We start from the raw sequence: 288,358 nt of genomic DNA, 5'->3' as shown, positions 1-288,358 counted from the left end.
CTGCATCAGTTACACTGGATGGCAAAGTCATCAAGGAGAACACAAATTAGCATATATTAGGCTTACTATTCTCTCAAGGGGACAGTGTGTAACCATAAATGGAAATACTGCAAAGTAGAAAAAGCTCATCAATAGAAAACTATGCAGCTAAACTATGACCTCAATTCTTTTACCATGTATAGAAAACTGGCCTAAATAAAAACAGCAAAGCAAGAGTCCCAACTCTGTATATGATTTCAAACATATCAGAACAAACATAAATACCGTGTTGCATGTGAAATCAAGATATACCTTATGCAAATGCCTGCTCTAGCAATATTGAGAGAAAATACAAAATAGAGTAACTTAACAACAAAAACCTAACAGAAAAAGAAATCACTGTAGTGACAGAAAACCTGATACATTATAAAAAAGAACAAAGAAAAATGCCCTCCTTCCTCAAGGTTCAAGCAAACCTCAATCAGTTCTTCACACTAGAATATTTAATTCTGTGTGGTTTGGGAATAATAATACCAACCATAGTTTAGGTAACCAAATAGAGAAGTTGAAATGCAGATGTATTTTTCAGCATGCAGAAAAATATGACAATTATGAAAACAAACATTTTAAAGGGTTCATCCAGGAAACAGGAATATTACAAAAATAAAAAAAAAAAAAAGAAAATTCATTGCTAAACCCACCAGTTAACTCAGGGCACAACAATACACAGTCAACTGCAGTGTCAACAACCTCAAGAGTAATAAATCAGACCTACTGCAAAGAACTATCACCAGAAATTACTAAAAGAAAAAAAAGCAAGAGAGCTACTTTTGGGACCACACAGGGAACAACAGCATCTGAATGACTACAAAACACAGCATCCAAAGGCTGCTGAGCAGTGACAATACAGTGACTCCCTGGCTCTCAGCTATAGCAAGAGCAGCTATATCCCATTCCTACACACTCCCCATAGGTTACACAGGATTCAGCTTTGCTGGCGCCTGGCTCAGTAGCATCACTGCCCAGGTCTTCCTCACCTTAGACCTGTTCCTGCGTTTTAGAAAATCTAGCTGTGGCTACTTGTTTTGCCCAGAGGAACAGGAACCCCTCAACGTAACAGTATTTTGAAAAATGTGGAAATCAATGATTTCTACTCTCTCACCCCTCCAAAATTAATTATTTCTGTCATATGCAAGGCAAGTCTTTTTATGCATGTACATTGCATGGGCAAAGATGAGTCCCTTCTGCAGGAGTTTAGCTGAGAAGCAGGGGAATGAGAAGTCCATGTCCAGACTAACACCTGCAGCACCAGCTGGTATAGGGGCATTGCCAACCACAAACCTAAGCACTCTGATGATGGTATTGAATGGCCATCTATCTATAAGTACATTAACTTCTCTAGATTTCCTATAAAGCTGGGTGCTTTGTTGTATATTTTTCAGTAAATCATACTTCATAACCTTCTTGTCCCAAGGCTTATATTTCTCCTGTCATGGCACAGAAAGGCGCCACCTGAACTCACAGGAAGCTGTACTGTTCCTTCCTGGCAACACCCTAAAATACTCCACATTTTTTAAGGAAACATAGGGCTGCCCACAACTGATTCACAGATTGCATCCAGTTGGAAGGGACCCTTAAAGGCCATCTTGTCCAAAGCCCCCTGCAGTGAGCAGGGACACTTCCAACAAGATCAGGCTGGCCAGGGCCACTGCAAATCTGATCTTGAATGTCTCCAGCCATGGGGCCTCAACCACATCCCTGGGCAACCTGTTCCAGTATTTTGCCACTCTTATTGTAAAGAACTTTCTCCCTGTGTCTAACCTAAATCTCCCCTACTCCAATTCAAAATCATTGCCCCTTGCCCTATTGCCACATGTTCTTCCAAACAGTCCTTCCCCACCCTTCCTGCAGGTTCCCTTCACATACTGAAAAGTAGTTTTAAGGTCTCCCCAGAGCCTCCTCTTCTCCAAGCTGAACAGCTACAATTCTCTCAGCCTGTCTTCACAGGAGAGGTGCTCCATCCCTCTGATCATCTTTGTGGCTATCCTCTGGCCTTACTCGAGCATGTCTATGTCTCTTTTGAAGTGGGGGTCCCATAAGAGACCATGCTCCAGGTGAGGTCTCACAAGAGCAGAGTAGACTGGCAGAATCACCTCTCTTGGCCATACTTCTTTTGATACAGCCCAGGATGCAACTGGCCTTCTGGGCTGCAAGCACAGACTGTCTGCTCATGTCCAGCTTCTCGCCTACCAGCACCCCCAAGTCCTTCTCTGCAGGGCCGCTCTCAATCTGATCATCCCCAGCCTGTATTGATGTTGAAGACTGCCCTGACCTAGGTGCAGGACCTTGCACTTTGCTTTGTTGAACCTCATGAGATTGCCCTAAGCCCTCTTCTCCAGCCTGTTCAGGTCCCTCTGGATGGCATCCTGTCCTTCAGTTTTATCAACTGCACCACTCAGCTTGGTATCATCTTCAAATGTGCTAAGGGTTCACTCAATCTCATTCTCTATACCACTGACGATGTTATAGAACAGCACTGGTCCCAGTATGGATCCTTGAGGGGCAGCACTTGTCACTCATCTCCATCCCAACTCTGAGCCTTTGACTGCTACCCTGTGTGTGGTTGAGAAGCCAACAAGGAAAGAAGTATAGATGGACCTTGTACTGACAAATATGGAAGAACTATTTGAGGATGTTAAGGCTGGGAGCTGACTTGGCTGTAGTGGCCATGAGATACTGGAATTCAGGATCATGTGCACTGCGCCTAGAGCAACAAGAAGGATCATAACCCTGGACTTCAGAAAGGCTAACTCTGGCCTCTTCAAGGAAATTCTTGGAGAAATCACCTGGGATAGGGCACTATAAGGTAGGTGTGCCCAAGACAGTTGGTTAATACTCAAGCACCATTTCCTCCAAAATCAAGAATAGAGCATCTCAAGAGTTAGAAATCAAGTAAAGGAGCCAGGATACTTGCATGGTTGAGTGGAGAACTATTGAACAAACTCAAGTGGAAGAAGGAAGTTTATAGAATATGGAAGATGAGGCTGACGACTTTGAAGGAATAGAATAATGTTGTCTGAGTATGTAGAGATGCAATGAGGAAAGCTAAGGATTACTTAGAATTAATCCTGGCAAGGTAGATCAAGGACAACAAAAAAGGCTTCTCTAGTACATTGGAGGCAAAAAGAAGACTTAGAGGAAATGTGGGCTTGCCGCTGAATGAAGTGGGTGTCCTGGTGACAGAGGATACAGAGAAGGCAGAGTTCCTAAATGCCTTCTTCACCTTGGTCTTCACTGTTAAGGCCAGTTGTCATGAGTTCCAGACCTTTGAGACAACACAGAGAGTCAGCAACAAGGAAGATTTTGCCTCAGTTGAAGAGAATTGGGTTAGAGATTAATCAAGTAAACTGAACATCTACAGATCCATGGGCCCTAAGGGTATGGACTCATGAGTGCTGAGGGATCTGGCAGAAGTCATTGCTAGGCCACTCTCAATCATCTTTGGAAAGTCCTGGAGAACAGAAGAGGAAAGATTGTCACTCCACTCTTCACAAAGAATAAGAAGGAAGGAGGACCTGTGTAACTATAGGCTGGTCAGCCTCACCTCCATCCCTGGAAATGTGATGGAACAGTTTCTTTTTGGTGCCATCTCAAAGCATATCAAGGAAAAGATGGTTATCAGGGGTAGTCGGCATGGATTCACAACGTGGATGTCATGTGTGACCAATGCCATAGCTTTTTACAATGTCATAACTGCACGAATAGATCTGTGAAGGGCACTGGATGTGGTTTACCTTGACTTCAGCAAGGTTTTTGACACTGTCTCCCAAAGCATTCTCACAGCCAAGCCTACAAGTGCAGATTAGATGACTGGACAGTGGGACAGGCTGAGAATTGGTTGAAGGACAGAGTACAGATGGTTGTGGTCAGTGAGGCAGAGTCTAGTTGGAGGCCTATGACTCATGCAGTTCCCTAGAGATCAGTACTTGGGTCCAGTCTTACTCAACACCTTCATCAATGACCTGTATGAAAGCATAGAGTGTACCCTCAGCAAGTTTGCTCCTGATACAAAACTGGGAGGAGTGGCTGACACACCAGAAAGCTGTGCTGCCATTCAGCATGACCTAGGCAGGCTGGAGAGTCAGGCAGGGTGAAACTGAATGAAATTCAACAAGGGTAGAGTACTCCATCTGGGGAAGAACAGCCCCATGCATTAGGTTGGGAACTTACCAGCAGAGAGCATCTCTGCAAAAAAGGACATGGGAGTCATGGTGTGCAAAAGGCTGACCATGACCCAACAATGTATTTTCACAGCCAAGAAGGCAAACAGCATCATGGGATGCATTAAGAAGAGTGTGGCCAGCAGGTTGAGGGAGGTTCTCCTTTCCCTCTACTCTGCTTTGGTGAGTCCTCACCTGGATATTGCATCCAGTTCTGGCCTCCCCAGTTCAAGAAGGCCAAGGAACTACTAGATACAGTCCAGTGCAGAGCCACTAGGATGATATGGGGACTGCAACATCTATGTTACAAAGAAAGACAGAGAGCTGGCTCTGTTCAGCCTGGAAACCGAGGGGGGAATCTCCCTAATGCTTACAAATACCTAAAGAGCAAATGTCAGGAAGATGGAGTTAGACTCCAAGGGTGGCAGAGCACTGGAAGAGGCTGGCTAGAGAGGTTGTGGAGTCTCTGTCTCTGGAGGCATTCAAAACCTGTCTGGATGTGTTCCTGTGTGATTTACTCTAGATGATCCCCCTCTAGCACAGAGGTTGGACTAGATGATCTTCAGTGGTCCCCTCCAACCCCTACCATCCTGTGATTCCATGAGTCTGATTCTGTTATATATTAGCTCTAATGCTCCAATTTGACTGAATATTACCTGGGAATTGTTTATACTTTTGTACACTTCAAGCTCTAAGGACAGCTACTGTCATCACAAGACTCTCAAACACAAAGTGTGACACCTTTCTACCCAGTGTAGGACTATGAAAAAGGTAAAGCTGCTGTGCCTTCTTACTATAATATATTCCAAAGCACCATAGATAAGCAGCCACAAACTAATCTGGTTCTTGCGAATTTCATCTCTATTCTGTCCTCCAGGCCATTTTATCATAGCTGTGAGTACTCCCATGCAGAATTCCTTTGTGATTTTCTTTTTTTTTAATAGAAAGTTTCTCTAGATTTTTTTTTTATACAGCAAACCACAAGTACCGTTATTTTCAGTACTCTTGAAATCTTTTAGGGCTACTCTATAGTACTACTGACCTTGAGCTGCTTCTGATGGCAACACAGTGTTACCTTAATACAGCTGCAAAGAGCCAAAAGGCCAGAAGGACAGTGTTACCTTAATACAGCTGCAAAGAGCCAAAAGGCCAGAAGGAACTTTCAGAATTCAAAATAAAATATAATAATAATAATAAATAATAATAATTTTAAGCTTAGATTTACCCTTTCCTTCTATGAGAACTACAATGTTTTATAACACTTACACAAACTTCTAAACTGCAGGCATCATACACTGTGCTAAAAACAGGTATCAGTATCACAGACGCTAGTTTCTTACAAGACTTTTTAAAAATTACTGAAAATACCAAAGATGTTACTTTTGTCTCAGGAAGTTAATCCTACTCAAACCAACAGCATACACTTAAGACAGAGTTAACGTATTGACTACCGAGTAGAAGTTTCTTGACATCCTCTGGAGCTAGGCATAGAATTCCACAGAAGTCCAAAACCCTAAATTTACCTGTTTTTCTTGTAAGGAACATCACATTATGCAAACCCCCAAGCTGTTGCCCAAATCTGACTGAATAGTTATTCAGCAATGCCTCAATTGAACTAAATAATCATGGAATCATAGAACGATTTGGTTGGAAGAGACCTTAAAGATCACCTAGCTCCAATCCCCCACCCTGGCCCACCACGGGCAGAGACACCTTCCACTAGACTAGATTGCTTAAGGCCTTGTCCAGCCTGGCTTTGAACACCTCCAGGAAGGGGGCAGTCACAAACTCCCTTGGCAACCTGTTCCAGTGTCTCACCACCCTCACTGTAAAGAATTTCCAATATCCAGTCTAAGCCTGCCTTCTTCAAGCTTCATTCCATTCCCCCTATTTCAACAAAGCCATATAAAAAGTTCCTTCTCAGCTTTCTTGTAGGCCTCCTTCAAGAACTGGAAAGTCACTATAAGATCTCCTTGGAGCCTTTTTTCTCCAGATTGAACAGCACCAACTCTTGTAGCCTGTCCTCATAGGGAAGGTGCTTTCTGGGCTGCAAGTGCACATTGCTGGCTCATGTTGAGCTTCTCATCAACTGACATCCCTAACTCCTCCTCAAGCCTGCTCACAAGCCACACCTTGTCCAGCTCATATTTGTGCTTGGGATTGCCCCAACCCAGGTGTAGGACCTTGTGCTTGGTCTTGTTGAACTTCATGAGGTTGGCTTGGGCGCACCTCTCAAGCCTAATTCCCTCTGTATGGCATCCCTTCCCTGCAGTGTCAACCAGACCACACAGCTTGGTGTCATCTGTGAACTTGCTGAGGGTGCACTTAATCCCACTGTCTATATAGCTGATGAAGATGTTAAACAACACTGGTCCCAATACTGACCCCTGAGGGTCATTTGTCACTGGTCTCCATTTGGACATTGAGCCATTCACCACAAGTCTCTGAGTGAGACCATCCAGCCAATTCCTTAACCACAGAGTGTTCCACCCCTCAAGCCCACACTTTTCCAATTTGGTGACTAAGATGTCATGCAGGACAGTGTCAAAGGCTTTACACAAGCCCAGGTGGATAACATCAGTTGTTCTTCCCTTACCCACTGATGCTGTAAGTCCATCATAAAAAGCCACCAGTTTCACCTGGCATGGTTTGTCCTTGGTGAAGCCACGTTGAGTACCATAAATCACCTCTTCTTCATTGTGATGGTTTGAAACTGTCTTTTTTAATTTTTCTTTGCAAAGTTCAAACAGAGAAAGCGAAAGAATGTAAATAAGTCACTATTGGGTGTAAGAAAGCAAAATAACGATTGTTCTAAACACTTCCATTGGATAGATAGAAATGTTTAAGAACTATTACCCAAAATAAAGTAGGCACTCTGTACTCTCTGCATTCTGCAGTGGGGGCAGTTGCTGGGCTGTCCGGCTGCTGTTTCTTCTTCTCTTCTGGCTGAAGATAACACACACTGACCTTGACGAGCTAAGTTAACAACTTCTCTGCTTTAACTAACTTTGCTTTCTGCCAGGGGGGTCTGGGGAGGGAAGCTCCTGGGAGAGGGAGGCCCCTTTGGGAAGGGTCCCCTTCGGGGGGAAGCAAAGGGAGATTGGTTGTGTTTTTCAGTTGATTGTATATATTTGTAAATGTTGTAAATTTTGTATATTTGTACATATTCATTACATTTCATCATAGATTGTAGATTCTGCTTGTAAATACAGCCTTCATTTGCTTCCAGACTGAGCTAGCCTGGTTATTGTCAGTGGGAGGGGGGAATTTCAGCTCACACTGACACTGTATGCCTTAGCAAAGCATTCAGGAAGATCTGTTCCGTGATCTTGCCAGGCACAGAGGTGGGACTGACTGGCCTATAGTTTCTGGGGTCTTCCCTTTTTTTCACTTTTAAGAAGATGTGGGTTATGCTTCCCCTTTTCCAATCAGCAGGGACCTCACCAGCTTGCCATGACTTTTCAAATATGACACACAGTGGTTTGGCAATTTCATCCACCAGTTCCCTCAGGACCTGTGGGTGATCTCGTCAGGCCCCAAGGACTTATGCACCTTCAGATTCTTTAGATGGTCTTAAACCTGATCTTCAATTATAGCAGGCAGATCTTTCTTTTTCCACTCCCTACCTTTGTCTTCCGGAGTTTGGGCAGTGCAGCTGGAGTCCTTGCCAGTAAGCATTGAAACAAAGTAGTCATTGAGTACCTCAGCCTTGTCTGTATCATGACCAGGTCTCCATTTTCCTTTTGTAGAGTTCCTACAATCTTCCCTAGCCATCTTTTTGTCACTGATACATCTGAAGAAATGCTTATTCCCTTTGATGTCTGTTGCTAAGTTTAATTCTATCTGTTTCTTTTGCTTTCCTATCTGATCCCTGGCTGCTCCAACAACTTCTTTGCAGTCCTCCCACATAGCCCGTTGTTGCTTCCATTCCTTAATAGACTTTCCTTTATTGCCCAAGTGCCCAGGAGCACCTTTTCCACCTATGCCAGCCTTCTAGCATTCTTGCCTACCTTCCTCTTTCTTGGGATGCACTGCTCCTGGGCTTGGAGGAGATGAACCTGGACTACTCACCAGATTTCTTAGGCCCCTTCTCCCTCCAAGGATTTATCCCATGGCACTCTGTGAAGCAGATCCCAGAAGAGGGTGAAGTCTGCTCTCTTTAAGTCCACAATAGCAAGCTTGCTTTGAACTCTCTTTGATGCTCTGAGGATTTAGAACTCTATTACTTTGTGGTTGCTGCAGCAAAGGCTCCCTTAAGTTTCACATCACCCACCAGCCGCCCCTTGTTGATGACAAGGTCCAGCACAGCACCTTTTCTTGTGGGTTCTTTTACCACTTGGAGGAAGAAATTATCATCAATGCCCTCCAGGAGCCTCTGTCACGGATTGAGTTGAACCTGTTGCTGTTATTCATACCATGCTGCAGTCACACCAGCTTCAGAAATTTAAGTACTGGCTAGATCAAAGTATTATGAGGCTTGAGGTTCAGATTGTAACATCGGAGGCTTCCTGTTCCAGTTGCTGCTTCTGGATTCCAGGTTCTTGGGTGTTGGTCTTTCCTGCTGGGATGGCAGCAGGACAAGGAGTAGTTTTCTGGCTTGGGCTTTTGGCTTCAGCTTGCTTCTGCTGGCTGCTACTTTGCACTGTGCTTTTCCTGCCAATAGGCTAAGGTAATTATATATTTTGTACCATGTTTATCTGATTTTGATCAGTAAACTCTATTCTTATCTCATTTTTTTTGTTGTTTCAATCCTGAGTTTTTGTGTGTTACTTTCCCCTCAATTTTGTGTTGGGAAAATAGCCAGGTTAACCTGCTGGTTCAGTTTGACCCGTTTTGTTCTGATTCAAACCGCTAAGGCCTCCTAGATTGCTTGTGCCCTGCTGTGTTGTCCTTCCAACATATCCTATTCAGGTGGCTGAAATTTCCATGAGGACCAGGGCTTGTGAACATGAAGCTGATCCTATCTGTTTATAGAGGGCCTCATCCACTTAGTCTTCTTCGCAGAGCCCCACTGTGATGTCTCTTTCCCTTGACTTCCTTTTTATCCTTACCCTTAAGCTCTCTGTCACCTCTTCACTTATCCCCAGGTGGAGCTCCACGTACTCCAGTTCATCCCTAATGTAGATGGCAACACCCCCTTGCCTTCTCCCCCGCCTGTCTTTCTTGAAGAGCTTGTACCCATCTAATCCTATCCTCCAGTTGTGAGAGCCATCCCAGCATGTCTCTGTGATGCCCGTGATAACATAGCCCTGCCCCATAACAAATAATATTATATCTGACCTCTGTTGCAGGAATATTTTCTTTGATAAGCCAATCTGCTGTCTGCAAAGGCCAACATGTTTATTAAGAATTATTTCTATGTTATGTTGTTAAGAGTGTTCATTAACAGCGCAATGAATAACTGGTACAAGTTGCAAATGATTGATAAATTCATGCAACTGGAGCAAATCAACAATCTCCACTAAACCACACATACATGTCCTTATTCCAATACGTAATATCTGGAGTGCAGATGTTAAGTCAGTATAAAAGATTTTCAGAAACAAAGGCTAGCCATTTGCAAGAGGACATCATCTTTTCCTACACATCCATTCCTACACAGTTCTGTTTCTGCATTTCTTTAAACAAAAGGTCATTATACAGTGATGACACACTATTTCAGCAAGAAGAAAAACAAATAATAAACCCAAACAAATTAACAAACAAAGCACTTCCATAAAGCTTTCAGTAAAATATGGTTTGTAGGACAACTTAGAGTAACATGCTAGTACCTCCTGCACCAAATCAACTGACAAATTTGTGCACGTGATTCTCTCTGCAAATCTCATTGCAGAAACGTGTCTAAGTATCTGCAATTAAAGCAGGTGAACAACAACAGAAAAAAGAAACTGCAGTGACCACCCAATTATCTGCAGAGCACAGACTGAGAACATAAAGGTAACAGAATTTTCTCTGAACTCTTGCTCTGAAATACAGCTCAAGACCACAGACATATTCAGAAGCATCCATGTGAATATTACTGCCTAAGGCTCATTTTCAAAAGCAATTTAGGAAGCTTAAATACTTCATGACTCCAGGATAGCACAGGCTTCCAAACAAACGTATAGCATTCTATTCCATAATATTAAAAGACTACTTGCCTCAAAGAGTTTACTTACTTTTGTTGCTTCCCCTTTGGGGACCCTTCCACCCTATGCTAGCTTGTCACTTGGTACTACTGACGTTGCCAGATATAGCTGGAACAGATCAGAAAGATTTAGCTTCTAGGAGACTGCTGAAGCAGTCAGAGACTCAGGTGATTCCCTCTTCAATCCCCTAGGTCAGGTGTACAGACCCAGGTAGGGGCAGATGCCGAATTAGAAACAAACACATGGCTGCACAAAAAGCATCAGCAGAAAGGTTTTAATTTTCTTAACTGAAAGACTCCAGCAAATGAAGGACAGCCCAAAAATGCAGATATGGAGAAACAGTTCAGAACACTAGGTCAGTATCAGCAAAAAAGACATTAAACTAGTTTTAGGGAAAGCTATTATTTCCCTCAAACACCAACAATATTCACACAAATGTAAAAAATTTCAAATGGTAGGGGTTAGAGGGGACCTCTGGAGATTATTGAAACCAACACCCCTGCCAAAGCAGGATCATGTAGGTCAGGCCACACAGGAACATGCCAGGTGGGTTTTGAAAGTCTTCAGAGAAGGAGACACTACAACCTCGCTGGGCAGCCTTTTCCAGTGCTCCACCACCCTCATAGTAAAGAAGCTTTTCCTCATGTTGAGGCAGAACTTCCTGTATTCCACTTTCTGTCCACTGCCCCTAATGCTATCACAGGGCACCACTGAAAAGAGACTGGTCTCTTCTTCTTAACAACCACCCTTCAGATACTTGAACACATTAATAAGATCCTCTCTCAGTCTTCTCAAGAAGTTGTGCAGTGTGTCCTACCCAGCACCACTAAAATCTGTGAGACAATTAAAACCAGCTGGAATAGTGACAGAGAAGGTGACATCTTATTCAGGAACGACAACCACGGCAAGAGAAAAAAAGTAACAAGTATTGTACTTCATGAATAATGCATTTATTCTGAAATTCAAGAAAAGACGTATGAGTAGACTGAAGTTAAGATTAAAGACAGGGAAGAAAACACCAAATATTATAGGTGTGAGCAATTATGACATTTCAAAGAAAATACAATTTTTTTTTCTTAACTAGTTATCTCAGCTACCCCAAAGACAGCCCATGATGGCAAAATATAAGAATTCATTAATTTATGCATTGGGTGAGAAAGTGATGCAAGTTACTAGAACTATGCAAGTATCTTTATTGCTTAAGAAAGTTTAGAGGGTTACCAGAAAGGACATTTTATTCTGACTAAATATGGAGGAATTAGTGTTGAAAAATCAAGATATGATAGAAAATTGCATCACAAACAAGAAATATTCAAGTTTAGCACTATAAGAATAGCAGGATTCTGAGCATGACAGGATGAGGACATTTGACAGGGAAAAGGCATCAGAGAAGAACAAATAATTAAAAGATGCTTAGAATACAAGATTTCTGAGAAAAGACTGAAGGAAATTAGTTTGTTTAGTCCCCTGGGAAGGAAAAAAAAAAGAGAAGGAGAGAAAACAAAAGGCAATTAAAAAAACTGAGATCAGAGTTTAGGGAACAAAAAACCCCAAATAAAATCAAGAAAAAGCAAACAAACAAAACAAACATAAAACGTAACTTTAAAGGATAATGCAGTTTTAAAACTGATTATTTTTGAAGGCTGTGGAATCTCTTGTCTCTTTAGCCAGAGATCTAAGAACAGAGAAAATTATCTAATCAAAGATGATTTGAGTGATTCATCACATTTACATAGAGATGAATGAATTAGAGTCATACCTGGAAAAACCTTCTGGCTATAAGCAGTATGGTTCTTTTGCTTATTAAAACACTTATAGGCTTCTTTACAGCAAGTAAATCAAGATACTCAGCTCAATGTCTTTTATCAAGGTACTCATTTACTTCCAAGTAAATTAAACAGAAAGACTTCAGTAAGAAATGGACTGCATGTAAATAAAATTGTGAGGTAGAAGTCACACTGGAGCACAACGCTTCACAATAGCTAAGGTCCTAGTAAGACACCATGATGGACCACAGAAGTACTGTGAAAAACAAGCTACAATGCTGCTCTGGCACATGCTCAGCACATACAGTAAGAACATGGTCATGGTAAGTTTGATCTAGATAGAGATTTAGGACTAAAATAAGCTATTGAAAAATGTAAACTAAATCGAAATGCTCTCAGCTGGTAATAATTGGTGAATTTGGGGCTGTCGAGCCACTCATACTGAAGCAATCCTGTGGATAACGCTAAGTAAGGCTAATCTGGGTGTGGATGTAAACAATAGGGACCAATGTCACAAAAGTAAATAGAAGAGGGCTGTTTACTTGGCAAGAATTGTGACAGAGAGAAGGAGGTGCAAGGCTAATGAAAAGATGGACACAAACTCAGGAAAAAATGTCATCTCAAATACAAAATAGAGAATAAAATGCCAGCTTAAGTAGAGAAAAAAGAAAGGTGGGTCTTTCAATGGTAGTGATACTGACATATGGATTTAAGTTTGTAAGGATGCTGGAGGAAATCCCCTTGTATGACATGCCAGACTCTCCATCAGGTTTATGTTCTTAAGATCTGGTGTGAGGTGTGTGGGAAGTACGCAGGAAATAGAATATCAGTGCTCTAAAAAATGTAGTTTAGTAGTAATCACATATGGGATTCCTTAGAACTTGTATTCTGTATTATCATGAAATTGTAAATTGGTTAATTTTATTGCATAAAGATTGGTTTTGCTCTACCTATTTCTTCTTAGACTGTTCATTAATCAATAAACATCTCAGTGGTTCACATCATCTAAGTTTTGAGTCTCCATTCTACACAGGGGTAGGTATGTCAAACCTTGGTAACAGAAATGTATCCACACAGCAATTATTTCTGACATTCTTACAGGGAGTATGAGTGTACGCATGTCACCCATGAAGTAGCACAGAGAGACAATGGCAGGAATGAAACTCAAGTAATACTCCGGCCTGATTATCCCCAGGCTCATCTGTCTCAGTCCAGAAGTTGGGAGACTCAGCTGCTTTCAAAACACTCCTCTGTGTGAAATTAAGGCACAAATGAGGCCAAATACCAAAAGCAAGGCTATTTATTAAAGGATAAAGTAAACAGAGGAGGGGAGAAAAGGGAGGGAGAAAGAGAGAGGGAGGAAAAATGGAGAAAGAGAGAGCAGGAAAGGAATTATATTATCACCCCCAAGACGGTTTTCTGTCTTTGTCCGGAGGAGGTCCGACAAGGGTACTGCTGAGTCACTTCTTCGGCTTGGAGGAGAGAAGGGAGAAAGAGACACGTCCCAGGGTCCAAGTCCTTTTCAGCTTGTGTTGTCAGCCTGAGGAGAGGAGATGGAGAGACATCTGAACAAGTTCTATCATGTTTTTCCCTCCTCTGAGCAGCCTCTGGTGTGTAGCGTTTTTCGGTGGTGTTCTTCACAGCTGGCAAACTTAGGGCTTTTATAGAGTTTAATTTTTTTGCAGATCCCCTGGCCCTTCACCATAGCCACATTGTCTTACAATTGTTACCTCCTAGGGGGCTTAATGCATATTCCTGTGTGCTTGCAGGAGTCCAGCACCTGCGTGGGCCTTCACCTCTCCCTTTGCTTCCCACTTGTTCACACACCACTACATATCCCTGGGCTTATCAGGCCAGGAAGTGCTCTGTTGCAAGTTCCAGGAGGGCTTTCCACCACACCCCCTGCCCCGGTGCAGCTACTGCGTGGTGGGCAGAGATGATCTTATCTTTGTTGAGACATTCCTCAGTTATTGATGTAATCACAAGGTGATTTGCATCCAGACACCATCCCAGGCCCATCACCACAAGACCAGAGGCTGGACAGCCAAGGCCATAGAGTTGTGGTGAAAGAAGTCCAATTCAGCAGGCAGCCAGTCACAAGTGGTGTTCCTCACGGCTCAGTTTTGCAGCTAGTCTTGTTTAATATTTTTAACAGTGATCTTGATGAGTGGATTGAGTGCATCCTCAGTAAGTTTGCAGACACCACACTGTGTATTGATCTGCTTGCAGATAAGAAGGCTCTATAGAGGCACCTGGGCAGGCTGGGTTGTTGGGAAAAGGCCAATTGCACAAAATTCAACAAGGCAAAGTGACAGGTCCTGTACTTGGGTCACAACGACCCCATGCAATACTACAGATATTGGGAAGAGTGGCTGGAAACCTGGCTGGCAGAAAAGGGCAGTGGTGGTGATGCTGGCTGACAGGTGTCTGAACATAAGCCAGCACTGTGCTCAGGTGGCCAAGAAGGCCTACAGCATTCTGGCCTATATCAAAAGTAGTGTGATCAGCAGACCCAAAGAAGTGCTCATGGCCCTGTCCTCAGCACTGGTGAGGCCACACCTTGAGTACTGTGTTCAGTTTTGGGCCTCTCATTACAAGAAGGACATTGAGTTGTGGAAGCACGTCCAGAGAAGAGCAACACAGCTGGTGAAGGGTCTTGAGAACAAGTCTCATAAGGAGTGGCTCAGGGAACTGGGATTGTTTAGTCTGGAGAAGAGAAGGCTGAGGGGAGACCTCATTGCTCTCTACAGCTACCTGAAAGGAGGCTGTAGCAAGGTGAGGGGTCAGTCTCTTCTCCTAAGTAACTAGTAATAGGACAACAGGAAATGGACTTAAGTTGCACCAGAGGAGTATTATATTGGGTATTAGGAAAGTTTCTTTACTGAAAGAGTAGTCAGGCATTGGAACAGGCTGCTTAGGTAACTGGTGGAAGTCACCATCCCTGAAGGTGTTCAAAAACATGCATAAATGGCACTTTAGGACACAGTTTATGGGCATGGTGGTGCTGGGTTGACAGTTGGATTTGATGGTCTTAGAGGTCTCGTTAAATGCCTAACTTGTTTCTGTGTGACTGTCTACTTGATGGGTGCATGTGCATGGGGGTCTAGGTGAGTCAGATGACCAGCTAGAGGGTCTGTGCATTCATGGCACCAACACAGCAGCAAGTGCAAATGAGAATGTGATCACAAGACAAAAGAAGCCAGACTCGCTGGTGAACAGAGTGGTATTCAAAATGAGGCTCACAGGGCTCTAGGCAACCTCATCTAGTTGAGGATGTCCCTACTTACTGAAGGGGCCATTGGACTAGATGACCTTTAGAGGTTCCTTCCAACCCTAGCCATTCTATAATTCTATGATTCTAACAGCCTATTTTTCTCAATTAACAAAAAAATAGGTAGCTGCAATGTTTAAACATCATCTATTATAAACCTTGTGCCACTGCTTTAAGCTTGTGATCTTTTGATTATTTTTGTACTGAGACAGAAAAGAATGCTCCAAAAATACAGACAGCAATCAGAAATTCTTTATTTCAGTCTAACCCATTCTTGACAGTGGGCAATTCACATAAAAATTGCTCCTTTCGTTTCCTTGTCTGTAACAACCAAGCAACATGATAAAAAAATTATCACCCTACTAGATTGCAGTAAAAATTAATTAGTGCTTATTTGGAGTGAATTCTGAAAATGAAAAGGACAATTTGCATCAGTGAGGAGTCCTAAAATGACACAGAACTGGCAACATCAAATACAGTCAGGAAGCGGAAGAGAAACAATTTTTTTAAAATATAATTTCTGTCATCTGTTTTATTTGTGTGGCAGGACAAAAATAAAGCTTAAAACAAAGCCAGTCTACTTAAACACTCATTTTATAAATACAGAAACTATGTCATCCTGAAACAAATCTCCTAAAGATAATAATCTTCAAGAATTTATGAGAAATGTGTACTTGGTACATAACTGCATGCAACAGCAGTAATTAAATGAAACATATCTCAAGCATATCAATTATATGAATTTTTCACTGCAAGTTAAATCAGGTGTATTGCAGATGAGATTTAAATATTTATAGACAGGGTGAATTTGACTGTAAAAGGTACCACTGAATTCTCTGTGCACCCTGACAGAAAAGTGGAAGTTTAGGAATAGGGTTATTTTATTTTTTTAAAATGTAAGTGGAGAGTAGTTGAAATCAGATATGCTTATAAGATCAGTGAAGAGGTGCCACGAATGGAGTGAACTGAGTTACTCTTTGTGACGCAAAACCATAAAGTCCTGCAAGTATTAACTAGCTGAAGCAGCAAGCAGAAGTGGTACTGCTTTTTTTTGAAACTGATGCTAAGTTTCTCATCTGAAGTTCAGGACTTCTTAGCTTCTATACTTTAGGACTGATTGGGCAGTCCTATTTGGTGTAGTGTGGCTGAAGTGAATGGGCATCAGAATGAGGTCAGATTCCCTAATGTAAATGTTTGTACATACTACAGAAAACACTTCTAAGGACAGAGATCACTTCAGCAGTTTCACAGCAGGGTAGTTCCACTCCCACTGCAGGGCAGACCCAGATTCTCTTCAGCAGGCTTGTAGGCTAAAACACAGACTGATCCCCTTAATCTATGTATGATGTGTACCTAATCTTGAAACTATTTTGCAAGGAAAACTGTCAGTGGGTTCCATGAGAACTCCAGGAGTGGCTGCAGGCTTTGTCACCTGCTACCAGAATACGTTAAGTCCCAGTTCTCTTTCCTTAAAAAGGTTGCTTGACAAAATGAAATGAAAATGGCAAATTCTGCTTCTGACTAAATTCACTGGCATTTTTTTAAGCCAACTGAACTCAGCATAGCAGTGTGGCAAAAAGGTTGAAAACTCTTCCTAACAAAAGTTCTGCATTACTAATGCACCTTACAACCTATTAAAATAAACTACATAGTTTTCAAAACACAGTATTTAAAAATTCATAATCTCATAGTCACAAAACAATGGCCCACAACACAGGTTTAACTATTTAGGATCAAAAGTCACAGTGCACTAGCAGGTTGAATGAATACAGTATATAGACAACCATGCTTTATGGAAAAAAAAAGGTCATTTCAGCTTTCTCAAAGGCAGCTGAGTGACAAAATAATGTCAATCTGCAAACTCCAGCCCCAGTGTCATCAGTTATCACAAATGGGTACGGAAATCTTCCTACATGCACAGAAAGACCTTTTCTTGTAGGTCTCTGTTTGATTCAAGAGTCCAAAGTATGAACCTTACACTGCACAGTATCTGTCTCTACCTGAGACAAACACAATGACAAAAACATCCTATTTTTTTTTCAAATAATTTTAAGTATGCCTCCACAATATGCTTTTCAGAGGTGGCATAGGAAGACTGAAAAGGCACTTTTAAGACCAGGTTTAGTCTGAAATATTTTAACGTGAAGCAGCTTAAACATAGCATTGTGAAAAACGCTGATAAAGCTTCTTATATTCTCTTCCTTGATTCTAACTTCAGAAATACATTTAGGATCAAAGTTTGTATTTCAGATAAGGGTTATGAGGCACAAAGAGGAGTACAGAATTTGAAAAAAAAAATTCATGAAATGTGAAAACCTCTAAGGATCTATAAAGCGAAGATGTTCAAGGTAAAGTTATGTTTAGAGGAATTAAATATCTAATTGCATTGATTTCAGCATTTAGACTGTTTGCTCTTTGCATATTTTAAAATACTTCTAATGCCCTTAAGATGGGAAGTGGCCATGACTGGCTGTATTGTCCTTACGTGGCAGGGGTTTTGATAACAGCAAGGCTGCAGGGCTGGCCTTTGTGGGAACAGACCAGTGGCTGCACCATGCTATATAACACAGCAATTCTTGAAGGACAGTGTCGCATGGAAGAGACCACATGCTGGAGCAGGAGAACAGTGTGAGAAAGAAAGAGCAACAGAGAAGAGATGTTATGGATTCACAGTAAGCCCCACCCCCATTCTCCATCACCATGTACTGCAAAGGATGGGGAAAAGGTAGAGGAATCATGACTGAAGAAGTGAAATTAAGCTAGGAAGAAGATAGGACAAAAATTATTTTGTTTTCTCTTTGTTTGTCACCATTCTACTCTGCTTTAAATTGGTAATAATTTAAATTCGTTTTCCCCAGGTGAAGTCAGTTTTGCCCATGACAGCAACTGGTAAGTGATTTTCCTATTCTTTATCTCAACCCATGAGATTTTTACTCTTATACAAAAGCAGCTGGGTGTGCAGCTGACAGCCAGCCAAAGTCAAAGCCACGACACTGGCCCAGGGTAGTTTACAGTCTCTGCACAGCTGCTCTCCATCTTGTTTTGCCCAATTTTACATCATTGCCAGGAGCTCTGCCACTCCTAGAGAAGGGCTTGCCCTTTATCTTTACATAACACCATCAGGTCCCAGGTTGGAGCCCCGCCCTCCAACATATCAAATGGTTACTCCTGATAATGGCCTTGGAACAGTGTACGGACCAATTAGCCATGATCTCTGAGCCAAAAAAACAGAACAAGTTTTAACCATCTGGTTGTTCTCCTTCCTAGACTGTAATATCCCAGTTGGATAAAAGAATATCGTAGGAGATAAGGTCAAAACCTTGCTAGAGTAAAGGTAAGCAGCATACCTTTTTCTGCAAACCCAGTCATTTGATCATACTAAACCAAGAGGTGGTACAGGCATGAGGTACCTTTGGTAATCCATGCTGACGACTGCCTCCGTGCTCATGTGCCCAGAAAAGCACTCCAGCAGGACTCATTCCAATATTTTCCCAAGGACAGAAGTGAGGCTAGACAGACTGTAGTTTACATTCAACACCATCAGCTTGGGCTAGAGTGCCTGGAAAGCTGCCCAATAAAGAAAGACCTGGGGGTGCTGATTGACAGACAGCTGAATATGAGCCAGCAGAATCACAGAATTGTTAGGGTTGGAAGGGACCTCAAGGACGTGTTAGTTCCAACTCCCCCTGCCATGGGCAGAGACACTTTCCACTAGATCAGGTTGTCCAGGGCCACATACAGCCTGCCTTTAAAAACATCCAGGGATGGGGCTTCCACCACCTCTCTGGGCAACCTGTTCCAGTGTCTCACCACCCTTATGGTGAAGAACTTCTTCCTAATGTCTAATTTAAATCTACCCTCTTCTAGCTTGGATCCATTCCCTCTAGTCCTGTCACTACCCAACACCCTAAAAAGTCCCTCCCCAGCTTTCTTGTAGGCCCCCTTCAGATACTGGAAAGCCACAATAAGGTCTCCTCGGAGCCTTCTCTTCTCCATACTGAACAACCCCAACTCTCTCAGCCTGTCCTCATAGAAGAGGAGTTCCAGCCCTCTGATAATCCTCGTGACCCTTGTCTGAACACAGTCTAGCATGTCCAGATCCTTCCCATAATAAGGGTTCCAGAACTGGACACAATACTCCAGGTGGGGTATCAAGAGAGTGGTGTAGAGGGGGAGAATCACCTCTCTTGACCTGCTGGCCACACTTGTTCTGATGCAGTCCAGGACACAATTCTGGGCTGCAAGTGTACACTGATGGCTCATACTGAGCTCCTCATCCACCAGCACCCCCAAGTCCTTTTCTTCAGGGCTGCTCTCAAGCCTGTTACTGCCCAGCCCTGACCCAGATGCAGGACCCTGCACTTGGTCCTGTTGAACCTCATGAGGCTGGCGTGGGCCCACTTCTCCAGCCTGTCAAGGTCCCTCACCAGTGTGCTCAGATGACCAAAATGGCCAACAGCATTCCTGGTCTGTATCAGGAATAGTGTGATAAGCACTGGTGAGACCACACTTTGAGTACTGTCTTCAATTTCAGTGCCTTCACTACAAAGACAGCTGGGGTAGGTCTAAAGAAGGGCAACAAAGCTGGTGAAAGGTCTAGAGAATAAATAATAAGAGAGAATAAATCTCATGAGGACCAGCAGAGGGAATTGGGATTGTTTAGTATGAAGAAAAGGAGGCTGAGGGAAGACCTTATGAGTTTCTACAGCCACCTGAAAAGAGGTTGTAAAGAGGTGGGGGTTGGTCTCTTCTCCCTAGTAACAAGTGGACAGGAGAAAATGGCCTCAAGTTGTACCAGATGAAGTTAGATTAGATATTAGAAGAAAATTCCTTCACTGTAAGGGTTATTAAACACCGGAACAGAATCCCCAGGAAGGTCATTGAATCACCATCCCTGAAGGTGTTAAAAGATTCCTACATGTGGTGCTGAGGGACATGGTTTAGCACCAGCCTTGTCAGAGTTAGATAACGGTTGGACTCAATAACCTTAAAGTTCTTTTCCAATCAAAATGATTCTATGACTGATGTTCTCTTTTGAAGTTGGGTGCATTGTTTGCCTTTCTCAAGTTAAGGGAGACTCTTCCCTATTCACAGGACCTTTCAAAAACGACAAAGCAGCTTTCAAACTAAAACTTGATTTCTGGAACATGGACAGTACAAATTATTTCTGTGTAATCATTAACCACCCCAAACTAAAAAAAGTTAGAAAACAGTTGTACTTGAACCAAGACAATCCCCCAATTTTAGCAATCATTTACTTTGTTTTGATTTGACATATTATTGTTTTGCTTTTGCAACGTAAAAACCCCCTTAATTGTAATTTGAAACACTCTCATAAATTTACCTATACCATTCTTCTGAAAGCTTTACAAAATTTATACCACACCAGACAGCAAGCTGTGCCAAAGTACAACTTGGATTGATACTCAACATACAGAAATGCTTAGATAAAATAATTATGCTATCTATTTATACTGACTCATTTATACTGAGACCCTCTGTAAAATTACAGCAAAAAAAATTGAGCAGAATGGATTTGTCAATTGTATTTGCAAAGTAATAATACCCAGACTACTTCAGTTCACTCTTCCTTCCTGCATGAGTAATTTCCATTTGTGTTCTCTCAGGCATAATGTTCTATTTGTGACATGAACTGGATTAAATGGCTATTCTCAATTACTTAGAGATATGACAGCATTTCACACCAAACTAATCTCCTCCAAATTTTTTCATTTCCCCTAGGAATTATCTTGGATATTTTCCCTAACGTAGAATCAAGTCAGTAAGTAAAAAAGAGACAGCAAAGCAGTTTTCAGAGACAATACTCAGGAAAACTGAGGAACAGCCACATCAGCCTGCAGAAACGATTCATTCAGGCTTCAGTTGTGGCTTTAACATTATTAATTTGCAAACATCTACTCTCCTTTTAACCTGTATCACAGAACTTGTATTCAGAGAAAACAAGCCACATCTCCAGCTCACCAAATAGGTGTCTCATAATCCAATTCCTTCTCCACCGTAAATCAAAGCTTCTTGTCAGACTACCAGCCACAGTGTCTGTGTCAGATGAAAATACTTTATATGTACAGGCAAGTGTAGAGGTTTCAGGTTCTGACAGAGAGAGGCTCAGCCAGCCTGAGCTTTTCTACTTAAAAAGCAAGAAAGACAGACTCCTTCCAGTCTACCTACAGATCACCTGAAGGGGATGCTCAGATGTGTTAAAATTTCTAATCAATATGGGATGCAGCTAGCATTCAGTATCACAGAACGGTCTAGGTTAGAAGGCAGCTTAGAGATCATTCATGCCAACCTCAACGCCATGGGCAGGGACACCTGTCAACTAGACTCAGCTACTTAAGGCCTCATCCAACCTGTCCTTAAGCACCCTCAGAGAGGAGGCATCCACAACCTCCCTGAGCAACCTATTCCAGAGTTGCACTGCCCTTGTACTGAAGAACTTCTTCCTAAGACCCAGCCTAAACCTACTCTCCCTCAGCTTAAAACCATTCCCCTTTGTTCCATTGCTAGACACCTTCATGGAAAGTCCCCCTCCAGCCTTCCTGTAGGATGCCCTCAAGTATTGGAAGGCAGCTACAATATTCACCAGAACTCTTCTCCAGGCTGAATAGCCCCAGCTCCCTCAGCCTATCCTCGTATCACAGATGTTCCAGTCATTGGATTATCTTTGTGGTCCTCCTCTGGATTCACTCCAACAGCTCTGTGTCCTTCTTATGATGGAGACATCAGAACTGGATGTCATCTCACAAGAGCAGAGTAAAGGGGAAGAATCACCTCTCTCAACCTGATGGCCACACTCCTCTTGATGCAGCCTTAGGATATGATTTGCCTTCTGGGCAATATGGAATACAAAATAGCAGGTCTAAAACACTAGTAGGCAAACAACTGCTACAATGGATTTACAACCCTTACTTAGAACCAGAGACTGTAAACAGGCCCCTTTTCAGATGCCTCCTGAGTATATGTTGTAAGATTTTAGCTCAGTATCTAAATTATGTATTGGAGATCACCAGTTAGAATTTTGACAAAGCTACTGGTATCCTCTTAAACACAACCATGGTTTCACACATGGTTCTTATCTTGCCTGCTACAGATTACATACGAAATCTGACTAGTGCAAAGGAAAAAATATAGATGAAGTTAAGAGCTATTAAGGTAGTCAGAAAATGTTTTATATACACACATAAACACACATATATATATGTATGTTATGATGAAGGTATGCTTTCCATGAACATTTGGGATTACTGCTTCTTAAATAAAAACAATCTTGGTGCTCAGCTCAAAAGAAGCTCACATCACTATGGGTTTCTGTTCTTTGTCTTCTAAACCATCTTCATTATTATGATAAAGGAGTCAATTCTAACACCTGAAGAAATCCTGATCAGACAGGAATTAAAACAATCTATGAATCCAGAGCTACACAAGTCATGGTTGTCCAATACACACAACTGCCTAGTCAACTGACAACTACTGAATCTACACATAAGGAAGTTTAGCTTGTCTTCTTCTCAGAGGAGACAAGGAGAGAAAAAGAATCAATGCATTTCCCCATTATCAGATCACCACTTTCATTCAAAATTATTTGTTATTTTTTTCAGAGTTCTGAACTCCAGATCTGTCTGGAATTAACCAGCAAAGGTACCGCTGACAAAAACAGAAAGGAAAATTGAGGCTTCTGCCTCAGTTGGGGGAGTGAAAAAGGGGCATGCTTAAGTCCCTTCCACTGAACTGATTTTACTTTGTGTCTGCAAAAGCAATCAAATTGGACAGTTATTTGACAGCATACCAAAAACGGCAATGACTGAGTCATATCTTGAGATGCCATCTGACACAATCATAGCAATACTGCTGTCCCTGAAGTCAGCATCAGTGGCATTTTCAAAGGCCTCAGACTTGAGTGTTTCAATATTCTTACGGCTGGAGACTGTTTAAAATTAGGCTGAAATTGCTTACCTTAGGACAAAATGATCTTAGAAAGAGGAATTAATGAAGTTATGCTAATACTGTCTACCTTAAGGCAAGAGTGTACTAAGATAGATGGTTCCAAGGGAACTTTATCACAGGTGTTAAGGTCAGAGATTCACAAAACATCTGACATAGAACACTGAGGATTAACATCATTTTGGTAAAGTCAGCAATATCCCCCAACCTGGTGCCCTGATGTTGAACCTATCTCATTATAACGTGATAAAACACACCTCTCAGCTAGAGAAGCCCCCTATCCAGGCAACTCCCTTGCTCTCTGAGTGAATTTTAAAAGAGCTGTACCTTTAAGATGAGACAAGAAAGAAACTAACCAGTGACCAGTTAACAGGCATTGACACTAGGTGTAGCTAACACATTTTACTGTGCAAATATTTGCTGCAAATTTCAGCTGGTGTGCTGGCTTTCTGGAATTATCACCTAGCACAGAACTGGAATAAAACAAATATTTTTACTCTAGTGTGCAAACTGGTTTTTGCACACTGGGTAAAGAACCTAGATTTGGTACAACACTGTTGGTAATTTTTCCCCAAGATCTCACCTGACTGTTTATTATTTCAGTGGAAGCTGGTTAGTTATACCCAGTTCTGTCAAACCAAGCAGGGACTGCCTACCACCGCTTTACTCCACCTATTTTCAGTGCCCTGTGCAGACCCTCTCTTCTTTAGCCTAAAAAATCCCCACTTGGTAGTGGAGATGCATTCTTCATACTCTTGCCTGTCCATCTGTAGACTTCCAGTACTCTCTTTCAAACCCTCTCCAGCTCTATACAACACAGTGTGACAAAAAGGATACACCATCTGAACCCTCAAGGAACATCCCTTTTTTCTCACCTAAAGCTACATTCCTGTTGTCTCAGTACAGCAACTGCCTTTCAGTAAAAACGCCTTACTGACAACCCATCTTACACTACCATTAGCTGCCCCCCACACAGGTTTCTTCAGCCCGGCTACTTCAGCAGCTGCTCCCTCACCGCAGTACCATACATTTCTTTCTGGTCCCTGCTGAAGGCAGTAGCCTTCTCCACTCCCTCTCTGAAGACTCAACACTGTCAATTATCTGTCCTCTAGCACCCTCTGTCAGACTGCTGTCTCTCTACACTAGTTTTCACACCTCTAACAAAAATGTTAAATACCGCTCACAAAATCCTACAAAATCCACCTTAATGCATGTTTTCACTTCAGCAGTGAGACTCTAGATTCCTCTCTACAGTTTGCACAATATGTCTTACAGCCAAGATTAAAATTAATCTCACAGGAAGCACAAAGTGGAATTCACCCAGCCTCTGAAATAAATAATAAATCCAGGCCAGAAGTGTATCAGGAAACTTTCTGCAAAGAGAAGAAAAATACTAAATTTGAAAAAATAATTTTTTTAAAAATCACCAAAAAAAATTGACTCAACTTGCAGTACAAAGATCTATTTGTACCTCACACTTACCAGAGGAAAAATCTAAAACATTGCAAAGCAATCAGTCATCAAAACAGTCATAGCCTTAGAACAATTCTCCCTCAGGAAGTGGAATTATAAACATAGAAGGCAACAGGTTAATAAATCATACACTGATAAAACAAAAATCAATCTTTAAAATTCTTTAAAAAGGAAAAAAAAGGTAACTTACTGTTTAGATTCTTTCTCACACCATTAACATGGTTTTCAAAGAAAATCTCCTGATACAGCACTGACAAAGAATACACACATCTCCTTAAGCCACTTAACCTTGCCCACAGTTCACAACCTCTGAAAGCACTGTGTTGTACCAGTGTAAGGCCCATGTAGCTTTGCACAACACTAAGTATGACAGAAATTCATGCATCTTGTTTTAAACCTCCTACAGACTGAATTGCTCTTTCACCATAAGAACACAGAGCTCCCATTACTTTAGTGTATAGGCACTCCACAGAAGAACAAACACTGATTTATAGTAAGTAGCAGCAGACTAAAAATCCCTTCTTATGTCACCAAGTTTTTAACTATAAAAGATGTGAGGAAACAGGGACAAAATGCCTCAGTTCACTTTCAGCCAGTGAACTTGCCATAGCACACATACCTGGTTCTGTGACCCAGCAGTAAAAATGCTTGTACTTGGAGAGTGCCAGTGTGTGATACCACCAAAGGGTATTTGTGACTTTGGAGGTGTAATAAAGTACCACCTCCTACATGAATTAATAAGTGGCATGCTCAATAAGTGGTTCAGAGGCTGGTGCCACCAGCAGAATTTTGGGTGTTTTGATCTTGGGAAACTTTATATGGCACCAGGTCTGCTAGCTACAGATGGGAGTAGATCTGTCTCAGAGGGGGGAAAAGATCCTGGCATATGAGTTGGCAGGGCTCATTGAAAGGGCTTTAAACTAGGTTCAAAGCAGGAGGGGGTTAAAACCAGGTGCATTGGAGATGAGCCTAAGAACAGCCTTCAGTCTGCCATTTCACTTGAGGTGGAAGACAATAATATCAAAATTGTCTGTGACAAGCGGCACACCAGGGTTGGAAGGATGGGGTGATAGTTAAGGGCCTTCAACCTATTGCCCTGAAGCATGCTGTGAACACTGCAGCAAAGGCAAGGCCTTGCAGAGATCAGCCAGGGGTCTCTGAGGCAATAGGAGACAGGACAACAGCTCCCATGAAACACCTTGGGGGAACAGTGCGGTATCCCTCTAAGAAGGTGACATGGCCAGCAGCACAGCTGAAGTGCCTCTACACCAATGCACACAGCATGGGCAACAAACAGGAGCTGTAAGCTGGCCTGCTACAGGAAAGGTGTGACATAGAGGCAATTATGGAACCTTGGTGGGATGAATCCTATGACTGGAGTATAGACATTGATGTCTACAAGCTGTTCAGAACGGACAGGAGAGGAAGAAGGGGTGGAAGGGTTGCCTTCTATGTAAAGAAGTGGATAGAGTGTGAAGAGCTGTCACTAAAGAACAGCCACAAACAGGTTGAAAGTGCTTATGGGTAGGCACTAGGGATCAGGATAAAAAAAGGGAGACTTGTGGTAGGAGTTTACTATAGGCCACCCAATCAAGTGGAGCCTATTAATGAAGCCTTCTTACTCCATCTCAAGGAGACATCATGATCACAGGCTCTCATCCTTCTTTTTCAAAATCCCAAATATCTGCAATCCTGGGATCTCCAGTAATAAAATCCCATTTAGGGATGATACAGCTAAACTCAAAAACAATGCTGTTGATAAACCCCTTCACTTTCACAATTTCCACCTCAGAAATTCTGGATGTTGTGGCTCAAAGGCATAGTCTCAGCTGCTATCCACAGCTTCTACAATGCCACACTCTGCTAACCTCTTTATTGTTCAGAAAAAGCCAGCATGCTCATCTCCATGAGGCATTTCTAGGCACTATTCTAGAGCAAGCTGTCAGTGACAGTGTAAACAGAAGCACATAAGGTAGTAACTACTATCAAAATAAACTGAGCTACTTTCAGTTTTAAAAAAGAGGTCATCTCCCACACATAGAGAGGATTATCAATTCATTACTTCTACCCTTATCGCTCAACACTGAAGCAGCAAGGTCACCTTAATTCTGAGCAGGTGGCTCTACACAGAAAGAAGCAGGTAGAAAGGCACTTGAAAACATTCTTCATTTCCAGCTAATTGTAGCACTTCAGGCACACAACACAAATGAGTTACACCCATACACAAACTTCAATGAATCTAGCCAAAAGTCATGGAAGACTGTGAATTGTGTTAATAGCAAGCCCCAGGCGGCAGGCAGTATTTGTTCAATTACAGCCTTTGTATCTGTTTAAAAGATAACTTTATTTTAAGCCTTGGTAAGGTCCTGGAGGTCATAAACTGCACCTCAGCTGCCCTAGCATTCTGCCACAATCACAATGATGTAGTTTACATAGGCAGCAAGCACATCAGCAGGAGCAATTATTATCAAACCTAGAAATAAAAAATAGAAACAAATGTTGCCATGTGACTTCCAAATCCTCCAAGCTACAATGTGTCTTCAAACTCTTCAAACCACTAACCTAATGGAGGAGAAGTACAGCAGCCAGTCATAACTGGTGGACTTTCAGCACACCAACTAACTTCCGTTTCAGGGAACTGGCTTCCACATCGCAACTACTGCTACAGCAGTCTTTGGGGTCACCTCATCAGAGTGAGCAATCCAGGTGCAGCACACGGCTAGGAGGACTAAACTACCTTCTCCATCCAACTTCAAAGGTCTGGCAAATTAATGTATTCCGCACAGCTTTCAAATGCAGGAAAAATATCTTAAAGAGGTGAAGTATATCACTGTTTGCTGTGTACCTCTTACAGAAGCTCCCTTTTCAGCTCTAACTTAAAACCTATCTGCTTCTTTGGCAAAAAAGTTGAGGAAGGGGGAGGGGAAACAGTATGTGCAACCTAATAGGTGATAAAATATTCTCAAGCAAACTGTATCCAAGCAATCAGCTAAATCAATGATATGCTGCACAAGAATCTTCTCAGTTCTGAGTAGCTGAAGACACACCACCAGTTGACACAGCTACAATCACACCATTTGCAGTTAGAACCTCACCACTCAATGGAGTCAGGCTTAACGACTAATTAGGTCTTTTGGGTCTGTGCAACCTCAGGTTGTGAATGTTCAGCAGGCACAACTGCCTGCTTTGCACACTGAAAGTATTACAGCTATGTGTAAATGCAGGTATATAATAAAGAACATTGTGAAATTCAAGATAATTACAGAGACAGTAAGAGCCTACAGAAATAATGTTAATCAGTATTCAACTACTAACAAGCATTCGCCACAATGCCAGTTTTCAAGAGCATGGTAAACAAGATTTGTAGAGAATCAACAAGGAGAGTCCCTAGGGCTATGATGGCTCTGCTTGAATCACCTGTGAGGAAGCAAGGATAGATGTTCTGAAATAGCTCACAGAATCTTGCAATCACAGTATCTACTTCATCTTTCCAGACAGAAAAAAAGAAAAAAAAAAAAAAAAAGGGGGAAAAAAAGAAGTTTGTTCACAAACCTTGTTTTGATAGCAGCCGTGGAAGCCAGAGACCTCACCTAGAAATTATACTCTCCCTGGAAGGAAAATCACAATTCAGACATAAAAACCTCTTTGTTGATGAATATTAACTCCCAAATCCTGTAAGTCGTGTCCAGACATACTCTCTATCAGTGTTTCAGTTTATCCATCATTATTAACACAATTTCTCCTAACATTTAGAATTACTTTTTTCAACACCTTTAACTCCCAAACATCCTTCTTTGATTCACTACTTAAAAAAAAAAAATCCCTCCCCCCCCCAACAAACAAACAAAGCCAACAACAATAAGAAACCCAACGCATAAAAACGCAAACAAACCAAAAAACAATAATGTAAACCCCCAGACCATGCCAGTCATTTCATTACAGGTACTTGTACAGTATTACCATTTCTCTTTTAAAATCCTTTTACCCAGTATTAAACTCTTTTTACCCTGCATTGTTCTTCCTCTGCCACTCACTGTGCATCTGTCTCATTTTTACCATTTAAGTTCATTTTTCTACAGATTTTACTTTCCCTGTATTTTCTAAGGAGGAAGTAAGGTAAGTAGCACAAATTGTGGCAATGTTTGGAATTACATCAAAGATAGCCCCAGCACAAATTGTGGCAATGTTTGGAATTACATCAAAGATAGCCCCATTGGTACAGGGCACATTTCTTATAAGCACTGCACTCACTTCCAGAAGAGTAAAAAATTTATACTATGATCATTTGTGAGAGAGGTGATATTGACTCACCAACAGCTTCTGGTCTTCTCTTGCAAGAATTAAACATGTTAATTCCTAAACATTACTGTACTTAAACTTTGAACATCAAGCTGAAGCAGTTAACTGAAAGAGTCATCAAATGCTGCTTCAAGGGCAAAACGAAAATGGAAAATAATTTACTGGGTCACCAAACGGTTGTCCTCATGAAAACACAGCAAAACAAAAATATCAGAAAACTACATCTGGTGGCAAACAAACAAAAGGGAAAAATAATTCTGCTTATATCAGTTTCAAGGATGAAGTCGTCCTAGACTATGAGAAGCAAAGCCACATCAAAATCCATCAGAAAGCAATTATTCAAGTTGATCGCTGCTCCCTACAGTACTGTTGAAGTCCTGGCACCACTGAGTATTCAATTCTCATCTTCCCTCACTCTCTGGGATACTATTTCACAGTACAGCACACCTCAGTTTCGAGATGTTTCTTCCAACTCCCATTTCTGCTTTCTTCCTTTCTGTATCTCACCTCATCTTTCATAGCTAAGTCCAAGTTACATAGCTTTGTTCTCTGCGGCTTCTGCCAAGTCTTTTTAGTTAGGAGAGAGGGTTATACCCCTTTATTAACAAACATAGATAATATTTCAGTCTTCATCAGTTATTAAGTTATTCCTACTCTTTTAACACCCTTGTGTTATTTAATTCAAGATAAGCAAGCCATGTTATAAGAGACACACCACTACGGCAGAGATAAAAAGTCTCTAAATTCTTCTAATGCAAAGAGCTTTAATGGTAAGTTCAACTCCAAAACTGGAAACTTGCTATTAAGACTAATATTACCCTTAACTCAGTTCCCTGCATTCCTTGCTGTCTCTTTTCAAAAGGCCAAAAAATCATCAGCAGATATGTCTCTTGTGAGACATTTCTAAAACACTAACCTTGTACTTCCCTCATGTTTCAATTCAAAGAGTTGAGAAAAAAATAATTCATTTAATAGATGTAGAAACAAAATGTAATTTTTACAGGCTAGACCAATGACCTACTTTTTTGGCTCAAAATTACTGTCATTCTTTTCTTGACAGCATAAGGTTTATCAAGTGAAATGGAGAAAGTCTGCTCCTGCGATGCAGGAATACATTTGTCTCTAATGAATTGATAAATCCACACAAGCTCCTGTACATAGCAATTCACAATCACTGTAGCAACAATAGGGTAACTTTCTTTGCTAACTGAGCACTACAGAAATGCCATGTACTTGATATGCAGAAGATAACAAGGAAGACTGTGTCCATGCCTAGCCCAACAATGTCTTCTATTCCTGCAATTCACTGAGCATCTTTATTAGTGTGGCAAAAGAAAACTAGATACCATCCCAACAGTATATTCATAATTAATGAAAGAAACAAATGTAAAATTCAGAAAAATTTATTTCTTCGACTATAAATCACCAAGCCATCTGAACTATGGAGAGCCGAGTGTTTAACATGGAGAGATGAAGATTTATTTACGCACTGCAGGTCACAGGCTCAAACTGTGGACCCAGAAGCTGTTTCTGTCACAATGATAAAACATTCACCAATTTTTAAGCTCTAAGGTTTTCCCATTAAACCAGTCCATGATTCTCCTGTAATTTCCAAGAGAAAATGCACATCCAGACATGAACTCACAACTTTCTTCCCCCATGTTCTCGACAGGTTCATCAGATCATTTTTGCTTACTTTTCAGATAAAAATCCATTATTACATCATTGCTTTTTCTTGGGGGAATATGTCACACATACTGGGAACTCATGAACGGGGCTACATTAGAAACAGAAGAATTAGCCTCTTCTGGACAAAGAACGAGTGAAAAACATGATGATGTAACTTACAAACCAGACACAGATGGAAAGGGAAGAGAAAAAAAGAAGAGGATTAAATCCTCACCACACATGATTCAAAGGCATTTAAAATACAAAGTACTCACAGCAAAACTGGAACAGATACAGAGCAGATGCAAAATAAAATGTGTATGTGTGATTACCTTCCAGACCTCGTCACAAGGCCTGTACACATGCAGATGGAGATGAAGATGACAATGCTATGCCTTAGAAGAAGGAATTCAATTTTCACTTGCAGGAAGTCAGTGCTGCACTTAGGGACAGGAAAAATAAAATTATAACTAGCACGCAGCAATGTTTCCTCTGAGGTGTCCAGGGCTGAGATTTGCAATTACAAAGGTAATCCTGGAATACAAACAGAAGTGTTATTACCATCCTGAGGCCCTAAACAAAAACTGGCTACTATACCACTGCTAATATGCCAATTGAAATTGGTGTATTTTCACTTCTTCCAACATTCAAATGCCTCCTCAGAAGTTAAAGTGTAAAAAAAATCCCATCAGCTCTCTCTGTCAGTGCTTAGTAAGCCGCAAACATCAGCAAGAACAGATCTGGAAGCCCACTAAAAGAGAATTTAGAACATACTGCCTATGGGGAAAGTCGTCACAGCTGATGAGCAACAGAAGGTAATACTACACTTCCAAGTCTTCCAGATCTGCACCCTTGAAGCATAACATGTTGATCCACACATCTTCTCTTTAGGCAGGACTGCAGTCAGAAGATTTGCTCTTTGAATAATAAAAGCATGGTGGAGACCTTTGGGGTGATTCCTCCCTATTAGTAAAAAAATTTGAGTTTTATGAACATTGTCCCTAACCAGCCGTGGTCACAAGGTCTTAGAGTGTCTTCAAAATATTCAGCATACAAGAATAAACAGACTTCAGAAATTCAGAAACAGCCTGAATGTACAATACCAAGTACAACAGCAGGTGCTTTTTATACTTTATGCTAAGCCCTTGTTATGAATTTGGCATTGTCTTGTTACAGCAAGCGTGTGATGTCACTAACATGCTGTGTCATCAAAACAGATCCCTCCTTCAAACAAAGCATCAGTATGAAAAACCTTATGTAGATACTTAGTTCTCTACCAAATTGCAGTCATTGCTTCAATTACTTCAGACAAAACTAATAGTAAAATTTGGTCCCAGTCTTGAAACCATTTACAAAGCTGTACTGCTACAGTGCTTGCAAGGCTTTGGGAAGGACTAGTTTGACTAGGGTGAACACAGAACTATGAACAACATAAAGTCTCAGACAAGTTTAATTCTTCTCTAAATAATCCTCTGCGCCACCAATCTCATGCAAGATCCCTCGGTACTGCTTTAACAGGTGACTGATACTGTTCTGCATTTTCAACATACCAATTAGTCCTTTCATGTTTTGATTTTCATTTTTAGGGGGAGAGAGGGTGGGGTGAGGAAGGGGAAATATCAGGTATGACTATTCATTAACTCAATATGTCTGAAAAGCCAACACAAAGGGGATGCCAGGGTTTGTACATTACCATGGTGTAAAAACTGTGTGAAATACTCTGAAAGTCCATGAAGCCACAGGATTCCTGTCATACATTGGAGAGGGGGAAAGCATTCCACAGGCAAAGTAAATAAAGGGATGGTAGACATACACCTAGATGGAGGAGGTTAGTCTATTAGGGCTGTGTCTGATTTTTTGACACACAAGACACAGGATCTAAAGACTGATTTAAAAACTATTTTAACGGCACGAAAAAATATCCTCTTGTTCCACACACCACAAGAAACCCTGAATTATTCAAGCCTACCCTGTTAATTCCTTACTAGTAATTTCATCTTTTGGTTTCAGGTGTAAGACACCTACAAAATTGCAGTGCATCTGCCTCAGAGTTTCCAAGGTCCAATGGCTCTGAAGTCACTGCTCTACACACTCTGTCACAGGGCTTTTGGACAAGGCAGTTGAAAAAGTCTTCCTTTTCTAAATAAATGAAGTGCTGTTTCTCTGTAAAAGAGGAACTCCTGCCTTACTGCTTTTTGGGCTATTCTGTGTACATACACAAATCTGAAGTACAGTGCTTGGGGATGCCACTGCTTACAAGTCCGTAACAGAGTTTAACACTGCAGATAATGCCTTTGCTCCATGCATAAAAAGGCTATTCATTAAGTTTTAATTCCTAGAGATTCACCAAAATGCAATCATTGTGGAGTAGAGAACTTACTACTTGTATAGTTGATTTTTGAAAATTGACTATACAAATACTGACTGTGTAAAAGCTAGGACTGTGCTTTTAACATTTACTTTTCATGCAACTGTTCTTCCAGACTGACATTCAGTTCACATTGCTTCTGTTGGCTCTCAGGGAGTAATTTATACTGTAGGGGCCTGCCATAGAACCAGTCTCCTCTGGGAAATGTTTTCTTATTCCTGGTCAGTGACAGCTAACATCTGGATCCCAGTGACACTGGCACTCACAAGTGCAGCAGAACACATTAGGTGAAGCTCACCTGCAATAACCAAGATAACCAAAGTTACGTGATACATCAATGAGACTACTGTTTAAAATAAGCAGTGATATACTCAGCTTATAGACATGCTAATCTATTTATTTTTCTCTTCTTCTTCTAGCTTACCTATTCAGTGTTCCTTAAGACAATTTCTTTTTCCAAGAGGATAGCATATCTTGGCTCCAAAACAGAAAGCATCAAGTCAACAGCTAACTAAAAATACTAGTTCTTTCTAGTGAAGTAGTTGGACTTGAATCCAGAATATTTCAACATACTGTATATCAAAGAGTTAAGCATGTGCAACTCCTCAAACTTCTGTAGGCTTAATTACTTCTAAATTTGCATCCAAAATCAGTTTGACATAAACTGAAATAAAGACAATCAGTATCTAGCTTCCTTCGGTAAAGAAACAAAAAGATATGTGAGATTGTGTTAAGTCCCTAACTCAACTTCAGCTGCAACTAAAACTGGTGATTCCGAAATCAGCATGGCCCAAAGGATACCACACTCAAATTACCATAAGGGTGTAGCTGAGAGCCTGAAGTCTGGATGTTGAAGATAATGCAGAGCCAACATTACAAAACTCGATGCTGTTCCCTCAAACTGACACCCAATGGACGGACTCCTTGGCAAGAAGGCATCAAGTTCAAACATCTCTACCAGGCTCCTCACAGCCCTGCACAAAGAAGCTTTCAAGGCCTCTGGGATTTTCTCATTGTTATGAAATAAAATTAAGGATGCAATCTTATAAGTGAATTAGGTTAATCATTTATCAGCAGAGGAAGATAATTCTTGACAAGACTTCATCTCTATTTATTGCTCTGAGACAAAAAGTGCAATAGCTCTGGCTATCAGAAATACACATGGATTTCATGGAGAGGAGATGTAAAACGTCCAATGAAAATGCAGAATTATGAAGCTACAGATGAGTTTTACAGATATTCTTTTATTTCATATGTGTTTCTGTCAGATCAACACAAAGATACTAGGGTAGCTTTTCTTCATTAGGTAAAAGGTAACTGCATAGCACATACTTGGTAGTAAAGCTTCTTGCAAGTCTTTCACTTAAAAAAAAAAAAAGATCCCATTTTTGAAGTGTTCCAACATATTCTAACAACAAAAAATGTTTTCTAAACTTTTGGATGCTACTCTCCTCTGTTCCACAGAATCATAGAATCAGTCAGGTTGGAAGAGACCTCCAAGATCATCCAGTCCAACCTATCACCCAGCCCTAACCAATCAACTAGACCATGGCATCCAGTCTCCTCTTGAACGTCTCCAGCGATGGCGACTCCACCACCTCCATGGGCAGCCCATTCCAATGGGCAATCACTCTCTCTGTGAAGAACTTCCTCCTAATATCCAGCCTATACCTCCCTGGGCACAACTTGAGACTGTGTCCTCTTGTTCTGCTGCTGGTTGCCTGGGAGAAGAGACCAACCCCCACCTGGCTACAACCTCCCCCAAGGTAGTTGTAGACAGCAATGAGGTCACCCCTGAGCCTCCTCTTCTCCAGGCTGAACACCCCCAGCTCCCTCAGCCTCTCCCCATAGGGTTTGTGCTCCAGGCCCCTCACCAGCTTCGTTGCCCTTCTCTGGACACGTTCCAGTACCTCAACATCTCTCTTGAATTGAGGAGCCCAGAACTGGACACAGGACTCAAGGTGTGTCCTGACCAGGGCTGAGTACAGGGGAAGAATAACCTCCCTTGTCCTGCTGGCTACACTATTCCTGATACAGGCCAGGATGCCATTGGCTCTCCTGGCCACCTGGGCACACTGCTGGCTCATGCTCAGCCTACTATCAACCAGCACCCCCAGGTCCCTTTCTGCTTGGCTGCTCTCCAGCCACTCTGTCCCCAGCCTGTAGCACTGCTTGAGATTGTTGTGGCCAAAGTGTAGAACCCTGCACTTAGCCTTGTTAAATCTCATCCCACTGGCATCTGCCCACCCATCCAGCCTGTCAAGGGCCCTTCTACCCTGCAACATATCCACACCTGCTCCTAACTTGGTGTCATCTGCAAACTTACTGATGATGGACTCAATCCCCTCATCCAGATCATCAATAAAGATATTGAACAGGATGGGGCCCAGCACTGATCCCTGGGGGACACCACTAGTGACTGGCTGCCAGCTGGATGTGGCACCATTCACCACCACTCTCTGGGCTCGGCCCTCCAGCCAGTTCTTGACTCATTTCAGAGTGTATCTGTCCAAACCACGAGCTGTCAGCTTTGCCAGGAGCTTCTTGTGGCAGACAGTGTCAAAGGCTTTGCTGAAGTCCAGGTAAACTACATCCACAGCCTTCCCCACATTCACCAGGCAGGTAACCTGATCATAAAAGTAGATCAGGTTGTTCAGGCAGGACCTGCCCCTCCTGAATCCATGCTGGCTGGGCCTGATCCCTTGACCATCCTGTAGGTGCTGTGTGATTTCACTCAAGATGACCTGTTCCATAACCTTGCCTGGCACTGAGGTCAGGCTGACAGGTCTGTAATTTGCCAGTTCCTCCTTCCGGCCCTTCTTGTGGATGGGCATCACAGTGGCCAGTCTCCAGTCATCAGGGACCTCTCTGGTGAGCCAGGACTGCTGATAAATGATGGAGAGCAGCTTGGCCAGCTCATCTGCCAGCTCTCTCAGCACCCTAGGATGGATCCCATCTGGTCCCATGGACTTGTGAGGATCCAAGTGGCTCAGCAGGTCCCTTACCGCTTCCTGCTGGATTACAGGGGGACTATACTGGTCCCTGGCTCCATCTGCCAGTTCAGGAGGCCAGTTGTCCTGAAGACAACCTGTGCCACTATTGAAGATTGAGACAAAGAAGGTATTAAGTACCTCTGCCTTTTCCTCATCTTTTGTTACTATATTCCCCTCTGCATCCAGTAAAGAGTGGAGGTTGTCCTTGCCTCTTCTTTTGCCATTAATATATTTCTAGAAATATTTTTTATTCTCCTTTACAGCAGTGGCCAGTCTAAGTTCTGAATGGGCTTTTGCCTCTCTAATTTTTTTCCTACATGACCTAGCAATGTCCTTAAGCTCTTCCTGGAATACCTTCCTTTTTTTCCAAAGGTGACACACCCTCTTTTTTTTCCCTTAATTCCTTCAGAAGCTCCTTGCCCATCCTTGCTCTTCGTAAATATTCAGCCCTTTCCTGAGTAGAGTGGCTATGTTAACATGGACTTAAATGACAGCCCTTATCTGCAGGTAATCACTGTTTCCATCACATGGTAGACACTCTTCACCCCAACACTCCTTTCACCCCAACAGCAGCAGAGGTAGCAGCTCTGTGCATGGAAGCTTGGATAGAAGAGGAGGAGGGCAATTAGGAGGAAGGCTTGCCTCTAGCAGCCAGCCTCATCCCACCAGGGAGATAAGCAAAAACTTTGGCATGGTCTTGTGTTTGAAGCCCATGAGAGGTGTAGTGCTTTGGCTTCAGAGCTTCATGCTTTAGTTAAGCCAAGATCTACAAACATGGCATATGCAGCCCTCATCTTAGTCACTCAATTTGAGCAGAGCTGAGATCAGATGGCATTTAGGGATCCTCTCCAACTCAAATTACTCAGTGATTATAAAAAAAGCTGCTTTGAGAAAGCTGTTAAGAAAAGAGAAGAAAAAACACATATCATGCAAAACATACCAATTTCCTCTTCTAACAGTGCAGGCAGTACCCACCCTCCTAAAACTCACCTTGGACAGTAAACTGTCCAAGAAGAATGCTGGGTTTGCCTGCTTTTTGGATTTGAAAAGTGTTAGTTATGGAATTCTGATTACATTAGCCTTGGGAAGACTCAGAGCAAGAGCTTTCCTCCTCCACTTCCAATGAGAGCATTTTTAGGTATTACTCTCAGTTGTTCTTTTAAAAATATTTTTCTGCTTTAAATTTATTTATTCTAAAGAAGAGTTGTATTTAAGATTTCCAAAGCACCAAGATTTCCAAGCACCATGATCGAGTTCCTTCAGAATGTACACTATATAAATACATGGTAACACTAACAATCTTGTCAAGAATTACAACTCACATATAAAAATACAAATATAAAAATAATTTTTAAAACCCACAAATTAAATATAAGAATTTTAGAAAAAAAAATCATAATCATGTGTTTTCAATCTTCCATTGTTCTTTCCTCCACTTTCTTTTTAAAACTACTTTTTTTTAACCCAACCCCTAAACTCATGCTCACTTGAATAACCACCAGTTTTTGAGCATATTTACATTTCTTGTAAAAATAATCCAAACATTTAAATTACCCCCAGAAAAGGAACAATCAGACACCTTTTCTCTTATGTATAAATACGAAAATTGCAGAGAAACAAAATTGTTTATCCCGAGCAATATAGGGCACCAAGCCTGTATGTCCTAGATCTCAAACCAGTAACTCAACCACACATACACAGAAAGGCAGTTCCTCCCCTGACATACATGCACAGTATGGAAAAAAACCCCAACAAACAAACAGCGAGTTACTGTACAGTAGCTGCTCAATCGATCTTGGTAGCAGATGGCCAAGTTTTGTAGATGCCCTGGCCCTGCTGTCCTGGTGTTTTTCTGATCCATGCTCCTCTTTTAGTGTTGAAAGTTTGAATATCAAATTCAGCAGGGATGCTCTTGATGCATATGAGGTGCTCCAAAAGCAATGGTTCAGAAGAGTTTAATTAGCTGAAAAAATAAATTACTACTATAAGAATTCAGCCCAAATTCTAAGTATGTGCCGCTCATCTGTCACATTCACCCACAGACTTTTAATAAAGTCTCTCACTTCCTACTCTTACATTTTCCTCAGATGGGTAACAAAGTGGTCACCTTCTTACAAAGAACATTTTTTCACTAAAGTGCTCATGAAAAAGAAAGAAGCCAGTACCACTTAATTGCTGGTTGTGAGAAAGATCTGATGGACAAAATAGATAATCTAAGAACACATCTAGGGGAAGAGAACAAGCTTGAAAAGAAAACAAATTAAAACACCCCAGTTTTTTTAAACATTCTGAAATAACTGGCAAAGCGTCACAGAACATCTCCTTTTGCTAGGCAATGGGAAAACAGGCTCACAGTGTGGTCTGCCTCATCTAAACTATTTATTGGTTTTAATATTTCTAATAATTTCTTTCACTAACTTTTTTCAAACTCCATTGCTTATCCACAAGCAGTTGCTTACACATTAGATGAGGGAAACCTCCTCTAGTGTTTCCAATTAAAAAGAACACACCATAGGAAACACTTTGTAGGACATGATCCTGTAAGAACAGAATAGACCAGATGAGATGCTACTTGTCCAGTGGCATCCCTCTGTTGGCTCTTTGAAAACATCTGCATTCCCATTGCCACTCCTCCTTCTGTATCAGGATGGGCCATCTCTCCAGAAGAAAGTCTAGTGGAACATCATCCTATGGTCCTAGAGTATCCTCATGTAATTTATCTGAGTACCCTTTGCGCTGCTCCTTCAGAATTAGAGCAGGTATTATCTTAATTACTTGCCTGTATATGTGAAAGTAGCAAATAAAGACATTTCCATTGGCCCCTTCAGTAAAGCAACAAACATAAAGCCTTTTTAGAAGAGCACACTCTCATGCTGTGGAAACAGAAAATCACAATCACACTGCTCTGAGCAGCTAGTTTATCAAATCAATCAATGTTACGAAGCAAAACCAATCAACCTGTTTTTTCAGAAACCTTTGACGCCTATATATGGTATGTATTACATGCAATCTATTAGACATAAATGAGCAGCAGGTTGTCTGCTAGCTCTCTCATCAAGCAGGAATCTTCACCTTCTGCAAAACCAGAAAAACCCATATAATGCACTGCTAGAACATCAAGGCTTGACTTAAACCTACAGTAACAGGATCTTGTTCAAAGTTAAGATTCGATTAATCAACCCAAGCTGTTTACAGACAACATGTATTAAAATATCTGAAGCATCTTTTTTTTCTTATTACCTTTTTTTTTAAGCATAAAATGATTCTTCTAATTCTTAATCTCGTATTAATCCAGAGCAGGCAATTAGTGTGTGTGACAAGGGGAAAAAAAATGCTGAATCTAGTCTGAAGTATCTGGGTCAGGAGATGCAAGTTAGAAGATTTACCTGCCTGATTACTCCTTCTTTTTGTCTTCTTCATGACTGAAATATTTTTTTTTGTTTTGTTTTGTTTTGTTTTTTTTTAACATGATAAATAGTTTTGGATACTAACCCCTAATTCACACACATGTAGGAACACCAGAATCAATGCAGTGTCCATTTTCCCAGCTATCTTTTGTGGATTTACCATCCATTTTTAAAGGCTTGGTTTGCCATAAACACTACCTCACAGTGACACAACCTAACAAAACCCACAATGACAACCCACACTGGCCTGTTAAAAATATGAAACAAGCAGCTGAACAGGAGATTCCATTTCTTTGCAGCCACAAGTCTTTCATATCAGCTTTAGCATCAATAGGTGCTTGTAAAAAAAGATGCACATAACCATCATATTGCAGTCTTGTTACGTTTGAGAACACAAACATTGTAGATGATTGTGGCTTAACATGGCATCAAAGTCGGAAGCCAATTCCTGGTGCAATTAAATTCCATTCAAATCTCATATGAAAAGAATTGAGGTTTCTGCTTTTTGTGCTTATTAGCCAGATGACACAAATTTTAGCCTCAAAATCAGTAATCCCTGGTTGCAAAGCATTACAGAGTATTTACATTCACATAAAGCAAACAAAATATTCAGACTTATCTCCAAAAAATCCATGCCCACTTACCCCTATTGTACAAGAATAAGGGCACAATTTTCACCTTTGGCAATCTACCACGTCACTATATTCCACATCACAAAACTTCTGAAGCATTACTTTCTATGGTAAAGAGAGCTTTAATAAACAAAAAAATTGAGAATGCATTTATATGCTTCCCAACATGTAAGGAATTGCAAATTTATGATAAACAAATGCTTGAGAATTACATTATTAACTCAAGAAATTGTAAAAAGGCTTTTATATTAAGCATCCAAAAAGGGTTACATTAAAAAGCTTTAATTTCTCTCCCTCCTCTCCAAACCACCAAAATCATCTTTTCTGTATACCTAGTTGCACCAAATCATCTTTCCAGCATTCTTATATTTTACATTCAAAGGGCCAATCTGTGTCTACCTTTATTTTAATAGCCTTCCCAAAGGCTGGCCTTGCATCTGTTAGGAGACAGCAGCCACAAAATTTGCTCTTTTAAGCAAGGACACTGCATTAATGTAAGACAAGAGTATCACTTCAAACTGCAACTCAAAACATCTAAGAAAACTTAGACCAATTGATTCTATGATTCACACTACATGGCCAACCTTGAATTGCCATTACTTTGTAGAAATCAGTTTGGCCTAAAAAGCTCGCAGATCTCTCAATCTCAGATCACAATTTCTAATGAAGACAAGATGTCTTTCACTCAGGTTTACATTTCACTTGTTAGGCATCCACTATGTCATTCCCAAAGTGCATCACAATGACAAATTTCTGCTTTTCCAGTTTCCTGGGATCATCCATTACTATTTACTGGGCATGTAATTTTTCAGTATAAATACACAACTGAACACAATTCATTCCCAAACAGCTTTTCTAGGCAGTCCCAATCCCCCATTAGAGGAAAATATGAACAGGTACCTCACTTTCACTTGTCTGCATACCATTAAAATGTAGCACCTTGAGAATAAAGACATTCTATATCACCATCGGTGCTTGGAAAAATCAGGCATCACGTGCTTGTTCCAGCCACAGGCTGCAAAGGCAGGTGCAGCTGGTCCAGGTTTTAACAGCAATGCAGCAGAACCTGGAGTACTATGACTGGAGGGCAAGTTGGTTTGGACCCCGTGGGCTACAGTCACAAAATGAGATGGAAAACTGCAGATACCTGGGTGTACTCTTACCAGCGGGTGTAACATGATGCACGTCAAATGCAAGAAAAATGCTACATGCCCAATCTGCCCTACACCCACATTAGCTCACTCTTAATATATGCAGAGGCAGGCAAACATCTCTGCCTTCCAGTTCCTCAGCAGCTATGAAAACAGCCAGATCTGCAATGCACTCTCTAAAGCAAACTGCAATTTCACAGCCATAAAAAGCTACAAGAGGGGAAAGCAAAAAGATACTGTGGTTTTCCAGCCCAGGCCCAAGTTCCCGTCTCTCTTAAAAAGCAGATTTATAGAAGATGGCAATAAAATAAGTCTTCATAAATTGCTCCTGTTAACAGTGATCTTTCCAGAAAGCAAATGCAGCCCCTATGGCTGCACTGGCCACGACTGTGGTTTAGGCAATCATTGTATCACGCTGCTTTTCCGGGAAGAAAAGATCAAGATGCCTTCTCTTTCCTGAAACCAGTACGTGATGGTAGCAGATGTCACCTCCTGCCCAGCCCAGGGATGGAGAGCAGAACAAGGAGCTAGCTGCACCCCAGAGAGAGGATGGGAAGATCCAGGCCCCGTTGGGTTCCCTTCTGCAAACCGGAACGCGGGCAGAAACCCCGAGAGCACCTCCTGCAGGAGAGGGCTTGGATCCCCGTACTGCTGTGACCGTGGCCACTCCATTGGCGACTGCAAAGCCTCCGCATCCCTCACATTTTTCCTTTCCCTTTTCACCACAGAAAAGATGCGGTAAGAAAAAATAAAATCATAAAATCAAAACCGGCAAACTGGTGCAACAGGGTTGGCACGGTTCCGCGCAGTATGACCCCATGCATACCCCACCTACATTAAACAGCACAGATAGCCATCAGCACAGGCACGCCATTGCCAGGCGGGGGCTAGCACAGCGGCACCACGTAAGCGGTGGTGCGGACGCCCGCAGCGGGGCAGGTGCCGAGCCGCCCCCGCCGCAGGCCGATGCAGGCGCACACGCAGCGCCGCCGCCCGCCGCAGCCCCCCGATGCCGAGAGGCGCTGCAAGGGCGGGAGCACAGCTGTGGGCTGCGGGCTACCCGGCGCCCCCCTTCCACAGGATCGGCACCCACGCCGCGGCACCCGCCCGCGGGCCCACCGGCCTCCCAGCCACCCAACCGCGCCGGCTCCCGGACCCTCCGCACCTGATGCGGGTCCGCGCCGTCTCCTCAGAACGCAGGGCAGCTCCGGTGAGGGTGGCAGTGCAGCACAGGGCGGAAAGCCCGGCAACCAGCCGCTCCCCTTTCTGCCACCATCTTCCTCCTGCCACCGCCAGCACCGCCCGGCCCGGCCCCTCCTGCCGCGCAGCACCGCCCTGCTCGCGTCAGCGCGCCTGCCCCGCGCCGCGGCCCCAGCCCCGCAGGCCGTCGAGGGCCCGGGGCGGGGGTCGGCGGGTACATGGGTGCTGAGGTAGCAGCCCCGCGGAGGCAGGGTATCCTGGCAGGCTGTGGGGTGGTCTTAGGGGGAGCCAGAGCAGTGCAGCCGAGAGAGAGAGCGGAGGGGGTCCGGCACCCGAGACCACCGCTCTTCAGGCGGTGCAAGAGTGGACCCCGATGAAGCGCTCAGCTCCCTGGCACACCGGCTTTTGAGTGGGTGGTACAGAGCAAGAGAGGCCCAGCAAGGCACAACCTTTGGCTTCTCGCTTTCCTCCCACAGCCACGAGTGGCCACATGAGAAAGCGGCAGGCTCCCGCCGTGTAGCTTCAAGGCGTAAGGGTGGATGTACCCAGCCAGTGCCACTGCCAGCCCACCTTAGGCATTTGCCATAGCTGCGAAGAAGGTACAAAGTGTGCCGAGCACCCTGTTGACGCTAAATTCCCTGCTATAACGTTCTTACCCTATCCCTCTTTTCCTGAAATACGACTGTTAGTCCCACGTGCACGTGGGATCTGTGTATTGTGCTTCTCCAAGCAGCTCCTCCCCCGTACATCGCTCCCTCAGTGATTCCACGTGTACGGACAAAAGCCTAAATTCCTCACGATAGTTTCCAGTATTTCATAGTATTTAATTCAATATGGCTGGACAGTCATAGCAAAAAAAACCCACAAACAAACAAAACAAAACAAAACAAACAAAAAAAAAACACCAAACCCAAAAAAACCCCAACCAACCAAAAAACCCCAATAAACAACAACAAAACCCCAAACCCCACACCTACCAGAAGAAATACACTTTTTTTGTTTTTTTACTCCCAGACTGATATCCTATCAGTTTTCCATTTAAAAAATTGGCAGGAGACTTTAGGATGCCTAACAACAAAAGAAGAAAAGTAGCATTTGCAACCAAAGTTGGTACCTTTTGACAGTATTGTGAATTTGTCTCTTCAGAGAATGTGATCGGCATGCTCCACTGCAAATTGTCATATACTGTACATACAGAGGATTTGTGATTAATTGCTAAGATAACATGGTGTTGATATGGAATATAATTCTTTCCCCCCATTCCAAAATACACCTGCAAGAACCGTTCCTAGTTTTTGGTAACAGGGTACTGCTTATTCCACCATTATGATTTGGTTCACTCACTGTGTAAGTCCAGGTGTACTTTTATATCCCAGGTAAAGTACTGCAGTACTCTGCAAATGAAGACTTTGAAAATGAGAGCATGAAAAAAATTTTTTTAAAAAGAAGAAAATATTGAAGAAAATATTTGTTGCTTAGATAATTGCAACAATAATCCTTTCCTCTATTTTTAACACATTGCAACAATTCATTTTTTCCCTCCTTTGCTAATAGTTATTATTGATTTATGTTTTTCTCACCTGTTGTGAAGCCACCTTCTACCTTCACAACTTCTGTAGCGAAATACACAACCTGTAGGAAATCTCTGTTCCCTTCTTCTTTTCTGTGGCCTGTATATATGGCCCTGGTACAGCCCTAGGTTACCTCAATTTAAGGTATATAGAATGTACATTGAGAAATTTTCTAAGCTATTGATTCTTGGGTAGTCACATTAGGTAAAACACTTTACATGTGATTACATTCCTTCCTTCTGTCCTTCCCTTCAATATAATAACGCAGTTAAGCCTGAACGTGATATAAATTTGCCTGGCTTTAAGAAGGAGATTTAAGCAGATGACCTCTAGAGGTCCCTCCTGACCTACATTATTATGTTACATTCATACAACGTCAAAAGATAGCAGTCTTCATGACTGCTAAATTATACCGAAGAAAAGTTCCATATCCTAAATGCATTTTTCTTCCAGAGCTCCACTTTACCTCATTTGTTTTACAACTCATCATGTCAGGTCTTCTGAAGAGATCCTAATGCTCATGCAACAGAATTAGTGTGCTATGTTAGCGCTGACCTTCAGGCTCCTACATGTTTTCAATCTGTTCATCATTATTTAGTCTTTTTTTTTTTCCCTCTCCTGTTTTTCAATTTTTTTGCAATTAAAATGCTGGAAATTGCAGTCTGATTCTTTTTCAAGTAAAGCTCTCTATTTTTGCAACACAATCTCTGTTAGCTCTTTCTGGAAATGTAGAAACAGATTTGAGTTTTGTAAAAATATACTCTTATTCCTGGACTAATGTAAACTGCTTTTTTTAAAACTGACCCATTTATATTTAAATATCAATAAAACTGAGTGAAAAACGAGTATCAAAAGCTCCAAGATTAACCTGTAACATTTACAAACTAAAGTAATGGTGTGGATACAATCTGCTGGACAGTAAATTTTAACCTTGTGGGGGTAACAGTGTACTGAGTCATTATGGCAATGTTTAACAAATGCAAACTGGCTTCTGGCATATTCAGACACTCTCGCTATGTATAACACTAAATAGTGCTACATAAATAATGCTGTGTACACTGAACCAATTTTTCATTGTATATACCATCCCATATTTCATTTTAAAGAAAAGCATTTGCCTCACTCCCTGTATGTGCTTTAATGCTCAGCACCCCAGCAATGACCAAAACATACTTACCTGGGGGGAAAATGAGTATAAGTGAGACTTTCTTCCCAGATGCCCTGCACCAGCTGAGACAAGCATTGCTGATCACATAGAGCTTGTTGCTCAGTGCTGCTGTCAAGGTAGAAAGGCACACAGAAACTGTCAAATTTTAGAGTGCACCCATCTTCCTCATTTCCTCCACATGCACAAAGCTACTCTGGGGTTTGTGGACAGGGTTACACAGGATTTTTAAATCTTCTCTGCAACACCACAGTACACCTTTGTTCTTGTAATATTTTAGGGTCATTTAGCACAAGCTTCTGTCTAAGTGTCCACAAAAAAATCTATCTTACAGGGAAGAGACAGACATCTCGCTGCCTGGGCCTGGATAAATATCAAAAGGGAAGATGTTTTGCTGACCGCTTCTCTTTTCAGGAAAAAAAAGCCTATGCTTTGTGAAGTACATGTACTTAGCCATGACATCTCAGACCTTTTTGCTACCTTAGTTTACTAATCTAATAATTTTGTATGTATTTCCAAGGACTGGATATTACAGTCGTCTGTGACTTGTTACTTTCAACCTTGGGCCAGTGGCAAAGCAGCTCTCACAGGCTGAAAAGACTGAAAGTACAAGCTTGATGTAGCTTTAAGGTTAGGCAGCTCAGGATCCATGAGGGGCAGAAATTAATGCTTTTTTACTGTCTGAAAGCTTGAGATTAAAACTTCCAAAGGCCAAAAAGATTGTGGGCTGTTCCAGAGGTGCTTCCTGATACTGAAGTAGATGGCATTCAGAAATTGAAATGTTTTCGAATTCTGATACTGGCACAATGAACTGAAGGAAAGCAGTTTGATGAATAAAATATTCTAGACTTAACCACCTTACAGTTAAGTTAGGAGTATGGAGTTAGATCTGCAGTTTGCAAGCCTAGAAATCACCAATATTGTCAACTGCTCTGAATTTGCATATAACATACCTGTAAAATTTCACCATATCTGTCTGCATCCAGCCTGTAGCTCATTAGCAGCACAACAGACACTAAGGCTCCACAGATATTTTCCTTCATAAAGTGATTTCCCATGTCAGGGAATGATACGTTAAGATAATTCCAAGCATTCTGCCACATTAAAGAAGTGCACAAGGAAGATGCCTCACATTATCACTTGAATATGTGTAGTAAAGACTACACCAGGTAGTACTGGAAGATATGAAAGGCTTAAATCCGTAAATGCTTATTCTCTCTTTTGTTTGATCATATATTATAACACAACATCAAGACAGCATGTTTCTAATTAATTTGGATTCAACATCCCTTGAAGTCTCCTACTGATGTTTGAAGCATTGGTCATTACTTCCAAAAGGCTCAATGCAGATTTTAAAAAAATCTTATTTTCTAATGATTCTCATCATCCTAAAGGCCAAGCTTTGGAGGAGGCATCCCATATATCAGAATAGAAAATTTCACAGCTTTTGGGTTGCAATTATTGTAGCCTGCTCACCACAACCAGGTTGTCCCTTTTCTAATGTTATAACCATCTGAGGGAACAGCATATCACTAATAATGCTTTGAAGCATTTAGTCTCCTTAAGCGACCATATACTAAATATTTAAGTAATTTAAATTATAAAGATTCCAGCCTTATCTATGAAGATATTTTAATTAGAGAGCTGGCAAAGAGAAAGCTCTTCAGAGTATAATAAAGTAAAACTGTGGTACCCTCCAGAATGCTAAGTAATAGACTTAATCATAAAATTAATAAAATCCCATATATATATATATATATATATATATATATATATATATATATATGAACTAAATTAAAGCTTGAGGTATAATAAAAGGGAACAAATAATCAGTTAGGAATCAGCCACATGAATAATATAATGATACAGAGTATTTGAGGAATTCAGCAACAGCACATTGAGTAGGAAATTTTGAAAGTTTGGAAATATGCTAAGAGTGTAATCTGCTTGAAGGTCACTCTCAATTTAATGTCTCTTTTTTTACATGCTGTAGAGAATTTTGCTTCACTCTTGTACTCCACTAGTGAATAATTCACTTTGTCATACTGTTTTTAGATTATTTAAGACATAAGCATAGGTAGGCAATAATGCTGATAGTGGTTCTGGTTCTTTATGCTGACAGTGGTTCTTTATATAGAAAATTTAATAAATAGAATTTAATAATAGAATAAACTAAAGCTGTATTTCTTTTAAAAAGCTGTAAGAGTTTAAAGATGATTTGAGAAAATAAAGCTGTAAGAGTTTAAAGACGATTTGAGCAAACCTCTTTTGTATTATGGATTACAATATACATTCAGACTATGACATGAATACCCTAAGATTTTCAGTGATCAGAGTGATGGAAAATAAAATGTGTTTTCCAAGTATAACAGTTGGAAGGCTTATTTGTGTAGTGAGTATAAAGCACCTTACTTTATAATCATATTGAAGAATTTATCTGTGTAAAATAGCTGGCTTCATACTGCTTTAGCTGGGCTGTTTGGGGGTTTTGTTTGTTTGTGGGTGGGGTTTTTTGTTGTTGGTTGGTTGGTTTGGTTTGGGTTGAGTTTTTTTGGTTTGGTTAGTTTATTTCCCCTGCAGCAGAGTCTTGGTATTTACCAAAGCAAATGAATTCAGAAAGAATATCTTGCACTTACTCCACCAGATTGGATTTTTCATATTTTTCTTAGAGGTGCACAAGGGAAATCTCTAGCAAATTTCACACATCAGAAACCTCTCAGGAAAAAAAAAAAGAAAAAAGATTAAATCAAAATTGCTATCTGACCTTGTAGTTTTACCCTGACAGCTCATTAGGTTACAGCAGCCACCTACACACAATGGGAAAGGGAGCACAGGGAGACAGAAGAGTACTGCCTTGATTTACCTTACCTTAATGCTCCTCCTCAGCTTTCATACATGGGATTTTGAGGACCTGACCTGTTGGCAGCATCCTCATCATTCGCAGCTGCTGGAACCAAGAGTGGAGGTTTGGGACTCTGGTGACAAGCACAGGCTTTGCTATTGTCTCCCTATGGCTGTGTGGTAAAAAAGCATTTTTCAGGCAAGAGATAAAGAAGTATTGAAAATATCAATAATTGAAAATTATTGAAAATAGCTTCTCCTTGCCCTCACCAACAAGTCCTGTCACACAAATAGTTTCTTTCCGAATATCTTTTATATTAAGCTTATTAGCAAAGATGCTTCAATGTCACCTGTATTTTTTTTTTAACTTCTCATTTTCCATGCCTTTTCAGACCAGAATTATTTCCCTAGGCAATCTCTGCCAGTACACTGCCAAAGCGCAACAAATATTTTCACCACTGGTTTGTGTATTCATTTATCTGCTTGTGAGATCTACACATTGGATGGGACAATTTAACACTATTTTGCCTTTCCTTATCTAAGAGCTAGCAGCAGATGGAGATAAAACAGTGAGTTCACCCACATTACTTTCTCTAACAGCGACTCTACAGTGTCCCCACAGACAACTCTAAAAAGAAAAAAAAAAAAAAAAAGAGCCAAAATGGATATTCTGGACTGTGTGCTCTCTCACAATGCAATTTTACTGGTAGCTTTGCCTTAGTTTCATCTTTCCAAGTTGGAGAAGGCATCAGTGCTGTATACTTTGCAAGGTTGAAAGAAAAATTGGACCAGGCAGGGCCAGTGCCCATTCCATTAATTAGTGAGGTAGGTGAAATCCTTTGCCAAAGACACTTGCAGGGAGGATGGACAGCAGGACTTTGTTTATGCTACAGAGCATAAAAAATCCTAAACAACTCTATTAGTGATCACATTACTAGATTGTTTTCTAAATGGGGATTTTTTTGTCACTTCAGCAACAAGCTAAACAGTACCCTCACTGGTGGGTTGATTTCTGGAGTCACGTACTCATAGCTCTCTATGAGATGCCACAGAAACCAATCATGACATCAGCCAGTAACTGCCTGGCAAAACCAGGCTAGAATCCATAGCTCCAGGCTAGAATCCATAGCCTCCTGCCTGCAATTTCAGGTTTTAAATTAATAGCTTAGCACTAGTATTCTTCATGATAGGTTTGGGTTCAGCTTTCAGCAACTGGGAGGAACCACATTTGAGGCACTTGCACATGTAGTCCCTAGGAGTCCAAGAGAGGGTGAACAGAGTTACTCCTAATGAAGGATTCTTGGAGGCACAAACTCCCTCCTCCTTCCATCAGTCTATTGGATGCAGATCAGTTGCATGTAGAGGCGTTCAGAATGTGCTGCAATTGTTCTTTCTCAAGATGAAGCTTGTGACAGATATTTGGTGTAATCTTTTACTGTTTCTTCTTTGAAGTACATAAATGTGCAGTGGCAGCTGTCCCATGCAAAGAATGTATCACACCATATCACAACTATCTGCTGGCTGAGCACTTTGCAACTGTCTGCATCATAGGCCTCACCACAATGTGTGGCAGGACTGGAAGTACTACTTTAAACACTGAGTGGTCAAGTGCCAGTGAAGTCGATTTTTTTTTTTTTTAAGTGGCCACTAGTTTTACACGACCTCCTTTCAAATGTCAGTCTCATGATAACTTGTGGTATCTCTACCTTGCTGATTGGGGAAATGTAATATGTCTGAGGGAGTCAGTACCTTGCCCAAAGCTTAGTGAATATATAAAAAAAGAAAACCAGAATTTCAGCTCAGCCTAACTTAATCTAAATTGATGAGGCAATCACCTAGGTGTGAACCTGCATTCAGACCCCATAAGTAAATACAAGAACAAAAAAGCCAACCGTTTATACTGAAATGTGAACCAATTGAAATATACAAGAGTTAGCAGACCCAAGATATGTGAAGCTGTCATAGAAGTAGTCAGGGTTATTTGTGGTGTTTAACAATCAGCAGAGTTGGATAACAAAGCCTTGTGGAAAACTGAAATAGAACGGAATAAAGGAAAAAAACAATGGTCTCACTAGACTTGTGTTTATACCAAAATTTGCATGTATTCAAATTGTAGGAGCTATTAATGCATCTATTGTCTGTTATAACATGTTTAAGGTGATGTATAGTAATAAATCAGTCTCTAAATGTGGTGTATTTTTCTGTATGCTGAAAATAGGCTAATTGACACAGAGGGTGCTCTAAGAGGTGGCCTGCTTGTTCAGATATGTCTGCTACGTTCAATATGGAAAGATCCTTTTATACCATCCTTTTGGGGACGTTTCACTTAATGAGAGACTATGCATAAAAGCTATCCACTAAATGGTAGATAGCAGCAGCAAATGAGATATAAATTCTAGTAGATTTGAAGGATGATGTATTTCATGTACAGTTCCTCCCCACTCATCTTTTCCTCTTGCAAAGTAAGATTGCTAGGCCAGGTTTAAGGATGACTACCCTTTGGAGAGGTAGAAGGAGTGGGCACTATAAGTGAGTGAAAGTGGTCAGTGGATGCCTAGTTGAGATATGTTCTAGCACTAGTATATAAACCAAGTTAAGGTGAAAGGCAGCCTTACGGATTGTGCTAAAGAAATCAGATCTTTGATTACTTCAGTGAAGCAATTTTCATCCCCGCTTAAAAATACATATATATATATAGGCACATGAATGTATGTTCACATATAACTTTTTTTTTTTCCCCACAAAGAAGGGAGACAGAAGGGAAAATCCTAGACCTACAATTTTCGTTTCTCTTAAGAGTTACAGGAGACAGACGTGCTTCTGAAGCAGTACAAAGAAATTAAAAATACTCAGTTCCTTTTAAAAAACGTTAGTCTTGCTGTAAGGAAGTAGCCAGCTATTAATGTTGCATGTACTCTTTTCATTTTACTACAGCTTAATTTTAGCTGATGGTAGTCTGGTATTTCAGACCTCTTGTGAGTGTTTTGTTGTCATGGTTTTATAAATAAGTCACCATAAGAATAAATTAAAGAATATTAAAATAGTGAAGAAGGAAGAAGAAAGCTTTTTTTTAAAATTAACTTTTATTAAAATTAAACTTCATTTTATTGATTTATGACACTTACTTTACATTAATCTACATTGAAAAGAATACGCTTCACTGACAACGCATAGCAAGACTGGGTTATTTGTAAACTGCTGTTACAGTATAAGTAATGACACTGAAAAGGAATGATGTTTGCAAGCAGAATTTCAGGTGTTAGAGACCTTCCCCTGTGAAGGCTGCTGTGAAAACAGTATGGGCAGAAATTAATTTCACTAGCACTTTTTGAAGCCAAGTGTGGTAGGTAGGAATTTAAACAGTTAACCTATTACATTTTTTTCTCTATGCAATATGTTTACACAAAAATATCAATACTAAGCATGAACACTGTGGTTAAAATGTGGTATATCACAAAAATGACATGGATTCCTTGATGCAGTTACAACACTGCAGTCTTAGTAATTATTATGTCTGCTATTCTTTAATCTAAGTGCTTTCCATCTACTGTTTTTGTAGAATATATATACTTGTATTATTGGAAAACATAGGAATATAAAGATCAGACTCTAATAAAAATATTTCTATACACACTGCATTTATCCCCTTTAGGTGCATGAACAATGACCTATGGTAGCTAAGTGCCAAAACAGAGAGCTGTGTCCCAGATGCTTTCTCCACGGGATTCTTGTTTGACACTGTGTTAACCAAGCTGCGTTTTGTTGAATATAAGCACACTGAATATTCCTTGGGTTTTGGGTACCAAGCAATGCAGAGCACTACCACTGAAAAGGAATTTTGTGCTGAACATTAGAAGGCCTGTGTAAAATGTGATGTATACCATTAAGCACAAAAAGGCCTCAGGTTTTTAAAAGCAGGATCAAAATTAATGGTTATTTTTCTCAGCTTTAGTTTTTAGCTTTACAGTGTTAATAACCCATGTTTAAAGCACAGGCAGTATTGCTTTATTTCACAGGAAAACTGAGAAAAATACAAAATATGGATTTAAGCACTAATATCTAGGTTCATTGTCCTTAAACAAAATACGGAATTCCATGTATCAAATATCAATATCAAAATACCATTCATTCCAATATGAAGTAGACTCCCTGAGGACAGAAGTGCCAACCATAGTAACACTATCAAACCATGAATTATTTAGGGGTCAACACCTGTGAGATCAAAGGGCTCTATTTCCTGTAACTCTGCTTTAGTATAACTAACAAGCCCTTTCACAACACACGACTTAAACTCTTCAGGAGTCACAGCAGCCAGCTGCTAAAAAGCACAGATGAAGTCCTGTACTTCTCCTAAAGAATCATAGAAACAAAAACATCAACGACAATAAATCACTCCTGTTTTGTTCCACAACATACTACTTATCACATTTAACTACCATATATCACATTCAAACAGTGCTACCCTCTTTGCCTCAATGCGGGCATACTCCTTATTCTTCTTATTGAACCTTTGTCACTACAGAAGAAAAAAGCATAAAACATATTCACTGCACCAGAACACAACAGAGATAAGGAAGTATGACAGTGTCTTGTAAACTAGTTAGCATACAAGGAGGTGTAAAGAAGGCTCAGTTTCACTGACATAGCCAAACTCACAGAAACACTAAACATAAAAGTAGCTTTTATCCTTCACAAAACAGACTGATGAGGCTCAAGATCTTTAACACACAGGGCAGTTGGCCTGCTCCCTATGGTGGTAAAGCTGGTTTCTCATGCTGTGTGATTCCTCTCCTCTAGGGTAGTGAGCCTATCTTAAAATCAGTGTGACAGAAACCTAAAGAATTCAGGTTTAAGGATTAATATTGCTTTATATTTCTGCTTCCCTTAAGGAAATCTGTAGTTAGAGAGGCATGAAGATACATACCTACCTACCTTTCCTCAACTCTGGAGTCACCAACAGGTTATTACAGTGCTACTTTCTTCTAGACCCCATAGGTGATCTGACAGTTCACCTAATTACTGACAAGTTTGCAGTGATTAGCACTGTTATAGCAGAGAGAGCAAAGAACTGACATTTTCCAAGTTAATTTCCAGTTTCTAAACATGACGTTGTTCAGCCAGTTTTGACCTATTATGTACAGTAAGTTGGCATCCCTATTTTTAACCAGGTGGCATCCACTTCCTTAATACAAGCATATTCCCTTTCTTGCAGAGTATTTGGACTGTTATAATTGAAAACCTACTCCTGACTGAGAAAATCCAAAGTCTTCTAAGACAGAAAGGGAACTGATCTATTTATATTTCATGTTGTTCCATTTCCATATCCATTCTAGCATGTAGGAAACTACTCCTCATCTCTACTATCTACTTTCCTCTCTGATTCCCTAATTGGAGCAGTAGTTGCAGTTGTCCTGTGAGATGGTGCAATCACAGATGGAGCAGCTGGAAGCATACTTTAATTTCTGTATTAATTCATGTCAAGCACTGCTAAATTGAATAGGCTATGTTTGCTGGGACTGTAGAAAGAAATGTATCCATACCTTTTTAAGGCTTTTAAAAAGCTTTTACATTATCAGTCAAACTAAAGGGTTTCAGAAAGTAAAGATCAGATAAACTCACAGAAGGCTTTCAACTTCCCTGAAAGAGGCATATTTTTTGTGCAAGAGCATGTAACAGGGGACAGCCTTATCTGGTCAAAGCCCTTTTCAGTACTTACGGGGATAATAAGTAAATGGGGAAGCCATAAACAAAGGCAAGAAACAGACCTTATCAGTCACATTAATCAGTTATATAGGGTTATTACAGAGGCAAATCAGAAACTTGCAGCTGATGAGGAAAATCTGAAGATTTGTGACACCTGAGCGCAGTGGAGCTGTGCAGACTGATGAAGAAATGTGCAGGAGTGAGAATGCAATGGTGGCACAGCAAGTGGTACAAAAGGTATCAGTCACCTGCAAAATGGGGCCAGACATACACTGTGAATAGAGCAGTTATGCATGGAGGAAGATTCCTATTTCCCTTTGCCTCAGAAAAAGTCATATTGCCTTTCAGTAGTGAGGCCACTCCAACAATGAAATAAATTTAGGCCCATGGATTATCAGTGGCTACTAAACTTCCACGGTTCTGTTGCTTTGTTTGCAGCTCTGATAAATTTCCTTGGCTAAAAGTCATACGTTATACAGCTAAACATGCATACATGGATATACCAGCTGAAGTGACGCTGTAGAACTGGGATGCCTTACAGTTGTACTTTGCTTCATGCCTGTACATGTGTCATGGTAGGGCCACATGCTTAAAGATGTATGCTTTTAGTTCTAGTGTGGGTAATGATAATAAATGGCTGGACTGATCTTTCTCTTACTGCTTTCTATTTGACTCCATTTGGTAATCATTGATTGCCATGGAAACCACTAAGTGCACCTTCAATGACATCACGCTTTTCACTCAGATAGAGATGCCAGGCAATTAGTATGTCTATTTAAACAAGCAAGCTTGTATGGAGAAAGAAAGCAAGATCTTCAAAACTCCATGGATTCTGCAGCTAAAAAATTGTTATATACCTTGCCTGTGGAGCTGCATGCCACCAGGAAATGTTACTTTGGCAAAAGAGATAGATAATATAGGGCATACCACAGTTGAGAATACATGCAAGAGAAATAAAAAAAGCTGTTCCATAGTAAATCAGAAAACTTTCCTTGCAAATTATCTGCTTCCAATGGTTGTCTTCTTCCCTTAGACATTGCTTTCCCAACTTGTCAACAGATCTGCATGCCAGACACATCTCATGTAGGTAATGGCAAGACATAGCCAAACAACAAAACTGCTTCTCATGTGCTTTTTCCACACTGTACGCCACCAACTTACCCCACTCTACATAGGTATTTCTTGACCTAACATTTCCACTTCTTTTTTTTACCTGATACTACAGAAAAGCAGTCATACAAAGTGCGTAATCCATGGTTGGCTTTTCAGAGGTGCAACAACCCCATCAGACTGCAGGGGAACAGCCAAATGCTCTATACCTCTGAGAAAACAGACAATATCACCGCTGCCTTCTGGCATCCAGCAAAGGAGTTCTATAGTTCTTCATATGCTTAGCAGTAGCTATGGAACATTGTATTTACTTGAAATGGAAAAGAGTGGAAGATTTGAAGCTTTATACCAGAGAACAAATAAATACAAAAAAAGTGCAAGCAGGAGAGAATGACCATGCTGACATCACTTTTTTAGTTTCTTATGTGTTGTTAGCCCATTACTTTGCATGTGTGATGAACAAGATACTAGGGTGACAAGACAATCCAAGAAATAGTTCAGTAAACTTGAGAATTATCTGAGCAATGATTCCAGTACTTTGTAAAACAGCTAAAATACACAACTAACTTTATTTGAAGAATTTTACATATGCTGTTACACTATCGTAACATAGCCATCGTATAGATATAAAAAAGTGCAATCACACATTCTGCTAAAAATGTGATATTATTTTATATTAATATATATTCAAGAATCAAGAAGGTTGGAAGAGACCTCAAAGATCATCAAGTCCAACCTGTCACCCTAAACCTTATTACTATCTAAACCATGGCACCAAGTGCCACGTCCAATCCCCTCTTGAACACCTCCAGGGATGGTGACTCCACCACCTCCCTGGGCAGCCCATTCCAATGGCCAACCACTCTCTCTGTGAAGAACTTTCTCCTCACCTCCAGCCTAAACCTCCCCTGGCGCAGCTTGAGACTGTGTCCTCTTGTTCTGGTGCTGGTTGCCTGGGAGAAGAGACCAAACCCCTCCTGGCTACAACCTCCCTTCAGGTAGTTGTAGACAGCAATGAGGTCTCCCCTGAGCCTCCTCTTCTCCAGGCTAAACAATTCCAGCTCCCTCAGCCTCTCTTCATAGGGCTTGTGCTCAAGGCCTCTCACCAGCCTCGCTGCCCTTCTCTGGACATGCTCCAGCAATTCAACAATTTATTAATTTGATAAATTATTGTTTACTTCCCTCAAGGCTCAGAATTATTTCGGTAACAGCCTGAAATGTAAACTCTTTAGAGAGCTATTGCTTGTCCTGAAACAGAAGGCTGAAAACAAACTAACTGCAGCAATGATTCAAGTCTATGAAAGATAACATGCAAGGTGGTTGACAAACAAGGAACAATTTTTGATTACTGAAAACACAAAATTATACATGAAGTGGAATACTATTTGAAGAGCTTAACTGCAGCTCTAAAACTTGAATACCATGGATCCAGGTGTTAATGCACATGTATTTTAATACATGAAGAAATGTCACAAAAACAGTGAGCTTACCTCAAGCAGCTTTTCATCCAGTTCACATTAGGGGTCACCTGATGATTCTTCTCCAGGGAGTCTCGTAAAATTTATACTGCCAAGCTCATGGTTTAAAGCCAATAAACGGGGATCAAAGTACTATCCTTATATAGTATATCTATCTTTAGTATGAATCAAACCAAGGGGGTTTTGGCTTTTGTTTTGGGTGTTTGGGCTTTTTTGTTTAGTTGGTTTGGTTTTGTTTTAAACCTAATGCATCAGTTACCCACTTTTAAGACCTGTAAAAATGTTTTCCCTTCAATTACAACAGAACAGAAATTGTATAGACCCTGGAAGAACTGGTATAAGCTCTTGTAGTTGATTCCAGATTTTTTTAAAAAGGCAGGCACATCACTGAACATCCTGATGAAGCTTCAGGAAGTTACAGAAACATGAGCATTACTTAGCTGTCCAAGTTCTGCAACTCTGGACAGTACAGACAGCAGTCTATAGCCAGAAAGAAATTTCTTCTGTGGAAGAGGTATAGCTATCTCCATCCTTTCATAAACTAAGCTTGAACAAAGAAGTAGAAATGCTTTTGGAAAGATCTTAACTGTCGATGCTTAAATAGACTAAATATAGACCTTCTTCTCCTGCCATCACCTAAATTCACAAGAGAACATGCAGTTCCTGTTAGAAGCTTATAATTGAAAAGAGAGTAGCCATAACTAGAAATGGTATCTGTCGGTAAGCAAGGAAATTGGAGTCCAGGGTAGTATGTTGTCACATAAAACAGAGGGCTTTCTTGGGAGATGAAAGGTTTATTTAAAAACTGCCAACATTTAACAAAAACAATTTTACACTATTTCCCATTTTCTACAGAAATACAATAACTTACAGCTGTGCTTAATCCATTCTGTCATTAATACATATAAAACCAAGTCTGCTAATAAATAAAGGAAAAAAATAAATAATCTATTTATGAACCACCACCACTAAAATTGTACCTGTAAATTTTGGAAGACACCTGCATGAAGGGTTAGGACTGAAAGGGTGTTCTGTTTTGTTTTGTTATTTTGTAGCACTACGTATGCAGTAGAAAGTATTTGCTATAAACAAAGTAAAACTCAGTGTGGACAACTGGAAAGCAGCACTATGATGCCCCCTGCCTTTCTAACTAGACATCAGAAAACTGAATTGTTTTATATGGTGGAGTTTCAACTTCCCTTCAGAACAAAACTAGATTTATAACCATGAAAATCTATAAGTGACTAGGTTCCACTGAAAATTTAATTAGAAGTGTGGAGAAAACTATCTAGTACTAGATAACAACAAATAATTGTAGAACATCTCAAATTAACATTAAGTAGATGCTACTTCCTTTAAAAAGGAAATTAACTGTTAGCTAGTTTTAAGTGTTTGTGAGATAACAGGGTGACAAATATGCAGTTTATTGTTGCACCACAAACATTCACCCCTAAATATTTTGCATAAGGCTCAAGCATTAACTTATATGCTATTCATATGCAATACTTCCCAAATTGTGACCCTGGTTTGCACACAGGTGTATTTTATTAAGTTTCTCTACTTAAAAAAAAAAAAAAAAAAAAAAAAGAGGGAAGGGGGGAAGTAATAGGAGGAACACTGGGGAAAAAAGGAAAAAAGAAAAAGAAAAAAGAGGGGCAGGGAAAGAAGTTTTCCTAACTATTTATATGCTGTAGTACCCCCATTTCTCTCTTAGCTGCCCTTTTAAACCTGTAATACTCTATGACCTTAAGAGTTTCTCTTCAACCACAGTGCTAATGAGAATACACTAACCCAACTGCTTTTTTCCTGGAAGCCTTAAATGTGACCAATTGTGAAAGACAACGAAAACGCTTAAAATCCATGAAATTTAGTATGTCAAACCTGCTACACAGTGACCAATAATGCTTTCTGCTACATGGCCAATTCTATGTCAGTGCAGCCAGTGGGAATTTTGTCACTTGTTTTAACACAAGTAAAAATCAAGCACTCAGATCAGAAACAAACTAATGACCAGATTACGAAAATGATTTCTGTACAAGGATCCTGGAGCATTTATTACTTGCTCATACTAAGCTTCCTATTTTATTGAGTCCCCAAATTAACTAAACCAGCATCAGCTCCAGGTTTCCTTTCATATTCTTGCATGAGAAGAACATGGCCTTGCTTTTTTAAGTTTTGCATTTAAGATAAGCAGTATTTTCATTAATGCCCCGTGATTTTAAGCGTTCTAGAACATTTGGAATTAGTCACATTCTTTAGGAGGAGAGAGAAAAGGTGATAGCATCTTCCCATAAAACTGAGTCCTGTAAGGAAAGCTCTCAAATCCAACAATTCACAGTCAGAAGGCATTCAAATTGACAATTAACTTTGAAAAATATGCTTTTTAATGTGATTGTTGTTTGCAAATAAAACATAAGAAAAATATCAAAAATAGAGTAGCACAAGGACTACTTATCTTCAAAAAACAGTTTCAGTAGCTTGTTTCTGTATGCCATGCTTTTCTCAGTATCCTGTAATGCTAAAGCACTTCATCTTTTAAAACACACCTGTTCCTTCCTGGAAGACTCCTGGAAGGCATATTCCAGGCAGGACGCTGGCTGAGCATTTTCCAGTTCTACCAGCTTGCAAGACCTTACAAACTCTTTCACAGTCTGAAACATGCCCTACAAGCACTTGGAAAAAAAAAATATCTAATGATTTGATTTGTGTATGCACACATTTACCCAAGTATCATGAAGCAGACTGATCCAGAGAGAGGGAGCATGACATCTTGCTGCTTTGAGCAAAAATTCTGATGCTGGCAATGATATTGCTAGATTCAGACTTACTGCAGGTCTTCCACAAAAGAGAGAGTTCTAGTCCCAACCATTTGTGGGAGATTTTTCCCTTTTTCACAGGACGCTCTCACCTCCTAAATACAGTTCTGCCATCCATCCATCTACTCGCACATACACACACACACTTACTGTGGGAGAATAAATAGAGATAACTTATGCATATCTCTACCGATGTCAAAAAGAAATAAAACAATCCCCTTCTGAAATTAATTTATCCTATGACAAAGTAAGACCAGAGAAAAAACAACATAATGCCTTACATTCACTATTCTGTAGCACACTGGTCATTTACCAGATTACTTTCCAGTGTTCAACTGTCCTTTCATCAGTTCACTATTTCTGCTACCAAAGTTGCTGTTTACCTAATTCATCTGCATTGGAAAGCTACATAAAATTTACAATGGTCACAGCTATTTAACTAATTTTTCATAGAAAAAATATTGAGAAATACTATGTTTAAAACCAAATGTAACTCCCCATAATATGAAAGCTGTGAGAATTAACTATGTATTACATATCTTGATTTTGCCGTATATATGGAATAGTACTCTAATGGACATGACAGTGCTACAAAATCAGTTTTTAATGGCTCACTTCAATACTGTAGTGCTTGGATTCTTAATGCTACTTAAAAAAAAACCTTAAGAAATCTACTATCTCTGCTACATGAAGTTAAGGACGATGTTCCCAAGCACACTTTTCAAGATTACTACCCAGTTTTATGTGTAGCCACTTGAAAAAGTGGAATGAACACAGAGGGTATAACCATACTGTGTCTTGTGAAAAAGGAGTTCTGGTACCTTGTATAATTTATGTGCTTTTCCAATAACAGATAATACTTCGTAAGAGAAAACATTTATCTAGTTGTTCTATGCAGCCTTTCAGGACATCTTACTTGTATTAATGACATACCAATTTCATAACTTTATTCACAATGAATGTACAGGAATACCTCATCCAAGAAAAGCTGTTTCACTATAATTATATTCTGTTCAGAAAGTGTCCCACAAAGAAAATGTGCACCTCACTATGGGTTCTCCCCACCTCCATCTACACAGCAAGGGTTAACAGCAGCTTTCAGGTGCAGATAAAGATGCTTAATGAGTAAGACTTTAGTTAAGTGTTCTACTCTTCAGAACCGTTGTATCATACATAAACATCTGCCAGCTACCAACAACTAAAAGGTTTTGCAATTCTAGTATTGAGATGCCTAACTATTAAAAAACCCACAAAAGCCATTTAAGCTACATAGTGCATCAACACAGAAACTGTAAAAAACTTCCCCATCATTACATGTACATCTTTGTACATGTGGTGAGTGTTTTTTTTCCCATTTGGGGATTTTTGGTGCCTGTTCTTTTTTGCCTGTTTGTTTGGTTTTTTTGGGGGAGGGAGGGGGAAGGGTGTGTGTTTGTTATTTGTTGTCTTTTGTTGTTGGTTGGTTGGGGTTTTTTTGGGTTTGCTTTGGTTTTTTAAAATCAATAATTATAAACTGTAAAAACATCTCCTAACCTACTACATTAGACTGTGCCCTGAGAAATAGCATTACATATTAAGTAAAAGCCAACAGAAAGTGTTGGCTCTGTAATTCAGAAACAGACTGTATACAAGTAATTTCTTGGAAGCACAAGTATTGACCACAACAACCCCATGCAGTGCTACAGGCTGGGGACAGAGTGGCTGGAGAGCGGCCAGGCAGAAAGGGACCTGGGGGGTACTGGTTGACAGCCGCCTGAACATGAGCCAGCAGTGTGCCCAGGTAGCCAAGAAGGCCAATGGCATCCTGGCCTGCATCAGGAATAGTGTGGCCAGCAGGAGCAGGGAAGTCATTCTGCCCCTGTACTCAGTACTGGTTAGGCCACACCATGAGTACTGTGTCCAGTTCTGGGCCCCTCAATTTAAGAAAGGGGCTGAGTTGCTTGGACGTGTCCAGAGAAGGGAGACGAAGCTGGTGAGGGGTCTGGAGCACAAGCCCTATGAGGAGCAGCTGAGGGAGCTGGGGGTGTTTAGCCTGGAGAAGAGGAGGCTTGGGAGAAACCTTATTGCCATCTACAACTACCTGAAGGGAGGTTGTAGCCAGGTGGGGGTTGGTCTTGTCTCCCAGGCAACCAGCAACAGAACAAGAGGACACAGTCTCAAGCTGTGTACGGGGAAATTTAGGCTTGATCTTAAGAAGTTCTTCACAGAATGAGTGACTGCCCATTGGAATGGGCTGCCCAGGGAGGTGGTGGGATCAACATCCCTGGAAGCGTTTAAGACGGGATGAGGCACTTAGTGCCATGGTCTACTTGATTAGATTGGGTTAGGTGATCGGTTGGACTTGATCTTGGACATCTCTTCCAACCTGGTTGATTCTGTGATATCCTCCATTTTTCAGCAACTTATTGCTTCTTCAAAGGAAAAGTCTAATGAAAATCTACACTAATTCTAGCTTCCCCAACTTTTACTAAACGTTTTTAGCGTTTGTTATTTCTTGTCTCTCCTGGGGAAACTAGATGGCTTCATAGATGAAGCTCTTGTTTTTCACCTCTGAAAGAGAATGTAGGCCTAGCATGAGGTTCTGAAAAAAAAAAAAAGAACCTTATGAACTCCACATAAGGACATCAATCGGAGCAACTTTGGGGAAGTAGTCAGAGTCACCTAAGCATGAAATGAGGCCACCTCACCAATGCTTTGCTACATTCTTCTTTGCTGGTTGGAAGAACAGAGAAGGTGGAAAAGCAACACACCTCTGAGCACAAGGCAAAAAAACCAAAGGAAAATTACCTTAAACAGGGACACTTATTAATTTCCTTTGAAACTAACTTGAACGTTAAGTGTATTTGAGAATAGGTGAGTTACTCTCCTTTGTATCTGACATTAATAAAACAACAAGTTCTAATTATAAAGACCTCTCATCACCAAAGAACACAAGACAAACATGCACTTAAGTCACACCTACATTTCAATTCACTGCTTCTTTTTCCAAAACTGCTCTCTAAGATAAAACACAGGAGTTCTGGGGTTTTGTGGGTTTGAGGGTGTTTTTCCCCCTTCACATTGTAAATGCATTTCATACTAAATTTAAGAAATCCTAAGGAGCACTCTTCCCTCACAGAAGGCAAAACAAAACCAAACCTTGTCCAAATTCAATCACCAAGTCCCTGAAGACTTACCATTGAATTTGTTCTCGGGTAGTTACATTTTCTTCATCGTATTATACACCATTCTGAAAAATCATGCTTGTTGAGTCTGGCTATGCAGACAAGCCCTTCCAAAATCCTTTGTTTCTGCTAATAAATATTATAACAGTAATGGTTTAAAAAATTCATTAATTACCTACTTAGGAAAAACCTCACTTCAGTCCAAAAAGACTAGCTAAATATTCTGGTTAAGCACTAAAACAAACCTGTAAATGCCAGAAATTTTGATTATAAAACAGAAACTAAGTTTTCTCACTACAAAACCACTTTGCTTATTTGTCTTAAAACAAGTTCTATAGAAGGTAATTAATCAAACAGTAAAAAAAAAAAAAAAGTTTACTTTTCTCCCTATTTACATGACACAAGGATCTGATTGTATGAAGAATATGCAAAGTCAACAAAACAGTAATACGCAGGCACAATCAGATTAACAGATATTAATCAGAGCAGCTATGGCAATGCACCCCAATAACTTCATACAAGCTTCTAATTTTAGCTGTCTTTAGTGCTGCACACATCACTTAGTGATTAACATAAAAGATAAACCAAATGCCAAGGATATAATAAAGTACTGAGCAGCAGGGAATTTAACCCCTTAAAAATGTGATTCCATCTAATTTCCAGAGTTGCAAATAACATTTATTCCTCAAAACCCTTTTCGCCTAGCAGAAATGAATTTTTACAAAGTCTAATGCAGTGAACAAAAAAAACCTTGCCTCAATTTAAATGGGATACTACAGCAGAAGATAAAATCAGTAGAGATGCTGAACTTTATATGAAGACATTTATGGATGTACAACATTTGATTTTATATTTGAAGAAACTTCAGAGAGTGAAAGCCTAGTATTCTGCAGCTTCTGTTGGGCATTTTCTCTGCAAAAACATTTGACTACCTTGTTAATCTCTGACCTCTGAAACACAAAGCAGCTAAATACTTCTACTTAAAGTTGCTGTACACTGTAAACTTAATGCCTGCTAACTACCAGTGGCCACAAGCCACTTTTCCAAAGATAATAGGTCTAGAAGATCACACAGTTGTGAGCTTAATGCAATATTTTAGAATCATCTCTTCAATCATTTCAGGTAAGAGGCTTAAGGACACTGACAACTTAAAGTAATTTGCCAAGTAATTTTTCCTTTCATATAATTTATACTGCTACCATTAAAAAAATAAAGGTCAATATTGACAGTTTATTGTTTGCGCTTTTTTCAAAGGGGAAGATATGACTTCTTTTGGTTTCACTTTTCTTGATTATTTTTCTTGGTTAATGGCTGAATTCAGCCTGCAAACATTTCTAAATATAACTATTCTCATTGGATTTAAAAAAGAAAAAAAATTAACAAAATACTGTGTGTGGCGGGTAGCATTTCCATCAGGTATAGACTTTTAAAATTCACACCTGATGTTGTATTACAGCCAGCAGTGTTTCGTAAAAGCAATCAATATATCAGAACCCTCTTTAATCAAAGCTCTCAGAGCATTTTACAACTATGAAAATAGAATACAACTCTATTTAGTTACACAGGACCAAATCTTGTCTTCTTGAAAGGAGGCATAACTTATGCCGACATGAGTAAGAACTGTACATGTGTATGTGAGATCAGCTGTTTGATCTTGAGTGTTTATGATGGAAAGATTGTCAAAACCAATAGCACAGTAATGCCACAACATATCTAAGAAAGACAGCTAAGACTACAGATTATAGTCTGAAGAAAACACGTAGTGGGTTCCAAGTGAGCTTCTAATACAAATCTTTTCCTCTGAAAACCTCAATCATTCTAGTGCAAGAGGACATTTCTTACCTTGCAGAGGTCAATAAATGTTTCTTACCATGCTGGAACAGTCTGTTCCCACCAGTAATATCTTTCTCAGGAACAGTTAATTTTTGTCAAGGTAAACAGAACACACAACTACATACTGTCTAAGCAATCTAGGACCAAGATTCTGACCCTCAATACACTGTCAGCCGACTTCACACTTTCCAGGTTTATAGTCATTAAAAGGGTAGTTACTCAAGCTTATCCAGGCTACTACCCATGCTTTAATGTATGTTTCATACTCAAAAACATCAGGTGCTGTGGGATGGATAGAATTCTTCCCCAAGTTCTTGAATTCAGACTCAAGTTTGTACCTGACCCTACCCATGTGTCAGCGCTCTTAGAAACAACATTGTATGATGAAATTATCCCCTGAAGCCTCACTCACACCTCCTTCACACAGCAGCTATGTTCTGAAACTAAAACCATCTATCAAAACAGCATCCCAGAGCACCTCAAAAGAACAGCTGAAGAGAGCTGGTTAATATTCAAGCACTACCTCCTCCAAGATCAAATTTGATGCATCCCCGAGAGCAAGTAATCAAGCAAGGGAGGCAATACACCTGCATGGATGCATAAAGAGCTTCCGGAAAAACGCAAACGAAAGAAGAATGTTCACAGTGTGTGGAAAAGGGACTGGCCACTTGGGAAGAATATAGGAACACTGCCAGAGTGTTTAGGGATGCTACAATGAAATGAGGGCTCTCTTGGAATTAAATCTGCAAAGGATGTGAAAAAAATAAGAAGAGCTTCTTCAAGTACAGTGACAGGAAAAGAAACACCAGGCAAAACATGGGCCCACTGCTGACTGAGGTGGGTGTCCTGGTGAAAGAAGACAGAAGGCAGATTTACTGAGTGCTGCCTTTGCTTCAACCTCTACTGCTAAGGATGGCCTTCAGTCCATGGAGGTAAGAAAGTCTGGAGGAATGAAGACTCTCCCTTAAGTCAAGGAGGACTGGTTTAGAGCTCATCTACACAATTTGGATATCTGCAAATTCATGGGCCTTGATGTACTGAAGGAGCTGACTAAGGTTATTGCTAAGCTGCTCTCCATCACATCTGTAAGTTCATGAAGAATAGCAGAAGTGGCTGAGGACTGAAAGAAAGCCAGTGTCTCTCTAGTGTCCTAAAAGACCAAGGAGGACCCAGGAAATCACAGGCCAGTCAGCCACACCTCCATCCCTGGAAAGGTGATGGAACAACTCATTCTCAAGGTCATCTCTAAGCACATAGAAGAAAAGATTATGAGAAATAGTAAGCATGGATTCACCTATTCACCTTCTATGATGGTATGACCAGCTTTGTAGATGAATGGAGAGCAGTGGATATTGTCTACCTTAACTCTGGAAAGACTTTTATCACTGTCTCCCACTACATCCCCACAGGTAAGCTCAGAAAGTGTGGGTTAGATGACTGGACAGTGAGGTGCATTGAGAACTGACTGAATAACAAAGAGGTCATGGTTGTGATGAACAGTGAAGGATCTAGTTGGAAGTCTGTGGCTAGTGGTGTTCCCCGAGGGTTAATGCTGGGTCCAGTCTTGTTCAGTATCTTCATCAACAACCTGGATGAAGGGACAGAGTGTACTCTCAGCAAGTTTGCTGACGATACAAAACTGGGAGGAGTGGCTGACACACCAGAAGGCTGTGCTGCTATTCAGCAAGAGATGGACAAGCTGAAAGGCTTGGTAAAGGTGAACCTTGTGAAGTTCAATGAGGGCAAGTATAGAGTCCTGCATCTGGGAAGGAATAACTACATGCATCAGTACAGCTGCTGGAAAGCAACTCTGCAGGTCAATTCTCCTCCCCCTCCGGTGAGACTGCACTTGGGAGTATTGTGTCCAGTTCTGGGCTCTGCATTTGAAGAGGGGCAGGAAACTACTGGAGAGAGTCCAACACAGGGCCACAAAGATGATTAGGGGACTGGAGCATCTTTCATACATGGAAAGGTTGAGAGACGTGGGGATCTTTAGCCTGAAAAAGAGAAAACTGAGAGTGGATCTTACCAATGCATGTAAATATCTACAGGGTGGAAATCATGAGGATGGGGCTGGGCTCTTTTCAGTGGTGCCCAGTGACAGGGCAAGGAGCATCAGGTACTAGCGGAAGCACAAGAGGTTTCACTTGAACTAAGGAGAAACTTCTTTGAGGGTTAGGCAGCACTGGAACAGGTCACCCAGAGAGGCTGTGGAGTCTCCTTCTCTGGAGACGTTCCAAACCCGCATGGACACGTTCCTGTGCAACCTGAACTAGGTGTACATATATTAGCAGGGAGACTGGACTAGATGATCTCCAGACATCCTTTCCAACTGCTACCATTCTATGATTCTAATACGGCCCTAGCTATAACAGAGGCAGATGTGGATGCCTGGTAAGACAAAGCTTTGACATGGAGATGCTAAACCTAGGTCAGTCTTATCTACGTACTGTAAGCAGAAGAGTGTACATACAGAAATGTCTCTGTTAGCTATTCTGTGGCTGAAATGAGTTATGAACACACTCTGTAAGACCAGATGCGGTCTATTTTCATTTTGAAATGCAGGAGTAATCCCCATCCATGAAATTATTTAGAAATATCAGTATTCCACATGTCAAGTGCTTTTTTCCTTCCAAATGATGCCTTTTGAACAGGCTACCTATTTTTTCCCTCCTTCATTGTTGCTCTCTATTCAACAGAAACAGCAGTTTTAAACTTATTACAGTCAGGAGGCACTTCAGGCAGGAGAAATATACAGCAATTTTGGTGAAGGCTCTAGCTTGAACATCTAATCCCCTCAGTAAACAATCTGTTTGAAATAGAGGCAAAGTTGCCATCATACAAAATCCTACAATTGTGCAATGTTTCTCCACTGGGTCTTTGGACCAGCACAATTCTATTAGTGTAAAAAAATCCCTTATATAGATAAGTTCTAAGGATGTGGCAAAACAAACTAGTCACACTTAATTTCACTGGAATAGAAATGTGTTTCAAATTCCCTTAAAATTTATGGTTATGTAAACAGATACATGGCTGGAGAAGTGCTCTTAAGGAAGAATTAAAAGAAAAGAAAAACAGAGTGGAGCACTGCAAAACAACAGAAGTGAAGAGACAGTTCCCTCCTGCTGTCTTTTTTTTTTTTTTTTAATTGTATAGTCTCAGTGACCAGGCAGAAGCATTACTTTTTACTCCATCATCTACTGGACTTGCATGGTCTTGGTTAAGTACAAGTTATCAATGTGTGATTTACAGGTTGAGATTCTGTAGTGCATATAATACATTCAAAGATATGTATCAAGTATCATTAGTTCTGGATGACTGAGGAAAAAAAAGATAAAAAAAGGTAGGAAATGAAAATAAAATAGTCTGTTCTAAGAAAAGTATTTCCAAATAGAGATTTAACTGTAGGTGGGAGTGTGAGCATGTGTTTTAACTATTTTCTGTCACATTTTCCTATATCTCCTTTTTCAGAGTTTCTACTTCACCAACTTTCCTAACAAACTTCTATGACAACTAGTAAGAAAAAAAACCCAGTTAGTTACCATAGTAAGAGGCATGGCTCCAATACTGTTACTGGAGCTTTGAGAAAGAAATACTACAGTCTGGTGTTGCTAATACAAAAGTCATAGTGCTCACTGAAAACAGTTGGAATTCAATGAAGTACATTAGCAAAATTCCACTAAAGTAAAGAAGAACAACCTGGAAATAGTTTTAGCTGATACTGCTGTATCTTTCTACTCTATTCCATAAACTCTGTTTCAAAAGCATTTCAGACTTCTTTTTTTTTTTTAAAGCCAGATGATTCAGGGTCTGTCTTATTGCAGAAGTTAAAAAGTAAGGAAAAGGCATTGTAGGAAGCTGACAGAGATTTCTTAAAAAAATTAAAGAACGAATTGCATTTACTTAATAAAAAGATATGTCAGTTCTTTCATAAAGTGATAGACTTCTACTCTGAACTTTAGGACTGACCATTAAAGACTGAGACACATGGTTACTAACACTTGCAACCAAGACATGCATCTGTGTCAGAAAAGAGAATATTGCACTAAAAGAATAACCTTAAAGGCTTTAAACTCTTCTTCACTGATCTAAAAAGGTAACTAACCATTTCCTATAAGCAGCAGCAAACCTGGCTTGGTCCACATCCCTACAAGTTGATAATACGTTATCAATGAACCGGTATTCCATTTCTAGACCAAGAGAGTCCTGCATAACAGCACGCTTCAGGCGTTTTGTTTCTTGGGTATAACCTTGTTTGGCGCCGGATTCATTCAAACCATCAACATCCATAGCTTGTGCTGTGTGGCTTGTTGCAGGACTGTGGTGGGAATTACTCAGAGTTTCATCACTGCTATCCACAGATGGTACCATCGTGCTCAGAAGAGGAAGTTTGTTGCTTAAGCGGTGCTGAAGGTAGAATACATGCCTTCTTCAGAGGAAAAGGAAGGAAGACAGGAAAAAAAAAGTCATGGATTTAAAACAATCTGCTGTTGCTGCTGAACTGCTTCAGTTAATTTTCCATCCCATCAGATTCCCCCATAAAGAGACACATAATATGCTGTCACTGGTGACACCCTACAATAACAGGCTCCATGTCACCTAGGGAAATCTGCTGTTACCTAGTTAGGAACATACACCCAGCTGGCAAAGCAAAAATTTTCTGCAGCTGATCTATCTTCTGCCTATCTTTCACTCATATTTTGCCCTTTAAACATTAAGTATGAGGAGGATGGTAACAGTATCTTGTGCCTCTTGCACAAACTGTAGGGACAAGTGGAGCTTACATCAAGAAGATATATCAGCTCAATCAAATTTTCCATTCAATAGCCCTGATGATGCTCATGGACTATTTTCCAAAGGCTGTAGACTTAGCTTAGACATCTTTTATTGAGAGGTACCCTTTAAAAACCAGAACAACTTATCTTGAAACAGCAGGCAAAAAACAATCTACAACTCAGAAAAATGCTCTTTGTACCAAGTCCTCTTACCTATGACACCACAAGGTTTCATGTCCTGGGTAAGTATCAATCAGTTCAGTGCACAGCTCCAACTCTTTTTCTAAATGATGAGGGAGATCCACACTCTGCTCCTCTGTGCAGGCAGCTTCTGCCCCTGCACTGCTCTCCTCCTTTTGCTCGTGTACCATTTGATTTTGAACCAGTGTATTATTGTCAGTCACAGTTCTGCCTGTCAAGGACTTGAGTAAGAACTGGCGGTAATGAAATCCACTATGGTCTGAGACATGCATGGATACCCAATATTTAGTGGATGAAAGTTCATCGAGGAGAATCTGAAACAAAAAAGCAGCAACAGTTATCAAATGGTATAAAGCAGGAACTGACCATCACCATTTCTATATTAAGGTCATCTCCCCTGGGGATTTTAGCCCCTATGGGAATGGTTGAACACACAGAGAACACACAGCACTGTGTGCTGACACGTATCCTGGCATCCTTGCACAAAAGAAATTATACATCTTCCAAACTCTGAACGTGTAGGAGTCTTGGAAACCTTCCCACTTGACTTGAGGTGTTGGAACAGGATGCCCAGGGAGGTGGTGGAATTGCCATCCCTGGAGGCGTTCAAGACGAATGTAGATGTGGCACTTCGGGATATAACTTAGTGGTCACGGTAATTGGGTTACAGTTGTACTCAATGATCTTAAAAGTCTTTTCCAACCTTAATGATTCTACGATTCTATGATTAAGGGAAAAAAACTACAAACCACTTAGGATGAGAAATTAAGTGGCTTAAAATAAAGACTATTTCGAGGAGGTAGAGGGTAGGCTACATAGCTATAGTTAGGAGTATTTTAAGTTTTGCCTAGTGCATTATGGGTGTCAGAGTGGGTGAGTTCCTTAAAAAAAAAACAAAAAAAGAAAAAGTGTCAACCACTAAATACTATGTTCCAAGTCCCAGAGTCTGTGGAACACAAAACTCTTTGTCCATAACTAAGTTGCTAAATTTGGTAGTTGTTGAATTCTCAGAAAAGGAGTTCACAGTAACTGTGGTAAATACCTACATTGGTGCTGGCACCTACAAATTTTCTCTGCATTCCAAATAGTTTTAAATCTTTAAATTTTTAGGAAGATGGAAAGGTTTGGCTACTGGGTAAAGCTTCTTTTACTTTGTTAGAACTAATGAACCTCTTCCCTAACAGTGATCCTCTTTTAAACTCTGCAGAGCAATCAAAACTATAATTTATTTCTAAAGACTTTGGGTATAAGCCTGCTGGGTTTAGTATCTTTTTCTAAGCTACCTACATCACTTAATAGCACCAGATGATGCAAAGCAACTTTCATTGACAGATGTTTTTATTTTAATCCCACAGCACAAGAGGCACAACCTCCCACAAGAAAACTACAGAAACGTGCAAAGGCCAGTTATACATCTCTTTTGTCATGCAGTCTTCATTCAGCTGGAACTGACATTGCACACATTATGTCCAACTTAGATCTTGGAATAATCCAATTCATTCACCCAACACATTCATAAGCTATGACATTAGAAGGAGATGTTGCAGTTGCGTATTTTAACTCCTTGAACAAAGCAAACAATGATTCACAGCATCACTTTTTACCTTAATCGAAAAACCTCTTCTAGAAAAGCAAGGCAGAAGATTGTCATTAAGTTTCTTGAGATCTACAAAACACAAAGTCTCTCCTCTAGGAACCTCAAAGTAACAGTGGAAGATGCTTCAAACAACTAGAGGTGAAACAAAATGCCAGCTAATGTCTGAATTCCAGCAGATGTTCTCTCTTACCAAATCAGTTTCCTCCATTTCCATATCAAGCAGCACAAGGCCTTTGCCATTCTTTCCTGAACCAGAGGAAACTATCTGTAAACATCTCCCATCCTGTCCTTGACAACCTATCACAAAGGGCCCTTTTCTGTCTCGAATGCTGAGATGGTCACTTTGGAACTGGCATGCTGCTCCAGAATATAACATAGGCATTCAGTGACCTCTGCCTCAATTTCTGTGTCTGTACTCCCTCTCACACTCTTCCTGACCCCATGCTTGCTTTTTTAAACTGCTTACCCACCATAACATGCAGCCCACTGTTCTCAGGTCTGGGACACTTGGGAAATGAAAAGGAACTGTAGCTGGGGATAAAGATAAGCAGATATGGCACTTTCCGTTCACACTGAAGGGAGGTATTTTTGAAGTTCCAGTCATCTAAGAAAAAGTTAAGGCCTTACTGCAGATGTCTCCTGGGAAAATTACTTTGTGTCTTACGAACATACTTCTGTCTTCTGGGCATCGCACAAGAGATGTTTTGCGTCACAACAATCACCCCACCACTTGTTCCTTTGCTTGATTTTGTGTTGGATGTTTGGTTTGGGGTTTTTTCTTTTGATTGATTGGGAGGTTTCTGTTTAGTTTTGTTTTTGTTGTAGGATCTGAAGTCACTCTCCATCCTGTAATGATGAATTTGAGTATTCCTAGCTAAAGGAAAACATTTATCCACTCTTGCTGAATTACATCCTATTTTTCACCGGCAGAATTTGTCTGGAGCACCACGATGTGTATGAAATTTAACAGTATTGCTTGCCTAGTCCAGTCCTCTAATTACACATCTACCTATGAGCAGGTACTGAGAGCCCATGTGTTTGCCCCATTAGCTAACCCTACTGTCACATAAGAAAGCTGAAGTCAAGCTTTCTTGTCCTTAACTGAGGCAAGGATTCCAATATCAGAAAGATGAAATTGGTTTGGAATAATCTGGTCTTGATAAATCCTAATTCACATTAATGCATTAATGAACACCTTTTAAGTACCAATGTAAACTTGCTAATGTGTTTCAAATTATGCACGAAAAACACCCTGGGTTTTCTATATTCAAACCAGATAATAGTTTTTTACTGTCCAGTGTAAGAAAGAACATCCATATTCTGTGAGAAAATCTTCCTATAGGGCCAAAACATTCTCCTCTATTTTTTCTTAGAGTTCGAACCAAGATTCAGCATACCAAACCAAAAGAAAGAAAACCCCAAAATCTCCCGAATGAAATAAACCCTCAAATCCTCCCAGGCAGGCCAACAGTTTTGTAAACTGACCAACCCGTTTTGAGAAGTTTTATTTCAATAACAGTACTATACATTCATTGTGCTTCTGGGATTATGTTTCCTTATACACCACAGCAAAAACTGTTTCAAACAGTGGCCCTAAATAATACAAAATACTCCAATTTGAGACAAGCTTGGAAGAGCTAAATGGCTGTAGAATCACAGTGGCTCTTCCATCTGCTAATTTTTACAGCACACTCCCAGTCATACATCTCAGTTAAATTTAACATTGTTTTCAAATATTCAAAACCACAAGTAGCTGAAGGTACAGAATGAAACATCAAACCTGCATATTTTTGTGAAAATCTGTAATGGCTGTTTTTTACCTGTTTTTTTTTTATTTGGGTTTTCTTTTCATATTTGCTTTTTCCCTTGCATCACAACTTATGATAAAACATTTTCTAATTCTGCCTTTTAAAACTGTCTAGACACAGATTTTATCTCAAGATTCTTGGTATCTTCTATGTTCCACACTTTTTCCTAATTTCCCTGAATCCCAAACACCTTCAGCTAGGCCATCTGAAGAGATGTGTTGGTGTCATAAAAAAAAAACCTTAAGTCAACATGGAGATTTCCCAATGGGTTAAGGAATTTCCTAATGTTTGAGGAACAGCAGAACCAATGACACTTTGCCAGAGGTAATGAAAAACAGTTGGACAGTCACTTCCTCAGTAATCGGTCCGAAAAGAAGACCAATAGGGAACTGGGATGGTGGGCAAGGCAAATGGAATTGGCAGTTTTAAATCTAACAAATTTAAAGCACTTCGTCACAGGCATACTTGTACCTTGTTACACAAAATGCTGAAAGCTGCCAATGAATAAACCCTGCAGAACAATTCCAGCTCCCAAGTTGTTTCTATCACAATGCATTTCCTTCTGTTTATCTAAATTAGTAAGTGCAGTAAGAGCATTAAGTGCAAAAAACCACTTTGAGTATTCCTGTGACCTTCCAAGTAATGCTAACTAAAGCATTCAATTATCTGAGTTTTAATTAACTTTTTTTTTCTCCCCTTTTTAGTAAAACTATGATATACTTATGTGAAAGTCCTTGTTTCCTATTCATATAGACCTCTAACCCTAAGGTCTAACCTTCAGTCTAACCCAAGCCCGCAGTTCTTCTGAGTTTTCTATAACCAGCTTTTCATACAAACTTGCTGGGCAGATAAATCCAAATTTTGGGTTGTCTCCCTCATGGAGTTTGAAACATACTCGCTCCTTACTACCAATTTGACAAAGCTATTTTAAAAGTTTCTCAGGTGACATCAGGAAACATCAGCAAAACATCATCCATTGCTAGCAGTAGCTCACCCACAGGCCATAAAACCAGCTATACTAATTTAACCTCACTAAATTCTCCCCTCGCTCCGTTAGGTATTTAGAAGATCGTAAAACGAAGCAGCTGCTGTTAAAAGTGTCAGTGATATGCCACTGTGTTAGCTTCATATTCACAGGGTATTCACCTACAGCTTAGAAACAACAGTATAAAATTGTCTATGTAATTTTAGACCATGTCACACTAATTCAACTTCCTGCAGGTCTTGATGTTTCAGATACTACCATGTAATCACAAACATTCAATGAGGCCTCAATTTAAATGCTGTCAAAAGATAGAGTTGGTGCTCAAGAAATACTACTATGCTTTCTCTGAAATTCCTGCTATCTTTACTTAATCCTTCAATATTCTGAAAACATAGATAAACTAACTAAGGTTATCAAAACCAGGCATTGAATTTATGATTGGACACAATGATCTTAAAGGCCTTCTCCAATACAGGCAATTCTGTGATTACATTATCAAAGTACTATCATGTTTTACCTGTATCTGTTAGGAATTTCAAGATTAGAGCTAGAATAATTGCTTTCAAGTGCCCATTCTTTATTTCAGCTCACACAGTCCCTTCTATCCTTTTGCCACAACTTCATTAACACCAAGTACCAACAGACAAACAGGACTTTGTACATGCATAAGAAACAGCTGTTCTTTTGCTGAGCAGAGCCTGCCTACATTGACAAGAAAAATGGACAACATACTCATTGCAGTATTTTGCACGTCTTTAAAACATTCTTAGCTACCTGTGCTCACTTCACATGATACTCTCAGTCCGAGCCATAGGATCTGCTTGTCACACCAGTATTTATTTTAGACAAGGAAATATAAGATTTGCTATTGCATTATACCTTGACAGTCAGCTTTCCCAAATGCTGTACAACCCAGATGCGATGGGACCAGGCATTGTAGTTGCTTGGATATCTCCCAGCAGCTTCAGAGCAGACATTCATTTCCTCCTGTACTAGCTGGTGAATTCTCTCCACAGGTACTGCTCCCAAGTTTCCTTTAGTCATAAGACTAGGCAGGGAGTTTTCTTGAATTAGTTGTTGCAGCACCCATCGTCTGGTTAAACAAGGTACAGTGTTAACAGTGAGAGAAGAATTTTAACAGACAAAAATATTTTTTTTCTTTATATAAATAAATAAACCCCTGTTGGTATTTTAATTCTCTAAACTACACTAATTAGACAGTAAGTAGTAAACACAGCCATCTGAACTCTTCCCACACTGAAAGCTATGACTTTAGGATCACAGTCCAAAATAATTTTAACTCTAGCTGTATTTGTTTGTTCACTCACTCTAAGTGATTGTGGCTACTTACAGCATACTAAAAGAAAACAGCAGGAAACAACAAGACAAATGAAAAAAAAGCAAGAACTGTCTATATGAGCTTTCTAATGAGCTTGCCTTTCAGGTAACTGTATAGCACTAAAATAAAGTATCCAAAATGAGACAGAAATAGTGATTCAATAATTTAAACAAAAATTTAACTCATTTGTGACTATTTTTCACATCTGACAGTACTGTGCACAGCAAGCCAAATTAGACAAAAACGTGAAAGGGTTACGGTTTCAAGGGTTCTAAGTATAACCAAAACAAATGTTTTTGTTGTTGAATTATACATATTTGATTTGGAGTGACTGAGATAAGTGAAGACTCCTACACAGTTTTTTAACTTTACAAAGGGGCCCTACTAAAAGGAATCATAGATGGGTCAACTTGCACACAGCAGCAGGCATCGACAAAATTGCAATGGGTGCATGTGGAATGCTGTAGAAATCTGGACATTCTCCAGTCTGCAACACAGAGGTTTATCTGCTTTGTACTGGCTCACACTGATTTCAAAACCAATTTATAGCTACTTTCAGAAAGGTATCATTCCTGGTTAAAAGAAATCGATAAATACAATAATAATACATTAAATTTCTTTTAAAAATAACTATTTTGCAATTTATATATACGAATATATAGACATGTATAGTAAAAATATGACTGCTAAAAAAGTTTATAATCTATCTGCTTTTTCTCTCATTTGAAAATGTTCATAATATTCTTGTTCATTGGTACTTTTTATTTACAGTGTCTTTGTCTCCTAGTTATTAAAAAAAAGTACAGCTAAGCAAATCATGCTCTTTGGACTGTTGTGCGATTTTATTTCATGCAGTGAAGCAATTCTGAAGACTTTATTTTTGCTTCTTAAAAAAAAAAAAGACTAGATAAATTTTACTGTATTTTATAATTTCCCCATTCTATTTTTTTTATACTTACGCTTGAAATATGTTATCATGGGTCTAGGGAAAACAGAAGATTAATCACTATGCTTCTAACATATATCAATCAACATCAGCACATCCCAGTTCAGGTGAAATGTTCGTATAGTTATCCTCAAATATGTTTTTCTAGTTTAGGCAAATACAAGTAATAACGACAAACTATAACACTATTAAAATAGTCATAATTTAAGATTGCAAGAAGTTACAAATAGATTTTTAAATTATTTTAAATTATTTCTAATACATCAATAAATAAAGAATTGGCCATTCCGCATAATTTAATAAAGATACATTGTTTATCATAATGATATGTATGGCATCGAGTTCAGCATTAGTTACATAAGAAAAAATCATAGCTCTTCAATGTTAGCCTACTTATTCCTACTAACTGCAGGAAAGGCTATTTCCCCGTTATTTCTACATGCACCTTTTGCTTCAAAGCAATCAAGAAGCATGAGTCAGTAGCATGGAGATGATGATGACTAACAGTTGAAGAACAACAAAATTAAAAGCCAACATTCCAGAAATTCATCAGTGTTGTCACTGTATCAATACTACTTAGAAATACATTGACAGAAATTAAGCAGATGTTTATAAGTTAAGAAATGCTAAGAATATTCCATGCATGACATTCTGAGTTAATTTTGAGAATGTTAAGCTCATGCACTTAAAAAGAGTTTAACAACTTTCTCTTCCAACGATTCATGTTATCAGTACAACCAAAAGTTTGTTTATGTTTTTGTTAGAATATGACTCCTCAGTGGGTTGTCAGCTTTATGGTTGTCGTAATGATGGCCATGTGAAATGCAAACGTTGCAAACTGCTTTCAAATGCGTTATATTAAAATCTCTTTAAGGCTGTCTACAAAAGAATAAGTTACCCTGTGAAAAATATACCATGAAAAAAAAAAATCACACATATCACGATTCTTGATTTTTTTTTTTTTTAACAAAGAAGTTGAGCAATGGATCAATACTTCACTTGGTTGTGCTACAGGCATTTTATGCACACTCAGTTGTGACTGAGATGGTCAGCTCTGCATGTTTGAGCAATTTTTAAAAAATACACTCTGTTATTTTAACATCTAGTAGTGGTGACTTAGTGATACTGCTTAAGTTAGAAACAATAAAAATAAATTCACTAACTCAAAAAGACCATTATTGGAATGGGAAAAAAAAAAACCAAAAAACAAAACAACTTTGGTTATACAGATTAGCTTTTACAGATTATTGCCTTTCTCAAATACCTGTAGACAAGCAATACAGTAGTTAAGTTGGAGGAGGGAAAGAGGTAGAAATCTACTATTGATGGAGTCATAATTCTCTGGCTGAGAATTTTAGGTGCTCCAAGACATAATAAATCTATAGGAAAATTTATCCCACTTCCAACGTTCATTAAAAATATTTTCAGAAAAAAAAGTACATATGACTTTAGTTGTAAGTGTAAAACATAGGCAAATATCTTCAAGAGCCAAAGAGTATTTTGTATTATCTGGCTCAAAGAATCTGCTGTATGTCTATGGCAGTCACCTATGGCTGTCCTTAACCCAAGAACAGGGAAAAAATTAAAAAGCAAACTAGAAATACATTTAAGTTCAGGGAAGTAATAGAAGGTAAGAGAAACAAACCTATGAATCCATGTTTCTGGACTCTTTGGAAACTTGGTTAACGCCAGTTTTCCAAGATGCAAGTCTTTAAGTGGATTTAAAGTGCCAGACAGTATTAATTCTTTCCTACAAAAGATAAAATAAATTGATATGAATAAAAGAAGTAACCCCAAACCAAAACACAAATCCCAATAACAAACGGCATGGCATTTCCTTTGTGTCATAAGAAAGCTTCACTGTCAAGCTACAAGAGCTTAAAAAGCTTCTGGTGGATTAACCCATTCCACTCTGCTATGTATGTTTCAATACTATTCAACCAAATAAAATAAATCCAGCTCAAAGAACTTTATCTGAACACACAACTAATTGGTTCCCAAACCTACGCCAAAATCACTAAGTCAACTGTATTTGAGTGCGGCTCTCCATCAGAAAGCCAAGGAGCTTAGGCTGTTTGTAATGCCTGTTGAGAGTGACAGCTTTTATCTGCACATTCTAAAAGCACCTTAATGACACAAGCAGGTTTTATATATACCAAGAGATACATACCTATTAAAATTAAGCCCAAATATGACTAAAGTATCACTTATTCCCAAATAAACTTCTTCCAAGTGCTTTCAGAAAATGTCCTGCTTGGGATATACAATTTCTAGCTCACTTTTTTCCCAGATGGACCAAAGATACTTTTTTTCAGCCTTCAGAATTCAAGCTCTCATAAAAGATAATCTGAAATTATTTTGACTTGTCATATGTCTTTGCTGGTACTTTTGAAGTCACAGGAAAAAATCTGACTTTTCAGAGCACTTTATTACCTCATGTCTTTTAACTTTCCATCAGTTGTCCATGCCAGCAAGTGTATCAGCAAGAACAAAAACTATATCTATGACAATTCCTTTACAATCACTTGACTTTAAAGCTGTTCTAAACAACTCTAACACGCCTGCATAGGTTTATATTTTATGTTTTTGTTTTAATTAGAATTAACTGTGAAGCTACAGAAGGGTAGGGATGATAACCTAAACCATGAGAACTGAGCAATGGCTAGTTGGTCTAAGAAAGAGTGCAAAGAATAGGAGAGATGTTGAATCTTAGAACTTGTGGGGAAATCTTTGTTGTATTGAATGGGCATAAAGACATCTCCAACTGCTAGTCATAATTTCAGTTATCTTGTGTTTTTAGAAGTCGAAAAATCTTCCAAATTAAAATGACCAAAATCCTCCAGAGGGCCAGAGAGCCCAAGGGGATGAACAGTCTGTCCCAGAGAGTGAATATGGGATATTGTAATCTGTTATTCCATCCCATAATCCTGCATCTACCTATAAAAGGAGACTTCCCAGACAATTCTTGCTCTTTTCTCTCTCCTCTCTCTTCCAGGCATGTAGCAACTGCTGCTGTCTCTCTGGTTTGTGTGGGAGTGCAGCCTTGCTAACAAGCTAATTTCTTGTTGTGCCCATCTTAGGGAGGGCATTGAGGCCTAACACAAGGCCTATCCAGCCTGTCCTGGGGCAGGGGGGGCAGTGAGGTCTAATGAGGCCTAGTGCTGGAGGCAGAGGAGGTTTGACTGTTTGAGGCCAGGCTGAGGCCTGGCTGAGGCTGAGCCTGAGCTGGAGGAGCTAGGCCTGAGCTGATTTTGATTGTGTATAAATGTCCTTTTCCCTGAATGCCTTTTATACTTTTGTTTATTTTTGCAAATAGCATTTTTATTTAACCTCTAATTTGGTGTGAGTGTTTTTATTTACTTCTTTGGGGTAAAATATTTTCTGTCTGGAGCTCAAACCAAGACACATCTATGAAGTTCTGGAAGCAGAATTCAAGTCCCACACAATCAGGTCCCATCTTACACCAGCTCAGATCTCTCCTGCACTGGTGCAGGACACAGCCTGTCCTCTACTCTCCGACTGTATACGCCGTATGCATGGTTAGCTTGACCTGTAATTTATTGAAGCAGGTATTTCACAGAACAGAAGCTGAAATGTGTCTACTAAGAATCAAAAGAGCATGCTCTCGGCAGCAGCCTAAACAAACAGAGTCAGATTCATCAATCTCTTGGCTACAGTAAGCTCAGCAGTACAGTCGGCAGCTACTAACAGCTTCTCTCTGCATGCAAAATGGAGCACCAAAGACAAATGATTCATCAGACCACTGGTCAAGAAACTGGTGAGCAAATCCACCTTCTTGTAGCAATCTGTATACTTAGGCAAACCATAAACCTAATTTTAAAAAATCCTCATTTTTTTCCCCTGTTTTTTACTTCATACTTTGAACTACTCTCGTGTACATATAAGCAAATGCTTTCAGCTGTCAAGCAGGAAAAAAAGCCAGACAGATAAGGATGGATCTATTTGTATTAACCAAAAAAAAAAAAAAATGTTGATAAAACCTAAAATAAAAGCTTGAAGTCAGTTTTAAGTAACAAAAGATTGCATTACTGTTAGTCGGTACATTATTTATACATACTCCTAATTACATTTAATATTTCAAAATTACTCAAGCTATACATTTTCATGACAGTTAACATGTTTCTTAGACTTGAAAATGCTAGGAAGATACAATTACAGCAGAATCCTTCAGAACTACACCAGCAGTGAAAGAGAAGGGAAAAACACCCAAAACAACAAAACACACAGAAATAAACAAACAAACCAAAAAACCCCACAAGAGCTGAATTTGCCATATCTAGGGCTGAAAGCTACCCACAGCCACATCTTTCTGGAACTAATTTTTTCTACTGCAATAATGCATCTTATCTACAAAAATTCTATTTTAAATGAAAGCCCTCCCAGACGCTAACACCATTTGCTGTCAGCTCTCCAGCCTTCCTAAAACTACTCCTTTAAGACCATCTCCACTCTTACCTAGGCAGCATTTCTAAGATTCGCACAAAAATTATGAGATTATAAGGTTGTAAAGAACTACCGTCTGTGGGCTCTATTAAAGAAAGGAAGTACATTCCTGTTCTTCCTCTGTAATGACTCTTGGAGGTGCTACAACATGACCAGTGGTGAAGATAGACTACTCCTAACAGGTACAACAAAAGAGTAGGTTGGATAAGAATGTGTCTGGAATAAAGGATAGCTGCCTTGCTCCCCTTTTCTTGCATGAAGATCTGTTGAGCTTTGATGAGGTGCACAGGTGATGGCAGCAAATTGAACTGCTGTCTCAAAGGGACTCAAGTATAATATTCAAAGTGAGATAACATGAGAACACTTGGAAAGACAGCATATATCAGTTGGGCATTACATGATTCAGAGAAAAGGATATGCCCATCTTAAGGTTACAAATATCCTTCTTTAGCTGACAGAGGAAAAAGGGGTAGCAGTTCAGTGGGACTTGTATCCCCCCAAATATGCGAACCAAGTATGTGCTTTCACGTGCAGCAGTGTACCCTTTAGCACGTACTACAGATATAATAAAACATTGATAATAAATAAAAGAGTCTGAAATTATCTGCAATGCATAAAGGACAGAGAGTTTTGTAACAATTCTTTAGCTGAAAAGCTGTTAGTGTCACTATGTACTACTGAAAGCTTACAGCTGACTTGTACATAGGGCTCAGATCTTTCTGATGTCATTTGCCAAGTGCTACATACCTCACGTTCCAAGCAGTGGTGAAGTCGGGGTTCAGCAGCAGCAGTGTACATGTGATATCTATCAGCTCTAAAACAATTAACAACAGACACAAAGATTAGTAACGCTCACACACAGGCGTGTTCCCTCTGTAGTCCCTTACTGCCCACCCTTCCTCAAAGTCTGCTTTATGGGCAAGTTGTACCACAAATGCCTACCTCTGCAAAACACTGTGCTACTTTATTGCAGAAGAAATGACATCTTAACTCAATAGGGACCAAAATTTGGCATATCCTCCCTTTTCGTTACTAAAATAATAGACTTACATCTTACTAACAACTTTCATCTAAGAAGTTTGCAGCTGGAAATTTCTGATCTCTACCTGTACCACTGTAATCAACTATATGCTACGACCTCACTGCGGGACAGCCTTTCCATACCATTCTTGAGTACTTAGTGATTCAAAACTGCAGACACATTTGATATAACTTACACAGACAATTCTTCAAAAAAAAATCCAATTATTGTTACATAAGACAGTACCACTATAAACACACCCCACTCCTTCAGCCTAAGTCTTGAGCTGCAGAAGGTTGCCTATACTGCAACACACTGTTACAAAAAATACATGCACTACAAAAAAATGTGTAGCTAGGAAAATCAAACACCACAACTATGAATTAGGACCCCAAAATAACTCTGCTATCTAACTGCACAGAGAAGACTTCAAATTGAGAGACAGCCTTGCTTCAGACTGAAGTTTTAAGAATAAATCACTTAAAAAAGAACAAACAGAGCATTTATTTGCAACTACACAGAGCATCTTACACATATTACACTTTGAAACAATGTCAAAAAACCAAGACTGAGATATGTACCCGCTGACAGTGGAAGGGAAATTTCATTGTGACTCCTGCCCATCACCTTTGCACTCCACTGCACCACTCAAGCAATTTTGAGATGGTAACAGTGGGGATTCATGAAGCATCTCCACTTATGTTTCAGATAAGGACTGTTAACTGCCTTAGCTCCTTTAACCTCTAGTCTTGGGAAGCATAACATCATATTAGTTAACTTGTCCTGCAATTACCATGTGATTTTGCAATTGAGAATTGCTTCAAAACTATCCAGGCTTTTAGGGACAAGGAAGTTTGGCTACACTCTCTCCTAATCATTCTGAACTTAACATACTAAACAGAATGTACTACAGGTGATTTCCATCAAAAAGAGAGGCATTTTATTACTTCTTAAGGGTAAAAACTTAAATGAAAAAGAGGGTATCTCATGGACCTAGATCTCTGGTTAATACAATTAATAGCACTGTAAAAATATGCAAGCATGCTAATTAAATATGCAGAGGAACATGGCTTCATATATTTTTGAACCAAGACTCTGACAGAAGTGGAGCACCTTTGTGTATTACTGTATGACAGCTCGATTATTTATGTCCAACAAAATTCTTTTGTGTACTTGATCAATTTTGTACTAAACTGTTATAGTGATATTTTTTTAAGTACCCCAAGGAAATATTTCAACTTCCTATTTTCATGACTTTTATTTCAGATCTTTTTTTTCCTCCCTTTAATGAAAGACTCTTTGTAGCCAAGGAATATTTCTCATATGTGCAAAACTTCTTCACTATTTGCTGCCTAAATATACAAATCCTTTTCTTTGATCTACCCAATCCATGAACCAGGAAAGTACATCAACACCTATTTAATTTTAGGCTGATGAATTGCCCAGTTGAAATATCCAGTACCACACATCTGTATTTCAAACTAAACATGGAGTGTTTTGCTCACTACTGTTTCAATTTTACATTTAAAAATTTCATTGGTAACATTTAATGAAACATTAGTTTTATAAGGATCTACAGTTAAAATTGTGAGCTGCCATTGTTACACAAGTAGTTGGCCTGCATCAACCTCATGAAGTTCAGGAAGGCCAAGTGCAAGGTCCTGCACACGGGTCCAAGCAATTCCCAAGCACTAACATGAGCTGGGCAGTAAGTGGATTGAGAGCAGCCCTGCAGAGAAGGACTTGGGGGCATTGGATACGAGCCCACAACTCGCACTTGCAGCCCAGAAAGCCAATTGTATCCTAGGCTGAATCAAAAGATCAGCTGATCAGCACGTCAATAGAGGTGATTCTCCTCCTTTTCTCTCATGAGACCCCATCTCAAGTAGTGTGTGCAGCTCTTGGCCCTCAGCACAATACAGATATGGACCAACTTGAGCAGGTCCAGAGAAGGCCATAAATACGATCAGAGGGCTGGAACACCTCCACTGTGAGAAATGGCTGAGAAAGTTGGGATTGTTCAACCTGGAGAGAAGGCCTCAGGGAGATCTTAGAGTGGATTTCTAGTACCTAAAGTGGGCTTACAGAAATGCCGGAGAACTCTTTACTCTTTACAAGTATATACATCACTATACTCTTTACAAGTATAGTGATGGGATACGGGATACCAGATTCAACAGAAGATTTAGATTATATGCAAGGAAGAAATTCTTTACTGTGAGGATGATGAGACAATAAAATCGGCTGTCCAGAGAAGTTGTGGATGTCCCCTCCCTACAAGTGTTCAAGACCAGGTTGGACAGAGATTTGAGCAACCTGATCTAATAGAAAGTGTCCCTGCCCATGGGACACTAGGTAATCTTTAAGGTCCCTTCCAACCCAACCCATTCTATGAAAAATAAAAAGAGAAGTTTGTAGCAATTTCAGAAAACTATAATGTGGTAATACAAATCATGTGCACACAAACTGGGGGGAAAAACAGTATTGGAGAAAGACAAAAGCATATGGAACAATAAAAAAAAAAGTAGTTGTCTTGATTCTCTATAAGCTGTAGTTTGTGTTACAAACAGGTTACTAACATGGAGGTTCTGGATCATGTTTGCAATAGTGACTCAAAATCTCAAAAGACATGAAAATGTGGCAAATCACCTTTTCTCACACATTTTAAACTTACTTTTGTAATTGAAGAAACAAAGGACAACAGAGTTTTATTTTCAAAAAAGAAAACCGAGCAAGGCTCAATAAAAAGGCTGTAACCTAAACTTCATGCTATTCCAGTATTTACCAACATAGTTTTATGATCTGCATTTTGAGTGAAAGGATTCTGCAAGGCTTCATCTGGAAGCACAGACCCTCCAAGGAGTTGGGATGCTTTGCTGTTGTACCACTGCACACCATAGCACACACCACAGTACCACCGCAACAAAAAGTGTCAGCACATTAGCACCCAGCTGCCCTTTGACAGCTACCGGTGATCTCCAGTCTTCAAGTGGGAGAGCAAAACCAATCTCAGTGGTTTGTATTTTGACTTGAAACAAGTTTTTGTCTGTGTGGCAGTTTCTAGAGGAGGACTGTTGTGTAACACTTGAAACTGAAATGAAAAGTCTCCATGCAGAAGATCTGCAGCACAATTAAAATTCACCTCACAAACTGCTGCCTAAGACCTGTTAAAAAAAACACTGCAATGAGAACCTCTGGTCTTGTTAAAATGGCTGTACAAGCAGGTTCATCTACAATTTGTTTGTGGCTACATGTCAGAGTCAACACAATTTCTTGTATTATAAGCTCTTTTTATTGAATTTTATAATAATTTGCGTTATACATTCCAAATTTGCAAATAGATCACAAATAGAGATTTCTAATAGAACTGAATCTACCACCAGCAACTTGGTAGCAGCTGTCTAAAAGATACAGGTCTTACTATGTCCAACCCACGAACCAGAGAAAGAAATGGAATTTACTTATGCTAGAAATGCTTATCCCCTAGAAATAAAGTCTTCTAAAGATGTCTGTAACGAGAAACAATATTCAAGAAAATAAACTACGTGAAAATAAAGGAAAATGTGAAATTTCACAAGTCCACAAACCACTTTTCCCAGATAATCATATAACAATATGACATTAGACTTCTGTTGGGAGGATGGAAACACACAAACAAATCTGTCTGACAAAAATAAAATACAGACAATAGACAGATTAGTCATGCCCAATATATGAGAACTCCTCAATTTTTTCTTTTGAATGGAGAATTAACTGTAAGTACTAAGCCAGTGCTACGTTACTCAAATACTACCCAAGATACAGAGCCAGGACCGAAAAACTATGTTGCCAACAGAATGGGTTCCTCTGTAACACAATCCGGCTCACAAAGAGATAAAAAGTTCCTACCCATGACTTCTCACTATCCACTAAAAGGCAAGCACATTCATGATCACATCATGAGTTTTCTCTGCTGTTTAATGCTACTCTTCACAAAATGCTTGCATTATACATCCATGTGTTTACAGTAAGAAATTAAAGTATATTTAAAACACTAGACCCTGCTCTCAGGGTCTAGCTGCCAAACAAAGGCCACATTTATTGCCTTAAGACGGTTCCCTTGCCAAGGATCACTGAAGATCTCAATCTTCTTTCACCATATCATCTCTGAATGCAAAAGAAGCTCAAGTGCATGTTTATAGACTCAGCTAACATCATCTGACTGTCACTTAATTTGCACTTTAATAAGGGTAAGCGCACAGATGGCTTCATCCACTTAAAGTGAAACAGACTATGGTAATGTGAAAAAAAAAAAAAAAAAAAAAAAAAGGAGAGAGAAGTGCAAATGACAGTTTTACCAAGAAAGATATGTTACTAACCAGACTTGTTTTACTGATCTGCACAGACCTACCCTCAAAATTTGTTCAAGACGATACAGCATGTTAGTTGTATGATGATTAGATGTCAGTGCCTGCATGAGATGTCTGCTAGCATCCCACTATTGAAAACAATTCCTTAACTCACTAGCTCATTAAAGCAACCAGGGAGACTTCCTTTGCTGCAGCTGAAATCAATGCAACCTAATGGATGGTGGCTGTTGGGTATGCTCCAAGAAGGGAAGACAGTCTGACCCAGCCATTTTAAAGCACAGTGGACACAAACAGTGCTTTATGGATGCCACAACCAGGCCTCCTGAGCCAACTCTGGGCAGCAGGGGTGGCGTCACGCTAAGATTCAGAAATTCCCTTGGAGTAAATTAAGGTGAACTGGCACCAAACGGCTGATGAGTTACATTTGGTTGATCGAATGAAAGCTTCTGGTCACTTGAACCTTAAAAATACTTAGTTTGACCAGAGGAGAGGGAAAATGGGAAGAAAAAGGAGAACAAGGATGGGGGATAGAGGCAGAGAGGGAGGGAGAGAGAGTGAAAGAAAGCAAAAGAGATATCACCACCCTTGGGTAGGCACAGTGTTCAAGTTCTCAGTGATGGATGTACATCCAGCAAGATCTTCTATAGTAGATGCAACATGTGGACCCCAGAAGTTGCAGTCCCTTTATACGCTTCTGGCAGTGGGGCAGTCTCTCCAGATCACAAAGAGAATTGTGCACCAGGTCTGTACAGTCTGCCACTACCCTTCATATGGAACCCCTGCAGAGCTTTTAAAAAGCAAGAAAGCGGGAATGCCTGCTGCAAAAGGCCAGGCCAGCAGCTCTCCTATTAAAGGCCATCATAAACCCCCACCCTGTCTATTCAGAACAGGTATATCACACCTTGTTTGAAACAACATATGGGAAAGTCATTAAGGACCATCAGCCAGGTCCTGCCACACACTTTGTTTGAGAGGCTGAAGATTGCTTTCTCACAATAAATTAGGTTAGGTTTATGCAAAAAGAAAAACATTATAATATAGTAACAGCTCCAAACTGAAACCCAGGTCCATGTGAGGTACTGAAGACGTGATCTGAGTAGTCACAAGGTGTTCTTTCAACAGAAAATACATTCCTCTTTCTAGGGCACAAAAATGTGAAAAATGTCATAGCAGGTAGAAGACACTAGAAGTAAGAGTCAAAAGGAATTAATGAATCAACACCAGAAATAAGACGCTGAGGTAAGCCTAGAGTAAAAAAAAAAAAAATTTATGCTGCTATTTAGAAGCGACCTGAAAGCATAAACAAAAATAGCAGTTTTTAAACTCTTTCTCATTCTTAATCTGAATAAAACAGAACACTTTGTAAGCAAATATCCCCCATGCTACACCTGTTTATAAATCTTCTTAAGATTCAAAATTGACAGCATATACTATTTTCCATTAAAGTAAACCAAACTGAAAACCAAATCAAATCAAAAAGATGAAAAAGGAAAAAAAGCTTTGTAATTACCAAAGATGTATGGCTGTTGCAGCTTAAGCTTTTCCTGGAACCCAAAAGCCCAATGGAACAGATTTAGGTTGCTTCCCTCTCCCCTTTCCCAGTAGAAAAAAAAAAATATTAGGTAGTGAAAGAAGAGAAAGGTAAAACAATGAAAGAACAGTCTTGCATCAATTTGGAAGTAAAAAGGTAAGGTTAACAAAAAAAAATAAAAGGTATTTAAGTAAAAGGAAGGTTACTGAGGTAAAAGGAAAAAGGATAAATGAAAATATATACAAAACCAGGCGCAGCTAAGGATTCTATGGACGGAAGATGGATTTTTTTTGGATGCAAGTCTCCTTAGGTGTCTCGGATTAAAATTTTCAACTCATCAACCCTACAGCTTGTTTAGGCTGCCAAGGTACACAATCCAAAGCCTACCCTTACTCCCTAGTAACACTCCCTTCTTTCAGGACAGGTTATCTGAACAAAAGTATTAGGTTCACCCTCAGTAAGAATGCAGGTGACACCAAGGAGGCTCTACAGAGTGATCTGGACAGGCTGGATCAATAGGCCAAAGCTAATAGTATGATTGATGTTCAACAAGACCAAGAGCCAGGTCCTGCACTTAGATCACAACAATCCCATGCAATGTGACAGGCTTGGGGCAGAATGGCTGGAAAGCTGTCCAGTAGAAAAGAACTTGGAGATTCTGTTCTACAGCTGGCTGAATATGAGCCATCCATGAAACCAGGTGGCCGAGAAGGCCAACAGCATCCTGGCCTGTATCAGGCATAGTGTGACATACAGGATCAGGGAAGTGATTGTCCCCCTGTCAAGGCTCTACCTTGATTACTCTGCTTGGTTTTGGGCCCTTCAGAAGGGGCTCCTCAAAAGAAAGATAAAGAGGTGCTGAAGTGGGTCCAAAGGCTGGCAATGAAGCTAGTGAGCGGTCTAGAGCACAAGTCTTAGGATGGAACCAGGGTTGTTTAGCCTGGGGAAAAGAAGGCTAAGAAGAGACCTTATCATTCTCTACAACTACCTGAAAGTAGGTTGGTAGTGAGCTGGGGGTCAGCCTCTTCTCCCAAATAACACGTGACAGGACAAGAGGCAATGGTCCCAAGCTCACCAGGAAAGGTTTAGATTGGATGTTAGGAAAAGCTTTTTCAGTGAAAGTGTTGTCAAGCTGCAATAGGCTGCCCAAGGGATGGAATCCTTGCAGGTATTTTAAAAGATATGTAGATGTGGCACTTAGGGATATGAATTAGTGGTGGACTTCAGTGTTAGATTTACATCTGAACTCAATGATCTTAAGGGTCTTTTCCAACCTAGATGCTAAACAAAAAACGTGCACTAACAACCACATGAAATACTACTCTCCACCTGGGTAACTTACCGTCTTTGTTCAGCCATTGCTTTCTTTGTTTGTAGAGGAGAAGTTTATTGTGGACATATGGCAAAAGAAACTTGACACACCAGCTCTCCACACCAAGCTTGTTTTCTACCAGGACAATAGGGCTCCGGTTATACCTGGCTTCAGGGCAGGGTATCAATCCAATTTCATCTCTTAAAATAAAATTTAAAAAAAAAAGAAAGAAATACAATTAAACTTATTGCCACTTATTTTTCTCAACATAGCAGATGGGCAATGATTCCCATCCAGTCAGTCCTTTCTCCCTGTTTTTATCTAAATCCATAGTTGCTATCCTCAATTCACCCTTCTGATTCTTGTCAGATTGCAGATACAATAAAACACATTTTCAGGAAGCCATCCTCTGCAAATCTAATGCGGTATATTAACTTGACAAATAAATGATTCAGACATATTTTAAGACACAAATAAAGACTTAAGATAAGCAAAGGAATTAAATGAGCTTTACCTCTATGTTTCATTGTGACACAGTATTGTAGTTTTGAGTTCAGAGCCACTAAGAAAATTGGTTTTGTTCCCCAATGCTGCAGTGGTAGAAAACTAGAAATATTTTAAGACTTACTGAAGACCTTGGAATTAACAGCCATCATTAGATGCATTAGAATGAATTTAAAAATCCCTTAAGGGAAAGGAAGACTCCTTTTGGTGATTTTAGCTCTTCTCACTTTAAAATAATTGAAAAAGTTTTATTAGATTTCCCCAAATATCATACTTTTAGATTATCACCTTCACAGTTTAACTCAATTAACACAAGTACACAGATTCACAGATTGCATCAGGTTGGAAGGGACCCTCAAAGGTCATCTTGTCCAACCAGGCTACAGTGAGCAGGGACACCTCCAACTAGAGCATGCTGCCTGAGGCCACATCAAGCCTGATACTGAATGTCTTCAGGGATGAGGCCTGAACCACATCCCTGGGCAGCCAGTTTCAGCATGTTAACACTGTAACTGTAAAGACCTTCTTCCTTCCATCCAACCTAAGTCTACCCTGCTCCAGTTTAAAGCCTTTGCCCTTCATCCTATCACTACTAGCCCTTCTAAACAACCCTTCCCCAGCTTTTCTGCAGGTAACACTCAGATATTGAAAAGTAGCCATAAGGTGTGCCCAGAGCCTTCTCGTTTCTGGGCTGAACAGTCACTCTTCACAGCAGAGGTGCTCCAGCCCTCTGGTTGTCTTGGTGGCCCTCCTCTGGACCCGATTCAGCAGGTCTGTGTACCTCTTGTGTTGGGGGGTCCCCTATCTGGACACAGTACTCCAAGGGTCTCACCAGAGCCGAGGAGAGTGGCAGAATCAACTCTCTTGATCTGCTGGCTATGCTTCTTTTGATACAGCTCAGGATGCCACTGGCCTTCAAGTATGCACTGTTGGCTTGTGTCCAGCTTCTCATCCACCCAGTACCTCCAAGCTCTTTTCTGCAGGACTCCTCTAAATTTCACCATCCCCCAGCCTGCACTGATATCGAGGACTGCCCTGACTTACATGCACTTTGCCTTATTGAACCTTACGAGATGCTCCTGAACCCACTTCTCAAGCCTGTCCAGATCCCTATGGATGGCATCCCATCCTTCAGTCTTACCAACCACACCACTCATCTTAGTATAATCTGCAAACTTGCTGAGGGTGCACTCAGTCTCACTCTCTGTCTCATTGATGAAGATACTGAACAGCACTGGTCCCAGTATGGACCCTCAAGGAACAGCACTTGTCACCCGTCTTCATCTGGATATCGAGCCATTGACCATTACCCTTTCTATGCTGTAATCCAACCAATTCCTTATCCACTGAACACTCCACCCAACAAATCCAGCATGTTGTGGGGGACTGTGCCAAAGGTTTTAATGAAGTCCAGACAGATGACATCTGTTGGTCTTCTCTTGTTCACTAATGACGTTACACCATCATTACACCACCAGGTTGGTCAGAGCAGGACTTGCCCTTGGTGAAGCCATGCTGGTTATCTTGAATCACCTGCTGGCTATCTTGAATCACCTCCCTGTCCTCCATGTGCTTCAGCACAGCTTCCAGGAGGATCTGTTCCATGATGTTCCCAGACAATGGTCGATAGTAGGCTGAACATGAGCCAGCAGTGTGCCCAGGCGGCCAGGAAAGCCAATGGCATCCTGGGCTGTATCAGGAATAGTGTAGCCAGCAGGACAAGGGAGGTTATTCTTCCCCTGTACTCAGCCCTGCTCAGGCCACACCTTGAGTCCTGTGTCCAGTTCTGGGCTCCTCAGTTCAAGAGAGATGTTGAAGTACTGGAACGTGTCCAGAGAAGGGCAACGAAGCTGGTGAGGTGCCTGGCACACAAGCCCTATGAGGAAAGGCTGAGGGAGCTGGGGGTGTTCAGCCTGGAGAAGAGAAAGCTCAGGGGTGACCTCATTGCTGTCTACAACCACCTGAGGGGAGGCTGTAGCCAGGTGGGGGTTGGTCTCTTCTCCCAGGCAACCAGCAGCAGAACAAGAGGACACAGTCTCAAGTTGTGCCCAGGGAGGTATAGGCTGGATATTAGGAGGAAGTTCTTCACAGAGAGGGTGATTGCCCATTGTAATGGGCTGCCCAGGGAGGTGGTGGAGTTGCCATCACTGGAGACGTTCAAGAGAACACTGGATGAGGCACTTAGTGCCATGGTCTGGTTGATTGGTTAGGGCTGGGTGATAGGTTGGACTGGATGATCTTGAAGGTCTCTTCCAACCCAGTTGATTCTATGATTCTATGTTTATGATGGAGATGGAACAGAGCCGTAACAATTCCTGTAAGCAAAGCGTATTAACTAGTATAGGCACCTGACTAACCCAAAGCTACCCAGGTATGCCCTACTGTAATGTGACCAAGGGCTCTGAACCCAACAATCAAGGAAAAGAAAATCACATAAATAGCAACTCGGATGTTTCCACACGTCCCATTTTTCCTTCTCCTATGCCATGCAGCACGGTGAACAGAGGCAAAATTTGAGACACAGAGAAGAGTGTAATAAACCAACAACACTGAATGGGAAGCTTTAATCAAGCCTTAAAAAAGATAGTGATGGCCACCAAACTTATCAGCAAACTTATCAGAAGAGACTCTGCTAGGTAGTTTCCAAGGGCTGTATTTTACTTTTTCCTCAGTTTTCGCTCAGGTGATCTAAGTTTTACAACACTACTTTAAATACACCAAAACGATAAGACAGGAAGGGTTTGCACAGAGCTGGTAAATCAGTTTGAAACACCTCAACTCCAGAACAGGCTCAGCAAGCTGAAATCAGAGGACCAGACCACTGCAGAATGAAATTCACCAAGATACAGTGCAACACAAACAATAGTAGGCTTTTACTAAAATACAAACCAGAACTTGTAATCTGATAGAAATGTTGTCATCAATAGTTCGATACTAGTTTTGACAACCTGTGTGGTTCAGAAATCATATGTTGCGTTCAGCTCCTGAGAACTAACAGAATTCATGATACAAAATACCAGAAGGGCTGATTTAGCTAAGGTAAACCAATTTATTCAAATCACCATCTATTTCTGCTCGTGAAGGTCCCTCCTATCTGCAGAAGGAGCAAGTAATGACGCAGGTCTGCCAGCCCAGGTGACACTGCCTGAGAACACCTGCAGCCTCTGCTCCATGGCATACCCAAAGAGAGCTTCTGCAGCAGGACCTGCATGCAGGCACCACTGAACTAGCACTTGTAAAATGAAGCATCTTTCATCTTGTGCAAACTGACCCTGGCCATGTGATGGAACACAGAAGACTGGATTGCCCAAACTCGTTACCTAAAGGTCAAGCGACAGATGCAAGCTGCTTACTGAAGAAGACACCAATGAAGGACTGCTGTTTGTCAGCCTCTCCTACTATCAGAAGCACCACCTACTATGAAAGTAAAATTTATGTACCGGTCTTTTGATACTGTCTTGAATTTGAAGAGTTATTTGGCAATTTTATTTTCCCCAAAGTAAGCTCCACAAAAACTGCATGAAATATCTCTATACTTGGAGGATACTACACTAGTTCACAATCCTGAAATACACACATTGTTCAAGCATCCAGAACGTAGTGACAGATTTTGGATGGGTTGCCATGAAGTCTGCAGCTATCACAGAGCTTCTTCAGCCTATGTCAAGTCCACAGAAGATGCAAGATGAGACCCTGGAGACTACAGATCTGTACAATCCACACCTGGTCCATAGTACAAACCTCAGCTGTGGCACACCAGTACTGACAAACCATTGCAGAACCTGCTTCAAGAGCCTCAATCTGTTGATTCAGACATCCAGTGGCCCTCGTTAAAACAAACCCTAGACAACCTATTTAAACCCATGATGATACAAAAAGTTTCCTCTTTCACAAAATCACAATACTACACTGCACTGCTAGGGAAGGAGATATTTCTTGTGATGCTACTGTGATCCTACTGTGACAGCTTTAGGTATCCTATGGTATCCCCTTTTTTTTTTTTTTCTGGACTACTATGTTTAAAATAACCCAATCTCTCCCCAGAGAAATAACTGAGAGATCTGAATGAGGTGCATCAGTGCAATTACAATTCTACTGACAATAAAGACTGGATCTAAGCAGCTGCAATTATAAAAAGCTGGAAGATAATCCAAAGTATGAACACTTGAAAGGTGTGTATTTTTACATTCAAATTAAATCTTGTGAAATAACTACATTGCTGATGAATTTACAGTATACGAAAGGTAGGGAAAAGGGGAACTAAATCCAAGAATTGCAACTTCTTTTTTCCCCCCTTATTGTGAACAGTGTATCACATACATAACTCTCTTCTGGAATTTCAAAATAGATTAACTTGAATGTAACAATTAGTAGTTACCATAGTGATACAACCAAAGTCTTAAGAGCACCAATGGTATCCTGGAGTGCATCAAGAAAAGTGTCCAGTAGGTCAAGGGAAGTTCTTCTACCCCTCTACTCTGCCCTGGTGAGACCACATCTGAAATACTGTGTCCAGTTTTGGGCTTCCCAGTTCAAGACAGACAGAGACCTGCTAGAGAAAATCCAATGGAGAGCCACGAGGATGATTAGGGGACTTGAGCATCTCCCCTATGAAGAGAGACTGAGATCAATGGGACTGTTTAGTCTTGAGAAGACTGAGAGGGGATCTCATCAATGTGTATAAATATCTGAGGGGGAGGTGTCAAGTGGATGGGGACAGGCTCTTTTCAGTGGTGCACAGTAATAAGACAAGAAACAACAGGTTCAAACTTGAACATGGAAGATTTCACCTCAACTTGAGGAGAAACTTCTTTACAGTAGGGGTGATGGATCACTGGAACAGGCTGCCCAGGGGGGTTGTGGAGTTTCCTTCTCTGTAGACTTCAAAAACCACCTGCATGCGTTCCTGTGATTAGCTTACGTGATCCTGCTTTGGCAGGAGGTTTGGACCCGATGATTTCTTGAGGTCCCTTCCAGCCTTTGATACACAAATGAAAGAAAAATGCTAGTGTATTAGTTAAATACCAAGCACTTCTAACCAATACTTGCTCTAAGAAGCTCTAAATATGACACTTCCACTATCTAGGAGTTTCCCTTCGTTTACCTTCACACTCATGTGCACTTGATTAGAAACGTCTGCAGCAATAACCAAGTTCTGCACTGATGACACCCTCACTAATTATTACAAACGATTTTACTTTCTACTGGTGTGTTTGGAAGTATCAACGCTGTGCAAAGGTGTTAAACAATCTAACAAAAAGAACATTGGCAAGACAAATTTCATACTCAACTACAGTAAAGACTTAAGGAGGTATCTCTCTTTCTGAATGCCCCACATATAAATTTGCAATCATTCCAGTAAAAAAACCTTGACTCAGTTGCATAAATGAGTCTTGTCAAACACCAAGCAGTATCCTCAGATTTTGCACACATATACTAGGCTACCACCTAAGAGTTCATCTTTCCAATTACATCCATCAAATTAACGTACTTTTTTAAACAAGGGAATCTATTTCTGAGTTACATGCAAAATAACAGCAAAGTTCAAAAATAAAGTATATGTTGATCTGCTCAGTGTTGGTGAATCATTCAGTTCCAAGGGAATAGCTGGCATATATAAATTTATCAGGATTTATGCATCTAGGACAAGGTAAAAACACCTTCCATTAAATTTCATAGCCTTACAAAATGAAAAACTAGCATGTTGACACAGTTATCCAGCTGAAGAAAATGAAGCTATTAGAGAGACACAGCAAAAAATAGTTGTTTTTAGTTAGAAGTAAGCTTGTCATGGAAAGATGCAGTCTTGCCACAAGTATAATTCAAAGCAAAAAAACCCCAACGATCCAACGTTTTATTAGGTCTCAAATTGTATTTTCATATAATTTTTAAGTGTTGACCAGGCACAACACCCACCTTAATAGCTGCAAACCCATGAACCTGCCAGAGCAAAACACCCATTCTGACACATGCAAAGGGGGCAAGTGAACAAAGACAAGGGACCACAAATGCCTGAAGAAACAAAAGTCAGAGACAAAAATATGACATGTCAGTAGGAACATGATGCACATAGCAGATTCCTCTTCTTCAGCAGAGCCAGGCAGACGCTACATAAAAGAATTCAAATCTGGATCTACAACATGACAGATTGCTTAATTCACGAGGTTAACATCTGTCAGGGGCTGCAGCTGGTTACAATTGTCCTGGTCACCAGCAGAAAAGACAAATATCTCTGAGATACTTGAAAACATCTGGTCAGCATGGCTACAACCTACTGCTCTATAGGTTGAGAGGTATGACAGCAAAAGACCTGCAGTCCACACTAGCTATGCACAGTCCCAATTTCAAGTACTGCAGTTCAGACATGTACCAGACAGAACTGTTGCTTTTTCTAAGTTTAATGGGTAAACTAGAAGTAGCTAGTGCTTTCTCATGTGAAGTGTGACACAGTGCATCAGTCTTGAAGCACACAACTCTTGTAGCCTACATTCATCTGAGATTTTGTCTATGAAAGAAAATTACAACAACAGCATATTCTTTAAAAACACAAGCTCAAAGTTTGCTACCAATAAACAATCTTGGCTAAGGAGTAGGAACTAAGAAGAATCAACATTCATTCACAACTACTGCCTGTTTACAGCACACTAATGCCTCACAACCTAAAAATGAAGCTTCACAGCAAAATGCAGTTCTTTTTCAGATGGCATCCATATGCTGCATTATAAAACCTGACCACTCACCCAAGTTGCTTACTACATTTATAAAAATGTGAGAGTATTCATTCTAATTCTCTCCTTTAAGCAAAGGAATAAATTATGTGCCTGTAAAATCCTCCTGTGTTGTTGCTTAGCATACCATTTTCTGGAACAAATTAATAGGCCACCACCTCAGAGACTGCAGCACTTCCAACCAACACAAATACACCATACTTACATTATGAGGTTGATATCCATTATGTGTTACCTCATTTGCCATAATCAATATGGGGTTTACATCAATAGAAAGATATTGCCCTAAACAGCTGATGTCTTAAAACACCAAAGGATGGCCAAGGAAACACAAATACTGTAAGTACCTAGATCTGTCTCTGAGACCTTATCAGTAATAGAAACAAAAATAAAACACAGAATATCTGCTCCGCCAGATTGTTAGATAAACCTGATTCTCACACGATGGCAATAAGGTAGCTTACATTTTCACTGTCATTCGGTTTCTCTCCGTCAAAACCACAATACAAAGCACTGGCATCTCTATTAACAGACACAAATTTGAACCTGGCATTCATAAAACTGCGCTGATCGTACGAGGGTGCAACTTTGTGAGAGTTAATCCCGAGATGTGCTTCCATCAGCTCTAAGGGTCTGCCTCAGACACACACAGACCCCGCCGCCTTCAGCGAGGCGAGCTCGGCAAGCCCGCTCCAACCGCACAGAAAAAGTCAATCCCATCTCCCGTACACCGTGCGTTTAACGTTGCCAAAAGTCAAATTCAAGCAGAGCTGACTCAAGAAATTACCTTTTAAAAGTTATCAATCGCTTTCAGATTACAGAGTCCCTACTCACTTCCATAAACAAGTACTTTTTATCGACGAGATCTTTTTTGCCGCCGGGCAGACGAAGCAGCGGCTGTGCGACTGCCGCAGCCTGCACTACGCGGGCCACAGGCCGGCCAGGTGCTACTTCAACTCCTGGGGTAGGGAGGTGGTGTTCCCCAGAAGATGAGGCAGCAGGAGAGCACATTAGACACGTGACACCACCGTCCTGCCCCGATAAAGCACAGGTACCACAAAAGCCGCCTGCCGCTGTCCTCCCGTTCGCAGGTTAGCACTCCCCAGGGAGGTGCAGCTCTGGAGTCTTTGCGCTAGCCTGGGAAACCTGGCTGGTCCTCGACCGCCTCTCAGTGCGTGACCTTGGGCCCGGCACCCGGCCTGACAGACACTGCCGGGCGGCCCGCCACACCGCCGCTGGGGACCCCACAAGCCCGTCCGATAGAAAGCGAGACAGCGGGGCCGCCGCCAGCCGCGGAGCACGCAGCGTGCTGCCACTCACATGTAGGGGTTCCGCTGGAAAGCGTTGCGAATGTCCTTCACCACCCGCTGCACCAGCACCGCCACCTCCTCCGGCGACTCGGCCATCTTCTCCCTCCGCAGCCAGCTCCGCCGCGCCGGTCGAACGAGGAGAGCGCTTCCGGGTCAGCAGCCCGCGGGGATCCGCGAGCAACGTGGGGAGGGCGGGGCGAGGCGGGGCGGGGCGGGGCAGCTGGCCGAGGGGGCGCTGCTTCATCCCCGCTTCGGGCCTCTCGTGCGGCTGTGCGTTGGTGCCTGTTCTGCTGCCTCTCCCAGAAGGGGTCTGGGCCTGGTCCCAGGAGTAGAGGATGGAGAGGTGAGGTGGTTGTGGAAAGTCTTATCTGTTTGCTGAAACGGAAAGGTTTTCCTTACAGGGCTGCAACTCGTTCTGAAGCCAGGCAGAGGGAGGAGGTGTCGGCCGAGCCTTTGCTGCAGGCGAGCGGGACCCTGTGGTTGCTGACCCCTCCCCGCCCCCGGAGGGCGCGACTCAGCCTCGTCAGCTGAGGCTGAACCCCCCTTTCGGGGGTCTCGGATATTGGAGTTTGGGAAAGCCGCCTCACCAGTGCAGTTCCGAGAGGCCAGGGCAGGGCTCGGCACGAGTGAAGTGGCCCCAACGCGGTTTAGACGAGGGCAAGAGCCCCCTGACTAGTCACACTCGAATCACATTTTCCATCTGTTGTTCCCTTGTTTGACAATCAAAAGCAGCGGCAATAGTTAACATACATGAAACTAGCAATTTATATTTCTATAGTTTTAATATTCGTGCTAGACGTTCAGACATGCTGCTTTAAAAGATAAGTGCGTGTGTGTGGCTTCCCTTGCTTTAGAAGAGACATGGGTACATTAATCTGCAGGCTGAATGTGAAGAGCTGGTTTTAATTCTGAATCATAACTGCTGTATTTGGTTGTCATTTGGAAATCAGTGTATTATTCCAAAACAGGTGGTTTTACAATTATTTAATTATGCATAATCTAGTTGTTTCTCATTTGGAAGCTTGCAATGGTGTCATTATTTTCATGTGCTTAATCATTATCTTCACCACTACCAAGGCCTGATAGGTCCACTGTATATCCTCCTTCTGGGAAAAAGAAAAACAATAAAAGAGATAAATCATCGGAGAGAAGAAGGCTCAGTCAAGGAGATGTGTAAAAGGACAAATAGGTCATTGTGTGCCGAAACCTCTTCAGCAGCAACAGGTGAAAGGTAGCTTCTTGTTATTTTACATTGTTTTCCATATAATGGCTAAAATAACATTTTTAGATGTTTACAGATCTCTTTTATCTTGCTGCAATATTTCTCTACGCACCTGCCTTATATTCACTTACTATGAAGGCAATTTAAGATTTGTGTTCCTCTGACTCGTGGTTATGTAGAACACATACCCTGGAACTAAAATCTGGGATTTCCTGCATTCCCAGTTCCTGTGAATTTCTTTCACCATCCTAATATTACGTTTTTGACTGTGGACTGGCTACTTTATTATAAAACTAATTTGCATTGATAGCCTAAGTAAGGATCTCTTGGTGCTATCAGATGGTGAGCCAACCTAATTGCAGATTTCCTATCACCTCTGCAAGTGGAAGATACACAGTGCACATATGTGTGTGTTGTGTTCTCGGCTCCTGTTTGCTCCAGTGCAGCTTGCCAAAACTTTTGTAGGATTCTGAGAGAGTAATTTATTACAATAACTACATAGATGTTGAGTTCACATAGTTTTTTTCCCTTTCAGTAGTTCGTTTTACTTGACTGCATACCCAGATAAAGGGGATGTAATAGCATCATGTAGGTCTAAAATACCATCTTCAGGCTACTGAAGAACTGATCTGCTTTGTTGCATTAGTTAAGAAAATAAGTGATGCTTTCCTCTGGTTTGGGCTTCAACTCAGTATTTTGTGTGGGTGTGTAAATAAGAAGGCGACAAGAGCCTGGCAAGTCATATCGCACTTGTAACTCTGATTTGACTGAGCTGGAGTTAATTCTCTACAGAGCATATTCCTAGTGCTGTGTTTTGCAGTGATGTAGCTGATAACACACCAGTGTTTTGGCTGTTTCTGAGCCAAGCACCAAGGCTCTGCTTTTCCAGCATTTCCCCCCCAAGCAGTAGGCTGAGGGATGGGTAAGATCTTGGGAGAGGACACATCCAGGCTAGCTGACCCAAACTAACCAAGGGAGTATTCCATACCACATGACATCAGCTCAGATATAAAAGCTAGGTGAAAGAAGGGTGTGTGGGGGCATGTCATTGATGGTGTCTGTCCTCTGGAGCAGCTGCTACACATATTGAAGCCCTGCTTCTAGGGAGTGATCAAACAGTGTCTGCTGATGGGAAGTAGAGGATAACATCTTTGTTTGCTCTTGCTTCTGTGTGTGGTTTTTGCTTTGCATTCTATTAAATTGCTTCTATCTTGGCTCATGGGCATTTTGTTATATTTTCCCCTCTCCCCTGCCCATCTAAGAAGGGGAGTGATAGAGCGGCTTTGGTGGGCATTTGGCCCCCAGCCAGGCCCAAAATACCACAAACATATTTGTTTTGTTAAAAGCTGTAGTCTCTCACAAATTCAGGCCTCCACAAGTTTATTGAAACTTTCAGTATTAGCCTTCAAATTAGAAAACTAATTACATAAGTGGGATTTTTATGGCGTCTTCTTAATAACCTATATATGAAGTAGAAAAGATTAGGCTAAATAATGCTGGATTCAGGTAACAGGGTTATGGGGCTGTGCTCTCCCAGGTTTTTATTCACCTTACAGACTCTACAGACACTGGTTTATGGTGCATGGTGTCTGAAACTTTTGAAGCAAGCTGATGTATTCTGGAAGCAAAACCACAAAATGAGAAAAAGTGTTGCAACTCGCAGTGGACACTGGCAGATACTTTCAACTGAAAAATGCCAAGTATTTTTTCAGAGTGGCATTGATTATTATATGTTCATCTTAACCCAGAATTTTTCATCAATGCCCATTTGCCTTGCTCAAAAGAAATACACCAACTTTATGTGGCTGACAGCATAATTTTCAGGCACACTGCCTTCTCACTTAACTTAGTTTGACTTCAATCAGATAACACAGTGAATGAAACATTTCCAGCTATATATAAATTTTGAATTCTGTAAAGAGATTTTGCTGAATTGGACCTCAAAAGAACACCTTTAAAGTGTCATTAATGATGCCAAAATTACTTAGTGTATTAATAGTCTGGGGGTTTTCTTTTAGTTCTAGTTCGGGTTTTTATTTTTGCAGTTTAGGTGTTGAATACAAACAAAACTTAGTCATACCAATGCAAAGCTGTGTTCCAAAAGTACTGAAAGCTGTTACGAAACATTCTTAAAAGTCACAAAAATAGTTACTTAGAATGGTGTCATTAACTGACAATATAGTATGACTTCATGCATGCATTTTGAATATTAAATTGCTATTCTTATTTAAAACAGCATAATGAAATAGATATAAATGGTGTATGTTATGTACTCATACACAATATCAAAGCTTGTAAGGCAGGCATTAGTATTAATATCGCGGTGTACAGTAGCTTTTGGGAGTGATTATTGACTTGTCAGCTGAGCATAATTGTATTTTGGGGATAATTATAATAAATTATTTTGGAATATATTATTTTGTTCAATTTCACATAGGGCATAAGAAAAAAAATGTAGAAAATATACCATAATTAAGTAATCTAAGAATTTGTCATTCACAGAAAAAAAATTTTGCTGGGTACTGTATTCCTATGATATTCAGGGATGAGTCAAAAGTCTTGGAAATTATTTGATGGAGGTAGTTCTGTGATGACTACAGAATAATGTATCTTTGTAGCTAAGTAAAGTTGTGTAACAAATTTCTGTTGCTTTAATCTTGCCTTAATAAATGACTGAAGAGTTAAAATCTTTCATTTTAGATCCAATTCACCAGGTGTGAAATACAGCTGTTAATGTCTTAATGGCCACCGTTGCAAATACACGTGATATCTTGATTAATTTCTGTGCTTCTCATTTCTCGGGAGGGTAGAAACAGGTGCACAGAAAACGGGCACATCAATCTGGGTGATTTCCTGTGGCCTAAGATTTCTCTAAATAGGTTACAATGCATGGCCAGCAGGAGGAGAGCTGAAGCACTGCTGTCCTTACTTTTCAGTTTATTGCAAAGTTCATTAGGGAATTTTGAACAGCTACTGTACAAATGCAGGAAAGCATTGCACATTTTTTCATAAAACAGAAAGTGTCAGCCTTCATATTTTTATGTGATGTTTCTTTTAACATCAAAAAATGTGTTTGTGTATTTTCTACTTAGTAGTGCTGCATAGATTTGCTTTTCAGGCTACCAAGATTGTCACCACTCGTTTCTGGTGGGTGCACCTACTCTGACTCACTTAACGACACTTCAGTTCAGACAAAACTGACAAATAGGCCTGACTGATAGCAACTTTGTTGGACAAACCTTTCAAACTTGTTCTAAGTTATATCTCATCAAGAACTAATGCTCTGAGGTAAACCACAATGCTCCTCTGAGCTGGAACTAGGTGGAACTAAAAATTGCTATGGTTGCACACCTACACATACATGAAAAGGGAGTTTTACTGCAAGCCAATCACTTTACACTACAAATACATGCAGCCACCAGAGCACATTGAGCTGTCCTGCTTGGCAGTGGGCTGCACAGCAATCTCTTGAGCAGGGATGCCCCTCAAGCTGTGTAAGCTAATTATTTGACATGTAATAAGTAGGAGATTGTTTGACCACCATTTAATCTTTGTTTAATAAAAGCTTTGTTTGTGCTTATTACTAAATGGTTTTTTTAGGCATCTGTCAGAATGCTTTGTCATTTTCTAGGGAAGGACAGAGGTCAGTCTCAAGCTTTTTACTTAAATACGAGAACATTGATTTTTATATATAAGGTCATTAGTTTTCATTTAGGACAAGGATAACAAAGAATGGAATTCTGTGACCACTCAGCTTCATTTTAGTGTGCATGTACGTATTGTATCCTATTGCAACCAATGTTTCTTCACGGCAGTCTTGTGATATAAGCAAGTAAGTGAATCAGTGGTGGTGGGTCTGATTCAAAAAGCCATGTATCCTTCACCTGGAAACTATATGGGGATAAGGGGAAAATTCCTTTCTGGTGTCAATGTGGGTGACTGCTAAATAAGAACTGCAAAAGCAAAGAGAAAAAAAGTTTAAAATTATCAAGTGTGTAAAGGAATGATTTTTTTTTTAATTACTATTCATAAAATATTTTTCTCTGACTTCATCTTTATATTGTAGTATATGTGATAGAGAATCTGGAAGATGGACTGTGGTACCTAAGAAAGAAGAAATTCTCTTTATCTCTACTGATACATAATGGAGGAAATATTTCAGCTCTGTTTTTAGACACAGAATGAGGTTGCAATGGAGCTGAATGCTTCAGGAATACAAAATAATTTGTATAACTTCCTCCATTCTGCGGTTTAACACCTCCAGATTTCTGCTTACCATAATTACTAACAATAGTGCTTGTTTATGTAGGAGGATACAGTTGCTGAAATTACTCTTAATGCACTGGGAGGAGGAAGGAGGTGATAATCCGTGTTATTGGAAACACTACAAATTGGACGACCATACCTTTTAATAAACTTGCTAATCTATTTGTGTATAATGTGTGTGTGAGTATTGGCTGTGTTGCCATCCATCATAGTCCTTTTTGAAAGTTCAAAACTGTTTTAAGATTGAAGTGGTACCCAGCTTCTTTGTATGATAAGTTATTTCTCTTATGTGTTGTAAATCAAAAGTATAATATTGTGTAGGTCTTTAAAAATGCAACTCTTCAAGACTTTTGCTGAGGTCTTAATATTTTTAGTTGTTTTCAATTTCAAGTCATCTTCATGGGTTTTTTGCCCTATGTTTCTGCAATGCACTTCATTAATGGAACTGTGCTATTATAGTAAACTTTGATAAAAGCGTGCAAAATTTATTATTTATTACAAACAGAAGTAGACATCAATGGGTTGGTAAATGCCTGGACCATATCGATCTGGACCATGATCTACACTTACCATCTTGAAAGCACGAATGTGTGTTGCTGAATTAAGTGCATTGCATAGTAGCTTTGAAAATACACCTGTTGATGAGTTTTTTAGACTGTTTCAGAAGGTCTGCGTAAATTCACATACATTTACAAATCATGAAAGTAAATTTGAAGCCGTATTAGGTAGTAGAAAAAGTGAGTAGGTTTTCCTTTGATAAAGGCTTAACTAATTTCTTGGTCTAGTGTGAAAAATCTCCTAAGATGCTGTTTCTGTCTCTTGCATTAAACAATATGAAGGATAGGTTAGCCCTTCATATATTAGCACATTAATACAGTATTTAGTTGTAAAGCTAGAAAAATAAAATAATTACATGAATCCTATATCTTCTTGCACAGAAACTGCATGACTGCATTTTTTCTTTTTCTGTATTGAGAATGGCAATACTATCATCACTGAAATTGTAGATTCTTCAGTTAGTTATAATCAGGTTAGATTTCATTTTAATAGAACAAAAAACAAATTTAGGGAAGTTTGAAATGGTATTGGAATGTAATCTGTTATTTTCTCTGTAAGTGTTAACTAGTTTTGTACTAAAAGCTCAAGACTTAACAAAATACCCACATCCATGACTTGACTGTAATTGTGAGGAAGCACAGTTGTATGGCTTAATGCAGCCCTCTGTAAAGGCTGCTTGATGTGCTGAATCCACAAGACAGCTCAGAACTATTCTCTTGGCAGTTTTAAGTGGGGCAAACTGTATATTAACATAGTTAAAACACATCTATGTCTTTTTAAAAGAGCAGCCAATTCTGAAAAGTGAGCATTCAATAATGAATGCTAGCGTTCTGCTCTAGAGATCTTACAATAGAGATCTTTTTATCTTTATCCCAGCAGTTTTAAGAGAAAGTAATTTTCTGCTCCTTTCAATGCCAATTACCACTGCAGTGTAATAGTAACTGTGGTTCAGGCAGGAGCTTCAGCTTCCTGGTGTCCCAGAGAGAGTCCTTCGTGATTGTAAAGATGGACTTGGTTGATCCCTGGACTTAAGTAGTACTAGTCAAATGTCACTGGCCTTGCACAAAAACTTGCTCTCCCTGTAGGGTAAGGTGAAGTCCAGGTGTTTGCAGATTCAGACCAGTGATTTTTTTGTTGTCGTTTGGAGCTTGTTTCTGTGCTAGCCTTCCTGTTACTCTGCCACATATTCTTGGCTTTTTTTTTCTTTTTTTTTAGCTCTTTGTTTTGAACAACCTAAATGCATACATTTGCCTTCTCCTTAGCTCTAATTTTGCACAACCTGGGACACCATGTTTTCATTTAGCTTCATGGACTATGCTTACAGAGGTACTTACTATATGGCAACGCCTTCTAAATACCTTTGCTGTAACCCCTCACTTATGTTACACCTGGAACTGAAAAAAAAAACAGGTTCACAGGCTTCTTGTACCACAGTCCTTAACTCAGATTAGAACTGATCTTTCTGTGGACTGTGACTTTCCCCCATCATAGAAAGCCAAACAGTAGGTGTAGTCTTAACCTTTAATTGCTGTCATGAAGGTGTGAGGACTACTGACAGCAGGGTTTGTAATATGCAAGTGGTTCATTTTGGTTGCAGTTTATTTTGCCAACTTTTTACCATTTGTATTCTTATAATGATTATCTCACTTCTTTTAGTTGAACCACAAATTGTTATAGCCCAGTGAGTGATGGTAATAGAAACAATTCGTTTAATTGGTTGTCTTCTCCTGGATTTGTGTGCTTACTATTTTCAATATGAATCCTTGCCTTACCCACAAAGCCTAATGATAGCCTATCACAGTGCCAGTGAATGTGTTCTCTTGGTTAAGCTGGCACTGGCAGTCCACCTACCTGTTTCTTCATTTTTTTCCTAGCTCTAGGGTGTTTTTTCCATTCTTATCTTAATAGTAAACAGGTGGGAGGAAGTAAGCATTCAGAGAATTGGCCAGAAAAGGAGTCCTACTGTCATTTCAAAGGAAACACCTTTTTCTTCTATCTCCCAAATTCAGATATTTTGCCTTGCTTAATCTAGCCCTTAAATCTTACATTTTTAATAATTTTTCTTGTTTCATACTGGTGTTCCTGATTTCTTACAGTTCTTGAGAGAATTCTGTATTCAAAACTTTGTAGATGATAGGAATTGTATTTGGCATCCATTGAAATTACATCTGTGCAGGTCAATAGTGCTTCTTAGAGTATAAGCAATCTCAACTGTTCTCATGAAACACAGTTCAAAATTAATTGTGTGTGTGCTATGAGAATGTAAGGTGTAATTCTTTGCTAAAAGACTAGCAGTGCTTGTCATGGCAGGTTCCAGTAAAATGAAAAGATCTGAAATTTACTGTCAACTCTTCTGTATATGTGTACAAAAATGAACTGCTGCTTCCAATAGAAATCTTACTGTTTCTTTTGTATGTATGTAAAATGTGTGAATGTCAGTAGCGATATGTGTAAAATAGGAGGCATTGGAACAGGCTGCCCAAGGAGGTGGTGGAGCTGTCATCCCTGGAGGTGTTCCAAAAGCGTCTAGATGTGGCTCTTCAGGCTGTAGTTTAGTGCTTGTGGCAGTTGTGTTACGGTTGGACTCGATCATAAAAGTCTGTTCCAGACTTTATGACTTTGTAAAATGTACATTTCCTTGGCAGCTCTGCATATTTTAAAAGTTTCCAGCCTGTAGTTCTTCCATCAATGAGCAAAATACTAAGAAAACAGACTTGTTTCCACTTTGTTCTCACCATATATAAAGTAATTTTCAAGTTCTTGTGTAGCTCTTAGAATGGAGAATTAATAGCACCAAAACATTTTTGTGCAAAGTAGAATCATAGAATCAGTCAGGTTGGAAGAGACCTCCAAGATCATCCAGTCCAACCTATCACCCAGCCCTAGGCAATCAACCAGACCATGGCACTAAGTGCCTCATCCAGTCTCCTCTTGAACATCTCCAGCGATGGCGACTCCACCACCTCCCTGGGCAGCCCATTCCAATGGGCAATCACTCTCTCTGTGAAGAACTTCCTCCTAATATCCAGCCTATACCTCCCCTGGCACAACTTGAGACTGTGTCCTCTTGTTCTGCTGCTGGTTGCCTGGGAGAAGAGACCAACCCCCACCTGGCTACAACCTCCCCCAAGGTAGTTGTAGACAGCAATGAGGTCACCCCTGAGCCTCCTCTTCTCCAGGCTGAACACCCCCAGCTCCCTCAGCCTCTCCTCAGAGGGTTTGTGTTCCAGACCCCTCACCAGCTTCGTTGCCCTTCTCTGGACACGTTCCAGTACCTCAACATCTCTCTTGAATTGAGGAGCCTAGAACTGGACACAGGACTCAAGGTGTGTCCTGACCAGGGCTGAGTACAGGGGAAGAATAACCTCCCTTGTCCTGCTGGCTACACTATTCCTGATACAGCCCAGGATGCCATTGGCTTTCCTGGCCACCTGGGCACACTGCTGGCTCATGCTCAGCCTACTATCAGCCAGCACCCCCAGGTCCCTTTCTGTCTGGCTGCTCTCCAGCCACTCTGTCCCCAGCCTGTAGCACTGCTTGAGATTGTTGTGGCCAAAGTGTAGAACCCTGCACTTAGCCTTGTTAAATCTCATCCCATTGGCCTCTGCCCACCCATCCAGTCTGTCAAGGGCCCCTCTGCAGAGCCCTCCTACCCTCCAATAGATCCACACCTGCTCCTAACTTGGTATCGTCTGCAACATTACTGATGATGGACTCAATCCCCTCATCCGCATCATCAGTAAAGATACTGAACAGAATCGGTCCCAGCACTGATCCCTGGGGGACACCACTAGTGACAGGCTGCCAACTGGATGTGGCACTGTTCACCACCACTCTCTGGGCTCAGCCCTCCAGCCAGTTCTTGACCCACTTCAGAGGGAATCTGTCCAAACCACGAGCTGTCAGCTTTGCCAGGAGCTTCTTGTGGCAGACAGTGTCAAAGGCTTTGCTGAAGTCCAGGTAGACTACATCCACAGCTTTCCCCACATTCACCAGGCAGGTAACCTGATCATAAAAGGAGATCAGGTTGGTCAGGCACGACCTGCCCCTTCTAAATCCGTGCTGGCTGGGCCTCATCCCTTGACTGTCCTGTAGGTGCTGTGTGATTTCACTCAAGATGACCTGTTCCATAACCTTGCCTGGCACTGAGGTCAGGCTGACAGGTCTGTAATGTCCCGGTTCCTCCCACCAGCCCTTCTTGTGGATGGGCATCACACTGGCCAGTCTCCAGTCATCAGGAACTTCACCAGTGAGCCAGGACTGGCTCATCTGCCAGCTCTCTCAGCACCCTAGGATGGATCCCATCTGGTCCCATGGACTTGTGAGGATCCAAGTGGCTCAGCAGGTCCCTTACCGCTTCCTGCTGGATTACAGGGGGACTATACTGGTCCCTGGCTCCATCTGCCAGTTCAGGAGGCCAGTTGTCCTGAAGACAACCTGTGCCACTATTGAAGATTGAGACAAAGAAGGTATTAAGTACCTCTGCCTTTTCCTCATCTTTTGTTACTATATTCCTCTCTGCATCCAGTAAAGAGTGGAGGTTGTCCTTGCCTCTTCTTTTGCCATTAATATATTTCTAGAAATATTTTTTATTCTCCTTTACAGCAGTGGCCAGTCTAAGTTCTGAATGGGCTTTTGCCTCTTAATTATTTTCCTACAAGACCTAGCAACATCCTTAAACTCTTCCTGGGATACCTCCCCTTTTTTCCAAAAGTGAAACACCCTCTTTTTTTCCCTTAATTTCTTTAGAAGCTCCTCGCCCATCCAGTCCAGTTGTCTCCCTCATCAGCTCCTCTTCGGCACATGGGCACAGCCTTTTCCTGCGCCTTCAAGATTTCTTTCTTGAAGTAGGTCCAGCCTTCCTGGACCCCTTTGTTTTTAAGGGCTGTTTCCCTAGGAACTTTACGAGTTAGTTCCTTGAATAAGCCCAAGTCTGCCCTTTGGAAGTCCAGTGTGGAGGTTGTGTTGATGCCCCTCTTGGTTTCACTGTATATTGAAAACTCTATTATCTCATGGTCACTGGACCCCAGGCAGCCTCTGACCACCACATCTCCCACCAGCCCTTCTCTATTTGTAAACAGGAAGTCAAGCAGAGCTGCACCCCAGGTAGGGCTAGATGAGCCCTCTTAGCTCTTTACTTACTAAAGGAATCAATCCTGATTGTCAAGTTAAATAAGGACCGTAGTTCTAAAAATAATATTATTTAGGGTTTTTTTTTTGGGGGGGGGGATTCTGTGTGTGTGGTTGTGGTGGGTTGGATTGGTTTTGTTTGTTTAGTCCTTTTTTTTTTTCTGGTAGAAAGCATCTTGTTTCAAAATATGTCCCTTGATACTTCTTTTATATAGTACTTGAAACAGTGCTGTAGTCTGAGTTCAAACTTGGAAGGAGTCACAGATATGGTTAGTTTCTTTAATACACAATTTAAATGTTGCCAGAAGCAAATAAAAATAAAAACCTCTTGCTAACCAAGGACATTTCTGTTAGTTTTCATGTACACAAAAAATATACATTCACTTGACAGTGGCCTGGTGTATTATACCCAAATGTTATGAAGAAGCATCAAGCATACAACACAGTTTTCCTCTTTCTGTTTTTTAGTGTTGTCTGGCATTGCAATCTGGCCTTGTATTCTTTTTTGCAACAACATGTCACAGGCAATTACCCTCACAAGGATAAAAATCTATACTCTTGACTAAATGTAAAATACAGTTGTTGTGGGTTTTAATGCCAATTTGACCAAATACTATGCAACTTACTTTATTAACTTAGAATGCTATGTTCTAACCAGGCACCTTTCTTGTTAAAACATTTCTGAAATAATAGATACTAAAAGTAATGGCTTCTTAACTTTTCTGAACATTATGCTCTGCTTTATTTTCTTCCAATTTTTTTCTATTCCTATCCTTATTTTAATGTCTGATTGTAAGGGAATGGTTAAGTAATTGTCCTTAATATTAAACGATATGACAAACAGGTAGTAATAAAAATATTAGTAACTCTTTATTAATGAAAATTGCCAAAACTCATTAAATAAGATCATTGTATGTTTGGAATATATATTTACAGTGGGAACATACATAGGAAGTAATAACTTGGAAAGAGAAGGTCCCCAAGAGTAGATAGCGCTCAATTACAACGGGGGGAGGCTTGATAAGAACCTTTAAACCCAAAAGGCAATGAATTAATTACTCAGAGCTAGTTTTACCCATGTGGGGATTGCTGCTGCTGATGTTATGTTAGCTTTGGGGCGCTCTTGTATGGCGCTGTCACAGCAGATTGCTGGCAAAGAGGGTTTGCTGCCTGGTCCCAGGCTGATCTGACTTCAGCGGACAGCGGGGGTTAATGACACTTCTTGTGACAGGCACTTGCTTGGTTCCTGGGTAAACTGAGTCATGGCACCATTCTAGGGGCAAGGGGAGGCAGGTTAGGCTGATCTGGCTTCTAGGCTTGTGGCTTCTCCGGCTTGCTGTGTATGGGCTCATGGCTTTATTCCAGGCTCTGGACCAGGCACTCAAGGCAGGGCCAAGAAACTTGAGGCAGTTTCTGTAAGATGGGTCCCAGTAGGTTCAAGAGCAAGGTTTGAAAACAAGGCTTGAGCAAGGCAAAGGTGACTACCAAGTCAGCCTGTATATATACCTGGCCAGTGATCAATTGGTCCAACGGGGCACTGAAGCTAATGTGTGGCTGCCCAATGGAAAGGCATTCTACCAGGCTACAACTAAAAGGCAGAAACAAAGACCTTGTCTCTGGGGGAGCAGTGGTCAGATTATGTGCTCTTATCCCAGGTAAACGAGTTGTTTGCCAGACAGGTAGGGGTCCTGTCCCCTTTGTTCTTTTTCCTGTGTTGCCCTGTCTCTGCAGGAAGGAGGGGAGAGAAAGGGACCTTGTCTAGACATCTTAAGGCCTGTCTGGGTTTGTACTGGGCCATATCATGGCCCTACCATAACAGCAATTGCTCATGGAGCTACCCAATCAACCTTGCTGATGATGAAGGCAAACTCATTTCTTCATAGAAACACTTCTCAATTAATGTTGACAGAGACCAGTGAAGTATTTCAGAAGCCCATGCTCATTCAGAAAGCATACAGGTATTGAAAACAATGATAAGCCTATGTTTTCTGGCTTCAGCAAAATGAAAATTCTGTGAAATTATTTGTAGTAATTTAATTCCAAATGTAAAGAATGGAGATGCAGAAAAGCTGAGCAGTAACAAGTTAATTTAAACCCATGCCTCAGAGGTCTAGACTGTGATTCAAGACTGGAATTGTTATGAATGAGGACACTTGGGATACACCTGTCAGTTTCTTTCTTTATTTTTCCCCTGTTGTGCTTAAAAAAGAATATATGCTACAGGGCTGTCCACAAAACATAACAAGGTGGTAACTTGCTCTGTTGACCAAAGTCATATCACTGATTAAGCTGGGATTCTGTAAGTGATTAATGTCTCTTAATCCCCTTAGTCCCAGCAGTGAGTGCTGGGAAGCTATGGTGCTATTTTAATCTTAAAAATACTATTTATGAACCAGTACTCTCCTCTAGTAGCTAAAGTATAGCCACAAAGGGATCAGCTCTCCTCTGAAACTGTTCATCAGTTCTGCGTCTTCTCTGGAGCTCAAGTTGTTGCTCTGGGCAGTAAGCACAAAGATGAGTTACTGAAGTCTCCCAAAAGATAAGACAGTCAGCTTTTGCCTACATGGGTAAAAATCAAGATAGAGGACCAAACAGTTCAGACCAAACAAGCCTGGTTCCAAGAGTCTGTCAGTGATCAGAGGCCACATATGGAGACCCAGGAAGGACTAAAATGAGCTTATGCATGTGATACTCTCATCTTGTCGCCTTCCTCCGCTGGTGTACTCTTATCACTTCTCCAGGGAAGTCAAAAGACTAATTTTTTTCCTTAGTAACTCTCAGAAGATTTCATTAAGAAAGTCTCAAGTATTACCTTGAACATGTATAAATTCTTTGTCATCTCTGCCTCAGTGAGGTGTAGTTTCTCAACATGGGGATACATTTTCTTTAACTTTCTTTTTCTGGTTACTCTTGGTAAAAACACTCAAAACACAGATATCTGTGTTCTTATTTTCATAGGAACATCATATAAGAGAAGCTCAATTTGTATACGGAAGAGATGTGAATTACATAAAATGTGAAGAATAAGCCATTGACGCTCCCTGTGATTTTTGACGCTAGGATTCAAGAGTTCCTGAATTGTGAATGTCATTGCGCTAACAGTAACTGATTCTTTGTAAGTACCAGTCAGCAGTAAAGTTATGTAATGTTGGAGAAGACAGCATCCAAGATTAGTATTTCAGGGTTATGTATGTTTTTAATACACAGACTGATGTGAGTGCCCAAGGTTAACAATCTCAGATGATTGTGCTGTCCTGTGCGTTCTACAGAAAAGCTCTGCTTTTAGCAGGTAGAAATCATCTGATTCAATGAAAAAAGGCAAGTGGGGATTTTTATCTGCTGGTTTTAGGGTGGGTTGACACAAGACTTCAGTTTCTGGCACTTCCTTAACACTCCTCACTCAGAATAATAAAGACTTTCAGGATTTAGCCCTCTGGATTTTGCATTTTCATTGTAGGTCTGAGCATATACTTAAATAGCAGTGGTACATAAAGGGCCTCTTCCAATCTGATGCATTCTATGATTGTGTGATACAGCCAGCCTCTGCTCATACGTCATATGACCACCTTGGTGACCTTCCAGGGACTCTCCAGTATTCAGTGTCTTTCTTGTCCTGGGGACCGCAAAGCTGGGCAGACTACTCCAAATGTGGTCTTCAAGTGCAGAATATTGCATTTGATTTGGCTGCTTGAACTGCTTTAATAAAATGTCCCAGACAATGCCAATTTTTAAATGGAATTTGACCTCCAGTGCAGTTGCCAAACAGATTGAGAGGTGCATGTGTGCTATTTATTCTGGTTTGAATAAAAGATTTTTTTTTTTTTAAGATCAAGGTGTCAGCTTGTGAATCCACATCTCTCAGAAGTCAGATTATGCTGTTGGAATTAAATGCTCAAAAACCCAAGGTTATATAGAAAAATAAATATTTCTGGTATAGGATCTTCCTTTTCAGTGACAACAAATAAAGCTTATTCTGGTGTTGTTTTTTTTTTTTTTAAGTTCTCTCCCACTTTCCCTTCCTGGACTAAGGTTACTCCACAGAACCACAGAATCGATAAGGTTGGAAAAGACCTCAAGGATCATCAAAGTCCAACCTGTCACCCAAGACCTCATGACCACTAAACCATGTCACCAAGTGCCACGTCCTATCCCCTCTAAGCTTTTTGAAATACATTGACTCGATGTCAATATTAGTTCAATCAAGCTACATAATATAAAAACACCTATAAGCAGAAGGCTACTGAGATTAATGTCACCTATGAAACCTTAAGACCTTGCAGTACTCCAGCCTGGTGCTTGCAACTTAAACTGCCATATTGCATTATGCAGATGTTAACATGGATTGCGAGAAATGGAAATGACACTGAGATAGAGCTTTACTTTGAATTTGGGACTTGTTTCTTCCTCCATACTGTATATGACGAAATTACATTTTTAATTATATTCATGACAAAGTACATGTATGATGAAAGGATGAAGTCTTGCCTATCTTTTAAAGACTGGGAAGCAACCAAAGGGATTCTTGAAATACATCTAGAGCTGGCCTTTTTGGTTTGCATCTTTTTCAGTTATGCTTTTGTAGTGCTGTGATGACAAACATTTGAGTATTTGTGCTAAGATAAAGTAGACTTAAGATGGTGAATGGGAGAGGGTAGTTATTAAACTACATCCTGCTAGGGAGGAACTCTGCTAGGTGCACATTAATATAGGTAAAGTTATGATAGTTCTGGCAATATAGCTAATACATTGCAGCTATTTTTTGTGCTAATTTATTGGTAGTTTAATGATTTTGCCTTTAATGCACAAAATCCTGTTTGTTGTTGATACTTTGTTTACTCTGAGCTCTTGTTATCTCTGAAGTGCAATGAGATGCAGCTGCAAACATCATATGAACTAAAGGTAGTAGCAGAGAAAGTAGGACAATAGTGTTGAAAGTAAGAATAGTTTTGAAACTTGGTCCTGAAACTGGAGAATGGCTCATTCTGGCTTTTCAAAAAAGTGATTTGTACTTTTTTTTCTCCCTTCTTGCCTTGCCATCAAGGAGCTGATATAAATGGACTACTCTGGATTCAAGAAATGTGTGCTCGTCTTAACTGATTCAAGGAAATAAAGTTATTGTGCTTTTACCTTTGTTATAGCTAACAAATTTTAGTGCACACGTGAGGCCTGCTGGCAACTTTGATTAATGAAGTGTACATCTCTACAACCTTTAGGTTTGGTTCATTCAGTAAACATATCATTTAGGTGTGCATTTTCCGTTGTGAAGGTTAAAAGCAAATTCACTTCCATTAAATGTTCCTCTTTATGTGAAAGGCTAAAGATATATTCAATTTGTGGATAATCATGTAGTGGGTACAGAAAACCATTCTTCAAAGAGAAGACATAGCTGTACATTTTCTGGGTCAGATCTGCTGGCCCATAGGAATGCTATTAATGCAAAATGAAGAACAGTACTCTCTGCTCTGTAGGCAGAACTCTCTACTCATAGGTTATAGCATGAAGAGGCATCTTTCTCCATGAAACCATAATCAGTTTCCAAGACAACAGCCTCCAGAGAGTATCTCCCGGCTGTTCTTCTGGTGTGAGTTGCTTTGTGGATCTGCTAAGATGAGTGAAATACAGGTCAAAAGATGGTACAGTAACATGAATGCAAGACACAGCCACTGCTACTTGATATTGAAAGGTTTCATGCTTTAACGTACCTGGAAAGGGCTGGTTAAAATACTGAACTATATGAGCTGAAAACCACACTCTAGTGATCTAGCAGTATTGTCATTCTTTACTGAAGATGAGTATTTTGGAATTATGTTATTTAAGCTTATTAATCTGAGATATTTAGTATAATGTGATTAAATTAATAGAGTGGTGTTCCTCATGGCAAAAATTCTTATCAAACACCTTACTGCTCCTGAGTGCTAGGAAAATATGCTTGAACATGTGAGTGGTGGTAAAATGTAATAGAGGTGCTCCTTTGTTTCATTATTGATTGAGATGGTGGCAGGGTTCTTTTGACTGCCACTTCTCAGGCAGGCCTGACAAAGCCGCATTTCTGCAGGATAACTGTGGGATAGGAACAAAAGTTAATTTAGTGTGTTTCAGGAGCAAGGTTGAGGTACTTGCAACCAAGAGATTATAATGTTATTTCTGGAAATGGAGATCTGTGAAGCTGGGCTACCATGTGGCTGAGGGAGGAAGTCTTGTGAGGATGGGATGATCCTGTTTCAGCTAAAACTACTGAAACAAGGCTAATGCAACAAAACCATGCAGCCTCAAAACAGTTTTAGAAGGCAATAGCGCTCAAAGACCTTTGTCAAATTAACTACTATTTTAATACTAGAGTTGACACCCCTCTGTATGTTAGTGAGCCAAACTAAGTAGATGCTAAATATATATGATTATGACTTGACTATTGTGGTAGTTTTAGGCTATGCCTTTAAAAATTTTTCACAGGCCTTGAACAGAAAGTAATAAAATGCAAATAAATGACTATTGGATGTAAAAAGGAAAATAATGATAGTTCTAAACAATCCCTTTGGAGAAATAAGGAACTTAAACATTTTAGTTGTACCAAAACAATCTCTCTCTCTTTCTTCCTTGGGCTAGGAGATACTTTGTGCTTCTGCTGGCTTCTGCTTGACCTTGGCTACATTGTTTTGGCTAAGTCTAACATCTCTCTGCTCCTTTCTCTTGTCCCTTTTTGTGTATAGGGTGGGTAAGGGAGAGCAGGGAATGAGAGCTATTAGTAGCTCCCCTGGTCTTTGACCAGGGGAATCCTTGTGCTGTTCATTAATTGTAAATACCTGTAAGTATTGTAAATACTGTATATTTTGTGCATATTCATTGCATTCCACTGTAGATTGTAGTTTTGCTTGTAAATACAGCTTTCATTTGCTTCCAACTGAGCTGGTCTGGCAAATTCAATGTTAGGGGGTGGAATTTTCAACCCACCACAACTCTCCACCCAAATCATGCTAAAAGTCACCTAGAAGGCAGAAACAGATGGGATTCAGGTGTGAAAAGCCATGAGAGGAACATCTGTCCAGGGGAAAAGACTGTGGGCTCAGCAGAGATGTGGGTGGCTGATGGGCCAACCCTTAACATTCTGTGATTCCAATAAAAGTCTTGGGGCTCAACTGGCAAACATTGGGATCTTACTGTTGTGGTCGAGGGGAGGCTTATCTATGAATTACCCTCACAACAATAATTAATAAACGATATGGCAAATGGGTATTAATAAAAACAGTAACCCTTTATTAATGAAATATGCCAAAACTCATTAAAAGGATCGTTTGTACGGTAGGAAGATATTTACAAAGGATTATGCAGTCTCGGGGCAAATACAAACTATTCTATGCAAATTAGCAGGCAACAACTTGGAAAGAGAAGGTCCCTGAAAGCAGTTAGAGCTCAGTCACAATGGGGAGGAGGCTTGGTAAGAACCGTTAAACAAAAAGGGCAGTGAATCAGTTACTCATAGCTGGTTTCACCCATATAAGGGATGCTGCTACTGCTGCATTAGCTTTGGGGCGCTCTCCTAAGGTGTGGCATGGCAGATTGCTGGCTAGAAAGGTTTACCACATGGTCCCGGGCTGGTCTGGCTTCCAGCGGACGGCACGCAGATAGTGACCTCTTGGCGATGGGTGCTTGCGTGGTTCCTGGGTAAACCGAGGCACAGCACGATTCTGGTGGCAAGGGGAAGCAGGCTTGGCGACTCTGGCTGCTAGGCTTGTGGCTTCTACGGCTTGCACGTGTATGGCTAGTGGCTTTATCCCAGGCTCTGGACCAGACACTCGAGGCAGGGCAGGGCAACTCGAGACGGCAAGGCTTGAAGCATGGCTGCAGCAAGGCAAGGCTTCAACAAGCTTGAGCAAGGCTTGAGCAAGGCAAAGGTGACTACCAAGTCACTTGTATATATACAAAATGCCAGAGGTCTATTGGTCCAGTGGGGCACTGAAGCTAACCTGTAGCTGCCCAATGGAAAAGCGTTCTGCCAGGCTATGACCATAAGAGGCAGAAGCAAGGACCTTGTATCTGGGGGAGCAGTGGTCAGTTTACATGCTCCCACCCCAGATAAACATCTTGTTTACCAGACAGGCAGGAGTCCTATTTCCTTTGTTCCTTTTCCCACATCGCCCTGTTTGCCTGCAGGAGGGAGGGGAGAGAAGGGGACTGTCTAGACATCCTAAAGCCTGTCTGGATTTGTACTGGGCCCAGTACAAATCCAGACTCATAGAACGTTCGGTGCTCATTGTGGAAGGGAGAGATTAAAAATTTCTCAAATCGAGGGCAGAGACAGCAGATGCATTTCTGATGTGTCACCTTTCCTGCATTCCTTCTTTGTTAAATCCCAGTAATACACTGCCATTTCTAAATGCAAAAAATAAGAAACCATGCAGCTGTATTCCACTTGAACAGTAGTTCTTACTTCAGTTGTAGAAAACTGATTTATATGTTTTAAAACCTTTTTAGACTTGGATTTAACAGCAATATGAGGTTGTGGTTTGTAGAGTAAGTTGTCAATGTTTTATTTCCTGAAGCAGTCACACAAGGCTTCAGTCCTGGCAATGAAAGTTCTAAATGCTATTTAAGCACAGACTGAAGGGAGAATACAGAACAGAGAAAAGGAAAAGGGTTTTATGGTAGAAGGCACTTGCACTTCATATATTTTATTTTAATGTCCTGAGTTTGGCTGTGGCTACCATAAAATGATTTGGTGTAAACACAGGAATGATTGCAAGATACTCACTTTTAAACATACAGCAGCCTGTCCTCAGACACTAGAGGGTGCAATAAAACCTTACTGCCGATGCCTTTAGAGACTTAACCTATCTTGGCTTGAAGCTCTTGTAGATACTGTTACCTTACTGTTACAGTGCTGAAAGGTGTTTGAATACTGGTCTTCAAAACAAGGAGATGGAAAAATACACCATATTTTGCATATTGCCCAGGGTCTCTCCTGTACTGAAATAACTTATTGCATACTTTTTGCATCAGATAGGTTTGCTTAATATTGAATGAAGCAATAATGAAGATGGTATTTGAAATACTTTCTCCATGTGTTTTAGGAACTGTATGTTAGGGAATGCTTGTGTATGAAGCATAGGTGAGTTTTTGTTTAACAGTGATGAATATTAAAAGAAACAGCATGGTTGTTATTTACTGTAGTACCAGGCACTGTAAACGCTTACAGGCTTTGGCAGAATCTGTAGAATCATAGATAAAATGTCCAGTATCCAGAAGTGAGGAGTGAGTTAAGATAAAAGTGAACCTTATTTAAAGGTATAATGCCATGCAGAGATAGTCACAAGTCTGAGCTGAGCTGCAAAGATCATGTCCACTTGGTGTGGATGTGGCAGCAGTAAGTAAAACAGTTATTAGAAGCTGCAGTGTGTATATGCAAATTGAGTGTATTTCTACTGAGACAGGCTGTCTTGTTTTGAAGAAACCAAAAATTCAGTGGAAGAGATGTGCAAGTCTAAGGCAAAAGGTATGCCACTATCAACAGAGTCTTCCTGCTTGGAGTCCTTATATTCATCCCTGCCAGGAGCTTTGCATTATTGCTGCAGAAAGCTTCATACAAAACCTAAGTGTGAAAGCAGCAGCTGTTCCTTTCTGCAGACATATGGGGAAATATATCAGAAAATAGTACTGGTTTCATATAAAATACATTATGCAGAAACCAACAAAATTCTCCTTAGAAATAGTATTCCTCAAATAGAGAAATTCCCAAACAACCACCAAAGTGAATACATCTGGACACAGAAGGCAAAGCATCTGGTTTTAAAGACAGATATGCGGTAAATGTGTCCTCACAAATTTGTGAAAATATAAATCACATATAGATCCTAATTTTGATCTCCACTATTGTCTTGAAAACTAGGAGTAAGCCTTCCCAATCCAGTGGCACTAGATGCATTAGGAAGTTCAATTTAAGAAGAAAATACAATAGTGTAAATGAGCTGGTGACCAGCAGGCTTGTCTAATTCAGACCATAAACTCATTCAGGTAGGAACTGCTTCTTTGTTTGTGGTTAATGTCTTATTGTTTAATTGCTAAATGAGAGTGGAACTTAAGGCTCCAGTTTTTTCTAATTCAAAGCTCTGGGAAACCTGATCTAGTTGAGGATGCCCCTGCTTACTGCAGAGGCAGTTGGACTACATGACCTTTGGAAGTCCCTTCCAACCCAGACCATTCTATGATTCTATAATTCTGTGATTCTCTGATTCTAGAACTTGAACTACATGAGTGCATTAGAATTGGAAAATAAAGTTTGGCGTGCATACGTAGAAACCCTATTACACCATGTCAAGCACTAGGGTATCAGTCATGTTTGATTTTACTATGCTCATGCACTGTGTCCAATACTAAGATTCTACACAATCTCCTGCTTAAAAAAAAAAATAGACATTTATTTTTCTCTATGTACAATGAAGGTTCAAAACCTCCTGATGAAAACAGGTGAGAAGAACACTAGTGTTTCTATAAAGGTATTTCTGAAAGAGTTGGCACAGGCACAATTAAGTAGTCAGTCTATTTTAATCTGTCTCATAGCGACAGATTTCCCTGGTTCTGTTTGCAATATTCTCTCAATATTATTAGCTAAATCTTTCCACTGATGATTCCAGTGTGCCAAAACAACACATTGAAGGTTGTAAATAGAAAATGCATGTAGCAAATATCCAGAGAATAATACAGTATTAATACCTAGTTAATTTCTATAATAGACATAAAGAAAAACAATTAAAAAGAGGATCAGACATTAGTTTCAAGAAACTGCACAATGATTTAGCTGTGTTCTCGCCAATGGAAGAAACAGACCTTTTCTTGATGGAAACAGGCAAAGTACTTCAGTAATCTAGAGATGCTGCAAACAGAAAAGATGTGTATCCTTGAAGACTACTTGGGAAACAAAGAGTGCATTGCATTTTATTCTGTTTTGTTCACTGCTATTTGACACTAGAAACAGAAAAGCAGCCTCAAAAATGTAGGCTTCAGTCATCCACAAGAACATCCACTGTAATAAAGGTGCTTATTTTTGCTTTTGCATCCAGTGAAGATGATACTGAGAAGCAGCAAAAAATAACAGAGGTCCTAACAGACAGCTTATGCTTAAAAAGCATGCTTTAAAAGCCTGGTTGGGGAATTTTCTCCAGGAAAGATCCAAAGAACAGATAGGGAATGAATCCATGATTGTCATCAAACATATCTTACTTCAGCTCATTCTCAACATTGCAGCAGAGGATAAAAGATTTCTGGTTTCAGAACAGAAACGAACTAGTGGCTTTTAAATTAGTTGTCATGTGATTAGATTGTTCTCTTCAGCTCATTTTTTCCTGAAAGGGTTCTTGTCCTGGGTTAGCATAGTCTACCCCAATCAGTCCCCCCTTCCCCAGGCAGAAAGGAAAGTTGCACAAAAAACCACTCTGGATGAGATAAGGAGTTTAATGAGATGATACACTGTGCAGTTACCTTAGCAAAAGCATAAGCAGCAGCAGCAGAAGCCAGTGATAAAGCGGTCCTCCTCCCTTGCTGCCAGCCTTCAGCCGTCAGGGCAGCAGCAAAGACCAACATCCCCACCAAAAAAAAAACCAAAAAAAAAAAAAAAAAAGAAACCAGAAGCAGCAACTGGAGCAGGAAGCCTCTCATGTTACAATCTGAACTTAAACCCCATGATACTTTGCTCCAGCCAGCACTTTCATTTTGAAGCTGGCATGATGTCAGCATGTTATTGAATACTCATAAGTAAATTCAACTCAATCCACAACAGCTTGAGATTCTAATTCCCTAATATATGTCTAAAAGACCCAGAGCACAAGATTAAAATTTTTCCACCCTTTCATCACTATATAAATTCACATTCAGAGTATCACCTCAGCTATAGGCAAAGCAGCTGCTAGATAGCTGGGTGCAAGCTTAAATCCAGTTCTTATTCCTTTACCTACTATTTACATTTCTGTACTGAAGGGTACACACAGATGCAGTAGGAAAAATTCTGGTCTTACCCCATCAGATGTAAAAGATAGCAAACCCTCATGAACTCAAGGCAGGCAGATTAATATGCAAAGAAGCCAGGTCTTTTAGGCAGGAGCTCTAATCCATCTGCAAAAGAGCATCGTGTGTTTTCTCCTTTGCTTTCCAATCAGTTTGTGTACAGTTGTGACAACCGTTTACCATTTCTGCCACCGTTCATCTTCAGAACAACCATTTATTGGTACAAAGAATCCCTGCTGTCTTCTACCTTTACGAGCCCTTCACCAGCTGCAGTTGAAGATCTCTGCTACATTCAGCTGGGTCCTTGTCAAACTCCTCTCCTGCCTAGAACTGATGTCCCAAAGACTGAGTTTTGATTTGCATTTGGCAAGCATTCCTGTGTTAAAAGAATTTGCCGGGTAATCCCAACTGAGGGCAACTTGCACACAAACTAGTCATTTGGAACCAGTGACTATGCCAGCTCCTGCGGTAGATTTAACGTTTTGGGGTTTACAAGCTTTTGAAGCTAATCCCAGAACAATTGTCAGCATTTATAGTGGTGATTTCTAACATGCCACTGGAGATTGCTTTATAATCAGAAAGAAAAGAAAAGAACCACTGAAGTAAAAGTCTTGCCAGAAAAGAAGTAGACCAAATCAGACAGATGGTTAATATTAACTGAAAGGGCATCCAGACTTGAGAATTTCTTTTTCCGTAACAGCAGTATCAACAAACAAGTTAAGAAAGCTCATAGTATCTCTTCACTTAACTCTTCGAACACTTAGTATTCATGTACTGCATAGGTACCTGTCAGCACCGTCAGCTTGGTCTACCATACCAAGAAGGCAGTTGGGGGCAGCTGAAAAAGTCATACTGTTCTTCTTTTTAACTAAATATTTTTTTTTTGTGCGCTAAAAACACAGGTAAACCATTCTCTGGTTATTTTTAGGCATTGACCTTGTATCAAAGGATATATATTATGTCTTTCTCTGTACTTTAAGTACAGATGATCAAGAAAAGAAGCTAAGGAGTCCAGGCAATAACTAGAATAGTTGTTGCAGTATTAAGAGAAACTGCTGACCACTTCTGTCACAGTGTGTGTCTTGGGACATAGTAGCAGAAGCCCTGTTTTTCTATTCCAGTTAAAATGTGAAGAGAAAAAAAGAGAAGGAGGATTCAGCTACAAACCTGGCTGTCTCCTGTAATTACGGTATAAAAATAGCAATGTTGCTCTCTTCAGCAGGCCGGAGACTGATCAAGAATGTTACCCATCAAACTATTCAAGGACAGACCCAAGCAGAGCTACATGAGACCTACATCTGAACTTGGTAAGACAGCAGTCCCTTGCACCTGGCTCAGGCAGTGAACCACAACCTGGAAGATAGCCTGGCAAGGACTGGTGTTTATCTAGAATGCACAGGGCCAGCAACCTGTGGAATGGCACAGCTGTGCCCACACCCCATGGCTATTGGCCTGAGCCAGCCCCCCCCATCCTCATAGTCCAGAAATAGTTGATATTTTTTTATGTCAGAAACCCAACAGGCAAGGTACACATCCTGCTACTACAGCACTACTGAAACATCACACTGATGATGTGTTTTTCCTGTGCTAGCACAGGCCATAAAGGTACACACTACCCTTCTGGGATTGCATGTGGCAAGAGAAGCATACATGGTGAAATGTTTATTTGTGCTGACTGTTTGTGAAGATCCTGGTACTGAAATACTCTCCCAGCTCTGCCCAAGTTTCCCTTGCCCTATCTCAGAGCAAACTAGCACACATACCTCCGAATGCTGAACCACAGAGTAAAGTCCTTGCAACACAGCAGACAGTACAATAAACTGCCAGAATATTTGATGCCATACACTCTCAAATGGTAGAGGAAATGATGTCGAAGAAGTTCATCTGTGTGTTTTTGTTTCTCCCATACTAGTCCACTCAGTAACTAGGTTCCCAGTGCTCAAGTCTCCACTCAAAATCCAGAATTCATGTCCACTAGTTTGTTATTTCCAGGGCTGGGAGCTATGTGTCATTCTTCTTGGATGGCCTCCACAATTAGACATTATAATTGGGATCAATTACAGATTTTTTTTCTCCTGAAGAACAGCCACTTCTCATGGTTTACTCTGCCTCTTGGGCCTGTATTTGACATGATTCAGATTCCTGTGTCCTAGACAGAAAAGAAATTCTTGCAAAAGAAACAGGAGAAAGTTTAGCAGACAGGACTTCTTGGTAATAATTCCTTCTACATATAGTGGGGCACAACACAGGCAAAGTGTGTCATTAGGAAGTTATTACTAGGTCATGAGAAACCTATGTGAAAATAATTTGAAACATTTGAAGAGAACATTTAAACATCAGACAAAAGAACCAGGGGATCAGGCCTAGTCATCATGGGTTTATAAAGGGCAGGTGCTGCCTAACTAACCTGATCTCCTATGACAAGATGACCTGACTGTTGGATGAGGGAAAGGCTGTGGATATTGTCTACCTAGATGGTCAAAAAGCCTTTGACACTGTTCCCCAAAGAATTCTCATGGACAAACTGGCTGCTTGTGGCTTGGATGAGCACACACTCTGCTGGATAAAGCACTGGCTGGACAGACAGGCCCAAGGAGTGGTGATCAATGGAGGTAAATCCAGCTGGTGGCTGGTCACAAGTGGTGTTCCTCAGGGCTTAGTGTTGGGACCGCTTCTGTTTTAACATCTCTGTTGGTGATCTTGATGAAGACATAGAGTGTGTCATCAGTAAGTTTGCAGATGACACCAAGTTATGTGGGAGTGTTGATCTGCACGAGGGTAGGGAAGCTCTACAGAGGGACTTGGATAGATTGGATCAGTGAGCCAACGTTAACGGCATGAGCTTCAACAAGGTCAAATGCCAGATCCTGCACTTGGGTCACAACAACCCCAAGCAACATTACAGGCTTGGGGAAGTGTGGCTGGAAAGCTGTCTGGCAGAAAGGGACCTGGGGGTTCTAATTGACAAGCAGCTGAATATGAGCGAGCACTGTGCCCAGGTGGCCAAGAAAGCCAATGGCATGGTAAGAAGGTGATTGTCCCCTTGTACTCCGCTCTGTTGAGGCCACACCTCGAGTATTGTGTCCAGTTTTGGGCACCTCAATACAAGAGAGGTGTGGAGGTGCTGGAGCAAGTACAGAGGAGAGCAAGGAAGCTGGTGAAGGGCCTGAAGAATAAGTCTTATGAGCGGTGACTGAAGGAGCTGGGGCTGTTTAGTTTGGAAAAGAGGAGGCTGAGGGGAGACCTCATTGCTCTCTACAGCTACCTGAAAGGACATTGTGGAGAGGCTGGTGCTGGTCTCTTTTCACAGGTAATTAGTGATAAAACAATAGGGAATGGCCTCAAGCTACGACTGGGTAGGTTTAGACTGGACATTAGGAAAAAAATTTTCACAGGAAGAGTGGTCAGGCATTGGAATGTGCTGCCCAGGAAGGTGGTTGAGTCACCAACCCAGGATATGTTTAAAGGTTATTTAGACATATTGCTTGGGGATACAGTTTAGGGGTGAACTTTGCAGAGTAGGGTTTTCAGTTGGACTTGGTGATCCTGAGGGTCTTTTCTAGCCTGAATATTTCTGTGATTCTGTGATTCTGTGAAATGAACCAAAGAAGAAAGAATGAACAAAACCTAGGGTTTGTTTTGTTTTGTTTTCATAAATGAATCTTTATGCAGCAAATGGAGATTCCTATTGTCCAAATCAGTGAAGCATCACAGAAGATGCAGTTTCATAAAATACCACTTTACTGGAGTCACACAATCTTCTCTGTGAAAAAAAACCATGTGACAATCAAGTGCCTGGGAATGTGGAGCTGCCAGAGCGCCAGTCTCAGATGGGCAGGGAGTACATGCTGCAGGATCATGGCCCACCAGACAGATGAGTTCCTCTTGCTATTTCCTTAACAAAACCTGAATTATCCACATGCACCAACTGTCCCATTCTTGGCTGAAAGAACATCTCACCTATAAAAACAATTACTACAGCAAAACAAAGCTAACCACAACACTTCTTTTTTTTCTACTCACATGCAGATCGCAAGAGTTCTGCTCTGCTTTACATGCCACGAAGGATACAATCCCCAGACCACAGTTTGTCTGCCTGCTGCTTGTGCTGTTTTGCTGCAGTTAAGTCTGCTCCCATGAAAGAGCCCAAGAAGCAATTTCCACACAGAGCAGCAGTGCGAGGTGTGTCTCCTCAGCCAGCACCTCAAGAGAAACATTGTATTCCTGCTAAATCAGCAGTCATGATAATTACCAAGAGATATGCCATCCCTGTCACACACATTGATGCAGCTGTTTAGACATCGGATATCAGTACTTCGAAAGTTTTATTTGCCACTATTGCCAGATGTCAAAGTAGTTACTAACGTAGATGCTAGCAGTATGTGAGATGCCTGCAGTGAGGTTATGGTGACCCATATAAAAAGTCTCTGTTAACATTCTTGTGGTCTGACACTTCAGATGTGCCCTATTAGCAGATAATTTGTACATTTAGTAAGTGTTTATTTGTTTCTACTTGTACTTGAAGCTTCAGCTAACATATTTACAAGACCTTGAATAGGTCAGACTTGACCCCATAAGCCAGGAGAACAATGAACAGGCCTTTACAGACAGCATTTCAAGCTGAAGAAACTTTTTTTAACTCTTTCTGCTTTGTTATAGTTTTCCCAGAAAAATAAAAACTATTCTTCAGTTGTTTTAAAAATAGGCTCCTGAAATAGCAACCACTTTCCTTCAACTCCTTTTGAATTAAAGGGAAAATAAATGAGGAAACACAAAGAAGGAGGTAAATCAGTATTAATTTTAGTCTGCACCTTTTGCACTGTGTCACACAAATACAGCTTAATTACTCTAGCATATACCTTTTGCTCTTAAAGCACAATTACTTCTAGACTAAAACGTAAACAACAGCAGGGCTGGGATTTTCAAGACGCCCATATGGGACAAACTCAGTTTACAAAGTTTACACCTCCTAAATTTGCATGGGTTCTCTGATTTAATGTGCCAGTGGCACAAGTTCACTTGTTGATGAAATGTGAAAAAGAAATGGACCGGTGCAACAGAACAGGGTGGGGAGAGTGGACACAGAAGTGGCTTTGAGACCCTCTCTTTGCCTCCATCTCTTCTGGAAGAATTGTCCTTGAATAGGCGGCGCAAAAACCCAGGACTCAGGCAAGTCCAGAGATGAAAGTCCTTCTGTTGGCTGCAAAGAGTAAATAACAGAGTAGGACACTCAGTAACAGTTCTAGTGCAAAACATACTTTGTATGTGGTTAAACTGCCATTACTATTTCTCATTTAACAGAAACTGTTCCAGCTGCTCATGTTCATTAGCATAAGAGAGCAAAATAAATGTTAAACCAGACTATGAGTACTTTTTTCTACAGTTTAAATAAATAACCTGACTTATTTCTGGTGTTTATTTATGGTGAAAACTACAGCTAGAATAAGTGTTTACTTGTGAAATATTTTCCACTCTTCTAACTTTAAAAAGAGTCATAGCAAAATATGTAACATACAGGTTTAAAATTAGAATGTGCCCTGCTTCTTTGTCTGAATCTAGAACCTGTCCTCCATATGAGAATAGTCTGAATAAAGCAGTAATTTCCTAGAAATCTTGTCATCACTTGTGCAGGAAAAAGAGAGCTAAATTTTAGTTAAAGAGAGCTTCCAATTTCAGCTTTACACTTCCTTTTTATAGTTGGTGCCATTAAATTTTTTTCTTTCAAACTCATCCACTTTAAATAACCATTTTTTCTAAGCTGAAACAGAAAATCAGAAAATTGGTTTGATTTCATTCTGAAGCCACTAAAAATGTACAGACAGCTGCAAGCATATTTTGCCTTTTAAAGCTCTGGTGGGAAAAAAAGGACAAACTTAGAAAGAACGAGTGGGGTCAGCAGAAGTACTGAAAGTTTAAAATGGTAAAAATTATCATTTTAAATTAAATGAGAGTAAGTGCACAAATGCTGCTTGAAAATATTTTTCTTTTGAAATGTTTCTATCAAAACAAATCAAGTCACAGTCACTATTTTCTCATGCAAAAATATGAAGTCAACACCACACTTTTCTGAAGTGTATTGAAATGTATTGCTACTTTTTGTTATACTTCATGTGTCTGAAAACTTCTTCTTGCCCCCCAAATATATTATGTAATCCTCTAACAGTTAACATCTACTTTTCTAAATCTTCTATTATCTCAAGGAAGTGCTCACACACTTAAGAGTTTTTGTATTTTTTCTGCTAAATTACCTGGTCTAATTAAAGCTATGATTTTTGTATATACTTTGTCTCCCATCCTTCCTTAGATCACCCCAGATAAAACAACACTGTCATTGAAAGAGCGACAATTCTCTTCTACTGTCTTCTGCAGCGATGACATTCTTAAGCTATGAATTGCTGAAATTAACATTTAAGAATTTCAAAAGCACCTGTTTTGACCTACAACTGATTCTGTGGAAGCCTTTATTTCAGACCTGTTGATTTTAAAGAAAGAAAAACAAGCCAGATACTAAAAGCCTTCCCATACATTGGTCTTTTGTACCAAACACCCACTGGAATCAAATGCCTTGATAAGAGCTAGGCAGGGAGCAACTTTCAAATATACCTGATTAGTTACGGTATTTCTTCTCACTGCTCTATGTCACCTGAGCAAATAGAAACATCAGCTGTCTGTCCTGGTGTGTTTCATTTGCCACTGAATTGTGAGTGGTAGTTCTATTAGTAGCACCTGCTACAACAGGACTGGCACATTGCATCTGTGTTTGTGAAAGAAGAAAAGGAGGGAGAGAAAAAATGATAGATGCACATGATTTTTGTCAGAAAGCATGCACGGACCCCAGGTAGGTGTAGCAGGAATCTGTTTGTTGGTATCGACCAAGAAGTATATATAGGAAAAATAGAGCAGGCTAAACAATAACCTGACATGGTTTTACCCCTGTTGCTAATTGAGTTTCTTCTTTGATGTGCAGCTGTCCATTGTTGTCTTCTTCCCATATCAGGTTGAGCCAATTTTGCATGTAGGTAAATGTTGCCCTGTCTCACACTTCAAGTTGTTTACTGCAGTCACCTCCTCTTATCATCAGGTCATTCTTCTGTTACCAGCAGCCTGTTCTTCTTGTTCTGAAGCCTTTCATAGATACTTTCTGTTCTCCCACAGATTTTCCCACTCCTTGTACCTGACGTACAGGGTAGGCACTATGCAAACTCATTTTACACACTTTTTATTTTCCTATGCTGCTTGCAAAATAGACTTAAACCACCTTAAAAACTAAGAAAATTATCGAAAAGTAGGATGAAGCCTTGAAAATGCAGTCTTTGCCACAGTATGAGTCTAACGTAAATATAACCCATCAAGGAAAATGAGAGGCTTATTATAAAAGGTTTCAAAAGAGCCTCTGAGAAACCTAAAGTCTGAGTTTTGATGTAGCTTTGCTTCCAAGTCCTACTGAATTTTTGTTTTCTCAAAACAAACAAACAAACAAAAAAAGGAACACAAACTCTTACCTACAAGATATTGTTACATTTTCCAGGTGCCCATACCAAATACATGACAGTTAACATTCTTTGATTTTCTGAGATGGTGATTTCTTCTTGACAAGTACCTGGAGGTGTAAAACAGTTCAGTATCTCTCCATGCTAACTTACCATGGCTTGTTTTCTTGTACATCTAGCTATTGCAAAACAGTAGTTGCAAGCTCCAAGAAGCTGTCAACAGAAGCTGCTTACATTACACATCTTACCATGACCTCTGGTTGATCTGGGAAAATTAATGGATAGTTCAAACACTGTCAGTTTTGGTCATTCACGGAAACTACAGAAGAATTATGAAAATAAGTAAGGATGAAACAAAAAATATTCCGTTATTGATATTTTCCTTTCTTCCACAAACAGATTGTTGTAATAACTGGGCTAATTCTAAGTCACAGTAAATACCTTGCAAAGGACATACGCCATGCATGAATTTACCAGATATGACTAACACTGTTTTAACAATAAGAAATAAATTTAACTATGAGAAATAATAAAAATTAATAAGATGTTTAAAATTAAATGCTACTCTGTTTTTTTGCTAGGTACAAAAGCAATGGAAGGATATATTTCATACATGGGCTATTTTTTATAGCAACTGGACAGAGAATGTGAAGCAATAGGAAAGATTAAATATCTTCTACTTAAAATGTTATGGTTTTGTGGGAAGTTAAGCCCATTAAGTTTCTGTGTTTAGAAGAGCTACAGTGATTTGACACAATCACATCTAGAGCTGTTTAGGTTTCACATGGAGGCATTGCTGCACTGTGGCTTTGCACACAAAATACTGCAATGAAGAAAGAACAAGAGAACATTCAAACTGCTTTTACATCTCCATATACAAACCAGTCAGGTTTTAGTTTATGCCAGTTATTAACAGCAGAGTCATTTCTCCTAGGTTTCAGTTACAGAGAGCTAAAACCAACTAACAAACTGCAGAGTAAGTTGTTTATTTTAAAAACCCTAAATCTACAATTTGTAACTGAAAGTGGCCCAGGTTTTAGAGCAGGAAGGGGAAGGAGAGGGGCGGAGTTACTTTAATTCTATCAAATTAAGCTTAAGCCACCTGCACATTAAAAATAATAAAAACTTTGAAAAATATCTTCCTAAAAACTCCCCAAAAGTTCCCATCTGCTGGCCTCTTCCCATCTGCTGGGCTCAAGATGAGAAACATTATGCTTTTTATCACTTTGACTCAACATTTAGGTATCTCCATCTGGTTCTGAGAAGAGATAACAGAAGGAAAAAACCAAACTTATCTGGTTTTGGTCACAAATCCAGTTTCATGATGTGATTATGGCACTTTAAAGAAAAAAAAAGAAGAGATAAAATAATAATAATAAAAAACCCTAACCCCTGAGAGATTAAAAAAAGCAAAAGCAAGAAGACTACACAGTTCCAAAGAATATACATTTTGAAAATTCTTTCCTAATAAGCCAAGATTTGTGGCTGTCTGCAGCTGGAGAAATCTAACATGTTCTTGCTGGCTTTTACAGATGGATGGGGTGATGTGTATTCCAGACTTAATGGTATCCACTTGTAACAATTTCTAGTTTTCAGAAGTTTTCTAATGATAGGGACATTCAAGACTGGCTGTCTTCTAATTAAAAAGAATGTGAAATTTTGGCAGCAGTCAAATAAGAACAGATTTTATTTATGTCTGCAGATCCTCAGCTAAGATAAATCTTTACGTCTCGAGTGAAATTACTTGTGTGTCATTTAACAACACTCTATCAATATGTCATAATAGTTTTAAACATAGGTCTCAATAATCTCCTCAGATATACATGCCTTAAATTTAACTTGGTGGTCTAAATATAATTATCAAAGGAATCTTAAACTGATTTCGTGTTTAACTGTGTTAATGTGAACTGATTCAGCTTCTCAGTTCATCTCCTACCCTTAAAATTCTGAAAGGAGATTTATACCAAAAGCTGAAAAATCAATTCTACTACAATTGTAGTGTAAACAAACACACAGATGCAATGTCAAATTTAAAGTTTATTTGATGCAGAGGAATCTAGTGCACAGATTTATACAACAAAATTTTAAAGCCTCTTAAAAAAATTTCATAACACCTTCTTTGACCAGTCCAACTTTTGCCCATGGGCAGAAGAGTATGAGGAAGTGAAGTATTGTGGTGAAGGCACCACATGCCCAGAATTATGCCCCCAAACACCAGCAAACTTGTCCCAACATGTTTTGGCAAGTGCCCCCCTTTCCACCCTCCTTTCAGGAGAGGAGGACAAAGGCCCAGGCACCAACCTGTCTCCTAAGGGGTAAACAACTACATGCACCCATCGCATGGCCTGCTTATGCTCTTTCCATAAGGGCATAATTCTAGCTTCACACTTTCTATAGACTAAAGCAGGTTGTCAACAAGTGTGTCCACTGGCCAGATCCAGCCTTGAGAAATCTGTAAGTATTACCCCTCTTGATTACCAATTTGCTCTCTCCTTTTGTTTTCTCTCGCTCTGCTCGAGCTACGTAAGCTCACAGTGCCCCACATGCAAGCATGCTAGAGGCCTCTGCAACACGGAAAGAAGCCAGTTCCCCGAGCTACTAGAGGAACCAGCAAAGGCGATCCCTTCGCTGAAGCTATGAAAGCCAGTGTCATAAGCCCAGTTGCATCTCAACGAGGACTGGAACCCCGAGGGTAAGCTCTAGCCCAGAGGGAGAGCCCAAACCTGGCATTCCAGCACATCTGCTGTAGCTATAAGCAGGTGATCAAGCAGCAACGTGTGTTGTGTGACCCCTGCTGTTTGTGGGAGATAAGCGGAGCTACCATTACCGCTCCACAGCCCTGTGCCATCAGGGTAACGTAACCTGGGATTTCCTGAAAGAGAAAGAGACATCCTCTCCTTTGAGACAAAGCCAAGGACTGCATTGTCACCTTAATGGGAAGCAGTCACTGAGAGATTCGGCATTGTCAGCTCCACTTCGAGATGAGGGGGAAGGGCTGCTCCATTGCACCACTTCCCCGAAGCCCATCTCCAGGATCAGAGATGGTCAACCCCATCTACCGGCAACCGTCACACCGACCGTGAGGGCTGACCCAAAGGACTGGGCCCCGCCGCGCAGGAGCACTCCCAGCGCTAATCCTGCCAGGCCCCAGCTGCCGCAGTTGCGCCTTGGGACCACCCTGACAAGGGAGGCTGCTGATTGGCAGAAGGTCGCCCCTTCTGCAGCCGCGGGAGAAGAAAGAAACTCACCCCTCTAGCAGATGCAAGAGGAGAAAGAAAGTCACCGTCTGGAGGAAAGCGCCCCCCCCCTGCAGCCTGCCAGTGACTCAGCCACAGCCTCAGGAGCCTTCCCCTGCCCAGACAGACCAGCCCTGGGCAGACAGCAAGCAGACAGTGTAACTCAGCAACTTGCCTCACTACAAAGAAAGACACAGCATATCTTTTCACTTGTGCAATACTCGATAACATTCAATTCAAAGCACCCATGCCTGGCCGTGTGATATTCCAGATTGACTTGCCTCTTGATAACATTGTAAATTTCTGTGTACATAGTTACAGCTGCCAAGCATTTTGTCGAGTCACCATCTGGTGGACAAGTGGCAGAACTGCACCCTTCATTCCCTTAATTAGGAATTACTTCTTTAAATATTCTAATTGGGTCAAATTGTATATACTAGACCAATTATGGAATACGTTTTCACAACCGTGCATTAGAATCAATATATATAAAAGTGATTAATCGGTTATTAATAATTTCAGTAATTAATAAAATATTTTTCATAATTCAAATTTCATAATAAATTAATAACCATCCTCCTTCACAACAGTATTTATTTTTTATAAGTCTTTCTTCTCTCATCACAGAGAACATACAGTCACTCAAGTTGAAAGGTATAGCAGAAATCCAGCCTCCTGCTCAAAGAACGCAGATCAAAATGCTCCGGGCTTTGTCAAGTTACCTTTTTTTTAAACCACCTGAGATGGAGATACAACTTCTCTGGAAAACAAGTTCTACTACTTCATTGTTCTCCATAGTGATTTTTTTTCCCATATATCCAGATGGAATCTTCCCTGATTTAGTTTATGATCACTACCTCCTCCTTTGCATGTCAGGAAAGAACATGACTCTGTCTTCTCAGTAACTTCTTTCTCAGGGTTGAAAGGCTGTTACTTGGTCACCAAAACCCACTCTTCTCCAGGCTGAATAAATCTATCTCCTTGATGACCTTCAGACCCTAATTGTATTGATGACCCTTGCTGTGTTCAGGTCCATGACTATCTTAGTTATGCTGGTGGTTCAAAACTGAATGTAGCTGTCTCACAGACTTTAGAGGAGACATTATATAAAAGACAATATAATTTAATTTCTGTTAATCAAATGCTCTTCAAGGGCCAGAGGACTCTTCCTTTCTGCCATTTTAACAGTGAGTGATAATTAAGACACAAACCTACATAATCATCTATCTCATAATGCCCCAAAATAAGTTATAAAGGCTAGATATCCTACCAAAACTGTCACAATCAGTGTTCTTTATTTCAAAGTCCTTGCAGTGCTTTCAAAATTATGGTCAGTAACATTTATTTTTATTATGGCTATATTTTATTTTTAGTATAGCTATATTTTTATTCTGTCACAGTGATATAGTTGTAGGTCTTTTACATTTAGACTAGCAGAAGTCTTTGCCAGTATTGATATGTATTCATACTTCAGCATTATACTATGCAACCAATAGATGTGCAAATAGCACACTGATGACTCTACCTAGATGACAGTAGTTTCAATACAGATAAGAAAAGTTAACCCCACTATTACTTGTAAATTGCAATATAAGGTGCTAAATCATCTCTGCCAAGAGTTCCATCAGAACATCTGTTTGCTGATACTCAGTTTTGAAGGTTAGGTATCCTCAAACTCTGTCTGCACCAGAAGATTGACAGAGGACAAACCAAAGGAGTGAAAAACGTACACAGGCCTTCTTTCTGCAACATACGTCTTGTGCTCTAGCATCTAAATTTTAATCTAAAATTCCTTTCTACATTTCACCTTTGCTTTCCTAGCACAAGTATTAGAGGAAAACAGTTTGGAGATCCACATCTTTTTACTGCTGTTTTCCAGTCTTGGAAGGGAAATTTAGGCATGTTGAAGGCCAAGAGCAGGTTAAAAAATAGTTCTAAGGTACACTGTGTTAACTCCGTTATAATATTTTCAAACTTTTCCTTCTGTGTTAGCATCTTCCAACATCTGTGATGTTCTTTACCTGAAGGAAGAAAAATTAAAATCACGAATATTTTAAAGCTATCTGGATGACACCCTGACAAAATGGCTCCAGAGCCTGAAAGACATGCTGTTAGTTTCCTGAAAATCAATCACTATTATACTGAGTTTCTAAACTTACTGCATTCCATCTGGTACTAAGAAGTGTTTAAATACTGAACAATGACAGAAGAAGACATACCCACATCAAACGGATTTACAGGAATTTGTTAGAGGAGTATGTTATTTCCTGCATTCCAAGAGGACTGTTGCTGAAGACTTAATAATATGTAACTGTCACAAAATACTGCTTCTTCTGCTAGTGCTAAAAATGGGGACAAAATTAGCAAAACTAATTAGTAAGTACCATTGTCAGTATATGTGCTATCCTTTATCTCACTTATTATTTAAATATTTATTTGTTTTTTTTACAATAACTCTTCCCGTACAGGTTAAATTTTAAACATTTATATCATATAATGGTATGCATATTTTCAGGCCTCATACCACTGTCATCCATGAGAGGCCATCTCCATCAGCACAGCTTTATGTCATGGATTAAATGTCTAGATTGATCAGGGAAAAAATCCTAACTATGATGAAGTCCTTCAAACATTGGTCTAAAGGAAGTGTTTCCATTAATAATCATACAAATTATAATTTCAGAGGTCCTGTTCGGATTACATATAGAGATAAGTGCTCATTATGTTATTAGAAATATCATGTTAGAAGTTTTATTTACTATGGACTTCTGGAACTCTTCAATAAAATTTCCTTAGTGATAAAAGGCTGAGAAAGATGAGCTTGATGTCTGAAGGAAGCTGAAGGAAACTCACACTTACCTTCCACTGAAGTGATCAAAAATCTGTTCCATTTTTTATGGAAAATTATGTATTATTTAGCTCTAGAATTATTTTTATGTTTTTATAATTTTTCCTTAGGGAAAAAAAATACAAAAAATGCTAGAGAAATGGGCTGACAGGAACCTCATGGAGTTAAGCAAAAGTACTAAGTTCTGGACCAGGGGAGGCACAACCCCATGTACCTGTACATACTGAGGATCACCCACCCAGAAAGAAGCTTCACAGAAAAGGACCTGGAGGTCCTGGTAGATACTAAGTCAACCAGGAGCCAACAATGTTTGTTGTGGAAAAAAAAAAAAAAAAAAGGCAAAGGTGTCTTGGGCTATACCAGGAGAAACCCTACCAGCAGGTGGAGGAAGGTGATCCTTGCCCTCTCCTCAGCACTGGTGAGACCAAACCTGGAGTGCTGGGCCCAGTTCTGGGCTCCCCAGTACAAGAGAGACATGGGCATACTGGAGCAAGTCCAGCTATGGTCAAGAGAGATGATGAAAAGACTGGAACATCTCTCCTGTGAGGAAAGTCTGAGAGAGCTGAGACCATTCTGCCTTGAGAAGAGGAGGCTCAGAGGCTGATCTTATGAATGTGTACAAATACCTGAAGGGAGCTTGCAAAGAGGATGGAGCCAGGTTCTTTCCACTGCTGTCCAATGACAGAGCAAGAGGCAGCAGGCACAAACTGAAACACAGGAGGTTCCCTCTGTACAGCAGGAAACCCAGTGTGAGGGTGATGGAGCTCTGGCACAGGTTGCTCAGGGTGATTCTGAAGTCTCCATCCTTGGAGATATTCAAAAGCCATCTGAACATGGTCCTGGGCAACTGTCTTCAGGTGTCCCTGTTTGAGCAGGGGAACTAGACCAGATGACCTCCAAAGGTCTATTCCAACCTTAACCAGTCCTTGCTTTTGTGATTCTGTGTATTCCTCCCTCCTAGGGTCTTCTTTTGAACACATCTCCAATCACTCGCATTTTATTTTATAAACAGATTTTTATATTATGTAGATATCTGTAACTGCCATTTAGAAATCTGAAGTCGTATCATAATATATTATGAAATGTATAGGACAAATTTTCAAGTGGAAAACCTAGAGACATGAAATTTAAAATTAACAGAGTAGCAGGAAAGGGAATGACAGAAAATGGCAAATATACTGAATTGTTAGGTGAGGCTGTTTACAAAAGCTATCATAGGTTAAGTGGCTGTAAACATGAAGTTATTGAATTACGTAAATAACCAAGGTCTACTGATTTGTTCAAACTGGCATTGATAAATGGCACTGTGGTTGCATGTAATGGCTTAACTTCTAGTTGTTGTCTGTAGGAAATGTGTCAGAATTACTCTCCATCTGCTTTTGTTTCCACTGCTGCTGTTATGGCCAAAGTGATTAGCTCCCTGCTCCACATGGGAGAGGCTCTCATTGTCTGTGGCATAATCCTGCATCATGTTTCCATGTCACCCTTCCTTTGGGGCATCTCGGCTTGCCGGGTTTGGATCAGTTCTTAAGAAGCAATAATGGTGCCTGAGCTTAGAGCTGTCTCATGGATAAGGACAGAGTTTTCTTTCTCCCTCCTTTATTTCTGACTGCCACCAAAAGAAAAGTCAGGCATGATTTGTTCTTTTAAAGTAACTTAAAACCGAAATGTGTTTCCCATTTATTAGATGAAATTGAGCAAATAATTGGCTGGAGTGCTCATTTAATTATTTTCTTGCATTATTTGCTGTTTCTGTCTAGTGTTTAGTCTTTGAACTAAGCTGGAAATAAAAATCACAGATGATTGGTTATTGCTGGTTTTATTAATAAAAAACTGTAAATAAGAAGGATGAAACAGAGGTTAAAATTATTTTTTTCATTCTCTGTTGTGGAATTCATAATTGAAGATACAAACACCTTTTACCATTTAATTATCAGTTACAAACACCTTTTACCATTTAATTATCAGTTGCAGCATGGGGCGTAAACAGGAGGAATAAGAGGTCTGTGAACAGTTGCAGGACTACAATGTCATGTCACAGTCATGTGCTGGGTTAGCTCACATAACTGGAGTGCTGCAATGGATGGATACAGGCTCATTAGGAAGGGCAGGCTGGGAAAGTGGAAAGGTGGACTTGCCCTCTTCATGAGTGAGCAGCCAAAGTGGGTGGAGTTCTGCCCTGGGCTAAAATACACACATCGGTGATACTGTAGCAGGTGTCTGCTGGAAAGCACATGCTCAGAAAAAACAAGTAGCTAAGGTCCCCTTCAAACAGCTGAAGAAGCTTTACTTCCACTTGCTACGGCCCAAATGGTGAGACTTCAGCCACTCTGATGTAGGTTTAAAGCAGTACAGCACGAACAATTCACAAATTTTCTGGACTGTACTGGTGACAATTTCCTGACAAAAGTGACTGAAGAGCCAAAGAGGGGAGAAGCTCTGTTGCTCCTGGTACTTCCACAGAAAAAATGATTGGGATTGTCAACGCTGGGAGCAGGCATGGTTGAAATGACTATGAGATGGTGGAGCTCAGTTTGTACAACTCAGTTTGTACAAATTTCTGATAAGGGGAATTAAGAGACAGAGACACATTCTTCTAACAGTGCCTAGTGACAGGACAAGAAGCAGTGGGAAATTCCACTTAAGCAGAAGAAAAATGTTTTTATTGTTTGGACAATTAAACAGTGAATCAAGTTCTCTAGGCAGGTGGTGCATTCTCCATTATCAGAGATACTCAAAACCCAAAAGGACAACAGTCCTGGTAAACTTGCTGTAGCTGATCTTGCTTGAGCAGTACTTTGAACTAGGTGATCTCTAGATTGCTAATCTGAGCAATTCTTTGATGCGAATCTGTGATCAAAATACATTGCAGAACAAACTTCATGGCTTACTCACAGACAAATTACCAGGAGGAATCCCAGCTAACTAAACAATTTTAAGAAGCTATTTATTGACAATAATAGCATCATTGGCTGCCAGACAAACTTGTTTGAAGAACTTCTTTTTGCTTGTTTGTTTGTTTGTTTCATAATGTGAATAAAAGAAATTCCAGAAAATTCATGCATTGTTATGTGATACTTCCTGGCTGATTTGGCTCAGCATGATTCAGTTAGTCCAGGAGGTGAAAGATCCCAGTTCAAATTAGACAGGAAGACTGCTGAACTGAGCTACTGCATTTCCCAGGACAACACTGTAAACCTAGTTTGGCAATCACCCACTAGAAAGGTTAGTGGTGTCCACGCTGTCTTGTTAGTTTAGCAATGACACCAAGCACTTGGCCTGAAAATTCGTATTTATTGAAAGAGTTTTCCATTAAAAGCTTCACCTTGTCCTTGTAACAAGTATTTTCTGTATAATGACTAAAATATGTTGAATTTCTCTGGTAAGCTTCCTCAGCATGCGCTCCTCCCATTCTGCTTGGTAAAGCTTCTTAATCTCTGCCAGGATAGTTGAAGAAGCATGACCTGTTATGCACAGTACAATACAAATAGTATCAGTACATGTTCCTCAATCTCAGATCTCGCCTGCAGGTGAGCCTGCTATAGCCCTTTCAGCCCATGGCTTTGCTGATCTGTAGAGAATGATATGAGTGACACAGTAAGCTGTCATATAACTAGGAGTCATGGGGACCATTAAATAATATTATTAACTTATCAGTTAGAGTGATGATTTCCAGGCCCTCGGTCAGGTATAACAGAGATCAATAGAAAACTAATTAGGAGATTAAGGTTGTGGCCAGGTCAGAGCTCAGCTCTCCCTTTTCTTACTCCTAGGTCTGAACAAAGAACTAAGTGCCCCAGTGTTTCGAAAAGATGGGCACTGATGAGCTAGGGTCAGTCTGGAGAATCTGATGAAATTGTTGTTATGTCATGGTGACAGCTGTCAAATCTGGGTAGAAACCCTGCCCTAGAGTCCAACTCTTGTAGATCTACCTCATCATTTACTCTTTTTTTTCCCCCTTTTTTTCCCCTTGCTGTCTACAGAAATTGGCACATCATAACGATAAATCTGCTTGTGAGTTTTGGCCTTGAAAGTAATACTGGGCAAACAACAGAGAGAGGTTGTTAAGATACTACTGTGCCTGCCAGATGAGGCACAAAGTTTAGTAAGACTCATACTATGTGTTAGAAGATCAAGTAACAAGTCATGTCTAGAAACTGATGGAAATAGAGGATCTGGCATTTTGCTGGTTATTGAACCATCATGATGCTAGAACTAAAAATGGAATACTCCTAACAAGTTGAGAACAAAGCTCAGAGAGATACCTATGTTTCGTAAGCCAGTAATAGGATTTAGTCCATAACACCACATTGTTGTGGCAATCTCATACCTAGTGTCATTAATTAGTCATTTTCTACCTTGGACTTTGCCATCTACTGTAATCCTCACTCACTGCTTTTATCTCTACATGGCTGCAAGGAAGCCACAGATATGTCATTTTGTTGGCAACTGAAATTTGTTTGTTTACCACAAAGTGCAACATTTGACACAAAGACCCACCACTTGCACATCTGATCATTTTGGCCTGGTGTGAGATGCCCAGTGTGCAAACACAGACGGCTTGCAGACAATCATCAGACCAGCTGACAGTGCAAACCACAGCTGCAAGAAGGGATGTAATTTAGGCTTGCTTTTTTTTCTTCCCCAAGTGAAAAAATTTAGAAGAAATGGCCTCATCTGTTTGCTAGCTTTAAAAACAGGAAGAAGAACTTTGTATAAAGTTTCGAGATTTACTTCCCCCCCCCCCCACTTCGGTTTTTATTTTGTGTTGAGAATTGATAAGTGTGAACCAGTCATTTCTTCTGCCAAGCAGGGAGAATACAGAAGGTCCAATTGTTGCCCCTAATAATTCCTGGGGAACAAATATTTTAAGATAAGGAATAAACTTTTTTGTCCTTGCAGATTTTCCAGTTGGCAAGGATTTTGGTTGAAAAGCAAATCGGGGATGACAAAATACTGTCTGATAGAACTTGGATTTTAAAGCCCAGACTGGTCAGGGATTTTTCTGTACCTCTGAGGCTTAAAATATTTATGTCCATTATTTGGATCCTATAATCTCTTAACTTAGGCTGCATAATATTTCAGAGTGGGAAGTCTCGCTCTCCTCATACCAACCTCAGGGTAAATCAGGAGGGCTAGACCAGAGAGTGAAATTGGGATATGGAATCTCCCTGAGGCCTTAAATGTTTAAACAGCATTGAAAAATATAAACATCTTGTGTTTATTAGCATGCTTTTTCTTGTTAAGGAATGAAACTTGAGCATCTCCCCTATAAAGAGAGACTGAGATCCCTGGGGCTGTTTAGTCTTGAGAAGACTGAAAGGGAATCTCATCAATGTCTACAAATATCTGAGGGGTGGGTGTCAAGTGGAGTGGGCCAGGCTCTTTTCGGTGGTTCACAGTAGTAAGACAAGAAACAACACGTTCAAACTTGAACATAGAAGATTTCACCTCAACATGAGGAGAAACTTCTTTACAGTGAGGGTGATGGAGCACTGGAACAGGCTGCCCAGGGGGGTTGTGGAGTCTGCTTCTCTGGAGACTTTCAAAACCCACCTGGATGCATTCCTGTGGGGACTACCCTAAGTGATCCTGCTCTGGCAGGGGGATTTGACCTGGTGATCTCTTGAGGTCCCTTCCAGCCTCTGATATACTGTGATACTGTGAAACTTACAATTCCAAGCAATAAACAATCACCTCTTTCATACCTCTCCTTTTTAATTCCAATGATTTCCTTTCACATATCATTACATTTGGTGGGGTTGTAGTCCCTGGAAGTGTTTAAGATAAGACTGGATGAGGCACTTAGTGCCATTGTCTAGTTGATTAGTTAGGGTTGGGTGATTGGTTGGCCTTGTAGGTCTCTTCCAACCTGACTGATTCTGTGAATAACTGCCATCTTAAAGATTTTCAATGCTATGAGTGACACAAAATTCACAGATCAAAACAAATCAGTGTAACAGGAAAATAAAGGCCCATTATCCTTATGAAACAAGGCAAATATCAGGATCAGTTGGATATGCAGAAACACTGTGGAGCTGTGATTCAGGCCTTTCATTTGGTAACAAGTTAGGACCTCTAATCAAGGTAGGTGTACATTACAGAAATGTTTCTTTGTTGCACGCAGTCTGTTGAAATGCTGGCATTTAACAGGAACAGGGGGACCCTGTGGCAATACTTGCCTGTACAGCTTTACATATATGTTTAACTTGTGGTCTGTACAGTTATGGTAAATGTCAAGCTGAAAAATGGGGAGCAGCTGGAGCTGCCTCATTTAGAAGGTTTGTTGAAGTGGAGCTGTACCTCTTGTGGTAACTGGCAATCTCCAGTCTGAGCAAATACCCCGATTTCATTTACAGTTGCAGTATTCTTCACTTTGTAACGAATTTGTAAAACTTCAGTGACAGCCTATTCAGGCAGAAGTGTTCTGGTGATGGTGCAGGTTTTTTTAATCTCCTTCATTCACTATTTGATGTTGCAACTGGAAGTGCTGCTGCTGTGAACGTTATCTTTCCTTTTTAAACATGTAACCTATCAACATGTTTCAGTAGAAGAGATGGTGCCAATGCTGACATACTGAATGTCAGGAGGAGATACCTGGCTAAGAGACAGATTAATAGCTGAATTCAAGTCACACAAAATCACAAGCTCACAGCCAAGTGAGTACAGTGACTCCCACCTATAGGATTCCAAACCCCAAGGATCGGATACTGACATGTTGTATGCCAGTTCCTTGCTGACTCAGAAGACAAAAAAGTTCCTGACACAACCAGACTAGTCCTGGAGGCCTTTCTGAAACAATGCAACCCTTGTCTACAGAATTTCTGCACTGTTTTGGGCAGTCATTTTGCCTCTTCCAGAGAGATTCTTTACCCTAGTGCCAGCCTTGTGACAAAGTCCCTGGAAAATTATTTTACAGCAAGATATGGCACATGCAAACCCACTTCACACAGTCCTAAGAAATATGGGCTAATGGCTTTAAACAGAACTGAACACATCTTCCTTTTCTTCTGTCTCAGTTCCTGTTTTGTTTTTTTTTTCCTTCATCTCCACACATCTCCTCATACTTGGCTTTCTCCTCTGTTTTTTTCTGAGTTCTGCAAAAGGATTGTCATCTGAGGGAAAAACTGACCACAGGGCATTTATTTGTACACAGATGGTATTTTGCCATGGCAACCCTATATTTTTCTTTAAGCAGTCCTCTGGATGATGAATTTGCTTTTGAACAGCTAGGCATTCCCCTGCTTCTGCAACTGGTATCTCAAAGAAATCTTAAAAATAGCTTGTTATAAGACAGAAAACCAATAAGGAAATAGGATATCATCCATAGAAAAGGTTTTCTGCAATTTTTAATGGCTTTTTTTGTTCATGCCTACAAGTAAAAGTTACTTATTTATAAATGATCAATGTTATTTTGATGTTAATAGGCCTAATTATGTTTCCTTTACACCTAGAGTGCAGCATCTGGTACAAATTAGCAAAGAATACTGTACATCTTCTGGATTGTTACAACGCTTTTACAAAAATGTTTTCTTACCTTATTCATTCAGTAATGTCCAAAGATTATGTCAGCATTTGAATATTGTTTGAGCAAAATAATACTTTCTATTTTCTGAGCTAAAATGTATAGCAGAAGATATATATAGGTAGCCTATATTGTAAAGAACAGTTTACTTTTTCAATTACACACTGCTCCAAGGATCATATAGTGGCACGGAGTTAACCATCCTAGCAACTTTACAACTCATCTTTCCTTGCATGAGATGAGATCAGTTCTTGATTGCAAACGTGCACAGAGCTACAGTCCTATTGTGAGCCCAACTGCCATCCCAGACAGGTTGAGTTAAACAGGTTGTTACTGGCAGTTCAGCTCCAAGGATTTCCCTAGCCCTAAACTGGACCCAAACCAAACACAACCCTTCTGCAGAGTAGATTATAAACCTCCCAGTTCAAACCTATCACTCCATCCTGAGCCCACCTTCATCTACCCTTCTGAGCAGGGCAGGATTTCAATGTTACTCCAGCCCTGAGGATTCTTGCTTCACAAATTCTAACCCTAAGCCTGCGCATGTTTTGATATCAAACCTACCCAGTCAGAAATGGGTGATGAAACAATCATTATCCATATGCCACATCCTAAAACAAATCCTCGTCCTAGTTTTGGGCTGACCAGGACTTTGCTAAAGTTTTGTCTTTATGGGTAAAATTTGCCATTAGTTACATTGTCAATCATTATATAAACGCTTGCTCCAGCATGTCTTGTTTCAGTGTAAACTCCAATTTAAATGGAAAAGAAAAAAAATATTTCTGCTGAAATTAGTATTTAGTCTATATTTTTAAAAGTAGCCCCTATTCTAAATTTATATACATTAAAACTCATATTTTCATGTACAGCACCAAGGGTTTTTTCATTGTTAACCAGGCTTGTAAACAATGTTTAGATGCCTTACAGTCAAATCATCAACTAACTGGTTTGAAAAAAAACACATGGAACTCAGACCTGTTAGCTGTTATAAAATGTTAATTAGTTGTAGAACAGAGCTTTGTATGCTAGCTCTTCCCCTAGCACCTGAGTGTTTTTTTTCCAAAGAGGAAAAAACACTGCTGCTGCCAGCAGAGTTCTTACAAACAACAAAATCACTGGGATTTAATTTGCAGATGTCATTATTGATTGTTTATTTTACTCCTCTTCATGAAATCATGGTGATATGCAGCAAAGGCCCACTTGTTTCAAGCATCTGGCTTTCCTTTACAGGGAATTAAATAATGTCTTAAAAAGAGACAAAGTTATTTTTGTTGTTATTGTTATGGTAGGCTGATACTTCTAATGTAAAGGAGGGATCCTGGAGTCTTTTTGTTGTCACTTCACAGAGTCAGCTTTACTGAGCTCAGCTTTACCTTTTCTGAGATCGGCCTCCTGGTGCCTTTCCTACTATGAACAGCCTGCACATTGCAGAATTGTTAAAAAAGAATATTTTAAAGATTGCTCAGTTCAACCATTCTTACCTGAAGTACAGCAGTACTGACTTTATCACAGTATCACACTACATTAGAGGCTGGAAGAGATCATCGAGTCCAGCCCCCCTGCCAAAGCAGGATCACTTAGGGTAGTCTGTACAAGAATACATCCAGGTGGGTTTTGAAAGTCTCCAGAGAAGGAGACTCCATAACCTATCTATATCATCTATCTCTATCTCTATCTTTATCTCTATCTCTATCTCTATCTCTGGCAGTTGCAGTTTACTGCTAACCATGCAATGCCATATCAATCAGAAGAATCAAATACAAGTGTCAGGACCTTTTTCTCCTCATCCCATGGGTGCACTTCTTTTCTTGCCTCCCACAAGTGTCATGTAAGCTGTATGGGAACAGAAATGGTCAGCACAGGCATTGGCTGCTACTGTGTTCTACCCAACCTCTCTTTGGTTTTCTCTTAGGAATCGAATCCCTCAGAAATTTTTGAAGAAAAGACATAGGAACATATACTCCTTTTGCTGTCACCATGTCACGTCCTATCTAGCAACACAAAAGAGAAGTCCTCATTCTCTTCGCTGTGTTATATAGTGTAGTACTCTCATCAGGAAGCAAAACTTTTAAGCATTTTCTGCTTGATTTACAGAAGCGTTTTGCCCATTTGGTCTAACTAGCACTAAGTCCCAGGGAACACCAGAAGCATTGGCTGCAATAAATCCAAACAGCAAAGCTGAACTGAATATGACCACCTGTCTTTGTTTACATCATTCTGCAATGCAGTCATGCCCTCAGGAAGACAGATGTAAATGCTTATGTGAACTTGTACCTTATTTAAAGCCAGTGGAATTATTCCTACAGCATGACATACTTCCAGAGAATGGAGAAGACAGCAGCTGCAGAAACTGGCTAATTATCAAGATCAGAATCAGTTGGTATTGCAAAATACCGGAGACAATGTTCAAAGGACATACGAACTACAGATACACCACACAAAATTAATCTGATTACATAATCTCAGATAAAATTATAAAATCTAAGATAAATATAAAATAAAACAGATGCTGGGTTTTCTACATAATTAGACTTGCATGATTATAGTACCATTTAAAGCACAGAGAACACAAAATAATAACATTACCATATGTATATGACGAGACTGAAATATGAACACTGAACTGTGCTACAAGACCTCATTTCCTTGTCCAGCCCTGATGTCCTTTTCCAACCAAGAAAAGTACCGGTGTCCAATGTCTGAGAACAAGTGGAACATTGGATGTGCCTGGGCATGCAATGAGATCTTTTTACAACATGTATTTTCCAGAATTTAAAAATGAACACTGCAGAGCAGAATATCTGTAGCTAGGAGTGCAGAGAACGTGGAAAATCTCAGACTTTAATCATTGCTCTTCTGCTTTTCTGGTGTTGCAGTTAATCTGGAAATATAAAAGAAGTTAAATTAATGTAAGGCAAATTGTGGCCTATGGATCAGCTTTGTCCTTAAAGCAAGGTCATTTGAAAATAGGATTTAACAAGAGATGTAATTGGCTTCCTGCATTATCCTGGATCTCTGCATTCCCTTTCTTAAAAGGCACCAAGCAGAAATGTGGCTTACCCAGATGGTTAGGAATGAACTGGGAAAGTGCCTACAGAGTTGAACTCTGCCATTTGTACTCCTCAAAACCTCATATATAATGATTAATGACACTGCTGACATTTGCTTTCCCTGTGAGGTAGCATGTGTGATTATGCTACTCCTTGACACAGAATCATAGAATTGTTTTGGTTGGAAAAGACCATTCAAATCATCAAGTCCAACTATTAACCTAGCACTGCCAAGTCACCACTAAACTGCATCCCTTCCACATCTATGTGTCTTTTAAACACCTCCAGGGGTGGGGAATCATCCACCTTTCTATTCAGTGTTTAATAACCCTTTCAGTGAAAGCATTTCCTCTTATATCCAATCTAAATCTCTCCTGGTACGACTTGAGGCCATTTCCTCTCCTTCTATGACTTGCTACTAGGGAGAAGAGACTGACACCCACCTCAAGATAAACTCCTTTCAGGTAGTTGTAGAGAGCTACAAAGTCTCTCCTTAGCCTCCTTTTCTACAGACTAAACAACCCCAGTTCTCTCAGCTGCTCCTCATAAGACTTGTTCTCCAGACTTCACCACCTTCATTGTCCTTCTTTTGACATGCTCCAGCTCTAGTGAGAGGCCCAAAACTGAACTCAGTATTCAAGGTGTAGTGTCACCAGTGCCGAGCACAGGGGCATGATCACTCCCCTACTCCTGCTGGCCACACTATTCCTGATACCTCAGGACAGGATGCTGTTGACCTTTTTGGCCTGAGCATACTGCTGGCTCATGTTCTGATGGCTGTCAATCAACACCCCCAGGTCTTTCACTATTGGGCAGCTTTCCAGCCATTCTGCCCCAAGCCTGTAGCATTGCATGGGGTTGTTTTGAGCCTAATGCAGGACACAGCACTTGGCCTTGTTAAACTTCATACAATTGACCTTGGTCCATCAATCCAGACTGTCCAGATCCTTCTGTAGAGTCTTCCTACCTCTGAGCAGATCAGCATTCCTGCCCAATCTGGTATCATCTGCAAACTTACTGAGGCTGGCCCAAATACTGAACTGTGGGGAACATCACTTGTGACTGATTGCCAACTGGATTTAACTCGGTTCACCACAATTCTCTGGGCTCAATTGTCCAGCCAGTCTTCTACCCATGAAGACATGAAGAAGACAACCTAATTATTTTAGCAACATGAAAGGACAGGTTAGGATTTCTGGAAATTTAAGTTTAAAAGGTGAAAATTGCTTTTACAAATTCATTATCAAGGAAAATTTTTGTCCTCCTTTACACATTTGTTGGAAGATTTTAGTGCACCACTCTGACATATCATATCATCTTCAAGAATTTTATGTCATTTTATTGTGCCTTGCCTGGATCTTGACTCATTTAATTTTCTCTATCACAATTTGGCTTACCTAGGCTTTCAGAAATTCTGAATCATCCTCCTCTAAATTAATCTTCTAATCTAAATTACACTTCAAAAAGCATCTGCGCTAAACATTGGTCTCATTAGTTTACTTTCTCAAGTCTTTTCACAAACTCTGCATCTACTACATTTCCATTTACTTTCCAAATTGTTGTTTACATTTCTGTTCACCCTTATCCTTTTTCCTCCAGATCATCTCATCCACACACCTCTGCCATTATGCACTTTGCCTGTTATTTCCCTGTTACTGCAACCTCGAGCTGCCAGTTTAATATCCAGTTTAACACAAAGACAACAAACTCTGGTGGCCAAGGAGCTGCTACATGTGCAGCTCACCCATCTCCTTTAAGAGCTACAACATCTTGAAGACTGGAAGGAAAACAATCGAGAAGACAGTAGTCAATTCAGCTGTTCTTAGTGAGTGTTTATATTGGTGAGTCACCATTATCAGTTGGCTTTGAAACAGGAGTAAATCTATCACCTACTCAACCAGATGTCAAAAATGTTTCATAGCAGATACAAACTGAAATGAGATCATTCAAGTCTCTGAGGATTTTAGCTATGAGACTTTAGAGTGAGAGAGACTTAAATTGTGTGTATGGCTTTGACTAGATAAATCCTAGGTAAAGTCTTCTTACTGAGGAGGCAATGGAATGTTATTAAAATTAAAGTTTGTATTTTAGAGGTTATTGCATTCCCCAAATCAGATCTGGCAAATATGGAGCATCTGCAGCTTGGATAAACAGATAATGCAGAATTTCAGTATCTGCAATGTAACAAATTTAAGTGATCCTGATTTCTTTGTTATTTCTTACTGTTTGTGTTACCATAGCAACTAGGACTCAAAGAACCTCTATTAAACTGTGCCTTGTACAAAGCCAGAAATAAAAATAATCGTTGTCTCTCCCAAAAGTTTTCTGCTTAAGGACAGCAGATAAAAAAAGAGAGACAGTAAATATAATGAAACAATACTGCACAGCTTATGTTGGACACAGCACACCACTTTTAATGCTGTCAGTGTTTTACAGATCTCACAGGAAAGGAAAAAGCACAGAGTTAATCATTTAAGGTGAAGTAGAAGGAAGAAACCATATTAGTGGTTATGGAGAGCTTCTTATATGTGCAAAGATGGAAGATAGTAGAAACTGATGTCACTCCTGAGGAAAACCCAATCAGAGAGCTGGAGATCATGGAAGTCTTTGAAAGTGAAAACAAACAGCATGTTTAACAGGATGGGAAAGGAGAGCAAATGTAGGTATGGGAAAAGAGGTGTATGACAGTTAAAACTGTGGAACTGATCTTCTCCATAGCACTCAGGATGGGTAAGACTGAGAGATGATATGCTTAGCCTTAACCGTCCAATTAGTATTAAAGGAAACTTGCAGCAACACTACTGGAACGAAGAATAAATTAATCAAAATGGTTTTAGGAGCATCAAAGTTACTTACTTTTGATTCTTCAAGTCTGGAGTTTCTGTGTGCATTCACTCAAAGGAGTTATTTTGAATCTCTCAATGCAGAATAAGAAAATGTAGCGGCATGTAGTGTGTCAGGTCTCGTTTGCTTTTTCTTCAGCAATAAGAGACTGCTTCGGTCACCTCAAGTGAAACACAATCATTATGCAACTGGCAGCCGTACCAGAGAGCAGAAATCGTAAAAGACTATAGCAATATAGTCTTCTGACAGAGAAAAACTCTGTAGCTGATGTTTGGATTTCCCACATGTCTGAGCAAGCAACCGTTTTGCTGTAGTCCAATTTACTCAATTCTGAAAAAGATTCAGATGAGGATCCATCCATTTTTTCTACCCATCTGGAAGAAGTGATAATGTTCATTTATTTATTTAGTTAGTTATTTAGCTAATAATTTTATTTATTTGTTTGTTTATTAAATCTATCATCTCCTTGACTTTGTGTAGTTGTGTGGGATTTGCTCACACTGTAATGGAGACAGGAAGGCATGGCAGAAAAAGTGACAGCTGCAAAACCAGAGTGAAGATGTTGCACAAATACTGTTTCAACTTTTAAGGAGGCAACTTACTGCTAAAGCAACTCAGTGCTTCAGGTCTACCTTGATACGGACTCCTTTTGCAGTCTGAAGGCAGAGGACCATAAGGAGTTTTTGGATTCTGTCAGGATTTTTGTCTAAGAATACCAGGAATAAATTAAATAAAGGAGTGGAAACAGAACCAGGTAGAAGTTACAGGAAAGAGGATACTCCATGAAAACACACGAGTGTGTTTCATTGTACATGCATGAGAAACAGGGCCATGCCCCCTTGAGTAGAAACTGGAAGAAGGGCTGGCAGGCTCCTTGTTCTGGAAGTCACAGATAAACCGAGAGAAAATAACCCAAAATGAGATTTCCTGCACTAGTCAATACTGCTAGTTTTATTAAAAACCCATATGAATTGAGCAAATTTCTAAAAAGGGGAAGTTTTTCTACTATCCAAAAAGAAACATTATTGAAGGAGCCAGTGCCAGATAATTTTGCCACCTATTTTCCTTCCCTGATGTATCCACAAAGGCCTGGCAGGTGTCCTTTAGGACAAGCAGAGGGTGTATTTGTAGACATTCACAAACTGCTTCTGGGCACACCAGTTACAGAGACTACATGTGGAAAGTGATTCACTGGAAAATATGATAACTTCCTGATTTTGTTGTTAGTGCTAAGGTCTGTTTGTGTGATGTTTTGATCTTGGATGATTGTAGAGGAGTATGATTGAAGGTTTAGAATGTTTTTGGGTCTGATGCAAAAGCTAAACAAACAGCTGTAATTTCTGTACTACAGAAGTATTTAAATACAGCAAAGAGTACAGGTGAATTACAGAGCAGATTTCAGGATGCTGCCAGTATAATAGTCCCTCTGGGATAGGATAGGATAGGAGACAAGAAATTTCTGGAAGATAAACTATGCAGCAAATTTTGTGTACTCTAGCTATCTAAGCAAGAAGCCTGAGAATGTCACTGTGCAAACCCATTGTGATGGTTTGAAACTGTCTTTTTAATTTTTCCTTGCAAAGTTCGGAACAGAGAAAGTGAAAGAATGTAAATAAGTCACTATTGGGTGTAAGAAAGCAAAATAACGATTGTTCTAAACACTTCCATTGGAGAGATAGAAATGTTTAAGAACTATTACCCAAAACAAAGTAGGCATTCTGCACATTCTGTGTTCTGCAGTGGGGGCAGTTGCCTGGCTGTCTGGCTGCTGTTTCTTCTTCTCTTCTGGCTGAAGATAACACACACTGACCTTGGCAGCTAAGTTAACAACTTTCTGCTTAACAAACTCTGCTTCTCTGTCCAGAGGGGTCTGGGGGGAAGCTCCTGGGAGAGACAGAGGCCCCTTTGGGAGGGTCTCCTTGGGGGGAAGCAAAGGGAGATCGGTTGTGCTTTTCTGTTGATTGTATATATTTGTAAATGTTGTGAATTTTGTATATTTGTACATATTCATTGCATTTCATTGTAGATTTTAGACTCTGCTTGTAAATACAGCCTTCATTTGCTTCCAGACTGGGCTAGCCTGGTTATTGTTGGTGGTGGGGGAATTTCAGCTCACACCGACACACCCATGAATAAAGGGATGCAAATATTATTATATTTGTGGCAAAACTGAAGTAATTGCACTACTACCCATCAAATGCAAAATTAAATTGGCAGTGGGTATCTCCAAGGTAGGTGCTACTCTACTTTTCTACAATGGAGTGGCTGAAACTGAGGACCTCTTGTTTAGGCATAGGGAACACACACACATGCACAAAAGCTGAGTAACTTTATGCCAGTTGTAAGACATGAGAACAGAGAGTTTGTTCTTCAGGTACAAAACTAAGGCCTTTCAAACTAGATGTATTTTTGAGTGATTCTTAAAGAAGCAGATTATGCACGTGGGTAATCTAATACATGTTCACATTCCCTGCCAAAACACAACAAAGTCTGTCATCCAAAATCTTCATAGACAAAATGTGAACTAGGTGAGAGCTGGAGCAACTATCCAAGGTGTCACCAGGGCTGTTGGCACAATTGACGAGATGCAGTGCCTACATCAGTTTAAGTGGAAAAGCTCTAGATGCTATCTGGGATTTAGAAATGGAAATATGCTAAGTATATCATGAAGTTACCTCACAGTTACTTAGGAATGTAAGAACTCCATGAGTGTAAACAATCTTTTACTGGCTTCAAGTGACTTTGCTACATACCTCTTGAGACTTCTGATGCATGCCAAAATTTGTGAACATTATGAGAAATAAAGGCCACATAACTGAAATTGCCTGTGTAGGCTGTCAAGCAAACCACACATTATTTCACAACGACTGAAGAAAAGCTTTATGTAGCTGTTCTGCACTATTGCTAGTACTTCCTTGTCATAGCCAGTGATTGCATTTAGAAAAACAGTTTCCAGGCGTAGCAAATTTTAGTATGAACTGTGAGAAAATGAAGATATATGGCCACGTAGCTAAGACGAGTAGTAGCTGGCATAATTTAAAGCGTCTTTGGTTGAAATGTAGTTCTCTGTAGATTGATGCTTATTTCTGTTTCCCTTCAGCCCATAAATTGGTAGAAAGTGCTGCTGTGGTAGTCCAGCGAAAAGATTCTGATATCCTACATGCTTTTGGTGACTTCTGTAATTTTGAAAGATGTTTTCCAGAAGCCATTTGTACAAATTTTTCATTGTACCCGATTAGTTGAGGTAATGACTCAAAAGCACGAGTGAAGTGAATTTACTTTGGGGTAGACAGAGGAATCCTTTTGTCAGCTAAGTTTTCCTAGAATTTTCAGCGGGAAATTGTGTTGCACAATAACTGCTGAAGCAAGGCAAAACCTCAAGAGCCAGAGGAGGGCAAGGTCTGTCCCCTCTACTTGGTGCCCATCAAACCTCATCTTGTTACTGCCTCCAGTTTGGGTTCGGTACAGGAAGCTCCCATGAGGTGAGGGGAGGCCACTGATATGGTGAGGCTGGAGGTCTTGCCCTGTGAGAAGAGACTACAGAACCAGAGCTGATTCAGCCAGCTGGAGGGATGGCTTTAGGAGCACCCTGCAACATCCTTGGCAGTAATGGAAGGGAGGGAGAAGATGCAGTCGTGTTCCTCACAGCACTGCATGGCAGAGGGGCAAAAGGCAGCAGCATAAGCTGAAACAGGGAAAATTCAGGCCATTCATATGAAATAAACTTTTTACACACAAGGACAGCCCAGCACTGGAGCAGGGGCCTAGAGAGGTTGTGCTGTCTTCAGCCTGGCAAGTTGTCAAGCTTCAATTGGTTAAGGCTCTGAGCTGGCTGATCTGAACTCAGAGTTGGCTGTGCTGGGTAGAGCTTGGAGTGCAGACCTTCTGCAGTCCTCTCCTGAGTCATCCTGTGATTCTAAGAACTACAAATCTTGGAGCACTACTGCAACTCCTTGCACCTTTCTTACCTAAAAAAAGTGAATGTACTCCGTGCATGTACTCTGCCATACCCCCCCCCCCCCCCCCAAGTACAGCAGATTTTGTGGTGCAGTAGGACAGGTTGTGGTGGCACAGGAGCCCTGATGGGGTGGGAGCTGTTTTGTTCTCTGCAGATGGGTGTGAGTGGGAATCTTGGTAAAGTGTACAAATATGTGAGAGAGGAGCCAGGCTCTCCTAGTGGTACTCAGAGACAGGAGCAAGACAGAGGGCACAAGGTGAAACACAGGGAAATATACTGAGACATGAGAAAGCACGATTTTGCAGGGAGGACGTAGATGCGCCTCAGCAGGTTGCGCAGAGAGGCGGCGGTATCCTCATCTTCAAGGGCGCTCCCGCGTCAGCCGCTCCGGCCTTGGGCGACCCGCCGCGGCCGACCCCGCTTAGCGTCGTGGGTGGGACGGGCCGCCCACCGGGGCTGACCGCGGTCCCTGTGCGCCGCCGCTCTGCCGTCCCGCGGCCGCGACTCTTCCCCCCGTGCCCCAACAGAGTGCCGAGTGGCCACGCTCAGTCCCGCCGCCGCCGCCGCCGCCGCAGCAGCCCCGGGCTTGGCGCGGCCGCGCCCCCTCCCTCCCGGCCGCCGCTTCTCGCCAGCCCCGACGCCGCCAGCCCCAGCTCCCCCGGCGCGAAAGATGCTGCAGCTCTACCTCCTCGCCGCGCACGGTAAGTGGCGGCGGGGGACGCGCCGCGACGCCCGACGCCCGCCCGGGACGTGGGATGGGCGCTGCTCCGGGGTCGTCGTCGGCCGCCAGCCCGCTGCCGCCGGGATGGCCAGGCCGTGACCGGGGCTTGCTTTGTTCTTGCAGCTTTGCGGCTCGCCGGGGCGGCCTTGCTCTCCCCCGGGTCGTGTACCTTTGAGGACAGCGCCTGCGGCTACCAGTGGGACTACGCGCATCTGCCCTGGGCACTGCACGCGGAAGGTATGAGCGCTGCTAACCCTCGGGCCTAGAGCTCTCCGCCCCCGAGCGCTGCCAGCCCCCGGCCAGGCGCTATTGCGCGGTCCTTGGGTGCCGCCGTCGCCCGGCGGTGCCGCACATTTCAGCGTTGTCGGGGAAAGAGCCGCCGTCGGATCCCTCCCGTGTGCAGTTTCGATCTGTGGGTGTCGGCCCTCTGACAACCGATCTGCAGGCTCTGCGAGGAGCGTCTGTTCCCCAGACACGGGTCTCTCAACAGGTCTGCAGTGTGCCCCTGAAACCTCCTTCCTATTTCTTTCTCTTGGAAGACGGGATCGTCTATCAAATCTGCTATGTGCAACTTAGCCTCCTCCTAGAATGAAACACATCTGCCAAATTCCTGTTAAGCTGCGTTACTCTTTTCTAAGCATATTTTGGCTTCTAATCTAGAAGTAGATGAATTTCCAGGGCAGGAGACAATCTTTGCTAAGAGTATCTGCACAACACGTTCAATTAAGACTTTCCACCATTTTATGGTACCCACAGTTCAACAGAGAAAGGATGAGCATTGGTCCTGTAACTAAGTTGTATATTAAGCCTGACTGGCGTTGAAAGAGTGAACAAAACCCAGTCATATACAGCGTTTCTATGCAACTCTATGTCTTGGTAAGTTCTTAGTGTAGGCTCCTATTTTTGACAGAATCGGTATGAACAGACCAAAGACTAAGGAAAAATAAATACAATATGATTATAATTAATTAATGAAATAATTAAATTTGGGTTATCTTTTGGACACAGTGTTATTCATAAAGTGAAAATTTTGCTCACATAGTAAAAGGTACTATGTCTTTTCTCATTTTTTTAAACTCTGAAACAGGTTCCAAGAATAATAAAGGAGTACAGATGCAAAGAGATAGATACCCCTCATTGCCCCTCGTTAGTGCTTCATTCAAAACTGGCTGGTCCAGTTTTGTCATTCCACTTGTTACTCAGATGATAATGAAACTTTTTTTTCCCTGATTTTTAACCATTTCTCATATATGGAAAGTAAGTCACCTTAACTGTTAATTCTTAGATTAATCATTAAGGTTTGAAAGTGTACAAAGAGTGCTAACTTAGAAAAGGTGGTGTGGATGTCATCATTAAAATAACTGCTTTTTCCCTTCTTCTTTTTTGTTTGTAATTTAAATAGACATACATTTTCCTGAATTTTTGAAGGTATTAGTGAAAATTTCATAACCATCACAGCTTTCTCAGCTATGCCTCTTTAACATCATGCCCTGTTAAGCTTCCAGTCCTGAAAGCAGCACTTCCTTCTTATGATTTAGCTGTGAGCCCCATGCCAGTGACACTGATTCATCTGCGAGGGACTTTGAGATGCTGAGAGTAATATGTGCAGAAATGGATGTGCATCATGTTGTGCAGATCCATGCTACAGTGCTTCAGGAAACAGGGCAATCTGGTCAGAGATTTGTATGGGCTGCAGCCTGCCTTTTTTGGCTCACAGAACACTATCTGGGTTGTCCTAGTCTGATTTTCTCTGAGCCCAGAAGCATACCAATGGCTATGCAGCTTCTGTCAGAGACATATAACTGAGCTGTCATACTCTGGGAAGATATGTGGTATGCCAGCTCTCTTTATAGACATAGCTCTGTCAGCATGTCATCTGAAAACTTTATTCTGCAGTCTGGAATCGTAGTAATTTGTTCCAAGCAAACATTCAGCACTCAAGTTACTAGTCTCTTCAGAAACACATTCGTAGGATTATAACTAAATCTAATTGAAAATAGTTCATCCAAATCTATGTAGCAGGTGTTCAAAACTAGTTTCCTTAGATACTATTTTTTTTTTTTAGCTAATAAAACTATGTTCCTTTTTGTAGCAGCAGATAACTGGTATTTGCAGGTCAGTGTATGTACATACAGTAACTTAGTGGGACAACAGAGGAAGTTAAGGATGGGAGTGGCAGCTTAGCTTTGAATTGTTCCACTTCTCATTCTATTGCTTAAAAATGGTTTCATTATTTGAAAATGTTATTCTTAATGTAGTTATATGCAGCAAATATTTTACAGAATTATCTGATTTGCAGTGCGAGTTCTTTCATCTTATAAATCTCTCAGTAGCATGATCTTGTGCCAGACTGTCAAGATGATGTAAATATAACTAAAATCCTGCCCAGAAATTTCCACTCCATACTTGAAAGTTTTTTGCCCAGTTGCCAAGGAAGCCAGTGTCTTCTGAAGGGCCAGACACACAAAGAAAGTGTGAGGCCAAATTTTGCTTTTGTTTACAGCTATATATTCCCACTAAAACTAGTAGTTTTCTAAGGTTCAGCTGCTTTTCTAAATGCTGGTGGTTTCTCTTGAGTATTCTGGTACTTCTGGGATATATGAGATTTTTTTTTGTGTTTCATTTTAGAATTCTTCTAACTGAAAACTTTGACTTTTTACGTTTGGTTTTGGTGGTGTTTTTTTTTTAGCTAACATTTTGCTACTTGTAATTAACTGCCATTTTAGGGCCCATTTTAGTCAAGTGCGAAAGGAAAATCAAAACAGAACAGGCAACGCTAAAATGGATATCACTCTTTCTAATTTACTCAAGACCGGTAAATCAGTCCCACCCCAGTGTTGTAGGGTACCAGCTACACAGGGAATAAGTCAAATGTTTTACCCTAACACCTGCACAGTGGTGCTCTTGTGAAGTTCCGCTTCACTGAAATCCTCTGTAAGCCTCACATGGCTTTGAATTCTTCAGGAACAGGACCTTCCAGTATAACCATCAAGGTGTTCTTTTTAACTGTCAGCTTTGTGAGTCAGCCATCTGCTAATTCAGTATTTGTGTTTTACAATTATAATTAAACAATCATTGAGCAAAGAAAAATTTTAAATATAGAAATAGCTGAGGATAGAAGTTTCTTGTGGGCTTATCTATGGCTGAGAAGCACACCCAGATGAAGTCATGTCCCAAGAATCATGCTTCAGGCAGGATGTTTCCTAGTGTGCCAGTTCTGTTTTCAGTGTAAGCTGGGAAATCCTATGCAAACACAATGTGCTTCATGAGGTAGGTGTTTGTAGGATACCAGCTACACAAGAAACAGTAATGCTGCTTAGAAAAAGGGCATCATCATATAATCCTGGTTCTGAAATCTGCTGAGCAACAGAGGAATTTGTGATCAATGGACCAGTGATAGTATCTAGAGGCTTTAAGGGATTTGCTAGTAAATATAAACCAAGATGTCAGTGGGCCATTTTAACTTGGGAGGTGTAGGCATGGTCCCATAAATGCTTTTGTATTCATGGTATCTCTGAAGTGATAATTTATTTTCTAAAATCTAGGTAAGATGTATTAAAAAAAAAAAAAAAAGTCAATCTCCTTGGACCCAAGTACTGGATGAGAAATTTAGGAGGCAGATATATGTTCATCATTACTGTGGTATTTAGAGGTAGTTGAGGAGCACAAATACCATGTTGCTTACCAGTAACACTCTTAGGTATATTTGGTGTGAGTGCATGTCCAGTTATATTGGGGCATAAAGCTTTGCAGGAATATGGTGGCCAGTTTCCACAGGAATTTACTTCTGTGTCAGCAGTATATATGTTACAAAGAGTTGGTTAATTCTAACACATACTGTCAAACCTTGCATAATAAGATTTTATCAAATAATCCTGAGACTTAGTTAAACTAAATTGTGCATTTATTTCAGAGGGCACATGCTTTGTCCGTGTAAAGCAAACTTTAAAACAGAGGAAGATGCTATATGTAATAGACAGTAATCCTCAGCAGAGTCCTGAATAAAACCATGTAGACCCATTTGACAGGGCAGTGTCAAACAGCCTTATGTCAAGTGCAGTCATCCTTCACTGTTTGATTTGGGCAATTTTTGCTTTCCTCCTATCCCTGTCTAGCACAGCCGTAACCTGTCTGTAACAGTGTCCTACTCATCGCATTACTATACATACATGAGTTTCATTAGACACAGTAACTCTGGCACATCTTTCCTATGGATCTGGACAATGCTTACATTTTTACCAAGAAGATCTAGAGACATAACATTTTGTGTGCCTGTGTCTATGAGTATGTTTTGTTCTTAAATCTCTCTTCATTTTAACAGAGATCAATTTAATAGAGCTTCAAATAACATGCATTTAGGCTGTCAGCTCAGATTTGCCCTAACGGAGTTTGCTGTGCTCCATTTGCTTTCCTGGATTTAGCATAAGAAAAAGAAATTTGTGTGTCATCACTTCAAGCTACAGGAGAGAAAGATTGCTTGTATTAACAAGTTCTTATTGTTAAATGTACCCACGCAATGACAGTTGCACTGGACTGATGTTCTTTTTGTAGTAGTAGCAACATGTTTTATGTCGTTACCTCCTTTATCATCACTATTCTTCTCTGGAGTGTTGGCAAGCAACTTTCCATGTTCATCTATAATGATCTATGTAGCACAGAACTGCTAAATCTGCAACTGGTGCTGATCTCTTCTCCCAGGTAATTAGCAATAGAACAAGAAGGAATCACTGCAAGCTGCAATAGAGTATGTTTAGACTGGACATTAGGAAAGATTTTTTCACAGAAAGAATGGCCAAGCATTGGAATGGGCTGCCCAGGCAGATGGTTGAGTCACCAACACTGGATGTGTTTAAAGGTGGTTTGGATGTGGTGGTTGGCTATATGGTTTAGGGGTGAACCTTGTAGAGTAGGATTGTTGGTTGGACTTGGTGATCCTGAGGGTCTTTTTCAACCTGAATGTTTCTATGATTCTATGGACTGTTAGTTGGTAACAGCTGTATACATCTGGCTCTTATATGATCATTGACAGCTTTACCTGCATGGGTTTTTTTTGTGTGTTGCTTTTCCCTTTAAAATTCTGAAAGTGTATATTACTTCAAATCTCACATCTTCAAGGATATATTTTAATAGCATGCATTTCAGAGGTTTTTAATAATGCTTTCTCTTTCTGCAGTATTCCAATAGAGACTCATCCTCAAAAATAAAGAGATTTAATTCAGAAAATAATGTAATAATAAATTGTATTACATATAAAAATAGCCTGATTTTCTTTTCCTTAAAACATGCCTACTTTTTGCTGCAGTAGTCTAGGATTCTGCTGCTGTGATACAGTGGAAATGAGCATTCGTCGAGTAACAGTTTGTGGCATGTAGGTAAGCAAACAACAAAATCAAAGAATTGTCAGGGTTGGAAGGGACCTCAAGCATCATCTTGTTCCAACCCCCCTGCCATGGGCAGGGATACCTCATGCTACATCAGGTTGTCCAGGGCCACATCCAGTCTGGCCTTCAAAAACATCCAGGGATGGGGCTTCCACCACCTCCTTGGGCAACCTATGGCAGTGTCTCACCACCCTTAAGGTGAAAAACTTCACCATAACTTCACTAACAACGGTGTCAGGAAATGGAAGTTTGCCTTTTGGAACATACTTATCATTTACCTACACTTCAAAATAGTTTTAAGATGGAAAATAATTTCAAGAGGCAGGACAGCCATTCGAAGCATCAAGCAAGTCAGACATGAGAGCAGCAGTATGAGGAATCTCAAATCTAAACATGGCCTGCATGCCATTTAAATAGCTCGTATTTACAACTGTGCCATATGACTTAAAACTGACCTTCTTTACCTAAGTTTGAATGCCACATTTGGTTGTATTATACAGAGCAATGCAACAGGTAATCACTTGGTGACCCTAGTTTTTGTCACACAGCAAGCACAGTTCATATCTGATGTGTGCTGTGTCCTGCTCAAGTTACAAACCTGCTGGCAGATAGATTGGCACACATGTAGTCTCAGTTTTATTTCCAGGTATCTGCAGTACATAGGGAAGTAAAAAAAATTGAAAATGTGGAAAAGGTGCAATATTCTTGGCACTGTACAAGCTTAAAATGAGAGAAGCATTCTCACGATATCTTTCTAACTGGAAGCAGAGTAAAGGGGTAATTCAGGGATTCTTGCTCCAGCTTGTACCTAGCTGCAGTAGAACTAGGCTGGCATGCCACAATGCTCGCTTGCTGGCAAGGTTTTCAGCTGATACATCCATCCTGCCATGGGATCTTACTGGTTTGGATCTTCCAAACCTGTAGCCTAGGCATCTGTGTACCACATGTCATTTGGTGGAGTGGAGAAGGCATTAGAACTAGCACATGGTCTGTTTTGCCATGACTTCATAACTGAATTTATCTTCCAGGCCAAAATAGTTGTATTTGAGGTAACAGCTGTCCTTCCTAGTCACTCCCAGGGGAAAAAAAAACCAAACCAAACCAAACCAAACCAAACCAAACCAAACCAAACCAAACCAAACCAAACCAAACCAAACCAAACCAAACCAAACCACATGACTTTCATACTTCCTGGACACTCTTTACTTCTCCTTCTTCTCTGGTGCTATTTATCCTGTTCAGCCATGACTCTTGTGTTAGCAACTAATTTCTTCTTGCTCTTTTCCAAATCACCTATTCAAACAAATAATTTGCATGTAACTGCAAAGAAAAACTGATTCCCTGCAGGTAACAAGGGTGGAGCAACTTGTGTGATTCTCTTCCAGTGATACAGAACTGTAAACTACACTTGCTAAAAATCATGTTGCACCTTCATGTTTCAAAGTGCTGCGTGTTTACATGAAAAACTAGCTGTGCATCTGTGAAGGAGCCACTCTGGCCTTTTGGACATAACCTGGACTAGCTTTAATTTATAATCCATCTGCTTGGGTAAACATGAAGCATTGCAAAATGTGCTCTGGAGACAAGGGTGACACACCCTACCTAGAGAGACTACTCTCACCACTGCAGCCTGCACATAATACACAAAGTGACTATACATAGAGTTTGCTTGAAAGGCTGCAGGGATCTTGAGACACCTCAGTCAAATGCTGGAGGGTGAAGTATGGCTTCCTGCCTGAAAACACAGCTGCTGTAGCTGGCTCTAATGGAAGTGGATAGGGCCCAGAATTAGGATGTCACTCTAGCTTTGTACTATTCTCCATTACTAGGAAGTTAAATAATACTTTTTTTCAGCTTCTGTTATAAACAGGATGGATACAAATTTGAAAATACTGTTGAAGTTTGCTAAACTACAAGTGAAAACATGCAGTATCACTTCCAGAGAACAGATAGAGATATTTCCAGTCTTCTGAAAGAAATTAAAAACTTAGATTAATTTAAATAAAGTGTCTTAGGAATTTCAGGATGCATGCATGGTGTGAGTTTTTGTATCAGTGAAAGTGCTCCCTTTACTTTGTGATCATTGAGCTTGTTACACTACATATGTAGTGATCCTGAAAATGAAGAGGGGAGCCAGTAATTTGCAGTGAATGGCTATAACTCTTCAGAAAGTATAAGCCAGGAAGGAGAGGTGGTGGAATGGCCCTGTATACTAGGGAGTTCCAGGTGTCTGCTGGAAGCAAAACAGAATGGAGAGGGACTAGTCCCAAGAGGTTCCTGGAGTGTATGGAAAAAAACTTCCTGACACAATGGAACCAACTTCAGAAGGTGCCTGGCTGGACCTGCTGTTTGTCAACAGAGGAAGACTCGTGGGTGATGTAACGACTGAGGGCCATCCTGACTACAGTGATCATGAAATGCTAAAAGTTTCTGATTCTTGGGGGAGTAAAGAGGGGGATTAATGGAACTGCCACCTTGGACTTCTGGAGGACAGACTTTGTCTGATCTAGGAGGCAGTCCTGAAGTGCCAAGGAATCATAGAATGCTGGAGGTTGGAGGGGACATCCAGAGATCATTGAGTCCAACCTGCCCTGCAAAGCAGGACTGAGAGAGTCCTGCCTGGCTGAACAGAGAGTTTTGGCTGAGACTTGGGAAGAAAAGGAGAATTTGTGGCCTATGGAAAAAGAGGCAGGCCTCTCAGGAAGACCACAAAGGTGAGGTTATGCAGGGAGAAAATTAGAAGGGCCAAAGACTAACTAGAACACAATCTAGCTACTGCTGTAAAATATGATAAAAAGTATTTTTACAAATACATGAACAACAAAAGGAAGACTATGGAGAATCTCCATCCTTTATTGGATGAGGCAGGAAACATAGTAGCGAAGCATGAGGAAAAGGCTAAAGTTCTGAATGCTTCTTTTTCTCAGCTTTTAACAGTAAGACTAGTCATTGAGTGCCCAGCCCCTGAGCTGGATGATAGGGATGGGGAGCTGAATGAAGCTCCCATAACTCAAGAGGAGATGGTTAGTGACCTGCTACACCACTTGGACATACATAAGTCTATGGGGCCTGATGGAATCGGCCCCAGGGGTATTGATGGAGCTGGCAGAAGAGCTCACCAAACCACTTTCCATCGTTTACCAGCCCTGGCTAACTGGGGAGGTCCTGGCTGACTGGAGGTTAGCAAATGTGACACCCATTTACACAAGCGCTGGAAGGAGGATCAAGGGAACTACAGACCAGTCAATCTCACTTTGATATCAGGGAAGGTTATGGAGTAGATAATCTTGAGTGCCACCATGGGGCAAGTACATGACAACCAGTTGATCAGGCCCAGTCAGTATGGGTTCATGAAGGACAGCTCCTGTTTGATGACCCTGGTCTCCATCTGCAGAAGGTGACCCACTTAGTGGATGACAGAAAGGTTGTGGATGTTGTCTACCTTGACTTAGTAGACCTTCTGACACTCATTCTCACAGCATTCTTCTAAAGAAAATGGCTGTTGATGACTTGAATATATGGATTCTTTAACTGGGTAAAAAAATGGCTTGATGACCAGGCCCAAAAAGTGGTAGTGAATGGAATTAAATACAGTAGGTGGCTGAGCACACTCCCCACAGCTCAGAATTTGTGCCAGTTCTCTTTAATTTAATCTTCAGCAATGATCTGCATGAGGAGATTGAGTGCACCCTCAGTAAATTTGCAGATGTTTCCATGTTGATCTGCTTGAGGGTAAGAAATGCTCTACAGGAGAATGTGGACAGGTTGATGGGCCCAGGCCAGGGTACAAGGTTGAGTAAGGCCAAGTGCTGGGTCCTGCACTTGGCTCACAACAACCCTATGCAAGGCTACAGGCCTGGAGCAGAGTAGCTGGAAAGCTGCCCAGCAGAAAAGGACATGGGGATGTTGATTGACAGCTGTCTGACCATGAGCCAGCAGTTTGCTCAGGTGGCTGAGAAGGTCAACAGCATCCTGTCCTGAAGTATCAGGAATAGTGTGGCCAGCAAAAGTAGGGGAGTGATTATCTCCCTGTACTGGACACTGGTGAGGCTACACCTCAGAAACTCTGGTTTTGGGCCCCTCACTACAAGAAGGACATTGAGTTGCTGGAGCATGTCCAAAGAAGGACAACGAAGCTGGTGAGGGTCTAGAGGAGTCTTACGAGGAGTGGCTGAGGCAACTACAATTCTTTAGTCTGTAGAAGAAGGAGGCTGAGGGGAAACCTTATTGCTCTCTACAACTACCTGACAGGAGGTTATAGCAAGGTGGGTGTTGGTTGCTTCTCCCTAGCAAGAAGTGACAGAATGAAAGGAAATGTCCTCAAGATGTGCCAGTGAAGGTTTAGGAAAATTTTGTCACCAAAAGGGTTGTCAAGCATTGAAAATAGGTTCTCCAGGAAATCACCATCCCTGAAGATACTTGAAGGACATACAGACATCATGATGACAGACATGGTTTAGTGGTGAGTTGGTAGTGCTAGGTTAATGATTGGACTTGATGATCTGAAATTTCTCCTGCAACCAAAATGATTTTGTGATCTGCAAGTTTTTTCGTTTTGGGTTTTTTTGTTTGGGTTTTTTTTCAAGGGAACGGAAGGTATTTTCTTCACTGTCATTTTTCATTATGAATTTTGGTGAAGATCAAATGTGAATCAGGATATTCAATGAGAAAAATAAGCTTGCACTTGTGCTGAAGAATGGCTACAGACGTTTCAGAAGTGTTGCTACTAGTAAAAAAGACTTGTTCATCTTGCATATAGTACAGATTGTTCAGCCTGAAAATGTTCTGCTAGTCTTATTATGTAGGATGCTATCAAGTGGAAATCTTTGAGTGTTTATTTGAAAAGTAAGCTGAAATAGTTACATCTAGTTGTTTTATGTTCCCTTTTTCTCATAGTTCTCTGATTATATCACTTTATGAGCCTTTTCATCCCCAGCTGCCATATGCAAGAGCAGTACATACAATGCTGTAATTACCTGACTGGTTGAACTTGTCAAATGGAGTCAAACATTCTATGGTTACATATGAAGAAGGTACACTTTTAAAAAAAAAGAGAGAGATTCCTTTAATCTTTCAGGTTTTACTGTGTCAATAGTACTTTGTAGTAATAATTATACAGAAGGCCAGTTAAAAGGCCAGCATTATCGTCTATGTAACTTCATACAATGTATCGGCTGCTTAGAAGCCTTTATATAATTTGAACATTTTATTACTCCCATTTAAAAGCATCTTTTGCCCTGTCCTTCCCTGTCTTTGTCTAGAAAGATTCAAGTCTGATTATTATAGTCTTTCTTCATACCATAATTAATCAAGCCAAAGATTCCAATAGTTTTACATAACAATATAGTGCCTGCACCTGTAAAAATGCACTTTGTTTAACAGTGTTTCTTTGGCACTATGTGGCTGCTCCTCCAACATGTTTTCTTTTGTGAAACAGGTGTCAAGATCAGTGTGTTAGACAGCCCTAGCAGTCTGAGTAATTGTTTTGGTGTACTTTGTTGTTTTAAATAGGTGTATTCTATAGTGAAGTATGAGTTACTAACACTTTGCTCTGTTCTGAAAACCTTGCAAGTCCTAGTGTGAAAATCTTCCATGAATCACGGTAATTCCATTTCCATTTTTAATGTCAGCCAAAATCTTTAAGGAAATTGAGTTTCACAGTTTTCAATTACAAACTATTAAAATGCTTAATGAGGCTTTAAACATGGTGGGTTTCTTCAGATTTGCTGGACCACAAACTGTAATTAATATTAAAAATTATGGAAGAGCTACAGAAATTGAAGGGCATATCACAGCTCTTATATATGAAATCATAACAAGATGCAAAGTTATCAAAGGAAGACATTCTCTCATCTTTCAGATTCTCTTTTTTTTTTTCCAGTATTACATCATAGCAGTCAATCAATACTGTAAGACTGTTGTCTCATCAATCACCCCTGGTTGAACAAAGCCCAAAGAAGGTTTCTGTGTGAGCATCTAGAGAAATGCTCTAGCATTTAGCTTTGGAGCAGATCCATTTGCAGCAGAAAGTCATGCCTGGAGTGTAAGCAAGCCAGACAATCCTACCTGCTCTGTGAACAAGGAAAAGACTTCCCTGTTTTCTGATGGTAACATTAAAGGTCATGTTTTAATGCACTGCATCGAAGAACAAAGTTTAGATTGATTGATATGTGAAAACACTTTTCTTCAGTAAAGCTCTAGATATTCCACAGAGCAGTTTCTACTTGAAGTCCTGAGCTGATATATAGAGGAGTAAACTAAACTGTTCACTGGCACTTTCTGCTTCGTTTGTGGATCTTGCAATGAAAATGCGACTCCAATTATAGGTCTGATTTATGTTTGCTGAACAGTCTTCCTTCCAGCATGGAACATAGTTTTTTGCTTTTCAGTAAATCCCATGAGCAAGACTTGAGAGCCCTTGAAGAAAGGTGATACCAGCAGGTAGGATGAGTACTTTGTCTGGAATAGAGAAGGAACCGTGAAATACAGGAAGGATGTAAACATCATTTTGATGAGTTTCTCTTCACTCCAGGGTTTAGGGTTATATTGGTGCCAATCTATAGGAATCCAGTCTAGCCTTACATGTAACTGTAAGGCAAAGTTGCTTCCAAGTTAAGGTCTTCGTGGGTGCTGCAAGACTTCTTAGTACTGTCATCTCCTTTGGGAGCATATTCCATGTTCTTTATGTTGTTGCAAGTTGAAGTGCTCTGATTATTTTCCTTTATGTTGCAGAAGAGTCATCAGTTGTTCTCACCATAGATTGAGAACAGCAGAGCGGAAGGGAGCCATTAGTCTAGGACAGACACAGACTTCTTATTGCATGGGGTAGGATGAAGGTCTGAGAAAGGTGTAGAAACAATGAGTAGGCTATAGAGGATTGTGCCCAGGTGGCTATTAGGACATACCACTAAATCCCTCGGGAGTTAGTCTTGTCCTGAGGATAATGTGCCTGATCCTTTCTGGGTTCTGCCTTTATTTTTCCTCCTTATATCTTTTTGCAGAGTGATAATTTGGTTTGTGTGGTATTGTATTTGGAAATTAATAATGCTGACTTTCTTGAGGAGTTATAGCCTGAGGCTGTTTCCTGTTGTGGATGTTGGCACATGTCAGATGGCATAGCTTTATTGCAATGGCTGGGTGTAATAGCATCACACCCAGAAAATTTTGGATAGCATCTGGATTTTTTGGGTTGTCTCTGATATGCTTTGTATGTTCAGAAATCTCTTGGTTTGCTTAAGATCATATACATAGTGGGAAACAAATACATGAATAGAGTGTTGAGTCACAAGAAGTACTCTCAGGAACAATATAAAACAATTTACTGTTTTTTTCTAACAACTAACAAGTGTTGCAGATAAAGACATTTTGGCACAGGTTATTTCTTTATCAACTACTTTAGAGCCATCTAGACAATATCTACTGAGAAAAAAAAAGAATAGAAATAAAATTGAAAGAAGAGAGATGGGAGGAAAGAGAGATATAGATAATGTAGAGGTTTCACCACCCTTGGATTCACTGTTGTTTTCTTCAGTTGGAGTCTTGATCTGTAGGTGTTGGGTCAACAAAGGCATGTCTCCCCTTATATAGTCTTAGTTGGTCTGGGACTACCCTGGGCGCAGCAGCTGTGTCTGTGTGATTTAGTGTTCTAGAAAGTTTAGGGGTACAGCAGTGGACTTGAGTTTGGTCTGTCAGCTGACACATAATCAGACTGATGTTTTCCAGACATATTCGTGAATAGAAAAATGCAGCTCACCATTCTGCCTCCACAGGGCTTTATCTTTCTCTCTCCTAATTGCCCTTTTGCAATGATTCCAGCTTGAGCTGTTTGAGAGAAGACAAGATAGGCCAAGTCCCTTGTGTGTCTTAGACAAGGACTTCATCTGGAAAATCTGAAGGAGGAAAATACAACAGGAAAACCTCTTATTTTCCTTTAATGAAAGGGCATGTCTCCTCTCATAAAGGAGTTTAGAACTAGTGATCACATGGTATATTTCAAAATGTTTTGAGGTAGCAGTGATGATGATGGTGATGATTTGGTTTATTACTATTGATGCTTGCAATACTATATTCTTTGAGGTGTAGTTGCTCTGGAAAGGCAAGAGGAAGATAACATGTATTGCAGCCAAGGTGTGGGTGATAAAGACATAGAGTTGTCCTGTGGCATGGCTGCTCTCTCACTGCTTGTGTGCAGCAGGTGAACAGTAAAAATGCCAAAAGGCATACTTAAAAACTATTTTCAAAGGGGGAAAGAAAATTATCTCTTTTACTTCTTTGATGTATAAAAGCACCTTAGCTGAGATCAGTTTAGAAATAGGAAGTCTGGGCTTATCTTGCTAGAGACTTAACTGGAAGCGTAGCTACTAGGGCTGTAGCATTATAAGAAAGGCGAAGAACACACAGAACAAGCTTTCAGCCTTAATGTGAAAGTTTCTCAGTACTTTTATCACTTACTTACATTACACATTACCTAGGTGGTTGTGAATTCTATAAGAGAATTCTCTATAGAGAAGCTGGTGATATATGAGCTGGATGAGCAAAAGTGTGGTGAGGATTGAAAACTGGCTGAATGGTTGAGCCCAGCCTATGGGGTGGTATCACTGGAACAAGTCTAGTTGGAAGCTAGCCACTAGTGGTGTACCCTGGGGGTCAATACTGAGTTCAATCCTGTTCAACATCCTCATTAAGGATCTAGATGATGGGGTTGTGTGATGGTTTGAAACTGTCTTTTTAATTTTTCCTTGCAAAGTTCAGAACAGAGAAAGTGAAAGAATGTAAATAAGTCACTATTGGGTGTAAGAAAGCAAAATAACGATTGTTCTAAAGACTTCCATTGGAGAGACAGAAATGTTTAAGAACTATTACCCAAAACAAAGTGGGCACTCTGCACATTCTGCGTTCTGCAGTGGGGGCAGTTGCTGGGCTGTCTGGCTGCTGTTTCTTCTTCTCTTCTGGCTGAAGATAACACACACTGACCTTGGCAGCTAAGTTAACAACTTTCTGCTTAACTAACTCTGCTTCTCTGTCCAGGGGGGTCTGGGGGGAAGCTCCTGGGAGAGAGAGAGGTCCCTTTGGGAGGGTCCCCTTGGGGGGAAGCAAAGGGAGATCGGTTGTGCTTTTCTGTTGATTGTATATATTTGTGAATGTTGTGAATTTTGTATATTTGTACATATTCATTGCATTTCATTGTAGATTTTAGACTCTGCTTGTAAATACAGCTTTTCATTTGCTTCCAGACTGAGCTAGCCTGGTTACTGTCGGTGGGTGGGGAATTTCAGCTCACACCGACACAGGTTGTATGCTCTCAGCAAGTTTGATGATGGTGCAAAACTGAGAGGAGTGGCTGATGAATGGGAAAGGCATGCTGGCCTCTAGAGGTACCTTAACAGGTCAGAGAAATAGGCTGACAGGAACTGTATGAACTTAAGGAAAGGGAAGTGGGAAGTCTTTCACCTGAAGAGGAACACCCTGTGCCGGAATGTATGATGGGGACTGCGTAGTTAGAAAGCAGCTTGGTGGAACAGGACCTGGGAGTCCTGGTTGGTACCAAACTGAATATGAGCCAGCAATGTGCCTTTGCAGCAAAGGCAGTTGATGGTGTCCTGTGCTGCATTAGAAGGAATGTTGTCAGCAAGTCAATAGAGGTAATCAGCATTGATGAAACCCTATCTGGAGTTTTGTGTTCAGTTCTGGTCTCCCCATACAAGAGAGATATGGTCATACTGGAGGGAGCCCAGAGCAGTATCATAAAGATGATGAAGAGACTGCATTATTTCTTCTATGAGAAAAGGCTGCAAGAGCTGGGACTGTTCATCCTGAAGCAAGGGAAGCTCAAGGAGGATCTTACATAAATAAATATAAATACCTGAAGGGAGGGTGCAAAGAGGATGGAGCCAGGCTTTTGCCCAGTGACAAGACCAGAATCAGTGTGCACAAAATGAAACATAGGGGGTTCTCTGTAAACATCAGGAAAGGCTTTCTCACTGTGAGGGTGGCTGGAAGGTGGTGTGTTCTCCATCCTCAGAGATACTCAAAAGCCATCTGGACACAGTCCTGAGCATCTAGCTCTAGGTAGTTCTGCTTGAGCTATGAGGTTGAATTGGATGACCTCCAGAGGTATCTTCCAACTTCAACAATGTGTGCTGTGGTATTTTCATGTTTTTGATTGAAAGCTAAGAAAAGCCTTCATGCAGTGGTCTTTCAGAGAGATCTCCACCCACAATGAAGAACACGAGAAATTCTGATACTTTTTAAGGTAGAAATCGAATAGATTAGTCACATGTGTGTGTACATGCCTGAGTCCATTTCGGTGTATGTATATATGAAATCTCTGCACCCTCACTGAATAGAAGACATTAAAGTTTGTTAGATGAAGGATCTCTTAATTGTTCTTAATAGGATATGGAGAACTTGTTCCTATTGGTATTTTTGGGGCTTGATTATCATGTAGCTGAGATTTTCTAACACTCATGGCTGCATGATTTTATGGTAAACAGATAAGCTAAGCCATAGTACACTCTGATGTGTTTCGGAGAAGGGTCTGTTCTTCTCTTCTTACTTTTTTATCATTTTCTACTTGAAGACACATTGCCTTTGTTGTGTGCTGTTTTTATTATCCTGAGGAAGCTTCAGCAAAATAGTTCCACTCTAGCTAATTACTTTTGGGAGACTATTCTGCAAATGAACCTTCTGGACTGAAAGTGCTGTCTTGCAGCTGTTTAGCCAAAATGTGCTGAGTTTGTTTAAGGCCATACTACAGAGCTGACAGTAATTGTCATCGATTACTCTCAGCTCATCAAAAGAGGTTCAGGCAAGTGATGAAACAGACATAGATCTCAGAATAATAGAATAATATAATCATAGAATGCACTGGGTTGAAAGGGACTTCATTAGTAGAACCCCACTGCAGTAGGCAGGGACATCATCAGCTGCATCATCCTCCACTCCTGCCTTTTTCTTCTCTGTTGCTAAATCATTGCGTGTGCCTAAATAATTTTTTTATGGGTGAACACTCTTTCTTTTCCCAAGGAATTAGGCAAGTTGTCTTGCATCTTTCCCACGGTGAAAAGCTTTTGCAGTGTTTTTATTTTTTTTTCTGAAGGTGTTTAAAAAAAAAAAAAAAGGAAGCATATCTAGGTCATTAATTAGCACTGTGATAGTTTTACCTGTTGCAGTGTCATAAAACACACAGAATAAAACCTGAGATTCCTCATGCAGCCAAGTTCCTCTCTCCTTCTAGTAAATAACTTCTTCCTAATGTCCAGTCTGAATCTACCCTTCACTAGTTTTAAACCATTGCCCCTTGTCCTGTTGGTACATGCCATTGTAAACAGTCCCTTCAGAGCTTTCTTGTAGGCCCCCTTCAGGTACTGGAAGGCTGCTGTGAGGTCTCCCTGGAGCCTTCTCTTATCCAGGCTGAACAGTCCCAACTCTCTCAGCCTTTCTTTATAGAAAAGGTGCTCCAGCCCTCTGGTCATTTTTGTGGCTCTTCTCTGGGCCCTCTCCATCAGGTCCCTGTTCTTCTCATGTTTGGGGCCCCCAGAGCTGGACATAGTACTCCAGGTAAGGTCTCACCAGAGCAGAGCAGAGGGCCAGAATCACCTCTCTGGATCTGCTGGCCATGCTTCTTTTGACGCAGCCCAGGATGTGTCTGGTCTTCTGGGCTACCAGGGCACATTGCTTTTCATCCATAGTACCTCCAAGTCTTTTCCCACAGGACTACTCTCTATCACATCATCCTCTAGCCTATATTGATAATGAGGATTGTCAAGGTGCAGGCCTTGTTGAATTTCATGAGGTTGGCATGGTCCCACTTCTCCATCTTGTCCAGGTCCCTCTGGATGACATCCTCTGGCATATCAACCACAACAGTCAGCTTGGTGTCATCTGCAAACTTGCTGATGGTGCACCCAATCCTACTGTCCATGTCATCAATTAAGATACTAAACAGCACTTGTCCTAGTAGGGACCCCTGAGGAGCACCACTTGTCACCCTTCTCCATCTGTACATCAAGCCATTGACCACTACCCTCTAAGTGCAACCATCTTGCCAACTCCTTTTCCTCCGAACACTCCACCCATCAAATCTATGTATCTCCAGCACAGAAAAAAGGCTGTTGTGGGGGCCTGTCCCAAAGGCCATCTATCTGAAGTCCAGATAGATGTAGTCCACTGATGTAGTCACTCAGTTGTAGACGTATGCGCTGTCTGCCCTGCATCTGTGTAGGAAATAGAGACCTTAATTCTCCCAATGCATGTATCCCCAAGCTTACCTGCACTTTATTATCAGTATTTATTATAGTTGTCTGCTCTTAGAAAATCCCTTCTTCTCTCCTTCCCCCATGTGCCTGTTGTGCAGAGAAGTGTGTTCCGTGCCTTAAATACGCACGCACGCTTGCAGCAAGCAGTCACAAAACTTTTCAAGATCTAAGTATGGGCTGGAACCAGAAGACCAGAAACTTTGAGACACTTCTGTATGTCATGCTATGCCTCATAATCTTACTGACACCTTTTTTATCCCACGAAAGTCATATCTGAGTACCCAAGTGTCAGATGATAGCCAATTTTATGGCAGAACAACAGTGAGAATCTGTAGCAGAGCTGGGATAATCCATTGTTTTGTATATCTTGCCTCTACTCTACAGTGAGTAATTTTCCATGATAGAGCCCTTGACTTTGGTGCCATCCTTAAGAGTTCAGTGGAAAATGTAGTTAGAACAAGCAGCAAGAATATGAGGAGCTTTAAGTATTGCTCAGGCTTTGAGCCATAGTTCAAGCAGCAGTATACTCCGATAACTGAGGACAAATTTGGAACCTTCCCAGTAATCAGCAGTGGTTATGGTTTTCCTAAGTGCAAACTAATTTGTGATTGTTTAAATTCCTAAGTTCTTTTCAAGGGAAGGAGTGGCTGCCTTGAGTGCTTCAGTACCCATACACATATACAAATGAAAACTGCAAATACAGTACCTGATATCTGGTACTTGGATTTTTAAATATAGCATTAATAAATACATTTAAGAAAACTGGATGTACTTGATTTTTTTCCCCTCAGAGATATGCCTTGGAGACATGATAACATGCAGGACACAAACAATGATAGAATCTGTCAGTATGTGGAACAAAGTCTGTTTGCAAATCTGTGTCAGTACCTTGGTTCGCTGTGCATCTGCATACATAGTTGCATATTCAGCTTCACAGTACTTACTGTCAGCAAGTCATTTTGAATATGTATACATAGAGCTAGGCAATGATAATCAAAGTGTTAATTTATGTAAGAGCACTTGAGCTTAGCAGCAGGCAGGAGGAGTTCAAACACATGAATCTTTATTAGTTCCTACACAGTCATTGCTTTTCATTTGAATTCTTACTGGGCATTTAACAGAGGAATTTCTTTCCTGGCCAAGAATACTCTTGTATGATGAAGTGGAAACATGAGAAGATTTATACAAATACCAGATTGCTCTCTAAATATAGCCACTTCCAGTGCTTATTTTAAACTAAGTGTCAAACCACAGAATTATTAGGGTGGTAACTGTAGTTTGTTTGAAAAAGAAAAGAGAACTTTGCAGAGTGAAGTTGTCATATATGGAAATAAAGATGAGTGGTATGTGTAGTTTGGACCAGCACATGTAGGTAAAAAGCAAAGAGCTGTAATCAGTGTTCGTTTTCATATGAAAAAACGTTCATAACTTTGGAACAGATTTCACAGCTAGTGGGTGTTCAAGCCCAAAACAGAGTTAAAAGATCAATCACTCCTTATTAGCAGAGGACTTTTGCTGTGCTGGGTCATCTAGATCTTTTTCTGTTAGTTAAGGTATCCAGAGTTGCTTAGCTCTTTCTGTTTCTTTTTGATAGGCCATTTTTGTTACCTGGTTTTATGTTTTGTCTTACACATCTAGAAGAAAAATCCACTACTATACCTTTAGTCAACCTGTAAGTTAGTCCAGAGTTCTTAAGAGAAATATCATACCCACTTACTGCAAGATTGCACACCTATTTGTCAGCTTAGGTATCTGCTATGAGAGAGAGAAAGGAAGAGCTCCAGCTGAATCCCGGAGCGGTGGAAGTTTCAATATAAGTTCATGGTTTGAAACTGTTAAAACTATTCTGTGAAAAGAGAGAGAAAATACTCAATCTTTCTGGAAGATGGAATTGTTTCCTGATGGATGTCTGCACTAGCTGAACCTCCCTCATGAGGCCTTTTCTAATTTAGTGATTGTACCATTCTAGTTTGTGCAGTGTGTACATGGCCTATATTGTACTGCAGGAAACTCCTGAGAGGAAGGGTGGCAGAAGGGTATGTTGTTCTAGCTTGAAAGAAGAAGGCAACCTGTAAGAGCTTCTGGAGAGAGGGGTTAGGAAGCAGTACCTGCAGTGGGTCTGTGCATTGTAATGGTGACTCTACTGACATGTTGCTGAGGAGGATGTGTGATGTGCACAGAAAATCTACTGCATGATTTCTTTCAGTGCTCCAGAAGCTCCACTGAAAGCTACGTGAAATACAGGTCTGCAAGGGCATGGATAGGAGTCTAGAGTAATAGGGATTCTCTAAAATGTGAAGACATTGGATTGTTAGACTGCAGTAACTCGGTTGAGAATGGGATGCTGAAGAAGTCCGAGTCAAATAGGAATTGATATGCACCATGGAATTTTTATACTTAACTTGATAACAACAGCCTTCAACAGCCTTGTGTCGGCAACGTGTTTGCAGTCACTTGTAATCAAGATCATTAACCTGTGAAGGACTCAGTGACAACCTAAGTAAGTGTCAGAAATGAGCATGAGGTAAGATGTGCAGCTACGGATTCTAATTCTGGACATAAATACATTGACTTATTCTTCGGTCAGTGTCAAATCAAACTGACTGCATAGGTATTACTCTACATAATTGACTTTGCTGTTATTTTCAGTGATGACAGTGACAGTGGTAAAAAAGCCTCTCCCATCTTTCATAGAAACCCCCTTTATATATTGAAAGGCTGCAATAAGTTCTCCCTGGTGCCTCTCCTCTCCTCTCCTCTCTTCTCCTCTCCTCTCCTCTCCTCTCCTCTCTTCTCCTCTCCTCTCCTCTCCTCTCTTCTCCTCTCCTCTCCTCTCCTCTCCTCTCCTCTCCTCTCCTCTCCTCTCCTCTCCTCTCTTCTCCTCTCCTCTCCTCTCCTCTCCTCTCCTCTCCTCTCCTCTCCTCTCCTCTCCTCTCCTCTCCTCTCCTCTCCTCTCCTCTCCTCTCCTCTCCTCTCCTCTCCTCTCCTCTCCTCTCCTCTCCTCTCCTCTCCTCTCCTCTCCTCTCCTCTCCTCTCCTCTCCTCTCCTCTCCTCTCCTCTCCTCTCCTCTCCTCTCCTCTCCTCTCCTCTCCTCTCCTCTCCTCTCCTCTCCTCTCCTCTCCTCTCCTCTCCTCTCCTCTCCTCTCCTTCTTATCCACCAAGTAGTCCATCCATCAAGTCCATATCTATCTGTATCAAAGACAAAATTCTCAGTAGCTGAGAGTTTCCTGAGGTTTACAAACGGCTGCGAGTTTAAGCCCTGGTACACTACTTAATTAACTATAAGGAAGATACTAAAAAGTAACTACAGGTTTAGTATCTCATGAAGTAACTCAGAGAGGTTGAGGTTCCCAGTTAGATCTACTTTCACTGAGTCTGTGTGGGTTTAATTTTCACCTGACAGGACTTTGCATGACACAGATGTAGAGGAGGAAAGCTGGTTTAAAATTCATTGTATACTTCTCCTGCTGGAATCAGTCTTTATTCTGAAACAGCTAGGTGATGGGTCTGAGAGCAGCTTAGAAGCAGAGCCATTTTCCTCCCCAGAAGGTTGCAAGGACAACCATGGACATTTCTTGAGGCCAGTCTCGACTGTTGATACTCCTGTTTTGCCTCGAGGTCAGAAGCATAACAAAGAAACAATTCCTTTATTTGCAAAATGTAAAAGATATTGCAGACTTTGATTTATTTTTGCAAGCAGATTTTTAAAAGTCAGCATGGGGGAAAAAATCCTGTGGGAAAGAAAATAGAGCATATTTAAAAACAAGGAAACAGCCAGGTATATGAATATCCTTGCTTTGTGCTATATGCTGTATCCCTTGCTCTCTAAAGCATTTTGTGCCTTTTTTTTGCTTATTAAAAATTTACAGAAAATGTAAGTACCGATTTGCATTGTGTATTTTATTGATCCTCTTTTCATTAACAATTTTACTTTTTAAATGAAAAAGAAAATCTATATAGGAAAGTTCTAGTTTGCTGTGATCTTGTGAAATTATGTTTTCTTACATTCTGAAGGTGAAAATTCTTGTCTTTAGATGGTTGTTGTATCCTGAGTTGTCTTTGATCAGTTTCTTGGTAGCTGCAGAGACCAGACTTTTGAAAACTGGGGTGAGAACTTGTGTTTTCCTCTCTCAGAGCACCACAGTTATAGGAATACTGGCTCAGTACTTCAGACTATTTCAGTGTCACACATGGAAAAGTTGTCTTTTTATACCCCCACCCCAAGTTCCCAGTGGTCATAAATATTTCCCTTGTTTTCCAAGATAAAACTTGGCAAGCAGCTACTCTTGTAGCTCAGTTTATTCTCAGCTTTTGAAAAGGAGGAGGAACAGCATCTCTGGGAGTTTCAGCTGCCCAGTGCTGTAGAAATGGGTCTTTCTCCTGCTCCACAGTGAAAGGAGAGGATAGGAACAATGTCAGAAAGTTGTGCTGATAACACATTTCATGGCAAACATCTCATGTATGTGATTAGCAGAGCAGCTGTCAATACTCTTTGAGTTTACAGCCTGGAGCAGAGGGTGGAAAAGACCATCCTACACCTTCACATTTAAAAGATGGGTATTATATGTGTGAAATTTGAACCTAGAATAAGGACTGTGGGGCTAGTCAAATCACTTGTTACCATTTACTAAGGAATTACTTGCCTCTGTAATCCCAGAGATGTCTTGGGTGAGTACAACTACAGATTTCTTCAGTAAACAACGACCTTTCTCTACAGCAGCAGAGGTTTCTGACTCTGCAGGGTAACAGACAAAACTGATAGGGTCAGCTGATGGCACAATCTGAGACTTGAAATCTGTTTCTTGACAACAGAAACAAAGTGGTGAGTCATTGCCAGTGACCAGCCAGGCACACCAGGACTCCAGCTGGCACTGCCAGGAGTGGGGAGCAGTGTAAGGGAGTGCCTGTATGTGCCTGGCCCAAGCTCTGGCTCCGATTTCCCTCGAAAAGCTGTGTGTTTGCAGGAAATACTTAACCAGCAGAGAAGTCACCGTTCTTGGGGAAACTGTAAACATATAGAAAATGCTGAATGTGTGTTTTGACACTGCATGAGCACCTTCAAGCATGTGGACATTTGTCCAAATATCTTCTGGACTATGCAGCAAATGTGACACTAAAAGGCTTCCTCAGACAAGCTGGACCAAGGACTGTTTTTAGAAAGACCACATAAATCTTGGCAGATAAAGCAAAGTTATTTCTGCAGGGTTTATTTTTTGCATGGCTGCTTTTTATTTAAAATAAGCAAGGCCCATGCTGCTCAGCTGTGCTCATCTGTTGATACAGTTGGTACCGCAACCAGCTCAGGCAGTCCATGCTGAAAAACGGCAGCAAGGACAGGAGGGACACAGGGAGGGAGTATCTTAGTGTGCTTTTTTCACACTTTGTTTTTTCCTGAAGTTCCATCTGTGGACACTGTTGGGTACTAATGGCCAGCTGGGAGGCTTTGGGGTTGGATCTGATGCAGTCTTTTGGGGTTCTTTGATTACATTCTGAGCAATAAAATCAGGGCACAGGGTAGTATAACTGACTGCTGAGATTTGTTAGCTCAAGTGCACTAAGGTAAGTTTATATAAATGTTATTTCATGTATTTACCTAAACTTCATTAATGCTGATATAATCACCCTAGGATTATTAGTATGTGAAGTAAGTAGAATGAAGCATAATAGCCTTAATAATCTGTTGAGGGTGTGGGGGGAAATCTAATGGGGGCTCATAAACACTAGTACTTTGGAAAGTTTTGACAAGGTTTTACTTACTTTGGCAGTGACATGGGAGTCAGGATATCCTGAAGGAAACAGGGTCATGAACTGGCAGGGTCAGATTGAGAAATTTTTTCCAATGACCAGTTTACATCTCGGGTCCTGTTTCTGTCTTGATAAATGTACCTTACAGCTCAATGAGGGTATGCTAAATGCCCTTGCAAACAAATGCTTGAGGATAATACTGGATATTCACTGGAATGACATTACAGTGCTAAAATTTACCATAATTTTATGTAGATTTTTACTTCCAAAGTTATCTAGAGAAAAAAAATATTCAGGGCCTGGTGTGACAAATGGTGTCTGAGCATCCGCGATGGCAAGTGTCCCTGGACAACTGGGAAACATGTGAAGGGACTTCCTGAAGGAATTAGTTTGTTGACCATTGCCTAGCAAGGGGAAGCAGAGAGGTCACTGTGATGTGACAGATATGTGAAGAGTGGATGGGGCCAGACAGGTGGCAGAGACCTTTGCATATCCTGGGTGACGTCTGATGGCCTGAGATGAATTTAGATATATGAAGTGGTTCACTGACTTTGACTGAGTCCTGAAGAATAATTTGAGTGTGTACTTTAATAGAAAGGCAAAGCCTAAGAAAGTGTATCAAAACTCTGTTGATGGTGGTCAGCAATTAGATACCTTGTGGAAAGCAGAATACTGGTTCATAAATCTCTCAAATGCCTAAGCATTCATAATATTCATTGGCATTGATTTCTTCCTCTTCCCTTAGACTGGAGTTTGCACAAGGAGATATTTTTTGGCTTTTGCTACCAAATGATGCTTACAAACATCATTCTGGGTAGTCCAAATGCTTCCTTGAAGCTGAAGCTCCAAAACTAAATCTTGTTCTGGTGGTACTGGAGCCTGCAACTACGGAGGCAGAAGGGAGAGAGCCACTGGATAGCATCCTGTAAAGTATTTCAGGATCTTACAAATTTTGAGACCAGCAGTATATGTATCAGAGTGCAATTTTTCCATAATCCCTGTAAAAACTGGAAAAACATTTTGAGGTTAATAAGTACATGGAAATTTTGGGGGAGAAAAAAACAAACACCCAACCAATGAACAAACAACAGAGCAAGCTTTCATTCCTGGCTTTTGATTGATAGCAGTTTATACTTTTAAAATTATCCACTCATCAAAAAGGAATAGAGAATAGTAATTCAAGAAGAAAAAACAAAGCTCAGAGTAGCCATCATAAATTGAATTCCAGGATTCCTGGGATGCAAAATTAACCTCTTGTTTAATTTGCCAGTTTTAACAGTTTGTGTTTAAGGATACTCAGTGAGAATTTGCCACTAATGTTTGTTGAATGGAACTCCCTTGCAGGAGCTGGGTTATGACCAGAGCCCCTGTGCTCATCTTCTGATGGATGAGCTCTACCATAGAATGTGGATATGTTTCATCTGAAGTGTACTTTCTGATTGAAGGGAAGAGGCAGAAAGCTGGATGCAATACACTTGAATAAAAAGTCCTTTGGCAATTATCTCTGGACACAGGGGATTCACTCTCTGATGGATATGACAGTACTTAGAGCTCAAATAGCAAATGTAGATTTCTGGATTAAGTGTACAACTAGTTTCCATTTCCCTAAAATGTGCATGAGATGTTATAGAGATTACAGATATCTAGCTTGGGGCTATTTTGTTAAATGTTTGAAAAAACCCTTTCTACAGTTTTGCGGGTTTTGCCTTTGTCTGTCTGTCTGTACACATTCACACACATTCTCAGTTGCTACCAGCCACCTGCCAGGCGGCAATGAAATATAGAACTGCAAGTCTAGAAACATTCCTGCTAAATGAAGCCACTAGTGTTGATCTTTGAAGTGGCAAACTGCTGGATGCAGTTTTGCAGAGCTCCAGAAAATATTAGTCATCTTGGGGGTTTTGATGTTCATCATCCATAGATGTTTTCCTTGGCTGTAGGTTTTTTGGTTGCAGATGCCAGATCTTCAACACTCTGTGTTCCTAGTCCAGGATGAAGCTTGCTGGGCTAAAAGATGAGTCACTGTGACTGCTTCCTTACTTTAAGTGGATTACTTGAAAGTGACTATTGAGTAAACACAGCAGCAGCTAAGGGGCTGCCACAACAGCAGCTGGTGATAAATTAGTTACCAGATAGAGAGCTCCAACAGCTCTTAGAAACTGATGGTGTGGCTAGGCTGATTCCCTCAGGTGATCCTTCCACTAGATTACTGCTAGAACCTGTTGGAATCTGGTTAGCTCACTTGTATGCACTTTCTGTAGATGGCTATTTCAAGACATGGATATAAATATGTACCTCAGCCGTTAGCAGTTCTGTTTGTGTTTTGTGACTTGAAATCATCGATCAGCCCACCACAAGCCTGGCAGTCATCTTAACCATCTTGATATTAAAAAAAAAAAAAAAAAGGAGTGTAAAACCACCTAGCTTCCAGAAAACAGGAAACAGAACTGGCAGATGTTCTACCTCTGAAGTCAGTGAAACCAAATAAATCAAAATTTTTTTCAGTCTGTGTAGGACCTAGGGCATGGGTGAGTATCAGAGTAATTATAATTTATATAGGCCAGGCATATTTTAAGTGTAATTTATACAGACGAAGTATATTTATTACTTTCCTTGGAGGGACAAGAATTTGTGGGCAAAGGTTACATTTTTTTTTTTAGTTAATTTGATATAGCTGAGAGACACAGCCGAGCATTTAGACAGATGAGCTGTTTTTTGGGGGTGATGAAGTAGACCCAATGATTTGGCAAATGCAGAGAGAACAAATTATGCAGTAGAAAAGTTCTGGATTTATAACCTTTCTCTGACTGCATCCCTGTGGTTTGCAGGTACACTCCAGAAGACGCCACAGTTGAGGGTTTTTTTCTTTTGCAATGGCAGTGTTACAGATGCTGCTCCCTCTTGCGCCTAAGCAACATTATGCTGGGCAGACTTCTGTTTCTGCTTGTTCCGTCTATGAAGGCTTGCTTGTCCTCTCTCTCCAAGGGCTACTGCCTGCTGTGACCAGAGTCTTCCCACTGACTGCAGGTTTGCTTAAGAGTTTTGCTTACATGGTGAGTGTAATAGACTTTTTTATGCCCTTTGTGGCATAGCAAGGAAGTTTCTTAATCAAGAAGGCTTTGCTTTTGAAGCACAAAACATTGCAGACCATTGCAAATCAGGGCTGAGTATCTCTTTCTTCTCTCTCTTTCTCAGACTCTTATTCCCTCTGGCTGTACTTTTCACTCTGATCTGAGAAGAAGTGTGGCCCCAAAAGGACCACCTCATAAAACTCAAGAGTCCCCTGTGCCATGGTTTGGCTCACCAAATTCCTCACATTGGTTCCCCTGTGGGATGCTGGTCAACAAGTTGGTCTGGGTTGTAAATCTAATGGATTTTTCTTCAGAAAAGTGCCAAAGCTTTGTGGACTGTGGACAAGTAGATTTTCCTTGGGCAGGCTGAGATGTGCTTAGAACATAGTACAAAGTCAAGCTCGTAATGTGTTACAGACATACTCCACCACATCACTCTGTGTGCATCTGCATAAATAAATGAAAGAAGCACTGGGTAAAATAGACAACGCAAGGAAATAAGAGTAAAATTTCATATTCCTTTGCTGAGGAAAGGCAGCCTTGTGATGCATTCTGCCAGGACAAGTGGCTGCACTAGAAGAGCTATTTTAGTCCTTTCAACAGTGTGGTTGATCCTGGTAGAAACGTGACTTAGCAAAGGGACAGAGCTAGTAACGAAAGAGATGAGTACTGTGAACAAATAAATGCCTGAAGATTTTTGTTTTATTTGTTGTTTTATCTTTAATATTCCATGTGCATGGAAGACAATGGAAACTGATTTAGGGTGCCAGAGAGTAAAGAAAAAGCTTTTCTGAATTATTTTCTGATTCAGAAATTAACTGCAGGGAGTCTTGGGTCTTTAAATCTTACCTGTGTCCTGCTCAGGTATACCGTCCGAAGGAAATCACACAGAGATTTGAAAGAGCTGTTGCAAGGAGAACAAGAGAAAAATATGGAAGCCTTTCTGTCAGCAGATAAAAGGTAGTCAAAATTATGTAATGAACAGCAGGAGAAGGAGAACCAAGTGATCTGAACAGCAGCTCACTGGGACTGATTGGTTGGCTGATACAAACAGGAAGAAAACCAGGAAAGTGAATAAAAATCTGTGAGGTCATTGTGAAAGAAAATTTGCATGCCTTTTCTTTGGAACAATCAGAAGATTGGTATAAATGATGCATGATGTAAGTATCTTGAGACTTCAAGGAGAGCAAGGAGAGGATCCGGCTGTTGCCAAAAAGCTCTTATATGTTCATCCCTAATGCAGTGAAGCAACTCCTTTTAAATCAGAAACAGAAAACAGCAGTGCAAGCCAAACCGTTGCCAGACCTTCACAGGCATGCTGACAGATTGCAGCTGGAAGGCATTGCCGGTGTGGCAATATCTGTGATCAGATGCTGTTTCATGGCTAATTGCATTTCTTTTATGGCTTTTGACAGGCTTGCTAACATCTGTGTTCCTTAACTTTCTGAGGGAGCAAAGGACAAGGCAGGAGTTGCAGCTGGTAGTTAATCCAAGCCCACAGCTGGGAAAGGAACCTTTGAAGATTCATCCCCTGGTATTGGGAAAGAGAAGCTCTCTGGCCTGGTCTGGTGACTGGGGCAGAGTCAAATGATAAAACTGTGTCCCCGAGGGAGACTCAGTTTGTAAAGCAAGGTGAGCTGGGAGGGGCTGGGGGATCTCCTGTTGTCAGGGCTGTCCATCCAGCTGGAGGAAGGCCTGTTACTGTGTGGGTGAACTGCCTGCCCCTTCATTGCCCAAGGCTGTGCTTTTCTACAAAATGCTTTTGTTTTCAGTAAATACTAGGCAGCTTTGTGAAGGTTGCCTGGAAACCCCATTGATCCCTCTGAAAAAGCTGAGTAGCACTGGGGCACATTTAGCAGGGCCATCCAGTGCCCTCCCTGCTTGGGCAGCAAGGGGGATTTGAGTAGCTGGCAGCAGCCAGGCAAGACCCTGAGCATTTGATGCAGCACGGTGACAGCTTTAGGCTCCTATAGACACAACAGGAGGAAATGCCTTGACAGTAGCTGTGCATGTCAGTCACTGAAGGCATGAAACACAGACCACCTCCTCCTTCTCCATCCCTCAGTGATTTTCAGAGCTGCTTTTAAAAAACCACAAAGGAGACAGGGAGGTTTGAAGACCAAAAATGCTTTTTCCTATGATGACTGCTAATTGGTCCCAGCATATGCTGTGCAGTTCTTCTGTGGAGGATCTAATGGCTTACCAGGAATAAAGTTGTCTGTGGCTTGATAAAAATGAGAATATCAGTTATGCCCTGCAGGGTCAAGTAGCTTTAACTATGACACCACTCTGGATGTTTTGATACTGGGCCCTTACTTTTATTCAAGCAGGCTAGGCTTTGCTGTTCAGGCCCAAACGTGTTGTGTGGGCATCTGCCTGTTCTGGGGAGAAGCTGCCATTGCAAGTCTCCCAGAGGAGAGCCAGCTAAACATGAGCCAGCAGTGTGCCCAGGTGGCCAAGAAGGCCAAAGGCATCAAAAACCAGTGTGTCCAGCAGGACCAGGGAAGAGAAGAAGAAGGGAAGAAGCGTGGGTTTAAGTTGCGGCAGGGGAGGTTTAGATTGGAGATTGTTGTAAATGGTAAACACTTACTCTCACAGGAGTAGACCACTGTTGCTGCACTTCCCTATCTGCCAGATCAGGCTGGGAAAAGGTGCATGGGGCAGACCACCCAGAAGCCTGAGTAGTGGGCAGAGGTCCTCCTTGGGTCCAGCAGCAGTAGTGAGAGGAACTGCTTTCTCCAGCTGCCTGGGATGCACTGCTGCTACTTAGAAACCTTGCTCACACAAGGTTTTGATGTTTTTTCATCCATGTCAGACAGGACCTGCCCATTGGCGTGTAGATAAGGGCTTCAGGGATAAGCCTGCAGACAGTTAGGAGCTGGCACTGGTACCGTGACAGAGTTGTGTACCCTATCATCTGGCATGGGAACCTGGAGTGGGGGCTTTGTGTCCTCTAGCCCAATGTTGCCTAGCTTTTAAGGCTGCATGAACCCAAACTTTGCAACAAAGACCTCGAGCTCCAATGACAGCCCTCTGCTTGTGGATTGAAAGATACTGAAGTATTACAAACTGAATTTGTTTGACTTCTCACGAAAGATCTCCACTCTAGCTGCAGTTGAAGCTGATTTGCTAATACCACCACAATATTGTGGGCTCAGCTGAAATATTTGTGCAGGCTTTTGTGTGTGGGATTAGTTTGGGGATTTCTTTTACTTTCTTCATGGAATTGTAGGGCAAAATATTTTTTTCTAATTTAGAAGTCACCTGCTCATGCAACTTTTAGATTTCACTAGATACTGCCTAAAAAAAGAGAGAAAAGAAGCCTACCCTGCCCTCCAACTCTTCCTATTCTCTCCAAAAAGCCTTACCAAAATGCATGGTGACTGCTATTGATTAGAGGAAGGATTTTCTTCAGAAAATCGCAACTTTTTGTAGATAGAACAGAGTTCAAACTGATCTACACAGTTCTGTTTTTCAAGTCATACTGCTAGCATACGGTATAGTTGCACTGAGGAGGAGTAGGTTTGAAACACAGGGTCCTAATTCTTCTTGGGCTTACTATTTTGCTTGGACATGGAAGAATGTAAAATGAACACTTTAGCTGAGAAGTCTGTGTTCTACTAAAAAGAAATTGAATAAAAAGTGGTGTTGAGTCTGGAGCTTTTCTCTGATGCCACAAGTCTTCTAGGTTCAGTCAAAAGCTTATATGAAATAGATATTAGAACTTCTGAGTTCTTAAACTCTGAGACTTTATCTAAGCCTCATCTGTACCCGGGTTTAGCCTCCATGTGCAAACTTCATTTGCAAAATTATGTCTCTGTTGTTATATCTTTAATGTTTTTAACTAGTTTTTCCTGGAGATGTAAGAAGGCTTAATAGATCCTACAAAATGAACTGCTTTGCTGCCTTTTTTGTTTGTTTTGTTTTGTTGTTGGCAGTAAAATATTTTTAAAATAAACCCTAAAGCTGTGCCCCATAATCAGACACTGAGATTCCAAAGAAGGTATCAGTAAACCCAATTTTTGTCCTAAGAAACCATGGTAATATTATTTCCTGTTTCTATATGGGAAGTACAGAGAAAATCCACATGTGACTGGCTACTTTATGACATTTCTTGCAAGTGTTTGCCTAATCAAATGTAAATTCCCTAACTTACTCTGCTTCGTATTTTCTTAACAGTTTCTCTTGAAGCTCACTGCTTTTATGCAGTTTTTCTTGTAAAGCTGCACTGTTGGTGAACTAAACCAGCTGTGTCAGACATAAACCTCACAAAGTCTAACATGTCTGTGGTTACCCTTCCAAATTTTTAGAAGAGATACATCATTGAGAAGCTAACTGGTAATTTTAGTTATCCCAGTTAGGTTTTTTTCAGTTTTCTCAATAGAAATTTGTTTTAGTTTATTAGTCAGTGTCTGGCATTTTGTCTTATGTTACTTACAGAGAAGGCAACCAGTGTCGTTTCTGCACTGTTTTTGTGAAAAAAGAAAAAAAAATCACCAAATGTCGCTGAAACTCTCTACAGAACTGCTTAATACACCAGCAACAAGAGAGAGATGCATACAGAAGGATTTTAAAGGTCTTACCACAGCAATGTATTGTTGTGTGGAGGAGGAATAGGTTTGAAACACAGGGTCCTAATTCTTCCTGGACTTACTATTTTGCTTGGACATGAAGGAATGTAAAATGAACACAAGCTTGGTCTTGTACAATTTGATTCAGCTGTCAAGGAGAACTCATTATAGTAATGGGGCTTAAGAAAGTGCACTACTCACCAGCCTGAGTAGTGAGTGAGTAGTGAGGACAATGCATCTTAGCGTCCCCTTTCACTCATTTTTTTTTTCTCCCGGCTGTAACTGTTAGCAAATTAAGCAGTTCCTGGCTTTTGTTGTCTGTGAAGCAGCTTGTATGGTGTCTTCACTATAATGGAATACTGTTTCCTTAAAATGGAAAGGAAGTGCAGCTTTCCCTTATTTTTGCAGCCCCTTTAGGGCTGCATCTACCCTCCCTGAGCAAATAATTGCCACAAATTTTTAGCTTGTGTTTCTGTTTCATCAGGCTTTTCCTAGCATTTTGTTACTTTATTTTGCTTTCCTGTGATTTTGAAGAGTAGCCTGCTCTTAACTTCTGAATGACTTCTATAAATTAAATGCTATGGGCAGCTGAAGGAGGAGGATATTGAGGAAAAAAAATTGTGTGGCATGCTACAAATGGAGCTGCATGTTACATTTTCAATGAGAGATTTCAGGCTACAGCACTGAGCATTAATCAAATTTTCCATAGACTGCTAAATATCCTTTTTATTACTCCCACAAATAAGTGTGGAAAGTCATCTGCTTCTTTACTCGAAGGAACTCTCTCTTGGCATTGATTTGCTCTCACAATTGCTCTGTGTCAGTCCATGAGGTCTGCATTGTGAGACCTTCCTTTCTGCAGCAATGGCACATGTTGTTGCTATTGCTGAAATACAGTTTAATATAAAGGCCATTTAGTAAATGCCAGTATTCATTTGGAAGAATTTTAACATTAGCATTTTCTGTGCTTAATACTGCCGACTACTAGGCTCCCTGATCCTGATTAGCAAAGCATTTAGACTTGCACATAAAGACCTCTATCACTGCACTGGAGCAAATCACGCATGTGAACATCTAGAAGATGCTAAAACCATTAGCGGATTGAGGATGAGAGCACTCTGTTTCTAGAGACTTAATGAAGAGGTCACATTAATCTTTTTTTAAAAAGCAGCAACAACAGCAAACATTAAGAAGAGAGTTCATGGTCTTTGTACTCACATCAGTGGGGAATCAGTCTAAGCAACAGCAAGTGGAGAATGTACAGTCAAGTTTATAGTGACATAATCTTCCCAAATGGAAACTCTGTGAGGTTTGCTTTCTGTTTTAAATCACTATTTTTGTAGAAAAACCTTAGTTTACTTATAATTAAGTCCTAAAGCCAGGCAGCCATTTAAGCCTTGTAGCTGGTAATTTGAGGTCTTTCTATGAATGTGCTTTCCTATGGTAACAGTTATTTATTTCTGAGAAGAAAAAAAATAAAAGAAAATAACATTATATGAAGGCTCTGTTTACTATGCGGTTTCTAATAAAGTGCTGACAAAAATAGGGCTGAAATCTACACTGGAATTGGCAGGTATGGGTTCTGAATTATAGGTTTCTTTGTAAGCAAAATGGTCTAAACTCAGGCGAGCCTAAAAACACAGGTTCTTCATCTGAACTGGATATTGATATTTCTATACATTAAAAACAAATATTTGAGAAGCAGTTGACTTCTGATAGAGTGTTGGTGAGTTCCCTTTATCCTCTGTGCATGTGAAAAAGCATGCATACCTTGAACTAGGGCATGGCAGCAAATGCTGTGGATGCTAACTCTTGTGAACTAACTGGATACCTGTATGCAAGTGAACGGTTTCAGATTTTATGTAGTGGCAGATTAAGAATGTGGCAGGCACATTAGACCTATTTTAAAATATTTATTCCTGTGTTTATTTTTCTTTCATATGCTGCTGCAGTGACAAATTACTCATACTTAACTAGTGATTTTATATATCCCTTCAAGAGACTAAAACCAGCCACAGAATATTTAAAACGAAATTATGGTAGGAGGCAAAAGGAAAAATTCTGTTTCCTAAAAAGGGAAAGAAAATGCAGCCTTTCTATATTTACCCAGTCCCTTATACTACTTATGGCTGCCTCTACCCCCTGCTTATCTTAAATGGGTTGCTATGCACAGTGTCTACAGGTGAGAGATGGAGCAATTGCAGGGGGATGCTATAACATGCACTGCAAAAGCAATTGGGTATTGTCAGAGCTGCTGCCTGCTCCAGGCATCTTCCCAGGGGTGTATGGAAGAGGACTTTGTGAACCTTTTAGACCAGATTTGTACTATGCTTGTGACTCTTTTCTCATCAAAGAGAATCATAAAATCGTAGAATGGTAAGGGTTGGAAGGGACCTCCTACACCCCTGCCAAAGCAGAATCACCTAGGACAGGTCACACAGAAACACATTCAGACGGGTCTTTAAAGTCTGTAGAGAAGGACACTCCACAATCTCTCTGTTCCAGTGCTCCATGACCCTTACAGTAAAGAAGTTTTTCCTCATGTTGAAGTGGAACTTCCTGTGTTCTAGTTTGTATCCACTGTTCCTTCTCCTGTCACAGGACACCACTGAGAAGAGATGAGCATCTTCTTCTTGACATCCACCCTTCAGATATTTATAAACATTAAGATCTTCTCTCAGTCTTCTCTTTTCCCCAGGTCTCTCAGCCTTTCCTCATAAAAGAGGTGTGTTCCAGTCCCTTAATCATCCTCATAGCTCTTCATCGGACACTCTCCAGTATATCCTTGTCCCTGTTGAACTGAAGAGCCCAGAACTGGACACGATACTGCAGATGTGGTCTCACCAGGGAGGCGTAGAGGGAGAAGAGAATCTCCCTTGACCTGCTGGTCACACTCTTCTTAATGCACCCCAGGATACCATTGGCCTTCTTGGCCACAAGTGAACATTGCTGTCCCACAGATAACTTACTGTCCACCAGAACTCCAAGGCCCATCTCCATGGAGCTGCTTTCCTGCAGGTCAACCTCTAATCTGTACTAGTGCAGTTTATTATTCTTTCCCAGGTGCAGGACTCTGCACTTATTCTTGTTGAACTCATTAGACTCCCTTTTGTCCGGGTCTGCAGTCAGTCCAGGTCTCACTGAATGACTGCACAGCCTTCAGGTATATCAGCCAAGCCTCCCAGTTTCATATCATCAGCAAACTTTTGAATACTTTTGGAAAGGCAATAGGAGAGCTCATAGGAAGAAACTTCACAGTGGTTTGGTAGATTTTAAGGGTTTAGGCAGGATGTGGGAGAGAAGGGTGTGTCTCAAAGGCAAGTGACATATTTAACATCAGTCTGACTACTCTGTGGTCAAATGAAATAAGAAATGCATGCTATGTAGAATCTAAAGAGGTTAGTTGTACTGCTGTGAAGGACTGCCTTGACACAGTCTTTGACAACACTTAAAACTCTTGCTTACGGGCTGGCTGTTGAGAATTACTAACAAGAAAGCAATTTGTCTGATATACATTGCCACTAGGTTAGAAGGCTTATTTTCCTGATCATCTGATACCATGTGTGGTGGTTTGAAACTGCCTTTTTAATTTTTCCTTGCAAAGTTCAGAACAGAGAAAGTGAAAGAATGTAAATAAGTCACTATTGGGTGTAAGAAAGCAAAATAACGATTGTTCTAAACACTTCCATTGGATAGATAGAAATGTTTAAGAACTATTACCCAAAATAAAGTGGGCATTCTGTACATTCTGCAGTTGCTGGGCTGTCTGGCTGCTGTTTCTTCTTCTCTTCTGGCTGAAGATAACACACACTGACCTTGGCAGCTAAGTTAACAACTTTCTGCTTAACTAACTCTGCTTCTCTGTCCAGGGGTGTCTGGGGGGAAGCTCCTGGGAGAGGGAGGCCCCTTTGGGAGGGTTCCCTTGGGGGGAAGCAAAGGGAGATCGGTTGTGCTTTTCTGTTGATTGTATATATTTGTGAATGTTGTGAATTTTGTATATTTGTACATATTCATTGCATTTCATTGTAGATTTTAGACTCTGCTTGTAAATACAGCTTTTCATTTGCTTCCAGACTGAGCTAGCCTGGTTATTGGTGGTGGGGAGGAATTTCAGCTCACACCGACACACCATGTCTCAGACATGGATGTCCTAGCTTGGTTTCTTGTTGATTTTAAAAATCTTCTTTTTCCCTGTGTGTTACTTCTTTCTGCCATTGGATTTCAGGTTTCCATGACTCTCATGTCCCATTTACTCTCCTGATCTTGATTTTCATTTGCTATTGAAGTCTCCAGAGCCATGATTCTGTTTCACTGGAATTCATTGATTCATTTACTGTTGCCTTTTTCTACATGTTTTTTCTTTGGCCTTTTTTTTCCCTCCTTGTGAATTTTTAGCTTGTCACTGCATCCTTTCAGGGTTTTTTGTTTGTTTGTTTTGTTGTTGTTTGATTTTTTTTAAATTAAAGATAGTTATGTTTTAGGCCCTGCTCCTAAAATATCTATCCAGAGAGTAATTTTGAAATAACCCAAATGAAACCGCTCATGTTTAAATACAGATTTGCATTTGCACTTTTGTATCAGCAGATTTGTACATCTTAGTTTTACTACTTGAGAGTATCTTCCCAGTTTTCTTCTTTGAAACCAGAAATGCTTTAGAAGTTTTTGATATTGTTTTAAAATCTAAAGTATAAAAAAATGAAATAGTATGTTTTTATCTGTAAATCAACTAAATAATCCTACAGCATTTTCCTGCCTGTGTAAATTATCTTTTCAGTCAAGTCTTCTGTCTACAGCTATCAGTTCTGGAGGGCAATACATACTTAATAACCTGCATCTTTATTTAAATTCCAGTAAGTTTAACATTATGATTAAAAATGCTGTGAGGCACGTGAAGTTATGTTTGTGTGGGTACAGTGGGATATAAAAAGGTTAAATGACTTCTTTAATGAACAAATGGTGGTCCCAGTCTCCTGACTTATCCCTAGAACAACCATTCCCTTACAAATACGTACTTTTGTTCAAGGATGCAAAGCAAAGTCTCTGACATTTATTATTGTGATGTATGTCTGTTTCTAGGACATTACATTTCTGTGGATACATCTTACGAGGGTGAGAAAGCAGTGCTGTCCAGCCCTGAGCTGTATTCTGAGGAGTGGAGCTGTGTCAGATTGATTTATCAGATAGCAGCGACTCCAGAGACTTCACCTGATCCAGCCAGGCTCAACCTGTACTTGAGACAGGAAGGAGAGAGCTTTGATCGTTTGCTGTGGTCGACTGAGGAGCCTTCAGATAGCTGGCTCATAGCTAGCTTAGATTTAAAAAACAACACAAAGAAATACAAGGTAAGCCTGATTTTAGAAGATGCCACAGGCTTCCTGATGCACATGTTGGGGTATAAGGACTGTTTTTTCAACATGACCAGTCTGGGTCCTGTTCTTGGCTTTTGTCTCTAGGGCTGGCAGCATGTGAGTCAGTCCCTAAAATCAGTGAGCAGAGTTAGCTTGGGTCACACGGCCAATGCTATTCCCAGCAAATGTGTGGCATGGCTCACAGAAAAGCACAGCTGAATGAGCTGTGAGGTTAAGGATGCCTCACCCTATGGCAGCTCCGTGAAGCTGCTGGCATCCTGTAGTAAATATCAGACCTGCCAGGTCTTGGCTCTGTGGCTGTGCTCACTCGTTCTTGCCCTTTGTGCACTTCTAGGAGGAATCAGAAGCTGAGATGAGAATATTTCTACCCAAAACTTGTTGCATTGCATCTCATAAAATATCCTCCTGTATAGCCACAGCTGAGGAATCTAGAGTCCCATATGCTATATGTGACCTGGGGGTTCTAATCGACAGGCAACTGAATATAAGCAAGCAGTGTGCCCAGGTGGCTAGGAAAGCCAATGGCATCCTGGCTTGTATCAAAAACGCTGTGTCCAGTAGGAGCAGGGAGGTGATTGTTCCCTTGTACTCTGCTCTGTTGAGGCCACACCTCGAGTATTGTGTCCAGTTTTGGGCACCTCAGTACAGGAGAGGTGTGGGCATGCTGGAGCAAGTGCAGAGGAGGGCAAGGAAGCTGGTGAAGAGCCGGGAAAGTAAGTCTTACGAGGAGTGACTGAAGGAGCTGGGGCTGTTTAGTTTGGAAAAGAGGAGGCTGAGGGGAGACCTCATCACTCTGTACAACTACCTGAAAGGACATTGTGGAGAGGCTGGTGCTGGTCTCTTCTCATAAGTAATTCGTGATAGAACAAAAGGGAATGGCCTCAAGCTACGACTGGGTAGGTTGAGACTGGACATTAGGAAAAAAAAATCATAGAAAGAGTGGTCAGGCATTGGAATGTGCTGCCCAGGAAGGTGGTTGAGTCACCAACCCTGGATGTGTTTAAAGGTTGTTTAGACATACTGCTTGGGGGTATGGTTTAGGGGTGAACTTTGCAGAGTAGGGCTATCAGTTGGACTTGGTGATCCTGAGGGTCTTTTCCAATCTGAGTGTTTCTGTGAATCTGTGAAGTGCTGGACTTCTCTGGCCTTGTCTCATTGGCCTTTAGTGTCCCTTCTGTCCTCAAGAAAGGGTATTGACTCTAGGTGTTTAATGCATACTGGCAAGCTTTTCCAGCAAAAGCACCTCTCTTGACTATAAGGATGATAAGCCCATCACACATATTTAGTTTGTTCCTCTGTTTATCCTGTTTAAATGTCTAGGGTGATAATGGCAATACTGAAACTCTAAAATTTATAGTTTGGTTTATAATGTGCAGATTGTACTGGAAGGTGAAATGGGACAAGATAAATCAGCCAGCATAGCAGTTTTTGAAATTAAAATAACTACTGGATATTGTATTGGTAAGTACTGTGTGCTCAACTCATGTTTTCTCTGCATTGAAAAAAAATGAATTTAATATCTAGATTTAGAAGAAAGACAATGGCTTTTTCCTTGTTGAAAAATAGGCTGTCATATTTGATACAGATATTTTTAAAGCTATTTTTTAATTTGCACACACTGATGTGTGGGTTTTATTTTGCCCATCTCTGTGATATATATAGAAATTTCACATACAATAATTCATTCTAAAGCTGTTTATTGTTCAAGCATGAATAAGTGTTATGTGTTCATAAACTAGACTGCTGCAAATATTAGGCATAACATCTGTGACATTATTTCTGCTGTCTGCCTGCTCATTCATCCTTGCAGTGGTATCTACAGGATGCAGATTTCAAAACCCCATCGATATTTACACTTACTGCTATTTCCTCATGTCATTTGCCAAAACCACTAATGGAATTCAGAAATTTCAGTATCTAGAAGGCTGGGAGACCTTTGCATTTCTGAGGAGTTTTGGTACAGTCCCACCGAATTGTCACAATTCTTTGGCTCTGTGAAGGAGACAAAGCAGTCTCATTAATGCTATGAAATACTACTTCTGCTTTTCTTCTAGCCATGGGAGTTCTGCTCTGATTAATAGTATGAAGAAGAGTATTTTAAAGTTCTTTTATTTGGTTCTAAATTACAACAGTCCTATAATGCTAAATAACAGTTGGACTGAATAGGATGGTAATGAGATTCTTATCAAAACTTGATCAACAATTGCGGTTAAGTTTGCTTCCATTAATTATAAGTTTTAAGCGCTCTGTCCAGTTTTTTAAATAAAGGCATAATCTGCACAGCAGTGCTTAGCAATAGCCTTTCTTCCAGTCTCTCTAATGAAAATGTATGCACTTAAGCTGGTGATGCCTGCAATTGCAGAATGTGACTTTGAAGAAAACCATCTTTGTGGCTTTGTGAACCGCTGGAACCCCAATGTCAACTGGTTTGTCGGTGGAGGGAACATTCGCAATTCTCAGTCTATCTTGCCCAAAGACCACACACTTAACAGTGAACTGGGTAAGCAACAAACATAAAACAGAAGTACAGTGGAAAATTTTAGTCTGTAATCCATGTATGACTCTTGTACTGCAAATTATTATGAGAGTTCTTTCTTTTCTCCTGTCATTGAGCAGGGTAAGAATGACTTATGTGAAAAAAAACAAACCCAAAAGAGATTAGAAAAAGATGTGAGGAATTTGCAGAAGCCCACAAAAAGTTTTGTGTAAGATTTATGATAAGATTGTTATGCCCTTTGCTAGGCTTCAGCATTATTAGGATAAAGATAAAGTTTTGGACAAAGAGGGAGAAAATTCACCTTTCTGTGCATTCCAAAAGTATGGGCCATAAAAAGTTTTGAAATTTTGTACTGCTACTCTGTTTTCTCTCCAGTTGCTACTGGGAGAGCTGAATGGGAAGGCTAAGGGATTGGATCATATTTGGATAATCATGGGTTAAATTGCACAGTTTAGGAGTTTTGTTTCTTTCAATCAAATGTGATGCTGTTAATAGAGTCTATTGTAGGCAGAATGTTGTAAAGACTTAAAGGAGTTTCAGTACTTGCCCTGTATGAAATACTCGTCCCCGTCACTGTGTTGAGAGAAGAATGTTTCACATTGTCATGAATCTGCACCTTTTGTCTACTATTGCATGAGGTACCACAGTAGGTGACAGTCAGGAAGCCTGGCTGGTGCAGCACACTGTGTGTCTCAGACAATGTGATGCTTGCAAAGGTGTAAGGAATTGCATCACAAAAAGCAGGGTTGATCCTCTATCCTTAACTCATGCCGCTGTGCCTTTTTATTTATTTCACAATTGTGTGAGTTGAGTACAGAGTGTCAGTCCAGCTGTGCATCACCCCGTGGCTTCTAAATGCTGGTAAAATTTGGGTGGAAGTTTAACTTGCCACAAACTTCAGCAGCAGACAGTGGCTGTACTGTATGTGATAGGAAACACTGCCAGCTGGGAGGGATCTGTTTTCTTGCAGCTGCAGTTTCTTTTTCACACCAAACCCTCGCTGCTGACCATTGTCTGAGAAGACCCCAAGAAGCCAAATATCACAGAAGAGCCTTCTTTTTGCATGAATTGTGCTATGAAGATACATCTGCCAGGAAGATCACAACTAAGCTATTGAGTGTGGTAAAACTGCAGTGCAAAGATGAAGCCCAGAACTACTCATGCAAATACTGTTGAAATGTCATCAGTCCCCTGGCAGTGGGTAGGCTGGAGGAGGCCTACAGCCAAGCAAGCCCTTTCCTCTCCTTCCAAGCAAGAAGTGACATCTCCAGGTTTGAGAACACTATTAGCTAATCAACATAGTGGTGTAGATGCAAACCTAATGGCATCGTTTGTAGTGTCCATACTGAAGTACCCTGTCAGTTTTACACTTCATTCTCCTCTTAATTTTTCTACTTGTGAAAAACTATTTTTTCATTCATCAAGTGACGCTGTTTTACGCTGTGTTCTTGGGAGTGTAGAGGAAGAAGAATTACAGATGCACAGCATATTCATGTACATGGGTGTGTCCTGTTTAAATCAAGAGAGCTTACCCAAAATCAAAGTCTGAAAAGCTTTATCCTTTGAAGACCCTGGAGGTCATATTGGCTGTTGAGCGGGAGGGACTCTACTAATCTGTAATGCAATTTTCTGCTTATTAACATCTACCCTGGCAAAATCCCATTTTTAATGGATTTTACAAAACCCCGATCTATTTAGTAAAGATAGAACATGTAGAAATCAAATCATAGATAGACTGAACAGAATTATGCAGGCAGTGAAATTTGAAGAATAGAGGTTATTTGCCAATTCATTGGATATATTGAATGAACTGCTGAGTAAAGCGTGAGGGAACGCATGGCTGTAGTCTTGTTTGTTTACTTGGGTTGCCTCAGTAAAAGCTGCACTTTGGAAAAAAAATACTGTGCTCTTAAGAGGCAGGGAATTTACCCACTTGTAACAGATTTTTCTGATTATGAATGGTTCCCAAAATTCATGGAGTTTATTACTTCTTTAATATAAAGGTCTCAAAGACTTTAAAAAGAGCTGAGAATTATTGTTTGTCCAGTATCTTAACCAAACAATTTTGGGTTGTACATAGGAGGAAAGGGGGAAAAAAAAATTCTCTTAGAATTCTTAAAATATCCTGGGAATCACAGTTGTTGTCCACACGTCTAGTCCCTGCCAATCTCCTGATGCTTCTTGTAATGTCCTTCTACCAAGTATCTTTTGCACTTTTAGGTCACTACATGTATGTCGACTCTGTTTATGTCAAGCATTTTCAGGAAGTGGCCCAGCTAATCTCACCAAAGACCACTGCTCCAATGTCTGGCTGCTTATCTTTTTATTATCAACTTAAGCAGGAGAGCAGCATTGTTTTTACTGTTTACTTGAAAGACACGAGTGGCTTTTATGAAGAGATCTGGAAAACGGACAGTGCACTGACTGCGGACTGGATGCTAGCAGAAGTTGACTTCAATGCACCATACCCCATGGAGGTAAAGCAATCATTCCTGTCCAGTTCATCTACAACTTCCAGGTTACACCAGACATCAGTGCAAACTCAGACCAAATCAGGAACATGGCAGTGGCCAATCAGTATCTGAAAAATGGTTATAAAGATGCTGGCAATCTGTCGTTTCCTTTGTCCACTTCATAATGCTCAAAGAGGAATCATTTTTCATACTGTTGCTTGATTTTCAGCAAAGTTGAAGTCAGGTGGTGAAGTGTTTGGAACTGTGGGAGGCTGTAAAGTCCTTCTAATGTGAGGTCTTTCAGGTCCTACTAAATGAGGTCAGTGTCCTCTCAGTCCCATATTTCTGTGATCAGTGATCTATTCTGAACATCATAAAAATGCATTCCTCTGATGCAGAAGAAAAATTTAGAAAAATATTTGAGCTTTATTCCCTGTTGAGCCTTATACAGGCTTTCTGTGATTTCAGAAGAGTCCAAATTTGGTCTTAATAGGACATCAGTCCTTAGATGTGAAAGCCAGCTTTCAGTGGTTACTATAATTAGTTTCAAAAGTATCAGAAATATTTTTTTTTATTCCCTCGAGTTTATTAAAAAAAAAAACAAAACAAACCTGAGAAGATTGGAATAAACTTATATATATATATATATATACACACACTTTTATATACATATATATAAGTAACTTATAAATATATATACACACACACATATATATACTCTGTGTGTGTAAAATACATATATTCACACACATACATGTATATGTATAAAAATGTGTGCATCTGTATATATGGTACATATAGATACATAGATACATACAGATATACAAAATACGTATTCTTTAATACATATATAAATAACTTCAAAGACTGGAATGAAGTGTATCTGAGCTAGATCGTACGGTCCTGCTCTGGCAGGGGGTTGGACTCAATGATCTATTTGGCTCCCTTCCAACCCCTGACATCCCGTGATCCTCTGATCCTGTATAGGTTTTACATATACATCTATGTATATTTTTATATGAATACATACTCTCTTCCTATGTATACACTTCTAACACTAGAACTACAAGTGTGTTGGCTTTCATTCTACTGGCTCTAACTCCTTTTAAATTACTTGTTAATTCACTGTACACCTGCATATTTTCAGAATTTATTAGAGGTAAAGCTAATTTCATAAGATATTACATAGTCTTTTATACTGTAAAGTCAGTGACCAAGTCATCTATTTGAATTGCTAGACTTCAAATGCTACGGGAAAGGAGATGAGGTTTGATAAGGTCCATAATACTGAATGGTAAGTGAATTACTTAGTCAATAAATAGAAAATAACATGCAAGGGAAAAACAGTCCTAGCACTATAGATGGAAATGAATTAATGATCACTTGGAGCTTGGCATTACAATGGTTAGTTTTGTGAAAATAGCCTTACGATTCCTAGTGGCATTCATGTTGAAAACAATCGATACTGGAATAAAGAGCAAAACAAAGGATACCGAACCACTGGATGAATGCGCAGGGTACCGCGGTGCTTGGCAGAGCATGCAACCCCAACCTGCTCAGTTAAACAAGGACATCCTGGAACTGCAAGAGGAAGTTGGGAATAATCATAGAATCATTTAGTTTGGGAGTGACCTCAAGGATCATCAAGTCTAACCATCAACCCAGCACTGCCAGGTCACCACTAAACCATGTTCCTCAGTACCACATCTACACGGCTTCAAAACCCCACCCAAGGATGGGGACCCCACCACTGCCCTTGGCAGCTTTGTCTTGAGGCCAAACAACCCTTTTGGAGAAGAAACTGTTCCCCATGTCCAATACAAACCAAAAGTATGGAGAAGTCACAGTAATGAAATAATAGTTCTTGGCCTGTAAAAAAATTACTTAAGCAGAATATGTGAAAGGTTCATAAAAACCGTTAGCAACACAGAAAAGATTATCTGTTCCCTTTTTCTCATAATTTACATTGCTACTCCACATTCTTGATTAATAGTTAACAGTTTTAAAATAAAGCAAAAAAAGGATTTTTTTCCTACATCATGTAACTAGAACTAGAATGCATCAGAAATGCAATGTGAGAGAAGAAGAACTGAATGCTTGTCATCATCTTCAGTTCTTTCTCTAGGGGACCTCTGGTCAGACTTCTGTAATACCAAGAGATGTACTGAAATTATTGTTGCGTATATGGTAGATGAATAACAAACAATCATCATTTCCAGGTAATATTTGAAGTTGCTTTCAATAGTGCCAAGGGAGGTTACGTTGCCCTTGATGACATTTCTTTCTCTCCAATTTTCTGCAGCAATCAGACAGGTATGAGTTGTCATTGCTATTTACCTTCCTTTTCTCTCTTTGCTTTGCCTCTGTGAACTGTCTGTTAGTACCTACAACATTTGGTAATGATGTGCAGATGCTACCTTCTCAACTGACCAGTGCTGTTGGGTCATAAACCAGCCAATAGACAGTAATGCCATTCATCTGATACAGAAACCAGTCCCTAACTTTTCCAAACACCTTGCATTAGTGATCTGTAACTAGAGCAATGAATTGAATGCTCAGCTTTTGAACAAATTACTACTTCCAAGCCTCTTGCAGAAAAAGAGGGAGATTTCTCCAGACATGATTGTATAAGGAAGAAAATGTCCTGGACTTTTCATTATTGCCTATGTGGGAAATATATTTGTCTCTATCACATGCCCTGAGACAAAATGGGAGGTATTTTTTTGTTGCAGACAGTGGCACATCTGTCAAGTTTTTATTATGTTTTTACAGCAGCAGAAATCAGCTGAAACTCTGCCACAGAGGCAGCTGGGACAAAAGACTTTGTCATTTGTGAATGCAGCCTCTTAAGTAGCTGTGTACTGGTTGCTTGGGATTCACTAAGCAATAGTCAAAAGTAGATTAGTGGTTTCCATTCTTCTTGTCACCAGTTTGAATTTTTGGCTAATATTTTGAAATGATCAAGGGAAAAGATAATTTTTGCTCTTTTTTAGCTGCTTAGAGTCCCTCCTAAATTTGCCTGCAATGGTCAAATACCAACAGGACATAGATTCCAGATATGTTATTAATCCACCAATCTAGTTGTTACATTAACTTCTCAATCTCTGCTCTGTTTTAGCTTTGTTTTACAACAAAAATCCTGAGTTATGTTAGCACTGTGCTATGGATTGGAGCTGTATGCTCATCTGTGTTTTCGATTTTCACTTCCAGATGGATTATATGTGTTGATGTATGGGATAAATTTATAGTACTTTCTGCCCCAGTCTGGATTTGCTCACATTATCATGGCCCAAGATGTATTCTGACTGGTAAATTTGATAGGTTCAGCTAGAACTCTGCCTACTAACTCTCACTCTGAAGTTTTGTTTGGTTTTTTGTTATTCTGATTGAGAAATGAATGTCAATCATTATATTTTGTTGAAATATAACAAAGCTGGTTAATCCTTCAGACCTATGCCCTATTTCCATCTCCAATAGTTTTGAGCAGAGATGTTAAAAAGCAAGAAGCCTCCATTTTCCTTGTATCAGCGTATGCGTGTATATAACAGCATTAAGTTTTTCCTTGAAGTTTTGCTCAACAAACACCTCAGTGTTAGCCAAATGGAGGGATGAGGTACCAGAGTATTAAACTTGCTCACCAAAGGATGAATCAAAAGATGAGTTCAATGCTGCATGGACCTAGTAGTGCTGCATCTGTGTTTTCTTTAGCTAGGAAAGCAGAGAGGGGAGACCAGAGGTGTCTCCTTTTTTTTTTTTTCTGCAGGCAGAGAAAGACACATAGGCAGTGCTTATATCTGGCTTATTTGAGGCTGAAAAGACCACAGGCATCTCTCCACAGCCAAAATTGTGCTTCTTCTGAAGCTAATCATCGGTGTCCTTGTCCTTGCTGGAAACACCCTCTAACGTCCAAGCAGAAGAGTTGTTCATACTGCCATGGAATGGTGCTCACAGGGTCCTGATTCCTGACATAGCCCAAAATTCCATGGCGTCTTTGGGTTGTGCCACTCTTTCTCCCCAGCATCTGGTACAAATGACTGATGAGGCTTTTAAAGAACTAGAAATGTTTTACTTAAAAGCACCCATTCGCCAGGGGGACTAAAGCAAAATCCTGAATTCCAGGGATGAATTCTATATGCAGGTCAAGAAGGAGCCATCGACAGGACTGAGGGGCTTAGCTTAGCTTTTAAGCAACTTTGCTATAAATGGTGAAGCCATCTTTGCCACAGTGCTAAAATGTGTGAGGCATACCTCCAGAGGTCAGAGCTCAGAGGTCATGGGGTAACACATGAACCAAAAGCTTTGGCTTACATACTTAAGGGATGCATATGCACACATAGGCCTATAAAAGGTTTGGCTTTTTTTAAAGTGCATTTTTAAAAAATGTATGTTGATGCTAGAAATTTATCCCCTTGGAAACTGAAATGAAGTATGACATCTTACGTGCACACTCACATTATCTCTAAATATCAAGTAGCAGGAAGAAAATGGTCTGCAGCAACAATATGAAAATAACACCTAGTTGTGAAAGACAACTGATAGTTTGATATCATTGTGAGTTTGCAGTATATATGCATAACATATAGATGTAACATATGTAGATATATAGGTATGTGCATGTTCATCTTCTGTCACGCAAAGAAAGATAAAACAGTGTATACTTTGTCATCCTTGTGCTTCAAATACCTATGTTTATACTGAGTTCTTCCTAATGTAACATATGTGTCTGTCTTTTAGGAACTTCTTTCGATCCTGCCAAGGCAGGCTGCAATTTTGAGGAAAATCTGTGTAATTTTTACCAGGACCATAAAGATGGCCCAGGATGGAGCAGAGTGAAAGTGAAGCGTAATGTGTATAGAGCAGGAGATCACACTACTGGGTTTGGTAATTCAAAATTCCTTTACACTGGAAGAGTCAAAGTTGATATAAAGGATTCAGAGATTCATAGAAATGTAGAATCATAGAATGGCTTGGGTTGGAAGGGACTTCAAAGATAGTCCAGTTCCAACCTAGATACTTTCCCGTAGACACTTTCCCCTAGATCAGGCTGCTCAAAGCCCCATCCAGCCTGACCTGGAACTCTTCCAGAGAGGTTAACCTCCAGACTAAATGTTAACTTGTTGTATCATTGTTCACTCTGCTAAATAATGCCCTCCATACACTGGTCAGGTTGCCTCCCTGCAATTCCCTGCCATTAAAAATCAGTGTATACTGCTCTGTCCTACCTGGGACTCTGGCTTTGCCTTCACATTAATGTAAAGGGAGGTCACCTATTTGAATAGTCACACAGGGCTGTAAGTAAGAGTATCTCCACTATACTGATCTGTAGTCACTGAAGGGATGTTTCCACAAAAATATTCAAGAAAATATAGTAGCTTAATGTGTTTCTTTTAATATATAGAAATGGTGGGTTGTTACCTCATGCAGGATTAGGATAGTTGGCATTTTTAAGGGAAAATTGTGAAATATTGTGTAGTGAAAGTCCTGCTAATATGTACTGAAACTTGCACATTTCCTTGTGTAGAATATTCATAGTTCTTATTCATATGTGCTAAAGTCTCACCTCTTTATATTTGGTGTAGGGAATAATAGGCTTTGTGCCCCATTCTTTATTCTTCAGTCTCAGAGTGGTAACCTTGAAACAGCGAGGTTTCCAGTGAGACTAACAGGCCAAAGAATGTTTCAGTGTAAATTTGAAAAATGCTTATTTTTGCTAACTTAGCCATGTGCCAGTTTATCTTGAAGACACAAGAATGCTTTTAGAAAAATTCTTATTTCCTTTCAAACAGTGTGATTTTCTGTTTCCTGGCAGTAGTAATTAGTTTTACAACCAGAGTCTGATGCAGTAACAGCACCTGCTTTCATAGCGAATCAGCTGTAGTAATGGTGTATTCGAAACACTCAACAACTGCGCTCTCTTGCAGGTTATTACTTGTTGGCGAATACAAAGTTCACATCACAGCCTGAGTATATTGGACGTCTGTATGGCCCAACCCTGCCCGGAAACCTGCAATTTTGTCTGCGCTTTTATTATGCCTTATATGGGTTTTTCAAAATGAGTGGCACTCTTGCTGTTTATATCTTTGAGGAGAATCATGTCGTTCAAGAGAAAATATGGTCCGTCTTGGACTCTCCAAAGGGAGTTTGGACTCAAGCTGAAATCTCCTTCAAAAAGCCTATGCCTAGTAAGGTAAGAGTCAGCTCTTCAAATGTGATGAATTCTGAATGGATTTTCCTTGTCTTCTCTCAGGTTTCTTTGTTATCCAGGGATTAATTTTAAGTAAGCTATATTTACAGAGTTCCTGAGGCACTTACAGTGGGGAGTAGAGTACTGCTTTGCAGCCTGGCTCCCTTGGGAACCCCAGTAGGGTGGCTTCATGCCAGGAATGAATGGGGCAGTGTTTCCTGGGTGCTCTCAACTGTAGTCACAGTATTTGTAGAGATTTCATCTGAAGAGCCCTAATGAGAGCTGGTTGCGTCTTTGTTTCTCAGCATGCTCCACATTCACTCCTTTTTGTTTGTTTCCTGAGATTTGCATCTATAATCATTTAAATCAGAACAAATGGGTTAAACAAAACCAGCGTGCCAATATGGAAGCAAGGGAAAAGCACCACACAAAAACTTGGGATTGAGACACAAAAGACGTGAGATAAGAATAGAGTTTACTGAGCAAGGTCAGATAATCATAGCGTAGAATGCATAATTAGCCTTAGCCTATTTGCAGAAAAAAAGCATGCCACAAAGCAGCAGCAAGCAGAAGCAAGCAAGCCAAAAGCCCAAGATAGAAAACTACTCCCCCATTCCTCCTTGTCTCTCTGCCATTCCAGTGGAAGAGACGACACCCCTAAAATAAACCAAACCAAACCAAACCAAACCAAAAAAAAAACAACTAACCAACCAAAACCAGAACCCAGAAGCAGCAACCAGGACAGGAAGCTTACCATGTTACAATCTGAACTTCAAGCCCCATAGTACTTTGCTCCAGCCAGCACTTTCATTTTTGAGGCTGGTGTGACTGCAGCATGGTATGAATAACAGCAGCAGATTGAAATCAACCTATGACAGCATCACAGTGCTCAGTTACAGATTTTAATTTATCTAAAAAGTCAGTACTGGTAAGTTCTGGTCAAAATGGGGAGCTGATCTTACTTTCTTAAACTCTGGCACAGAGTTAAAATACAAAGCCATAAGTCAGTGTCTCATTGGGGAAGTCACTTTATTATCTTAACAAGCTACTAAGAATAACATAACGTTTCATGTCAGCTCCTGGGTGCGTGCTCACCCTACTGTTATTCTTCACTTTACAAAGACTTGACTTTTACACAAATTTGTGTATGTGTTCCTTCTGCAGTTATCCTCATTTCTGTAATGGGTTTTCACTATTTGTGAGTCTCCTGAGGAGGACCAGATGGATCACTAGTTGATAGCACTGAGATAAATCCATGGTTTTTTTAGTGTGATTCTACTGTGAATATGTGAATGAACGCTTGTGTTGTATCTCAAGTATTTGTGAATCATAGACAAACAACTTAAGCATTTTCCCCACTATAAAGTAATTTTTTAATTGGTAATAGTTATTCAGTTTAACTTTTCTTGAAAAAGAAAGTTTTCTTAAAAAAATGTTACCTAACTGTGTGAAAAGGGAAATCTTCACTGAAAATGTCAGTCCTAATTGCTGCCTGGTGTTTCCTCTCTGCTATCTGATAACTTAAAAATTTGATGAGATTTTTATATACATATTTTTTATGTATAAAACAGAATCACAGAATCATAGAATATTAGGAGTTGCAAGGGACCTCCAGAGATCACCAAGTCCAACTCCCTGCCAAAGTAGGATCACCCAGAGCAGGGTGCACAAAAATGCATCAAAGCACGTTTTGAAAGTCTGTAGAACTTTCTGGGCGGCCTGTTCCAGTGCTCTGTCAGTCTCACCGTAAGGAAGTGTCTCCTTGTGTTGAGGTGGAATGTCCCGTCTTCTTGTTTGTACCTGTTCCATGCCCTATCAGTGGGCACCAAGGAAAAGAGACTGGCACCTTCATCTTGACACCCACCCCTCAGACATTTATTAGCCTTTGATACGATCCCCTCTCAGTCTTCTCTTCTCAAGACTAAACAGCCCCAGGTCTCTCAATCTTTCTTTGTACAGAGATGTTCCAGTGCCACAATGCATATTGAAGCTTTCTGTTGGACTCTCTCCAGCAGATCCCTGTTTCTCTTGAAATGGGGAGCCCAGGACCAGACACAGTGTTCAATGTGTGGTCTCACCAGGGCAGAGTAGAAGGGGAGGAGAATCTCCCTAGATCTGCTGGACACATTAAATGTATTACAAGTTCTAGTTTGTTTTCAACTGATATAGAAAAAAAAACTACTGCCAAGCAAATGCATGAAAGAAAAGTCTTTCAAAGAATCTCATTTGCAGAAAAGTATTTCTCTCTTTTTATTTTTTTAATCATGAAACGTTAGTGTTTAAAAATGCAAGCATATAACATGGCTTTACCATCTCCTCTTTATGTATTTTATTCTAAAAAGGTTCAGTAGCTTGTATAGCCTAATACCCTGTATGACTAGTGATGACAGCTGAGCATGCCTGTTAAAAAGGGTTTATACCTTTGGAGGTGGTAGGTTTTTTAAGCATCTGAATATCCTGGCTGCCCCTAAGCTTGAAGGTCTGCAAGGAGGGGGAAGAAACACCATGCTCTGCAGTGGGAGTATTTGTTGGCCTCTGGCACTTTTCAAAAACATTTCGTGGGTTCTTCAGGTGTTGTGAGGAGGGATTCTTCTTTCTTACAGAAACAAGTTGCAAAATGTTGCTGTTTAGGACGCATTCCTCAAGTACCACAAACTATGAGATGTATTGGCGTTTAGAGAACTCAGCATGTGTTCAGCGTATCAAAATTCAGATATCCCTTAGCCAAATGACTATGTATTTAGGGGTATATGTGAAGTTCTGTCTAGCCTTGATTTAAACCTAATGTCTCACACTCTCTTTTTTTCCTAGATTAGAAGAATAAATTACATTTCGAGTAGGGATTAAGTTGTGGGTTTGCCTGCGTAGTAGATGCCATTGGTATGTTAGAAGTCAATGAAGCTGGTGAAGGGTCTTGAGAATAAGTCTTACGAGTAGCAGCTGATGCAAACAGAATCATAGAATCAACCAGGTTGGAAGAGACCTCCAAGGTCATCCAGTCCAACCTATCACCCAGCCCTAAGCAATCAACTAGACCATGGCACCAAGTGCCATGAGGTTGCTTAGTCTGAAGAAAAGGAGGTTTATCATTCTCTACAACCACCTGAAAGGAGCTTGTAGAGAGGTGGATGCTGGTCTCTTCTCACAAGGCACAAGGAGGACAAGAGGAAATTACATCAAATTATGCCAAGGGAGGTTTAGGTTAGACATTAGGGAAAATGTCTATACTGGAAGGGTTATCAAAGACTGGAACAGACTGCCGAGGAAAGTGGTTGAATCACCATCCCTGGCTGTATTTCAAAGCTGTCAAGATACAGTGTTCAAGGATATGGTGTAGTAGTGGCCCTAGTAGAGTTAGATAATGGTTGGGCTTGGTGATCTTTTCTAACCATAATGATTCTGTGATAGTAAATCAAGCACAAACTACAATATGCTGAATTTTGTATAAAGGTTTTATGGTTTTTATCATGGCTGTTGTTGTGGTTGAGGGGGAAATTATTAATTAATTACCCTCACAACAATAATGAACTATATGGCAAATGGGTATTAACAAAAATATTAACATTTTATTAATGAAAATTGCCAAAACTCATTAAATAGGATCGTTGTACAGTTGTAATATATATTTACAAAGGGAATATGCAGTCTTCGGGCAAAATACGAACAATTCAGTGCAAACTAGGAAGCAATAATTTGGAAAGAGAAAATTCCCGAGAGCAGATAGCGCTCGATTATGATGGGGGGATGCTCAATAAGAACCTTTAAACCCAAAGGGCAGTGAATTAATTACTCACAGCTTATTTTACCCACATATGGGATGCTGCTGCTGCTGTTACGCTAGCTTTGGGGCGCGCTTGTACAACACGGGCACAGCAGATTGCCGGCAAGGAGAGATTACCGCATGGTCCCAGGCTGGTCTGGCTTCAGCGGACGGCGGGCAGTTAACAGCACTCTTCGCGATGGGTGCTTGCTTGGTTCCTGGGTAAACTGAGGCACAACATGATTCTGGTGGCAAGGGGAAGTAGGCTAGGCAGATCCGGCTTCTAGGCTTGTGGCTTCTCTGGCTTGCATGTATATGGCTCATGGCTTTATCCCAGGCTCTGGACCAGGCACCTGGGGCAGGACAGGGCAACTTGAGGCAGCTTATACAAGGTGGGTCCAAGTAGGCTTGAAAGCAAGGTTTGAAGCAAGGCTTGAAGCAAGGCTTCAGCAGGCTTGAGCAAGGCAAGGATGACTACCAAGTCACTTGTATATATACAAATTGCCAGAGATCAAGTGGTCCAGTGGGGCACTGAAGCTAACTTGTAGCTGCCCAATGGAAAGTGTTCTGCCAAGCCATAACCATAAAAGGCAGAAACAAAGACCTTGTTTCTGGGGGAACAGTGGTCAGCTTACGTGCTCTTACCCAGATAAACATCTTGTTTTCCAGACAGGCAGGAGTCCTGTTCCCTTTGTTTTTTTCCCGCGTTGCCCTGTTTTTCTGCAGGAAGGAGGGGAGAGAAAGGGATCTTGTCTAGACATCTTAAGGCCTGTCTGGGTTTGTACTGGGCCATGTCATGGCCCTACCGTGACAGCTGTGTGGGTATATAAGCCATCACTTTATAAAGTGAACCTGATTCTGGCTTCTCCTTGCAATTCCATGCCCACCTCTTCAAACTTAATGCTTCTGGAAAGTTCTTTCATGCTTTATTTTGTTTGTTTCTTCTTTCCCAAGCCAGCAGAAGGAAATGTATATGAACACAAAGGTTAGTTAATCTGTATAGAGATGTCTGCCTAGGACTTAGGGAAATAGCTAGCAAAGAGCACTCCTTTTGGTGTCTGTCTTCAATGTAGGCCAGTGGTGGAGGTGCATCAGAGCATGTTTTGCCTGACAGCAAGGGGTGGTGGGAATCAGCAAGTCAGGGGTTACATTTCAGACTCTGGAGCAAGAGACAGTAAGAAACATGAAAAAACAAGATCACTGAAGATTGAGCTCTCTTTTTTTTCTGTCTCTTCTAACTTGTCCTTGGATCTCTTGCTTCTTCAGTGATGCATCTTTGTCTTATCTTTCTTGACCCATAGGTAGCACACCTCACATACTCCTTCCTGTTCCCACCTTACTCCTCAGTTGTGAATAGTTCATTTTGCCCCTCTCTATTTCTGTCCGTGTCCCAGTCCGTTTACCCTACTTGTCCTAGTTCTTCCAAATCTTATGTTTTAAAAAAAACTAGTAACTTGACAGAAATCACAGTTCTGGCAGAAAGACCAAACCCTGACACATTTCATGCTCCTACTCCAAAGCCTAGGAGTACCCAAGCTTTTATTTTTTTCTTTAATAGGGGCAAAATAGAACCTTTTCCCTAGTCTTCTCAGAAATGATGGAACTCTTTTGGCTTAAATCTTCCAAAACAAGCCTGAAGCAAAGACTCTGCATGGAAAGTCTGAGCTGAAATCCTTGCATCTTGGCAATGTTATAAGCAAGCGTAAAGCAGGCTTTTAATGCAATGAAGTTGTCTCAAAATAAGATAGAGCTACCACCCTACCACCTTTCCTCTAATACAGATGTGGTGGCTGATGTGCCTGTCATACTTTTTTTTTTTTGGCGGGATGTATCATGTTTAAGCTTGGAAGATAGGAAGTTGTAGGCATACACAGTGGTTTGGCTCATCTGGTTCTCAGTTACTGGGTGGGACTTGTACGTTGGGTCAGTGCCTGTGGAAACAGTAAACAGTCTCCTGGCTGTTCCTTAATGGCCAGTAAAGTCAGTGAGGCAGTTATTATGCTGCCATGGCCAGGGAGTCCTGAAGGTCATAATGATTTTGCAGCCAGAAAACAATTGTTCTAAAATACCTGAGTCCTTCATTATTCTTCTACAGTGAATACTACGCACAAGGCTTTGACAACTATATAAAATCTGTCTGCTATGTTTTGTTTTGATAACATATTTGTTTGCATCAAGACAATGAAAAGGTACAAATTTTCATCTTTTGGTTTGTGTAATGTTTTTTGCAAGTTCTTTTTGAATTAGCTAATTGCAGTCTGGAACAGATTGTTGGCTTGAGTTCTGTGAGCAGGAAACATGAAGCTGCCAACAGGCTTTAATGTGACACTTTGAAACTTCCATGTTGAAAAAATTAAGTGGGTATCATCCAGCTAAGCAAGTCATAAATGTTTATACATATGTACATATATGTATATGTGTACAGTCTACAAATACATATGCTATATAATACTAGTGAGAAGGCTGATTAAAAGTACCTATGATCCTATACACACAGCATGTTGTTTTTATATTCTGTAGGGCCCAGGGAATAAATGTGAGAAGTAAAAAAAAAAAATTGAAATCCTGCAAATTATTAGAATAAACAAAACCCTTCATGCATTGTTGTATAAGCCTCTTAAAGAGCAGCATAAAAATCTGAGTCTGAAATACTGAGATCTTTTTTTGATCTGATATGAATTGATTCATGCCTTATGAGGAAAGGCTGAGGGAGCTTGGTCTCTTTAGCTTGGGGGAGCCTGAGGGGTGACCTCATTAATGTTTATAAACATGTAAAGGGAGAGTGTTGGGAGGATGGAGCCGGGCCCTTCTCTGTGATGCCCAATGACAGGACACAGAGCACTGGGTGCAAGCTGGAACACAGGATGTTCCATGTGAACATAAGGAAAAACTTTTTCACTGTGAGGTTGACAGACCACTGGACCAGGCTGCTGAGAGATTGTGGAATGTCTCTGAAGACATTCAAAACCTGCCTGGATGCACCTGCCCTAAGTGATCCTGCTCTGGCAGGGGGGGTTGGACTAGATGATCTTTTGATGTCTCTTCCAACCCCTAACATTCTGTATTTCTGTGTGAATGTACTGAGTCTGATCTTCTGAGCCAATGCATGTCAGGAATATGTCAGAAGTAACTGAAAGAAAAATTCAGGTGTGGCATATGTAACCTGGAGATGCTCACATGCACTGTGGAACAAGAATCTGCATTTTAATATTGTGTGTGTGTGTTTTGTGTATATATACCACCACAGAAAGGTATTTCTTTTATGCAACTTCAAACAAGTCCAAATGCCTAGATTAAAATGAAGGTTTGAGTGCATTAAAATGAAGGGTCTGCTTACATCAATTCTCTTCATTTCTGATAGATTTGATTCACCATTCTGAAGCTCAGGTTTTCAAAAGCAAACATCTCATTTATCCATTCATGCAAGTCTTTGCACTGCTATCTAGCACTGTAATGCTCCTACAAGAGCTGAAAAGCATCCTCAGGAACATAGCTGGCATCATAACATCCCACCATATTGCCATCAGAATAATTGTGGCAGCATTTCTTGGATTTTTATTCTTTCAGTTTACTTTCCTTCCTCTTAGATGCCATTTTTTAACTCACTGTCTTTCCTTGATTTTGTCTGTTTGCTTTCACTTGTCCTCCGTAAGTAATTTTACTCGAAGTTGTAAGTAAACAAAATCAAGTGACTCAAGTGCTGAACTTCACTATTTACATGTTTTAAAACAAACAAAAAGGAGGACTTCTTTGAGAATGACTAAGCAATGAAATCCTTTGCAGCAGGATGCTATGGAGGCCAATAGCATGCATGCATTTAAAGAGATTAGGAGAATTCATGGAAAACAGAACTCACAATGACTATAAACATAGTGGCACAGACGAGACCAGTTCAGCAAGTTGTTCAGCTCTCTGTGGGCTGAACATAATTTAACAGCACAAATAAATTTATGGTTAATTATTTTCTTGTACTGTTTTCCCTAAACATCCATTATCACCTCTCCTTCTTCACAGAGCTTAATATGAAAGTCTTTGGACCTCTGTTCTCACATCATCACTGTGATGATGCTCAGTATTAAATTCTAGCATTCCTCTTTGCTGCTGAGATTTTTGTCTCCCACTCGCCCACTGAAGTCACAGGTAAATAACTAAAAAGCAGTCTCAGATATATGAAGACCTAGAATCCTGTGACTGAGTTGCTAATATAAAGTTCTTCAGTCAGATATCAAGTGAAGGAGAGCAGACATCGTATTATCTCCTCCTCTAGAAGCCCCCCACTTGTGTCAAATGAAGGAGCTCTTTGGTATTGTTCCCTGTTTTGATTGGAATTAAATTAATGAGGCAGGAATTGTAAAAATATAGTTATCTTTATTTTTCCGGAAAAGCCCACCCCAAAATTATGTACAAAACTGATTAAATTATTTACAGGTTCTATTCGGTCACAAATTCTACCAGGATGCTTATGGGCAACTTTAGCACAATTAGGAGAATTCAGAAAATTGGAAAAGCCTAAGCCACAAAAGAGCTTCACCCCGCTTATAAAATCAGAGGCAAGCCAGGACTCTAAGGAAGCGTGAGAATGCCGGTTTTACTCACGAGGATGGAGCAGGAATTTGGAAATGGTCCCTAAGTCTTTCTTTGGTGGCACGCTCCATAACTGGAGGTTTAATAATTCGATTTGTGGATAACGTGGCACAAATCCAAAGGAAAAGAGAGCCGCCAAAATCAAAGTGTCCATAGACACGGCTGCCACGAGGGAAAACTTGCGCAGTAGCACTGTCTGAACAGTGCAGGAAAAGCCGCAGTTTTACGGCAGGCAGGATCACTGCAGCTGCAGGCACGTCTGAGGAGAAGCCAGGTCCCAGTGCTGGTTTCTCCAATTTTGTCACGATCCAGAGCGAGTCCAAGATGAGCCAAAATGAGAGCCCTGACTGGTTTCTGGTCATTCTATTTAAGGATTTCCTAGACAATGTGTCCAGTGCCAGTGTATACTGGGCGTGAAGAACCGAGCCCACCCTGCTTCCAAATGACAGGTGGCTCCCCCCATGGGTAAATACCTGTGAGGGACCTCCGCCCCGCGGGCAGAATGAGCGCCTGTTACCTGTCCCCAGGGGAAGGGAAAGGCAATCTCGCACCTTGGACGGCAGTTTCGTGCCTTTGTCTTGCCCCATTCAAACTTCCGATGATTGAGGTGGGGGAAGGGGATTTTGGAGCACCCAGTAACATTCCCTTGATCAGTCCTCCCACAATAAGGTACAAAACCTAAGGAAGTTGGAATAAGCTGCAGATTTATAGGGTTTTTTTTGTTATGGATACCAAGGAAACTATTCCACTGAAAAAAGGATAAAGCTACAACAGCAAACATGGAAATCTGAGAGGAGCCTGGGAGACAGCTGAGGCTGGTGGTGTCCTGTGCAGGATGCCTTTTCTACCAGACAGGTCAATCCAGGGAATACAAGTGTAGCATTTAACAGCCTGTGGCCCTAGGTTGTTCTATAGCTTCACGTTTCTTATTGTTTCTGCAACCCGTTTGCCCTTGAACAGGAAAGACTTTCAAACATATTTGTTCAAATGTCACAAGCTTATTACCAGTGTTATCCAATTACTTATGCAGAAGCTTTCATAATATTTTTTAAATAATATTTTTTCTTAGAGAAGCTCATTGTATTTACATGGCAAGAAATTGAACTTGCCTGTTGGGTGCCATTTTAAATTAATTTATTTCAAACGGCAGAGGCTTGCAGACATTTTAATTTTGGCTTAATAGCTTGTGTTCTTGATAATGAGTTTCTGACTGTTTAATCCAAAGAAAAACAAGTCATTTAAAATCTGGTTTAATTAAACTAATTTGTGCTACATTGATAATGTTTATATCAAATAGCCCTGGGGCAATCAGAATGATTCTCCTGTTTCCACGTACTGTGTGGTACTGTAACTGACTGAAAAGTCAGCCTCTCTGTTTTGTGAAAACATCTTGACTGCTTCTTCATGTCATGTCACACTTTTCTGTCAGGTGCACAGATTATTTTTGGATTTCGTGATACTGAGTTTTGTGTCACTGTATGGAAATTACAACAGTTGTTTCTCAAAAAAACCCAAACCACCCCAGACTCCACTATGACTGCATTTCTTTAACAATTTGAACCTAATAACAGAATACAGAATCACAGAATAAGAGACCTCAAAGATCATCCAGTCCAACCCTTGATCCAGCACTGAAGGGTCAGCACTAAACCACGTCCCTAAGTGCCAGGTCCACACGCTGCTTAAACACATCCAGGGGTGGTGGCTCCACCACTGTGCTGAGCAGACCATTCCAATGCTTTATAAGCCTTTCAGTGAAGAAGTGTTTACTAATATCCATCCTAAACCTCCCCTGGTGCAGCTGGAAACCATTTCCTCTAGTCCTGTTGCTTGTCATCAAGAAGTGGCTGCCCCCTCCTCATTCCAACCTCTCTTCAGGCAGTTGTAGAGAGCAATGAGGTCTCCCTTCAGCCTCCTCTTCTCTAGACTGAACAACCCCAGCTCCCTCAGACATTCCTTGTAGGTCGTGTGCTCCAGGCCTTTCACAAGCCCTTGCCCTCTCTGGACACATTCTACACACTGGCCACAAGAACCCCATGCAGTGCTACAGGCTGGGGACAGAGTGACTGGAGAGCAGTCAAGTGGAAAGGGACCTGGGGGTACTGGTTGACAGCCGGCTGAACATGAGCCAGCAGTGTGCCCAGGTGGCCAAGAAGGCCAATGGCATCCTGGCCTGTATCAGGAATAACGTGGCCAGCAGGAGCAGGGAAGTCATTCTGTCCCCTGTACTCAGCACTGGTTAGGCCACACCTTGAGTACTGTGTCCAGTTCTGGGATCCTCAATTCAAGAAAGATGTTGAGTGGCTGGAACATGTCCAGAGAAGGGCAACGAAGCTGGTGAGGGGTCTGGAGCACAAACCCTATGAGGAGAGGCTGAGGGAGCTGGGGGTGTTCAGCCTGGAGAAAAGGAGGCTAAGGGGAGATCTTATTTCTGTCCACAACTACCTGAGGGGAGGTTGTAGGCAGGTGGGGGTTGATCTCTTCTCCCAGGCAACCAGCAGCAGAGCAAGAGGACACAGTCTCAAGCTGTGCCAGGGGAGGTTTAGGCTGGATGTTAGGATGAAATTCTTCACAGAGAGAGTGATTGCCCATTGGAATGGGCTGCCCAGGGAGGTGGTGGAGTCACTGTCCCTGGAAGTGTTTAAAAGAAGACTGGATGGGGAACTTAGTGCCATGGTTTAGTTGGTTAGATGGTGCTGGTTGCTAGGTTGGACTTGACGATCTCAAAGGTCTTTTCCAACCTGGTTAATTCTGTGATTCTGTGACATGCTCCAGCACCTCAGTGTCCTTCCTGTAATGAGGCGCCCAGAACCGAACATGGGTGTGGCCTCACCGGTGCTGAGTAGAGGGGAACATCACCTCCTTGTTCCTGCGTACCACAGTGTTTCTAATACAAGACAGGATGCCATTGGCTAAGTGAACGACTGAGTTTTGTGTCTACACTGACTCTCTAAGCAAGAGCTATATTTTCTGGGATAAACAAGTAGGAAAGAAAGTACAAAGAACCCGCAGGAGTCTGAGAGCATCTTCTCTCCTTTTCTTCTGTCTTCCATCCAGCTTTTACAAGTTTCACTATTAGTCTTTCCTTACACTTCTTGATGGAAGTACCTGACTGCACATGTCCTAGACTTTCTTCTCCTCCAAAAATGTAGGTAAACTTCATATGCATGCGATATGTTTTAATTCTTACCTTTTTGCAGAGATACAAAGTCCCTTCTACTTCACTCAATGTCAATAGCACAACCTAACATGTCATGGGAGACGTGAAACTCTGACACTGCTCATTACTGATACAATCCAGGACAAATGCTAAGAACTGATTATTGGTACTTTGAGGATGCTGGCTGGGAACACTGATTATGCCCTTGAAAATAGATAAACCACCTTACAGAATCTGGAGCAATGATTTGGCAGGAAACTATTGCCCTGGCTGTGTCCTATTTTTGGAGCAAAAAGAGACATGAGGAGAAAATATGTTTTATCTTTCAGTAACAGAGGCAACAACGGCCTGCTTTGGATAATGTTTTTAATTTAGCCTCCAAGATAGCATGGCAAATCCAGGAAGATTTGTTAACTAGTTTGAAACCATTATTATGTTGTTCATCTGTCATGTTTTATGAAGAAAATGTGAGCTGAGCACAAAGACGACCCTAATCAATAACTTCCTAAAATTAGTTTTGGATGTATTTGCCTAGGAAGTATTTTCATTGAGAAAAAGAAGAACAAATGCAAAGCATTGTGAGGTTAGTTCTATTGAGGATTCAGAGAACTGACATAGAATGGAAATGAGTACCTGAGTAAATCCAAATTGATACAAATTTGGTAAGTAAAGTTCAAGCAGTCAAAGATGGCCCTTTATGACAAAAAAAAGACATTTAGGACTAAAGAAGAGTGAATAAATTTCACATGTGAATAAAAATGTGTACTCTCTTACTGCTTAAAAGTAAATCAAGAATATGACAACAAAATAAGCCAAGTGGGTAATGAACAATTTCAGTACATTTACTGTAGCTAATACTGGAAACGTCACATTCCCAGCACAAGATTCTCCATCCCTGTGCAATTATGAAGTCTGCTCATGGTAGCACATCATTCAACACCACAAAAAGCAAGTGAAGAATTAGTAATGCTAAAGTTACAGATTATAAAGCTGAACAAATTTATGTGTCACTGAAACAGATCAGTCCCTTGTACAAAGGCTACTTATTCAATGGTCTTTGAGAGACCAACAATTATTGTGATGTTTTTAAAATGGAGGGTTTTCTGCAGGATCTGATGGGTAATTACATACCTTATATGGAATAAATTATTGCAATTTAAGAACAAAGACCTTGGTCCTGCTCCCAGTGATGTCAATAGGAAAACATCACTTACAACATGATTCCACAGTGTGGAAATGTTTTTTCACATCTGAGGACTGACCTCACCCTTTCATGTGTGGTTTTCTGAAGATTCTTGGGTTTAGAACTATATGTCTTTAGTTTGTTACAAATGGTCACCAGAATGCATTTATTAAAATTTTGGTGAATGACGTCCACCCAACATCAATACTTATTCTTTATTCCAAGAGATGCTATAATTTTTAATAGATTGTGCTTGCTTCTCAAGAATGAACTTAAAGGTGTAGGAAAGAATTTTTGACCTGTTAAGCCTTAAAGCTAAGACAGAGCACTATGGAAGGGGGGAAAAACAGGAAAAAAGGATTAAAAATGGGCCAATTTTAGGCCACTATACACTGAGCAGTTATGCATACTGTGGATGGGCACTCCTCAAGTCCACATGTGTAACAGTTTACAAGACAGGTAATCCACATTACCAGGTTTAGTAGCATTGAATGGAAAGTGGTTGTGAAAACTGCTCCACATTGGATAGCATAATGCGTAAATTCTTCAAATGTGCCCAGCTGTTTTATAAGCAGATGGGCAAATAAACTAAAGAGCAAAGCAGTCTAGCAAAATATGGTACAATTACTATATTGGAGATATTACTGAGCCTGTTAACAAAGGATGAATAAAGTGATAAATTAGTTTTAAGAACTTTTTTGTATCTTCATGAATCTGTCAGCATTTAACCTCAAATATGTAGCTGAGGTGTTTACAGTTGTTCCAGAATATTAAGTGACACTCATGCTTCTTCGGTCACTAGCTCAGACCTCATCACAAAATAATTTCTTTGAAAAGCTCCTCCCAAGTTGTGGTCATAACCCCAATGGTCAGACTGAAGGTTTGCTGTTGTTAGTCAAAGAAAATTGCCAACGGTATTTTTGCAAATTAAATCTCATTGTGTCTTCAGACAGATCTGTGTCATCCTTGGGAGAAGAGCAGATGTGAACTTTAGAGTTTATTTACATTTTAATTTGTCGTATCACTTGTATTTTCCATGGCAGAACTAATGTGCAGTCAAATAAAACATCTTGATCACTACTCTTAATCTTAACAAACACAGATGAAGACTGTGAATGGTGCTTAGCATTTCCCGCTCCCTGCCCTGTGATATCATGGACTTGTGTTATTTCTGAACAATTCCAGTTTATGCAGTAGTTTCACCTCATCTCCATTGTTCTTTGTTTTTGCCACAGCCATCTCATGGCCATCATTCTTCATTACACTTTTAAATTGATTTTTGCATGGAGAAAAGCTTCTGGTTGTAGGAGTAAGTTACATGAGGATGTCTGCACTGTTCATGTTATTTTGGGAGGGGAAAAACCCATAACAGCCTCAGTGAGTCATGTTTTGTCAAATACTAAAAAACATGCATGCTCATAATAAAATAGAAACTACATACAGAGCTACATCCTTTCCATGTGAAAGTGAGTACACATTTTCTGTTGAATGACAACATATATCTAAATGCAACTGGATTTGAAATTTCAGCCACTGGCAGTATTAACATGTGCCAGAACAAAGGGGATTAATAATTTCTGTTCTGTGGATATAAAAAAATATTAGGAAAAAATCTAAAGTTTCAGACTCTTAACAGTGTCAGCTTTTGTTAGTTACCTGAAACTTCATTCATGCATTGCAGGTTGTCTTTGTCAGCTGGTGTAAAAGCTTCTGGGACTGTGGACTTGTGGCACTGGATGATATATCATTGCAGCTTGGAAGCTGCCAGGCTGCTGGTAAGACCACATGTGGGTTTTTTCCTTCCCCTTCCTCCTCCCCTTCCCCTTCCCCTTCCCCTTCCCCTTCCCCTTCCCCTTCCCCTTCCCCTTCCCCTTCCCCTTCCCCTTCCCCTTCCCCCTCCCCCTCCCCTTCCCCTTCCCCTTCCGCTTCCCCTTCCCCTTCCCCTTCCCCTTCCGCTTCCCCTTGCCCTTCCCTTTCCCCTTCCCCTTCCCCTTGCCCTTCCCTTTCCCCTTCTCCTTCCCCTTCCCCTTCCCCTTCCCTTTCCCCTTCCCCTTCCCCTTCTCTTTCCCTTCCCCTTTCCCTTTCCCTTTCCCTTTCCCTTTCCCTTTCCCTTTCCCTTTCCCTTTCCCTTTCCCTTTCCCTTTCCCTTTCCCTTTCCCTTTCCTTTTTCCTCTACTCCCCTCTCCTCCCAGAGTAGTGAAGAAAATGATACTGGTAGAACCCACTGTAGAGTAAGAGCTATGATGAGATAGTAAACTGTACAAGATGTTTTAAAGAGTATTAGTACACATTAGTGATATAGACTAGGGAAGAAAATTAAATTATATTCTGGACATAATTTGGAAGGTAACTTTTATAAGATTGTGACTACTCTAAATATTGCTAGGTAGATAAAAAGTGATTTTGGTGGTGAGTTAAAGCAATACATTACATGTGTAATCTCTCCACAAATCTGCCTAATATATATGCAGTTTTAAACAATGTATTCTTCTTATAGATGTATTGTTGCCCAATCCTGGAGAGTGTACTTTTGAAAAAGATGAGTGTATGTTTATCCAGAAGAGGAGAGGTCGTGGGAGTTGGCACAGGAGAAGGGGTCCAACTCCCACTTCTTACACTGGACCAAAAGGAGACCACACTACTGGGGTAGGTGAGTCAAGATCCACATTGAACTTTGAGAACAGAGATTGATAGCTTGTCAAAAATACTTTTAAATGATACCCAAATCACAGAGAAAGTTTTTACTGTTATATTCAGAGGAGTTATTAATCAAATGAAGTAAACACGTTTCCTAGGGATCCATGAATCATTTTCAGAGTGTGATGTTTAATCTGAATTATCTGCAGACCAAGGAGGTAATTTGGTCGTATGTCCTAAAGTAGCCCTTTCTTTTGGGAGAAAAAAAGGACAGGATGACTCTCCAGACCTTGGAAAAAAACCTTTTTCCAAGCCCCTAGTTTATACAAATATTCACACCTGGAGTACTGTGGTCAGCTCTGGGGCCCACAGTGTAAGAAAAACATGAATCTGCTTGAGTGAGTTCAGAGAAGGCATGAAGATGATCAGAAGTCTGGAGCACCTCTCATATAAGGACAGGCTGAAAGAGTTGGGGTTGTCCATCCTGGCAAAGAGAAGGCTTGCAAGGGACAAACCCAAAACAGCTGTATGGTGAACTTGGACATTGCCCCAAAAGAAGAACAAAATGGAAGGGGTCTAGTATCCCTTCTGTTAACTTGCCATATCCTGAAAAGTACTGGCACTGGAGTCTCAAACACTCCATGAAATCACAAGGAAAAGAGTATGGTCACTTCTCTTGTTTTGCCATGTCATGAAAAAGTACTGTTGCCTCAACCACTCCAGGAACTGGCTCCTACAAATAGAGGCACGTACAAGTCAGTGTGGGAACTCTCTCTGCACTGAACACTCTTGTCAGTAGGTATGGTGCTGGATCCAGGACTCTCTGTGTCTCTCTCTCTCACTCTCTTTTTCTCCACACCCCCTCCCCCTCCCCTCTTCTCTCTCAAAGGTTTTATGTACCAAAAGGCTTACCTTCAGTTCTCGTAAAGCTGCATAGCTTAGGCAGATAACAGTTGTGAGAGTGCCAGCACTTACAGAGTATTTGTTCTATAGAAATCTCCCAGTAAAGTTGATGTTTGTGTACAGATCTTGAGTAGTTTTTCACCTTATTCTACACCAAGGGGATTTGTGAATTTGAGTCACTCCCCCCACCCCATTAGGTGGGATATGGCAAGGCTCAGGGAAGATCTTATAGAGGGCTTCTAGTACTTAAAGGGGGCCTACAGGAAGGCTGGGGAGGAACTTTTTATCAGGGGACATAATGATAGGAGAAGGGGTAATAGTTCCAAACTGAAAAGAAAGAGTAGATTCAGATTAGATATTAGGAAGGAATTATTTACTGTGAGGGTGGTGAGTCACTGGAACAGGCCTGCCCAGATAAGCTGTGGATGCCCCCTCCCTGGAAGTGTTCAAGGCCAGACTGGATGGGGATTTGAGCACCTGATCTAGGTGAAGGTGTCCCTGCCATGGGTGGAGGGCTAGAACTATATGATCTTAAGGTCCCTTCTAACCCAAACCATTCTATGATTTGCTGAAACTAAAAGGCTAACAAATAGCTGGGTAGCTCTTCTGCATCAACATCTCCCTTTTCAAACCTTGAAGAAAATATGGATAATGAAAGAGGTCCCGCACACATGTTGTCTGGAAAATATGCTCTACAACCTCACTTGTGTGATTTAAAGTATTTAAGTGGCATCCCCGTTAGCATGAGTGAGCATGCAGGAATTGCCTCCATACAGGGGACAGAATTACTGCACACTCTGTGAGTTTTGAAATGATAAACTGTGTCACTCCGTTTGGTGCTCAGTTCCTGTAGAAAAGGACATGAGTAACAGCAGCACTGACTTCAGTATAAGGCTTGTGAACTTGAGCTTACATAGGTTTAAAAAGGCTTTTTTGAGGCATTTGGATCTGCCCTCCTTCACAGTGGTTAGCTGGAAAACTGTTTTCTAGTTAGCAAGGCAGCTTTTCTAGTTAGCATCTAACAATAACAAATGTTTTGTCATCTGCTGACCTGACAGGGAGTCACAAGATGTCTACTGCCTCCTGGGAGCTAAGGTCTGAGACATTGCTGAGAGGGACACACAGCTCATTAAGGATGCTGACTACTGCTCACACTCACTCTTCCATATTGGCATGAATGACACTGTGTGCCAGAACCTGGGCAGAATCAAGAAAGACTATAGAGCTCTTGGGGGTCCAAGTGACAAACATTGGTACCCACCTTTTCTTCATGTAGCAGTAAAAGGAAAGGGGGGCTGTCAGAAGTAGATGCATAATGAATATTGGCTCTTGGCCACGTGGTTGGAGCTGTCATGGTTTAGATTTTTATGACAATGGTTCATTATTGTAATCTGTTAGGGAGGGATGGAATATAACTGTCTCAAAGAGGTAAGAGAATCTTTTGCAGCAGGCTAGCCAGCTTGGTGAGGCAAGCATTAAACTGAAGGAATCAGGGGGTGGGTTCAAAATAGCAATGTTCATGCCATACTTGACTTTAGCAAGGCTTCTGACACTCTATCCCACAGTATCCTCATAGGCAAGCTCAGGAAGCATGGGTTAGAAGAGATGGATTGTGAACCGGTTAAACAACAGAGCTCAGAGGGTCATGATCAATGGTGCAGAGTCCTGTTGGAGACCTGTAACTAGTGATGTTCCCCAGCGGTTAGTACTGGGTCTGGTCTTGTTCATCAACAACCAAGTTTGCTGATGATGCAAAACTTGGAGGAGTGCCTGACACAGCAGAAGATCCTGCCACTATTCAGCAAGACCTTGACAAGCTGGAGAGTTGGGCAGAGGTGAACCTCATGAAGTTCAACAAGGGCAAGTGTAGAGTCTTGCATCTGGGGAGGAATAACTTACATGTGTCAGTACAGGTCAGACGCTGACCTGCTGGAAAGTGGCTCTGCAGAGAAGGACTTTGGAGTCCTGGTAGACAAGTTCACTGTGAGCCAGCAATGTGCCCTTCTGGCCAAGAAGGCCAGTAATATTCTGGAGTGCATTAAGAAGAGTGTAGCCAGCACATCAAGGGAGGTTTTCCTCCCACTTTACTGTGCCTTGGTGAGGCCACACATGGAGTATTGTGTCCAGTTGTAGGCTATCCAGTTTAAGAGAGTGGTAGACTACCCAATTTAAGAGAAACAGGGAACTACAGGAGTGAATCCAATATCTAAAATGCAGAGGTCAAGGGCATGGGGATGGTTCCCAGTGACAGTACAAAGGGCAGCACGTACAAACTAGAACACAGGAGGTTTCACTTGAACATAAGGAATCTTTGTGGCTGAAGGAGCACTGGAACAGGCTTCCCAGAGAGGTGGTGGAGTCTCCTTTTCTGGAAACTTTCAAAAGCCACCTGGGCATGTTCCTGTGCAACCTGATCTAAGTATATATACATTCGCAACTTTGACTAGATGATCTCCAGAGGTTCCTTCCAACCCCTACTATTATATGATTCTGTATTGTTTCTTGTTTATCTAAAAAGATGGTTCTGTGCACATTCAGCAAAATCTGCCTTTCCCCTCTGTTGTTTTTCTCTCCCAGTTTGGGGGCCATTGGGTGATGAATGAGGCACGAACCCTGTTGTTGTATAGCAATGAGATTCCAGAAATTCAGCAGAGAATCTCAGACGTCCTCCCAGAAGTCCTTTATTGATGCATTGTAGAATCTCTAGCATTACAGAGTCTCAGAGTCCCACTTACTGAAGAGGTCTCAGAAGCCCTTAAGAGATGAAGCAGCTAACAGAAGTCCCAAGCATATCCCTTGCAGCATCCCTACACCGAAGTCCTTGCCAGAAGAAGTGGCAAACTAACAGAAGCAGAAGTCCCTAGCAGCCCTAACCCAAGCCATTCCTACCTAAGTCCCTAACCCAAGATAACTATTGCTCAAACTGTTTTTTATACTCTTTGTTATCAATCCCTTAACCAGTAAAACCCAGCCACACATAAAAGCTAAAATCTTTTCCCAATAAGTGGTGCCAGCATGTCAAGGAGGTGGATTCTGCAGCATGTTCCAATCAAAGGGTGCCAATGTGAGGATATTGTTCTTGGCACACATGGAATGTTATTGTTTTGCTCTGTGCAGCGTGCTAAGGAATTGGTCAGCTAAGGAATCATGCACTCTGCATGCATCCAGCAGCTGACCTCAGAACAGTGGCTGCAACATATGGCTGTATTCTGAAGAAATCTGATGCCTAAGTTATCTAAGTGGAAAAGGTAGGCTGCCTAGAAATCAAGATTATTTTCCCAATCATGATACCATTGTACCATGGAATGTCTTTCAAAAGGGAACACTGAAATTCTTGTCCCTTTTATATTTAAAAATTAGATGACATTAGAGTGAATTTCCAACAAGTTTGTAATGATTCAAGCCTCAGAATTAAAGGCAAGTTATTTTATTATACTGTATGAGCTGTAGCTTTTGATTTTCAACTCATGAAACTTTTAAGCATGGGAACATCAAAATCACAGAATCACAGAATACATCTGGTTGGAAGAGATCTTGAAGATCATATAGTCCAACCTTTGACCCAGTACTGAAGGGTCAACGCTAAACCATGTCCGTAAGTGCCAGGTCCACACGCCACTTAGCACCCCCAGGGATGGTGACTCCACCACTGCCCTGGGCAGACTGTTCCGATGTTTGATAACTCTTTCAGTGAATAAGTAGTTCCTAATACGCAGCCTAAACCTCCCCTGGTGCAGCTTGCAACCATTTCCTCTAGTCCTGTCACTTGTCATCAAGGAGCAGAGGCTGGCCCCCTTCTTGCTCCAAACTCCAGGTAGTTGTAGAGAGTGAGGAAGTCTCCCCTCAGCCTCCTGTTCTCCAGACTCAACACCACCAGCTCAAAATCACTTGCAGCTAGGTTTGGCATAAGTAGCCATGGGAATTCCAACACACTGTACTAAATTATCTTTCCTTTACAGGCCTACTGCTATAGATAATCTTCTTTTTCACCCTTTCTCTTTACTGCTGTTCACCACCAAACTACAACCCAGGTTAAAAGGGATGTGTTCAGCAGGGGTTGGTGTAGATAGTAGGATTCATAATAGGATAGTATTGAGAGACACCCTGAGTGTACATGAGCTGCTCTTGCCACCCTCTGCTTTTCCTGCCTTATGATCCTTAGAAATCTCCTCTCCATCTGAGTAAAATTCCACCACCAGGACTTGTGGTGTCAGAAGAACAGCTTGTTTTCTCCAACACCACAAGAAGAGAGCAGTGAGACTTCTTGAAGAGCTGCTGTAAGATGTGAGTTAACAGCCTGCAGGCCAAGCGTGCATTTCAAGACAAAGAACAGTTGCCATATGCAGTAGATCGGATGTGGAGATGCTCCTCAGTCTTCTGACACATCTCAATTTGCTTCAGTTGGAAATAACTGAGTGCTGGATTTGGTTTAATTTGCCTGCCACTAATTAATAAATAATTTTTCCACAGATTAGAATTGATGACAGTGTTTCATTCAGTCATGAATTCTAGAGGGTCTAGATTTCCTACTTGTGTCTTCAAAACTTGTTCACAAATATTATTCATGTCATATGTAATTTAAAAGAGACATTGAAATTAATTTACTTTGTTAATAACATCAGCTCCAGCAACTGGCTAAACTGTACCCTGAGGTGTACATGCAGCTGTCTCTGAATTCCAATGCCTGGTTTAAAAAAATTACGATTTTTTGCTTGCTTTTTATCCCTTTCTGTTGCTATGTATTTCATCAGATATAAACAAACTTCTAAGTGTTCTTATATTAGCATTCACAAGTATTAGTGTTTATTGCACTACACAATTATTACAGTATTGCACATGTTTACAATTCATAAGTCTAAAACATAAAAATCTCAAAATAGTTTAAATCGTACATTTTTATATAATGAGTATGTTAAGCATAATGAACATGCTGGGAGAATGTATTCTACTTTGATAATATTTGTTTGTACATGCTTTTAAGGGTACTACATGTATATAGAGGCATCCAACATGGTCTATGGACAGAGAGCATACCTAGTTTCAAGATCACTAAGAGGAACCTCTGGAAAACAGTGTTTGACATTTTTCTATCACATGTATGGAGCTGGGACTGGATTATTAAGTGTTTATCTAAAAAAGGAAGGTGATGATGAAGAGATTCCTTTGTGGAGGAGGACAGGGGAACAAAGCATCTCATGGCTAAGGGGACTGATAGAATATGAAAGTGACAGAAAATACCAGGTAAGAAAAAACAAAAGCAGTCAAAATGGAATATTGAACTGAACTGTGTGCTAGAATGCAAGCTTTTGGTAGTATTAAAAAAAATTAATTAATGTTTAGAAGTTGGTAGCATTGAATGGACACCTGAACGTGCTGAACATGTAATATCTTACAAATGGAGGTAGGGAGAAAATTACTAGAGACATGAACATGTTGCAAGTTTGAAAAAAATACATATATATTTGAATGTAATTTAATGCTGTTTTCTCATAATTTCCTGTCAGTTGTGGTGGTTTGGTTTTTTTTTTATTTGGATCACCTGTGCAATTTCTTTTCTTTCAGCTGTCTGAAGCCCTGTTTAGATTTTACATAACCACTAAGCTGTGATAAAATGTCTGCTTCTTGCAGGGTGTTATTTCTGAGGTGGCACCAAAGGAAGGGGATGATGTGAAGCCAGAGCTCTGCCTTTAGTTTCTAGAGTGCCATCTTTTCAATGTTGCCAGAGACAAAGCCTGCTTCAGTTTTTCTATCAGAGGAAGCAGACATTGCTGTTGACAGAAATAGCACTGGGCATAAAACTGCACTGATCCCTAACCAAAGATACTGTGTGGGTTTTTTAATCACTTTGCTGTAAGACTCTGGAAATTAATTAGGGATAGAAAAAAACCCAAAACAACACAACAACAAAACCCCCACAAACAAACAAACCCACCCCACCAAAACCAACAAAAAACTAAGAAAGCTTTTACTGAAAAGCAAGTTTAGCTTCATTAGTAGGACCACAGCATAATATTGTTGACATGCTTCTTTTTCCCCTTGAGTCTTGCCTGTACACAGGCAACACAAAACAACACATTTGGACTGAAAACCAAGATGCCTCATCACTAGAGAAATTTTTTCAGTGGTCTATAGCCCACAGCAGTTTCTTGAAAAATATTGTGAGAACAAGTTTGCCTCCTTGGGTATAGCAAAATGCAGTTTCTCTGACCAGGGCAGTCAGTCCACTGATGAAGCACAGAAGTTTCTTTCCAATAAGCAGACTTTCAGGGCACACTAGATCCTTGAACAGACTGCATGAGGTTTTGTTGTTGTTGTTTTGGGGTTTTTTGTTTGTTTGTTTTGTTTTAGTTCTTTCTCATGTAGGATTCATAAAAAGCTGTGTCTTACCTTCACAGATTATTTTTGAGGCAATCCGTGGTGTGTCAATCAGAAGTGACACTGCTATTGATGATATTCTGTTCCAGGCAGGATCATGTTTAGGTAAGTTTAAACATCCTTTGTTTCTCTTAGGAGACACCTAGCAACTCACAGTGATTTTTGTAATTAGACTTTTTGCTGTGTTAGTGCAGCATTTTTCCTAATAAGATGCAAGACCATTTTCAGAATCTGGACAAGTAAAAGTGCTCAGTCTGGCATGATGGCTACAGTTTGTCCTATGCATTCTTATGTACAATTAAAACAAAAGTAATTGAATTATCCCCCCCTTCTTTGTATTCTAGAAGTGGAAGAAATTCAACTGTCATCAGGTTATCCTGACAGCTTAAATGAAATTGAGTATTAAATACAGTCCCGCTGGAAGGAATGAAGGTTTGTATGTGAGAAACTGCACAAAGTGCCTATTTTAAAATATTTTTGAAGTAAATCCTGGACTGGTTTGATTATGCACCAATATAGGAAGAACTCAGAGCACTCATGTTCCTCACCTTTGCAATGAAATTAATGACTCAGGGCTTTTTAGACTCTCCTTTAAAAATATTTTTTCTCTTTTGCATGCTGTATCAGTTATTATATAAAGGCACAGATCATTAATTTTAAGGCATTTTTTTTAACCTTTCTGATATATAGGTAAAAAGAGAAAAGTAAAGGTGCACAGTTAAAATTCAATATTGTGTTGTCTTAATCTGCATTCAGTGAATGTTTTGTGTTGGGTACAGAATGGATTTTTGTTAAGGAAGTTAAGACTATTTTGAAATTATAAAGAAAGAAGTTCTAGCTAGTAATAACAACTTACATGTTAAGTGCATTCATGATGACAAATCTCCCTGGGAGACTCAATACTCTTCTGGCAATTTTTGTGTTTTTGTATTCTTTTGCTGTAACAAATATATTTGTCATCCTTGCCAATAACTAATTCACTTTTTATGTTCCACTATAATTCAGTGCAAGTTGCTGACATTTTGAACTATAGGAAATGAAACAGTTTGCAAATATCTGGCATACAAGTCATGTTTGCTTGGGGATATTTTAATAAATCAGTTTGTACACTCACAGAGAATGTATGTATATTTTACCCAACCATAAGTGCCTTGCATTTATATTAATAGGTAATTCAATTCAAACAACTTGTTAATTTTAAAGATTTTATGTGTTTGTATGTAAGGTTTTATTTTGAAATTATTATAACTTCCTAATAAAATAGAACTTTTAAAATAATCTTACTGCTCTGCTCTAGAATTTATATGCTAACAAATTCTGGGAAAAACAAGTATCTTCAGTGGTATCTAGTAGGAATATGTTGAAATGGTTCCTTAATCTACCACCTCCTTCTCTTTTGGCTGGAATTCAGTGTCACTCAACGGGTCAAACTACCCTTTTGGTCTGTGAGATTGAGACATACCTAATTTAGGAGACTACAATTTTTATTAAGTAAAAAATTACTAACTAATAAACCAACCAATATTTTAACTAATAGACACAAGTGTTGTAAATTTACAATGATATAATTTTGCACTCTATTACACAGCTGCTACAAAGATATTATTGCAAATCTTATGAACTACATTCTCTCGATTTTATTACCCTTCGCCTTTCCCCATACCATATAGGGTGCATTTCTATGCTGCTTTATTCTTGTACACCAAATCTTCTGGACACTAGACTTGGTAAAGTGTCCAGTGAGTTATCCAAAGTAGCTGTCTGATGTCTTTGTGAGCTTGTTTGGGTGTGCAGATCAGTTTCATTACCATGTGTGTACATCTGCACTCATTTTGGACAAGAAATTTTAATGGATCTTAAATCTTCCATTTTTTCCCCTTTATCAAGAGCAACATTTTCATTGTTCTCATACTTCCCTCATATAAACTTCCCTCAAAGAAGCAACCTGCCTTAAATAACTTTTTCCTCATTGGTCCCAGTTCTGCTACAACCATCCTCAAAGATGCTGTTATGATGTCTCACAGCAGTCTCAGTCTTTGCAGGGGTGTTACTGGTAACAGTCCCTAGGTATAGGTGGCCTTGCAAGTCAAGTACTGGATACATGTCAAGTATCCAGCTCATATTGGGAAAATACTGTTTTCTTTGTAAACTTTCTAGGAAAAAATCATTCTAGTTATGTGTCAATTCCTTTACATAATTCCACTTAAGCACAAGCAGTTTCTTACTTCTGTCTTTCACCAGTTTCAATCAGTCTGCTGCTCCCTCCTTGCAGCTTTGCCTAGATATGAGGCCTTGTGCTCCAGCAGGAACCATTGGTCTGAAAGACAAAAATGAAAGCATCTGCAGCAGTCAATGTGCCGAAATTATACACACATGCATTCTTCCAGGGTAATTTTTAAAGGACATCTTCCTACAGACTTCCTGTTGTCAGAAGTAACACAGGTGAAACACGTTTCTCCTTTTGCTTTGATAAAAAATAAGAAAAAGCAAACAAAATGAGACAGCTGCTGGAATATGGAAACGAGATCTTACTCCTTGGCCCCGAAGCCTGTCTCCGTGAAGGACGGGGGCATCCACAAGGCGCGGGCCGCCCAAATGCTCGGCTGTGCTGCCACCTCGTGGCGAAAGCCTCGCGGTAGCGACCGGTGACAGCGGGCAGGCCTCGAAGCCTGCACCCCCCGAGCCTGCCCAACGCGCTCTAGACTGGGCCTCCGAGACGCAAGCTAGAGAGGTGCCTTGGCCTCTTCCCTGACGGGTCAGCACTAGGGGCACCGCCTCCGGGGACGCGGCGCAGACACCGGGGCCTATTTTTTTCCCGCAGCATCCCGCCAGGATTTGCGGCTTGCGAGGCGGGAAGAGATTCCTCTCGTCGGCCGGGCCGGGTCCAGGCTGCACTTCACGCCCGTTAGGCTACGCGGCTAACCCGAGCGCCAGGGAGCACGACCACACCACCCCACTGCTGCCTCATGCCCCGACACGGAAGACGGCGCGCTGCAGCCGGCGAAAAACTGATCGCAGCTTAGTGCCACCCTGTAGCCCAATGAGCGCGCTCTTCTCCTGCCCGCCCTTTGCCGCCCGCTAATGAGAGCGAGGCGCGGGGCGTGTCCCTACCTTGGGGGTTGAGAGAGGGCGGAGGGCAGGAAGATGGCGGCGGCAACAATGGGGAAAAGGAAATTGAGAGCTTCTCAGCTCGGCACTGGCGGCCACCAGCGGGCTGTGAAGAACTCTGCGGCGCGACCACGCTTCGTCGAGGGCTCCATTGTCAGGATCTCTATGGAGAACTTTCTGTGAGTGAGTGGCGGGCGTTTTTTTCTCCCAGGTGGCGGCGGCCCAGCGGCCGCCATTGGTCTCGGGGAGCCTGCGGGCCGATGCGGGACTGGGGAGCTGGCGGTTAAGCCAGGAGGGCCAAACCTGGAGCAGCAAGCTGGCGAGCCATGGACGCTCTCGCTGTGGTCACTCCCCACGGTCGTGCACGGAACGAGGAGACCACTCTTGATTAATAGGGGGCCATAATAAGGCCTTGGATACCGAGGCTGGAAGAGGGACCGCGTGAAGCTTTTTTTTTCCTGGAAGGTGATGCATTGCTCAGAGAGGGGAGGGGCCCTGCTCTTTGAGTTACAAGTCCCACAGGTTCTTGGTGTAGTTGTCGGTTCTGTGGGGAGGCGTTGACCAGTGGTGGTTGTGTCGGCCGGCTTTCCCTAAGGCAGTGACTCCTGTAATCCATGTCAGCCTCTGCGTGCGTTTCTTCTCTTAGTTAATTGTCAAGCAGTGGAGGAGGAGAGAGTGCAGGAGCTGCGCATAGGTCAGCGAGGGCAGGCCTTGGGAGCCATTAAAATGAAGTATCTGTGGTTGTGTCTTTTGCATGTGCTTTCCCCAGCGTCTGTGCATTGGGAATACTATTTGTTTAGAGCTATTGTAGTTACTAGCAGAAGCTTTAGACCTTTTTCTTCTAGCTGCTGTGCTGACAGTTGCATGTCAATCTTGAAAATAGGTCTGAGTAGCATAGTTCATGGGTCATGCTAAAAATATCGAATGAAGCTTCATAGTAGGTTAAGCTTCAGCATTAAGGGTTCACGTATCCTCCCTGAAGTACGTGGATTGTGTTATTGTCTTATTAACTCGTTTATGTTTCTTCTTTGGTCTTAGTGTCTCAGTTTCTTCTCTGGTAAAGTGGAGGAACAGAACACTGAATGATTTGGGGTGTTATTGATCCTGGCAATACTAATGTTTTGTCTTGAATTTGCGTGTTAGGGCTTGGTTTCTTTCTGTAGTTACTATTGCAGTAGGCATGCAGGATACACGTGGTGAAAGATGCATAATAAAATGTATGAAAAAATAAATCACTGATACCAGGCTAATGTTTTAGGTTCTCATTACTCAAGAAACCTAGTGCAGGGTGTATCAATATGTTCTTCCACAGACTTCTTGCAGAGTTTAAGACCGAAGTAGGTTGTATAGGTTGTATGAGTGGAATCTCCTGTGACTGTGGTGCTTCGGGCAGATAGAATTAAATGGTACATACTTGACTGAACTCAATTTTCTCTCTTTTTTTTAGTACATGAAATAGCATGATGCCCTAATAAAGTCAGTATAAATTGTCATTATGTGGATGGATGTAATTTGTTATGTATATTTTATTTTTATACGTATCTATATTTATATATCTATATATATATATGTATATAGATATATATTTGTCTTGAAGAAAATTGTTCAGTACAGGCTGGGAGATGATAAGAGAGCAGCCCTGTTGAAAAATACTTGGGGGGTACTGGTGAACAAGAAGCTGGACATGAGCCAACAATGTGCACTTGGAGCCCAGAAGGCAAATCATGTCTTGGGCTGCATCACAAAAAGAGAGGTGATTCTGCCGCTCTGCTCTGGTGAGACATCACTTGAAGTACTGTGTCCAGCTCTGGGTCCGCCAACACAAGACATGGACCTGCTGGAACAGGTCCAGAAGGAGGACCACCAAATCAATCAGAAAGCTGGAGCACCTCTCTTACACAGACAGGCTGAAAGAATTGTGGCTGTTCAGCTTGAAGAAGAGAAGGCTCTGGGGAGACCTTGTAACTAGTTTTCAATATCTGAAGTGGACTTACAGGAAGGCTGGGGAAGGACTATTTAGAAGACTATGTAGTGATAGGACAAGGGGCAGTGGTTTTAAACTGGAGCAGGGTAGATTTATGTTTGATGCAGGGAGGAAGTTCTTTACAATGAGAGTGGTAAAATACTGGAACAGGATACCCAGAGACATGCTTGAGGCACGTCTCTGGAGACATTGAGATATGTGGCCCTGGGCATCCTGATCTAGTTGGGCGTTTCCCTTCTCACTGCAGGGGGGTTGGACAAGATGACCTTACAGTCCTTTGTAACCTGATGAAGTCTGAATCTGTAGAATACTTTGGTTGGTAGGAATGTATTCCACAGTGTTTTATTGTAGTTTTGACTGAGATTATCTTACAAAAATGTTAGGATTTGGTCAAATTTGATAACCTTAACTGTCATATAATCAGAGTAGTTTTAAGGTAATTTTTTTTAAGGTGATATAGTGTTTATATAAGGTTCAAAAATAACGATTGTATGTTTCAGAATATATGATACCTGTGAAGTACATCCAGGACCCAATCTGAACATGATTGTGGGTGCTAATGGAACAGGGAAGTCAAGCATTATATGTGCCATCTGCTTGGGACTGGCTGGAAAACCTTCTTTCATAGGGCGAGCTGATAAGGTAACTATGAACTTTGTGATTTTTTTTTTTTCATGTTTAATCTCATTTCATTAAAAGCGTTATCTACCAGAGGAGGAGGGAAAAGATTGTCTTTCTTGATTTGCTTTATTTTTGTGAAGTGCAAGGTGTCTAAATTGTAGACTAACCTGGCCAGGCAAAGGACTTTTCTCTTGACTACTTCTTGACTTGGCTGAGTTATGAAACGGAAACATTTGAATTGTACTGGGACCTGGAGCAGGCAAGAGGTTGATAAGTAACATTTGATCAAAAATAACAACTAAAGGGGAAACAATTTTTTTAGAAGGTCTAAAATTTCCAGGTATATAGAGCTTGCAGAAATAATATACCTGTTATGTGCCTGAGAAATTATCTAAAACTATGGAGCCACCGACTTTGACTTAAATGGAAGTGTGATTATTTTGGGTTGTTTGACTAGTCTCAATTTTGTTGAGATCATGTGTTGCCATTACAGTAAAATGTTTTTATTGTAAAATGTTAACGTTTTGTCCTTGCTTTTGTTGCTATTCTGGTTGGATTAAATATATTTCAGTAGATCTTTGGAGCAATGAATCTGGGTACCTAAATAGTTGTACATATTCTCTGGTTGCAGCTTAGACTCAAGCAAATGTAAATATGGAAATTGAGTGCATGAAAATACTATGTGTTGATATTTTTATTGGTTTTTCATGTTTATATAATTTTGTACTGTTAGAATTGGCAGTTTTATTGGCACAGGTATTTGGCAATGTGTTTCATTGATACTGTTTTTGTGACCTGAATTCATGAGAACTTTCTTCTTTCTGTCAATCTGCTGATTATAAATTTGTTCGGTTTTGGAGGCTACAGCTGATCAGAAATAGTTAACCTGTGGAGGAAACTTTATCACTGCTGGTTGATAAGGAAGATAATAGTATCTTTCTTTAGTTAGTACACAGCCAAAATAAATTTTAGGTTGTAATCCTAAATTTTCATAGAGAATCCCATTACAGCAACTATTATAAAAGTACATATTTTTTAAAGAGATTACATTTTAATACACTGTTATTTTGCAATAATGACATATAATTAATTTTGTAGGTTGGTCTCTTTGTAAAGCAGGGATGCTTGAAAGGCGTAGTAGAAATTGAACTGTAAGTATCAAAATTATGTTTCCTTGTGCATTTTAAATTAGATTGTTTTCCTGCTGCAGTCATTCACAAAGTTGTGGGGAAAAAAATCTAGTGTACAGACGTCTTTCTTTAAGCTTAGTTTGATTTACTTTTTTTTTTTTAAACTAGGGCTTCAACATTTTAAGGTTAAGATCTGACTAATTCCAGCTACTGCAGTCTTCTTGTTAAGCTTTTGTGAAACAGAGCAACTGAAACAAAGGAAAATCATTTTACTGTGTAAAATTCCATAAGTAGCTGGTGGTTTACAGGACAGTATTACATGCTTCCTATGATTTTGGTTGGTTGGTTGGTTTGTTTTACAACTAAAGGGAGACTATCCAAGTAGTTTCTAAATAGGTGAGTTTTTGTTTTAAAACAAAGCTGCCAAAGCATGATGATAAAGCCTTACATGATCTGTTTAACTGAACTAAATAGAACATAGTGCTAACCAACTGATCCAAACGCTGGTTTGATTTGTATTGGCCACCCTGATGAGATTGTTTCAACATGGATGCACCCTTATACTACTTTAAAGCGTGAAGGGAGACTTGCAGTGTGTAAAGACTTAGCATTTTTTACTGTAGTGGTTGCGTTATGACTCAATCCTTTGTCTAACTGGTAGAAAATGTTTAAATGCTGCATACAGGGTGGGATAGCACCAGTGCAGAAGATTGGTTTTGACAAGTATTTTAAAATTTGATTATAAGCATGTACTGTGTTGGTTGAGTCTGCCCCTTGGGATTGTAACTAAAATCTTAAGACTTAAAGTAGTAAAAAGACCTTAATTTGGTAACAGAAAGGAGCATGTGACATGGACAGTGGAATTCAGTGCCCCTCAGCAAGTTCACTGACAACACCTAGCTGTGTGGTGTGGCTGACATGCTGGAGGGAAGGGAGGCCATCCAGAGGGACCTTGACAGCCTGGAGAGGTGGGCACAAGCCAACCTCATGAAGTTTAACAAGACCAAATGCAAGGTCCTACATTTGGGTCAGGGCAATACCAAGCACTGATATAACCTGGGCAGTGACTGGCTTGAGAGCAACCCTGAAGGAAAGCACTTGGGGGTGCAGTGGATGAGAAGCTCAGTATGAGCTGTCAGAGGCCCAGAAAGCAAGTTTGTATCCTCGGCTGCACCAAGAGAAGTGTGGCCAGTAGGTCAAGGGAGGTGATTCTCCCCTTCTACTCCACTCTGGTGAGACCCCCACCTTGAGTACTGCGTCCAGTTCTGGACCCTCTATTACAGGAAGATACAGACATGCTGGAATGTGTCCAGAGAAGGGCCACGAGGATGATCAGAGGGCTGGAGCACCTCTCCTGTGGAGACAGACTGAGGGAGTTGGGGTTTTTCAGTGTGGAGAAGAGAAGGCTCCAAGGAGACCTTATTGTGGGCTTACAGTATCTTAAGGGGGCCTACAAGACAGCTGTTGAGGGACTTTTTAGGGTATTGGGTAGTGGTAGGAGTAGGGGGAACGGAGCAAAACTAGAAGTGGGTAGATTCATATTGGATGTTAGGAAGAGGTTCTTCATCATCAGAGTATTGAGACACTGGAACAGGTTGGTCAGAGGTGGTGGAAGCCCCGTCCCCAGAAGTTTTTAAGGCCAGGCTGGATGGGGCTCTGAGCAACCTGTTGAGGTGTCACTGCCCATGGCAGGGGGTTTGGAACTAGATTATCTTTGAGGCCCCTTCCAACCTTGACAATTCCATGTCTTTGTAGGATTTTTTGAAAGAGTAGTGGATACTTGTGAGAAAATACCATGCAGTCTTCAAAAACGCTCTTATCCCTGGGGCACTTTCTCCAAACACAGGAAGCTGTTGAATTACTCATTATTCCTTTGACCCCTGTACTTAACTTTTTCTGAAGTACACAGCCTCCAAACTGTTATGAGCCCTTATCCTCCATCTGTAATATGCTGACTGAACAGTCAGTAGAAAATTTTTAAATCAAAATGGTGACCAAAATGTCAAGAGTTTTTGAGTTACTGCTCGTTTGTTATTGATGCATCTTTGAAGATGTGTTGAGCTAGAGAATCCAGTGGACAACTGATGCATCTTTGCTGGTGTTTAAAAGCAGAAAATGAAGGCAAATTAGTCTTTTCCATACTGTGATACTATTTTTATTCCCAGATGGAATGTATATGCGCAGCTTGTTGATGTAATACTGTACACTATTTTTTATTTTAAAGGCATAACATTGTACACCTCCTACATACCAGTTCTAAAACTTAATAAAAGTCATACAACCCCCCCACTTTTATATAAACCATTCACATCTATAACACCTTTTAAATAGCTCACACTTTCAGCCTGAATTTGTCATTTATATAAATAACTTCCTCTAAGATTTGCAGATATTCTTGCTGTTTCTGCGTGAATTATCTCATGATTGAAGTACTGGACCTTTTCTGAAACTTTAAATGTGAATCTGCTGCTAGTGTCTGCTTTATTAGATATTCAGATATCTAAAAGTTTTAATACCATAACTCTAACATACTTCGACACTTGGTAAACTTTGTATATTCTCAAAAACATAAATGCTTTTTATTAATCAGGTCTAAGGTACCCAACAATATCATTATCACACGTGAGATTCAAGTGACAAACAACACATCATCATGGTTTATCAACAGAAAGCCAGTAACCCTGAAAACTGTAGAAGAGCAGATTGCAGCCTTAAACATCCAAGTGGACAATTTATGCCAGTTTCTTCCTCAGGTATGAATGAATTTTGGAAGACGGTGCAAAGGCAGTGCTGTGTTTCAAGATAGATTTGTTACTTTCTTAGCTTTTTATAGCATTTAAGCAATTTAATGGGACAGCACAAAGTATGAAGGCAATGAGGTAGCCATACTGGTGTGATGGTGAAAGAAAGGAGGAAGTGTGTGACCTTCAAGGCTTACTATTTGGATGGTTTTATACTTGTCAGCTGAAAGGAAAGCTACAGTGGTGTTTGAGTCGCCACACTAACAGTGTTATCTCTCTGTCCTGTCTGTGCTGCTGTAGGCATGTTCTTAATCAACAAATTTGGAGGGTAATTTTTGTAAACCCTTGAGAGCCCTGTCTGTACCTTTGCTTGCATGGTTCCAGTAGTTCTTCATGCCTGACTTTCCTAGTCTATCTCTACATTCACTTTCCTCTAGTTATGTCCAGTCAGTTCCTCAGGACTGGTTCCTGTACTTGGTAAGTGAGGGGAAAGAGTTGTCTCTTTCTCAAAAAATGCCAGAAACCAGTCCTAACTGACTCTGCACTTACAGCAGCCTACTACTAGAGCTTTTTTGGTAATGTTAGTAGCTCAACAGTTTCTTGAACTTAGTGCATGACTTAAAAGTATTTAAAATCGAGTTATGTAAGAATAAAGTCATCCTAATGTAAAATATGTCCTAAAGGACAGATTAATGAATATTACAAGCAGTTTCCGTATCTGCATCCATACTTAAACATGGCAGTATTTCTATGTAGATAACCACGTTGCCTCACAATTACACATTTACGAAAGTTAAGGCAAGCTCCTTCAAAAGACTTTCCCACTTCATGGGAATCAACAGGATGCTTTATCAGAGCCTAGCCAAACACAGACTTCTTGTTGTGTTTAAGGAGAAGCGTGTTCAAGAAAACATGCTGACAAACATTAAAATTTAGAAAGCTAGTATTGCAGGAACAAATAATTTGGGGTGCTGAGGTTATATTTCCATTTGCGTATTCACAATATTTGTTCAGAGTAGGATTTTATGCATACTCTGCAAACTTAACTTTTGCATTTAAAACGTTTTTTCTTTCTTTAATACATAAATGTCAATTCTGTTAATAACTACTTTGTTGAAAATTCTGGGTTATTTGCTCTCTGCCGTTGTAGCATCAGTAAGCACACCTTTTATTCCAGTCTTGGTTTTGAGCTGTTCTTCTGTCTTGGACTGTAGCAATGCTTCTTGTTACCCTTGGCTACCAGTCTTAGTATTAAATTCTAGGCGGTTTAACTTCTTAGTTAATCATAGCATTTATATGGGCAAGGTGTAGCCTCAGCTGCCTGAGAACTGCATTAAATTGCCTTATTCAGAAGAATAATAGCCAATTCAAAAGTAATGAACCAACCCAAGTCCTCAAAAACTGCCAAACAGCCAAGAACAGCTAACCTTTAAGCCCAAGAGAACCGTGTATAAAATACTAAAAATGTTCAGGGAGATTTGGCTCCTAACCAGAGTTGGTCATCCTATGCTTAACTATGCCAGACCTATCTGGCGTAGAACTGGAAGTCGTGACGTTTATGAGAAGTTACTTGTGGAATTTAAATCCAGTATTACTGTATTGCACTGTTCTAACTAATATTGTATTTGTGTAACTATTTTTGTGATAGGACAGAGTCGGAGAATTCGCAAAACTGAGTAAGATTGAGTTGCTTGAAGCTACTGAAAAATCCATCGGTCCCCCAGAAATGTATCAATTTCACTGTGAACTGAAAAACTCCAGAGAAAAAGAAAGAGAACTGGAGGTAAACATGAACATTATAGGGATGGAGGGCAGTCACTGTAGGTAAAAGAGCATAACAAAATTAATTGTGATGGAATTAGAAGGTGATACTTACAAAGTCTGTGGTAAGGTGGTTTTACCATGCTCATCTTTCACTCACCTGACACATTCTTGCAAGCACAAAGACATATGTGCAACTTATCTGGACACAGAGGACAAGGGATGCCTGTTGTCAAGTGCTCATCACTTCTATGTGATTCTTGACTGGCAAGAACTCTTCTGGTCAGTTCTATAAACTGTGGACGAGATTGTTGCCTGTTACCTGTTTTTTTTCAGGATTTGGAATATTAACATAGAGGAAAAGGGGCAGTGTATGCAGTGAGCTTCAACCTTGTTGCCATCCTGCTTTTAGGACATGGGGTCTTTCCCTGACAGTTTCTTATCAGAGCGCAGGCTGATTGATATTTGGAAAAATAATGTCTTCCATGCTGTTACTGGTGGAAATGATGTCTTGGGAGCAGTGTTCTGAGAACAGTCTGTCCTTGGCCACTTTAATCCTTTATTCTTCTGTTTATTCTTTTGCTTGTGTGCACACATGTCCATATATACATATTTCATTCAAATAGCAACCACAGTGCTTCTGATATCTACAAGATCTTTTGCAACCATTTTTGCTACTTGTATTTATTAAAACCAGTTACAATATTTTAGAAACACTAATTTATGGAGGCTTGAGCTGTAGGCAGCAACTTCTTAAGAAAATAAAATAAAAAATAAAAATTAAAATGCTTTCTTCAGATTAAGATTTCTGTTTACATTGGATTTGTTTTCACAGAAAGCTCGACAACAATTCCTCATTGGTTTGTTCGTCACTAATTACTGCTGTACAAATACGTCCTCTCTAGTTTTAAATTTCTGCTTTAATGTACAAGACAGGTATTTTGCTGAAAAGGTTTTTCACAATCTAGATACTGTAAAACATGAGAATGTACATTCTTACAGAACTTGTGCAGAGACAAAGCTAACTCTTTGGAGAAAATGAGGCAGAGGATTGAACGATACAAACAAGATGTTGACAGATACCATGAGCGCAAGCGCCATCTTGACTTAATTGAGATGCTTGAGAGAAAAAGGCCTTGGGTGGTAAGTTTTTATTTTGTTTTCAGTGTTTTCCTGCCTAATCCACTGTTCCTAAAACTGCAGTATTAGAAATATGCCAAAAGTTTATTTGACCAGAGTAGCTTGAACATCATTACAATTGCGTGGTGCAAACAGGCCAGGACCAGCAATACTATTCTTGGGCTAACCTTGATCAGATGATCATGTTTGCTTGCATATTAAGCCAAACTTATGGTATTCGATTACAATTGCCTATTACTTAACATTCTTTGTTACAGTTACTTAATACGTATCATAGTTACTAACTATTTATTATTCCTATTGTTAAAACTTAATTACTACAGACATTGAAAAATCAAATCTCCAAGACCATTATAATCAAAACCCAACTCTGACGTCATTATCCATACCAGGGTCTACACCTACAAAATGTTAAAACATTTTTGTAACAAAGTTCAGCCCTTTCACTTTAAAACCCAAAACAGCTCCTGCAAACTGCAAAAAACTGTGAGTGAGCAGGAGAGAAGGGGGTGGGAGTGGGGGGCAGACTGTGAACAGTCGATGGTGGACACAGCAACCTTCTTCCCTTGTTTACAATCTGTCGTCTTCAGAAATGCGCAGGTTTTCAAGGATTAGAAGTAAGGTCCTGACTGTATGAATATTGCTTTTGGTTCCAAAGTCCTCTTTCCACTAACTTCCTTGGTGGTGAAAACCAGATCTGTGCAAAGGAAAGCCAAAGGTGGGGGAGTGGAAGATAACTGAGTTCCTTAATTCCTGTGGTGTTTTCAGAGACACATGAGAAATGTAGTGGGCCAAAGAACAGTGCAAATCATTTTCCAAGTAAGAATAATTTCTTCAGGTGTGTCATCTCTTAACTGCAGTTTCATCCCTGCTTTGCCCATACAAGCCAGTTACTGAGAGACATGGCTATAAATCCGTGCTGTAACATTTCGGTGTGAGGCTTTTTCTGCCCAGATAGCACATAGCCCTGTGCTGGAAAGGATTTTCCATGGCCGCTCACCTCTTGTCCAGCAGAGGTGGTGAAAGACACATGGACATTATGCAAGCCCTGCTCAGTCTCACCCATAGACTTTGCCACCAGAGAATTCGTTCTTCGTGTCTTCAAATCTGCCAAACTATTTTGAGGTGCCAACTGTTGCTCCTCATAAGGGCCCGTCATCCATTCACATTCATGCACTATCTGTTGTTCCCTTGATTCAGGGGCCATTGGGTGACAAATGAAGGCACAAACCCCATTGCTGTATAACAACGAGATTCCAGAAATGCAGAGCAGAGAATCTCAGAAGTCCTCCCAGAAGTCCTTTATTACTGTGTTGTGGAATCCCTAGCATTACAGAGTCTGAGTGTCCTTAACAGGAGTCTCAGAAGTCCTTAACAGATGAAGCAGCTAACGGAAGTAGTCCTGACCATATTCCTAGCAGCACCCCTAAACTGAAGCCCTAGCTGAATGCCCTAACCATCATTCCTAGAGAAGCCCTAACATGCCCCAATCAGAGCACCTCAGAGCAGCTGTTTATATTCTTTCTTATCAATCACTTAACCAATAAAACCCAACCACATATATAAGCTAAAATCTTTTCCCAATTAAGAGTTGCCAGTGTGTTACGGAGGTGGCTTCTGCAGCACGTTGCAATCAAAGCTGCCAACATGTGAGGATGTTGTTCTTGGCACACATGGAATGTGTTTTGCTCTTTGCAGTATGCAGCTGGTCAGCTAGAAAATAGTTTGCAGTTTCATGTGCTCTGCATGCACCCAGCAACTGCCCTCAGCCAGTGGCTGCAACAGTGCCATGAATGGAAGGGCTGTAAGTCAAGATTTTGCGTTTGTAGGGAGGAGTGGAAAGGACAGGTGACCCAAACATGACCGACAAGATATTGCATTCCATATTCATCATATTCAGTATAATGCTGAGGGATCGCAAGAGTTAAGCCCTCTTCATCAGTGGCTGGCACTTAAGTTGACTCCATCCATTCTGTCTTTAATTCCAATCCGTGTGTTCCTTCATCTAATTCCAGAATCGTTCCTGTCTCTGAGTCTGGGACTTCCTCATTGCCTGCCCTGTGGTGTCAGTGGTGGTGCGATCATTGACAGTAGAGTTAAATATCGATTCTGTATCTATTTGTATATATTTTACTATTATTAATTATCTATTTATTGTCACTGTTTCTTTTAAAGCTTTTAGGATTTTTTCGAACCCATAAGTCTCTGTTCCTTTTTCCTTTTCCATTCACCTGGGAAGGGAGAGCGGTTACTAGAGAGTGTCTGTCATTAATTTAGTAGCTGGCCCAGCCTCAACTCATGATAACTGGTCAACTGAAATATGGCACTTGATTGTCTCTTGTCCTGAGCTGGTGCTACTATTTGACCACTATAGAACTGTGGTTTTATTCTGAAGATTCCTCTTCACCTGAGGAACATGTTTCTAGTCACACGTTTCTTCTAGTCAGTTCCAGCTGCTTCTTTATGGGGATAATTATACACAGTTTTTATGTATGTATATGTCTAATGGGATTTTAAGCTTTTGCTTTAAATTTCGTTGAATGGACCTTAGGAGCACAATATTAAATAAGTGGACTCAAGGATCTAGGGAATGTTTTGTATTCTTGTGTGTACCTTAATGGGACTTTTTTCAAATGGTTGTGCTGTCTAGAGTCTGTGCACAGATTTAAGGAGCTACAGTCTCGGTATGGAAAAACCCTCTTTTGCAGTCTTACAGAAAGGGGTTTTCTTACCCTCCAAAAGTTTAAGCTTGAAGTAATAGAGTATACTATAATGTATACTAGTTTTAAGGTAGGATAGCAGCATAATGTGCCATTCCTCCTCCTGCAAATGTCTTGAAACCACATAATTCTGAAAATGTGTTTTGGCCAGGCTGTGTCCTTTCTTCTTTTCCTTCTCTGATTGTGAGCCAACAATGTGCTCTCACAGCCAAGACAGCTAATGGCATCCTGGGATGCATTAAGAAGAGTATGGCCAGCAGGTCAAGGGAGGTTCTCCTTCCCCTCTACACTGCCCTGGTGAGGCCTCCTCTGGAATACTGCATCCAGTTCTGGGCTCTCTGGTTCAAGAAGCACAAGGAACTACTGGGGAGAGTCTTAAGATGATTCAGGGACTGGAACATCCACGTTATGAGGAAAGGCTGAAAGACTGTTTAGCCTGAAGGAGACTGAGGTGGGATCTCATTAATGCTTATAAATGTCTAAAGGGTGAGTGTCAGGAGGATGCAGGCAAACTCTTCTCAGTGGTGTCCAGTGACAGGAGAAAGAGCAATGGACACAGACTGTAATACAGGAGGTTTGACCTAAATAAAAAGAAAAAAATCTTCACTCTAAAGGTGGCAGATACTGGAACTCCTCCCTGGAGAGGTTGTGGAGTCACTGTCTCTACAGACATTCAGAACCCTCCTGGACATGTTCGTGTGTGATTTACTCTAGGTGATCCAGTTCTAACAAAGGGATTGGACTAGATGATATCTCAAGGTCCCTTCCAACCCCTGTGATTCTTCAATTCACAATTGAGAAAAGCTTTTTTATGTAGTTTAGCTTCAAATATCTCGTGGGAGGACTGAAATCCTTTGGAACTTCTGCAGATCATGAGCTAAGTGTGTGATTACAAATGTCAAGGTTATTTGCTTAAAGGTTACCAAAATACAGAGGTTTAGTGGAAGTCAGGTTTTCTTCAAGCGTAAAAAGGAATTGCAGTTTAAAAGTGGAGTCATGACAATTTCTGGGGAAATCTGCCTGTACTTTGGATCTGATGAAATGAGGTGTAATCACAGTTGTGTGTATGTGCTTCAACCTTGAAATGTACTACCTTATTTAGAGCAAAGCTAAATTTCAATCAGCTTCAAAAGCTCGTTCAATCAGCTAAGTGAGAGTAACTTTGTAATGGTGGCTGCTGGTTATACTTTGCATCAACGAATCACAGCAGCTTGCTTCAAATATTATTTGGCTTTATTAAAGAAGTACTATGAAAAAAGTATTTGGATTTAATAGCCTAAGTTGGTTTGTTTGTGATTAATCGTATGCGTTTACAAGCAGGCTGATTTTTGTGCCAACCAGGTAACAGATAAATCAAAGGTAGATGTTACAGGTAAAGCTTGAAAGCTACTTATTAATTTGTTTATTTACTTAAATGCATCAAAGCTCAGAATAAGCTGGGCCTATGCTCTAAACCAGAGACTTTCTCTACTGCCTGCCAAATCCAATAGCTTTCCCTTCCTTTGTATCCCCAAATACCTTTCCTCCTCTTTTCCCCCTGGTCCTCATTTTTCTCATGAATCTTTAACAATCATTAAATGTCATGGTTCTTGTTTGTTTTAATTTCAGTTTATTTGGGGGGTTTTGTTCAGATTTTGTGTGTGTGTGTGTGTTGGGATTTTTTCCTTCACTGAGCATAGAATCATAGAATCATAGAATCAAGAAGGCTGGAAGAGACCTCAAAGATCATCGAGTTCAACCTGTCACCCTAAACCTCATGACTATCTAAACCATGGCACCAAGTGCCACGTCCAATCCCCTCTTGAACACCTCCAGGGATGGTGACTCCACCACCTCCCTGGGCAGCCCATTCCAATGGCCAACCACTCTCTCTGTGAAGAACTTTCTCCTCACCTCCAGCCTAAACCTCCCCTGGCACAGCTTGAGACTGTGTCCTCTTGTTCCTGTGCTGGTTGCCTGGGAGAAGAGACCAACCCCCTCCTGGCTACAACCTCCCTTCAGGTAGTTGTAGACAGCAATGAGGTCTCCCCTGAGCCTCCTCTTCTCCAGGCTAAACAGTCCCAGCTCCCTCAGCCTCTCCTCATAGGGCTTGTGCTCAAGGCCTCTCACCAGCCTCGTTGCCCTTCTCTGGACATGCTCCAGCAATTCAACATCTTTCCTAAACTGAGGGGCCCAGAACTGGACACAGTACTCAAGGTGTGGCCTAACCAGTGCTATGTACAGGGGTACAACGACCTCCCTGCTCCTGCTGGCCACACTATGCCTGATGCAGGCCAGGATGCCATTGGCTCTCTTGGCCACCTGGGCTCACTGCTGGCTCATGTTCAGGTGGCTGTCAACCAGTACCCCCAGGTCCCTTTCCGCCTGGCTGCTCTCCAGCCACTCTGACCTCAGCCTGTACACAAAAGTCGATAATTAATGATTTCTTCAGCCTAAACTACTTTCTCCCCAAAATTCCCGCCTTCTTTGAAGTAGAGGCTGTTGGTCACCCTGCTGCTTAATCTTTCTTTTTATTCCATAATATATCTCTGGTTAACCTCCCTAGACAGTAACTTCTGATATTTGTGGTTTATGGTAGAGTTTTTGTTTGTTTTCTGAAACTCAGTTTCGCTCTCTCTCCTTAGTTTAGTTCAGTAGTATTTCTGTTACTGGCTCTGATCTGTCCAGCTCCTTCCTTTCCTTGCTCCTGAAGTTTTCTACCATTATTTGCTCCTTAGCGTATGAGGACTTCTGCCTAAGTAATGCTCAACTGTGGACAGAAATGGCTTAAAAAATTATTTTTTTTCACACCAATCCCAGATAGACCTAAAGGCAAGGTAAATGTAGACTAATGGGTAGTTTAATCTCCTATTTGAATTGCGTGTTATTTAAGACCATGAAATAATGTGTGTTTTGTTCATTGAGGGCTGAATAATCCCTACACCTATATCTCCTAATCACAGTGACTTTATTATTTAATAAATAATAATTTATTAAAATTTAATAATAATTTAATAAATAAATCATTGATCTAATACTAGCTTCTGAGTGAGAGCTTTCTCTTAAACCTCATGTACAACGAAATGTTAGAGCAGTATAAATACTGGAATAGAAGACAGAAGTCTTTAATTATCTCACTTGCAATTCCTCCAAGGAATATGAAGATATTCGTCGGCAGCATGAGGAAGTGAAACAAAGCCGAGACCAAGCCAAAGAAGAAGTGAAGAATCTGAAAAAAATGCAGTCCCCAGTGACAAAAAAAATCCAAGAAACTGAAGAATATATTATGAGTCTGGAAACTAAAATCAGAGATAAGGTAGTTATTTTAAGTTCTAAGTTCATTTATGTAGTATTTCAGGTGTTCTCTTTGTTCAGCTTTGTAAAGTGTAAAGCAATAACCTCTTCCTTCCTAGTATGCCATAATGATCTACTTCAGAAGAAGTTTTTCTGAAGTATTCATACCCTTGGTTTTCACTGCCTATCCATGTTTTTGTTCTATTAAAAGCAATAAACTCATGGGATACCTTTAGCAGCAGCTTTGAAAATCTACTCTCTTGATACTGTAAGAGCATGCAAATTTGAAAGTCCCATTCATGGAACCTTCAAAATCCTCAGGGATATAATATTACCGTTTATCTGCATTAGATAGTTACACTAAACTAGTTTCCTGTTTTCAGCTGATTTCTGTAGCTTGGGTTTGTGGATGCTGTGTATCTTCTTAAAATTTAGCCAGTTTGGGTGCTTAAATATTTAAGCCAAAGGACAACTTTTCTGGCTTAAAAGCTTTCCTCTAAAACTTAACCTGATGCCATAAGTAAAGTGTAATGCTGTGATTGAGACACAGGACGTGTCCTGATGCAAGCCAAGTGTCGATTTATTGTACAAAGCTTTTTCTTTATATAGGTTAACATAGTATCAGAAGGCAGCTTGTAATTGGTCATTAGTATGTCCATACTACAGTTGTAAATTCATGACTGGCTACAGAGAGAAAGTATCACACAAACACATATATTTTTTCCAAGGCTTAAGCATATGTCAGGGAAGAGATAAAGGGATTCCATAATTCTGTCCTAAGTTTTGCTTTGTTCTTGTTATCAGGTCCCTGCATAACTCCCTTAGGTCACAGTGGTCTCTAGAGAGCCGACCTGTTTGTGTTTTCCTTCTAGCTGCGCTCTGTTCCCAGGGTTTGCCACCCATCAGGGTTAAAGCATCTCTTTATCTCTCATCAGTAAGACAGCGTCTGGGGTTCTGGTCCCTAAATCAATTCCTTCATTTCCCCCTCCCTGCTGTACGATAAGAATTCTCTTGAGTGATCGACTAATGAAGCCTTGTAAGCATTGCAATATACAGGGTAAAAAAGCAACAAAAAAGCAAAACAGCAGAAGCATAAATGATTGTTTTAGCAAGGCTACGTAGCCAGCCAGAAAGCCCCCAACTACTAAATATTTTGTCTAACCAATCCCAACTATCTTCTTCCTTAAGTTTAGTGAATCCTTCTTCTAGGGTTTGAATACTATGATGAATAGACACAGAGTGATCAGAAAGATTCATACAACACATACCATCAAAATCGTCACAGCCATGTCCTTGCACTAAAAGCAAAAAATCTATTGCTGCTCTATTTTGTAGCGTAGCGTGACGAACACTATCACCATCTAATAAGAGGTTAGAAAGTGCACTACTAGTTGCATTATTTTGCTTAGCAAGCCAACAGCCTAATCTATCTAGCGTTGATAAAGCCTTTGCTGCAGCAACCCATGGTGCCAACACAGAAGCTGTAAAACGCTGGCTAAGAGACCAAAAATCAACGTTATCATCACATTCAGGGGTAAGTGCATGAGTGCCCCGTTTCATTCTGTGATGTAAGCGTTGTTTGTGTGAGAGTCGATGTTGAAAAATGGAAGATGTGTTAAGGGTTAACACAGAAACATGCCTCCTGGCAATTGCAAAGGAATGTTGCTCGATTTAGAAATGTTAGGAGACCTATAATTACACCAGGAGCTTGCATTCCTGAGTACAGGATAGTTAGAAGAAACATCCCATGCTTTAGACTGATTTTTCCCTGTATAATTAAAATACAGGCAGAAATCCATTTTTACTGATCCTAAAAGTTCAAGCTCTTGTGGTTCTAAGTTAGCTCGTGGGAGATGGGGAGTCCAAAAATCCCACTTATCTGTTAGTTTTCTACTAGGCTGTCTGATTACAGAGGAGAGTGTTAGCGGAACTGGCCATTTATCTAAGGGTAATCCTACAAGACAAGTAGAAAAGGGATTATCAGGAGATGCAGTTGCCAAGCACAAAGTGTCCTGACCTGTTACATTAGCAAGCGTAACCCACACATTAGTTTTTGGCAAAGGAGGAGGAAAAAGAGTTCCCCACGATTCTATAAACCCTATCCCTAGTACAATAAAAGCTATAAAACGAAACATCATTAAGTTTCTTAAAAAAAAAAATCAGTTGCGTCTTTTAGTTGTCTTCAGGCAGCAGCTGTGCAGATCTTCCTCTGTCGTTATCAGCTACTCTTCTCCTGTATCGTCGTCCTGCTGCTGCTGCGTTAGATGCTCTCGAAAAGGTCGGACGTTTTTGGCTGGTATCCAGCGTGGTCCTTTTTGTATTGAAACACAAGCATATCCTCTGCCCCATGTTACTAAAGGATATGGACCTAAAATCTTATTTGTTTCAGGATCACGAATTAGAACTGGTGCTTTCTCTCGCACTTCCAGAGATGGATTGGTACTAAAATGCCTAACAATGGGAGGATTATCATCTAATAGAGAGCAGTTCAGAAAATTAAAAACATATAAAGCCTTTTGCAGTCCTTCCTCTGGTGGTGTATTTCCCATTCCCCTTCTCTGTTGCAAAAGAAGCTGCTTCAGTGTTTGGTGGGAATGTTCTATTAGTGATTGACCTGTAGGGGAATGAGGGATACCTGTGGTATGTTTAATACCCCATGAGATAAAAAAGGATTTAATGGCCGCAGAGGTGTAAGCAGGACCGTTTTCTGTTTTTATTTGAGAGGGAATTCCTAGTGTTGCAAAAGCTCTCACAAAGTGTCTGCGAACATCTCGGGATTTTTCTCCTGTGTGACAAGAGGCATATAAAGCTCCTGAAAAAGTATCAATAGAAGAGTGAATGTATTTCAAGTTACCAAACTCAGGGAAATGTGTAACGTCTGTTTGCCATAGTTGCAGACTTTCTAGCCCTCTAGGGTTAACTTCCCCAGAGATACTAGGAAAGGAATGCCTCTGGCAATCAGGGCACACAGAGATAATATTCGCAGCTTGTTGTGAAGAGAGGCCAAATTGTCTTTTAAGGCCTCCTGAGTTCTAATGGAAAAAGGAGTGGCTGAGTTTTGCTTGGGCAATTCGGTCCGGTAATACATTTACTGGTAAAGTTAGAAGATCTGCTTGGCGGTTCCCTTCTGCAATAAAACCCGGTAAAGAAGTATGAAATCTCACATGCATGACGAAATAAGGATGTATCCTGGAATCTAAATGAAAAACCAGCTCCTGCAACAAGGTAAATAATTGTGGATTACTGATTTCTTTTAGTACTGCAGCCTGAGCTCTTTGAACTATACCTGCAACATAAGCTGAGTCAGTGACAAGATTAAGAGGTTCTGACCATTTTTGAAAGGCTCGTACCACTGCATTCAGCTCTACTATTTGGGGGGATCCTGAGACTGTGGCAATATCAGATTTCCATTGTTTGGACTGGTCGTCCCACCATACAATGACAGATTTGTGAGATTTTCCAGACCCGTCTGTAAAAACAGTGATGGCTTGTAACTGTTGGATGCTTCTCCTAGGCAGGGGAGATAAAGAGAAATCGAGGTTAAATAATTTATGCGAAGGCAGGTGCATTGCATAAAGAGCTGGCCTGTGTAGGCTGTTAGGGCTATAGCAAAAATTTCTGATTGCTGATAAAGCCATTGCAAGTATGCATCAGTGACAGGCAAATAGATACATTCAAAGCTCATTCCTGCTAAAGTTAGCAATTTTTGTCTGGCTTTGATTATCAAAGAAGCAAACATTTCATGCTGTGAAAAGATAGTTTTGGCAAAAAGATCCATTCAATGAGAAGCAGCGGATCTGATTTTCGCGTATCCCACTGAAAAATCAAAGCGTGTGGCTGTCGAGCAGGATTTAACAGGATCAGAGGAAAGGGTAACTCTGGAGCCCACCTATGAGCTTGTCTTGAGACGATAATCATAGCAACCTTTTGCAGAGATCGGAGTGCCTCAGGACCTAAGGAACGAGGGGAGCAGAGGTCAGTATCAAATAAGGGACCCAGATCTGCATTAGAAATTCCTAAGAGGGGATGCACCCAGTTTATGGCACCTAATAATTTCTGAACATCATGAAGGGTCTTAACATGCGTTTTGATCTGTAAAGGTTGTGGTACAATTGATTGAGTTCGTATTCGCCATCCTAAATATCTCCAAGGTGGTACATTTTGAATTTTTTCAGGTGCTACAGTAAAACCTGCTTGGGTTACAGTGTTTATTGCAAGGGCCACGGCTTTCTTCAGGAGCTCGGGGCTTTGTGCTGCCACTAGGACATCGTCCATATAATGATATATTAAGACATCAGGAAAGGCGTTTCGAACAGGACTAAGGCTCTTTGCCACATACCATTGACAAATTGTAGGGCTATTTTTCATTCCTTGTGGAAGCACAACCCAATGATATCTCTGTAATGGTTGTTGCATATTGACGTTTGGAACTGAAAAAGCAAATTTAGGAGCATCATTTGGATGTAAAGGAATGCTAAAAAAGCAGTCTTTTTAGACCAATAACAGTCAAATGCCAATCTCGTGGTATCATTGTAGGGGAGGGTAACTCTGGTTGGAGGTTCCCCATATCTTCCATAATGTCATTAATTTTTCTGAGATCATGGAGCAAGTGCCACTTGCCTGTTTGTTTTTTAATAACAAAAATAGGAGAGTTCCATGGACTTGTGGAAGGTACAATATGCCCCTTTTTCAATTGCTCTGTAACTAATTCTTGGAGTGTGTGGAGCTTTTCCAATGGTAGGGGCCATTGGTCCACCCATACTGGTGTTTCCTGGGAATCATTAGGAAGCTGTAAAAAATTTAAATTTTAAAATGTAAAACATACATAGCTTTGTTTAACCAGGCCTCTGAAGAGGCCCCTATCATTCCCCCTCTTTAGTTTTTGCAAAAGTCACTTCAGTGTACTGCTTGAGGGAATAAGGAATACATGGAACATAAGCGATATCCCACAATTGCAAGAATGAATTAATTTTACCAGATAGATAGGCTGGGCTATTTGTCTATTCCTGGGTAACCACTGTTTAACTATAACATTCTGGTGAGTTAACATATAAATCTACATAAACATATTCCCTAATTACATAATATTAAGGCATTGAAACATTCAGTCCCGAATGAAATGTTTCCTCCGGGGACACTCGTGCAGTCAGCTTCAGATCGGTGCTTCTGATCTCAGTTAATCAGGCACTGTGGTCAGACTCAGTGGTCAGCGGATTGTCAGCTTCACGGGCACTGCTGTTTGTCCCATCCTTTGAGTCTTGCACTGGGCCTTGCCATGCTGGCATCAGGAAAAACCTGTAGGTGGGAAAAGATGAATCCCTTTCCTAGCCCTGAGTTTTCCCTAGGGAAAACCTGTGTACCAAAAAAGGAAAAGAATTTTTTTTTTTTTTGTCGCTTTTCATATTCTTATAACCTTATCTTAAAACCTTTATAAACACAAAAACCAATAGAACACTCTATAACGTTCCTAAAATAATCTTATGTCCTGCTAATATCAAAAAAGGATCCTAAAAACTTAAAAAACTACATAAAAATTAAACCATCAATATAATGTACAAAAAAACACAAAAAAAAGATAATGCGTGCTTTTCAAAATGAAAACTTTTTTACCATGAAGAGCTCTTTTTAAAATTTTGCCGGCAAACTCAAAAAAAAGAAAGGTTCGAACCAGAAAAAAGGAAAAAAGAGAAACCTTAACCTATAAACTCATAAAACCAGTAGCACTTACACGATATCATGCTTATTGATTAGGAAAAATACTTTAACACAATCACTAAAAACTTATAAGCAAAAGTCATTTTCTTTAACAGTATACCTTATTACAAATACCAAGTTTGTTTTTTGGGTAGTCAATTACCGTCATGCTTATTGTAAAGAAACGCAACAATTGCAAACACTAAAATAATAAATTCCCAAATGCCTTAAAATCAGAAATAATGATAAAAACAATATATAGATATCAGTTGCATTCATGAAATGGTAAAATACCTTTCTTAACAAAACACTGTTACTTTAAAATCAGAACACAGGTTTCTGCAGACCTTCAGCGGGGAGTGAAACAAGGGAGTGAGATAAGGAGGGAGAAGGAAGGGGGGGAGAGAAAAAGGGGGGGAGGCAAACGGCAGTAGAGAAGACACTTTCTTCTTTTTTTTCTTTTCGTTGTTCACACGCTGTTATCTTCAGAAATGTGCAGATTTTCCAGCTTTGAAGTGAAGGTTTTGACTGCATGAGCACTGCCTTCAGCTCCAAGGTTGCTTTTTTACTAATTTCTTGATGAAAAAACTGTGACATTTCTTTAAAGAATCAAGGGCTGTAAGCACTGTTGCCTGCTGATAGACGAGAGCGATGGGAGCCGCAGCCGCCGCCTCCTCCACGGGACAAGCCAGAGCCAGCGCGGGGGTCGCCGCTTGGCTCCCTGCTGTGGCTGGCACCGCCGCTCTGAGACTCGTGATGGCCCAGCCAGGGGCCATCTCCTCCCGCTGCCCCAATACCGCTGTCCGTGCTGTAACTGTGGGGATTTTTCTTGCACCCACTTCAGTGCTACTCCAAGATCATGGCCAGAAATAACTTTGCCATGCTTTTTAAGGAGTGCATTAATTAGTTCATATACGTCTCTCTCTGGGGACAACTCTTGATTCCCCATTTCAGTTTCCCACAGCTCACCTCACTTCCCGGAGGGATGATATGTTGCCGGCCGGCGTCCTGCTTCCTTTCAGCAGCTCACTTTAAGTTCTGTGGGACATCACAGCGGGCCACAGTGTAGTGGTTATTGCCTCATCACGTCGAGGGGCGCCATTAGGCTGTGATTGAGAGACGGGACGCAGCCTGATGCAAGCCAAGTGTCGATTTATTGTACAAAGCTTTTTCTTTATATAGGTTAACATAGTATCAGAAGGCAGCTTGTAATTGGTCATTAATATGTCCATACTACAGTTGTAAATTCATGATTGGCTACAGAGAGAAAGTATCACACAAACGCATATATTTTTTCCAAGGCTTAAGCATACGTCAGGCAAGAGATAAAGGGATTCCATAATTCTGTCCTAAGTTTTGCTTTGTTCTTGTTATCAGGTCCCTGCATAACTCCCTTAGGTCACAGTGGCCTCTAGGGAGCCGACCTGTCTGTGTTTTCCTTCTAGCTGTGCTCTGTTCCCAGGGTTTCCCACCCATCAGGGTTAAAGCATCTCTTTCTATCAGTAAGACAGTGTCTGGGGTTCTGGTCCCTAAATCAGTTCCTTCAGTGTAAGTTTTTCATTAGAAATTAATCCTCCATCAGTTGTGAATACTTTTAAGCACAAGAGAATTTTATGAAAAAACTACCAATGCCTTAACAGCTTAATGTCTGTTTTTTGAATAGCTGCTCTCTCTGGGTGTATGGAAAATTACTATTTCTGTATTACAAAAAGAAAAGTACTGTAATTCTCTGCAGGATTCTAACTATCAACTACCATTAGGGCTGCATAAGTCATTGTATGAATAGCCTGCACAATTTTTTAATGGATAACTAAAGTTAAATTGTAACAGGAGAATGTTTGCTGCAATGAGTTATGTTTGAAGATAACTGATCCTATCAAAGGACTTGGAGTGGCGATATTAGTTACACCTGTAGAGGATGGCTGTGGTGAAGCATCTTGTAGAATCAGGATCTGAAACTCCAGTGGCATTTAAGGCTTTATGAACTAGTATACAGTCCATGGACTTTCTTTAAAAAATGAAACACCCTTCCCCAAAACAAGAAAAAAAGCAAACAACAAACCCAAAACAAACTACACAATCATAAAATCCAAAACAAAATACAAACCAGAAAGACTAGCCAATAAAGTCAGCTGATGGTTGTTCACACCACTTCTGGTTTTCTTGTCCTTTAAACTCTGCCAGGCAGTAGTACTTACCCAAGTACATTGTAAGTTATTAAGAAAGCTCTTTGCTTACTGTAGTTTTTAAATTCTGTGCTCCATGCAAGAGTTTATTGTGCTGCAGTTCAATATGCCTACATAATTTAAAATTTTACAGTTTTATTGAGGTGGGTTTTTTTGGGAATGGTTGGTTTCATTGTTTGTGGAGTTTTGTTGTTTAAGAGTAATTGTATTTCCTTAGAGGAAAGTTAACAGCTGGAAGGCATTTTGGTCCAAGCTTACATGTCAAATAACTGTAATTCTGACTGCTTCTTGAGATACTTCTCTTGGTGTGAGGACGTGTATGTGAGAGCAGAGGGAAGCACCCCTTCATTATGTCTTGTTTGCATTTCTTTTGGCGAAAAGCCAGACATAGTGTTGCAGGTTTTTGCCTGGGAGTAGCTTGAGGTTAAAGACCCTTATAAAGGTTTGGTTAGACTAAGAATTACTAGTAAAATTTTGTGCTTTGGATGTGTAAAACATACAAATTCTGAAAAAATGCATCAGCCTGTTTTGTAGAAAGGTTAATAAAATTGTGTGAGTGAAGCCTAAAATAGTTTCTACTTTAGACTCTTTAAAAGCATTTGAACAGTGGACTACAAAATGCAAGTTTAAATTATTTTTTTTAGCAGTATTTGACAGGTATAAAGCAGTCTGTTGTAGTTGTACCACAAAAGATGTAAAGACAAGTACAGTTGTTATCTGTTCTGTAAGGTAGGTATATGTAAATATATAATATCTGAAAATATAATGATAATCAAAAGGTAATTACAGTTCCTTACTAGTGTCCTGATTTTGCGAGCCTTCAGAATTATTTTCTGAATATTTTGTATTAGCTTCCTGGGAGAGAGCTTCTTCATTGTGCCTGCCTGAGGTCTTTGGAGAGAGTGTCAGAGAATCAATACTGCATAGCAGTTAGGTACCAACCCCAAGATGTATTGTTCATGTTGCCTTCATGCAAACAGCTGTAGACATACGGTCTTAAATTCTTGTGCATCTTTGAGGTTGTGTAAGGGAAAAGTTTATTCTGTATAATTTTATTTCTACAGTCTTGATGTGTCTTAGCATCTTTACTTGTTTTGTAGGAAGGCATTTCTTCCTGTGAGACTGTTGTGTGTTTTCATGTCTGCACAGGAATTTGCTTACAGAAGGCTGAATTGGACCTCTGAGATCATCAAGTCCAGTCTATGGTTTAACACCACCACATCGACTGGACCGTGTCACTAAGTGCCACATCCAGTCTTTCCTTAAACACCTCCAGGGAAGGTGACTCCACCACCTTCCTGGGCAGTCCATTCCAGTGTCTAATTGCCCTTTCTGTGAGGAAGTGCTTCCTAACATCCAACCTACAGCTCCCCTGGCATAGCTGTAGGCCAGGCCTCTTGTCACAAGTTGCCTTCAGGTAGTTGTAGAGTGTGATAAGGTCCCCCTGAGTCTCCTCTTCTCCAGGCTAAACTACCCCAGCTCCCTGAGCCTCTCCTCATAAGACTTCCCTTCCAGTCCCTTCACGAGTCTTGACACTCTCCTCTGGACCTGCTCCAGCACATCAGTATCTTTCTTGAAAGTGAGGGGGCCCAGAACTACACACAGTGCTTGAGGTGAGGCCTCACCAGCGCCATGTAAAGGGGCAGAATTACATCCCTAGTCCTGCTGGCCATGCTATTCCTGATACAGACTAAGATGCCATTGGCCTTCCATGCCACCTGGGCACACTACTGGCTCATGTTCATCTGTTGTCAACCAGCATTCCCAGATCCCTCTGCCAGGCCACTCTCCTGCCACTCATCCCATAAGCTGTAGTGTTGCATAGGATTATTGTGGCCAAAGTGTAGGACCTGCACCTGGCCTTGTTAAACTTCATACCATCGACCTCAGCCCATCGACCCAGCCTGTCCAGGTCTCTCTGAAGTGTCTTCCTACCCTCCAGCAGATCCACACTCCCTCTCAACTTGATGTCATCCATGGATTTACTAACGGTAGATTTGATCCCCTCATCCAAGTCATCAATAAAGATGTTGAATAGAACTGGGCTCAGTATTGATCCCTGGCGGACACCCCTGGGCACTGGACACCAGCTGGATGCTGCACCATTCACAACCACTCTCTGTGCTTGGTCATCCAGCCAGTTTCTAACCCAGTGAAGGGTGCACCTGTGCAAGCCATGGGCTGCAAGCTTTTCCAGGAGGATGTTGTGGGAGACTTGTGTCAAAGGCTTTGCTGAAGTCTAGGTAGACCACATCAACAGCCCTCCCCTTGTCTACCAAGTAGGTCACCCAGTCACAGAATGAGATCAGATCGGTTAGGCAGGACCTTCCTTTCCTAAACCTATGGTGACTGGGCCTGATCCCCCTGGTTGTCTTGTACATGCTGCTTGACGGCACTCAGGATGAGCTGCTCCATGACCTTGCCAGGCACTGAGGTCAGGCTGACAGACCTATAGTTCCCCAGATCCTCCTTTTGGCCCTTGTGGATGGACATCACGCTGGCCAACCTCCAGTCATCTGGGACTTCCCCAGTTAGCCAGGACCAGTGACAAATGATGCAGAGTGGCTTACCCAGCTCTTGTGCCGGCTCCCTAAGCACCCTAGGTTGAGTCCCATCCAGACTCACTGACTTGTTAGGATCTAAGTGGCACAGCAGGACACTAACTACTTCCTTCTGGATTACAGGAGGAATATTCTGCTCCCCGTCCTTGACAACCATCTCAGGAGTTGTTCCACCCTTCTGCAGTGTTCAAGTATTCTGTTTGCACTGGTTTTAGCCTTGAAGGTTCATGGAAGGAGGAATTAAGTTTGTAGAGAAAGCATAGTATGCTACCACTGTGTTCAGGACTTTGCTGTACAAGTGCCTGGGCAAGCTGCTTTGAGCAAGGGTGATGCCCAGTGTAGTATCCTACAAGGTGAAAAGCATAGAGAAAGAGTGGAGACATGGGTGCCTGCACATGAGGCACCAAGTCATCATGCTCAGCCAGGTAGGATATGGCTCTAGTACAATGTACTTCAGAGACAGGATGACTTCAGTAATTCTGGTTTGGCTGTCCTCTGCCAAGGAACTTAGACCATTTTTGTTTTTCTTGGTAAAATTGGTTTGGAAAAAGAGAGGCAAGGACATTTTACAAGTGTCCTTTACGCTTAAAAGTGTAAGGACCTGAATGTAATGTTTTAATTGAAATCGAGGATGGAATTACTTCGATTCAGGTTAGGTTAGAAACCTTCTTGTCTATTACGTCCGGATTTGCAGATCTATAGGTGAATGCTTGTGTACAGTTTATATGACATTGTTGAGTTCTTCAGACTGCTGAAAATGTCACAGATACAAGTAAGAGGAAACTACTGAGTATGACTGTTAGTAATGAAATGTGGAATAAATGCTTAGTTGTGCATATATGGAATTTTTACAAATATAACTGGATTTATAACTGTCTAAGTATTTTACTCTATGCAGGCTGCGGAAATTAAAGAAGTTTCTCAAAAATGTAAACAGAAGCAAGATGCTTTGGAGATGAAAGATAAACAAGTAAGAGTCTTGATATTTGTGACTTTTTTTGCTGTTTCTTTGCTAATATATTAATTCAATATTAGCTATAGCACATGCTGCATTTAGGTGAAATGCTCCTTTTTAAATCCTTCAGTAGATCATGGAGCTTTTTGTCTGCTCTTTCGTTAGTGGAGAGGGAAGTTTCTCTGAAGAGGTCCTCCAGTATACACAATAAATCTTCTAAATGCCTAGTTTGGGCAAGTAGGTATTGCTAAAGGACAGATGTATGCTACATAAAATCATGTACCTTGGTGCAGCAAACCTAGGAATAGACAGTGTGTGCATATATATACCACACACTAGAGAATTCCTTGAAAAGGTGCAGCCTCTGTGTGTTACTAAATGCACTCAGCATTTAACATGCCCTCACATATTCTATGTGAGAGGTTAGGGTTACTGTTTCTGTTAAGTATATACATCCAGCATTTTTAAAAAAGAAAACTCAAAGATATCTTGTGAAAGACTTGCAGAGCGTAATCTAAGCACTCAGTCAAGAGTTCTATAAATTAAACGAGTAAGGATGCGGAGTCAGTGTTGCACGTTATGTTTGTATTACAGGTTTTATGCATGCTTAGACTGACTTTCCAGTGTGTCAAGGAATATCTTAAGCTTTACGCTTCTGATTTTGTAAAAACAAGGAAACTTCAAAAATTGATTTAAAAGGATTGATTGGGTTTTTGCTTAAATGTTCCTAAATCTTAACAAAAATATTTTCAGTTCTTCAACTGTTGTTGGGCTGTTGTAACAACTGTTGTAACAACACTCTTGCAGATTTAGGTCATGGTTACACCAGCATTTAATACTGGTTGCATAGATATTCTAGTTATTTGTGGTGGATTTTGTATACTAAACTCAATGTTGGAAATACTCAAAATTCTTAGATTGAAGAAATTCATCAAGCATTGAGAATGAAAAAAGATGAAGAGATGGACAGACAGAGGAAAATACGCAACATTCACAAGGTGATAGAAGATTGGAAGAATGAGCTCAATACAATGGCAGTCTGTGAGAATCTTAAGTCACAAACTGATGCTGTTAATAATGAGCTGAAAAAACTGCAAGAAGAAAGAGCACATATTGATAGTGATATCAGTGATGTAACAGCAGAGAAAATGAACAAAGAGAGGGAAAAGAAAAGTAAGTTACTTGGGGTTTTTATTTTGCTTTGTTTTGTTTTTCACTTTGTACGGAATCCACTTAACCCTGCTGAGACATTTGCCTCAAGCCTTGTAGTTACATCTTTCATGTATGGCAGTCTTGTCTGTTTCCATTTTTAATAAAATTAGCAGAAACCATTTTTGAAATAGAAGGGATAAGAAGGTTCAAAAGTGACAATTAGCCTTAAAACTATGCTTAAAATTTTTTTATTTCCTCTGATCTCTGAGTAAGGAGACTGCTTTGCTAGTTTCATTCTTTCTCTGTTATTAAATGAAGGTGCATACTGTTAGCAGGAATCAAAAAAATCAAATCAGAAGCAAAAAGCAGTTTGCTTTGAAGATGCAGTGTTTCACTTTATCTCTTTGGCAGTGTATGATCTGCTTTTGCCTTTCCTAGGTGCACCTGAAATAACCTTATGGATAATAAATTCCTTTATACTAGCCTAGGATTTGCAATAATTCTTCCTAAGAGAAAAGATATATAGGTTGACTAGTAGGCAGTGTTGTATATAAATTTGTCAATGAGCATAGTACATTTGCACAGACCTCTCTGTCTAATGTTTAACTTGTCATAGAGTTGAAAAAACAACTGAGGTATAGAGAGACCAAGTGACCTGAGGAAGCAGACACTATGTATTTTGCCTTGAGAAGCACAAGAGTGTTTGATTTCTGTTTCTCATAAATAGCAAATGCTTTTGTGCACAGCCTGTGGTCACATATTTTGGTTTCTGCACACATGGAATAACACTTAGAAATTTCATGTTGCTAGTGTCACTCCCTCTTTGCATTGAAGCATTTTTGGTTTTAAATGCAAAGGTAGAACAAGTTCTGAATAGAGATATTTTTAGGACTAAATTCCTGTGCTACCACATTTTATTATCCTTTGGGTAAGTCTTGATCTTGTTTTTGATTTTAAGCTATAATAGTTCTTAAGATTCCTTTATAATCAGCATATTGATTGTGGGAAGCAAAAAATTCTTCTAATGTTCTAACAACTCTATTGCTGGAGTATCATAGTCAAAAAATACTGAAGAATGCTAGTTAAAATGTGTACTTGTTATGTACTCTGTTTAAAAAAACTGTCTTAAATCACAGGAGTGACTGATCGCCTTGGGCAGCTTAATAATATAATGAATATGAAGGAAGAGCATCTTAAATTGAGATTTCAAGACACGCACACTGCTCTTATATGGCTAAGAAAAAACAAAGACAAGTTTAAAAAAACAGTTTGTGAACCCATGATGCTTGAAGTAAGAAAATTTACTTGTGTCTCACTCTAACCAGTTAATGTTTAGTTTATTTGTGTCTTGCAAGACTTTGAGAATGGCTTCAGGACTTTCAAGACATCTTGAGCTGCCAGTTACAGGTATACAGTTACATACCATAGCATGGTGAACTATTTTTAATTTTAATTCTGTAGGCAGTGTAGTAATGCTCAACATTGAGTAAGATCATAGAATCATAGAATGTTTCAGGTTAGAAGGACTTTAAAGATCATCTAGTTACAACCCTCTGCTATGGGTAGGGAGAGATACCTTCCATGAGACCAGGCTGGGGTGTGGTACTTTATTAAGGTACCTATTCAAGATTTTCTCTAAGGTACATTCAGTTGTTTAAGACTTAAGTAGTTCTTATTTGCTGCTTAAAAAAACAGTGGTAGTTACAATTGAATACCTTCCCTTGTAGAACACCCTGCTTAGCAAAGGTTACATGTCACTGTGATCCCCCAGATGTTTTTGTGGTTTGATTCTGTTTGCACAGCCAGCTTCAGAAACAGAAACACCTTAATCTGTCCCTACTTTTGTTAAGTATTTTTGTTCCACACATGCTGTACTGGCTAGGAATAGCAGAGCTAAATTTTCAAAGTGACTTTTTAGTGTATTCCTACACAGTTATCCCAGCCTTTTGCTGTATTTGTGGCATGTAATGTGAAGAGCATAAAGACTGCTCCTCTTCTTCAGAATTGCAAACTTACTTCAGTAAGTAGTGTGTTGCTACAATTTAAGTTAGTTGAATATTTTATACCAATTCTTACACTTTATGCATGTGCTTAGAACTATTAAAAATTACTTTTTGTTAGTATCAATAAATACTTATATTGCCAGAACTTGTATCTTATATTGCTAAAAATTAAACACAGACATAGGAGCTACTGTAGGTTTCCTCCCAAGAGAACTGGTGCAAAAAGACAAAAAAAATTTGCATCTTTAAGACATTTAAACATTGTCTTTTATTTTCTTGGATATCACCTGGCCGCTTAAAATATTTGGGGGGTGTGTGTAGAAGAGTTAAGTACAATTGTATTAAATCACTTTCTCAATACTTTTCTTTATCAGATCAATATGAAAAACAATAGATATGCTAAATATATTGAAAATCACATTTCTGCCAATGATATGAGTGCTTTTGTTTTTGAGAGTCAAGAAGATATGGAGGTGTTTCTTCTGGAGGTAAGTAGGCACCAGTTCTAAGGATTGATTAAATACTGATGTAGGAGCCCTAAACTCCTAAACCAAATAGGTCTATATTTATTTAAAGTTTTGATTGGCAAGATCAACACAATAGCTAATAAAAAGTATTAAAATATTTTCTTCTAGAGTAAGATTTTTTGCCTAGACCAACTGGAGGATGCAGGAATAGTAAGAAAATCTAGTGGGGTCCCCTGGGGATAAATACTGGGCCCAATGCTGTTTTAATATCTTCATTAATGTTTTAGATACTGGAATTAAGAGCACCCTGATGAAGTTTGCTGACAGCACAAGAATAAGTGGGGAAGTTGACACCCCAGAAGGGAGAGCCATACTCCAAGAAGATCTTGACAAGCTGGTTGAGTGGGTGTGTCGGTGTGAGCTGAAATTCCCCCCCCCACCGACAATAACCAGGCTAGCTCAGTCTGGAAGCAAATGAAAAGCTGTATTTACAAGCAGAGTCTAAAATCTACAATGAAATGCAATGAATATATACAAATATACAAAATTCATGACATTCACAAATATATACAATCAACAGAAAAGCACAACCGATCTCCCTTTGCTTCCCCCCAAGGGGACCCTCCCAAAGGGGCCTCTCTCTCTCTCCCAGGAGCTTCCCCCCCAGACCCCCCTGGACAGAGAAGCAGAGTTAGTTAAGCAGAAAGTTGTTAACTTAGCTGCCAAGGTCAGTGTGTTATCTTCAGCCAGAAGAGAAGAAGAAACAGCAACCAGACAGCCCAGCAACTGCCCCCACTGCCGAACGCAGAATGTGCAGAATGCCTACTTTGTTTTGGGTAATAGTTCTTAAACATTTCTATCTATCCAATGGAAGTGTTTGGAACAATCGTTATTTTGCTTTCTTACACCCAATAGTGACTTATTTACATTCTTTCACTTTCTCTGTTCTGAACTTTGCAAGGAAAAATTAAAAAGACAGTTTCAAACCATCACAGTGGGCAAGAAGGACCTGTATGAATTTTAATAAGGCCAAGTGTAGGGTCTTGCACCTGGGAACACCTATCCCGGGAATGCAGCTCAGATTGGGAGCCACCTGACTTGAGAGCAGCACTGTGGAGAGGGATCTGGGGGTCTTGGTGGAGAGAAGGCACAATATGAGTGAAGAGTGTGCTGCAGTGGCAAAGAAAGCCAACAGGATACTGAGTTGCATTAATAAGGGTATCACAAGCAGAGATAAAGATGTCATTCTCCCACTTTACTCAGTACTGGTCAGGCTGCACCTCAAGGACTGTGTACAGTTTTGGTCTCTGCTATACAAGAAGGATGCAGACAGGTTGGAAAGGGCACAGAGAAGGGCCACAAAAATGATCAGAGGACTGGAAGGCCTGTCATATGAAGGAAGGCTGAGAGAACTGGGTTTGTTCAGCCTTGAGAAGAGAAGCCTTAGGGGAGACTTCATAGCCATGTACAAGTACATAAAGGGTGGCCAGAAAAATCCTCACTATCAATACAGACTAGGGGATGAGATGATAGAAAGCAGCCCTGTGGAAAAGGACTTGGGGCTGCTGATGGACAAGAAGCTGGACATGAGCAGGCAGTGTGTGCTTGCAGCTCAGAAGGCCAATCACATCCTGGGCTGCATCAAAAGATGCATTGCCAGCAGATCCAGAGAGGTGATTCTGGTGAGACCTCGTGTGGAATACTGCTTACAGGTTGAGCCCTCAATACAGGAAGGACATGGACCTCATGGAGTTGGTCCAGAGGAGGGCCATGAGAATGATCAGGGGTTAGGAGCACCGCTACTACAATGACAGGCTTAGGGATCTGGGGTTGTTCAGCCTGGAGAAGAGGAAGCTCTGGGAACACCTAATAACAGCCTGAAGGGGGCCTACAAGAAGGATGGAGAGAGACTGTTTACAAAGGCCTGTAGTGATAGGATGAGGGGAAATGGCTTCAAACTAGAACAGATTTAGATTGGATGTTACGAACAGGAGGGACAAGACTGGAACAGGTTGCCCAGGGAGATGGGGCTGCATCCCTGGAGATACTCAGTGTGAGACTCAACAGGCTCTGGACAGCCTGGTCTAGTTGAGAATGCCTCTGCTTACTGCAGAGGGGGTGGACTAGATTACCTTTGGAGGTCCGTTCCAACCTGAACCATTCTATGATCATGAGGACAGAGACTCCCTTTTGACAAAGAGTCACATGGTGAAGACAAAGGGTAGCGGGTACAAGTTGATACTGGGGAGATTTGGGCTGAATACCCAAATACCAGAATACCAGAAATTTCTGAATACCAGAAAAAAAAAATCACGTTTCAAACTATTAAACATTGGAATAAGCTCCTGAGGGAGGTGGTGGATTCCCCTATGTTAGACAGTTTTATGGCACAGCTTGACAGGGTGCTGGGCCGTCTTATTTAAACTATATTCTTAGCATGAAGGGTTGGACTAGATGATCCTTGAGGTCCCTTCCAACCTGGTATTCTATGAATTCCTTTACATGGCAGCAATTGTGAGGATAAAATGCTGAATACAAGAAAATGGCAAGAACAGGAAGCTACAAATTCAGTACCAAACTTTCCCAGTATCTCCTGACTAAAGAGGCAAGAGGGCATCTTCTGTGAGAAGATAATAGTCCAGCAGTGAGTTGTGCTTGTATTTTCTTAATACTGCTGTGTCCTGAAGCGATAGGGAGATTATTCCCTTTGAGAGCCAGGTAGCTGATGCATTTGCTGGAGAAAAAAGCCACAAGATGTGGTATTAACTGTCACTAATGCTTCCCAGCTGCTGGGAAACCACATGATTAATGGTAAACTACTCTACAATTTTTGAAGACCAGTCTGTCCTTTATAGAAGATAGTAATTTTTATATAAATGAACAGTAGTGGTGATAGCTGAGGTTCTAGGGGCTTGTCTTGTGTCCATGGGTGTGAAACTGAGCCAATGCAAGACTGCTTTAAGCAGATAAACTGATCGCTCATTTGTATCCTCAATCTTTTCTGCTCTGTTAGGATCAGGTTTTTCAGAGCCTCTGTAGCTAGTGGTCTGCCATTATCTGTGCAAAATCCCTGTAGAGCCTGAAAGAAGGGGCTTCCTTATTACATCCGACTTTAGACTTAGGTTGAGTGTCTGGCTCAGGATTTCTTTAATTGCTTTTGTTTTCTCTGATGCATGATGTTTTCATGTAGAGACATTAACTGAGCTTGTATTTTAGAAACCTCAGTCATGCCTGAGCCAGAGTAGATTGTGGATTTTTCCAGATGTTGTTGGTTTGAAATAATCCCATTTCTGTGAATGAAGAATAAATATTTGATTTTCATATAGTGAATTATTCTACTCTTTTTTACCAAACAATCTAATCTATATTTAGGTGCGTGATCATCAGAAACTCAGAGTGAGTGCTGTGTGTGCACCTGCTCAGTCGTATGCTGAAAGCTTACCTTCGAGACCTATTGAAGAATTACAGTATGTATCACATTGTTAGTGAGCAATGGTTTTAAATACAGTGCTTTGGTGGTATTGCTATTGTGGTGGTTTGGCCCTGGCCTAGGGGACAAATGCCCACCAAGGCTGTTCTATCACTCCCTTTCTTAAATGGACAGGGGAAAAAATATAACAAAAGCCAGTAATAAGATAGAAGCAGTTTAATAACAATAATAAGCAAAGGCAGTAGACCACACGGAAGTGAAAGCAGAGAGAGAGATGTTAGCCTCTACTTCCCATCAGCAGGATGATGGTCAGTCTCGGGAAGCAGGGCTCTGTAAGCTTGGTGGTTCCTTAGGAGGATAGATGCCATGGACAAATCCTCCCACTTCCTTCTTTCACTTCATTCTTATATCTGAGCTGGTGTCATATGGCATGGAACACCCCTTTGGCCAGTCTGGGTCAGCTGGCTCGGCCATGTCCCCTCCCAAAATCTTGCCCACCTCTCAGCATGCTCTTGGAGTGGGGAAATGTTGAAAAGACACAGCCTAGATTCAACAATAGCTGAAACACTGCTGAATTATCAGCTACTGCTGCAAAACACAGCACTGGAATGATGCTTTGAGGAGAATTAACTCTAGCTCAGCCAAACCCAATATATATATATATATATATATATATATATATATAATTTTCTGTTATGAATTAAATTTCCACCATTTCATTTCTGGGTTAGCAGGACTTCTTTCTGATGCTTCAGTAACTTCAGCTCACCTACCTGCAAAATTTTATTTCTGATGCATGCTTTCTTTTTTTTTTTCTCCAGCCGATACGGATTTTTCTCATATTTACGAGAGTTGTTTGATGCTCCTCATGCTGTGATGAGTTATCTTTGCTATCAATACCATGTTCATGATATCCCTGTGGGAACAGAGAAGACAAGAAACATGATTGAAAGGGTGAGATGTCCTATATAGTACAAACATATCTTTTAGTCTGGTGTTTAACTTGCCAAAGAACTTTTGCAATAGATGTGGAGAAAACAAAAAAAATTTGCTTTAGCCTTTTATCAGCCTTTGGAAGCGAAAAGAGTTCATTATATGCAAACATACTGCAGGATGTTTTAACAAGTCTGGTCTATCTAATGCAGCACTCTATAGAGTAAAGTGAAATACATCTTTCACCTGCAACCTGAGACAGTTGCATGAAGTTGTTATTATAATAAAACTTCAAGTCCCTGAGGTATTTGGGGCAAAAATTGAATCAACCACTTAATAGGTCAGCATTGTCGTGTCCTGTTGTGTTTAAAGTAACACTTAAAGCTATTTTGGGTTTGGGTTTGTTTTATTTTTCCTTTAAGTACATTAAGATGTTCAGTTTCCAGCAAATACAGTGTTACAGGTTCAGTTAGAGTTGATGTGTTAAATGGTATATAAACCTTTTGGATTTTTAGAAATAAGCTAAGAGCTCCTGCTAGTAGTAATCTCCCTACGTTAGTCTTTCTTGAGATCTTGCAAGCTCATCGTTGCTGGATTGTAACGGGTAACATACACAACAGTTTTCAACTTAAATCCTTATTCACTCCTCTGCCTGTGCTGGATGTCTTTTGTCTATCTTGTACAGAGAACTGTGGTGTCTGAGAACATTAAAAGTTGTTTTTCTTTTCAACTTAAATCCTTATTCACTCCTCTGCCTGTGCTGGATGTCTTTTGTCTATCTTGTACAGAGAACTGTGGTGTCTGAGAACATTAAAAGTTGTTTTTCTCACAATCTTGGGGAACAGGCAGTGTGACTAGAGAGCAACTCCTGTTTCACTTGAGATCACTGTTGCTCCTTCTTGCTTTTTGTGTTTCTAAGGCTCTTGAGAATGAGGAAGAGGGAAGTAAAAGTAGGAGTCCTAGATGAAAAGCTCTTCTTTTTATGTTCATTCTAAGAATTTTCATCTTCAAACTTCAATTCTTCCACCACAGTGTTTATTAGCCCTTCCTGCTTTCCAGAGCTCAGTTAGCAGCATATTAAAAATCACTGGCAAAGACAAGCCACTATTCTGAGTATGTGTATGTGGTACTTTATCAGTGCAGTTGCATGACTGTTTGTTGTGACTAGTTTTGATGAAGTGCATTGTTTGCAACATTTTATCATTTTTTCCCCACATGTGCCAGGAAAAAAACCTTAAGTTTAAAAGGAGACTAATCACAGAATGTCAGGGGCTGGAAGGGACCTCAAGAGATCATTTAGTCCAACCTACCAGAGCAAGATCACCTATACCAGGTCACACAGGAATGCATCCAGGCAGGTCTTGAATATCTCCAGAGAGGGAGACTCCACAACCCCCATGGGCAGCCTGTTCCAGTGTTCTGTCACCTTCACAGTGAAATAATTATTCCTCTTGTTTCCATAGAACTTTCTATGCCTCAACTTCCGCCCATTGCCCCTTGTCCTGTCATTGGGCATCACTGAGAAGAGCCTGGCTCCATCCTCTTAGCACTCACTCTTACATGTTTATAAACATTAATGAGGTCACCCCTTAGTCTCCTCCCAGAGCTAAAGAGCCCCAGCTCCCTCAGTCTCTTCTTGTAAGGAAGATGATCCACTCCCTTAACCGTTTTTGTGGCTCTGTGCTGGACTCTCTCAAGCAGTTCCCTGTCCTTGAACTGAGAGGCCCAGAACTGGACACAGTATTCCAGATGTGGCCTCACCAGGGAGAATAGAGAGGGAGGAGAACCTCTCTCGACCTACTACTGACCACACCCCTTCTAATCCACCCCAGAATGGCATTGGCCTTCTTGGCCACAAGAGCACATTGCTGGCTCATGGTCACCCTTCCATCCACTAGGACCCCCAGGTCCTTTTCCCCTTCACTGCTCTCCAGCAGCTCAGTTCCCAACCTATGGGACATGGGGTTGTTCTTTCCCAGGTGCAAGACTCTACACTTGCCATTGTTGAACTTCATTAAATTTCCCCCTGCCCAGTTTCATAGAGCCAAATATGTGGAAAAAGGACAAGGATGGAAATGTCATCAATCACAGTCTGAGCTGTAAAGCAAAGAAAACACGGTTTTCAGTGTCTGGGAACCAACTCAACAGAATGTTGCTGGTGCTGTGCACATAAACTGAAAAAATCTTCAGTCAAATTTATGTTGTCCTGTGGAGGCTTGTCTACTGTTATTGATAAAATAATTTTTGACGTAACTGAAAAATAGTTATTCAAGTATTATTATATGTCTTTTTTTATCTTCCCTACAGATAGATTTGCTTCACTAAAATTGCATTACAGCTGACTTTATGGTTTCATCTATTAATGTCTTAAGTAGTTTTGGTTCTTTGGTACAGATGACATTTGCATGTTACACATCTGCATCACAAACAAGGATTGTACTTGCTGTACAAACATTAACAGGTTTTTCCAGTGTCTATCTGTAGTATCAGAATTACCAGAACTTGTTTGATTGGTTATAGTAACATACTCTTGACAGTCTTAGCAGCTCTTTGCCAAATGGTCAGGTATAATGATGCATTAAACTTAGTATCATCTTTTTGCAAAGGCTTGTTAACAAGTCAGAATCTTGCATTAGATGAAGATCACAGAATCAGCAAGGTTGGAAAAGACCTCAGAGATCATGAAGTCCAACCCATCACCCAGCACCTCATGACTAACTAAACCATGGCTTCAAGTGCCACGTCCAATCCTTTTTTTGAACACCTCCAGGGACAGTGACTCCACCACCTCCCTGGGTGGCACATTCCAATGGCAGATCACTCTGTGAAGAACTTTCTCCTCACCTTGAGCCTAAACTTCCCCTGGCACAGCTTGAGACTGTGTCCTCTTGTTCTGGTTGCCTGGGAGAAGAGACCAACCTTGTTCTGAAAAACATTGTCTTGAGTAACATTTTTGTCAGATTGATACTTTTATGTTTGTTTTTATTTTTTTAGGTCATACAAGAAACCAAACTTAGGAACATCTATACAGCAGAGGAAAGATACGTTGTTAGAGTATCTCCTTATACACACCTACCCCTCTCTACTAACACGTTCCTGAGGGCAGCCCGGTTTCTAACTAGTTCAGTGGATACAGATGAAAGACAACAGTTGGAAAACCAGCAACAGGTAATAGATTTATTTTTCTATATTACCCATTTTATTGTGCAATAAACATAGACTACTTGCATGTGTTTAGTAAGGTATGTTTGTAGTAAGAATGCTAATGGTGTGTGTTCTTTTATTTCAGGACATCAGTAGCACACTAAAGACATTGGGTATGCGTTTGACTGCATTGCATGAGAGACAAAAATATCTGGAACATAAAGACAATGAGCTCAGGCAGCAGAAGAAGGAGCTTTTAGAGAGAGGAAACAGGAGGAAACAGTTGGAATCAAAAATTGGTGTGAAGTATGATAGGTAGGAAACAAGGCATGTTATCTGTGAAACATGAACGATTTTAAATATAAAGGTATATTGGCTTCCTCTTAGTGTAGTGTGCTTTGACCTTTACAAAGTAAACTGTAGTTTGAGTATCAGGTACAGATGATATTCAAGACAAAATAGGTGTTTATAAACAGAGCTTAAGACAACATTTAAGACCATGTAACGATGTTCCAAATAATTTCCTGTAATAAAATCACAGGATTCCAGTTTGAGATCATTGCATGCCTTTATTCAAATATTACCATAGTCTTCTGTGTTGCTGGTATGTATCTAGATGATACCATGGTGTACATAGATAGTACTAAGTAAGCATGTCAGGGATTGAGTTGGACCCTAATTATCCACAGTATTTGTGTTAACATATTTTCTGGTTTTGTGAGCCTCTGTAATTAGTTCTCTGTTACCCCTTTCTCATAAAGCAGAACCTGGGCATGATTAAAGAGGTATTAAGCTTATGCTTTCAGAAGGCAATGTAGATGAGTTTGCCCCAGGCTTCACTCTCTGCATTCCTGTAAAACAGTCCCAGCAGACTTTGAACCCTCAAATACTCCTATATATTATGTTGCACTACTTTACGTTTTCTGAAAGTTGGTGCTGGTGTTTGCATGCAGAACTCTTCCATTACTTATGATGCATTAAACTGAAAATAAGGAGAGGGAAAGAGAGAGAAGTAGGGCTGCAGGGGTGTTAGAGGGACCAGAATCAACTGCTATGTAGTCACGAGTGTCCAGGTTGTTGTGAAAATAATTAGGTTTAAACAGTGTGGATGTGAGCTCAGCCTCAAAACCAAGTATTGCTCTCGGGTTTCATGTTAGGGATACTTGTATTGCCATGCTGTTTTACTGGAATACAGAATTTGATTTGAAGGCAAATATTAATTAAATCCTTCCTTTTGAAAAAAACAACACTCCTTTAATTTTGAATAGGGTTAGTAAGAAACCCAACACAATTACAGACAAGGCTGTTACAAATTTTCTTGTATAATGAGAATGGCTTTCTATAGTAATAGAAATTATTTAAATAATCCTTGCAGTAAATACAACTATCTCTAAATATTCGCATTTCTCATTGATGAGCATCTGAATAAAGCTGGATGGTAATTTTGAAAGTAATACACAGTGACAAAATTACTTACATTGAAGGGGATTTCAGGTAGTCTGTAGTCCAGCCATCCCCTCAAAGCAAGGTTTTCAGGGCTGTATTTCATTGTATCTTTAAAGTCTCCATGGAGACTGCCTGAAGTGTTTGGACACCCTTTTCCACTATTTGACTGCCCTCATGAGGAAAATTTTCTGCTGATACCCAGTCTGAATCCTTCTTGTTTTGACTTAAGTCCACTGTCTGTAATTCTACTATGCACCTCTTGCAGGAGCCTGATTTCATCCTTTAAATGATTTCCCTGTGGGAAGTGAGGGGTTGCTGTTAGGTGTCTTGAAGCTATCTCTTGCCTAGGGTGAACAAGCTGAACACTCTTAGTCTGTCCTTGCAGTGCCTAATGGTGTAGCCCCTGACAGTGCTGACTGCTTTCCGAGTTTGTTCCAGTTTGTTGATCTTCGGGGCAGGGAACAAAAATGGTTGCAGTGCTAAGCATAAAGGAAGAATTACAACAATATTGTGGGAGACTGCATTGAAAAACTTAGGAGAATGGGTCTGAATCCAGCAGACTTGAGAGGAAGGTGGGACTAACGCTCCCAGGTGCAAACAGGAAGACTGAGCTTATCTTTCCAGTAGACATGCTAGTTCATGCAGAGCACATCTAAACAGCCCCTGTGTAGCCTCACAGCACATATGGGTACACAGAACAGTTGGGTAAATGCAGCACCAGTGGCCTCATCGTGTTCCTACTCTTATCTAAGCAGCACAAGACTCCCCTAGTAAGACTTCTCTGGGTACATGCAGACAATATAGATCCTGTCAATAGCTGGGTCCAGACACTCTGAGTGGCTTTCCATTTGTCTTACAATTGGGTTCATCAGGTATGATTGCTGATTTTCTGGTTTTTTGCTTCTGGAATTGTTTTGCAAGGATACTAGCTCCACATTTTTCCTGGGGGTCATAATTTCCTGTGTCATCCTCTTGGCTGTTCTGACCCTGTTTTAGTATCTAAATTCTTGCAGCTTAGTAAACATGATTATTCCATACAAAGTTCTTAATGTTTATGTGGTTTTGAGGATTGCTGTTAGCCTTCTGCAATACGTTGAGGACATTTCTGTTGTTTTTTGGGTTGTTTTTTAATATTTTTAAAGTTATTTTTTGCTAGTGCATGAAACAAGGGCTAAACAAACCTCCTGAACTCTCCTATGCTGTATTGTCGCAAATCTCTAGTAGCAGAAGAAAAATACTGTTACACTGATTTGACTATTTTTTCTTAATTTACTTTTTTAATCTGAAATTTACAGGAGTGTGGTTGCTGAGTGATGTTTTTGTAGCCAAAATCAGTTTACTTAATTATGAAGTTTTGTCTTTTGAATTTCTTTAGTGTGCATAGATTGGGAATGCCTCATGTGTTCACAGTGTATACACACAAGGTATACAGATACCTGTTCTTACAAACTGTTGGTTTGTGAACCAAGAACAGGAATTTTTGTATTTTTGTATAATTTATTAAGTGAATATTGATTCCTCCCATAGTTTAAAGCAGCTGGAACAAGATGCTATTAACCTAAAGGAGGAATCTCAACAGGCGAATGTAAAGATCAAAGAAATAAATATCCAAAAAACAAGACTTGTTACTGAATTGATGCATCTCATAAAGGTATGTATTTTTAATTCAGTATGCATTTCTCTATGAAAAGTCCAGTTCTTGTAACTTAAGAAGGAGGTATGCAACACTCAGATTTGTAAATGTTCACAAGCAAGCTTTCTGTAAGATCAACATCTTTTGAAGCTTTTAATGACTTGAACTTGTTCATCTGTTGTTGATTCATTTGTAGATCGTGTGCTTGTGTTTAGGCTCACTGAGTGAAGTCTTACAGTCCCTGGTCTGTCTGATTCAGTAAATACATGAATTGAGCTGGGAATGAGCTATGTAACTGTTTTAGCCTGTACACTTTCGGAGTACTGCATTATTCTGTGAACTATTCTTGCCACCCTACTTGATAACCTTTTCTTGTTTGTTTTTTATTGAAAAAGAGTAGTCATTAGTCACTTCGAAGTTTGACCTGAAACAGTAAATCTCCATGGTTGTAAAGAATACTGGGATGGGGAAAGTACTCAAGTCTCAGGTTCCAGTGTCATTGGGTTTTCTTTAATTCAAAAAAAGGAGAAAAAAGTCTGGACTTAATTGTTGCTTTAGCTTAGCTTGTAAGCCCTAATAATGGGAGCTGCCATAAGGTGAATTTCCTTAGTTTTTAAGAACTTAAGGAACAAGAAACAGTTAGTTTCGGTTCCAAAGGAATCTGTTTGTGCTTCAACACTCAGCAAACCATGGTGCCATTCTTGCAGCCACTTAGAGCACATAGGTTCTTCCTTTGCTGAGCCTTACTGACATTAAAATGTGTTCTTGCTTACCCCTGAAAAGAATTGAGTATTACCTTTGAAGTAAGACTACTTTCAATGCATTTCAATTGCTGGTCTTTATATAAATTCTTTTTTAAGAAAATAATCTAAATGGGAAGCTGTTTCTCTGTCGTGATAGGCATGGGCTGCAAGAACTGAGGTGTTTTGGAGATGTTATTTGGGTCAGATGGTCAAAACAATTTTGAAAATACCAAAGAATAGCAAAAAAGTAGCCTGCCAAGTTAAAAGTGTCGCTTAGGGTTTAGATTACTTTTACATAACTTAAGAACTTGTACAGGTAGTAACAGTCCTGAAAAGTAACTCTTCTCAAAACTTTTTCAAATGCTCTGCGTTTAAAACAGGAACTTTTAGATCATTGTATTGACTTTTCCAGAATATTGTGTTGATTTTGTGTTTGATGCCCATTTCCCAGTACATAAACTATCCCAGGTGTGTTGCTGTTATAAAGTGCAGCATAAATTGTTTACATGCTGTTTACATACCTGCCGGAATGTGTATCTTGATCTTGTTTTCCCCAGTACAGGAGAAGCAATTTGAAAATACATAGTTGCAATACATACCATGTATTTCTCAGTATACCCATGTGTAAGCAATGATGGATTGTATTTGCCTGAAGTAGTTATTGATTGCAAAAGGGATTTATTTCAGTTTTGCATTAGCTTAATTTTCACGTTTTGTGCTATGGGAAATACATGCTTATACACACTGAAGGGAAAAAATGGTCTGATAGAAGTAAGAGGTCTCATTTTATGGTTTGTCAGAATTTTTATATCCATGCACTTCTGGTCATCCCCAAAACAAACTTCAGGATTGATTCCAATTTTATGAGTCTTTGTGCTTACTACAATAGGTTTTGTAATTACAGTAGCTGTGGGTTATTGAAGTGATGAAAACCTAGGTAGTCATGTGTTTCAGGCACAGTTACTCGTGCCATAGAAGGATATTTCAAGCATACTGGATTTTGTGTTTCCCTGGTGGTAATATCATCTATTTTATAAAGGATTTTGGGGCTTGCATGGAACTCTCAGCTAGAGTAACAGGCTACGTGTATGTTTGCACAACTACAGAAGGCAGAGTGCGTCTGGCATCTATTTAATACACATCAATACTTTTCAGTCTGTTGACAGAAATAGCCTTGTGCCACTATTTCAGATTCTAGCACTGCTTCTGTATGTTGTTGATTGTGCTGTTGTCTTTAAATAATCTCAGCTTTTTCCATCTTCATCTCCTTTTGTGATGACTGAGTTTACTTTCCTGATTCTTAAATCAAGTGAATTGGAAATTAATAAACTTATTCATGTGTCAAAGTTCACACTGTAGAAACTTCATGTTGAAATGACAAATAGTAAAGAAGTTAACACTCTCAAAACTTATTCTGCAGAACCCATAGGTCTACAGTTTCTTCTTTCATTAAGAGAGAAGATTCCGTTGTATTTATATCCTGATCATTAAAAAAAAAAATGACAACAAAACCAAACAAAAGTCAGAGCAAAACAAAAAAAGTAAATTGGTGTTTGCAGTTCCTCCTAATTTGAGGTCTGAAGCTACCCTGAGCTCAGACCATTCCTGGGCATTACTTGTTTGACAAAAATGGTTGCTTCTTTAAAGTCGTCAAAAGAGGTTCTGGTAATCACTGAATCCTGTTAAGAATCTTCCAAAAGAGAACCTGCTCTTGTTTGTGTGTTGTTCCAGTTGAGACACAAGACACTGGAGTCACTCTGATCAATCCTTTTACCTTGTCAGTGAGACAGCCAAGTATCTTAAATGGGGTTTTTTTTGACCTTTTTCCATGTCTGTATGTGACATAAGTTCATCAAAATCCACCTGTTGAATTGTGTCTCTAAAAGAATTGAGATGGCTCTGACTTTTCTCACATTTCACATGTAAGTATATGGCACAGAGAAATAAAATGTGTTTCTTACTTCTTTATTTGAGTGTAAAATGGTTTCCTTGCAGGTGATATGTATATCCTTACAGATTGGAGATCTGAACACTTTGTGAGATTGTGTGCTATGACTGCAATGGATAGTTTCTTAAGCCAGATAGTGATTATATCAGTTTTTAGTCTCTTGTGGAAAAAAAAGAACATTCTCTGTTTCCCTGTGTAGAACTGTATATCACTGAATATCCTCAAAGCAGACTTGGTTCTTCAGAGCACTAAGGTGGCTGCTGAGAAGAACAGAATGGAGCTGGAGTATAAAGCACGAAGTGTACAGCTGAAAGCTGCAGAGGTAACTGTTTCTATGAATACTGGAATATCTACCAGGATATTCTATGGAAGCGTTTATGGTGTAGAAAAAAATGCTTCTCTGTGTGTTTAGAAATAGGTATTGCCAAATATTTAACCTTGATATTGTAGTTTTGACTTAGTTTTCTTCACTTAAAGATGAATGGGTGGTTTGCCTTCCTCAAGACAGCTAACCTGCTGTGAAAATCTGATGAGCAGTCATCATGACCTGGTCTGTGTATGTCCTATCATACATAGTGTATGTAAATGGCTAGCTGTTACTTGGAAGTGTTATCTTTCTTCTGAGACTATCATATACAAGTGACCCCGACCCATGTGGAGATGCAAGCACAAGATGAACTGGAAAGTACTGCATCAAAGCAGACCAGAGATGGTTTGGTTTTCTTTTTACAGTTCTTTCATAGCTTCTTGTCTCATGCTGTAATTAAATGCCTTTTTTTAGAGGGTGGAAAAGAGGATAAATGATCCTTCTATTGATCATATTATGAAGCAGTACTGTGCCCAGGTAAAAAGACAGTCTTTGAAGAATTAGTTCCACAGACAAGTACTCTTAAGAGCAGAGACTGCTGTGAGCTCTCACAGATTGGTGCATAGAGGTAATTTTGTGTAGAAGTACAATCTTTCAATGTACTAGGGAAAAATTGTCCAAGTACAAGATGGTAGGTTTTTTCCCCTCATCTTGAAAGAGTCAGGTTAATTATAATCTGCTGCTCATTCAGTTTGGTACACACACACCAAAAAAAAGAAATTGCTGTTAAATTGGAAGGAAGTTCAAAAGGTAAGTAATAGTTATTTTGGGTGGATATGCTCTTCCAAAATGAATGATCTTAGCATGTATTCAGAAAACCACTTAAGATTGTAGGCATCATCACTTGGAGGAAAATTAGGAAGAGAACTTGCTAAGAGCAGCGGAAAGTAACCTGAAGAAAGTCTGGCATGCAACTTAAACCAAGTTTTAGGAAAATGCAGTTTCTGTTCTACTTTGTATGAATTTCCAAACTTCAGATAATTACATGCTGTTACCAAGCGTGCACTCAAACACAAATTCATAAGGAAGCATTGACTGCTTGTAATTATATTTTCTTTAACCAGCTTCTTACTTTGCACAAAACTAGTTGCAGTACGGATGGGTACAACGGAATACAGATTGCTTGTAGATACAGAATATGATTGGTTTTTGCTTTCTGATAGGTGCCTTTCTGGAAGCTGTAATCACAGCCCCACAGTAATACAGAACCTTCCTGAGGTACCTGTATAAAGCTCTTTACAAGTTGGCTCTCATGTTATTGACGGAAACAAAGATAAAGCTCTGTCTTAGCTATGATTGTTCTTGGTAGCATCTCTGTTCAAACCAGCAATTCTTTCTGCTTAAAGTTAATTCTCTTTTTTTAGAGGCACCTGAGGAAATCAGCAGGAACCTTAACATTACTGTGTACTTCTGAATATACAGGAATAATTAAAAAAAGCTTGTGTATTTTTAAAAAATTATATTTATTCAACTTTTATTTAGAATGTAGATGTGACAATGAACTGGATAAACTGAAAGAAAATTGGTACTTAACTTTCTTGTTGAACTGTCAGTACACTTGTTCTAGTATGTCCCAAATTTTCTGATGAGTGCTGGGGTTTTCCTCTGCACAAATGTGTTTGGCTTTTCACACTTTGAAGAATTTTCTGTGCCTTAGTCTTGGGTCAGGTGTATTCAATATTGAATCTGTTTCAGATTTTCAGTGCCTAGAGATCTACTAGAAATCTTATTTTGTATGGCTCTGTGGAGTTTCAAGTGGGAGCTTTATGTGCAATTAAAAAGCTGAGATTTCCTGCTGCAGCTGATTCAGAATTTACTTTGGCTCTGAAAATGTTAAAACACTTCAGTATGAAATTGATGTTTCTTGTATAAAAAGTATGGCTGTATTGCCTTTCTCTGGATCCTTTGCCTCATCATTATGAGGTCGAACACATTTCAGATGAAGCCATTTCATTAAATTTCTGGGATCCAAAAGAGAGTCCAGTATTAATTTAGAACTTTCTAAAATGTTCCTTAAAAATAATTTATTGAATGTACCACAGGGCATTGCAGGTACATAAGCATTGTGGTGCACTGTTGCATTTGCGTACTAAATGAGAATGATGTAAGATCTTGATAATAAACAAAAGCCATTCTCCACTTATTGCTGGTTTATATCTATAGCTCTAACACCAGTTCTTCTTCCCTCCTTGTGACACTTCCCTTCTCTGCAATGGACTTTATGAAGTGGAGGCAGGAAAATAAATGCAGAAAAAGCCATTTTCTTTTAACCTTTTTGAAAATGTCAGCACAGTGTAGAAAAATACCTTGAATGCGTTTTTGAAGATTGTGAAATGCTTACCACAAATGCTTGGTGAAGGAAAGGAAAAATGCAATTTTTGAGTTTGAGAGAAAACTCCACTGATGATCACCCATGAGTGTAACCTGTTAATATTGCTTCTGTTGTGTTTAGTAAATAAAGAGTAAGAAAATAAGGTGAGTTGCTGCCAGTGTATGTGTCCTGTATTTCAGAAGCATGGAGTAAACAGTTACCTAACTAAATCGTCTCCATATGAATACCTCAAAAATTTTTGCCACTGGAGGGCTCCCATATTTAACTGAAGTACACAACAATAAAAACTGGGAAGAGAAGTTCTCCCAAGTTCAGGAACATAGCTAAAGTTTTCACAGTGTCAGGGGCAATTTCAGAAGCAAAATATTGTGCATATGGATTTTGAGCTAGAATTTTGTGCCTCCAAAAAAGTGAGAAACTGTATTCCCATGGTGTAATTGTCTGTTAAAAACATGGGTTGTGTATGTAATCACTGTATAGTAAAACAACTGCTGTTTGTGAACAGAGAAAGATTTGTGGGTGATGTAGCATTTGGGAACTGTCTTGGGCACAACCATCATGAAATGGAAGAGTTCTTAGTTGCTGGAGAAGTGAAGAGAGGGGTTCAGCAGAACTGCCACTTTGGGCTTCGGGTGGGCAGACTTTGGCTTGTTTCAGAGACTGTTTCAGAGTCTCTTGGGAGACAGTGCAGAGGGGTCAAAGAGTCTGGGAAGGCTGGACACTTCAAGAATGAAGTCTTAAAGGTTCAGGAACAGGCTGTCCCCAGGTGCCATGAGTCATTGTGGAAGAAGGACAGCCTGGCTGAATAGAGAGGTTTGGTTGCATCTTAGGGAGAAAATGAGAGTCTGTGGTCAGGCCACTTAGGAGGACTACAGTGTTGTTATGAGGCTTTGCAGGGAGAAAGGGAGAAGGGCTAGCTGGAAATGAATTTGTCTTCAGCTGATAAAGAGAACAGCAAATGCTTCTACAAAAGCAGGACTGAGGAGAATCTCTGTCCTTTGCTGGAGGCAGGGGGAATATAGTGGTGAAGGATGAGGAAAAGCCTGAGGTAGTCCTTGGTAGTAGGACCACTTGCTCACTGGATACCCAGGGCCCTGAGCTGGAAGACAGGGATTGGAAACAAGATGAAGCCCCATAAAGCAAGAGGAGATGGTTAGTGACCTGCTGCACCAGTTAGACATACACAAGTCTGTGGGGCCAGATGGCATACACCTAAGGGTACTGAAAGAACTGGCAGAAGTGCTCATGAAGCCACTTTCCATCATTTACCAGCAGTCTTGGCTAAGTGGGGAAGTCCCAGCTGACTGGAGACTGGCAAACATGATGCCCATCTACAAGAAGGGACAGAAGGAGGACCTGGGGAGCTACAGACCTGTCAGTCTGACCTTGGTGCTGGGGAAGATCATGGAGCAGGTCATCCTGAGTGCCATTATGCAGCATGTGCAGGGCAACCAGATGATCAGGCCCAGTCAGCACAGGTTCATGAAGAACATGTGCTGTTTGGGAAACACGATCTGCTTCTATGACAAGGTGACCCACTTAGCGGATGAGGGAAAAGTTGTGGATGTTGTGTACCTGGACTTTAGTAAAGCTTTTGACACTGCTTCCCACAATATCCTCCTGGAGAAACTGGCTGCTCATGACTTGGATGGGTGGATGATACACTGGGTTGAGAATTGGCTGAAAAGCTGGGCCCAAAGAGTAGTGGTGAGTGGGGTTAAATCCATTTGGTGTCCACTCAAAAGTGGTGTTCCCTAGGGATCACTGTTTGGGCCAGCTCTCTTTAATATCTTTATCAATGATCTGGATGAGGGGATTCAGTGCATCTTCAGGAGGTCTGCCCATGATATTTTATTAAATGGGTGGGGGTGTTGATCTGCTTGAAGGTAGGAAGACACTGCAGAGAGACTTGGACAGCCTGGATGGATGGGCTGAGCTCAGCCATTGTCTGAGGTTTTAACAAGGCCAAGCACCCAGTCCAAAGTGCTCAGTAATTGCAAGCAGCAGGCCTGCGGTAGAGACCAATTTGGATGTTGTTTGTTGCCAAACTTAGGTTAAAGGGGGGAGAAAAAAAGTGTATTTTAATATCTTTAATGTATTTTCTAACAGCAAAGATTTCATGAACTGGATGATAGGAAGCGTGTTCTTACAGAAAACTCCAGGGAATTACTGAAAAAAGCTCGACATGTCTGCAAACTGAGTCCAGATCAACATCTTCCAAAAGAATTTCAGACTGTATGTAGAAACACAAATCTCCATATATCTCTTATGTTTTTGATAGTGCATACCATTGTAACTTCACCAGCAAAGAATATTACATATATTATATTAGAAGGCTACTAGTAAAGGATTTTGTGTAATTCTGTTTTGTTAACTTACAGATTGTGACTTAGTCTGCTTTTAAAGCACCTTTCAACAATGCTGGGATACTCTCTATCATTTTGTTTAGTGCACAGGGGAGTAAAATTTCATCTGAAATTTCAATTAAAATCTGAAGTCTTACATTCATAGAAATAATTAGAAGCCATATTCTAGCTTCTTGCTGTAAAGGAGCACACAGAGAACTGAAATCTGGGCTTGCCTACTTACCTAGAGGTCTTCCCAGCCTCTAGAAGTTATTTGCATGGCTTAGCTAGCATAACCTCTGGCTTATATCAAGCCTTTGAATATCTGTACCTCCACAAGATACATTTGTCAAGTGGTTCCACTTCCAGTCTCCTTTCTCTGTCCAGAGTACTTTGTGAGGGGATCTTGCTGTGTTAAATTTTGAGTATATAACATCCTAATTAAAAGCAATAGATCATTTTTTTGCTTTTTCAATCTTTTTAGCAAACTCGGGAATCCTTCATTAGCATTGCTGTGTAACACGTGCATCCTTTCCCTTCTAGGCTTTTCAGGCTCTTCCATCCACGTTGGAGGAAATCGATGCTTTTCTGAATGAAGAGAAAACCAGGGCCTCCTGTTTCACAGGCCTGAATGCTTCGGCATGTTCACTACTTTCCTTCCACCCTCTCTTCCTCCCCCTCCATCTGTATTGTACTTGCTTCCCACTCTGTGCTAGATCTCGTGGTATAATAAGCTAGACAGCAGGAACAATGTGCTGTAAATGCCAGATTTTGCATCTATTAGAATTTTAAGTAGGTTCTTCCAAAAGAACAGTGTGTTCTGTGCCTTTAAAAAAAAAAAAAGAGCAACCTGAAATAAGCAATGCTTTTAAGATTCTTTGCTTAAAAGATAGAGATTAATCTCATTCAGTGTGCAGTGCAATAATCTATATAATTGTGTTTGAACAGAATCAGTGTAGTGTGATATTTCTACAGTCAAGGTTAGAAACGGCGAACATTTTGTTTGCTGCTTGTGTTTTTTTTGTTCTGGCAGGTTGTTGAAGAATACAATAAACAGACACAAGAAATAGAGCAGTTGACAGAATATCTAGAGGAGAAGAAAAATGAATTGGATAACTATAAGCAAAACATTTCACAGGTAATAGCTGAAAATTTTCACTTCTGTATCAGTATGTCGTTATGAGAATAGAATGTATGTACAGAAATAAGGGGTAACATTCCAAGTTGTCTTGAGTGTAAACTGAGATGTTAACTTCTGTAATTACGGTATTTTATAATTTAAATTCTATCTCTAAAGGAAAATACAGTTACTAAAACGATTTTACATGGATATGTCTACTTCTAGGTCAAAGAAAGGTGGCTAAACCCCCTGAAAAAGCTGATTGAGCAAATTAATGAGAAGTTCAGTTACTTCTTTAATGCTATGCAGTGTGTTGGTGAAGTTGATCTTCATGTGGAAAATGAGGTATTATGATTTATTTTATGTTTGTAGAAGTAGCATTTATGTTTTTATGCATCATCATTTACTAAAGATTGCAAGAAAAAAAATAAAACAAGTTCTTTGATTTGTAGTAGAAAGATGTTACGTTTAAAAAACCAGATTTTTACTGATGAACATGCTTTTTTGTGTGCTAGAACTGACTCACAGTCTGATGAAAGGAAAATTGAGTCTCTGACAAGGTGCTTATAGGACTCCAGCTCACTGACTTTTGGACACTTCTGGCAATTTACAGGGCTCAATTAGAAGCATTGTATTTACTTAGCTCAGACTTATTAGGCTAGTGAATTAATCCTGCATTTTTAGCTAATTTGCGCTATTCTATTGACATTTAATGGCTAAATATACCATGTATTAAGTGTAGTATTGATTTGGTTTTACTTATAGTTTCTACTTATTTGGAAGTGCCAACCTGTTGCTAACAGAAAACACCAACGGTTCAAAACTGGAAAAAAATTGGCACTTAGCAAACATGAGGTCTAAAATACGTCAGGTTACCTTTGCTCTCTCCTAAAATGTATATGGATTTGCCTCAACCTCAGGGATTCAGTTTCATGTTTCTATGATATTGTTAGAGAAGAACCACCAGAGGTTTGGCGTATGTGAGAGTAAATACCAGTACAAGACCTTAAGACATTTCACTCCTGTGGATTCTTGTCTGCCTGCACGTGGAGTAAAACACCAGGAACAAAAGAAGATGTCTTATTCCTCCAATTTAGCAGATTAGCAGATCTGAGAGAATTTGATCAGTCCTCTCCAATGTTAAATACTATCTGATACATATGTTACTTATCCCAGAACAAGACCTGAAGGTAGCAAAGAAGCTGGAATGTATTCCTACAAACTTGAAGTTCCTAAGGCAGTTTTAAGACTTTTAAATTGTATAGTTTATTCATGGTGGCATTTAGACCTTATTGTTCTTCATGAAAGCTAGGCTACAATGGGACTCTGTTCTGCCAGGTCACCCTAGTTCATATACCTGTTGATGACTGTAGAATGTCTTAATGCAAACCAAATTGGCACAGAATTATAAAATTCTTTAAGTTGGGAAGGGCCTCTAAGATCATCAGCCTAACACCACGATGGCCATTAAAGCATATCCTGAATTGCATGTTTATGCATTTTTGAACACCTCCAGGAACGTGAGTCTACCACCTCAATGGGCAGCCTATTCCAAATCCTGATCAACATTTCAGTAAAGAAATTTTGCTTAATATCATCCTCTGACACAACTTGAGGCCATTTCCCCTCATTCTATGACTTTATACTAGGGAAAAAAACCTGACACCCCCCCCCGACTACTACATCCTTTCAGGTAGTTGAATTCTTTCAGCTTACTCTTCTCCAGAATAAACAATCCCAGTTCCCTCAGCTTCTCCTTCTAAGGTTTGTTCTCCAGATTCTTTGCCAGCTTTGTTGCCCTTTGATGGACACATTCCAGCACCTCAATGTCCTCCTTGTAGTGAGGGGCCCAAAACACAGTGTTCAAGGTACAGCCCTGCCAGTGCTGAGTACAGGGGCACAATCACTTCCCTCCCTCTGCTAGTCACACTATTTCTGATACAGGACAGGATGCTGTTGGCCTTCTTGGCTACCTGACCACACTGTTGGCTTGTGTTCAGATGGCTGTCAACCAGCAGCCCCTTGTACTTTTTTGTCAGACAGCTTTCCAACCACTCTGCCCCAAGCCGATAGCATTGCATGGGGTTTGTCATGACCCAAGTGCAGGACCCAGTAACTGTCCTTATGAAACCTCAGACAACTAACCTCAGTCCAGCCTGTCCAAATCTCTCTTCAGTGTCTGCCTACCTTCAAGCAGGTCAACATCCTGATCTATCTGAACCTCTAAGACTTGCTTCATAAACAGTCTTCTAGCTTATTCTGGCTTCTCAAAATAAGCGTGTTCTGGTTTCTCTGTGATGGCCTTCTTGTCCCTTTGCCACAACTTTCTAAATCTAAAAGTATTCTGTCAGCAACCATCAAGAATTGCCTCCTCTCCGTTCTTCTACCCTAAACATTACAGTTATGTTATCAGAAGAAAGGGAGTCGGTGACCTCCAAATACAGGGTTTATGCTTCAACGGTCTATGTGGATGGACCTGTTGGAAGTCATATTCCCAAAATTTGTTGATATTCCTTATGGCTGTCACTAATTTGATAAGTGCATTATAAGGATTGTGTCTTATTAGACCAATTGGTAAGCAGTCATTGTGGGCTTTGTGCACTGGGAGGTTGTATTCCCATTCCTGCACTGAGTTTAACTGAACTTCAGAAATACAAGCAACTGCCCCAAGGATTTCTTTTTTTCCTCAAATTATGAATGTATTTCCTTGTGTGGGCCTTATTTTGGACCACATCTGTTATCCCTGCACCTGTGTGCATCATTGAGTCTGACTGCTGATGAGTGTCAGTTTTCTGTTAAAAGCCAGGGTCAGAATCTTTGTTGTGTGATTTTTGTGAGTATGAAAGGGAAGTTGCTTTCATGGTGGATTTTTTGTGGGCTTAGCATCTCAATCTGATGATAGAAGTGAAGGATTTAATTGCCGCTTGCACTCTAAGCAGTTCGGATAGGATCTTAACCTACACACCCCCACCCATCCCAGTGTTCAATTTGATAGCATCATGTACCCTAATATCTTTTTTTATGATGAACGGAACTTACAGTAGCATTGCTTTCTCTGTTTTCTAGCCAAGTTTTTTTTTTCCTTGTCAATATTCTTAATATGCGTGAAGTCTTCCTTAACAGGGATTTAGAATTTAATAAATCGTTGTCACTGGGAGGGAGTGGTATTGAAAATTCTCTGTCTAACAGGAATGGATGGCTATAGGCTGTAAAGACAGGGAGAGCAGAAGAGGTGGTGGAGTTGTATTTTATGTAAAAGACAACCTTAAAAGTATTGCAGTCAGCTATGGTAATTGTGGAAGGCCTGTTGAATGCCGCTGGGTCAAAATCACAGGGGGTGTCTCCAAGGGAGACCTTACAGGAGACATCTGTTACCAATCTCCAAACCAAGATGACATAGCCAATGAGGCAAGTCTTGAGTCACTTAAGAAAGCTTCAGGTCAACAAAATCTGGTTCTTCAGGGAGACTTTAACTTACCCAGACGTTTGCTGGAAGGATTACACAGCAGTTCACCTGGCAGCCAACAGCTTTCTGGAACGAATAGAGGACTCCTTCCTTCCTCATACAAAAGTTAGATGTGCCAAGGTGCTGCTCATTAACCAAGAAAACCTGCTTTGTGGCAGTTACTGACAGCCTAGTCTGCAACAATCACAATATTGTGGAGTCTGGGATATTCCAGAGCATGCTAAAAGTTATCTCCAAAACAAAATTTTTAGATTTTAAAAGAACAAATTTCAGGGCTCAGTTGGAAGGACTCCTATGGGAAGCTTGCATGGAAGACAAAGGAGCTAGCAAGTGCTAGGATTTTTTGAGGAACACTCCCCTAGACACACAAAACCAGTTCTTCCCCTCTAACGGCAAGGGAAGTAAGCGAAACAAAAGACCCCCTTGGCTTAACTCTGAGCTTCTGGTTCTGCTCAGAACAAATGGGAAATGTACCAGAGATGGAAAAGTAGAACATTACTTATTGAAGACTACAAGGGCATTACCAGGGTGTGCAGAGGTGCAGTTAGGAAAGTGAACTCTCAGTGTGGACTAGAATGCACCAAAGATACATTAGCAACAAGCAAAACCCTAAAGAGGCTATAGGCCCACTATTAAACTAGTCACCAATGGTGCTGAGAAGGCACAGGTCCTCAGCACCTTCTTCATCCCTACCTTTACCAACACTGCTGCGTCTCAGGCCATGGATACAAAAATCCAGGTTGGTGCAGGCAGAGACCCACCTTCAGTGAAGGGAGAGTTAGTGTGTCAGCTATTACAGGAGCTTGATCTGTACAAATTGGTGGGCCCAGATGCCACCCACTGAAGGGTACTGAGTGAGCTGGCTGCTGTTGTTGCGAGGCAGCTTTCCATAATCTATGAGAAGTCATGGAGATCAGGAGACATCCTTGAAGACTGGAAGAAGACTACTGTCACCCTCCTCTATAAGAAGGGTTCCAAGGAGGTCCCATGTAATTATAGAACCATTGGCCTCACTTCCATCCTGAAAGTTACGGAGCAAATCTTCCTGGGGACTGTCACAAGTCAACTGGAGTACATAACTGGGAAGAGCCAGCATGGATTCACCAGGGGCAAATCATGCTTAACAAACCTGATCACCTTCTATGACAAAGTAACTCGCTCAGTTGGTGCAGAATGAGCAGTTGACATTGGCCTGGGTTTCTCCAAGGCTTTTGACATTGTCCCCCACAAACTCCTCCTAGAGATTCTGACACATTATGGCCTAGATCGGTGGCCTGTGTGCTGGGTGGTGAACTGGCTGACAGGACATACCCAGAAGATGATAGTAAATAGTCCTTTCTCAAACTGTCAGCCAGTCACAAGTGGGGTACCCCAGAGATTGATACTGGGCCAAATGCTTTTTAATATCTTCAGAAGTGATCTGGATGTGGAGATGAAGAGCAGTCTTCATAAAGTTTGCAGATAACACCAAAATGAGTGGGGAGGTTGACACTCCAGAAGGGAGAGTCACACTCCAAGAGGACCTGCACAGGCTGACTAAGTGGGCTAGCAAGAACCTTACGAAGTTCAGTGGGGAGAAATGTAGGGTCTTATGTCTAGGAATACATAACCCAGGAGTACAGTTCAACACTGGTATCCACCTGGCTGGAGAGCAGACCTGTGGAAAAGGACATGAGGGTCTTGGCAGACAACAGCTCAGCATGAGTGAACAGGATGCTGGGTTGCATTGCATTGCACAAGGGCATTGCCAGCACAGGTAAAGAAGTTATTGTCCTACTCTACTCAGTGCTTGTCAGGCCACACCTTGAGTAGTGTATGCAGTTTTGGTCCCCACTGTACAAAAAAGATGTGGACAGTCTGTAAAGTGTCCAGAGAAGGGTGGCTACTAGGACTGTGGAGACTCTTTTTACAAGGAATCACATGAAGAAGACAGGGGGCAACAAGTACAAGTTACTCCTGGAGAGATTCTAGTTGGAATCCAGAAGAAAAAATTTCACAGTGAGAACAGTTAGGCATTGGGATAATCTCCCAAAAGAAGCAGTGGATTCCTCTACGTTGGTCAGTTTTAAGACTCAGCTTGGCAGGGTGCTGGGCCTTCTCATTTAAACTACACTATCTCTTAGAAAGGTTGGACCAGATGATTCTTGGGGTCCCTTCCAACCTGGCCTTCTGTGATTTAAGGAATATGCGTGAAATAGAGTTAATCTGGATCTGGACAGGTTAGACCCATGGGCCAAGGCTAATTGAATGAAGTTCACCAGGGCCAAGTACCAGGTCTTCCAGCTGGGTCACAACAACCCAATGGTAAGTTACAGACTTGGTGATGCATAGTTGGAAAGCTGTGAATCAGAGAGGGACCTGGGGGTATTGGTTGACAGTCAATTAAATATGAGTCAGCAGTGTGCCAAGGAAGCCAATGGCATCCTGGATTGTATTAGAAACATGGTGGCCAGCAGGAAGAGGGAGATGATCATCCCCCTGTACTCAGCACTGGTGAGGCCACATCTTCAGTATCTGTGTTCATTTCTGGGCCACTACAAGAAGGCTGTTGAGGTGCTGGAGCACGCCCAGAGAAGGGCAGCAGGGCTGGTGAAGGGCCTGGAGCACATGGCCTATGAGGAGCATCTGAGGAAGCTGGGATTGTTCAGTCTAGAGAAAAGGAGGCTGAGGGGAGACCTCATCACTCTCTGCAACTACCTGAAGGGAGGTTGGAGTGACAAGGAGGCAGCCTCTTCTCCTTGGTGGTAAGCAGCAGGACTAGAGGAAATGATTATAAATTGTGCCAGGGAAGGATATTAAGAATACTTCTTCACAGAGAGGGTTATCAAACATTGGAATGGTGTGCTCAGGGCAGTGGTGGAGTCACCGTCCCTGTGGGCATTGAAGCAGTTTGTGGATCTGGTACTTAGGGATGTGGTTTAGTATTGACCCTTCAGTGCTGGGTTGAGGGTTGGACTGGATGATCTTTGAGGTCTCTTCCAACCAAGATGTTTTCTGTGATTATGTGATATTAAGTTGAACCTGAGTAGTTTGAAGATCCCTGCAGCACATTTGACATAAATTTTCTGTAATTTGCATGTCATTAGCAAGTAAGCTGTAGCACAGAGAAACTGAGTTTAACAGATACTGGCTTTTGTAGGAGGAGTATGACAAGTATGGGATTCGCATTAGAGTCAAATTCCACAGTAGCACTGAACTTCATGAACTGACACCGTATTATCAGAGTGGAGGTGAGAAAAGTGTTTCCACTATGTTGTACCTCATGGCTCTACAGGAACTCAACAGATGTCCTTTCAGGGTTGTAGATGAAATAAATCAGGTAAGGATCAGTATTTCAGCATATAACCTCTTCCTGCACAGATGCTTACGACATAGCAGAGAGAACAGAGTTTGCTTGGTTTTGTTTTTTCTTTTAGGGAATGGATCCAATGAATGAGAGAAGAGTTTTTGATATGGTTGTGAAAACTGCTTGTAAAGAAAGCACGTCTCAGTACTTCTTTGTTACACCAAAGGTGCGTAATGGAAAATTAAATGGAAAATTTAATGTTTAGGAGAGTTGAGTTTTGTGTTAGTATCCCCATATGCACTGTATGAGTTATCTCTGTTTTACCTGAGAACTTAATATTCAAAAGTAGCTGTGAGAGAACTTGTCCATTGTAAGGACAGCCCTGACAGGAGTTCAGACAAGTTGTACCAAGGATCAGGTAGCAAGGCCATCAAATGTAATGCTTCTGTGATAATTGCATAGAATGGGGATTGCAGCGGAGTCCAACTTCCAGGTACCTCAGATAATGATACTGGAAAAGGCTACTTCTGCTGACACCGGAAGAACTGGAAGTGTCTCACTTAATGAAGGAAAACTATTTAAGTAATAATCGGAGATTTATGAGACCAAAAAAAGTCAATATATGCTCCAAGGAGAATGGTTTGAAGAAGACTTTTCAGTCAAGAATGACCAGTGCTTAATTGTGCTCTTCTGCTAAATAAATTAACTGATGCCCTAGGTGATGCAGTGATGTGGTAAGAGGACTGGTAAGTAGTGTGACTGTTCAGCTGCACCTTTAACAGAGGCTAATGTTTTGTTCAACTTGATCCAAGGCAGACTGAAGCAGTAAAGCAATTCAGTAATGCCCTGTACACTTTCTAAGATACCAGTTCTGCATCCCGTACTTCACTGTATTTGAAAATCTGACTGGTGTGTGCTGCTCTTTTCTGTAAGTAGTTCAAGGACCTGAGAAAAGTCAGCTGCAGCATTTACCTGACTGAAAGTAGGAGGAAGGTGATGCTTGTTATTCCTTCTGATGTTGCAGTATGCTTGCCTCCATGCAGTTTGGTCACTCCCTGTCAACATTAGTTCTGTGCTCTGTGTGTTACCTATCCCCTTTCATCATCTTGTGATTTCTTTCCTTATTGGATCTGCTTTTTTGTGCTCTCTCTTAACATTGAGAAATAACAGGGTTTTGGACATTAAAAGAATAGAGATGGCTCTGCTAAGTGCAGTGCTTTCCATGTGACTGTGTAGGGTTCAGTTTGGTTTAAAAATTACGTTAATTGTCAAATTAGTAAGAACAGAGAAAAGGAAAAATCGAGCAGGTAGAGATAAACAGATCAGAGTAAAAATGAGAAAGCAGAAGTGAGACATTTCGGAGGCTTAGAGGAAAAATGTCTGTTTCACATTATGGTAAGAGGAAGATCAAGGAAAGTGTGGCACCAATTATAAAGCAGCAAGAGATGGCATTGTGAAGAGGTGGCTGAAGGCATTTCGTCTCTCTCATTTTATCAAGCTGCAAGTAGGTGATCACCACGGTTAACGCGGTAGAGTAGTAATGGCCTACCACAAAGAACATTATTAAGATAGCACTTCATATAAAGGCTTTAGCTGACTGCATGGGCTGCATTGGACTATAATTACAGGACTGTCCAGAGCAGACAGAGGAGAAAGCCATACTCTCTTCTTCCAGTGGCTTACCTGCCAGTACCTGAACCTACACTAAATGTCATCATTTACTAGAAAGCATGTATGTAATTGCATACTAGAAAGTGTGGCACACTGTCATGCTAAGGATTTTCAGTGTATGTATCCAGTATGTACAGGAAAAACTGTTCTTCTCTTTTTTCAGTATGTTGACAATTTGCCCAGCTGTAATTTTGAATAAGCTACAAAGAGGAAGGTGTGTAGATTAATATACAGTAGAGTTGAAGAGGAAAATTTTATTTTTGAGTAGTTGTGATTCACTGTCAGAATTAATAGATTAACTGAATGTGGAGTGCGTCTTGAAAATATTATTTGAATACTTACTTGAAAATAAGTATTTTTGGTATCTATGCTGAAATAGGTTATCATTTGTTAAGCATGAAAATACCATTCTGTTGAAGAGTGAATGCTGCTTTGCTGTAGAACAAGATTAGAATTCAAAGGATTAGGTAACTTTTATCTGAAAACAGGATACATTTCCTCACAGACAAGCATCAAACTTACTGTTGTTGATTTTTCCCACTTAAATAGTAGCTGGTCTAAGGCATAAATTACTAAATAACTGGGGAGAGAGGAGTTACTGTAGATGACAAGGTAAGCACCAGTTGCAAATCAATTGCTAAAAATCATCCTGAGCCCCACAGATAACCCTATAGCTTGCATGACATCTGTCAGCCTGCTGCACTTGTGCCTTAAATTTGGACTATGGTAAGTCTCCAGCTTTGGCTGTTACACCTCAGAAAAGTAGTGCAGTGTTTGGAGTTAGTCCAGAAGACAGCAGTGGAACTTCTAAGAAGCTTTGAAAATTTTGAGTTTCCACTAATAGAAAACGCTTAACTTGGAGGAACGTGAGGCTGAAGAGTGCTGTAGTAAATGTGCCCAGGTAAATCTAGCTCCTGCCTTGCCCTGCCACAAAAAAGGAAAAATAGCCACTGTTCTCTGCCCGTTGTGAATATGGAAATAAAAAAAACCCTCATATGCTACAAGAAGGTAAAGACTGCAAGGTTTTATTGTAGCAAGAATAGTGAAGCATGGAAATTGCTTGAACTGTGACTGGAAACTCTTTGTGGATTTTAAGGAACAAATAGACATCATCTGTCCTGCTGTATTGACCATTTGAGATCTAAGGCTTTACACAGACTTCCTTCACCTTTTTACATAATGGGGAATATCTTTTCTACACTTTTGACTTTGAGTTTTTTTGTTTTCCACCAGCTCCTGCGAAATCTCACTTACAACGACAAGATGACGGTGTTATTTGTCTACAGTGGACCTTTTATGTTGCAGACAGACAAATGGAACTTAAAGGCTTTCTGTAGGCGGCGGCAGCGACTTGGAAGTGTGGATGAAAAGTAATGAATACGAATGTGTGTGTGTGTGTGTGTGTGTATAGTGGTTTTTGTAGAAATTTTTGGAACATATGGTTTTCAAGACTTCATAAATTGTGAGAGATGAGAACCTGTAAAGAAATGGGTGAATTTCTAAAATTGGTGTAAAGATGTTACATGTTTGAAGTGCATGATGTCTGTTCAGATTTTTCATAGTTCCCTCTTTCTTCAAGAACCTGGTTTTTCTCAATAGTACTTTTAAATATAAAGAAAGTTTCTTATATTTTGTTACTTTAACAGTAACTCAGCATCAGAAGTACAGTTAGTTTTTGTATGTTATAATGAAATAATTCTATGTATTTTCTTTTCGTTTTCGAAAATCTGGAATTTGGTTTTGATAGTTTCCCTATCATAGCTGAGGATGTTCTCCAAACTTTTTATATTGAAATGGAAACTTTATGAACGAATTAATATGATGAGTAGGAAGAGAATGGTTTATAAGTAGCTGTGCATTAAAGTTAATATGAAGAATATGCTATTGTTAGACTAAAATACTTTATTACTTATTGTTTTTGAGCTAATGTTCCATTTTGTATTACTGGAAGGATAAGTTCTTTATTTTTCTAGCAAGTCTCCCTCAGCAAGGAGAGTGACGAAGGGCCAAGGATTTTTTTTAAACAATGAGCTAGTTAGCTTGCAGAAGTACAACTAAGCAATGTATAACTGTTTTTTGTTTGGTTGGTTGGTTGTTTTTTTTTTTGAGTACAACTCAGTATATTTTTGGGGATAGATGGAGAAAACAGTCCTGTTGATTTCACATGTAAGTTAAAGCCAGAAGGCTTTTTGCAAGGGTTCAGTGACACTGGGGCAATTGTATACACAGCAGCTTTTTAACAAATAACCATAAAATCCATGAGTGGGGTCGTGGCCATAGCTGTTCAGGATTTGAAAGTAGATGTTATGCACGGAATGCTGAATACCTGAAAAAGAGTATGATTTGTGAAAAATGGAAACTGTGATTGGTATATAAAATGTGCATAAAAGCGATTGAGTCTCGGGACACCATTTGAAAATATGCAGTATCCTTGTTTTCTTGGAGGAGTAGCTTTCAGTAGATTTTTATACAAAAGCTGATGTCCACTTGATTTGGAGTAACAGTTTTCCTTAACAGCTTCCTGTCAATAAACTTTGTCAATGGAATTGATATGTCATCTTTCTTTTTTTACAGAGTGTTAGAAATAAAATAACCCACTACAAAATATAAGCAAGAATCTGCAAGGTTTCAAATTTTAAGGTTAAATACTGTAATTCTTATTTTGAATTACCTTTTTTGAAGCCTTTAAGGGAATAGAGAACTACAAATTCTTATATTGCAGGCCAGCATTGATCAGTGGAGTTCTGTCTGTGAAGTAAGTGTAAGTTCCATGAAGATTGGTGTCCATACACAAATATTTGACAGAAGAATTGAAAGTGTGGGAACTCAGGCTGTAGTCCAGGGATTGAGTAAGCCAGCAGGGCATCCTTGACTTAATTGAGGCTGTCTGTCCACTGTATTGCAAGATCATGCTTTTAAAATGTGTTCTTCGATCTTCCAAAATACTTGGCTTTCCATAATCCTGAACTATAAGGTTATTATTTTTATGGTTTTTAAAATTGAATAGAAAAACATACATTGTTTAGTCTCTGATGATCACCATATGAAAAGGGCAGTTTCTTTATAGTCTCTCAATAAGTGAAAACTAATTACCTGAACATGTGTTAGGACTCAGTTCTTCTATGGTGGGACATCACTGACTGTTCTTAATGCTGTCATCTTAGAGCTCAATTTCTCATGTGTCAAGCTGAGTTATGAAATGTAAATCCAATTTATCTCAAGATGATGGCACCTCAAATCCTATCTCAAAGATTGTGTCTCCTGGGTATATGTTTGCCACACTGCACAAGTGAAGAAGGCAGGCTTCTGGGTGTTTGTTTTTTTTCCCAGAAAGTCTGTCAGCTGTTGGCTGGAGTTACTGATTTCAACACATCTGGCTACAGTCTAAATCTGACACTCATCCATATTAACTCACACCAGACAGAGTAATGATCTGCAAAACTGTACTAGAGTCATGTTGCTGACCAACAGAGCTTTGCTGTTCAACAGCTCAGCCTTCAAAAAAAACCTGTACAGCCAGCCTTGTATATGAAGGCAGCCATTGCCATTTGCAGAAGGGCTATACTTGACTGTGTGCCTCCCATACACATTCCCATTAGTAAACTGCTAAATCCCATGGCAGGTGCATCCCTCAGCACATACAGAGACCTTCTGGGTTACAAGACAGTCTTGTGAATGGGGTAGTGGATTCAGCCAGGAAAATCTACACTGAGTCATGCAATGTAGCTACAGCTTTGCTTAGCGTTCTGTACCCATGTAAAGGGCCCTTCCATGCTGTCAGCTTTCTTGCTCATCCTCACAATTTGCTACTGCTGTTGAGCTCCTGGGGGACTCTTGCTGTAAAAACCCATGGAATTAATTTCAGTCTATCTTGACAGGGTGGGGGATGATTGGAAGTTTAGGTTAAATATACACATTAATATCTAACTTATCCTGCTGACTAGATAGACCCTTTCAAAAAGGTAGAAGTGGAAAGATCCATGAATAGCTGAGGTATAAACTGAGCTTTCTTCAAGTGGAAGTTTTCTGGCTGTTGTTTAGACCATATGAAGACTATGGCAAAGATCCTCTTCCACCACTATCTGCAGTTCAGACAAACATCTTTATCACAATTCCCATGCTGCTTCTTACTGTGGGAAATAGAAAGGTCTTGAGAAACCAAATACTGTAAAGCACTTTGCAAATCACCTATGACTAAATAGCTCTTGTGTGCATACATTGACTCAGCGAGCTTGCTTAGAGTGAAGAGGAACCATTGTGCAACTACATGCTTTCAACAAGCTAATGTGGAGCTTGAGCTTTTATTGGGGAGAAACAAAGGAAGTCTGTTAAGACCTGCTGCCTGGGGACATCTATTCTCCAGGCTTCGGAGTTAGTGAGAAATTATGGACCTGGTCTGGGCTGCAGGATGCTTTACTGAAAAGTGTGGTAGGTGCTCCTAAGGGGCCAGGATAGGCACATGCTCCAGGTGTGATAGCAAGTTTTATTTGCAAGTTAATGCAGCTTTTAGCATAGTTCACACCAGGATGTCCCCTCTTGTTACTAAGCTTCCTGGCTGACGCTTCCTTTCTTGACCACCTCCAAAACACTGATTTGTATGGATTGCAGAAACTGCAGTTGCTTGGTTGTTGCCTTAGCAAAGCTTCTTTATTTTCTGAACGTTTCTTACTAATAGGCCTTGACTTTCACTTTCCTTGCCCAATTCCTATGCCATTAACTAATGTCTTGAAAGCAAACAGGTACCTAAGATGTGAGATTTGTCACTGTCTTACAAACATTTGCACAACATTAATGTGTGGTACTTGTCCATGCTGTGGAAGCTTAGACTTTTGGATAGTGGGATTTTCTGGGGAGGGAAGGAAATGTGCAAGGGAGATGATTAATTCAGGACAGTCATTGTTTGTAAAGCTGAGCAGCAATCCTATAGATGTCCCCAGAGGTTAACTAGGAGATGATCCCAC

General features: G+C 40.6%; 3 protein-coding genes across 7 annotated transcripts; 2 read left to right on the top strand and 1 right to left on the bottom strand.

Moving 5' to 3' along the window:
* Positions 1-68,278: 68,278 nt before the first annotated feature.
* Positions 68,279-97,164, bottom strand: PTAR1 (protein prenyltransferase alpha subunit repeat containing 1). Of its 5 annotated transcripts, none has more exons than XM_054397920.1 (8): positions 97,079-97,164; positions 88,557-88,726; positions 81,061-81,127; positions 77,495-77,599; positions 74,444-74,657; positions 69,187-69,488; positions 68,575-68,627; positions 68,279-68,496 (listed from the first exon to the last, which is right to left on the bottom strand). In XM_054397920.1, the coding sequence occupies exons 1-8, from the start codon at positions 97,162-97,164 to the stop codon at positions 68,279-68,281; spliced, it is 1,215 nt and encodes a 404-aa protein (XP_054253895.1). The 5 variants fall into 5 exon arrangements, with proteins under 5 accessions (XP_054253895.1, XP_054253896.1, XP_054253894.1 ...); XM_054397921.1 differs by having other exon boundaries at positions 68,279-68,513; positions 68,595-68,627; XM_054397919.1 differs by having other exon boundaries at positions 68,279-68,627.
* Positions 97,165-151,856: 54,692 nt separating this feature from the next.
* On the top strand, positions 151,857-222,443 carry MAMDC2 (MAM domain containing 2). The gene is made up of 14 exons (XM_054398013.1): positions 151,857-151,887; positions 152,031-152,144; positions 188,009-188,274; positions 189,678-189,762; positions 190,664-190,801; positions 193,019-193,275; positions 195,471-195,564; positions 197,986-198,132; positions 199,173-199,438; positions 213,804-213,897; positions 214,620-214,772; positions 220,644-220,903; positions 222,058-222,142; positions 222,382-222,443. The coding sequence occupies exons 1-14, from the start codon at positions 151,857-151,859 to the stop codon at positions 222,441-222,443; spliced, it is 2,052 nt and encodes a 683-aa protein (XP_054253988.1).
* A 2,834-nt stretch (positions 222,444-225,277) lies between these two features.
* SMC5 (structural maintenance of chromosomes 5) lies at positions 225,278-284,851 on the top strand. The gene is made up of 24 exons (XM_054397470.1): positions 225,278-225,324; positions 227,630-227,771; positions 228,849-228,901; positions 231,471-231,633; positions 233,270-233,404; positions 234,385-234,525; positions 240,376-240,537; positions 251,855-251,926; positions 252,829-253,084; positions 254,200-254,354; positions 255,441-255,554; positions 258,906-259,000; positions 259,785-259,917; positions 262,891-263,064; positions 263,186-263,355; positions 266,014-266,137; positions 269,010-269,132; positions 273,619-273,744; positions 274,398-274,493; positions 274,888-274,992; positions 275,200-275,319; positions 281,580-281,759; positions 281,857-281,952; positions 284,631-284,851. Exons 1-24 carry the CDS (start codon positions 225,311-225,313, stop codon positions 284,769-284,771), a joined length of 3,090 nt encoding a protein of 1,029 aa, XP_054253445.1. The 5' UTR covers positions 225,278-225,310; the 3' UTR covers positions 284,772-284,851.
* Positions 284,852-288,358: the final 3,507 nt, after the last annotated feature.

This window comes from Indicator indicator, chromosome Z, assembly GCF_027791375.1.
Source record: "Indicator indicator isolate 239-I01 chromosome Z, UM_Iind_1.1, whole genome shotgun sequence".
NCBI lineage: Eukaryota > Metazoa > Chordata > Aves > Piciformes > Indicatoridae > Indicator > Indicator indicator.
The sequence above is the reverse complement of the archived record's forward strand: the minus strand, read 5'-3'. Positions and strand labels throughout refer to the sequence as shown.

What these genes read in the sequence shown, in the direction of transcription:
- PTAR1 (XM_054397919.1), bottom strand. Translation starts at nt 97,164, where the DNA reads ATGGCCGAGTCGCCGGAGGAGGTGGCGGTGCTGGTGCAGCGGGTGGTG. An exon ending in TTCCAGCGGAACCCCTACAT is followed by an intron (nt 88,727 to 97,078) that starts GTGAGTGGCAGC and finishes TTTTATTTTAAG; the next exon opens with AGATGAAATTGGATTGATAC. An exon ending in GAAACCTTGTGGTGTCATAG is followed by an intron (nt 68,628 to 69,186) that starts GTAAGAGGACTT and finishes TTTCCTCTGAAG; the next exon opens with AAGGCATGTATTCTACCTTC.
- MAMDC2 (XM_054398013.1), top strand. Translation starts at nt 151,857, where the DNA reads ATGCTGCAGCTCTACCTCCTCGCCGCGCACG. An exon ending in AACTACTGGATATTGTATTG is followed by an intron (nt 189,763 to 190,663) that starts GTAAGTACTGTG and finishes CTGCAATTGCAG; the next exon opens with AATGTGACTTTGAAGAAAAC. An exon ending in TTTCTGCAGCAATCAGACAG is followed by an intron (nt 195,565 to 197,985) that starts GTATGAGTTGTC and finishes TCTGTCTTTTAG; the next exon opens with GAACTTCTTTCGATCCTGCC.
- SMC5 (XM_054397470.1), top strand. An exon ending in AGACCTATTGAAGAATTACA is followed by an intron (nt 259,001 to 259,784) that starts GTATGTATCACA and finishes TTTTTTCTCCAG; the next exon opens with CCGATACGGATTTTTCTCAT. An exon ending in ATTGGTGTGAAGTATGATAG is followed by an intron (nt 263,356 to 266,013) that starts GTAGGAAACAAG and finishes TTCCTCCCATAG; the next exon opens with TTTAAAGCAGCTGGAACAAG.